The sequence below is a fragment of the Harpia harpyja genome, chromosome Z, assembly GCF_026419915.1.
Source record: "Harpia harpyja isolate bHarHar1 chromosome Z, bHarHar1 primary haplotype, whole genome shotgun sequence".
Taxonomy (NCBI): Eukaryota; Metazoa; Chordata; class Aves; order Accipitriformes; family Accipitridae; genus Harpia; species Harpia harpyja.
Genome location: NC_068969.1, coordinates 70,919,069 through 71,167,339, shown reverse-complemented (window position 1 = coordinate 71,167,339; position 248,271 = coordinate 70,919,069). Strand labels below are relative to the sequence as shown.

Here is a 248,271-nt window from a genome sequence, read left to right as displayed (position 1 = left end):
TGCATATCTATACATTACATACTTCAAAGGTATGCGTAAATGTCTTCTGCAAGTGCACACAACTTTGGTCTAATTTAGCCATTTCCAGAATTACAGACAGTCCTGATGATATTAGATATAAGTAGCTGTAATGCTTTTCTGAATGGGATATTTCAGTCTTTGGCAAGTGGTTACCAGCCCAGCATCATAAAAATGTTCTTGGAGCAGCAGATGGATTTTGGAAAATTTACAAAACATTGACATTATCTCTTTCTTTAAGGGTAAACAATACTTTACAACCATCTATAGCAGCTACTTCAGTCTGAATAGTTGAGAACAATTAATAGCAAAGATCCCATAAGATTTTGGATGAGTGCACTTAAACTGGGTAGAAGCAAGTAGGCTAGAACAGCATGGGAATATATGACTTACAGTGACAAACCCCAGAGCTGCTGATTTGGGACAATTTACCTTAATTGTGAAGACCCTAACAAATACATCAGTAACCTGCAGGAAGAACTGTACTTCAGTGTAAAATAGCCAAGATCAGGTCAAAATGGTTGCAATCTAAGGTTTTGGTATCCATGCCTGAAGATAACTAACCTCTTTCACCTTACTCACAGGGCTATGCATACTGTCCTCAAGTTCTGAGCTGAAACCCATGCCCTTTTGGAGTCAGTGCGGTGAGTGGGACAAGAGTTTTACCCCTCCATTCCTACTGTGGAAGCCAGGTAGAAACAAGCAAGCTGTGAACTGAAATATCAGTCATTTGAAATGATGCTGGTTTCACACTGGTCCTTCCAGATGTGCATTTTCCACTGCAGGGAAGTAGCATAATTATTTCTAGCAGATACAATCTTTTGCAGTCAAGCCAACTCAATATACTATAGATTAACCCATTTCTACACCCCTGGCCTTAGAATATGTGCATACATTGGTCATTTCTGGGATTCCACTATAGTATAGAAAGTTGTCTTGACATTAAATAATTAAGATCTAATGGTTGAGGGTAGACAAGTTGTGAGAATGTAAAGCTTAGTGCCATAAAGTGTCTGATACTTACCCAACTTTTTGGGCAGAATCTGCAACCTGCGGTGAGTTTTGTGCTGTGACAACTGGCTATCTAGCCAAGCTATCTAGCTAGGTTTGTCTATACTAGCCAGAGACTGCAGTATAGGTATATCCTGGGATTCTGATCAATTCTCAAACAGGCATTTGTTAAGAGAAAAGGTCACCAGCTTAGACAGTGTTATACTATGGGCTTAATTTTTTTCCTCTTTGTCAGTATTTTCACATATCTTAGGACAATACAGAAAGATGTCATAAGCAAAATGAGAAAGGAGATAACACAAGTATCATAAGACGTTTGGAATACAGATGAAAAATTTTCACCTCCTAAAACACATATGCAGCCCTACAGCAACCATGCTGTGTGGTAACTACAAAATCAGTGTAAGGTTAAAAGTAGGTTTTACATGTGGTGAACCTTTACCTTTAGAAATAAGTAGTTAAACATTTATGGAAAACAAATTTGTGGCATTTGAGAAGAAAGGTCAGTGCTGGTTGATTAAACATTGCTGAAACAGCTCACTTCTATATAGAAGAAAACACAGTCTTGTTTGCGAACAGATGACGTTCAACTAGGCATGGTTCACAGCTGCTTTAGAACTGCAAGCATCCAAAACCATCTAACTTCTTTGGAACAAACTTTTCTCTCAGCACAGAAAATCCCAAATGTATAATTATTTTGAAAATAAGACACATGCTGGTAAGAAATGCCCAGGTATTTTATTATGAAGGTTGCCTCTCGTAGGTTCAAATGATGGCCAAAAAGACAATGGGAGTGAAACCCCTTCACAAAGGCCTTTTTTTCGTGTACTAAGAGTGCCCATGTGGGAAAGGCAGCCTTAGATGCCACTTGTGCTGAGAAAAAATTTTCTTTGTTCAAAAGTCTTACAGCTGCAGAAGTTTCGTGCTGCCTGGGTGGACAGAGGGTAAGATCCAGCAAGTCACACTGAGATGACTCGCAAGGCCGTGTCACTCCACCAGTGCAGATGCTCTCTACCTTTCTATGCCATGATGTTTAGGGCTGGAGCAGTGTGAAGGGGGTGACTGAGGGTGGTCCTGCCTGCCGCAGGAGATGGATCAGGAGGAACTGCAGTAACGTGCAGAGCTTCAGGCAGGGAAGGGTACCACATGGGAGATTACCAGGCTGATTTGTAGCTAGACAATCAATCTTTTGTCTTCTTTGCTTCAGAAAGTGCTTCATTTCGCTTACATGAATTTCCTATGCTGGGACAGCGTCCCAGAATATTTATTTACAACTGTGATAGCAAAGCACCTCACATCTCGGGACACAGGTGAAAGATACCAGAAGGCATAAACTTATGTTTAAACTTATGTAATTATGAGTACAAATTAGCTAAAAAGTAATTTCTCAGTATAGTAGCTGTAAAATGGGATTCATTTCATATTATGCATTAAATTACTCTGACAGTTTGTACGGATTTCCCTATGATTAATAAGTAGAATTGAACTATAAGGTTGATATTAAATAAAATCCAGTGCAAAGGGGTTTTCCTGTACTGTGCTTGCCTACTGCCCTCTTGTGGGAGTATGAACGTTGTCAGCGTTTTAGTGTGAGACTGGCTCTGGTGAGAGTACCTTTGCAGTTTTCTGTAGGGTGACAAGGCAATTAACATGCAGACCGTAGATCCTGGAAAGGAAGTTTACATGCCTCTGAAATAGAAATATCGAACTGTAATTTTTAAATCTCCGTATTTGTTGCTTATCCACAAGATTCGACCAATCAAACAGAGCAAAGTATATGCCACCTGAATATTACATTTGCTATCACTTCTCATCTTGTAAAATGTATGAACTAGAAGTCTTTTAAGTAATCATTCCAAATCTACATCAACAAAATTAAAAACAAAAAACCTGCTAAAAACATGTAGACATTTCACTGCACCCAAACCTAAGCTAAGTTAATTAAAGTAATTAAAGTGTAGTTATAATTTTTAACAGTTCGCTTTGCAGAAATAAATAATTTTTGTCATCACTGAGTGACATATGTCATGATTATATGATACAATTTGTCAATGTAACAACCAAATGGTAAAAAGATTGCCTTTTTACATTTAAACCAGGAGCCTGCAAAATTCAAGACTGCTGGAGGAAGAACACTTGGTATAAAAGGCCAAACTCTGTTCTCAGACCCCGCTCCTAGATAGATTAGATTAGATTAGATTAGATTGGATTGGATTGATGGCACAGATCTCCCATTGACATCCTTGCAGATTTCGTTGCTCGCTCAAATACCTAGTTATATTGCTGTATTTCAAAGTACAATCTGCTCAGGTTTTTCAGATCCTGTTGTTTGGGTTGAGTTACATGGACAATGTCACAGAAGTTCAGCTGTGAAGGTCTAACAGACATTTTTTCAGCTTTGGTAATTTGAACTTTACATGATTCAATTCAGAATTTCTAGATAATCTCAAATGTTTATCAGCACAATTAAAAGTATTTTCTTCCATAAAGGTACAGAATAAAGAGTCATTAACATTTCCAGCTTTATTGGCAGTGTGAGGAAGGTCTGACCACAAACTCTGCTATTAGTGAGATATGTACTATAGAGCATAATGCAGAAACGCAGCATATCTACAAAAGACTCCTTTTGTTTAAGCCTCTGAAAAATATGGCCAACAAATGAGTCTGCGTGACTGTTTATACAGTTATTCCCTGTTGTTCTTTACCATATGGATTCTGTTCCATGCCAAAAATACAGGCAATAAAACAATGTAAAATGACTGATAACTATTACATTTAAAAAATTAATTTTATCCATAGTTTGCCACAGTTTCTAAATTCTGAATAAGTGTTAGCTAATCAATATAATTGCTTTGTGATGTTAGTAAGCAAGTAAAGAAAATCAAAGAAAAAACTTTATCCTGAGCCACAGAGGGAATTTGTGCCAGAATGAAAAGCTGGTTGATTACTTTGGGAATTCTCACAGTTTGAGAGAGAGTGAAAGAAAATGGGAAAAGGAAGCACTTAACAATACAAGAACTGCATTTCTGTGTATTTCCTTTTGCTCTGCTAACTTGATATTTCTTCCATGATACAACTACAAACAGTACAGAAGAAAGTACAGAAGGGACATGCCAAGCACATACTGTGTCAGCTCTGGAGAGCTAGCAAGAAAGTTCAACCCAGACAGCTAGGACACCACTGCAAGATGGCATGACTTTAAAAATGGGAGTGAGAGGTGGGTAGAAAGAAACCTATACTTCAGATTGTTATAGAGTCCATTTGATTGTGATAGGATTAATAAGCAGTAGCTCAAAATCCTTTTTCATTAACTAGTTATTAGAAAGCTATAAAATCCTGTTCTAAAGTTAGCTTTTATCTTACAACTTCCCATCACTGCTCCAAGTAAGCTCACTTTACTGATGGCAGTGGTAGCAAAAACATTTCCTTTGATAATAACAGTATCACACATGTATGGCCATTTAGTCCTTTCTTTGTACAGTCTCCAGCATGCAAAGGATCTAGTTTGCAACTGGATCTTGCAGGCTGTAGTGTAATACAGAAAAGGCACTATCAGTCTTGCTTGAGATGCACGCTGAGCAACTTTGTCTTGATCTTATATGCTTTTGTTCTGCTCAAACAATCTGTTGTAAAAGTAAATTCACCTATGCGTGAGTATGCATGTAGGGTTAAAATGAAAAGGATGATTTTTAAGACTGCTTGAGAATTTAGTTTCATGACTCATGCAGGTATGAATGGGTTGTTTAGGCTAAACCCCATCCCTCACTTTGCAAATGTGCTAGTACAGTTCCCAGTGCCCGTTCATCACACAACACAAGGCTGATATCCAAAACACAGTATCTGTCAAGACAGGGAGAAACCAGTGTAGGTGGCAATGTCAGAATCAGGCTTTTGATCACTGGGAAATATATTTCAGTTTGCTGAAAATATCCAGGCATACTGGTTCCCAGTTGATTTCAGAACATAGGTAAGAGACCTGAGGGGTGTATCTAGCCCAGGTTCCACCTCCTGCAGTAGCAGCCAGAGGTGCTGTTTAGGAGAGCGTGTGAGCCTGGCCACTCCTGCACTCCTGTCTCCTCCTACTCCCTCCATACATAACTGGACTAGGGATGCTAGAAGGTGCATCCCTGTCTGTTTCTTTAGCATCCACTATCCAGGTATTTTGCTAACAGATAACCTAATCAGAAGTCATAACCCTAACCCTAGCATGTTGCGAGGTATGGCCCTGCCACTCTAGGAGCCTGATAACAAAGGCAGGGTTGTTGGTTGAACTAATTTCTGTGAGTCTGAGGAAAGTAGCATGAACACACAGAGAAGGCCACAAGGATACCAAGGATCCAGCTGGAGAAGCACTTCTTCACTGTGACTCTGAGGAAATAGTAACACAGGTTTTCACATGCGTGCTGGCTGACAGTGATCTGAACAACAAGCAGAGAAACTGTCCCACAGTGTCTTTCCTGTTCTTGAAGGAGACAAAGTGTTGCTGTATGCTTTTTATAAGGAAACAAAATAGTAATCAGTGCTTGAAGAAGCAAAAAAAAAAGTGTGGATGCATCTCAAGCTCAGCAGGAGGTGTAGGCCCCCATTTCTCTGAGCATATCAGAGGTATCTTGGCTGGCTCGCAGACCCTGTGGCACCCAGCAAGACCCACAGAGAGAGCCAAGATCTAACCTCCACTTGAGGTGCTGTCTCCAGCTGAGCTGGGAACTCAGCACTGGTGCTTAACCAGGATCTCTTCCTTTTTAAGGATATGGTATCTTCCTGCTGTGAGTACCAGTGTTTCCCTGCTCCTTCTAAGCTCCAGATTTAGTGAGAGGTGTGAGTTAGTTGCCCTTACCCCCTGAGACAAGATGCTGCTGATCGGGGAGAGGCAGTGGCTCCCAAGACACACTGCCTCATGGTACAGCAGGACCTTGGCTCTGCATGTGGTGGCCATTGTCACTGTGACACGCTTATTTTCTAGATGAAAAGTGTTGGTACAAACATAACACCATGGCCTTGTAGGTATCACAGAAACACTTGGTTGCCCCCAGTTATTCTGCCCCTAGAAACTACTTACAAAAATTAGCCAGCTGTCCATCTGAAGTAATGATGTAGTGAGGCTTGTAGTATGGCTGTAGAGTCCATAGCACTGGATAGAAATTTTTTGGTGGAGGAGGTATTCAGGACTGCTCAGTGCTGCCCAGGGGAGATTCAGCATTGACTGGAGAGAACAAAAAGGGATGCCAGCCCATTACCTGGGAACTCAGACATGTCGTCATTTTTCCAGTGCACACTAATTCCACAGGGGATATTTGGCTGTTACATCATCCACCTCAGCAAAATATATCACTTTTGATGACAGGTTTGCAAAGGTTTATCCAACCCTTTTCTTGAAAAAGCAAATAAAAGTGACTAGAGGGAGAGACTAGGAAAGATCAGAAGTGCTGTGGCACTGAAGGAAGCCTACCACTAGGGCCAGATGCTGCCACTGTGTGAGTGGGGCCAGGGCAGTGCAACTGCAGAGCTGACACTGAAGCATGGGAGAAGCATGCATGTGCACGCGCACACACACACACTTCTAGCAGGGCTGGTACAGCTGGCAGCCTTTTCATTTTTCTGGGTTGATGAGAACCAGACCTGTTGAGGCAACAAGCTGTGATGTCTTACCAGCCACAGAGCATCTGGAAGCTCATGAAAAGTGTATTATATTGCAAGAAAGGTGAAGGAAGCTGGATCTCTGATCTCAGATGAGAGACAGAAGGTGATGGAGCAGAAAGTGGCTCAGAAGGCCAAAGTCTGAGAATGTGCTGCCAGATGATGGCCCCTGTCAGCTGGGTCAGTGGGAAATCTGGAAAGGAGTGTAAGTGAAAACAGCCAGCATGATGAACTACCGTCATGAACATCAAAAGAGAGAAAAAAAGTCCCTTTGGGGTAAAGACACCTCGACAGAGTAACATACAGATAACAATATCTATGTTCAGTATTGAGGCAGGTGATTGCTGCCTTCATGCAACTGCCAGGAAGAATATCCTTTTAATATGGGAAGAATTGAGACTCCAACACAGAACACCAAGACGGTCAGGGTAGGGATATAGTACAGCACCATGTCTGCAGATACAAACTAGCAGAGAGATTTGGAACTGCTTTCACCATGGCAAGCTGACTTGAGGAACAACCTTTCATGTTAATCTGATCTGTTCTTCTTTACCATGCAAAACACACAGCTGCTTAAGTCATCCTTGTAGTCCAGAAGTTAACTGTTTCCCTGCAGAAAGTGGTATTTCTTGTCTTTATTTCATCCTGTTCAACAACTGATCATCTCATACATATGAAGTGCCTGCAGCTAGGGCTGGCCTAAGGTCTAGGGCACATCAAGATGCCCCAATTCATAAACCATTGTTTATTCCTTTTTAGAATAGCACTAGCTGAGAAAACTCACTGCAAACTGCAGTTAGGTGACCATTTTCTGGGCATGTTAGAGACGACACTGTTCTCTATTTTCACACAGGCCGAGACCAAGATAAAAAATCAGGGTGGGGGGAGAAAAATGTCACACTCACAGCTTCCAACAAATGGGATAATGATGCTGGGATGGATAAAGATACCAGTACAAGCAGGTAACTCATACACATCTGTATCATTTGAGACTCTGCTTCAGTCACAGACATTTTACTAGTGACAGAAAGAGTAACAGCAATTAAATCATTCAGTATGGTGGAAAAGATACATTCTCTACTTTTTTCTCTTTCTTCCGTAATACTGCTTGAGGTTTATAAACTATGAGGTGTAGTTTCCTTGCCTGAAACCTCTGTTGGAAGGGTACAAAATAATAAATGAAAATTAACTGTATTCTTGATAGGGAGTCTCTTCTGCAGTGTTGTTAGGAGACCATAACTACATATCAATAGGGCTAAGAACTTGAAGCTCAAATTCCTAGTGCTTTCTGAGACAAAGCAGCACGTGGAAGTTCAAATCACTAAATGGCTCTGAAATGTCATTAATTTTACTGGCAGAGTTCTTTGTTATTAATTATGACTAAGAATTTATAAAAAAGATTGCTCATAAATTCAGCTAACTGATTCCCTGTTTTGTACCCATCTTCACGTGATACGCTGTGTATGAACTCTGGTAAGAGGAAGGTTCAGTTTGCAGCATGCTGCAACAGGTACGTTACAGCATAATGGTAGAGGAAAACTTTGGTGGTTTAAGTACAGGCCACAATGAAGATGCATTTTTTTTGTATGCAAGACTGGAGTGGATGTATTGAAACACAGTATTCAAAGCTCTGTCTTGCCAGTAGATGCCCAGTCTGTTTTCCCTGACTTGCATTATTTCAGTAGCACTGCTCATTGCCTATGACGATGATTGCAGTCTGGTCTCCATGAAACAGAAGCACCTCAAAAAACCTGGAGGAGAAGTCATGCATTCCACTAATGAAATGAGATAAATAGTGGGGAGCAGCTTACAAAACCAAGCAAGAGAACAGCCACGATCTAGTAGAGCTGTTGTGCTTTAGAGAAAATATTCAGAAATGATACTTCAGAGTAGGCTGGAGTAGGCTGAGGCAAAAGGTTTGTTGAACAAATTTGAATCATATCTCCACTTAAGTCTCATTTTTGTGCATATGAATGAGCACAGAAATGCTATGCCTGTATTTGCACTCTCTGGAAAGTCATTAGTACAGAATACAATACAGCATGCTGAGTAAGACATGAGCAGATATCCAGCACTTACAGATAGCACTGTTCCCATCTAAATGTAGTATCTTTTTACAAAGGTGAGACAGTACTTTCCAGGTGACAAATTAAAACAGTGAGAAGTCTTAAAACAGTAAGTCTATGCATGACAAAGGATAGTAAACCCAAGGGTCAAAAGGGTCAAGTGACTTAGGTTTGTTCCAATTTTCAAAGGACTGTGGGTTTTGCATATGTGCGTCTGCACTACCATACAGAAATATATAGGCATTTGTTTTAGACTTGCTTGGTTAATCTTGCTAGCAGCATGGAGGTCTGCATGAGCTAATTAACAGTGTTTTCCAGGCTACTGGATAAATAATCTCAATACTTCATTTCTTCCCAGAAGGAAATTGGCAAGGTACAAAGTTGTGAGCACCATCTTCCAAATCAAGGAAGTGAAAAGCTATGTGCTACAAAAGTTAAATTATTTGCCTAGTCTTTGCTGTTACTTTCAGAGAAATGCAATACATCAGAGCGGCCTCACTCATAGGTTAGGCTGTGAAGATAATCAGCTAGTAAAGCACTTTGATATCCAAGCACAGAATATGATGCAGAATTGCAAGCTACTTACTTTTCTCTTCCTAAAATGAATTAGTAGTAATAAATCTTTTCTCCTTTCCAAGTCCCAAATCCCATGCTATTTCAATCTGGCTCTGTTTAGCAGCAGCACCAAGATCATCAGTATGCCTCCTTTGATAATAATTGACTTGTAAGTGGAAGCAGAGTTCTGAATGGAAGGGCAGGCTTCCCGTGCCAAGCAGTAAGCCTGGCAGCATTGGAAAATCAAGTTTACAGTGGTGAGGCTGAGACACAGTTATACAAACCGCTGTCAGAATTGCATAGCAGAAAATGAAAACACCACTCTTGAGAGCTGAAATACACTACTAAAGTCTTTATAAGAAGTGTCTGTCCAAGCACAAGACACACTGCCACCTGAAACAATAGCATGGCACAATGCCAACCATCCAAAATCACAGTATGTGCACTCAGAGAGATTTCACTGCCTACCACCCTGTGCTTGTCTGAATGGCTGAGAGTGACACCACAGAAGGACCAGAGAAGGAAAAAGCAAAAGCAGAGCAAAAGTTTCCAGCCTCCTGTCTCTAAGGAAAAGCTAGAAACACAGTGATCAGGGATGAAAAGGGTATCTAATGTTGCAAACATTAAAGCAATCTCTTTCCTGCTGCTTAAACCCTGCTTAGTTCAGGAAAACAGGATTTTCATCATGAGAAAATCATCATTAAATGGTGTCGGAAAAAATGAAATCTGGTGTTTAGTCATAGACACTTCCTTTGAGAAAAAGCCACTTGCTTTAATGTCAACTTTCCACTGGCAGGGAACTGCTCTGCAGTACCAAGGTTCCGCCATCAGATGGCAATGCTTATTTATGCCAAACTATCGCAAAGCTAGAGCCTGGCAGCCCTCCGGAGTCAGAGGCTGGTCAGGGCAGCCTCATGTGTCTCTCCCTTCAAAAGAGGTTGTGAAGCTTTTAGCGCTAATGGTGACTAAGTAAACGGAGGGGAACAGAAAGGCTGGCTCTCTTCTATACTTGCAGAGAAGAGACTGACACTGTGTTTCGAACCTACTGCTAATAGAAAGTTATAATTTAAATGCTACTGGGAACGGTGTATTCACTACCCTGAGGCCTCTGCTCCTGCTCACCCAATACTTCTCACACTCCCACAGCTGTCCCAGTCTGGCCCCTTCCAGGCAGTTTGCAGTGGTGAGCGAAGCTGTTTTAGCAGTACAGGATTAGACCTTCTGCATTTGACATCCCTTCGTACTGCTGTTGTGATGGCTGTCATTATTATTTTTAGTACAGTTGTTGTTTATTATGAAGGGCAATAATTTTGTAGCAATAGAAGTAATTATTGGCACCATACAGACAGAGACCAAAACCACAGCCATTGGTCTACACAGTCCACAGTCCGAGAATAAGAGAAAACAGACAAAACCAGGCATATAAGGATGTGCCTAGTTTTACAGATGAGCTGCTGTGATGCTTGTACAGACAAAACTTCCACTGCCATTAAAAACTTCACTATCAATTATTTGCTTTTTCCTCTTTGCATTCTGCAGCCTACATGTCATTCTGCGAGTTATATTTTGCTAGTGTGTGCTGAATATATGACCTTCAGAAGAAAAAAAATTTTATGAGAATTGAAAAAACCCCCCAAAAAGTAACCCATAGGAATAACATATATTGAGTTGGAAAAGATAATTTTCAATGCTCAAATTGGGTGGGGTTGCCAAGTAACACATCCCTAACTCTTCCAGCTTACATAAAGAAAAAATGGCAAACTGTCCTTGCATATTCAGTGCCTCCTTCTGTTTGTAAGCCCAGATCACAGGTTCAGCCATTTATAGGCTGAATACCAAAAACAATTAAATAGGCCCCAGGTGTGTTTTGTGACACGAAATCCTTATGAGACGGCAGGAGTCAAAACATCCTGCCCTCAGCTTCCACTGTGTCTTAATTGCAAAGGACGAGCAAGTACTGCACAACCAGGCACAGTTGGAAGTTGATTTAGCCCATTTTTATAGCAGAAAGAAGATACTTGTTTTTATAATGGCTAACAGGATTTCTCTTTCATGCCACAGATACAGGCCTAAGTAGAGGATTATACATGTATTTTATTCATTACAGATGTAATAGCTACATAGTGCTCAAGGTGAATTAGATACTCTAGAGCAGCTGTCTCTAGACTTTTTTTCATCGTGCATCCCTGTGAGTAAAAATTTTTTGAGTATGCACTCCAATATATATATATTTATTTATAAATTATATACATGTACTACCATACTAATGTTATGTACATAATAGAATATACACAAAACAGAAATGTAAAAAGGATGACATAAAGATAAAATAAATACTACTTAATTTTTTTTTTTTAATGGTAAAAACTACTTTTTTCCTGCTCCCCAGTGGATTGTTTTGTGTACCCCCTGGGGTGCAGGAACCCCAATTTGGAGACCACTGCTCTCCAGACAAAAGCTGTGAGGTCTGATATCTATTGTCCCAAATCCAGCCTAAAGGATGCTTCTGTTCTGATTTACACAGGGTATGAGGTATCTCCCTGTTCCAAAGGACAGGAACCTGCAGCATCCATTTAACCTGCTTTATGTATGTGGGTGTTTGCAAGCAAAAGGTGTTCATAGCTGAAGGGGATTTAAAGAGTTATTGCAAGACTGGCACCTAAAGATTAATAAGCTCTTGGGATCTCACACAGCAAACAGTACAGATTTTGAGGGACAAAAATATGTAGAGTGTGTGGCCACTTGTTTATGAGGTATTTATGCATTGCAGAAGTTTCATGCAAGTGTTTTTTAATGGCATTTTGAGGAATGCTTCAAATTGAAATTTAATGGGGAAGAGCTTTTAGAAACAAAAGAATGAGATTCAATGAAAGAAAAATAGATACTGAGAAGGGAAAAAGAGAAAAGGGAAGGGATGAGGACAGGCAAATGGGAGAGCAAGAAAGGAGAAATATTATGCCAGCACCATAGAACAGGTACTGGTGCTGCTTTATGAAAGCAGGTGTTCACAATAACTGTGAAAATCTCATGGCAGAAATATACAGATAGTTTCTCAAATGCTAACACTGTCCTTTAAAATATTTTTTGCAACCCTGCATGAGAACTGTACTTTTCCTAATTTTTAAATAGTATTTGTATATAGTACAGTCTTCAGCTCCTAAACTTGAAAATGTTCATATTTAACCATAATTTACCTAATTATACTATGTTGTTACCTTATTAATACCAGGTTAATATCAAGGTATTCCCAAGGTAATAATACAGTATAATTAGAATGAAAAAATATTCTTTCCAATAAACTGCTGAGACATTCTCACTGTTTGACTTCCTGAAAATAAGAAATGATTGACTAAGTTCATTTAAGATGTTCCTGCTGCTCTTCCTGTTTTTTGTCATGCAGAAAGAACTTTCCATAGAAAATGTCTACCTGGGCTCAAATTCTAATTGACCCACGAAAATTGTAGGTGGAGTTTTTAATCAGGAGTTTGAGCATTCAGGGTGAAACACTATGAGTTTCCAGCACTACTTTGACTCAGCCTAATTCTCATATTAAAATTTATGCACTGACTCCTGCAAACCCCATGTCTAAAACTAGCTGTGAGACACCTGCTAGCATCTGCCACGGCATCTCATGGGAAGCATTTTGGTCCAGCCACATAAGCCTAGCTGAACAGTTAGAACTGGTATGAGGCATAACACTACTCTCATTTCAGGTTTTAACAGTCTTAAGGCTTTTCAACTACAAACCTAAGGATACTCAAGCAGCCCTTCACTTTCTAGGAATAACCCACTTTATCAGCATTTGTCTGAAGCTTTTTGGATGCCAGTTCCAAAAGTAACTTGAAGACTGCAGTGAGCACCAAATCTTAACCCAAATCTTAGCCCAGCCAATAGCCTCTGCATTGACTAGATCATATCATAGTTGTTTGGCTCGTAACCCAAATGTGACATTTATGCAGTGTTAAGTGATCCCTTTATACAGAAGCATAAAGGATTGCCGTCTGGGCCCTATTATCACCAGTCTTACATTAGCCTTGCGACCCCCTTCCAGACCCAGCACTATTCATAGTTAATAATTCTCCTTGGGCCCCAAATTTAGGTTAAAAGTTAAATTTAGCCAGCTCCTTATTTACCCCAGCAGTCGCTTCTGTCTCTACCTAGTTTGTCAGCCTTCTTTATGACAAATCTTAATCTCAGACCTAATCTCAATTTTAGTCATAGCCCAGTAATGACTTGAAGCCCTAGACCCACTAACCACATGGAAGGTCTTACCACAATTATGTCCCCAACAGCACTAAGCCTTAAACCCAGCTTCTCGCAAGGCCAAATCCTAAACCAAATATTAATCATAGTCTCAGGCATCCAATGACTGCTGCCAGGTGAAATCCAAATGTAGTTACACCTAAACCAGGATCAAGTGGTCCTTTGTTTGCTAAACTATGATTGAGGTTTGCAGGTCACCTACTAGCCCTGTTCCAAATCCCAGACTTTGCCTAGTGATCACTGCCATCCCCCAAACTATTTTAAGCACTGCATCCCCTGCAAAACTCAGAGCTAATCTTAGCTAACCCGATCACTCCTGTCCAATCCTAAATGCAACCCACTTTCTAGCACTCTCCTGAAACTTCGACCAGTGCTGTTTCCACGCCAGACTGCAATCCAGCCCAGCAGTCCCTACCGCTGTCAGAAGTAAGTACAGCCCTTTGGCCAAAGATAGACTATGCATACCCTAACCCCAGCCACAGTTCTAACTTCAGAGGTTGAGCATACCCGTTTTGCAGCCTCTCCTTCACAGAGGACGGCAGCTTCAGCGTTCATGTGTTGAGGTGTGTATTTGGTCTGTCATTACACTGTGGCAGAAGCACTTAGGTCTGTTGACCTAACATGATGCTCCTCCCGACTGCTGCACACACACTGCATGGGCACGCAGTACCTTCTCGGCTGCTTGTCTCACTCCTTGAGCAGAACCAGAAGGGCTTTCACCCTTTTGCATGGCCTATATAAGTTTTTAAAACACGTGGCCATCTTGTTCCACATACTTTCTGAATTTGCAAAAGCTGTGCGCTGCTGCAGAAATTCAGACTTTCAAAGGAATGAAAAAAATAGTTAGAAGAGTTGCAAAAAAAGTTTGAAAACATGATCTGAACATACGGAGTCACTTCCCTGAAGTCTGCACAAAGCTTAAAACCATGATAGTTTGAGGCTTGGAATAGGCTTAAAAGGTATTTTTAAATATTGCACTAATCAACATGTGTTAGCTGAAGGGATGTAAACAGCATTAGGGGATGTGACAGATGGACTCCAGCAAACCCAGCCATGGCAGTTTATAGGGTCACTGGCCCTTGCTGTTTCCCTTTCCCTTCTGCCTGAGGTTACAGTCCCCCAGGCAGCCTGAGCAATAGTTGCCATGTAGCTGCACCTCTGTGCGGCTCCAGCTCACTTTGTCATCTTTCAAAGGCCTGAATTCAACTCCCTCAGAGGTCAGCAGGCCACATTAAACCCCAGGTTTTATGGTGGAAAGCAAGGCATAAACCTGAATAAAGAACTGTCCGCTACAGAAACTTCATAGGCAAGTCTTACATGCATTTATATAGTAGGTTAGTAGGAGTTTAGCCAAATTATTTAAGACCATACAGGCTAAGCCAGAGCAATTTTTTTGGTATATGACTGGATGAATCACACTTGAAGCTGAAAAGGAAAACAGTGTTAAGTGACAGATAAACTTCTTGACCTACTGCATTCTTCTAAGGACAAAAGCGGCAAACAAGCTATAGACTGTGGTGGCAATAGAAAACCCCACTGAGCACTTTTTTGGCAACTTGCCATTCTATGAATGCTTAATGATATATTTAAAGTAAAAAAAAAAACCCTGTTCTCACATTTAGCCCAATTTTTCTTTCACTAATTTAGCCTTTTCTTGTTTCCAATCCAAAGCAAGTAGTTTTGGACCTGGAAAAGGCCTGTGCTGATCCCCATTGTTTTTCACCAATAATCTCTTCAGTTTCAACTAATAACATGCATTTAATTCACTTTTAAATATTAACATTAGTGCCAGAGGATGCAAGTTCAGTACACAAAGGCCTGTCTGAATAAGTACAACATTTCTGAGTGGCTTTGAGCTATGGTTATTTTGCTTCACATAAATGAATTTTGCTGCAGGTATACCCTGTTGGTAGAGATTACATCCTCTACTAGAAGTTAAATCAGCTTGTCAGCAAATTTGGGTGTCCTGATTTTACATTAATTACACAAATATTTAGCAAGTGTATTCTTGCTTCCCACTGAACTCCTTCTGTTTGAATGCTTTTTATAAAAGCTTTGCTATCTAAAATGGCTTGGGGAATGTATGGCATTATGGAGCTCCTTTTAATGAAAAGATAGATCAGGGAATCTAAAGGGAGAACCGAAACTCCTGTGTTTCAAATTCTAATGCCACCTTTGACACTGGTCTCGTGGAGACAAAACAAAAACAGTCTTACAAAGTTGACTGGTGCTTGATGGACAAAGCTGCGGCAGGAGAATGCAGGGTTTCTGGACAACACCACACACACTTTTTTAGCCTGTGTTCCCTGGGCTGCTGATCTTCAGACCCTGGTCACAACTGCCCTTTCCTTCTTGAAACTGTGCAGGGAATGGTTCATAGATGCAGAAAGAATTTGAATAACAAAGTACTGATATGCTGGCACAGCACCACAACAGGGAAAAGGCAAAGGGTTTTGTTGCCTGATGGTCTGAAGAAAAAGAGCTCTGAAGAGATGTGAAGTAAAAAGAAGGAGCCATGAATAGAAGAAAAATAACATGTTTCTCTAAAATAAGGACAGTGTTTGAGTCGAGAACATAATTCAGTGGAACATTGGGAATCTCACTCTCACTGAATGTCAGGCCATCTCTGTACTAGAATGAATTTAAAAAATCTCATTTTGGAAATGTAACTCTCTGTTTTCTAGATCTGAGTTTTGACAGCAGGCAAACATGCACTGCAACCGTTGGGATGATTCTTACTGATTTTTTGAACGAGTTTCAGTGTGTTGCCGGCAGAATAGCACTTGTGTGATATATACTCTCTCCTCCTTCTTCTCTGCCACTGCAATCTGGTAGGCTACTGTCTTTGCCTTTGGCACACTAATTTTGTATGGTCAGTGAAGTGCTTGCTGTTAAATTTGCCTCAGATGACAACTTTCTTAGAAACTGTCACCGCCATTCAGTTTTTACTTTGGGTTCTGTTTCAAATGTTTTTTTGTTTTTTTGCTTACACTGCCAGCCCTGTAAGCTCAGTCTGCTGCCTAAGTTGGGTTCTTACTGCATCTGCATTACTACTACTAAGGAAGACTCTTACTGCATCTGCATTACTACTACTAAGGAAGACTCCACAGCTCAGGCTTTGTTAACACCTCTGTAAGCTGGGGAAGCAAGATAGGATGCTTGGTCTTCCCCTTAGGTCTCAACCTGCTCTGTAGGTTTAAGAGTAAAAAGCTGGGAAAGGTAATTTTACCTACAAAAGTAAGCAGGTGGGCTCTTATAGGAAAAAGAAAAGTAAAACCTTGGACAAATGAGTGGTTACTGCTTTCACATTTTCCCTTTTTTTGAATAGGCTCTACAAAGAGATCTGGACAGGCTGGATTGATGGGCTGAGGCCAATCGTATGAAGTTCAACAAGGCCAAGTGCCAGGTCCTGCACTTCGGTCACGGCAACCCCATGCAGCGCTGCAGGCTTGGGGAAGAGTGACTGGAAAGCTGCCCGGCAGAGAAAGACCTGGGGGTGCTGGTCGACAGCCGGCTGAATATGAGCCAGCAGTGTGCCCAGGTGGCCAAGAAGGCCAACGGCATCCTGGCCTTTATCAGAAACAGTGTGGCCAGCAGGAACAGGGAGGTGGTTGTTCCCCTGTACTCGGCACTGGTGAGGCCGCACCTCGAGTGCTGTGTTCAGTTTTGGGCCCCTCACTACAGGAAAGACATTGAGCTGCTAGAGCGTGTCCAGAGGAGAGCAACCAAGTTGGTGAGGGGCCTTGAGCACAAGTCTTATGAGGAGCGGCTGAGGGATCTGGGGTTGTTCAGTCTGGAGAAGAGGAGGCTGAGGGGAGACCTTATCGCTCTCTACAACTACCTGAAAGGGGGTTGTAGTGAGGTGGGTGTTCGTCTCTTCTGTCAGGTGTCTGGAGATAGGACGAGAGGAAATGGCCTCAAGTTGAGGCAAGGGAGATTTAGGTTAGACATTAGGAAAAATTTTTTTACTGAGAGGGTTGTCAAACATTGGAATGGGCTGCCCAGGGAAGTGGTTGAGTCACCATCCCTGGAGATATTCAAAAAGCGAGTGGACAGGGTACTCCAGGGCATGGTTTAGGGGGCATGGTTAATGGTTGGACTCGATGATCTTGAAGGTCTTTTCCAACCGAAATGATTCTATGATTCTATGATTCTATGAATTTGTAATTCTGTTTTCAGTCTGTTAATTTCAGTCTGCGGAACAAAATAAAAGCAGAAGACTGCTGGAAACACTGGTTGCTTTGAAGAAACAGAGTAGAGTTACAGTCAAGATAAATGTACTTCACTGAACAAGCAGAGTAAGGGCTATCTGGTGGCTACAATCAACACGTGGACTAAGGTAAATAGTGGCACATTTTAAGTTCTACCACCCTATAGAAATTTCAGGATTTTTTATGTATGAACATGAAATAAAAAATAATCAGGTTTTATGTAAAGTCACGGGCTTTGAAATGAGATATTATAATGCTTCACAAATCAGGGACTCATGGTTACTATGAATAGTAGTGGCCAGGTATCTGTAAATGTTATACTGTTTCTCTGTATGCAGTGAAAGTCAAAACAGTAAATTATCAGTAGAAAGCTCTACACTCTACAATAACAGAAAAGCCAAAGGCCACTGCGTGACTGACTGTTAGGAATATCCCCTGAGCAGTCAGTTTCACATTTAATCTTTAAGTGGAATTAAAAAAGAAGAATAATGGAAGCAACACTTACGCAAAACATGGCAATCTGCTATGTTGTTACAATTTTTCTTTATTATTATACAACTATAACAGTCAAAAGGTCAGGCTACAAAATGCCAAGAACATCCCCGTGGCTGATCCGTTAATCCTGTGAAGGCATAACAAGGTCTGCATGGGCAGTCATAAAATTTTAAAGAGCTATGGTATACCTCTCTGCAAATACTGCCTTCATTTTTACAGTAAAGCAGTTAAGTGAAATAGAAACAGGTCACTCATCTCCAGTGAGGAACCCATTTAGGCCGTAATAGTACACCTTATTTTAATCCCCCTCTCCCAATGCCTTTTGTCTTCCCACTGGTATTTCTGAAAGAAGAAACATGAGGGTTAAGAATTGATATTGTCAACCATTAACCAAGTTTTGTTTGCATCAGCCTTGTCCATTGCAGGAGTAATTTAACTGTTTTCTTGTCGAAAGGCTTACCTGCAGTTTTCTGGCATGGCTGCTTAACATGCTAGTTTGACATTGTTCAGAGGCCTCTTGCTAAAACTCAGCTCCATCTCTTCTGCAGTTGATCAAAACCAATACCTATGTGCTAAGCAAGAAGGGTAGTTCCTATATGGCATGAAACAGAGAAATGAAAACTAAGAGAAAACATTTCATCGTTTTCTCTCTGAATTATAACCAACAGCCGTTTCACATGCAAACTAACAATTACATTTACAAGAATAGGCAAAGGATTGAGTGACGTTTGTCCACTGAAAAAGTGCTTTTAAGCTCCACTCTCTTTTTGGTTAAACTTTCAAGAACAAATCTTTATGAAAGAAATCCCACAAAATTCCTGTCTGCTTTTATGTTTTCTTTCCTATTATAAAAATACAAATGCATAACAAGAAGGTTTTTCTTGGCCTTTCTTTGACTTCTCAGGTTATTTGGGAGTTCCAGCTCCCTCCCCAGCGTTAGTGATATTTATTTATACAGGTACATGACAGAACTGAGACAAAGTGGCTCCCTTTTCCTTAGCATTTACAGTCTGTGCCACTTGTCCTGCAGTCAGATCCATAGGAACTGATTTTTATACAGAAGTGTAATTCAAATTCTGTCAGCATGGCTGTGCACTGATCTAAAAAACCAATCATTTTTGTACCAGATTATGGGCCCTGGATGTAAATGAAAACCCAAGGTAAAGTAGTTCCCCAGCTAGAATTTAATACTAGAAAGGACTCTGCCTGAGTGATCAAATTCGTTTTCCTCTGATAATAGTTATCAGATGCAAAACCATCTACAAATACCTGCTCTGACACCAACCTACACCACATGCTCATTTCTAGCCTACACCACACACTTACTTCTAGCTTTGAGTGTTCAAGAGAAAGATGATGTTGGCAATTGGCACAGACGATGTGCTACCTGCATGCAACAGCAAAGGTCTGCATAGGCAAAAACTCTCACCTGGCCTTGCAATGCTGACCCTGTGCTGTGGAGGGGGACAAGGCAGCCCACCTGACTCCCACTGAGAGACATGGACAGCAGAGAAAGGAGTGGGTGAGAGAAAGATAAAAAATCTAAACATGTCACAGGCCTGAACCAGGAAAATTCATGAGCCTAAATATAACAGAGATGTCAGTCTCACTAATTCCCCCATGTATCGAAGAATGTATCTCACGAAGTACACTAAGCAGTGGAAAAACAGAGGGGCAAGAACTGGTGTAATGTGCCGAGGTTGTGTTTGAAGCCAACCCATTAACTTCTGCGTTCATGACTCACTACCAACAATGGCCATACAGAGGGCTGCAGGAGAAGGAATGGCCTGTTGGAGTTCAGAGAAGAGGAACCATATGGGGCTTCATATACATCACGCCCTGTGTATGCATCTGCTGTCCAATAGCAGGGAGAGTCTAGCAGAGGCCAGACCCATACTCACCTCCCTTTCACAGCATTGCTTCGCTCTGGAAAGGAGACAGCGATCTGCAGAGCCGGTGTGGGGATGTGACAGAGGTATAGCAAGAGTATTTGGAAACTGTTTACTACCTGAGGAAACATCATAGTGACACCCCATTTTGAAGCAGGCATTCAATTCCCTAGGCTTAGTGAAAAAATAGACTTCAGCTCATGAATCACAGTAGGACTTTTACTGGCTGAAGAATATGAACATGATTGCTCAATAACTCCAAATAATTATCCTGTTCAGCCTCAGCTGCTTCTGTTGGATGGCCAGTTAGTCCTCAGGGGACAAGGAGTACAGAGTATCCTTCTTCTCAGTCCAAGTCTAAAATCCACAGTCTCTACTCACTCTTTAGTCCAATTAGAGCAGAAAATTTGGCTTACCTTGCAAATATCTTCTTCCATCCCTTGGAGTAGCTTCCCAGTCAGTAACTCCTGTCATCCGCTCTGTTCCAATGCTGCTTGGAAAACATGAGCTTCGTTCTCTCTACCTTCCTTCAAGTTCCCTCCCATTAAAACCAAGAGAAAGCTATGAGAGGAAACACATCAGGAAAGCTCTTTATACCTTTTCCATTGACCTTCCCTTCTTTCCATAGGGGAGAAAAGACCAGGCCTCCAAAAGCTTGCTTCTGAATTCAAAGTGTTGCCCAGTTCTGGAAGGGACGGATCCTTTTTGTGCTAGAGAAACACGGGGGTGTTCATCAGAGAGATGTGAACTCAAAATACAGAAGGAAATCCATGAAATGTTATAGGGGACTTCGTAAAACTCGGTCTTGAATTTTGTCCGCAAGCAGCAAGTTTTGAAATCTTTTTTTGTAACATCCTTTATTCAATTTGCATCCATTAATTAAACAATTGTCCCAGACACATCTGTGATGCTTATTTTATAAAAAAATCCAAAGTACAGGAAAGATAAAGGGAAGGAGGAAATTAAGAGATTATCAAAGTGTCATTGTTTATGCAAAGAGAAGAGATGAAAAAGTGAATATATATTATGGCAATAAAGCACCAGCAAACACTTCAGTTTTGAGTTATTATGACAAGCATTTATTTTGTGGATATTTCTGTGTTATGGCGGACATGGGTGACCCCATGCTGAACTAATGGTACGATGGTAAGTTGTCAGGGTCCGACAGTCATTATTTGCTAAGATAATATAAGAGCAACAGAACAAATTCACCACAGATGTAAGCAGACATTCAGAGCTGTAAATCTTAGTTTTCCAGAGCTGTGCCTTTTACTATATTAGGACTTAATTTTGACACAACCAAGTGATTATAACTCTTGCTGGAATAAGTATGTAGAAACTTTGCATAAGCTAAACCTGATTTTGAAGCTTGGCTCTCTTATCTTCTTACAATACCTGCAGTACAATAATACTGCTTTAGTGCACAATGTATTTTATTTTAATTTATTTGTTTATATCTTTACTCTTATAGCAAGTAAAATTCAGTTCAATACTGGCATTATATTCACACAGCATTTGTGCACCTTCTGTCCCCTTGGAAGGTAAACATCTAGAGACATCTGGAAAGGCAGTGTCTTTCCATTGTCTGAGTCTCTTTATGCCACTGCAATATAAACATTTAATAATATATTAGAAGTTCCAGAGTTGCCATGACAGCTATTGCCTATTTCCAGCAGCTAGCATGGGATCTGTAGCTATTAATATGTACGCGGGACACGGTACTGCCTGTAGCTTTGTGCAGATTGTTATTCAAGTTAGCACTGAACTAAAGCATTACAGATCAACGTAATTTGCTCTCTCAATGGTAGTCTTTTAGAGTATGTTAGTGAGCTCATGATTAGTTAGCATGATCTTTACTATACGGTTCTAATAGTTTAAGGCAATGTTGTAAAACAGCTTGAGTTATTTTAGGATTTGCAAGTCTTATTTGATTACATATATTATAAATATACATGCTATATATTTAAAAGAGCGATGAATTGTGTGTGTGTATGTAATATAAACATGGTTTCTATAGATAGGGGATTAACTTTAAAATAGAGAAGGACGGGAAATTAATTTAGCAGATGTTATGATATAATAATGAGAGACACAGAGGCAATGCCAGTGAATTTATGATTAGTATGTGAAAATTAAACCATGAATGACCTACACAGTGGTCCTCAGTAAATTAAATTATCAGCATTGCTTTACTTCATTGTGTATTTTATTCATATCAAATAAAATCTTACCTTCTGTGCCTTTTGCCTTTTTATTAGATTTTTTTTCTAGATCCTGGGGCAGCTCAGTTTAATAAAATAAAACATACTTGATTACTCTGCCAGCTTCAAGTCAAAATGCTAGTCCTTACTTTTGTATCAGGGTAGATTTGCATCGTGTTAACATTTGTTATGGTTAACTACAGGAGGAAAAAGTGCTATAAACTTTGAGGTCATGCAGCTGCACAAACCATTATACCAGTGTAAGCTTTTACTTGGAAGGTTGTGCACTTTTGTCTTTAGTCCTGTATTTTATCCAGTGACTGTTTAATGTAAAACACAGTAACAGCCTTGAATGGAGGAGGAGACGGAAACAAGGACTCCTTCTTACAAAGCAAATATCCTCCTTGTAAGCAGACATGCAGCTTGGGAGCTTTCAAGTAAGCCTGCAAGGGGCCTTTGGGATTTAAGCAGCACCTGAGCAAGAATCTTCAGGTTCACTGTTTTGAAGCTGCATACTGGAACTCTGCCTGACTTCCCTTTCCAGTCTGTTGACTCTGCACGATACTGTGCAAAGATTCTCAAGCTAGTGACACATGACCTAATGTCTATCTTTCTATACAATCTCAAGTATATGGCAAGCTCAGCATCTCTAACCTCGTGCAGTGCATTGTGCTGTAAACACATAGCCTAAAATATTAATTGAATTTTGCTTGCATTTCCTGAACAGCAAAACCTGAAGGACTTATCAAGATTTAATTTTCTCAAAGATTTAACATCTCCACAGAGAATACAAATGCAAAAATAGTCCCTTTCTTTCCCACTGAAGGTTTTTCACCAGTTGCTATTGATCGTGGGTGCAAACCTGAACATACTTGACTGCGTATTTGGCTGTGATCTAGAAATATTGTCTGTGATGTCATTTCCTAGTGCCAAACATTGAAATCAACCCATCATTGCCACATAGTAAGCTAAGTCACCTCTTCCCTCGAAAATCCTGATTCCAGAAGGATCCGATGGCACAAACTGGCAGCAACAAACCACTACTCAGGGAAGATGAGTCTGTCTTCCCAACACTTCCTCACTCACATCATACCCACAAGCAGCAAGTTCTCTTATGAGCTCTGACAAGTGAAACAACATGTCTGTTAAGTAAAATGCCTATGAAAAATATGAAATTCTCAAGGATCATACTCACATGTACTCAGATCATAAAAAAGCCAAAAAAACCCTCTTATATGCAGCTGCATCTACTGCATTCCATTCAAATATGCCTGCATCAATTTGCTTAAGGCAAGCAGAGGTGTTCCAGGGATTTCTCAGAGCACCCCAGATTACTTACAAAATATACTTGTGTAGCCTACTTTGTTGACTGAATCCTTAAAATGGAGCTTGCAGGAATAACAGAAAACTTCCCCCAAGCTAAAATTGTATCACTGGCACTGCTCACCTATTCAAAAACCTGGGGGCACTGGGTCTTATCTACCACCTATAAAGTCAGTCCCCACCCTACGCAAGCAATGAAGTCCAACGGGAAATATCTACTGTCCTTGAGACATGAGTTAACCAGGTCCTCTACCAAAAAGGCAAATTATCAAATATTGTTGAGAGAATATCACAGACTAAAAAAAGCCTGTGTGTCAAGCAGACTTACCAAATGACACCCACTTACCAGTTTTCTTCCTTTTGGTAAGCCTGTTGAAATCTCAAACTATTGCGATGTCACCATAACCATACATATCCTCCAGTCATGCTTTTCACCCATGCATACACCAAAATAGTCTTAGGAATGCTACCAGGAGTCCCATGACTAAAGAACTTTTTTCTTCTGATCCTCAGAAATAAACAGGCTTCTTTGGTGATACTTCTAGTTATCTTTGCAACTATTACCATATGGTATTGGTGGCAAAAAAATATGTTTCACCTACAGAATAAATAAGACGACACACAGAATTCTTTCATTGTTAACGTACAGGTTTCTTCTCAGTACAGTCTCTTCTCAGCTGTGAACACCAGAGAGGCTGTGAATTGCAAATCAGTTTTGGGACAGAGAGCCAGGTCTTTTGTCTGCCTCATCCAACTTAGCCACAGAAACTTAGTATCAAAGAAGCACAAGGCTTGTAAACTAAGCAAAACAGGAGCCAGGCAGTGATAATTCCAATTATACTTACTGTTCTCAGAGATAAAACAAAGATTCATAAAGAAGCTGATAAATCATACAACAATGAATTAAATTTTATTAGCAAGGGCTGAAAGACTTGAGTTAGTCTTAATACTATTCCCAAAGCATGTTTATTAAGGATATTGTAATTTTCTTTCTTTCTTTCAAATATTCAGGCACTTCATATTGTCAATGAAGATGGTGAATCAGGTTTAGAATTCAAACAATTCCTCCTAATTAATATTCTTCTTATAATTTTAGTGTAATTCCAGAAAATCTCTCCAAACTTGCAACATATAAAAATTACATGCTATATGTTTTATATATATTATATGCTTGTTATAACATTGTAAACAAATGCATTTGTTTTGTGTGTACTTCTTTGTAAATTATGAATACATCATAAGAGGCTAACTCATGAGAATAAAACATATAATTCATTGATAAGTTGAGGAAAATTATCTTTCAACATTTACAGCTGTTAGTAGTAAGAGGTAGAATCAGTTAGGTCATTTCAGGCATGTAATGCGTATATTATGGAATTAATGTGTTGAGCAGTATGTCCTCTTCTGGAAGCTGCAATGTACATTTTTTGGAGAAAGTATCATTTTATTGCTCTTGTGAACCCAGTGATTAGTACATAATCTGAACACCTTTTCAAGAAATTGTTTTTCACATTATATACTTCCACACAGCATAATTTTTTGTTTTGAAATTCTTTGGCTTGTGTCATGCAGAAGATTCAGTTTAAATGTTAATTAACTCTCCTTGCATTCAAGTCTATAATTTATTAGAGACATATTACATTAGGACAAAACTTACTCTTGAGTCCTATGAAAGCAATACTGAATTTTGCTCTTTAATCTAGGTGCTTTGGGGTTTCCCACACACACTGGTGCTGATGTGATGGACTGATTGCCCTGAATAGGCACAGATTGTAATGGAGATCCAGCGCATGCTCTGTCAGCCTCTCCAGACACAGTCCTCCAAGTGCTAATGAAAGGATTTTCACAAACAATTGATCCAAAATGCCACTTCGAGTTAAAAAAGGCAACAGCTTTAGATTGGTAAAAATATATGTATATTTCGCAGTGGTTTTTATATGCCGCCCATCACCCTGATATCTCAACACCTCTGAAATGTTTTGAAACAGAAATTCTCTCTCCACCTCATCTACTCTCTTCCCTCCCAAAACATGGAATAAGCAGCTTGACCAGTGAGATTAAATATCTTGACTAGTTCACAGCTCAGTTCCCAAGTGTGGGAAATGCGGCGAACATGCTGAAGAAAGCTGAGACAAAGAATTATGCTTGTTTTTTAAAATTAATTCTGAATGCAATCATCACCTTGATTTTGAAATTAAATCACCTTTTATGATATTCTCAGTCCAGTTCTGAGTTCTTGGTTCCCAGATTCAGTAACTGGAGGGCAGTAAAGAACAGGGGAGATGACTTTGTCACACTTCCGTGCTGTTTCTTTACATTCAGTTTCAATCCATGCCTTCTCAGACAGGTGTGTATGTCACCTAAATACTGAGATAGTGCTTACTGGCCTGAAAGAGACAGAGAGTTTCACATAAATCTTTCTGGCAGGCTCTCCTACTTATGTCCTCACCATCCCTGCATAAGGTTTCTTCTGGATTTTTCATCAAATAATGTAGGGAGCTGAACCTCATGCAACTGCAGATGTGAGCCCTCTGTCACATTTATTTTTGGTGTTGTCTGGAAAAATTGCACAGGCTGCAGCAAAAGATTTCCGTGTATTCCTGTGGCTTCTTGTGTATGTGATGGACGCAGCTGGTGACATGCAGGGGCGTAGGTGGCAGGAGGGTGAATGCTGCCAGCAGAGCTGAAGGGTCAGCAGCCGTGTCTCAGACACCCTCTGTGCCCAGGTGGCCCCAGAGGTTGACAGCTGGCAGCTGGCTCTGAAAAATGGACTTTGCCAGCTTTCTTCATCTTCTTGCTTTGAAAAGGGAGGATACATACTGCATGCTCAAGAACTCTCCAGGTAATGAGTGAAACTCATTTTAGCACTGAGCAACCCATATACTTCAGGACTGAAACTGTATTTCTTTCTGACACACATGGAGCTGGGGAAGTTACAGCATCACAGGCCATTCCATGCAGCTGTTCTCCTCCAGTTATGCGTCAGAAGCTCTTCAGCTTGTCTGTCAGATTATAAAATATTCTCTAGACCCTCATGCGCTTATATTTAGTCCTACCCTGCAGCACTTGTGTTCCTGAACCTTTTCTTTCAGTTGGCTAGTGGTGAGCCACTTCATATTATTAACAATCATAGGCCTGCAGGAAAATATTAAATTACGCATATGTTTACTTACATTCTTTGTTTACATTACATTTGGAGATCAGAGACTGAATAGGAGTTTTCTATGATGATTCACTGCATTCAACTTCCCTTTGGTGTACTAGTTGGAAGGGTTCACAGTGAGCTGATCTCTCTACCAAGCATAATGAAACCCACACTCTAAGGGGCAACAAATAGTTTTCTTGGGCCAGTTGAGAAAGGTTTCCTGAAAGCAAGACTTTTCAGTCCTTTATCCCATATGACTACTGAATGACTGTATTAGGGTTTTATCAGGCCAAATTGGTATCAAAGCATGAGGCCAAATTAAGACAACCATTGCTGTTCATGTGGAGGGGGTACTTTTCTGCACCGGATGACAAGAATCACTACAGCTGAAATAATAGACTGGATAAAAGAAAGAATCCTTTGGGGAAAATACAGGTTAAATTAAATCACCACACTCCTGATGTGAGAGTAAAGCCATAGAATAACATTCATATTTAGCAACCGTATCAATGACTAATTCTTACAAGTGACAAGCTGGTAGCAATAGCCACTGAATGCACATAAAATTTGATCCTAAGATCAGGTGTCTGTTTTTACCTTTATATTTGCTACCGAAAGGTAACTTCATGTGAGACATATCTTTGGAAACCCAAAAGTGGAAATGCTATATGTGTCTAGCTAAGATAAAACATAGCATCTGAGGTTCATTTTTATCTTCTTTGTTATCTTTTAATATTTGTTTGTACTATTTTAAAATATGCAACCAAGGAAAGATTACCAGGCAAGTTATAATGTTTTTTCTACCTCTCCTGGAGCTTCAGGGACGTCTCCACAGCCAATTTGCTTTACAGGCTTCCACATATGGTGTACTTAACACATTGATTTTGAAGATTTCAGAAACCATTTGCAGATGAGTCTCCCTTTATATTAATCAAAATACTGACAAAGTAGGACAGTGGCTCCAGCCATCAGCTGCAGAAGCAACTAAAGCAGAAAGGACTTCCTTGGAAAAGGATAAAAGTTAGCTGCAGCAAGGCCGCTCCATCACTCTGAACTGTGCGGGAAAAAGCCCTAGTTTTAGTGTCAAGCAGCATACCAGGTGGTACTTCTGTTAACTCTTTTTCCTAAACAATGTGTGTGTGGCATTGGGAAAAAACCAGCAAGCCAAGAATCTGGTGGTAAGAGCACCTATGGAAGCCAACAAAATAAATTAAAAAAGGCTGAGGTATGCCAGCTTCCTAGGCTTTTAAATTCAATTTCACGCATACCTGCTTCTATACCACCTCCTCCACCGTGCTTCCTTACTCACCCTCAATTTTGTTTCCTGTTAAAGCATTTATAAACATTTATAACATTTATTACTTACATACCACCGCTACTAGACTGTAGGTGTGTGCGAGACTCTCGCTGCCATCACAGCGTTCATACTGCCTCTCTGTTAAACCCTCTTGCCTATCCTGCGTGTCTCGTTTCTTTAGATGGTATCTCTCTGGAATACAGGATGCTCCTTCCTCTGTGTTGGCACAGCTTTTAGCTCAACTGGTTTTTAGGCACTATTGTCACAAACATAATAACTAACAGTGCAAGGTAAGCCATATGTTCAACAGAGTCTGAAAGGAGCCAACATCCAGTTTCAAACTATGCTCAAAATTGTGCACAGCCTCAATCAACTGCATCTTCAATTGTCAAATATAATCTTCAACTAACATTTAACAGCTTAATTTGCTGTGCCAACAAAGTGCCATACTCACATGTAGTGTTGCTTTTTGTGGATCTAAAGAAGAGGTCATTTTTTAACATGGGCTCATACTGTTCTTGTACAGTGCAACCTTGTAATGTAACTGAAAAACAGAATCTATGCCCAAGCTTTAATCTGCTTAGACTCTGCAGGATGGAGAAAATACTAGTTACCAGATAATACTAGTTACTAGATAACTGGCATAGTAATTAGTATATTAACTATGTTAGTTATGGCAATACCAGTCACTCCAGAACGCAATCTACACATCTTTTATTTCTTTGTGGTCAGCATCTTGTGAGCAGTTGAAAGGTGATTGGTAATTATAGTTTCTGAATTTTGAGTAATCTAGACTCAACATGTTAGACTGAGTTTTGCCCTCTTGTCCATGTTTCAAACATTCCTATAGAGCAACTGCTCCAAATAACTGCCACTGCTGTCGTGTTTGGCACCAAAATAAAGTCGATGCGGTACTAGTGACAAATTTTTTTAAAAAGTATTTAGCAGTTACTTTCAGTATTTTTGACTTTTAGAACTTGTCTTAAGCCTGATTGTTACAGGTGTAAAATGTTAATACTACTGAAATATTGCCCAAATAAGATGTTACAAAAATACCCCTTTATGTAATCTTTAGATTTTTTTTGTGAAAGTTACAGCAGTATTTTTACACTAAGCTTTTCTTTTTAATGGCAAATAAACTTCACTACTGGAATCACAAGCAGGTAGCTACTTTGCTCATGTTTAAGGCCAAATAAAGCAAGCCTCCAATATTCATGTACATCAGGCTATCCACTGTTCACTTGCCAACAGCAATCCAGACTGTTTTATTGTAAATGGAAAGGATGATGATGATGATGATGATGGTGATGATGATGTGCCATGCCATATGCATTTGGACAGCAACAGGCAATGCTATTTGTCAGAGAACAGCTCTTCTTTCAAGAAATAAATAGGTTCTGAGGTAAATATGGAGCAATAGAGAGGTTGATTTATGCTCATGATGAGGTTCTGGTTTAGTTTTTTTAGGCTAGAAGAATGCATTCCCTCAGTCACCGGAAAAGGCTGCCATGTACACAAGTAAAAGCACGAACACTCCACAATGTTGACAATCCACTGATGCAATACACAGTTGATTTCAAGAGCTCTGTACATCCCTATTGCATCGGTAGGAAACTTGACCTGTATTGTGAACCGAAAACAAAAAAAGCACTAAGGCTGCTGTAGTGCAGCTTTTGCTTAAGCTACAGCATTCTTGATCAGAAAAAAATGCATTGCTTTTCCAGTATTTGCGAAGTAATGTGTACTTTGATGGTCATTCACTCTTGTTTATATATGTCAGACCTTCTCAAACAGAACTCTTAAAAATATCAGTTTCATCTGGATTCAGAACACATACTTAAGCCTATCCAAAGTGGTACACTGATTTCAGACTCAACCTTTCCTTGTTTACTGCAGATAGCAGTAGCCAGAAAGTCCTTCCTAAGTATGGGTAGTGTGGCTGTAATCCTCAGAGAGAGGACCCTGTACTGGATCTGGCTAGGTCAAGTATATTTTCTATTATCTTCCTACAAGTGTTAGTATGTTCCAATTATTTTGGAAAGACAGATTTCCAGCAGTTCTCGACACTTTAAAAACCACGTCAGTCAGGCCTGCTCTGAGTAAGTTTGCATTTCACAATGGCAAGCAGGCATCCAAATGTCATCAGGCTCCCGAGTCCAATGTTTGTGAGCCTCCAAAACCTCAACATTTCTGTTCAATTGTGATTTGAGCTCCCAGCTACCTGAATTTCTGCAAGGCAGTCTTTAAGACATCTTTGAGTAGGTTTACACCGCAAATGATGCAGAGTTCCTTAACCATGAAAACACACAGGTGAGGTCTGGAACCAGAACTTTACAGCTGACTGCGAGGTGGAGACCAAGCTACTTCACCCTGGCACGGAAGCAATGTAAGGCAGATATATCACTTTCAGAGTCTGAAATTCATTGCTGCACTGCTTTGTGGAGATATGCCTACATTTTCTGCCAGCAGGGATTCATAAAACTAAACCAAATCCTTCTCAGAAGGATTCTCAAACTACACTCCCAAATTCCCTGCCTCGCATACCCTGTCCAGTGGGGACAGGAGGTTTGCACAATAGATGATCTCTGTGTTTCTTTCCCCATAATCCAAGGATAACAGCATCTGCTTGAGTGGAGGGAGCTTTGTTTGCAAATTTCCCTGGTTAGCAAGGATCTGAATCCAAATTTCCCACCTCCCCTGAAAATGCAATTGGGAGTTCTGGGAGAGACTCACCCAATTTCCCCTCTCACTTTGCATAAATAATTAAATATTCATGGCACTAAGGAGAAGGAAAAAGTGACTTTGCCAAGCTGTGGTTAAGGCACTTGTATTGGAAAGCCAGGTTTGAATCCCTATTCTAAAAAATATTTAATTAGCCCTCTGATACCAGACAAGCTGCAGAGGCATTTCCATTTCCTCCTCCCCCACTCCTTTCGCTAGCCTCCTCAAGGAGCCTGGGCACCTGTGCACCGAGAACTGAATAAACGGCAAGACTCACAAAACTGAACACCGCAAAGCTGAACTAGGTGTTTCAGAGACCTTTCATGGTCCCGATTTTAACAGCCAGCGGCCTGCCTACCATTCCTAGACAGCTGCAGAGCTGATTCAGTGCTAGCAACCGTTGGATGTTTTCAGCGGCTACTCCTTTTGCTGACAGGAGGTAACAGAACAATTTGCCACTGAGAAGCCTCCTCGGCTGGCCCGGGAGCCAGCCGGCAGCACCAGCACCCAGCCAGCTGAGACACAGAAGCAGGGGGGCTACGCCAGCAGCTAACCAGCGATCAACTGCTCCAAGAGCTTAACCGTTCACTGCCAACCTAAACGACAGCATGAAGTATCTAATTAAACCTGTGACGTAAAACTAAATGCTTTTACTTATACCCTAAGCTGAGGTCAGTGGGGTGTTGGCTGCCTGGCACACCGACGGCAGGGCCCCACCTCAGCCCGCAAAAAAAAAAAAAGTGTGCTCCTCCACCCTGTGATCTTATCGTGCCTGCAAAGGCTGGTACAAGCAGCCAGGCAACCCTGACGCCGCAGACTACCGCCAGTTACCTCATGGGGCCGGCTCCCGCTCTGCCCCCTCATCCCTCAGGCCGCCGCCGCCCCACGGGTGTGGGCGGAGCCTGCGGGGCCCGGGGGCGGGGCGGGGAAGTAGGGGCGGTGCCGGGCGGGTGAGGTCATCAAAAAGCGCCGAGGCCGTGCTGGAGGGCGGTGGGGTTTCGGCGTGAGTTTGGCAGGTAACGCCGCGGCTGCGGCGGGCGGTCGGTCGCGGCAGCTCACGCGCCCGGCGGGGCCGGAAGGGGAGCGGGCCGGTAGCGACCGTTTCTCCCGCTCACCCTCTCTCCCGTCAGACGGCTCCACGCGCGCCGCACCGCGCCGGGTGGCCTCGGGAGCCGGCGGGTTGGTGGTGTAAGCGGCCGCCGTTGTAAGCATTCCCTCTCTGTTCACCCGCCAGCCCCGTGCCTCCGGCCTGGCGCGGCGCTCCGGGCGAAGGAGGCGTGAGGGGGGAGCCGGACGCCCCGTAAGGGACCGGGGCGCGCTGGCTTCCCTTGAGCCGCCGCCTTTCCCACCGGGGTCGTCGGGCCGATCCGTGCGAGGCGCTGCTGGAAGTTCGAACGTTGCCGTCCCTGCCTTGCCGTAATAAACTGAACTGCTGCGGCGGGAGAGTAGTCAGCAGTAGGGCGATCAGCGTGCGGAATAGTAGGGGATCTGCAGCCAGCAATACCCGTCGTCTTTTATCACGCTACTTAGGCAGCTTGAATCGGTGCTCTTCTTGTAGGGCTCTAGTTTTAAGTATAATTTCCTGAAAGAACTTTAAATGCAATTCTGCCCAAGCTTCTCGAGGCTGGTTAACAAGCTTTTCTGCTCATTGGCTTCTTCAATGCTTTGAAACGTGCGGGTGAAACTCATGTCTTAATATGTGGTGGTTTGTAATTCATCTGAGGATTTCAGCTTAGTTGTGTGTTAGGTCCTTTACTCAGGATAATGCTTAGTTTTGCAAAAGTCAAGCCGAGTGACAGAGGTGGCCTGCCAATGACAACATTGGAAAGAGAAGACACTTTTTCTGATTCCAGCCTTAAGGAAATAGTTCTTTCACATTGTAGGTGGTATTTAATAAATGACAGCTGCATTGAGTTAAAAACAGTCACTCTATTTCAGCACGGGTTTGATTTGGACACTTCCTATGTATGAATATCTTCTCAACTGCATGCTCCATCTCCTGAAAATCAGACACGCACACCCCCCCTTTCATGTGTGTGTTGAGTGGAAATAAAATCCAAGGTAATTTTTCACCTCTTTAATGCTGTTCATCATCTCCACAGTCACTGAGGTTGAAGGGGAGCGCTAAATATGATCTAATCCAGTACCTCTGCTCAGGCAGAGTTAGGTATAGCAGGTTGCCTGGGACAATGTCCACCTTGAAAATCACGTTGTAAAATAAAAAAATTGAAAACTCCATCCTTACACAAATGGGTTTTCTATAAACATAGTAATTGTAGATTTGTGGGCAGGGACTTAGAAAACATTTAGCTGCATATATTTGGGCTCTTTTAATGATTTTAGGTGTTTGGTCACTACTGTAATACAAAGAACTGCCGATAGACTAAAGAGAGTTTATGGGGAATATCAGGATGCTCTTGCTAGCTCATTTACCAATAGTAAGTTATCTTCTGTCTCAATCTTTGGTTAATTATGGGTTTTTCTTCGGGAATGGGAGGTTTAGGGGTGGAGGGGGACTTGGATTTTTTGATGTTTCCCTTCTCATTTCATCTGGAAGAAAGGAGTTTTCTGTCTTGACTTGTAATTTCAACTAATGGGAGGCAAATTCCACTGCTGCTAACTTGTAGTTGGTAAAGAAGGTCTTCCATTATGCCCATTGTTTGTATAGTTTCCAGACTTAAAAGGAGGCTTCTGGAAAGGCACCAGCTGCTTTGTCAAGGAATATTACTAAGTGAATTAATTTTCACATCAAAGCATCTTTACGATGTGTGCTGGTCTTCTTGTGATGCAGAGTGAGGTCTGCAAGCTCTTTTGTATGGATTGGTTGTAGTAGTTTAACAGTAGCAAATGTTTCTGTCTGTTTGTTTAAGTGTTACTTTAATCTAAAGAAGAACTCATTCCTGCTTTAAAAAGGCTTAAGATGGCTTAGCTATTTGTGTTAAGTGTGTGGAATAAAAATAAGTTTGTAATTACTGAAGATTATGTATAGATATTACTTGATATTTAAAGAGTAAAATTACTGTTGATGCTGATGCTCAAAACTGACTCTTGGTAAGATCTTAGTGTCTTACATTGTGTGAAAAATTTATAAAACTGGATTTGGAAGAAGCTTCCTTGAAAGCATTTTAAAGGGAATTAGTTATAAACCTCTTATAATTATTGAAGACAGTGTTTATCCAAAAGACTTCCCCCCCCCCCCCCCCAGTTTTCACTTTCTTTAAATGCTAAGTGGGTGTTGTGGTTATTGTAGGTTATCATTCTAACACCTGCATGTTGAAAGCAACTGAGTTAGCTTTTATGTATGGACAAAGCAAATCATGCTTAACTGAAGGTGAAGAGAAACCAAACATGGCTTTATTTTGCACTGTCTTTTACATGGGGATAAAAAGCTGGTGTTGTTTATATGTGTAGCATCTGAATATTGGCCAGTGGCGTGTGGGGAAAGTCTGTGGTGCTGAAATACTTCTACACCTTTTGAAGTAGTAGTTTCTTAGTTTAATGTTTGTAGTAAGTATATTGCCAGGGTAGTTCAGATGCCCATTTTTTTTCTTCTTCACTTTCCTCTGCAGGACAGGATTATGTTTCCAAGTTCTTCCTTCTCCTGTCTCTCTATTTCATTTTCCTTTTAACTGTAATAACTGAAAGTGTGCATTACTGTGTATTTCTTACCACAAAAAAAAGGTTTTTGCTATAGTATTTTTAGGAAGTTTATTCTCTAATCTTGTCTACTTTGCAACCATGTTTTATTTTGCCTGGAAGCTCTTTTCTTGGGTTTGCTTTCAGAGGCGTATGATTCTAATTCAGGCTGATGCTTTTTGTGTTAAGTGGAGAAGCAATGTTATACAAATATCATTCCATGAAGGATCACTTCTCCCCTGTTTCTCATTCTTTGTGCCTTTTATGCAACTCCATTATGGACAGATAATCAAGACTGAGACTATTCATGTTGGCCACCATCTGCTATTATTGTTGTTTACTCTTTTGCAAACATCTATCTTTTAAAATATTAAAACATGTAACCAAACAATTAGCTTGCCTTATATTTTTATGACTCATGCAGTACATTTGATAAGGAAGGTACATTGAATGTGAGGTCTATTTTAAAAATGTATTAGTAATTTGTTGCATCTTTGTGTGTAGAAGAAGTATGACACAAAACAGCGTTTGTAAAATGATCATCAAGAGTTTGTGGTAGCATTACAGTTCCTAATTTGTTTTCATGCTTAGCCTCTAGCTAGCGAACCTCCTTTTCTAAAGGTGAAATGCATTACTTTAAAAAAAAAACGAACACCAGATACTCATATTATGGATGGAATATAGCAAAAAATATTATAGGAGACAATGTTGTGTAAGAGAAGTATCTCAAAAAAGATGTGAGAAGTAATGGCTCTAGTATCTTCTGTATGATGACAGTACCTTGATATGTGCATAAAGTAGTGAGGAACTTGTCATATCAAATTTAAGCAGTACTGACTCAGAACAGCGTATTGAGGAAGCAGTAGTAAAAGATGTACTATTTGCATATACAAAGCTCAGATATGTACAGAGAACTTCCAGGGTGTACAGCAAGGATATTGCTTCAGCAGTTGAGGTAGTATGTTTCTCGTATTATGTGAACACCGTGATTACAATTCATTCTCTTAACCTGTTAAGGAAGAAGGAAAGGAAATGCAGAATGAATAGAAGTTCAGTTATAAGAGTGTATTAGATAGCTGGACCACAAAATAAACCAAATGATACCTGCATGCTTTGACATTTGCACGACAGAATGCATACCAATGGCTTTTGCTTGTCTGGAAAACACTTTAGAGGTATTTGAACCACGTTAGCAACAACACAACATACATTACATCAGTGTTCAAAAAATACATGAGGTATGAATATATAGGTGAGACTTTCCACTAGTGTGTAATTAGCATAGGCAGTTCTTCTTGTTTAAAACGAAAGCCCCATTTCTCTTTATATCTTTTATACTCCAACTCCTTCTCCCTGTGAAAGTGAGGAGAATGTTGAATGACAAATGCTAACCTGAATTAGTTTCATGATCATACACTGTTTGGGAGTCAAATTTGTTACACTTCTTCTGAATCTGTATTCAATTAGAAAAAAAGTAGGGAAGAATCCTGCCTTTGTATACCTAGGCTTGACTTGCAAATTTGCGTAACATTGCAGCTCCTGTTGATTTTGCTTAGGATTTTCATAAGCTGTGTTTAGTACTTGTGGTAGAAAGCATGTTGGTGGGATAATTATATTATGGGTTTTGTACATTTTTGGGAAGACTTGGTTGAAGAAAATGTAGAAGTTGCATTTAATCAAATGCAGTTGGAATGAAATGGTAAATGAAATCATTATTTACAGCCTCTTCTGTTGAACTCCCCAAATTATCACATATTTATGAAAAGAAATCACAGTTCAAATAAAGAGGAGAGCATGGGGTTTACAAGCATGTTTGATTGTTGCACAGCTACACTTTTTTTTCTTTTTTTCTTCTCACCTGTCTCTTATACATGTCATTACAACTTTTGGCTTCTGTGAGTGCACACGTACTTTCTCTCTGTCTCACCTCACTGATTTAGTCATGTTGGACCAATGAGGGACAGTCTATGTGTAGATGCTAAACTTCAAACAAAATATCAGCATGTGCTTTACAATATTGTTGAAATAGCAGTACTGACTGAAAGCAAAGATATAGATGCCTAGCATGTAAATAAATGCAACAATATATATAAATGCGTATCTTTTTGCCCTGTTCAGTAACGGGTTTTCACAATGGTCCTTTCAAGAAATTAAAAAAACCCACGTTTTAGTTCTGATATTACATTCTGCAGTAATTTTTATCTTCCTCTTTTGTTGAAGTGCATCCTTCGTTTATCAATTTTTGCTTGGTTTTTTTTTTCACTTGATTTGATTTCTGGTTTGCTTTAATGTGATTCCTATGTCATCAGTTTCATTGCTACAGAAGTTGGGTGTATAGTCAGTAATTGCCTTGATTTTTTACTTTTCTTCTTGATACTAAAAAGGCTATTTAAGTGACCAAATAAACAGTTCATTCCTGTCTTTTCTTCTTGGATAAAACTGAGACATTCTCCCAGGGTGGTTGAGATCCAGTGTTGGATAAGCCAAGCACAGCCTGAAGGAGGAGTAGATATCCATCTTGTCTGGAACGAAACCATTTATCCATGTATTTTAATGTCATAAAATTAGCAGTGCTGTGGAAGACAATGCATCTGTTCATCTCATGTCAAGTTAATTCTTATGTAACATGGCTTTGGGCCCAAATGAAACATTTAAATCATCTTTCTAGCTCTTGATCAGGTGACTATCATATACATGCCTTAAAATACTTCTACTAGATTCTTTGAAATTCTGGGTAGCCTTATATGGTTTTTCTGTACTGCAAATGCTGTGTGCTTTCGAAAAATGCATCATTTTACCATTAAATTTCTTGTTAATAAAGCAGGTACAAATAAAATAAGATTAAAAAGCACAACTATTTTGCAGCTCTATTAATATTTGCTCCTTCTAAAAGATCTGGAAAATACATTGTGTTAGCACTGATTATACATATCTTCTATAAATTTTGGTCTGATGTAAGTCTGAAGTTGCAAGAAGAATAGTTTAAAGGCAGTGTGTGTTGTTTGTATTTTGTAATCACTTATAGTTTTAAAGAGAGAATTTTATTGCATATGTACCCAACTGATGTAATGCATAGTGGTGTAACATTACCCCCACACAAGAGGGCACACCAAGTCCTCTGGAATATAATTACAGAAAACCTTTTCAGTTAGGGTAAATTAATATCTGCAAAGAAAATAATAAAAGCACACCTTGAATGTGGTGCTACGTATAATTTTTAACATGTTTTGTAAGAAAATTTTATGTATGTGCCAGAAAACTTAACTAATCTTGCCTTAAAGTCCTTTCGGTTTAGTTCAGTGAATGTTGTGAAGTTCTGTGACTGAAGATTAGCACTGTTGTTTAGGCTGGCTTGAAGAAAAGTAGAAATTAATCTAACACTCATGTCATCATTTCTTTCTTACCATAGTGTGTTATAGTCAAAAGATTATAAATACAAGAGTTCCCATAGTGAAGTGAGGTTCCAGGATTCAAATACAAACATTTAATGATCTGAAGAGTTTTTAAAAGTTATTGTTAACTTTTGGTGAAGTTCTTTTGTGTTCACATTGCAGGTTTTATTTTGTATTCTCTCTCAGAAACAAGCACAATGCTTCTCTGTTTCCATCCCTAAAATTTATGTATGGAATGAATTTTTTTACAGGTACATTAGTGTCACTTGAAGATTTTTTGTCCTTGGGTTCATCTTAATTTATTACTGAAGTACCATTTGATTTAAGTTTTTCCCTCAGTCTTTTCTGTACTAGTTTTAGCTTTGTAATTCTGTTTTAGAGCTTTTTAGAGTCAGTGGAGGGAATAAATAATTAGACTTCACTACGCTTTGGGGCTTCTGTTCATCTCTCCCCTTTTCCTATCTCTCCCTTCCTAAGACATTTAGTGGCCCAATCTCTATTAAAAGCACTAGGTACTATCTCGCTAGATCTGTATACTTCCTGAAAATCTCTCATGTAGTTTGCAGATGTCTTAAGGTGCCTTTATAAAGATTCTTAAGGAATTTTCTTTCAAAAAACAGACAATGCAGACAATATTGTTTAGGCATCTTCATTGTTACAAACAATTAACATTTTTAAGTAGCCACTCTGAACACTGTGTGGAAGATCACCCTAATAATACAGCAATGAACTACATATTAAAGCTAAATTATATGTGGAAAATAAACCACCAACTTCAGAAACAGTGATGTAGTCTGACTATTTCTAAACATATAATCTATCTTGGAAACTTCTGGTTAATTAACCTTGGAGCAGAAGAGTAATATTTTGTTTGTCCTCTTGTTATTTCAGCTACATTCTAGACTTCTATTGAAAATGTAAAGACACTGTTTCCTGGGGGTATATTTTGGTATACTCATTCTTAAAACGATGTATTTCTGTTCTTATTCTTTATTTGCTCCTTACTTTTTGTCACGAAATGGAGTGGTTTGGACTGCTTAAAGAATCAGTTCTAATGGTATCAGCAAAAGAAAAATGATTTAATAGGAATTTATATAAAAGCGCAACTTCACAGAATTTGATTGCAGGGTTCACTGTATTACTTAATACATGGATGAAATGCACAGAGGAAAATTAAGTTAGAATCACACTAAAATTAGGTATACAGAGACCAAAACCACAGTAGGTTAAAAAAAGAGACATATACAAAGAAAAACTGAGTTAGAGTTGATTTCTTGTGATTTGTACAGAGATCAGGAGCATGAAAAGAGTAAGGAAGACCTCCCGTTGAGTCACGAGGTTCAGAGAAGACCCCCTTGCTTTCTAAACTGTCGGAGTCTAGATGTGGCTGGATCAACTCCCAGTCCCAGACATGGTCAACAGTTTATATCTAAAGGGATTATGAGTATAATAACAGCCTGGGATTCATTCACAGTCAAATAAAGTTCATGACAGTAGTTTAAGTATAGGTTTGAAAAGCAATAACTTGTAATATACTTGCTGTAGAATATTCAGATTAGTACACACACACATGCATAAAGGCACTGAGAGATATACATAAGCAAGTAAAAGAGGTATACCTGTTAAAAATTCCCCTCGAGTTCAGTGGAAATATTCATGTTGAATGCTTTGGCACCATTCTCAACGGGCGAAGTGTTGAGCCTCAAGGAGCAGAGAGTATCAGCCCAAGTCTTGTCGGCTTTCGTCGACAGAACTCCGAGCTTTGCAAACAGAAAAGTTTGTGATCTCTGACAGGCGTCCAACTCAGAGGGAGATGCTGGTTGCAGCCTGCTGCGGTCCAGGAGAGCTCAAAAGGTCTCACTTAGTACCACTGTTTATAGGTTCAGGAGATGATTGACTTTAGTGATAAGCAAATTACTGGGATTCCAGCTGCACCGGTACCATTTCAGGTGAGTTACAATTCCGATAAGGAAGACTCTGGGGCTGTCGGAGAATGACTTAAGATTCAGATACGGGATGCTCCAAGGCGGTTAGGGAAGGAGTGGGATATGTCTCAGGGTTGTTGTAAGAGAACTAGTTATCTCTACTTCTGGTTTTTTTTTGGTTTTGCTGGACAGCAGGAGTCCTTGAGATGGTCTGCATGACTCCCTGTCTTAGCCGTGTGAGAGTTCCAGGTACGGCCAAGGAACACTTAACCACCCGACTCATTACAGTTATGCTAAGGCCATGCAAGACTTCCCGAGTTCGTAAATCAGAACAAAGAAGGGGAAAGAAATGCACCACTGCACCTTTTCATTTACTGTTTCAGTTAAAGAACAACAAAAAAGCAACTCTGCAGAATATAAAAATGAACTTTTTTTTTATTTTTAAAAAAGTTAGCTCTATGTAATGCAGTATAATATGGAATGTAGCTGTATTTGCAAGACAGCTTATTATCTTTTTGCTTGTCTTTTCTCTGTGCCCCTCTAAGAAGAGTCTGGCTGCATCTTCTGTACACACCCCTTTAGGTACTGGGATATAGCAGGTAATCTTCCCTAACTGCCTCATCCCAAGGCTGACCAGACACAGTGCCATCAGCATCTCCTCCTGTATTTGTGTGTTTCAGTCCTCTAGCCATGTTAGTAGCTCTCTGCTAAGCCTATTCTGTCAATGAAATTGCAATTTTTCAGTAGACTTACTATAAACTTAGTTTCTTTTCAGAGGATTAAATTAAGCTAAGTGAATTGTTAGGCAATCAGCTTCTGAATATTTAGTGGAAAAAAACCCATGCAGGAGAGACTCGTCAAAAGTTTAAGTTGTTAAAATAATCTGATTGATTCTCTAACTAAGCAGCTGAGCTATTAGATAATGAAGAAATAATAGAACTTTTGCTTTGCTTTGGAAGGACTGTTGTGTCTTACATTAACTTGCTTTAATTTGCCCTTGAATTTAATTTTTAATTATCTTTTGTGTGTTTGTAATTTAAAAACCCACAAAACAACAATCTCAAGACCATCTTCAGCATTCACCAGTGATGTAATTTTTAACTCTGAGAGCATTAAAAATTTATTTCAACATAGTTAAATGTAGTTGAGCCTGTCCTGGGTTTTGCTCAGCTTTTGTTAAATATGGATATGGTTTCATGCTGGGTTTAAGTCTATTCCAATCTGAACTGCCTCCCGAAGGGTGATCATGTTCTGGCCCCAGCTGCATGTTCCTGCCTCTTCTCTTGAGTTGCCCCCTGCACTTGTGTAGCTTCATAGGAAGGAAAGCTGTGCAGAAATTTGAGGAAGAAAGACTCATTTCCTGTTGTGGCATCTCAGGCTAACATTGGCTTAGTTTTGTTGTGAATACACACCCTCATGTGTTTTATGCTTGCATTAGTCAAGTGATTGGATGGGGTCAATCTGGAGAGGTTACAAGCACTTTGGAGTTCAGGATGAAAGTGTTTTTTAAAAATGACTTGAAATCATTAAGTTAAAATTCAATAGCAGTTAAGTACAAAGTATTACAGAAAGGGAAATTCAGTGTGCAAATAAAAAAATGGGAAAACCTCAGAGAATTGTTTTGTGGTTATAGTGATATCGGCTCAAGTTTTGTAGAGCAAACAGTGAGATTTAAAGGCTGAGATTACAAAGAAACATCACTACTAGCTTTAGCAACACAAGTATTTATTGTATTTCTCACTGGGGCTCTGCTGCCCCTGTGGATCTGTTGAATGACGAGGCTATGTAAATGGTCTTAATTTTATTACAGGTAAAATGAACTATTTTGACTCAGAGCACAATTTAAACTTTATTTTAATAATCTGCCTATTCTGAACTGGTGTATTGAGTGATTGGAGAGGTAGAAGAGTGATCTCTTGAGTGGGGGTGGGGGTCAGAAGGGGTGAGAAGCAAATGAATGCTTCCACAGTATAACTAGGACTATAACTAGTCCTCTTTATCCAAAGCTTCAGGAAACATGAACTTAGTGAAGCTCAGATGTTAAGAAAAATGTTTACAGGAAAGAATATTTAATTAAATATTATGAAAAAATGGATCATGCTAACTAGTGAAACTGAACAATTCCCTTCGGCAGAGGTATTTAAAAACAATAGAGTGTTTCACGTACTTCTGTCTCATCTCAAGGGAAAGAATGAGATTCTTCCACTGAGGACTCTTCCAGACAATATAATTAATCTATCAGATACATGAAGTATGTATGCAATAGTGGAGGCACAAAAAAATAGAGCAAACAAACAAAGAAAAAAGATATACTTTGAGAATATTTTTAATAAATCTAGAGTTTGGATGACATGGGTAAGAAAGGCCAAATGTGGTAGAAGTGGCACAGTTGGCTGATGAAAATACATTTTGATGTGAATGAAGGGTAACCTGCCAAAATACTAGTTCACACATGCAGGGCACATTTTAAATAGCTCTCTGCGTGTATTTGAAGATTACTGCTTTTAATGAGTATTAGGTGTGTATTTCAAGCAGTGCAAATATTTAGTCAGGTTATGAACTTTCTAAACATTTTAAGAAGCAAACTGGACAAGTGTGCACAGTTAATATGGGCAAATATGAATAGGAGTGGGCAAGAGCTGAGAGTCCCATGTCTTATCAATACTGTGGAACCCCAGAGAGTGATGTAGCAGGAGTGTTCTACTAATATCTAGCATTATTTTGTACAGCTAAATGTTTCCGTATACAGAGCTCTGTCTTTAGTCTCTATGTTTCTGTAAAAATAGGTATAAAAGAACATTTTTGTCTCATTGCTTGCCCATAAAGCAGAGAATGCTGTGGTAGTAAGAGTGTGCTAACCGCATACTCTTTTGCAAATGCATCATGGTAGCTTCTAATGAAATGATCAAACCATTCTTCAAAAATACTTGATTTTTGACTTTTACAACCTGAGATGCATATTTATATTTTCTGAAACTTCTAATCTGATACATTTTATTGAAGTTATAATGTTAAGAAGTGTCAGCAATTTAAAAAGTTAATAGGGATGTAGGCAACAAACACCTCATTACCGTTACAAAGCTAGTATTATAAGTGTCTGTTTCTTTACAGGACTATAGTGCTAGACAGAGTTGCAACTAAACATTTTTATAGGACTTTTTTCTTCTAAAATCTCAACTTGGATACAGTCTTAAGAAATGTTTTTACCAATTTTGTCTTATTTTGCTATTTTATACAATTTTGTATTGTTGCAGGGAGTTAGGCTTCTGCTTTTCAGCACGTAGAAGAAAATGTCTGGTTCTGTTAACAAGCCTTGCTAATGAATTATTATATACTTCTCAGTAATGGGCTTTATCTCTGCAGTTCCACACACATATTCCCAGTGGGTTTTTTAATTTCTAGAAGAGTGCTTCATTATCACAGTGATAAGGAAATCATGGCAATAATGAACGTAGAGTTCCTGCCTCCAGGGGATGGTAGTATATAATGGAGGTACAAAATCAAGGAGAGGGCTTATGTAATAGATGATCAAAGCAATTATACTAATAGCAGCTTCTTTCAAATTTGTCTTAAATGTGGTGTTTTTCTACATGCTATGTATGGACTATTGCTGCTGGCAGAAAGGTCCTGAATTGTGCTCTAGCAAAACTTCTGTGGATGAGTTCCTCACTAAGTTAAGAACTGTCCAGTGCAAGAATGTTAGTGGACAATTTCTTTACATCAGAATTAACAGACAATTAACAGCATGTGCAGCATCCCTGATGGTTATTTAGAGTTCCAAGGTTGGACTTCAAGGTTCTTTTACTGCATTTAGCATTTACTTTTGGCTACTTGTTTATGTAATAGAAATAGGTATGTCTAAGTTACTGGAATTGAAATTATACAGATAGGACCAAAAATAATTTTAAGCTAACCTCTAAAATTGAGGTTTTTGAAATAGTTTTTTGTTTTGTAGTACGTTTCTGATATTTCTTCATCTGTACAACTATACAGTAGCACAAAACTGCCTAAAACAAACATTGCTGCTGTGCATGACCATGAAACACTAGAGGACAGGGAAAGGAAGTAATTTTGTTTATAATTTCTGTTCTGTTAACAGTGCATTTTTGGCATGTTATTTAGTAAGCAGTAACTCTTTGGAGGCTCCAGGCATAGACCAAATAGTATAGAAATGACATTTAAAAAAAAAAAATCAGACTTTTTATTTGTGTACATTTTTTTCCTCCTCTGAATTCAGTGTATGTATGTGTGTAGTTGGATATTGAAAAACCAATGGTGAAGCTCTTAGCAACAATGTTTGGTTTAGCTAGAAGAAGGTACACTATGAAGTATCAGAACTTCAGTTAACATCATGTAGACAAAAATTCACACTGAGGATGTATATCCCAAGACTGACAAAGAAGTTCATGGTCATATATTTCCTTGGACTTCTTCAGTGTTCTTTTTAATATAATTTTCCATCTATTGTTGCAGATTATACCATCTGAAGTCTTTATATTTAGAAACTCCACAGTTGATTAGTGGAGTTTGCTGTACCTTCATAATGTAAGTCCTACTTTTAAAAAGCTAAAATTGGTGAAATTATTACAAAATTAACACTTAAATTAAAAGTGTGCATGATTACCCTGTCTTAAAACTGTAGGGCGTAAATTCAGTTTCTTTTTCACTTAGGAGAGCTCTAAATAGGACTATCTCAAATTATGTGAGACACCACCTCACTTCATAGGATGCAACTTCCAGTGTGACGCTTTAGTGAAGAAGTAAAATTATTATTTGTACAGGAGCATGCTTTGCAGAGAAGACAGAGCTTTTTGCTAATTCAGTATCAATATGAAATTATCAAAATACAGTATAAAAATACAAAGATATTCAAATGAGTGCCCAATACCATCAGAATAGAATAGCATATCAGCTTCTTTGTTGCACAGTTCTAATGTTCTGTAGACTCCTTAAAAATATTTCATTAAAAAATTCTTCAGAGGTTCAGAAGCTGAGACACCTGAAAAAACAGCCATTTAAATTCACTCACTAGTGCTTGGAGATAGGCTACCTACAATTTTTGAAAGCTGAGATATCTAAGGTTAAGGGGATTTGAGATAGGATTAAACAGACACAGTGTTACATCTGAATTAAAATTCAGTGTCAGAGTGTATGCAGTAATACTTGTTACTTGCCCACAAGTGTGTCCCTCTTGTCTGTTGCTCTCTTTGTAAACATGATCAGATGTGTCATCTCCACGAAACAGAAGTGTTGATCTGAAGCCTTAAACTGTAGAAAATGAACGTCCACTCTGCATGTTTTTTAGCCTAATTGGCCTTTGTTTTCAGTTGTCTCTTGAATCTCATGGATTTAATGTTTTTGTATTAATAGTTTTGAATGGGATTTATATTTATAGAATTTCATTTTTGGATAATGCTTCAATTCATTGTGGTTTTTTTTTTTTAATTTGGATTGAGTTTCCTTGTATGGCACTATTTGTCACCTTTTAATCTTCCCTGTTAATTAATGTTAAACAAATCTGACAGTCCTCTAAATGCAAAATAAATGTGGTTTTGTAGAGATTCAACTGCAGCTTTACTATTTACTATGAAAGCAGCCCTGTGGAGAAGGACTTGGGGTATTAGTGGGTGAAGAACTGAATATGAGCCAGCAATGTACACTTGCAGCCCGGAAAGCCAAGTGTATCCTCAGCTGCATCAAAAGGCGTGTGGCCAGCAGGTCGAGGGAGGTGATTCTGCCCCTCTCCTCCACTCTCATGAGACCCCACCTGGAGTCCTGCATCCAGATCTGGGGTCCCCAGTACAAGAAAGAGAAGGACCTGTTAGAGCAGGTCCAGAGGAGGGCCACAAAAATCATCAGAGGGATGGAACACCTCTCCTGTGAAGAAAGGCTGAGAGAGTTGGGGTTGTTCAGCCTGAAGACAAGGCTCCGGGGAGACCTTATAGCAGCCTTCCAGTACCTAAAGGGGGCCCTACAGGAAAGATGGGGGGGGACTCTTTAACAGGGATTGTAGTGATAGGACAAGGGGTAATGGCTTTAAACTGAAAGAGGGTAGATTTAGATTAGATGTAAGGAGGAAATTCTTCACTATGAGGGTGGTGAGGCACTGGCACAGGTTGCCCAGAGAGGTTGTGGATGCCCCATCCCTGGAAGTGTTCAAGGCCAGGTTGGATGGGGCTTTGAGCACCCTGGTCTTTGAGCAACCTGATCCCCCCCCTGTGGCAGGGGAGTTGGAACTAGATGATCTTTAAGGTCTCTTCCAACCCAAACCATCCTATGATTCTGTGATTTATTTTAAGGTGTTCAGAGGTGCTTCTTACCATGGTAGCTGAGAATTTAATGTAAGTTAGTGTAATTATCTTAATACTTTTGAGGTAAGAAATTGATCACATCTTCCAAATGGAGAACAGAAAAACAGTGATATAAACACTTCTAAGTAGTATAGCGCAAATACTTACTGTTAGTATAGTACTCTCATTTTATAAAATGTATCAGTATTATATATTATATTATATTATATTATACCTGGTTTTCAAATGAGAAAATCTAAGTATTTGTGCAAAACAGGGATTCTTGAATGCCAGTTCAGTGTTGGGTTTTTTCCCCACCAAGTCACTTTCTTTCTTTTCTCTACCACCGATACTTAGCTAACCTGTCAGAAGTCATAAGGTTTTGGTAGACAGAAAAAAATGCAGATAACATCAATTCCAGTCCACAGCGTTACGCACAGACATCATAGATGCATTGTTTATGTTGCAGCATTTAGAACATTTGGTTGCTCTAGTGATATTCCCAGTTAGGTCTCAAGGCAAGGACATGACTGTAATGGCCATATGCTATTTATAGACATTGCTCATTCACGAAGCTGAGGTTTGCTGAATCTTCCCTCAGCCTTTCTTAAAGGTCTTCTTAAATACTTTAGTTCCACTTATGTACTATTTTCTGGCCTTCCTTAAATTAAGTAGAAAGCAATCACTATGATGATGTTAGGGCCCAATATGCATTTCAGGCTACTTAATTCTGCACCTTCCTCTATTTTTTTTTTTTTTTAAAGTCAAGCTGGCAAAACACAGATCTACATTGCACATATATCTGCAAACATAAGTAATCTTTGCAAACCATACCAAAATCACTGGGACTCTGCAGGAGCTCATGAATCTGCTTTTAGATCCTGATACAAGGTTGAATTCTGAAAGTACACAGATGTACACATCACTTAAGGCAGTGCAAGATGGCAAGTGTTTTCGTGCAAATACGTGAAGTTTGAAAGCACTCAAAATAGAAAACTTATGATGAACAAGATGATGAATAAATTCAGAGGAAAAGTTTGGGAAAACTTTCAAACAGAGAATAGAGAAGTATCTACTGGAAGCAGTTCAAAAGATGCAATGACTGCCTCTTGCAGGCAATCTTCAAATTATTTTGAATTTACTGGGATATTTCAGTGAAAGAAGGCCTTCTGAAGTGAGCTTGGTGCCCTGGTATGTTTGCAAAAGTGCAGGAGGATTGATACAAAAGTGAAAGATTTTTCTCGGCTTGTCTTTAAAGACATCCCTGTAAAAGCTGTTTCTGGCTGGTAGAAAGCTATCAAAGAAGGGAGATATTTGCAATGTGCTTTGTGTGAAGCTAGTTCAGGGAATGGTATAGGTAATTGCTTGGCCTGAGTCTTTCACTTACTGGTGCTAGCTTGATAGCATGCCCTGAATTCCTACAAAAGAGAGAGCAAGTCTTGGGGGAGTTTGGGTTCTCCTCTGTCCTGACTTTGAGAACTCAACAAAAACTGATTTCGGACACTGGAGTCTATGAAGAGGATATAGAACTGTGAAACAATGTCACAAGGGAGTATCTGTTCACTTAAGGTACTTAAAAACAGGTTTGGCTGCCTATCCTGAAAGTGTCACTGAACTGGCAGGGAGAGAACTGCATGTCTTAACAGTTGCTTCTTCCTCTGATTTCTATTTCTAGTCTAGAAAGTAGACAAAAAGGACTTAAGTGAGATAAAAGTGCATAACTTTAGCTCAATGCTCATAGCAAAACAGAGAATGCATGACAGTTAAACTTCTGTGATAAACTTCTGCCTGTTGTTGCAACAAATGTTGATGCATTTTAATATTTCCTTGCATTTATAGGTATTTGCATATATTCCAGGGAGAAGACCTTTTGTTTTCTGTAAGATGCTATTATCCCAAGTGTTAATGGGTTTCCAGCTATTAAGATGTAATCATATACCTTAAGTATTTAACTATAAATTTGAAAAATCTTCATGAGCAATCTCAAAGGAATACTTGGAATGCACTCATAGTAAATTGGCTCATTTTCTTGTAATTTAGTAGAAGTGCTGATATGAGAGCAGTTGTAATGTGGAAAGTATATTAGTCCGTGGAGATGCATTGTATATATGAAATTACTACTTTAAAACTTTAAGACATATGGGGAGAGTTAGGCTTACTCTTGTTACTTAGAATCACAGTAGAAAAATGATCACTGTCATTTGAGGCAATGCATTTGAAATATATACAGCAACCTTAAAAACAAACAGTGCAGTAATAAATTAAAGTAGATGGTGCATAACCATGTATCTTTTCTAAAGGATTATTGCGAGTGCTGAGAGTCAACAGAAGGCCTATAGTGAAGTTTGTTTATTTCAGTTTATAAAAGCTGTCTAGAAATGTTTTCACTTGAGATCTCTGAAAAATAAAGCCAGTGGTTCTTGACAGCAAATCCTGAAGCAACTATCTTGATGCCATTCTGTGGCAACACAATCACCCTTAGGCTGTACTATTTTTAATAAAGGCAACTAGACTTTAAATAACTTTTAGATTTAGTGCATTTCAGAAATGATTGTGAAACAATTATCTGATTTCTTTTTGTTTTGTTTAATAGAATGTGAGAAGTGGAAGAACTGCAATTAATTTCAATACCGTAATATTAATCAAAATTATTTTTGGCACTGGGTGGCTGAATATCCTTGCTCTTTACGGAGACATCATATATAAGAAATGTCTAAGGCTTTGTAAAACTGTTGCCCAATAGACTGGAACATGGAGACACAGCTAGACCCCATGAAGGATGACTTGCCCTTAATGGCCAACACTAGCTACATGCTTGTAAAGCACTATATATTGGACTTGGATGTGGATTTTAAAAGTAAAGTTATTGAAGGTGTCATAGTTTTATTCTTCGAGACTGGGAGCCGGTACAGGAAAACCAGCAGTACTGGCAAAGATGACTGCCAGTCACAGTTTGATGAAACCTGTAAAATGAGGGCATCTGAACCCTGCCACATTCCTGTGACAAATGTGAGTGCCTGTTCATTTAAAACGGAATATAATGATTTTGCTGTCTGTGGTAAAGGTGAAGAAGATACTTCTGATAAAAATGGTAACTATAGCAACAAGGAACAGGCTTCTGGGATTTCTAGTTCAAAGGACTGCTGTGACATAGAGAATCATGGGAACAAAGATTTTCTGCTGGTATTGGACTGCTGTGATTTATCTGTGCTAAAGGTTGAGGAGGTAGATGTTGCCGCTGTGTCAGGCATTGAAAAATTCACAAGGTCTGCCAAGCTAACTGATGTTTCAAAGGAGCTGGAAAATCTCAGGAATCAGATTATACATGAACTTGTGACTTTACCTGCAGATCGCTGGAAGGAACAGCTATACTATTTTACTTGCTGCAGCCAGGCGCCTGGCTGTGGAGAGCTTCTGTTTACTACTGGCACTTGGAGCTTGGAGATAAAGAAATCAGGAATTCAGACTCCAACAGACTTTCCTCATGCAATAAGAATATGGTACAAAACCAAGCCAGAGGGAAGATCTGTTACATGGACTACAGACCAGAGTGGCAGGTATGTAACTGTTAGCTGAAAGCTTTGCACACATTAATTTTAAACATAGGTGCAAGAATGTAGAATTGTGTAATGCTGAGCAACTTGGAAGATGATGAGCATTCTCTTCCATTGTTTTCATTTCATCCTTCGTCTGAATCCTGTTGCTGTCCTGTAGGAGAACAGACAAACTCTCTGCTCAAGAAACCCCAATGGACTTTCAGACCTCAGGCCTCTCTAAGTGATTGCGTTTGCTCATTCTGAGCGGGAGTAAATAATTGTTGTGTATTGGAATAAGTGTGTTCTGGGAATAGGGAATTATCACTCAGGGGAAGAGAAGGTATGCATGACAGGCTATTTTTACTTTAATACTTTGTGCTCTTTTTCCATCCTGGCTTATACAACTGATCATACAGCATAAAGATCAGTATACATAATACTTAATAGAATTGCTTCACAACTAGCCTTTTATCAATATTGTAATAAGTTTAGAGATGCAGTCTTTTACTGTTTAGTCTCTCATGATCAACTTTCAAAATATCCTTCATCTATTATGTAAAGTACATTCACGATAGCAAATGAACTGCAAATTGAAACTGCAAGAAGAATTGGCATTTTATCTAGTGTTTGTGAAAGTACACAGTGCTGTACAGAAATCTTCAAGATAAGCTCTTTACAGGAGAGAAACTACAATTCATTTGACTTCTACAGCTGTAATTGTTTTACTGTAATGTTCAAAGCTGGATTTTAATGGCTGATAGCTCTTTATGATACCTGAAAAATAGGAACAAAGTTGGAAGATGAGAAAGAAATTTGGTCTAATTGAATAGTTGCTTTTCATTCCCAAACTAGAGATGTATGATTACCTTTCATTTCAGTTATGCTAATAGAAATTAAGAGTCTTCCCACTGGCATCCATGTTAGGGAGGAAACTGAGGCCTTTTAATTGTACATCTGGTAGTTAGGTAATTCTGTTCTAAACCATGAGCAGCATCATGTCTAGGAATGTCTCAGTCATGTTCATTACCTCTTCCCCTTCCTTCTCCCTTCCTTACCCCCCAAGGAGTTATTTTTGGTATGAGTTTAGGAAATTTAATTCAATATACAATCTTTAGTTATGAAAATTCTAAATTTTGACTGTATGCAAAGGTAAGGCAATTGCCTGTGATCATACATGTCCGTGTCTATCTGCCCCTTACTAAAGTCTTCCAGACTAACGTTAGCAACACTTAGCTGGTATAGGACTCCTCCTCTGCGTGTTGTCTGTGTGTTTTGAGTGTTTGAAGGCTTTTTTTAAATGTCTAAATCACTAACATCTTTTAGTTTTGACTCTTTTTCCCTTTCACTGCAAAGCATTATTCTTACTTTAGAGACATTTCATGGCAGTTGTACACAAACATGGAATTTTCTGAATCAATAATGAAGCAGGAAAAGATGGCTTCACATTTATCAGGCAGTCTGATGGTAGCAAATAGGCTCAAGCTGGTTTATTTTCAGTCTTTTGTGGGGTATTCCAGAAACTAATGTCTCTCAGAAAATAAGTTTTCATATCACAGTCACTAGAATCTTTCTTGCTACATTTTTTAAATCAAATTCTGTATGTGATGAACCCATAAATATAGTGGTAAAGCTCATTGTACAAAATGCTGTTATATTTTTCCTTCCCTTTCTAAAAATAAAGCCCATTTATGATGTATAGGGAAAGTACTTTTACATTATATTCTCATAGCATAATTCTTTAAATTGTTCCAAATTATGCATGTGATGCTTTTTTAGGCAGATGTCAAATCCTTTCCCAGAGTCTATAATCTATGGTTCTAACCCCAAAGAGGAGTGAAGCACATAACAAAAGTACAAGCATTGTGTGGCCACTTCCAATATGTTTCCTCTAATTTAACATTAGTACAATGTTTTGAAATTTAACCTATGCACTATTTTATAAACACTTTCATTTTATTTGTTATAAACAATGATGTATTATAATACACAAAAAAATGTGTTAAAACAAAGCTTTGTGGGATGAGTTTAGGCAAGTTGAGATACGTGTATGCAAATCTGATGTTAGCACAGCAGGGCACACTTTTGTTTTCAGTAGAGGAACTGAACACGTGGAATATGATACCAGAAAATACATTAATGATCAAGAAGGAAGGTTTTCTTTTGCCTTAGAACATGTTTTTTGTAGTAACATGCTTTTGGGGGCCTTTATGTGGAAGTACTAAAAAGGGGGCAAAATAGAGGAGTGGAGTATGTGTGTGAGTATATGTGGGTATGCACCTATATATACATATATGTATAAATATACACACTTTTTTGTCTCTTCAGAAGTTACGCTTACAAGGACTATATCACTTCTTAAAATTGGCAGGTAACTTTTAACAGTGAGCAATAACATAATTATTAAAATAGAAAAAAAGTGTTGATTATAATGTTTGTAATTTATTTATCATGAACAAACAACAGTTCTGTTTCAAAGTTTTTCAATTGTTTACTAGCACAACACAGCACCGGGGTTTCAAACTAAGAAGGTAATGTTGCAATTTTAACAAAATTACACTTTTGTTTGAAGTAGTCTTACTAAGTATTATAAAAAGATCTAAAATAAAAACTTATTTTAGACACCATAATAACTGCTTTGTGGAGGGGATAATGTGTATAAAACATCTTTCATTACTGTGAAGGAAAACTTTTTGCCAGCTTATCAAGGTGTTCAAGCAGTTTTGCCTAACTCTTAGGAGTATGTAGCAGCGTCGAGTCAGCATGACTACCAGTGTATTTTCAATTAAATGCTTTCTCATCATCATTGTTAAGAATCCTTGTTTGTTAACATATCCTGGGATCCCATCTCTTTATTGTTTAAGAAAAGGGTTAAACACATTTGGGTTAAAACTAAAGAGGTAATTTTCCTAGCAGACAGCCTTGCGAATTCACATCTAATGGGAGATTCCTTCCACCTTTTTTCTGCCCTACTTACTGCCACTTCTAGTGCTGTCATAATTTAGTTAATGGTTTTGTCAGTAGTAATGAGCGACTGGAATGGACCTCATTTCCTCATTGTGGCATTACCATGAAAGAGCATCCTTGATATGAATGACGTCACTGAAGGACATTCCGTGACACTGAAACCTTTCAGTACTGGGTCCTAATCCAGTAAACTACCTGTGCATTATTTACCTTAGCATACATGAATACATACATGAATCAGTCAGGCACATGCATTTATTTTTTCAGGTTGAGTCCTAGGTATCAGATATACAGAAAAGGAGAAATTCTGGGAAGTAAAGGAGATGGGTTGAATTACTCCATGTGTATGATTTTCATGAGAATGTTATGGAAAAAGTATATTTTTAGAAGCTATTAATGGGTGATTGAGGAGTTTTGGGGAAACACTCTAGATAGAGTTAACCTTGGGCTAATTGTCCGAAGTGGGAAGTGTTGGAAAACATTAAATGTTCTCCTTAAAAAAAGTGATATGGTATCTTGATATTTATTTGACCAGTTTAAATGTCTCACCTTTTAAAAACATTCTGTACCTGTCTAGTTGCTTATCTTTATGATATTTTATTATTAGATTAAAATATCAATGTATTCTTAAAGAATTCAGGAAATATTTTTGGCTTTATGAAAGCTATGAAGGTGAATACAGCAAGCATAAATGTACAATTTGGTAGAAGTGCTAATGCTAGCATATGTTCTGTAATTAAATGCTTCTTTTCAGATGCAGTGTTCAACTGTATCACAGACATTACTGAACTGCATGGTTCCTCATTTGTTATAAATAATCTTGCATTTCTGTAACGTGCAGCTGAAGCACCTGAGGTAGTGATTAGGAGAATATCCAAAGAAGTGGTACTTAACATAGCAATAAAACAGACCTTGGTTTCGTGTTTAAATAACTTGATGTTACTGATTCTGCTGAAACAGCAAAGAACTAATAGAAAAGTTCTGCCGAACCTATTGTGATCTGTTTGTGGACCTGTGTCAGGAGTCCATGTCAGGCTGCATCTAACTGGCATGGAGATTGGCACAATTCTTCATTATTTTTTGTATGCAGATAAAAAAGAGAGATTTTACCTTTTTGGAAACTGGTTGTTTCAAGCCTGCCTCTCCTTAAGACACATAAGTTTTGAAATGCAAATCATGTTCAAAGAGAGTAGTTGCAGTTGTTCAGATGCATTGGTGACAAGAGCTATTCATAAATTTGGGTACTTCTGAAGATAAGGTCTTAAAAAGTCATACTCTTCTTTGGCACTGTAGTCAATAAGACTATCTTATGTAGTATGTTGCATACAGTAAGGACTAAATAAAAACTGTATAGAAATATGCATAGCAACATTGAAATTTTTCATTTTTAACTATTTTAACATTTAGTTCATAGTTTATATTCCCTTTTGAAAGAGACTGAAATTTTCATAAATGTTCTGAACTTGAGATTTTTTATAAATATTCAGGGTAGTGGAAACATGCTAAACAAGTTTCTTGAATATTTAGCTAAAGCTTGAAGTTGGAAGTGAATTCGTGAGCAGTGATCTCTAATTTCCAGGAAGTTACACATAGAAGTCCGTGTTTATGAACTTTCTGTGTATGGAAATATGTATATTTCCATATACAGAAAAAATGTTTTGTGTAGTTGTAAGCACCATATTTCCAGAGTCAGTCACAACAATGATGCTTACGAAAAATCAAATGGAGTTTAATACATTTTAGTATATGTAACTTCCTTAAGTTTCAGAACAGTTCACAAGAATTATGAAGTTATTTTATCTAGAGACTGCTGGAGAAGCAAAATGTCACCATTTCGCATGTGGAAGGATTGCTTCCCAAACATAAGTCTTCAAGTTTTGATTTAGAATTGTTTAAGTCCATCATCTTTCATGTCCTACACAGGTCAAATGACCATCTAAAGATTGCAGAATTGTTCTTTGTGTCTTTAGTGATAGGTACTGTCATGGTTTAACCCCAGCCAGCAACTAAGCACCACGCAGCCGCTCACTCACTCCTCGCCCTCCCCACAGGGGGATGGGGGAGAGAATCGGGAAAACAAGTAAAACTCGTGAGTTGAGATAAAGACAGTTTAATAGGACAGAAAGGAAGAAACTAATAATGATAACAATAATAAAATGACAATAATAATAAGGAAAGGATTGGAATATACAAGTGATGCACAATGCAATTGCTCACCACCCAGTTCGTTCCCGAGCGGCAATCCCCCCAGCCCCGGTCTCCCCAGTTTATATACTAGACATGGTATCCCATGGTATGGAATACCCCTTTGGGCAGTCTGTGTCCCCTCCCAACTTCTTGTGCCCCTCCAGCCTTCTTGCTGGCTGGGCATCAGAAGCTGAAAAATCATTGACTTAGTCTAAACATTACCTAGCAACCACTGAAAACATCAGTGTGTTATCAACATTCTTCTCATACTGAACCCAAAACATAGTGCTATACCAGCTACTAGGAAGACAATTAACTCTATCCCAGCCGAAAGTTAAGAGTGAAGAATTGCATTTGCCTATGGAGAGCTAGCAATTTTTAGTGGATATTGTCTGGGTATTGGCTACAAGTCATTCTTTAATCATAGTCTCATGCCTGGGCATTTTAGGCCATACTTAGAACATGTTTGCAGTAGGCCTGCAAAAAAAGAGGGTAATTGCACTGATTCCCAGGCTGGATCACACAGTTTCTCCCTACTTAGTCCAAAGGCTTTCTGATTACCCTCGAAGTTCAGCACAATGTTTTGTGTTTGTATTTTCTGCCTCCAAAGTGTATTAACAATACAGATTCAACCATGGGGCTTTTTTGTACTAATGAAAAGAGGGAAGGAGGGAGAGCTAAAAAGGAATGAGGAAGAAGCCTACCAAAATACACTTGCTGAAAGACACACTTGACCTCTTTCAACCTGGATGCTGGTTCCCTCCACCACTGGTATGATGACATAGTGTGTGTACAGCTGGGTGATAAGGCATATTAGGGAGCTAATCTAACTGAAAATAAGCAGTGCAGGGGGGAAGGGAATGCCTTACAGGAGTTGTTTGGAATATACTGCTGAGGTTAGTTTGGAAGATAGAGGTATTTGTTTCACTGGTAACACAGATTTGTGCCAATGTAACCCTCTATAGCCTTTAAGGAGTCTGAGGCATCCATTGAATTTTCCTAATGTATTTGATATTTTCAAAGCAAATTTTTTCCAGGGGAGAAATTAGAAAAATGAGTCAGATTTTCACAGTTTCAAAGTGCAAATTAGAAAATGTGTCATGAAAACAGATGTTTATTTTTCAGTGGTATGAGTTAGCATCAGTCTCTGCTCTTGGGTGCTGGAAGGGAATAAAGAGCTTGTTTTTCTTCATGGGCAAGGCTTGGGAGAATAAAATGCTCCAGAATCCAGGCAAGTCACAGACTAAATCCTAAGTGACTACTATCAGCTGTGGGGAATTCTCTCCTGTTATTTTGTGTAATTTTGTTCCCAGTGATGAATATTTATAATGGAGTAATTAATGAAGCAGTCTGAAGTTTGTTGGATTACTCATGTCTGACGCAGTGATTTCTAAGGAAGAAGAAATTGTATCAGGAATAGAATGGAGGAGTAAAATAAAAATAAAAAAAAAAAAAAGTAGGCAGACCTTGAGTAGGAAAGTATTTGATATTTCTGGAAATAAGGATGGCAACGAACAAATACTTCTAAAAAAATTAAAATAGCTCCTCTGAATTAGTTGTCCTAACTAAAAAGGAAAACCATGAGAAACGAGGGGTTTTTAGTGGTATAGTTTTAGTTATTTAGTTTTATAGTTTTATTTTTTTCAGAGTTATAGCAAGTTTCATGGCCTGGCAGGACAAATACTCAGATGTAGGTGGAATAGGTGGATGCCTATGGCACAGGACAGAGGAGGGAAGTGCTGGGCACTCACAGAGGCGCTGCATACCAGAGTACAAGGGGCAAGGCAGGTGGTCCTCCTTTGGGAAGAAGGAATACAAAAGACAAGTCGCTTCACTAGAATGTGCCAGTGAGAGGACCATACTAGATCATAGGAGGCTGAGAATGAAACAGTATTACGAAAATACCATTATCCATATAAACAATAGAAGTCTAAGTGTTTTAATTTTCAAATCTAAAAGGGAGGTGAAAACATAGAAGGTTAAAGAGCCAGTGATATGGGGGATGAAGAGTCAAACCAGCACTTGTGTGTTTGTGAATTGGCTGGCCAAGAAACAAAATCAACCTTTGATTTCAAAAAAGAGCTGAGAAAGTCCAGCTGAATCACAGTTTATATCCATAGGAAAACTGTCTTCTGTTTTTGAATACATTTTGCTTTGAAATAATGAAGTTAATAAGTATACCTGGATAAAAAAGGTATTAAAACAGGTGAGGAGTAGAAAGAAGGCTTAGTTTTGAAGAAAAGATTATGTACTTGACCAGTCTTTCTCCACTTTTCTAACTGTTATTCTACTTGGGCCTTAATTTTAGAGACTTATGACTTGCCTGTGTAAGTATTTTAGCATTAAATTGTTTTAGGGAAAAAGGTTAGTTACATAATATGTATTATTTCTCATAATGAGAGCCTTTTTAGTCCAATGTGAAAGCTATTGGACTGAGAAGCTTGAAACTAAGCCTGTAGGCACAGCTTGAACACTAGCACTTAGCCAATCTGTTCACTGTGTTTCATTTTCCCCATCTGCAAAATGGTATTGAAATTATCTGTAAAACACTTTATGGTCTGCAGGTAAAAAGTGCTCTCTAAGAGCGAGATAACTTTAATGGTCTCAGTAGTGTCTGTTCTGTGTTATGTTTGTATTGTATTTGACACAGCATTGCAACAATCTGCTTACTGTTGTTCTGCCAGCTCATTTTCTCAGTCATTGTGGCATTTCCCTCTAAAATTTCTTCAGGATATGAAAATCCCCTATATTGCTCTTAAGAGTCGGTTGTACCAATGGCACCCAGCAAAACAGCCTTCACATATGCATGGTAAATCATTGGTAAAACATGTGTATCAGCAGTCATTAACCCCTCCTTTCCTCTCATTCCTATAAACTCTACTAGGATCTCTTTTTATAATCCTGTGTATTTTGATAAAGTTTTCATGAATGAGGAACCATCTTTTCCTCCCCATCCCCTCCCAGCACATATATGTTTTAGGATAAACAGTATGTTGTTGTGGTTTAAGCCTCGCCAGTAACAAAGCACCATGAAGCTGCTCGCTCACTCCTCCCCCCTGGCCCTGGTGGGATGAGGAGGAGAAAATGCACAGAAACCCTCATGGGTTGAGACAAGGACAGGGAGGGGTCACTCACCTCTTACGGTCACGGGCAAAAGACAGGCTCGACTGGGGGAAAAAAACCCAAATCAATTTAATTTACTACAGGTCAAAACAAAATGGGATATTAGGAAGTAAACCCAAACCTTAGAACACCTTCCCCCCACCCCTCCCGGCTCAGCTCCACTCCTGGTTCTCTCTCCCTTCTCCCCCTGGCGGTGCTGGGGAACAGGGGATGGGGGTTGGGGTCAACTCGACACACCTTGTCTCTGCCGCTCCTTCCTCCTCAGGGGGAGGAGGACTCCTCACTCATCCCCTGCTCCACTGTGGGGTCCCTCCCGCGGGAGACAGTCAGTCCTTCACGAACATCTCCAATGTGAGTCCTTCCCACAGGCTGCAGTCCTTCAGGCACAGACTGCTCCAGCGCGGGCTTTCCCATGGAGTCACGGCCATCTTTGGGGGCCTCCGCTCCCCCACTCCCCTCCATGGGCTGGGGGGGGCCGACAGCCTGCCATCTCACCACGAGCTGTGGGGCATCAACCTCCTCCAGCACACCTCCTCCCCCTCCTTCCTCACTGACCTCGGTGTCTGCAGAGGGGTTCCTCTCACATCCCACTCCCCTCTCCGCTGCAGGTTCCCCTTCTTAAATCTGTTCTCCCAGAGGCACTACCACCGTCACTGATGGGCTCAGCCTGGGCCAGTGGTGGGTCCAACTTGGAGCTGGGGAAGCTTCTAGCAGCTTCTCACAGGAGCCACCCCTGCAGCCCCCTCCTGCGCTACCAAAACACGCCACACAAACCCAAACCCAAACCATATGTCCAGTATCTCTTGGCTATCATTATAAGGAGGAAGCAGAACCTCCTCAGAGGTGAAAAAGCAAGCTATTCCTTTTTCTTGTGAACTCACTGCCATGCACTGTTTCTTTTTCTGGGAGAAAATCCAATTATTTTATGTATATCAAAGTTTGTTACAGATTCAGTTTTAGGAGATTAATTCCAAAGAAATTAAAGCTAATTACAGCTAATTAAAGACTTTCACAGATTAGTGGTCTTTTACATTTAGCTGTGCGTTGTGTTTTACTGGGTAAAAGATAATTGGTTGACTTTCTCGCCACTGCAGTTACCTATTGAGCTTCATTGGGTATCTATGTCCTGCTCTGTTCACTCTGATACATGGCAGGGGGAGCCAGATTATTTTTTTCTGTTTGTGTGCATTAACAATAGGCCTACTTAAACTGCAGTTTCCCTGCCTGTTTTACTGAAATATCAGCTGGCCTGTATTAGTTAAGCCACAGTAACTTGATTGTGCCATGGACAGCTCTGGATCCAATAGCATAGATAGCACTTTTGACAAGAGGGTAAAAATAGCTTCAGAATATTTTTCATCCATGGCCATCAGTATCTCCAAGTTCTTTCCCTCTGTGTAGTTTAGAGTTGGCTTTAGGGGAGGAATAATTTGAAAACAGGAGCTGTTTGGAGGGGAGTAAACAAGATGGTCAGATCTTAGCCATTGCAAAATAGGTTTTGCCCTAACAACTTGTCTCCATTTTCCAAAGTGTTTTTAAAACAACTTTTTTAAACTCAAGTTATGAAGGATACGGATCAGAATATTTTTAGCCTCAAGCATTCACAAAATAATGTGTTGTGGTCCCAGAATACTGGCTTTAAATAGCACAGGCTTTTAAAAACAGTGCAGTGAAGTGATGCTTTCAAGATTTTCTTTCTTCAGCTGGAGAAACCTACTGACTCTGTTTGTTTTATACAATTTAGATTTGAAAACTTAGCTTTTTTAAGCTAAGGGGTGGTGTTATGCAAGTACTAGGAATTAAGATAAAACTGCAAAATGCAACAAAAGAAGTATAACAAGATTTATGACATCTGTGCACTAGCAATAGCAAGCCAGAAGGAGTTAATGAAAGGCCTTGTTACCTTCCCAGCTGTGGCTAAGCTGCTAATAAGAAATTGGCTGGCATGAAATATTGCAGCTGAAATTGGAAGGGCACAGTAGATGAAGAGGCTGCGTAGGAGAGGGTCAGAGAAAGTGCAAAAAGAGCAATACTACAAGGAAGATTGCTGTGTGAAAAGCGAGAAGGAGGCTGAGGCTGATAGGGAAGACATGCTTTCTTCTCATTATATGCCCTGTGGTTGAAGTTCTGAAAGGCAGGTGAGCTAGCATGCATTGCCTTACTGCGAGAAGAAACGTAGAAATGTCAAGATTTATTGAGGCTTGGACTAAGGAAGGCTCAAGGCTAGATCTACTGCTTTGAGTTTAGATGAGCCTCCAGGTGGTATAAAGAGATGGGATTAATGATAATGAAAGCACTACTGTGAGGACAACAGGGAGGTGTCACAGGTGTTGGTAAAGCTCTGCAATGGCATCTTCAGAAGATATTCAGAAGCCTTCTTTGGCCTTATAGGGTCAGCTGAGAGCTATTGGATGAGGCTGGAAGGCTCGTGCAGAAGCAGGAGAGGGGAAAGACTGGGGTTACTCACTTCTAGTTTATGTAAAAATTACTGTGGTAATCTTGCTTTTCTTCATCCCGTCTTAAATTACTTAGTACCTTGGTTCATGTTACACAGGTTTGAAACCAACCTAGCTGAGGTTAAAAAAAACACCTCAGTACAACAGCAGGTTTGATTTTTGACAGAAAACTTAATTCAGTCTTTCTTAATGTAACTCCAACTTCAAACTCTTTTCCTTCTATCTAGGCCATGTGTTTATACGATGGGATCACCAATAAACAACAGAGCCCTTTTCCCATGCCAGGAACCGCCCGTTGCCTTGTCAACATGGCAAGCCTCAGTCCGAACAGCTGCCGGCTTTGTTGTGTTAATGAGTGGTGAAAACTCAGCAGAACCAGTCCAGCTTCAAGAAGGTGAAATATATTTTCTATAGCAAATTATTTTCAATAATTTTATAATTAGAAATATAGCTTGGTAAAAACATGATTTTTGAAAGAATGAAGTTCCTAACCTTAGAAGCACTTACATGTCTATCTGTAATCTCCATGTCATTCTATGGAAAAGTTACCTGCTCAAGGCCTCAGGATAACTTAGTAAGACTTCAAGGCATCTACATTTCACTGTGTTACTTTTACTTACTTTTTTCTGTGTTTTTATTCCTTTTACTTTTTCCAAACCTAGACTTCACTTGTCATAAATTAGCTTTGTTTTAATCACTCCGCTGTTGAACATTTTGTAGATGAAGTACCTTATCAGGCTCTTGACAGCTTCAGGTCTTGGTAGATAATTAACTTTCAGTTTTAGTACTCCAGTCCAAGTGTAGGTCAGCATGCCAATGATTAGAAGTGGTCATTGTGTCATATCTGGTTCCTGAAATATATGGAATAGATTAAGAATACCAGGTCACTGCCCTGAAAATCTGGTCTTTGGGGGTTTTTTGGCATTGGTAGATCATACCTTGTGCAGCAGTAAGCAAGCAAGCATTTTTGTTCTGTGTTGGTTATACTTTAAACCTCTGTCTGCACAGAGAAGGAAGTTTTTAAGGCAGTTCTACACATAATAATACAAAGTATGTCTTGCTCCCGTTAGTTTTGAGATAATCTGTCAAACAGGGTCAGTATTTTCTAGCATAAGTAGTTCTGATGAAAAGTGGCGTATAGGAAAAGTTAGAATTAGGTGTTTCTGGAAAAAAAAAATCTTCCGTTCCCCTTTAAAGAGGCAAGTTTATTTTTGAGGGAAAATAAAGAATGAAAGTCTCCTTGATTTGAGAAACACCAGTTAATCCATTTGCATGAAATTGTCTCGTTATTTTTGGCCATATGTGAAGCCTGTTTCAAGCCTTGTCTCTGCTGTTGAAATATGGAAAACTGCCATGATGAGCTGCTCGGCCTACTTGGACAGTAATACTTTCCTGTCTCGGCATCAAGAAAGCAAGAGTGCTCTTAACTTCAGACTAGGGGAACAGCTCTGCCATCATTGTTTAATCAGTTTAATTCATACTTGCACCTCACTAATGAGTTGTTGCCTGTTGTTCCCTCAGTGATGGCTATGTGATCTGAAATATTAAGAGGAAGAAGAATGCTTATGTGAATTTCTAGAAATAGAAACCTTGGAAAAAATTTCAGACAGTATAAATTGGCATAGGTCAGTTAAAATTGATACTTTCCTAGACCAGTTAGCTAGTTGAAAAGGCTGGATTGTGAAATAGTTATTTCCTCATTAACAATGTTTTGTCATTCTAGTTTAAAAACCTCATTAAAAATTCATTCTTGAATAAAGAAAAAAACCAGTTGTGGGGAAAACCATTTTTCAAATGCAGTTGACGGAGCGTTGAGAATCATTTCAGGGTACCATATTGTTAATGATAGCACTGGGGCTTAGTCACCCAAACTCAGTGTTGTCACCCTGTGGAGGACAGAAGGGGCTTTTGTTTAAATCCTTGGGTCAGTTTATGTTGGTAATTCATGTGTCACCTAAAGCTTTGTTTGTTTTGGGTTTGTTTGGTTGGGTTTTTTTAATTGTCCAAAGGCTAACCCAGTATATTTGCTTTCCTAAGAACTCTGTGAAAGCAAGAAATACTGTAAGAAGTCTTTAATGGAAGGGCCAGTAGGGAAGAAATGACTCCTTTTAGGTTCAGCGTGCTAATGAAGTGCTGAATGCAAAGTGTGAAGTGAACTGGGAAGAACCAAACGTGCCATTAAAGCTCGCTCCTTTAGGAGCTGTGTGACAATGGCAAAGTTTTGTGCTGAACTCTACTGAACTGAAGAGAAGCAGCAGGAGCACCTACTGCACTTCTGTCCTTACAGTTTTCCTTCAGCCTCACCTCAGGATGGAACTCCCAAGAGTGTGGAAGGTTCTGCTTATGGATCTATGCAGCACACACAATTATTTATACTAATTTTGATGTCATGATGCAAGGTTTGCTGGGTTTCTTTAAAGGTAATAGGCATTGTGCTCCAGTAGCTCTCAAAAAGTCAATCATGGATGAGACCCTCATTATCTTGGTGCTTATATACAGTTGGAAATGACAAATCAGTGTTAGAGAGCTGTTTGGAACTGTAAAAATTTACAAAACAGATACAGAGGAAAGAAGGAAAAGGAGCAACATTGTAAGGAATGTTTTAAAAAACAAACAAACCCAAGGCTCAAGTGCTAATCTGAAGCCTTGAATAAATTCTTAATGAATTTAGGAATACAAATTCATTAGTTTAATTAGTAGGACTTTTAAGAATTAAAAAGTTCAAAATGGTCTGTAGTGTTAAGTAACCTGTCCCACATACATCTTGTAGTTAGGCAATTATGCAGGGCATATGAAATCTATCCAGCTTAAAATTTTGTCTTTACATTTAGAAAACACACCTAAAGGCCTTTAAGGGTGGCTTCAATTAAAATAACTTTGCCAAATTATTTAGATTCAGTATGTTATTGCTGTGCTGCATATTTATAAAATCATACATAACTGGCAGAACATGAAAATATCTTTTTAAAAATGCAATTTCTCAGAAAGAATAAGCATTTTGTCAAGCAGTTGTGAATGAATTTATTCTGCATAACAAGTTAGCTGAATATTTTTTCCTTTAAAAGTCATATTTATAAAAAGTGTGCAGGCAGACAATAAGAGAATAGCAAGGAAGGATGGTACCTTCATGCTTTTAAACAGAGATCTGCATTCTCCTCCACAGACCTACATCTCTAGATGCATGGATGCTGTGATCCAGTGCATAGCGAGACTAGGTGTACTCACCTGCACAGATTCCTCATTTGCCACTTGTATTTGCAGGTTTTGATAATAGTGTACTTCCTCCTGTATGTGCCATTTTTGCATTCTGTCTCCTACAAAACTATGGCTCACCCTGTCATTTGAAATAAAGTGAGGCCACATTTTGTTTGAAAATACTGATACGTCACTTAAGTACAAATGGTAACTATTCAATTATGACCTAAAAGTGCTTAAAAATACCATGCATTCTTTATGGAGTACTTAGAAGAAAAATTTATCAGAAAAATGCAATTGACAGTGCCCTTTGAGAGAAAGCTTTATAGGGAGCACGATGTGTGTGTGTGTAATGTGAACCATTTAACCATTAGATTTATTTGTCAACACTTGTCAGTTTTACTTTAGCATATTACTGTAACACATAGAAGGTGCAAATATATTTAGTCACAAACACCTTTACATTTGTTTTGATTCATGTTCAAGAAGTAGATATTCAACCATTTGCTGTGAAATCGACTGGCTTGCTTTTTGTGCGGTAACTGTACCATTATGTAGTTCTTGATCTTGTTTTGCCGTCTCCGATTCCAGCAAGAAGGTGTATTCAGTTATTGAAAGGAAATACGGTGCTAGAGAAGCCACTGCTACTACTCTGTAGCTAGTAGCAACAACAGTTGCTTTTGTTTGTGCACCTCTCACGTTTCACAAGGCAAAACAGAATAGTTCAGTGCTTGCGTTGATTAATCTCCAACATGTATCAGGAACTACAGCATGGGAGTTGACAGCTCATCACATGCTACTCATCCCTCTGAGCCAGTGTTCAACTAATGCTCTGGCGTGAATGTGAGGGTGCTCTCTGGGAAATACTGGCTTTCAGATGAGATCAAAGATCTTTGCATGTTAACAAAGAGTTTCAGAAAGCTGGAGTGTTCTTAATCCTGGTGCTCCAACCAAATAATAGTTTTGGCATAGCTACTTGTTTAGCTGCAGGTTTATGTATTAGCGCTAGCTTTTACTTTGTGTATCAAATGTTGTGCGGAGCTATTTCTTTTTCCCTAGAGGTAGCTGAGTTTTGTGGTTTCCAGGAAATCATGGACATTGTCTGTATTTTGTGGTGTTTATATTTGTGTTAGTGCAAACTAATTGAGGGAAACTATACTAATAAGTAAAAATACTCTTCATTTTCTTTCATCTGGCATTAACAGATACTGACTCTCAGGTGTTTCTTCAGTTATAATGGACTCCACAGGACTCAAACAATTTTAATGGTTTCAAAGATAGCTAAATGCATTAAGAATTCTAGGAAGTAATTACATTATTCATCATTATTATTTCAAGTAGAAGACATAAACAGCCTTTAAGTTGTTCTTTTGCACAATTATAAATAGATTATAATTTTCTACCCTTGTTAAAAGTAGTCCTAAATTTTGCATGGGATGTTTTCCAGTTACACCTCACAGAATAGGTGATTGTTGTTGCGTGGTTTGTGCAGTTACGACATGATAGATTTGCTTTGCAGAACTGGAGAAAAAAAAAATCTTTTTTGAAAATTATTTTCAAAATTACCTGTAGAGAAAATATTTAGAAAGTATTATAATTGCCTAAAATAATTATGTGTAGGAATCAAGTTCCTTTTAAATTAAGTCTCGTTGTAAGGAGAGGGTATAAGCATTACAAATAAAAGAACTGGGGTGCTCCTCCTCTATTTTTCCCATGGACTAACCCCAGTCTAATCTCTTACTCTTCCCAAGGTGTCCTCGCTTAGTCTGAAAATGGTTTTGTGGTACAAAATCCTAGTTCTGGTAAAGCAAGCCACCTCCCCGTTTCAGCTGCACTGTTTTCTCTACCCTAAAGGTGGTGCTGTCTCCAAGGTGTCCACTGGAAAGCAGAGGGCAGCCAGGGAAAGGGGAGAGAAGAGGAGTAGAGTGGAGCTTGTGATCCCAGTCTGTGCCTTGGGATAGATCTGAGGTTACAAATGAAGGAAAACAAAACAAAGTCCATTGACCTGAAGAAAGTTAAAGAAAGGAAGTGAAGTTATGGGAGAAAAGGGCAGGCTGGAAGACAGTCTTACCGGTAGTGAGAGAAGACAGAAGATAAATGAGGGTTAGACTCTGTTTGAAACTATGCTTCATGGTGCTTGCTGTAGAGAGGTGTTGCCAACATAAAGACCATTTCAGTCACCGATCAGTGAATGCACTGTAGAGAGAACTCACTTGTCATGCCAGTGCATGTGATTTCAGTTGTTCAAGACAAAACAACTGTAGGATAATTGCATAGTTATTCTACACAGTTCTAGAGCATGAATGCAGAAGGCATCTAAAATCCCTGCAGGAAATGGACTGAGTCCCAGTTAGGTGTGTAAAGACAGTATAAATCTTGGATCTTGTTCTGAGAGTATCCAGAGTTCGCATGGTCTCTATAATGCCTGCAAAATATAAGGGGCTTGGAAAAAAGACAAGGATCTGTTTGTTAGTTGCTTCTCTTTTCTTTGGGAAATCCTAATTTAGATAAGTCTGAAAACATATACCAAGAAAATGGTGTTTGGTACCATCACCCTTTTGCAAGGTTTGCTCCAACTCTGAATAGCATATGTTTGTTGCTAATTCATGTAAATTTCTGAATGTAGTACGTGCTGTTCTCTCTGGACTGCTAAACTGATTCCCCATTCATTTTGACATTGTGTTCAAATTACCCTTGTTTTTTAAAAAAACTCTATGGTGTTGCTTGCTCTAGTCTGTCTTGCTAAACTTGTTTCTCACTGTAACCCTCTCAGCTCCTTCTGTTTGCATAGCACAGGCCAACACCCTTTCCTTTTAGACAATCTCCTTACTGTTGTGAGAGCTTTCTCCTTTACACCTCCTGCCATCTGGAACAGTTTTCTGTGACTGCCTTTTGACTTTCACGCTTGTTTCAGAACTCAGTTGAAAATACCTTACTGTTTTTCCATTATGATTCCTCAAATTTTCACTCTTCCTCTGCTATTATTTAACTCTTAAGGTTTTACAATTAACATAACTGCATGGACCATTTTTGTAATGCTTTGTATGTAACAGATACAACACAAAGTGAAGTATTGTAGACTACCTCTGGGCCTTCTCTTGTGCACATTTAAGTCAATGGTAAAGCTGCTCTTAACTTCAGTGCATGCAGGCACATTTTATATCAATGAAGCTCTCTATATCGGGAGTTTGGTGTTTCAAAATAATAAATTGTTGCTGTCCTGGTGACCTCTTTCTCTCAAGGTGGCATTTGCTTGCCTTGGCTCATTTGTAGCTTTGGGAAGTTAATAAAAAAAAATGGGGGAGGGGTAGAGAGGGAAAATTTGGCAAACCAGTTATCCTCTTTGTTCCTAATGTGTTTGGAGCAAATAAGTTCCTTCTGCTCACATACTGACAGGAGGCTAGGAAAATTACAGGAATAATATATGGTCACCTGACAATACAGACAGAAGGGTTTTGATGGTAGTGGTGAATGTTGCCAAAAGTGGAATGGAGTGAGGGAGTGTAAATGGTTGCTAGTGCATGTAAGAGGTAGAGGCTTTACCTGCCTTTTACAACACTTCACAAACTGTAGTGTTTTGCCATACTGAATAGTAGCTGGAAAATTTGTTGAGGCTAAGCAAAAAGATTTTTTGCTTGTCCTCCTTTGGACAACTTGACCTTCTGTGGTCATTAAGGTAGGAAACCCAGAGGTGCTTTGCTGCAGTTGTTTATTTCCTTTCCTCTACACCTTGTGGCCTCCACTGGATGGGTTTTTTTTCCTTTTGATAGCGTTCCATAGCCCTGGTCAGAATATTATTGCAAAAGAACAGGTATTAATGTTCTCTGAAAATAACTGAAGTTTGTATGTTTCCACAATTGCCACAGCTACAGTTATTTGCACATGATTCAGCAGGTTGTAACTCAAGCTAGGCTCTTTCTAAGAGTAATTAACCTACTAGTATGGTGTAGTAACTATTTGTGACCATAAATGAGTACCTGAATGTGACCCTTAAGTTATAACCTTTTTAAAGGGGCAAATGGAAAACCTAAGCAAGATTTAGATTAATGAAAAGTATGCTGTTCTAAAACATCCTCCAGTTTATCCAAATGTGATCATAGATACAGTCATCCAATACCATACTCCATGTCTTCCAGCACTGTGTTCCCATAATGATTAGACTTACCATCTTTTTACCTCCTAATAGACTCTCTAACCTTGTTTTAGCAGCTCCTGGATTATCATGACCAAATAATTGATTTAGGCAATATCCCATCTGATTCTAAGCTTTGATTTCTCACTGCCTGGTTGGCACATCGTGTATCTCCGATTGCCAGGTCCAATTCACAAGCACTAGTGTTGTTTGTTAGAACTTGCCTCTCAGTTTGGTATTGTCCAGAACACAAAGAAAAGATTCTGTTCTGTGTGAGGTAATACAGTTAAGACAAACCCATAAGGTGGTTGATCCAGAGTTGAAAGAGTTAAATTTTAATCTTTTTGTGTCTGTGGATCTAAAGGTGCTATTAGATTTCACATCCAGTGTCATTCTTAGTCAGTAACAGTACAATCATGTTAAGTTGCATTAATAACATCCCATTTATAGATGATTTATTTATAGATAAAGACATCAGCAGATAGGGGAAAGTTGCAGGTATAAGTAAACAGTACTGAATCCATGGCGGTTACATATGAGTGGTCTTACATGTCTCAGTGAAATTATTTTTCTTTCCTCAACAAAAATACCAGGATGTAAGGTTGGAGGTTTGGCCCAAAATCTCAAGTACATAAAAATGCCAACTACTGAATGTGTGCTGTGACTGATGAGTCTGTACAAATGTTCTTTTTATTTACAGGTATCTTGAGCTGGTACTACTATGTGACTATGCCAATGCCAGCATCCACCTTCACTATTGCTGTGGGGTGCTGGCAGGAAGTTAAAAAGCAGTCCTTCACAGCTGCTATCCAGACAAACACTGAGTTTTCCTTGCCATCTTCACAAGCCAGCTTCAGGTTCGTGTTTAAAATACTGTTGAAAAATGGGATATATGGGTAGCATTTGCATTTACTCTGGAATGTGAGTCATATTAGTACAGGAATCAAAATAGAACTTGTTTAATCTGAACAGAAAAATCTTGACAGGAAAATAATTCCAAAGGCATTATTTCATGGGTAAGGGTGTGGTTCTTTTTATGCGAAAACAAGCTGCTTAGTGAGCAATAGGGTTAATAAATCCCAGTGTCCTCTGGATTGGCATCCTACACGCTGTGTCTCCTTAATGCCCTGCTGAAGCAGCATCAGGTCCTCCCTTGTTCCTTACAGTGACTGGCTGTAAGATATTCCGTGTTACTAGACTCGGTCGATTCTCGGTACCTAATGCCCCCTACTATCATACTGCCTACTCACTTGCTTTTTTCCTCCTGTCCAGTCCCATCCCAGAGTTAGAGCTGGCCTGTGCAGTGGTTTGCCTGGAGTGATGTGTACTGACTGGGTACACGAAAGACCTGTCGCAGTGGTCCCATAAAGTAAAGTTGGACCAATGGTTCTTTTCAATAAAAAAATACCCTGTTGCCTGGTACATGCAGTGGCTCCTTAGCTGTCTTTTACCAAACCCGTAGAAATGTAATTATTTTGGATACATCTGTTCCTCCTTCCAATCTTGTCAAACCTGCTCATTGAGTGTAAATTATTACAGAGTGATGGATGAATATATACTATACAGGCCTGCAAATGAGATTTGAAGCTAAAAATTAAGGCTGTGGAGAAATACCACTTGTTTCCACTTGTATTCACTATAGTTAGCAGAAGTCTCAGATGTGGCACTGATTTCCTCACATATTACTCTCAGCTTTTCAAAGTTGCCGAGTCATAGAATCACAGAACAGCCCAGGTTGGAAGGGACCTTGAAAGATCATCTGGTCCAATCTTTCATGGGAACGGGAGCTTAGATGAGGTTATCTAGCACCCATTGAAAAAATTAGTGCAGGTTTTAATCAGTGATGGTCATTGTTATAAGTCAATCTGTGTGATGGTCATTGAATGAGTTAATTGGCACAGGTAGTGTGATGTATATGCAGCAGTTGAGTTAGTGACAGTGGAAGAAAGAGGACAAATGTGTTTCAGAAGAAAAACCTGACAAAAAAAAATCAAAAAATCCTTTGCAAATGTGGTGTCTATTATGCATAGACAAAAAAGGAGAGCCTAAGTGTACAAGATTGTTTTGCAGTTAATTGGGACATAAAAATCTATGGCCTTGAAAAATCTGCTCTTAGAGTTATACCCAGTTAATCTCTATTTGGGAGTTAGCACAACAGACACTTGTTACTTATTTTAGTCATTAAGACTAGGTAACCAAACCCAACATTATGCACAGTAGCAGGCATTTCTAGAAAGAGTGTGAAATGGATAGACAAGCAAATGTTAAGGTAGTGTCTCAGATAAGATAATAGAGATAAATTCCTGGGCAGCAGGAAAAGGAAGGTTTTCTGAAAGAAGTTGTTGAAATGTGTAATATAATTTATGTCCAGGTGCTGGTGAGTTTGACATAAGGAGACTGTATGAAAGAAAAAGTTAAATGGAGCTAGGGCATTAAGTAAGTTTCCTAGCTCCTTGTGGTCATTAAGGACTTGGCAACTTTTATAAGAGATAGGTTGCTAGCTTTCATGTTCTTGCCTAATCTCAACTCTGATAATTAAACACAAAGTGACATTGTTTTAGAGCAGAAATATACTGGGTTAAACCACCCTTGGAAAAAAATTACATAATGATGGATGTAGTTTCTTTGCATGTATAATCAATAATCTTTCTCTTTCACAGAAGGAGTTATGTAAGGTGTTGAAGTGTTACCACTTCAGCAAAATGTAGTCCTTTTCTACGTGTTATCATTTTGTTTTGTGTGTCAGCACTCACCTGAAGCATGATATTCCAAATATAAATGCTTTGGGCCATGCCAGGTGCAATAACAATAAGTCCTTTGCCTGTCCAGGCATAGTAGAACCAGCTTCCTTAAGCTGAAATCTCCACAACCAAGGAGAGGCTCTGCGCTGTGCAGAAGACAGGCTAGCAGGTGGAAACATGAAGCTGATTTCTGCTTAGATATGAGTCTATTTGGGCAGATAAATTACTGTGAAGGTATATGACTCAGTGTTAAGGAAGGATTTGATTTGCCCCTCCTTCCTTCCAGCTACAGCTCTGAATATCCTGTAATCTTAATGTAAAGTAAGCTTGATCCAAATGTGATATTTTCAAATATCTACAGTGATAAGCCTCAATTGATAGCTACTGTTGTTTTTTACTTAAGAAAAAAAAAAGTTCCTGGAGAATTTTAGTAATAACAACAGAAAAAAAGCCCCCTTGGAATTTCATTCTATTTGCACTTAATATGTTTGTGTTAATATGTACGAAATTTTATTGTCATAGTCAAGTTTGAATAGGAATTCTCTGAATAAATAAATATTTTTGTATTGTTACTTAGTTTTCTTTATGTACATTTTGAGCACTTGTTCTTTTGACACATATCTATTATAAAAACAAGATTTGACTAATCTCTTTTTAGTTATGAGTGACTATCAGTGCTACTCAGACATGTAATAATGAGTATTTTCACCGTGCTGCACACATATGAACAGTGTGAGAATACAAATGAGTTGGTTTTATGTGAACTAATTCTTTCATTCTGATGTCTAGAGAATATCCTTGTCTTAGCATACTCAGCTGTGCACATTTCTGGTATCACATTAAACTATGTTTTCTTTTTTTTGTTTGTTTTTGTTATTGTCAGATGGCATGAAGAAATCTGTGGTCATGTGGAATATCCCTGCCGTTTCCAAAATCCTGCTGCCAGGTTGCAGGCAGTCATTCCTTATAGAGTCTTTGCTCCCTGGTGCCTTATGGAACACTGCAAAGAACGTTTACTTCACCTAATTCCACAGTGCCTCTCAGCTGCTTACACCACATTGGGTACCCACCCCTTTTCCAGGCTTGATGTTTTGATAGTTCCTTCCAACTTTTCCAGTTTGGGAATGGCTAGGTAAGGAAACTTCTTAGTATCTCATCTCTTGTATTTTGTTAGATCCTTTTTATCAGCTAGTTAACGCTGTCAAATTGCTATCAATATAAAGTTGTTGTGCTATTTTTCTTAAACCAAACTTAAAACTCTAGTTCTGGCTTCAAGTGGGTAGGTTGGTTTGCATCCTCTGTGCTATGATCTTCTAATTTTAGTTTTAACAGTGCATAGGGAAGGAAAATAAAAGCTCATTAGATAGAATTTCCTCATTTGCCAAACTGAAGTTCTTTTATTGGTTCTATTGATTTAAATATTTGATGCTGCTATCATATTGTTGTGTTTTCTTTTGGCATTGATTTTACCATTATGTCTTGACAGAGCAAGCTCATGTTAAAATCCAGATCTAGACTTTATTCATAAGCCTTTTGTGATTTATGAATTTCTAGTCAAACACTGGTCTTTGGAAGCTAAGGCAAACTGTAAGGTTTGTATTATCAAGTTTTCATGGAATTGTGGAGAATAAAAAGCTTAATTAAAAATTTTTGGGTTTATGGTATAATTGCCAGTTGTGCAATGACAATAGAATTGTAGCTCTATTAGTTGTGAGGCAATGCCTAGCAATTGAAATTTCCCATTTGCTTTTTATTTTTCTTAAAAATATATGTATTTTTAAGTTGGTAATGATATAGTGTTTGTTAATAGCAGAGAATGAAACACTGTTCACTGTTTGCCTAGTGCCAACAGTAGAGTGGATTCATTTAGGCAGATGGACAAAACATCTAAGGGAAGAATTAAAGGCAAAGCTTTGTTAGAAAAAGGAGTACTGAAAGGAAAGGTGTATTCCCAGACTGTTGGGTTTGTATTTTGGAGCTCTTGGGGCAGTGGTCCAGTAGGTTTGATATCTGAAGTAACTTCAACGAATTGCACAAATTGCCAGTCCAATACAAACTGTATAATTAATTAAATAAGGAAACATTTTGTTTCGTGCTGCATGTTTTGTTTCTTATTTTACGTAGACTTTTTTCTACAGCTTTCCTCTTGCGATCCTCCTTAGGGATAAAAGTAGAAAATTATGCTGGCATGTAATAATATTTTACAGTTTTTGGTGTAAGTTTACTTTCTCTTTTTTTTTTAATGAAGATCTATAAACTTTAAAACTTAAGCATTCAGTGACCCTTCTCTGTCATATAAGCCTCAGTGCTCTGTAGATACCTTGTACTGGTTACTGAGTTTTCAATGATAGCTCTTTGCTCAATGAACTCCTAGATGAAAGCATCAAGAAACTTACACGAGGCCTGGTTGCTTTGAGCACCTACCACAGACTATATTCTCTGATGCTTTGCATAGTGGTTTGATTTAGAGGTAAGTGCGATGCTGTGTACCATGTTCTTGAAGCCATGTGAAATTGGTGGAGCTGCTTAGCTATTTCCTCTGACTTCAAAGGCATGGTACTAAAAGGTTGACACAGGTCCTTATGGATCATCACTGTAATTGGGGAAGAAGCTGGCCATTTTACTTAGCTGTGTGATAAGACCAGTGATCAAGGGAACCAGGAAGGACAAGATGCACAAATAGTACAAAATGAAAGAGAAAGGGGAGAGAGATGTCTAGGCCAAAATGACAGCATGCAGTAGGAGAAATCTTCAGGATTCAGTTGTTGATGTGCTACTGCTCTTTGGGAAGTTGTCAGAGCTTCCTATGCATCACCTTTCCCACAATTTATAGGGAAAAGATGCCTGCAGGGTATTCTGTCACAAAACCATCTGTGGTTATCCGAGTCCAGATTGCGTGCTCAGAATATTCTAATTGTGCCTTCTTTGTGAAGGGGATGAGTAAAACCTATGCTTTTATTTCCCTGTGCTTCTTCTAACCACTGTCAGTTCCAGGTGATCCATATCATTGAGTGTAAGTAAAGGATGAAAGCAAGGGCATGCATACTTCCTGATACTTTTCATTCAACAGTTCATCAAGCCAAGCACATTCAAATTTTTCAAAGTTGAAATAAAGGAATAATTTAAGCTGTTTAAATGTCAAGCTGTATTTGGACAGCAAAGCAAATTATTACGTGACTCATAATAGCTCGTTTGTTCTTGTTTCGTGTGATTTTTCAAATAGAGGTTTCTATGTATATAGTAAGCTACTTACATGGTTAATTCCTGTGTGTGCAATGATAATTACCTAAGTGACCTCAGTGGAGAATAAGCTGTGTGCAAAACCACGTCCAAACCCACATTAAAAAAAAGTTAGTTATTATCTTGGGTTAAACTGTTTATTTTTTTATCTTCTAGTCTATCTGTAGCAATATAAACATAACATGGCATGCCAGCACAAAGGTGCTGTTGTTCTGAGAATTCTAATTGTACTCCTGTCTGCCAGGGAAGGAAGCAGTCATAAATTTTAGGCATTATCTGTAGTGTCATGGCTTTACAGTGTTTGGCACTTTTCTTTGTCTGTTCCTCATTAGCTGATAGTTGCAGTATTTTTTATATCCCCAAATACTTCCCTTTACTTAAGGGGGATGTTTCCCGAACACTTTACACTGGTATGAAATGATGATAGTTCTTGCAAAGAGTGACCCAATTAGGTGTTTTAAGCTGTCTATTCCAGTAGCTGCTACTGTGGGTCAGCTGCATTTCTCTTGAAGTCTGACAGATGTTTTATGAGAAAAACTCTAGTGAAAGCATAGTCATTTTACTTGTGTTTTCTGTACATCTCTTCCTGTGTTTTTTAATTTGCTATGGACTTCTGTCTGGAAATGGGATCTTGACTGTATATAATAATTGCAGTCATCCCCTCTTGCTTCCGGCAGACATTTGAAGCTGGAGGATTTAATTTTGCACTATCTTTTTGTTTTACACTATTTTAGTTCAAGTGATTCGGTATAGCTTCTCCCAAATTTACGGGAGAATGTGGCCTATATGTCTTTGTTGGTGATGCTATGTTAAACTCTACATAAATTAAATTAATAAAGTATTGTGGACCAAATTTAAATAGCTTAAAAGGCAGAGATTCAGTGCTTTATGTAGAATTTTGAGAGCTTCATGAACACCTAACAGCACTTAATTATCTGATTTTAAGTTCTCTCACAAGCAGAAGGGAGTGAATTGGAGGAAAAGGAGTAGGGAAGTGTGTCAGACTGCAAAGACTCTAGAGCTCCTACTTAGATTGTTCAGGGAAGAGATCCCTGACCTCATGCTACACTGAAAGGTGCGCATCCTTCATGTACTCAGAGAGCTAAGAAGTTAAAAGCAGGAGATTAAAAGTAGCACCATTTTTTGGTGCTGTTGATGATGACATGCTACTTCCTGAGGAACTGTCAACCACATTGGCATTTAAATAGCAGAGTTATTTCATGGTTGCAAATGCTTTCATGTGAGCCAGTAGTTACTGGTGTGAACAAAGCTGGCTGAAAGACTTCAAATGAAAAATAGGGTCTGTGTGTTTCCTGGTTGTTTGTGCTCTTCAAATCAGTTCACTCCCAGTCCAGTTTTGTTGATCACATTTGAAACCCTAGTGTTTCAAAATCTCTTCCCACTAACCTACAATTTGATTTCCTTTCCTCTTGGCAACACCTGAAAAGACTCTGCATTCTTTGTTCTTTTTCATTCCCTGAGGAAAAACATTCTTTTGAATAGAGAGACCCTAAATTTTTGTACCACCTGAGCCTGTGCTTGAGACCTTGACTTCTCTTGCAGTGTTTCATTGCGTAAGTGCTCTTTTTTTTTTTTTTTAATTTTCCCCATGGAAGTAATTTTTTCCTTGATAACCATTGAGGGCCTTTCACAGTCACACCAATCTCTTGTGTTTCTATGGCTTTAGAAACTGCTTACTGTCTTTCTACTTCTTCACAGCAAATGTGCTGTCATTTATTTTTCTCCCCGGGGGTTGTAAGCCTTTGTTTGCATTGAGTTGAAGTACTTTTTTTGAAACAAAATCTTCAAAGTTTTTTGTTTCCAGCTCACATATTTTAAATAACATAAGATTACTACTTTTTCTGTTTGAATTGATGTACTTTAGATGTACTAGTTTTGTAGTAAGTGCTAGCACAAGGAAAAATTCTTAGCCAAGCACTATGTGTCAATAACTTGACTAGTCGCTTCACATGTTGCTGGGAGCTTGAAGAGTATGATGAGAAAAGTGTCCCTTGGTATGTACCATGCTCTTATTTTTTTCCTTAAACACTTACTAACTGCTGAAAACAGAATAATGGGAGAGATGGACTTCTGGTCTTACCTAGTTTGGCTGTTCTTACAGCAATTTTGCCCAACAGAGCAAGCAGATCAGTGGAACCAAATAACATCTGAGCAAGATACTGACATTTTCAAGACAGGATCCCAATGTTAGGTTATTTGAATCCTATTTAGGCTCTAAAATTAGTGACCTCATTTTCGAGGATGCTGGACTCCCTTGAAACCCCAAATGGTATTTGATGACAGAAACATAGAGGATGCTTGGCATATTTGTAAATCAGGTCAACTTATATAGCTGACTAAATATTGTTTAGCAACCCAGCTTTCAATTCCTATTTATAAAGATCTTAGTCACTCTTCTTCTCCCATGTAATGGTCTTTGGTATTTTAAGAGGAAAGAATATCTCTTTCTTCAAAACACAGTACCTCAGCAGAAGTCTTGAATCTTTCCAGGCCATGTCACTGAGGTTGTTAACTTTTTAAATTGAAAAGAGAGAAGGAAAAAAAAAAAAAAAAGCAGGGGTGGGGAGTGGGAATCGAGCCCAAGCAGCCTTTTGATCTGTGTGTCTGTAGCCACCATTTTTCCAATCTGTATGTCTGCAGTGTTCTGACGACAACTGTTAAGTCTATAGTAAAGTCAGCCAGGACTATTGGAAAACATCCAAATGTCAAACCTAAATGTGAGGCTTTAGTATTGTTCAGTCTCAAAGAACTGTGATTGACTGTCTCAGCTTAGAAGCCTTTTGTGAGCGTATAAATTTGTATAAACTTTTTTGCACAACATTTTCAGTTGTGTTAATTTGACAAAATACTTACAAGAGTGGTCCTTAAACATGAACTCTCCTTAGTCTATTTTTTACATATCACTAATTGGTTATCCAGGCAAAAATAACCATGTACAAAAATTAAAGTGAAAAGTAGAAGTATGATGGCTGGAGAAAGAAAAATTGCTTTTTTAACTTATTTTTGATTCATTATGTAGTGGAGAATCTTAACTTGAATCTTGCATACTTGTTTGCTTGTGTGTGTGGTGGTTTTTTCTTTTGATTTTTTTTTTTTTTTTTAATATGAGAGACTGCAAGTTGCCTGAGATTTTAATTCCTGATCCTGCAAATGGTTTTGCATGCCGTCAAATTTACATACAAAAGTCCTTTTCTTTTTATTCAAAAGCCATACTTACTTCGTATATTTGTTGGCAGGATCATGACTTTGTTATACATAAGTGAAATTTGACTTAATGATGCAAGTGACTTTAATGTGATTTGAATTTATAGAATAAAAAGCTATTGAGCTTAGACTTTCTGGAAATATTTGCAAGTAGTGGTGCTTTGGTATTGTTGTGGTTTAACCTCAGCGAGCAACTATGCACCATGCAGCTACTCACTTGCTTCCCCCCCACCCAGTGGGATGGGGGAGGGAATTGGAAGGAAAAAGGTAAAACTCGTGGGTTGAGATAAGAACATTTTAATAGAACAGAAAGGAAGAAAAGAATAATGATGATAATAACAATAATAAAATGACAGTAATAATAATAAAAGAATTGGAATATACAAAACAAGTGATACACAATGCAATTGCTCACCACTCGCTGACAAATGCCCTGTTAGGTCCCAAGCAGTGATCTTCCCCCACACCAGGCCAACTCCCCCCAGTTTATATACTGGTCATGATGTCACATGGTATGGAATACCCCTTTGGCCACTTTGGGTCAGCTGCCCTGGCTGTGTCCCCTCCCAACTTCTTGTGCCCCTCCAGCCTTCTTGCTGGCTGGGCATCAGAAGCTGAAAAATCCTTGACTTCGTATAGCAACAACTGAAAACATTAGTGTGTTATCAACATTCTTCTCGTACTGAATCCAAGACTTAACACTATACCAGCTACTAGAAAGAAAATTAACTCTATCCCAGCCAAAACCAGGACAGGTATACATCCAGTGTTTTTTTTAAATAGAATTTGGAGCTTGAAATCCATAACGAAGTCCACCTAGGAGGAATTCGTATCTGTCCTTCTCGTGCTTCTAAGAGGAAGAATCAAGCAGGATATTTGGCTGAAAATACCGTGAAATTCATTCATCAATGCAAATGGAAGTGCTAAAACAGGATTGAGCATAAACCATTTTTTAACCCTAGGTTCTGTTTTTCTACCCTGTTTCAGATGACCACCTATGCTGAGTTATTTGAGAAAGGATGCAAATTACCAATTTTTTTTCCAGTTGGCATTTTTTCATTTGGAAAGTTATGTATTTTGTAAATCACACACAAATAAGTAAACATTATTTATTTTATTATTGTGGAAATCACCTATGAAATCCGTGTTGTCTCTGGTACAAATACTACCATAGAGAGTTATAAATACAGAGATTCACTTTGATTTACATGGAGTGCTTTTTGAATAGTAACTGTTCTGGTAGATATTTGGTGTGTTTGCTAGCCTCAGACGCTCTGTTGCAAGGCTGCTGTAAATAATAATTCAGTATACCTATATTTAGCAAAGGGACTCCAGAGATTCGCCTTGAGGAATGGAGAGGAGAAAATTTGATACTCATTGGGGAGATTTTTTTAAAGAGAGAAGAAGCTGGGTATCTATTTACAATGTTGTTTGGGTTTTTTTTAATACCAGAAAGGCGGTCAGTCCTGCATGACATAATATTGAAAATTCACTGTAGGCTATATGGGCTATAACGTACAGTCAGTTTTGAGTTCAAGGAGATCTTGGATCTGTCCTCCAGCCATCTAAACATTCAGCTCATTATATTTCGCTTTAGTCTTTCCTTCTTCAGGGATCTACTGTACTGGGGATTTGGATTCAGTTTTTAGCGCTATAGAATTTAATTAGAATTTTGATGAAACTAATATTAATCTATTGACAAGGTAGCAATTTAGTAGTTTTTACTTTTGCTCAAGCACTGCTTTACTATTTCAAGAAAATAAAGCTATTCAAAATTCAACCTGCCTGGAGTCTTAGCTGCGATAGCAGTAATTCAGAGTATGTGACTGTACAACACATGCATATGAACTTAGTGGTATTTAGACGTTAAGAACATTTCTGATTCTTAGCTGGAGCCTGAAGTGTAATTTGCTACCACTGCAATCACAGTCCTTCATCCGGTTGTCATTTTGGTATCAAAAGAGGATTTGGAGTATGTCAGGCACAATATATTCCCCTCCTAATGTGCTGAGTTACCTTGTTTGTCTATTAACTCTTAACAGATGTTATTTTGAATGTAAGCCTGCAAAGCGAATAAAACAAGTTCATTTCTTGATGGAAAGCAAAATTTGTATTTCGTCATTTTATAAAATTGCTACAGTCAGAGAAATATTATTACTTTAAAAAAAACCAGAAATAAGATTGATTATTCCTAAAAGCATGTCCTTTTTCCCCTTCAGAATGATTGTTAAAAGATTAATAAAGCAAAGTGATTTCTTACCTTAAATACCTCTTCTTTTCTCTTCAGTTTCTTGAAAATAAGTACTTAGAAAATAGGCAGTTCTTTAACTGAGTACACCTCATAAGATGTCCCATTACTTTGAACTGAGGCCTTAACTTGGAACATGAAGCAATTCCCTCTTGCTTCCCTCCCTCTCCCTTGGCTTTAGCTACAAAAAATGTCATTTCTTCTTGTAGTTACTGGAAAGTTAATGAGGCTTTTTTGATGCTACTGTAGAATAGTACAGCATGTTGTTAAATTCTAGGATTGGAATTATTGCAGAGCCTACGAGCATCATTATAGTTAAGGGTGCCTAAGCATTTCCAATATAAACTTGTATTTCAGTGGTTTATAACTGGCTGTAAAGACTTGTTCCCAGCTTAAAGCTGGCATAAAATGGTTTGGCTCAGGAAAAGTGTGTGTGTATTATACACACATATATGAGAGGCAGGCATATGTTTACACATATTATATTTGTTATATATTACACAGATTATATGTATGCCTAATCATACATATCCATGCCTGCCCTTTGTGTATGTGCATATATATGTGTGTAGGTAATACTAATGAATTTTTTTTGTTGTGCGAGTTGCGTGGCATTTAGAAAGTAGAAGTATTCTTTTCACTCAAAAGTGACCTATGTATAGAGAGAGAGAATATGCAGAGATGAAAATAGTAATTGATTGTCATTATTGAACACTGTTTTTGAGGTTTTGAAAGTAATTTTCACAATAAGTTCTCCTCTCTATCCTACTTTATCTCTCTACCCCTCAACTTTTTTCTCCTACCAACAGAGCTGCATAAGATGATGGAAAAAGATTTTTCTTGTTGCAGATCAGTAGTAACATAGTCCATCTGCTGTTTAATATTGTACTATTACAAAATTTCATTTCAGTTTCTGAGTCATATAAATTGTAGAGTGCTTATAAATGCAGAGATTTTGCATTGTATATGCTGTAAGTGATAAGATACTTAATATTGTGGCCAATTGTTTTGAAGCCCTAAGCTTGACTTGAAAAGGGCCAAAAGAAAGGCAGTGTTCAAAGCAGCCCCAGACTTCTGTCATGGTATTATCTCTGATCTGACTTGCCATAGCAGCTATGTGAAGCTTTCTTAGTCTCTGTCTATCATAATCCCTAGTAGTCTGCAATTTACCAGCCCCACCTGGGAAGAACCTGAATCAGGGAGTAGATTTTAGATTTTAAATGCAGACTGCAAGACCAATGATGCTCAAAGCAAAAGGAAGTGCATAGAAACCATTAAATCCATGCATACTGCTTTAACTCTGGCACCAGTTCCTAGGTGCTAATGTCAGTCTTTTTTGCTGCAGCCTTGCTTTCAAGTTTAAACAAAACCCACTAAAACTATGCAAACAAACTGATGGCTCTGTTTTTGCCTTTTTTTTTTTTTTTTTTCCTAAAGAGGGAGAAAAATGAAAGGTAGTCTTAAAGACAGGTATTTGAGATAGGAAGGAATGGGTCAGAAAAGCTGTAGACTGGAAGAGAATGAAGATAACATAGAATTTTAGTAGGTAGTCCCAGTGCTGATGGGCTACATCATGTTCCTCTGTATGGAAGTTTTCACAGGAGACTGGTTTAAGGATCCCTAACCCTTTTCTCATATGAGTAGTAGTTTGAGTACTTGCTGGTGACTACCTCAGAGAAGGCTAAGAGAATTCATGTTCCTACAAAACACTGAAGTTACTGAGCAAAAACTCTACCAAATCCAGTCCTTGTGAGTAAAGCAATCCATCCTGAGCTCCATCTTTTGCTTCTGGCCAGGGAACCTTTTTGGATAGTCACAGAAAGTTGGGTAGACAATTTTGGTTTGCTTCTGCTCCACTCACCCACCGCTAGCCTAGGGCAATAGTCTTCTCTACACTTGCGACACTACACTGTCCCCAGTTTTGGGCTGCCTATTATTATGACAGAGATACTGACAAACTGGCTAGAGTCCATCAGGCAGCCACTAAGATTATTAGCAGGTAAGAGTGTGTGTTGTATGAGAAGAGGCTGATAGAGCTAGATTTGCTTAGCCTGGGAAAAGGCAAGACTAACTGAGACTCTTAATTGCTGTCTTCTACTACCTGAAGGAGTGGTCACAGAAAAGACAAAGCCGTGGTCCTTTCAGAGATTCACTTGGAGAACATATGAGGCAACATTTGCAAGTTGCAGTGAGGAAGTTCAGACCATATGTAAGGAAACGGGTTTTCACAATGATCGTGGTTAGGCACTGAAACAGGTATTCCAGGGAGTGTGTAGAACCTCCATCCCAGGAGGTGGTGAAAAGAGGTCCCTTCAAACTTGACTTTCTTCTGAGATTCCAAGCCTTCATTGCTTTTACCTGTGCTACTGCTTTGATTTTTATGTTCAGTGACAAATGACACCTCCCACTCCATGTTACCTGTATGACTCATTCATGTTGCCACGGTATTTTGAGAGTCTTTCAACAATTAAAATATTTTGTTCTCAGAAGATCCTGGAAAGAAGTAGGAATGTATTCTTATTTTACAGATAGCTAATTGGCATCTGTAGATTTTACAGGAGAATCTTCCAAAGACACATACAATTTCCTAATTCCCTTTTCCTCTCCCATCCCATGCCAAGGTTAAGTAAGGAACTGAGTCCATGTTGTTTGAACCCAAACCCAGTGTTCTAACATTGCACCAGCCTGTCTAACTTTTCTTGTTTGTAATAGTAAGTACTAGGTATCTGCCAAGTTTGAAATGCATACTCCAAACTTCTGGCCTGCTAGTACTAGCAAAAAAGAGTCTTTAATGGGAATAATGTATAGTGCTTCCTTTTGTTACTCTTTGTTTTTAAAAACACTGGAAGCATTTTCATTATTACCTCTAATCCTGGAAAATGCAAATTTCACAAGTAGAAGTTTCAGTACATTAAAAAGAATGAAAGCTATTGAAATAAGGGGTAAGGGATGGGATCTTTAGTGACAGAGGATCTAATATCCTGACAGAGGATTCTAATATAGTCTTATTGCCTGTGGTGTCATCTTATATGGAATGTTTTTACAGTATGGCAATAGACTGATTTTATTCACTTGTTTAGAAATTGTTTCAGAATGTGGTTAAGCTTTTGGAAATGCCTTATTTGGTGCCAACAAGGTCTTCCTGCAGCATGGTTAGTTCAAGAAAAAATTGCGTATCAGCCATTGTGAATGCGGGTGGTGGTTGATTTTTTTCTAGGTTAAGTGGTGCTAGTTTTTCTCATCTAATGTTGATCTTACTGGTTGGTTTGGTTGAATGAAGAGATGTGTTTCTTAACTTCTTATTTGGTTTCCTTTTCCACTGAGAAATCATTTTAGGTGCAGTAGAATTATGATATGGGATGTTTCATTATTGGCTAGGTGTAAAGGTATCTATGATGACTATTTTTCTAAGGCTTTTTATCTTTTTGATGATATAAGGTGAGCTCAGACTGAACCAGCAGTATAGTCTTAGACAAGAAAAATGGCTTCAATTTCTTCCCTTCTGCCTCTCCCAATCCCTCTGAAAAAAATCCAAACAACAACCAACCAGCCAAAACCCTCCTCCAGTCCTGCAATGAGTGTTCATGTGTAGCTCTGAAAAAAAATGGAGCCATGAGCCAAAGACTGGTTATCTATTTTAGAAACATGCAATTATTTGGCAATAATGTAAAAGTAGTCTAAAACACCAGTATTTTACAACTCCTTGTTGCTAAACAAATGAAAATTCTGTTCCTTCCCTATACCCATGACACATGGTTTATGATTTAATCTGTTTCAAATTTGTGCCAATATTTTTGATTCAGTTTTCCAAATAATGTGTCCAAGGAAGCAGGTTGCTTTTGCCCATACAATTACAACTTCAGCAACCAGGTAATATATGCAGCTGATGATTTTTCTTGTTTAGAATATACTACAGTGAATGTTATGGTCCCTATAATGCTGGTGTAAATCATGAGTAATTCCATGAAGTTCTGTGTAGATCTGTCCCATGTGCATGAGATGATAATTTGTCTATGAAACTTAAAATTTTACAGCTAAATCCTAAAAAATAGAGGTGGGTACTCTTGTAAATATTTGGGCTTTTTAGCTGTTAATGGAGATGAGGTATTAAATATTGTTCCTAATTCTTATGAGGTATATTGTGATATTGTTGAAAATAGGAGATCTTGTGCAAATCAAGATTACTCACCTGAGAGTTTAGAGCTTGGTACACAAAGAGCAGATTCTGATGATGGCTTTCTCATCTAATTTATCTAAAACGTCTGGGATGCTCATGGAGGAAGAAATTCACTCTTTTATCTGTGCTTTAGACAGATTTAGTCTTTGTTGGGCCACTAGTCAGGTGTGCACAAAGTCATTTTCTGTGAACACAGCAATTAAACATCTTTTCCTTGAGCCCTTTTTGTCTATCAAATAAAAACAGGGAACAGAGATGGGATTTTCTGCTACATCTGTAGTTACAGGCATCTTTGGCAGGGGGTGGGGGAGTGAAAGGCTGCAGGTGTATAGAAACTGCCAGGAGGCATAGACATAGTTGTGAAATAGATAAATACATTGTGAAGAAGAACAGATAGAGGTTTAGCTGAGCAGTGATAATATGAAGGAAAATAAATAGAAATTAGTAATGACATAGGAACCTGTGAGGGAACAAACTAGAAAATGTTGTAGCTCGTGAACATGCTCCAAGCACAACCAGATCAGTAGGTGTGTTTTCCATGGCTTATTTATTAAGTTTCTGCAGTACTACTTTGTGAATATTATTTCCGTCTGTTATTATTTTAATTTTGCGTAGTAACCAAAAGCCACAGTAAAGGAGTAGGTCTTCCAAAAGTACCTAATTAGGGCAGGGACCACATAGCCCTGTCAAAAAATTCCTGTGGAGTGCTTTTCCTTTTGGTCTTACAAAGTCAAGACCACAGCAATACTTGTTTTCTGAAACTTGCCAAACTTCAAACTTAACATTTTTTTCCTTGTGTAAGTGTATAATTTCTGTAGATGTCAAGGTCGGGTTAGCACCCTGTTGAAGGCTTCTTTTGGCCTTTATTGGGAAATGTTTGCATGTTAGGATTGCTCTTCAGGGATCTCAGAGTCCTTGATGGCATTCTGAAGTGACAGAAGTAAATTGTGGACAAGAGAGATGAGCATGTTCAGAGCCCATTGCAGGGATTCCAGTACTGTGTTAATTGCGTTTGCTATTTGTTGGAATCTTTTATTATTGTTATTAGTAATAGTTTGTGCCCTGTTTTGTGGGTCTTTTTAAACAAATGGCCCTAAAAGTTCCTTTAATTAAGAACAAACCAAAAATCCTGTCCAAAACTGTGAAACAGGGTTTTCAAAGTCCCTATATGTGTTTTTGCACTGATTTGATATTTGTTCTCACTTCTGCTGGAAGGGCTTGTTTGAATGGATTTCTATGAACTGGTGCTAAAAGAGCCTGTTTTTAATATTGTTCCTTTTCCTTCTCAAAAGTAAAATTCAGAATAGAAGCTTTGACACAAGAAAATTCAAGTCTGACTTGATTGTGAAGCGAGTGGAAGGACCACAGAATGTTTACAAATAGAAAGAGAACTCCATATAAGATTTATGTTTCTCCTAGTCTGTGAATTGAACTCTGTCTGCTGGTTTTGACGTTTTTCCAGAAGTGTGATTGTCAGGTAATTTGAAGTGAGCAACACGCAGGGGCTTTTAGATCTTTTGAAATACACAAATAGTGAATTATTTACTCTGGGGCTGAGATTCAAGATTTTTTTTTTCCTTCCAGAAAGCTTGGGAAGAAAGACAAACTAAAAGAAAAAATAGCATAAACTCAAAATAATCCAGACAGAACATTTAGAACATAGACTGTGAAGTGATGAAGATTAGGTCTTTCTCTGCAATGAATATTTTTTCTTGTAACCTTGTGTTCCTTCCCCATTTCACCACAAGCCTTCCCAAATACATACTTTGGCTTGTTTGTAGTACCAGCATTCATACTGACACATTCTTTGGCAGGAAAAAAAAAAACTTATCACAGCCATCTTCTATAATTAGTGGAATCATTTATTGGTTATTAAGAATAATTCCTCTTCCATGGCCACTAGCAGAACTTGTAAGATCATTGTTATGATCTTACTAATTTTTTCTCATTGATTATTAAGTGGTTGGTTATGGGTTGGTTGAGACCTTCACCACTACACTCCTCTTCAGTGAGGATTTGGATCTCATGGTTTTATATTGCATTAGTGGGGCTAGTTGGGCTAGTTTCTGTTCCCAGAAATATGTAATTTCTCCACTAAATTCTTACATAAACAAAATCTGGTGGTAAAAGCTCTGACTTTATATGAATCAGGAGGCAGGAATGCCTTTCTTGTCACAGTTGGGGTTTTATTTATGTTTGTTTGGTTTTTTGAGACCTTCTGCAAGTACTTTATGATATGCTCATTGCCTCTGACGAAGGTAACTTTATCTTCCTAGACGTCAGTTTAGCTTTTGGTCTTATTTATCCTTGTCCTCTTTAAAAACTTACCTCAAGGTGTCTTTTTTAGTAGCATTGGTACTTGGGATTTTTTTCCCCACTTCTTTCCGTTGCTGCAAGTCTATTTTTTCACGTTCATAACATTTACCCACTCTAATTCTATGCTATTGTATAGTTAAGGCTCTTTTCCTCATATATGTTGTAATTCAGTACTGGCTTTGATCATGACCACTCAGTTAAGTCTTCCTCTGCTTAATGGCTTGGATCCTATACTTCCTGTATTTGCTATTCTTCTTACTTCTTTGCTCTCATAACATTCTGTCAGTTGGGAGACTTCATTCCTGAAGGACAGTTTTATCAAATTCATAGTGTTCAGCAGCTTATTTGACCTTAGAGCGATCCATTTCACTTTGACATTTTGTTAATCCATTTCTCCCTCTGCTCAGTCCCCACAACTGCTAGCATGGGGCTTCACAAGGGCCTAGGTCAAATTTCAGTTACTCCCAATGAGACAGAATAGCCAAAACTTTCTCTAGTGTCTCATGATCCATTGTTAGTTTTCTAAGCAAAGCTTTGACATTCCCTTGGTATGTGAGGTCTGAGGTCTTCCCCTAACTTCAGCAGCAATGGGCTGCAAGCTGGTCTAGAGGGCCTTCGCAATTCTGAGTTCGGACCATAATCTTTGGGAGACTACAGCATGCGTCAAAAGGCATCATCATCATCTGTCACATGCTCTGTGCTTTTAGAATAGTTAATCCAGTCTGTTTGGCTAGTGTTACTGTTCTGACATTTGAATGCTGATTAGTTAAATTTGCCGCTGAATCCACTGCAGAGCTGTGATTATGACCTTCAGTAAGCTGCTGCTGCTGTTTGGCTAAGAGTGAAAAACTTTTTTCAACACTGCCACCATCAGACACTGGCAGCTTTGGACCCATTTTGCCAAGGAACATAATTTCCTCTTTCCTTCTGGTTTCCTTCCACTGTGTATCATTTCCAGCTACTTTACATACCACTGTAGTACCATATAATGTTTCTTTCTTTAAAATTAAATAGCCTTCTGCTTCTTTGGTTTGGCCAAGAATATTTGGAGGTGAGCATTCAGGAGGTTTACCGCACCTTCCACAAGTGTTCTATTTTTAGATGAAAACTTCTGGTTGTTTAAAAGATGGATGGCAGAACTGCTAAGAACAGCTTAGACAGTGTTACATTTTCAGCAAAGTGCACATTTTTGGTAGATACTATAGGAAACACTGGGTCCAGCAGCTGTGGAAAGATCTTATGATCCTTCACTGTTATTTTTGGAGTGTGTGTGTTGAGGGGATTGGCTGGCCTTCTCTTTTGATTTTTTGCCTGTAATAAGCCAGGAAGGGATGTACTTAGTAGTGCCTTGGACCTTTTGGTTTCTTTAAGTCAGTCCAGATATTAGGTAGTAAGTACATTATGTCCCTGTTTTGCACTGAAATCAGACTCAAAAGCTAAATGTAATGACACAGTGCTGAGCTAATTTCTAGTTTAGAGACAGCATGCTTAGAGATACAAGTCAATAACTTTACAAACACTTCCGGATATGTCTTTGTATTTCTGCTTGAAAGAAAAAATCAAGCAAAATAAAAGTTAGACAAAAAGTAGTCTTAAAAAGCCCACACTGTTACTGGCATTGACTGTGTTAACAAGTAATATAGTGCCGTTATAGTGGATGAATAAGTTGAAGTAGTCAGTGTGGAGACCCCTACGTCTAGAGTCCGTACAGTCGGACAGATGTACTTTGTACTTGATTTAGTCTGGTCCCTTGAGCTAAATATCCCTTCCCAAGCATTGAAGCTGCTCAGAGAAGTGCTTATTTTTTCACACCCTTATGTTCCTGTTGGGGTGAAATGGTGCACAACTGCAACAAAGATTCCTCTCTAGCTTCCTCTAGAAATAATCCAGGTTGCCTGCACCAAAATGTCCCAGCAACCCGAACTGGTTTGGAAATGTGAGTGTGAATGACTGGAGCATTTGCTTTAAAAATATGCTGTTAGTCCAAATGAAAACGCAAATGTGGGTATAGCCATTAACTCCCTGCAGCAATAAACTCTCCAAACTGTGGAATAGTGTTTAACTGTACTATGGTACATAGTAACAATGTAGCAAATACCCATGGGGAGATTTTGTAGGTGGAAAAGGTGATTTTATCTAAAATACGGCCTGAAATGAAGTAGGTTTCACTCATTCACTGTCACACTCAAGTGCCAGAATGTGCTTGGTGTCCAAGAAGTCTGTCCAACAGTCTGGCACGACAATATTTCCATCCAGATGTTAGGCTCTGGATCAGTTACCATGACATGAAGGACATGTTTCAAGTCCTTATGTCTCCTGGGCTCTTCTTAGCTTGGCAACCACAAGCAGGTTTTGGTTATGCCCTTTTGTACCCTTTTGGAGCTAACAGTGTTTTCATTCTTTTCCGCTTTGTGCGTGGTCAGGCTTTGATCACGGCCCTCTTTCTCTGGATCTGGATGTCTTTTTGAAGCTTAGGTGAGCTGGGATCTTGATGACCTGCTTATTCTGACAGCCTTGAACTTGCTGTGTGTTCCTCTGCATGCCACCACACCCAGGCCTTCCCATTCATTCTCAGTTCCTGCATATTGTTGCAGCTCTCTGCAATACTCTTGCCAAAAATCAGACACTGATGAGGTTTAAATTTGGACTAGGCTATGACTGGAAACCAGGAGAGTTTTCAGCAGGACATGTGTGCCAGTATCGACCCTGTAAGTTACAGTTATGTAAGGCATGTGTCCTAGATGCGGAGGAGGTACTGAGCCATTTTGAATACTGTGCCGTTTTGTCTGCAAGATAAAGATGCTGATCAACAGAGTCCACAGACTTCCTGCCTGGGGAATATACCAGTAAGTCAAACAGGCCTACTCAGGAGCCTGTGTGGCCTAGGAAGCTCCAGACAATCCAGAAAGAACCATAAGGGAACCTGTGACCTAATACTAGCAGAACAACCTGGATATGATGAGCCGATAATACTTGCAAAGCCTCTTGCTTGACAGCAATCATGTCAGTGTTGGTGACCACAAGAAGTAACTACATTTACCTCCAACTAACTGGAACTCTTGCAGAGGTCAGTGTGTAGATAAAGCACCATAGGCAAAAGGTGTTGAACTGGAAACTTAACAAAAACCTACATGTCGATATCATCCCCATGTCTAAGAAGTGTGGAATGATTATACTAAGAAAGGCTTTTGCCATGATAGCAGGAAGTAGCAGAATTAGGTTTGTAAAACTCCGGAGCAGTGTCTGTTCACTAAGAGCAGCTTGATACGCTAGAACTTCCTTTGAGTTCAGATCAGCAGCTTAGAATGAGCTAGATACTTCACATATATCCAGACCATTGTTTGAGCCAACTTACCTTGATCTGAGAAATTGGTAACTTAGATTTTTGCCCTAGTATTAGTTAGAGGATATAAATGCTGGGAAAATGAGCTCCAAGAAGCTGGTAAACCAGAGCTGCTGAGTTTTCCTTTCTCAAGTCCAGCATATACAAAGTAATGTCTCAGTTTCTTCGCAACTCCCCCTTTCCTTGTATCTTTGTGCTTACTGATAGGGTCTGCCAAATGAGTCATGCGTACCATATCATAACCGTCGTTAATTGGTTTTTGGATGAGAGTGGCTGGTGCTCTGAAAACAGCTGATAGAAGCAGCTTTAAGCTATGTGTGGCAGAGGGAGATTTTGGAAAGACTGGAGAAGGACAGCCATTCCTTTTTGTATATGTTCTGTCTGTCACTTTGTTCTTTAGCTCCTCATTCCTTGCTGATGCTATGTTGTCCGCTGGAAAGCATTTTCCTTTGAGGGTGGAATAATTTCTTGGCTGGCCTGGAGACACCATTCTATCCTGACAGGTGACGGCTGGGTTTCAGGTTTTCACATCTGTGTGACCTCCCAGCTGGACAGTGCAATCCACCTGCATACCAAATGTTCAGTATGTAGGAAATGGTGTAAAACAGGGCGCTTAGTGCATTTCCTTGAGCAAGAGTCTGTTTTGGGAATGTATCAAACCTTTGCTTTTCAGATTGGCTTTCCACAGAATTTAGATTGAATTTCAAGTTTTGAGTATCTTAAAAACACTCTGTCATACAGGCACAAAAACCTAAAAGAGCGTGTAAGGTTTCACCATGGTGAAACCTGTGGTGATCTGCAACAAGGGGAAAACTGAAGAAAACTGAGGTTTATCCAGGGGGTTAAATGTCAGTGGTGTCAGTTGATGTAATTTTGCCAAGTGAATTCTTCAGGAAGTAGGAGACAGGACATGCTATACCACCTTACTGTCAGGAGCGGGGGGAATGTTGTTGCCTATGCTTGCTTAGCATAAATATTCAATACTGCATATATTCATATATATATATATATATACACACACATATATATATGTAAAACCCCAAACCCTATCAAAACAAGAAACATCTTCTGCTTTTCACCTGGAGGAAGTATAAAAGAAGAAACAATGTGCAACAGATGTTAGTCACATGGCTTAATGCAGTGTGATTTATAAAACTGTGCAGAATACAGATTTGCTTCTAGTTACATTGTTGTTAGTAGATTAGCTCAACTGAAATCTAGTCAGATTAGTCCCAAATTATGCAAGTATAAGAGAACAGAATTAGTCTTGCCCACACAAAAGGTTTATTTAGGTTGTAAAGCTTGAACAATACTTTCCAAACCTTTCTGTTGTTGTTTATTTATGTTAATTAAACCAATTCTGTTCAGTCATGAGCTTTTCTTTATACACAGTGTGTATTTTTCAGGAACTACTTATTCAAACATGTAAAGACTGTTAAAAGATTCTGAGATGTCAAGTCCTATAGGAGTCTGGTTTTATTTTATGAATTATATTTCTTCATTAGTGTTGCTTTAAAGCTTAAGGAAAGTAAGAGTTTTTGTATTCTATAATCTACATATACTTTTTTTTAGTTATCAAAACCATGGAAAAAAAGCACATTTTACCAGTGCAAGTATTTGCACTGTATCTTAATCACTATTCCAGCAATAGTAAGTTGAAAATTATGTATATTTTATTAGTTTTTCTTTTCCAATGGCATAGTATTTTCATTCTGATAGCATTGTCTTTTTAGTGCTTCATTAATATTCACTTGGGAAGTGCTGCAAAAGCTAATCAAAGCTATTAGGACACACGATACAAATCTTACTACTTGTGTAGCAGAGTGTAAAATAGCCACCAATAATTTCATAGGTAAATCAGTAGTAGAACAAGAGGAACTCTAGAAAGTGACTTTAATGGTAAATTGTTGTTTTTATTGTTTAGTTGCACAACATAAGTTAATGAAACTAAATCAACAAGGAGTGTCCTAAGGTAACTCTGTATTGTACTTTTGTTTTTATACACAATGTATGCAGTACATTAGTAATAGGTATAACCTATTGAATACATTGCATATTTGGTGTGAAACTGTACTGTGCAAGCCTGTGCAATACGTTCTGGACGCCCTGAAATTATTCTTTTAATGAAAAGTAGTTGTGTGTTCCGTTAAAATCTGGGAAGGTAGGTGGCAACATTTTATAGAAAGGAGGGTAGATATGTACAGAGAACTTTTCCAGTGATTAATAGCAGTGATAACATTTTACTTAACACAAAAGACAGAATTCCCAGTTGTTTGACACTAGGGGCAGAGTAGGAGTGCTATTTTTAAACAGAAATCAGCAAGTAAATACTTTATGCTTAAAAACGTCTGGCATCTCATGGCATAAGAACTTTTAATTAACATCTGCATAACAAGACTGAAATGCGCTACTAAGTTTGTTATATTTGCATTCTAAATTGCTGATTAATGCAGTGTTTAAGGACGGTAGAGCAGGAATTATTAATATTTTTCTCCATCGCAAAGTGAATTGTTTTTTACTTGTGTCTTTAGTCTTATACTGTCTTAAATATGATCCTTTGTGAAGGCAGAGAAGGGAGTTTGTTCTTATTTTGTGACAGCTGCGTTTGTTTATGAGCTTTTACTTGTGGATTGTAATAATTTGACATAAAATGGACAGATGTTTGAACTCCTATATAAACCATATTCTAAACAGTGTAGCTTACTGCTCAACAAGAGTACTGAATGTGTCAAAACAGAAATACCTTTCCAGTAATAACCACCCTGAAAGCAGAAAAGAACAGAGCTGCCAGTTCTGTCAGGTGATCCAGATAAAGATATCAAACTTCCATCATTACATTTTCTCTGTACTTACAATTAATGTCACATGTAAATCACATTATTGTGATAGCAGACCATTAAAAACTGTGCAAACCAAAAGATTAGGAGAGTTCCACTTCTCATTTTTTTTTTCTATGTGATTTACTGCTACTTAGAATGAATTTTAACATAGAATAATTTTAAGTGACATGGACACTGTAGACACTAAAGGTGACACAAAAATGGTATAGCTGCATTATAGTAAAGAGAACTACTGGCATCTCTAGAGGTCAGAACATCCGTATAGTGCACTGCCTTTCCTCTGTCTACTCACATTTAGTCATCATGCTGTCTGCTCCACAGGTTTTCACAGAGTTGCCATAACTTCTCAGTCTCGTGAAAAAGTCAACATTCTCCACAGTTCTCATTCTTCACACAATGAGCAACATATTTGGTAGTTTTTGAAAGTATTACTACCTGAACGTCCGGCTGAGGCCTGACTGCTGTTCTGTTGCCTGCCCTCAGCTTCCATTTGGAGCTGAATGTGTTCACTGTTTTTCAGAAAGTGCTCAGCCCTCCTCAGGTCACTGCCCTTGCTTTGTAGCCAGCTAGGAAATTTCATAACCATAACTGGCCTAAACCCCTTTGATTTGATATAATATATCCTGCTTTTTTGAAACACTTGCATAAATCTTATTAATCCTAATGGGCATCACATGTTCACAAAGATGGGGAAGGATAACCATTTGTTCAAGATTCGTATAGTTTTAGTGATGCTATTTTTAATGATTTCTCAGTTGTATTCAGGCATACAATTTTCTTCCTACCTGACGTCAGTAGGAGGTATGCTTTCATATCTGGAAAGTGTACTCGTTTGTTTTTAACTACATAACATATGGATCAGTGCTTAGATACCAATCTTACAGGAGCCAGAGAAATATCTAAATAGAGAGTCAGGGGTGGAATGGCTAAAAATATACACATAGTTTTAGATATTCTAATCTACTATAGCTTATCTGAAAATGCAAGGCATTCTTAAGATGTTGATCTTGGAACTTAAAAAAATGAAAGAGATTAATCTGTGTTCATTCCCAATCAGTTTCTAAATTTAACTTTCCTTTGGATAAAAAAAACCCTAAAATCAAACCTTGAATTAAACTAGTCTCAGTTGATGGATAGATGTACTAGAAAGCTTACCCTCTACTTTATGTCTTTTGCATAGCCAGATGTCATCAAGCACAAATTATTCACATCTGAATGTAATATTGTTGTGCTGTAATCTTGTTGTTAAGGTAATGATACAATATCACATTAAAAAATGGCTGTTACTACAGTCAGGCTTTTTTTTTTTGTCTGCCAGTTTATTCCTTTTCCTTCAGATTAGGTTTTGCTTTTACCATTCCAAATTGATAAAAGAATAAATCCTTCCTGTTTGTAAACTGTTATCGCACTGTTTTTTTCTTTTTCTGTTATTGACTTGACTGAAAATGTGAGATGTATTATAAATCATAGCTAGCCACTTTCTCACATCATTTTAGCCTTCTGTTTTCCACATGTGTATGGTACTTTGCTGTGTGATTTTTTTGAATAGTCAATTTTATGCCTTTTAATGTTGATTGAAAATGAGTTTATGTTTTGGAATATGCAGTGTGTCTACTTGTGTGTATCTTTTTGCATTTAGTATCAGTATGTTGCCATTAATACTGCATGTACAGTGAAAAAGAGGACATTATGTGTGCAGTGTGTTTTTAAGTTGGGGCTAAAATAGTTGATCGCTTTCTTCCTCCAAAGGTATCAGTGCTTCTGGTAGCTGGACATTTGGAGTAAGTTAAAACTCTAAAAGAAAGAGTTTTTTCATTGTTGTTTGGTTTGACATAATTTTTAAAGTATTTTTTCTACATATGGCCATTGTGGTCCAAATTATCTGCTTGTGGTAGGTAATAGGTATGAGATTGTATTACTGATAACCTAGGTGAAGAAATCGGGTGGCTAAATTCAAATCTGATATGCTTACCTACAGAGATTCTTATTTCTGAATGAGTAGAGAAAAGTGTGGATGAGAGAATTTAGTTGTGTTCTTTGTGTTTGTTACCAGGTGTAGGACCAAGATTTTTCATCCTGTGTGCAAGTTCTTGTCATGAGACTAGCAATTTTTGCTGTTGCAATTGCTTCCTAGCACTCCAGGCTTTTCACCTGAGTTAATAAGTAGTAGTCTGGCAGTACAGGAGTTACTTAAGGTGTTTGCCTTGGACGACTACAGTATCGATGCTGCTGTCATCTGTAAATAACCTTAGGATCTCCTAGACACTATGAAAACTGTGGGTCTCAATACTTTTGCCACAACAGTTATCTGTCTTTGAACTCCTGAATGGGAGACTGGAAAGGAGGTGGTAACACCCATGCTTTTGTTATGTAGTATCTGCCTAAGAAGGGTTCAGGTCAGAGGTCATACAGGTTTGAAATAGGTTACATGGAGTACCTCCTGTGAGTGACTGTCAATATACACGTTCCACTTCAGGGTGTACTTGCACATGCGCATCTGAGCTGTTACAGCTTTTTTTAGACAAAAGAATTTGTACCTTGTACACCTAGCTTTTCTTTGTGCTCTGCACCGAGTGCATGGAGGGCAATGCATGTCTTCCATTCTTTAGTGCCTCCCAGTTCTGGCTTTTGCTTAGGTAAAGCATTCGTGGCTTCTAATCCATAGTTTTGTCTCTTCTAAGCTTCTGAAGTAAACTAAAAAAAATTACAAGTTTGTAAAAACTTGCAAACTACAAATAACTAGTCCTTCTTATTTTGTGTGGCACTTTTAAATAAACTGAGTTTGCAAAAACTGTAAATATGAATAGTACACAAAGGCATTTGTGTTACTTAAAATCTAAGTGATTGTGCTCCTGGAAACAATTTTTTTTTTGTTTGGTTTATGGTTCTCTCTCACTCTTTCCACAGTAATTAGACAAACAGAAAGTTGTGTTATATGCAGTGTTTTAAAACCCAGCTGCCTTTTTCCAAGTGCATAATTCGTAGGAAGAATTAGCCAGCATTCAGATAGAAAGAATTGTGCTAATATAGGCTGCTGTTACAGTTCCCCAGTTATGCCATAGAGAGACAAGGAGCCTCAAGATAATTTCCTTTCCCTGGTCATGGATTTGCTGAGAGAGTTGCTACCTGTGAACTGAGATTAATCTGTTGCCATTTATGGCTAGGAGAAATTAATGTAGGAGATATGGATCTGACACTGACAGGCTCATTGGAACTTTCCAGTTGATTGAAGAGTGCCATGTATTCTCTTTTACAAATAGGCTGTTTTTTTCTGTTTGCATTGTCGGTGCTCACAACTTATTTAAAAGTATCTGCTCTCCTGTTTTGTGTACGGAAGTCAGAAAGACACAGTGAAGCAGCTCTGGCAAAGACCAGCACCTGATTATTTTCTACTGCATGATGTTTACACTGAATGTGACCTGGAACATTCGTTGGACAAAGAACTTGCAAATAAAGAGTTTGGGGTTTTCTTTTCATGTTACTACAGACTGCAGAGAGCAGTTTGCTGCTCCAGAAGCCTTTGATGAAGCTCTGTGCAGTAGTTGCACATACTCCTTTATGAGATGCCAGAAAACGAGCTTGTTGTGTGCTCATTACTCCTGGGGTCTGTTTTGTAATGTGTGTTGCAAAGATCTCTTCTGGCAGTTTCTTTGTGTAATGTTCATGTGAGGCCACCGAGGGAGTTTTTGAGATGGTCTGTTCTTCTGTGCTGTCAGTATACTGAAGATACCCACCTCCCCGTCATCATACCCAGATGGTGCAGGCTCTGCTTTCCCACTGTTTGATTCATAAACTTACATAAGGAGGAGTTGGCCGAGTTTCAGCTAGAGGTAATGCTCATAGGAAAAAAGGAAAAAAATAGTGGTGCTTTGTCTGATTCTGCTGTTGATAAAGAAGTCTCATCTTCTACTGATTTACTAGATTCTGCTAATTCTGTGGAATCATTGTTGGATACAGCTTTTTTTGGTAAGAGGCAGGTTTTTACCAGATAACAAATTTGTGGTGAGAATTACTGGTCATTGAGCGGATCTTCTTTACTTTGCTCAATTTAGACCCTCCTGTTTTAGTTCAGGATGTAGATAGTCTTCTTGAGTGAGTATTGGAGGCCTGCTGTCAGTCATTGCAGTCAATTTTTTTTTTTTTAACTTCAATTATAAATTTGCCCAAAGCTTTATGTGTTGAAATGTATTATACATATGAATATTAGAATAAAATTCTAGTCTGAGATACACATATATGTCTCTCCCATTGAAATAACAAGTCATATGCATACATCTGAAGAACTGAAGAACTGAACTTGACTTTAAGCATTTTCTCAAATAGATATAAACTATGAATATAACTTGCTTTCATTTCTCGGTAGGGGGATCCCTAAAAGGGCTCAGAACAATCAACACAGAGAAACACTGTGATTCTTGCAAGTGTTCACCTTCTGTGTTTCATTTCTTGCTTTTTTTTTTTTCTCTTTTTCAGCTATCTTTTAATTTACCTTTCTCTGATTTGTGTGCAGCATATGCTTTAGGATTGCGAGGGACCCAAAGCTGATGAACCGTTTTGTGTCTGATCAGAATCTTGTCCCTGCACGGTAACATAAGCATCGCACCTCTGATGCAGCCAGTCCTTGTACCTCTAGGGAGCAACAGTCTGTTAGCAGCTTTGCTTATGTTTCCTGCATTTGTGGCACATTTGTACTGCTGTTTCTGCTTTGGTAATATGACCAGCTTAAATTTCATTCTAACTATGTCAAATTATCAAATAAAGCTACAGCATTGCAGTCGCCAGGAAAATGAGAGACTGGACAGTGACATATTTATGATCTATATTCTTCCTGTTTTTCAATTCTAAGGCTGCTGTCATTTTTCCATTTTAGCAGTCCAATGTACGTGTCCAAGACTTGCCTGCAGATGTCTATGTTAACTGAAGAACTATTTCTTTACATATTTTTTTTTTCTTTAATTGAAGGAAAATCCCTGTGAACAAATAAACAAAGCTGATAAAAGTTTGGGACTTGGTAAGCTGAGTGATTCTTTACATTTTCTGTTTATCACTACCTGATCTTTACATGGGAAAGAAGATACACGCCTTTGGAAATTTTCAGCTTAAAAATAGTACAGTATTGGAATTCCTTGAAGAAAAGTGTATCCTGCATATTCTGAATAAATCAGCATTATAGGTTGGGGATTTTCCTTTACTGGTCTATTTTATGCGTAAATCCAGATTTCTCATACATATATGACTCAGTGATGCAGGCATCATATATAGAAGATGTATGTGGGGGAGCATTATAGCCATACAGAAACATTATTTTGCTAGTTCTTGACCCAACTTTTGTGTTTGCTCCTGTGTGCATATACTTAAATAGTGTATTTAGTTTTGGTGTAGAATAGCACCAATCTTTCTGAGAGGATTTTAACTGGCAAATGAGAGTTGATTGGCGCAGAAACTTGTCCTCTTTCTGAAGTGTGATTTAAGGCTCCATGAAGAAATCTAAGATGTTGATCTGTCTCCTAAGAGCTTTATGTTTGCAGTTGTAAACACAAACACAGGCACGTCCAGAGCTTAACAATGTCTTGGATTAGTTCCTGCTTGTTAATATAGCAGAATTAAACTGCAATGACAATGTTAATAAGAGCTTGAAGGAAGCAGCTGGTAGTTAAGGATCTTACTGAGGGTAAAGAGCTTGTTTGTGGTTGTGTGTATTACTTCTGGCTCCCAGCTGATCCTTGTAACATAGGTGAAAAAGGAATTACAGGGGATCTGTAAGATGCTTCGAGACTTGCCTCTTCCGGAAAAGAGGATGGGACCATGTAATCTATTAACTTCAGATAGTTAGATGTTTTAGCCCTTTTGTCATAAAGTTGGGATTTGAAAAGAAAAAGGTTTTAACACTGCTTGCAGATGCTAAGCTTTCTAGCAGATTCAGTTTGAATATAAATGTGAAATGTGGTTGGAAAGTCCTGTGCTGCCCCTTGCCACAATTGTTACACGCTGGCAACTTTTAATTTTTGTTTTCATAGAGCACTTTTTACTGTTTTAAAAAAAAGGCAGAAAAGTGTTGGTGATGCACCAAAATAACATGGTACAAAAGGATTCCCTTTCCCCTCACTCTGATGCTCAGGGAAATTGCTTAGTCCTTACTCATTAGGCTTGAAAGCACTTTGAGAACATAGACACCCATGCTGACACCATAATTCTTACAGAGTGCCTGTGAGCTGGTTCATTTCTGTTAATTTGGTAGTTTCAAATGACCTTGTTTCATCTTGCTATCTAGCTTTATTATCTTAAGCCATGGGAAAAGGTGTTCTTACTATTATTGGGACTACTTTGAGCATAGTCCTGTGCCTGTTGATCACAATGGGAATGACAGGAAGGGTCTGCTCCTTTATATGTAATTCTTTGGATGTTTTTCAACCTTTTTATTTTAAACTTGTCCTTCATTTATTATCTGCCTAGAAGCCACTCTCTTGATCACATAATTTTTAGACTTTTGACATCCGAATGGGATGCATACATACATTTCTCAATGGTGCGTGATTTTAATCTTCACAGTGACAATAAATCTGGCAAATCCCTTGAGCAATGGTGTGGATTTCTTGATGTTTTTATCCCTTTCTAGTTATTGCAGAGGTTGCTTGATTTAAAAATGTATGGCTGGTGTCTGTTGTCATTACTAATGCTCAAATGTCAAAGCAGGTATTCCAACAAACTTTACTTTCAACTAATCATTATCATCTGCTTATTCTAGGCTTTAATCAGTGTAAGTTAGGTCTCTGACAATTAATTATTTCCCTTTTGTAAGGTGTAGAAACTGTTTTAATTTTTGTTGTTTTCCTCCTTGACATGTAAGTACAAGTAAAGACGACTGTTTGAATAGAACTGACTTGATATACTGTTCTGCCAAAACATTAATATCCACATGCTCATTTTGGAAATGTTCAGTGGTATACCTAAGCACATTTCATTAAATAACAGTGAAAAATGTGTTGGAAGGAGAGGGGACAGTATAGGACACATTTCAGGGAATCTGGGCAGTAGTGGTATTAATGCCTTGGTTTATTCCTGTTCCTGGGACATTTGCAGTGAATGCACTGACAAAGCTAATAAAATGAGGGATGGTTATTATAATTCTTTTATACCAAACATCTGAATAAATTCTTTGCTAGCTTTTGTGCTTTCTCTGCCACTGCCAAATTTTTAAGGTTTTTATGTTGCACACAGAGCAGATTCCTCTGATGTGTTGGTCATCTCCAAATTAATCTGCATCCTTGTCTTTACTCATTGATGTGTGAGGGAAGGAATGAAAAACAGACTTCGGTATCCTGAGAAAAATCATGTAGCCCTTGTGTCTGTTCCACTATATTTAAAGCAAAAATGATAATTCTTCTCTTCAAAAGTGGATTAACATGTATAGTTGAAAGAATTTTGGAAACATTTCTTATAGCAAAGAATATTCTTTGAAAGGTACAAGCAGATTTTCCTACCTGCATGAGTAAAGTAACTTTATTTAGAACTCTTAATATATATCAAACTATATCAGTTGCCCTCTCAAAACAGTTTCATCTGAAAGCTCCTTCCATCTGTTCCATCCAAATAGCTGCAATATTGTTTAATTTTTAGAAGAAAAATATTAATTAAAACCCCTCGCACTTTCCAAAGTGTGTTGATACTACCATCAAACCCTAGACCTTTAACGGGGTTAAAAAGAGGTTTTGCTGCCTTATTTTACATTTCAGTGATTGAATTTCTGACAGATCTCTTCTGATCATGCTTACTAAGGAAAAGTTGGGGCTTTCTGAGGAAAGCTGAACTGTGGAACTACAGAATTTTTCAGAGTACTGTTAAAATATTATAGCTTGTCCTATAAAAGTTAGCACCTATTGGGTTGTGGATCATTATAATTGACTGGAAATTTGAAACATGATTTTTCATTTTTCCAAGGATTGATAATGTGATACATTGCAGTCTGAGTGTTGTCATACAAATTTTCTCTGCACATACACATGCTTCCCACCAGTTTGTTGCTGTTGGAGATTTTCTTTGGGACTAGTAGGAATCTCATGATATAGACTGAGAGTTAAACTGTTGAAATTGGTGGAGGAACGCTTGTAAGAACGTTTTGTGCTTAGGAAGATCAGAACAAGTAGACTGCTGAGAGTGCTTCCAAGGAGGAGAGAAGGGTGCTGTGTGTTTCCTTTTTCTGTGAGGGAATTTGGTCTGTGATGGATTTGGGGGAAATGAATGGAGATGTGTGGGTTTGAGAATATGAAAAATTTGCTTGGAGATTGTGGTTTGTGAATAAAATACCACCGCTGTTTTCTGGGATGGTTTTTGGATTTCCTTTGTCTGTGGTAGCATGAAGGAAATAGATGGTTTCATTCCTTTCAATTTAAAGGCCAGTCCGTTTTCTTGCCGGGTAGCAGGCATCTGGTTTGTGGTGACTGCCTGCTTTTTCCACAATATTGCATAAATTATGTCTTTGCTTAACAAAGGAGGTTACTATGTGCTTTGGTATTACAAGTTTATAATAATTTTGACTTCTAAGTCTAGTTTTAAATGTTGAAATCAAACAGTGAAGTCATATTCATTTGATAATCTGGCTCATTCATGCTATGATGCTGCATTGATATTTATGAAGGTTCATTTCCCTTCAATTATAGCATAATTTTAGAATTTCAAGCGTCATTAAGATTACTTGGAAAATTGTTATTTTCTGCTTAAATTGTTTGAAGGTGAAATTTAAGGTGGCATTTTGAACTGTAAAGAGCCAGTACAGTGAATTTGCTGGAATATTCTTTCTCATTTGTTGTATACAGAGCTATTTTGTCAAATAAACTTCAGGGAGTTCACTGTCAGGAATACATTTTTCACATGATCACCAGCTTGGTAGTGATAGATACTGAGTTAAAGCTATGATGTAATTCTGAATAGCCTTGCTAGTCTTCCTAAAGATAAATAACTCACAGACCACCAAAAGAAAGGTGCTTATGGCTTGGTCACTGAGCAAATTTTTCAGAGGCCTAAATTAGACCTTAGCATGATGAAGTGAGGAAGTGCTTGTCAGTTATTGAAATGGCTTTGCTACTATCTTGCATATGTGTCTTACACTATTTCAAAGGTTTCTGTCTTCGCACATAAAATTTTGTGCGCTTCTCACTGCTAGCTGAAGCACCGTTGTATTTTACTTACAGTACAGTGCTCCTGACAAAAATGCAGCATATCAGAGACAAGGTAGTTAGTTTGGAGAGAACATAAAGCTATTTCTAAGTAACTGTAGAACATGATTTTGAGCTGTTTGGGGAAATGTTTCTCTTCCCCACTGTCTTTAGTAGCATAAGGTAAAAATCTTTAGGGCCAGTGCTGCTTTTCTGATTTTGATTTTGTGTGATGTATTTGTAATGCTAAACATTACATATTGATATCACATACTATATATGTAAGAGCAGTATGTGCGAGTTATGTCTTGGAAAAAACAGATTTACAGATTAATTCCTCTTTCTGAATCCCATGACTTAAGTTTGGGTTATCACGTTTCCTCTGCAACAATTTGATAGGCTAGAGATGTGTTAAAACAGTGCAGAGAGAACTGCTTTTATTCACTCACTTTTCCAGAGTAATTGGAATACTACATTAATTTAGTGGCACGAGGACGCCTGATTTAAAAAAAACTACCTGCCTTTTCTGCAAGGAAGGAGAAAAGGATAAAATGAAGCTGTACTGTAGGTTTACAGTCTATGTAAAGTCTTAGCTTCACATAATTTTCTGAAAAGAAAGCTATTGGCAGAGAAGGTAGGATTCACCAAATCCTCTTTACGGACTAAGCAACTTCTTTTTCTTAAAAACCACACTGGGCACATCCCTGTAAATTCAAACCATTCTGCCGTTATGGCCAGTATAAACCAACAGTCTCTACTTACTGCTGTTTACTTTTTCCTTATAACATCTGAGGAACAGGCCTCTGATTTTGAACAGATCCTGGTGTTATTGTGCTGTCTGGTAGTGCCAGATTAGATATGTTATTTGTCGCTTGAAGCTTGATTTCTCTTTTTGCTTGGCCAGTTGATCTGAGTTAATACAACAGTGCATATGTATAAATGCAAATTCTTTAAGTTCCCAGAAAAAAAAAATGCACTGCAGTCACAGAGGTATTTCTAGTGCTTTCTGAGAAGAAACAGCTACATCAAATTTGCATGTGTCAGTATAACTAATATTTGCGGTGAATTCTCAGTTAACTAAATTTAAGCCTGTTGGAGGTATAGCTATACAGTGATAGCTGTTGGCAGGGGTGAGGTATGTATTTGCTGTCACTGAAGAGCTTTTCTCTCCAGAACTTGGAACTGAGCCCAGCAGAAACACGCTGGCAGACACTGTGCCGTCCCTCCTAGTGTCAGGCCACGGAGAGGGTAACAGCTTCTTGTTCCTTCCTGTGACTTTGCTAACAAACAGGTGGTAAGGACAATATGATAGGCCTAGAGGTTTGAATCCAGGATATGACCTCCATGTAGAATTTATCTTTTTAAGTGTTTTCTGCTCTAAAACCACCATGAAACTGCTGTACTAAAGCTTAAGTTGCAGTCAAGCAAGTATGTACAGTATGTCACAGACACACTGATAATTGAAGCAACTCTCAAAGAGTGATCTCCCACTTGACATCAAATTCTGCTAAAACTAAAAATGTAAAGTCATTACACTGTCTGTGGAGATTTAACTAGATTTACAGCAGAGTGACTGGATTTGGCTGTAAAACTGTTAGCTATTTGGAAACTTCAATCAGTACTTTCTGAAAAATTACACAATTTACACAACTTTTTGATCATCAGGTTCATAAATCTAAACTGATATGAATGCCAAATACCATTTGATGTTTTAAAAAAATTAATTTGATCAATGCTGACAATACAGAATATATAGAAACAAAATTTAACCATTTGACAAGTTATAGACCCAACTGAGTCTGCAAGGAAGTATCCGACAGTAACTACCTGTTATCCAACTAGCATTAACTGGATTTTAACTGGAAACCTGATTCTGTTTGGTCTTGGTAAAAATTTTGTAATATGTTCACTTCCTGTGAGTGGTCAATATCCACATGCAAATATGACTGTATGATCTGACAAATAGAGAGAGGTTTTAGTGTATTGGCAGAACTGTTGTCAGGAGAGTACATGGGGAGCAATCAAAGATTTTCTACTTTAAAAAAACCTTTAAAATCCTTGGTGATTAAAAAAAAAACAAAAACAAAACTAAAACCACCTCAAAGTGGATCTTCTGACCCAAGGTAGTTTATTTGCTGCAGTCTTGCAAGGCAGGAAACCACCTCACTCTCTCCTTTTGGACTTGGAAAAATACTAATATAATCTGTATTAACCTTAGCATTTTGCCAAATACAGAATTTGGCATTCTCAATTTAACAACTTCAAAAGTTCCTTTCTATTTTCAAGGTTTATTTGATGAATTTACAGAGCACAAGTTATCAGGCCACTGTTGGAAATCTCCATAAGAAATGTTGGATGCAATAGATGCTTCTAGAATATAAAGGTGTTTGCTTCTTTTGGCATCTTTGAAAAGAATAGGTAAATGTATTCTGTGGCAGTGTCCTGGACAACAGGAAAAATATTTGTTTAGTCCTTATGATGGACTAAAACAAATTTGGAGATGTATGAAAAGGTAAACTGATAGAAGATGCAACAGAATAAAAGTTCATTAGTAGGTGATACTTAATATTATAAGACATTAATACAGTTCTCAGTTATGCTAGCTATTTCCAGTTAAACTGTCACTTGCTGTGTGATTCAGTAATAATAGCTGGATGTCTTTATATGTTGAATAAAGTAATTCACCTGCACACTAGCTGCTTCCATCTAAACTGTCCCTTTGCTATATGGTTCAGCAATAATAGCTGGATGTCCTATATAATGGATAAAGTAATTCTTAGGCACACTGAAGCTCTTCTCTCACTGGATATGATGTAATTTAATCTTATTTTTCCACCAGCACAATAAATGTGACTGTGTGTGAAAGATAATCTGTGTTTGTGTGTAAGATTTTAGTTGGAAATAATCTTCCAAAAAGGAGGAAAATGAATGCATTGGAAGGAGTTTGATGTTCCCAAAAGATTTTGTTTACAGTTTTGGTGAACTATTAAGCATTTATTTTAAGGAGAATAGATTGTTCTAGTTTTAATAATTACAATGCTGTTCTGTTTTAATATTGCATGATCTGTGGGCTGCCATAAAGTAGTTACAAATTGAAGGGCTGATATAACATGAAATGAGGCACCTCTTCTGAATGTTGCTTTTGTTCTGTATTTAACAAATTAGTATGTTGACATTTGTCACTGATGGATTTCATTATTTACTGAAAGGGTTTTAGGGGGTTTGACAGCATGAATGGTTTGTCCTACAGACTTTTGAGAATTGATAAAGGCATCTTTGTTCTTTGTGCAAAAGCACAACAGATATCTTATTGACTGACGCATACAAAAAAGAAGGCTTGTATAGCTGCTGTGCAGAATAAACTAAGAAAATAATTTTGAAGCCATTACATATTCTTCTATGTTGTTCTCTCGTTTTTTGCTAACAACGTATCTCATTAATCAATGTAACAAGAAGCATTGGATCCTCATTCAGTAAAATGAAAGCATGCATTTTATATCAGTTTACATACTATTTATAGATGACAAAAATAAGAAAAACAGGTAATGGATGATAGTAGGACTAGTTAGTTAAATTTCTATTGCCCGAACCATTTTTAAGAAGAGTGTGTAGAGTGTTACAGGATTTGTATATACAGAGGATAAAGGCATAGTAGAAATAATGCATTTTAGCAGGGATGTTGAAAATTAGGATAGACTTTACAGTGTTGGATTTGCACTAATTCTTTTAAGTAAAATGAAAGGCTTCAGAAAATGGATTTCTAGGTACCAGTTCTTAAAAGCAAGAATTGTGGGTGATACTGCAAATGGGCAAAAATTAGATCACATCCAAATTGGATAATTCTCTTAATCTCATTGTACACTCCCACATTTGTAGTTGGCACAAGAAGCGAGAGTGTATTAGATATGAACTGAAAATTTAAAAGAATTGGATCTGTGCCTCTTTTATGATTTAAGAAGTTCTGATTTTTTTTTTTTAACTCTGAGCTTTACATTTTTATTTATTTTTTTCTTAGAAATAGCAGGGATTTGTAGCGCTCTCTCCTCCAGTAAAGTTTGGGATTTCCTGAATGGTTCAGGAATACATCTGGAGTTTTCTCGGTCTGCAGGTGAAGTATTTGTGATAGGAATCCTTAAAAAACAAGAGCATTCCTTAGGTTTGGTTTGGTTTGTGATCCTACTCTAACTGTTGCTTGTAGAAATTTAATAAGAACCGCTTCTGCCTTCAAGCAGATTTCATTTCTTTGGTGCTTTTAGAATTGTGATACCACAAGGCTTTACATTGAGAAAAGAATCCTGAAAAACTTGAAGAACAAGCAATCTCTTTTCCTTTTTTCTTGTTGGTTTGGCTTTTTTGTTGTTGTTTGTTGTTTGTTCTGGTATGTGTGGATAAAAGCTTTCTTCTATATATTAAATGAGAAAAAAATGACCCATTCTTTATTTTATTTTGTCTTGTCCATGCCACCTTTTGAAACCACTAATGTATAGGCCCTTAACTTGAGTGAATTTTCAGTGGATATGGAGAAGCAGATACATTTTGGTGTTTCTATCTGACTATTTATCATAGTTGGTTACTTCCCCTTCGGCTCTCAGCTGTGTTGTTATGTGCCAGAAACTTCATGATGTAGTAAAAGGAAATCCAGGTCTTCCAGTAATAACAATGTTGGAAAGCTACATATAATGAAATCCATCCACGATCAAATAATATCCATCAGTGACAAATGTCATCATTTAGACTGGAACTGAGGAATGTTGTTAGAGACTGTTCACCATACTAATCATTTCAGCAAGAATAGAAAGAATAGTTTGAAAAGGCTCTGAAACAAATGCTATGTGCATTTTTAATATAAAACAAGAGAGTCTTTTTTTTTAGTCTTCCCTTTGGTATATGAGAAGGAAACCTAAAAAAAAATTATCACAAAAATCTATTTTATATTTATAAAGTGAGAGGTGTGAGTACATGTATCTACATCTGTTTCCATTACCCTCTTCTTGATAAAATAATATGATCAATTAAAATGATTAATTACAATGATCAGTGTCCATTGGTTGCTATTTTCTGTTCACTTTTTTTATTTCAGCAAGTGCTTAAGGTTGATTTTGTGGTCCTAATCTTATAAATCAGTTTTAAATGAGAGAGAATTAATATAAATGCATGGTTCTAATAGAGATTTTCCACACTATTATTTGTTATTAACCATTTTAACATGGTTTATAGCATAGCGCTTTTTTTTTTTCCCCTCTTCATTTGGCCGTTTTCTAATATTTGGAAGCACTCAGAGAAATGTGGTAAAAGTTTCATATGAAATCTGGAATTTATCAAATCCAGAATGTAAACCAAATACTGCATTTATATGTGTATATAAAGTTCTTACTGAACTTAGTGGGAACATGGTATTTTCTGTCTCCTCAGACATGAACAAAATTTTCCCTTCAGCCTCTGAACCTCTTTTGTGATGCTACCTATGTCAGCAAGAGTAGAGATGTTTTATCGTTGTTGTAATCTTGCATCAGCTGTCTTACGTCAAACTGTCATTGTTTAACCGCAGCCAACAACTAAGCACCACGCAGCTGCTCACTCACTTCCCCCCAACCCAGTGGGATGGGGGAGAGAATCAGAAGGAAAAAGGTAAAACTCATGGGTTGAGATAAGAACAGTTTAATAGAACAGAAAGGAAGAAACTAATAATGGTAATAATAACAATAATAAAATGACAGTAATAATAATAAAAGAATTGGAACATACAAAACAAGTGATACACAATGCAATTGCTCACCACTCGCTGACAAATGCCCTGTTAGGTCCCAAGCAGTGATCTGCCCCACCCCAGGCCAACTCCCCCCAGTTTATATACTGGTCATGATGTCACATGGTATGGAATATCCCTTTGGCCACTTTGGGTCAGCTGCCCTGGCTGTGTCCCCTCCCAACTTCTTGTGCCCCTCCAGCCTTCTTGCTGGCTGGGCATCAGAAGCTGAAAAATCCTTGACTTAGTCTAAACATTACTTGGCAACAACTAAAAACATCAGTGTGTTATCAACATTCTTCTCTTACCTGAATTTCTTATTCTACCCTAGATAATTAACCTTTTTAAAATATGCTTACATAAGCCATTAGGAAACAAAATCTGGAGAACTCCAGAAAAGGTTCATGCCCTGCAAGTTCCTCTTTGTGATACAGAATGAGTAAGATGAAGTGAGCTAGAGCTGCTGTTAAGCATTCTGGGTGCATCAGAGGTCCGCTGCTGAATAACTCCTCAACTCCACAGTTCTTACTTGGGTTGTCTGCTGGTTGATCTTGTCAACTCTAGTTCCCGATGAGCTTATTACAAAGCTGGGTTAGCTCATTGGCAATACTTGGATCCCACACATCAGACTGCAGTCCACATGTAAAATACAACGTTCTTTATTTCCTTCTTGGTTTACATCCCGAGTCAGAACATTTGAAGCAGGTAGGATTTATTACCATCCTATGACTGCAGCAGGATATCAACCATGGATAAGTTGTTTCCTGAATTTGCTTTTTAATTAAAGGGTTTTTTTGACTTAGCACTGTCAATGTGGGAAATTCTTGTAACCCTTCTGTGGGAAGTGATAGTTTCAGTCTACCATTTTAACATTGTATGTTTTGGTTGGGTGATGGAGGACAGAAGAGCCGAGCCTCAGAAGAAAACTGGAACTTCAAAACAGAGCATGGTTTAGAAAAAATTAGAAAGAATAAGGCACATTTTTGGCAAGACTGGTGCAAAAATTGAAACCTCCAAAACGGTTCCTGTCTGCTAGATGTCCATTTTGTTGGGCAACTAAATAAATATCTTGTTTTAGAAGGTACAGCTCTGCATTTTATACTTTAAGTCCTTTAAGATAGAATTATGAAATATGAATCCTACTTTTAGGATTGACTGTCCTATGGTATTCAAAGAAGAAGTTACTAGATGGTATCACCCTGTATGTGGTTAGTTCCCATCGATGTAGTTTTAAAAGAAAAAAGATTCTTCAGTAGTTTGGTTTGTTTCTTGACTTTTTTCTTTTTTTTTAATTGTTAAAAAAAAAAATACTGGAGATTCTTTTTTTAATACTTTGACCTTTTACTTGTGTAAAAGTTTCAGAGCAAGTTATGATTGAAATTTTGAGGAAATTTATGCAAATATATACATGATATAGCATGAAAGAATATAGCATTTTTTTTCATTTGTGAACATAAAGTTAAGAGAATTGAATTATGGGGAATGAGTTGGGTTGATACAGTTTTCCTTTAGGCTGATCTTATATTAGCTTGGAGTGCATCAAATTCTTTTGTTTATTTTTTGAAGCACATCAAACCTATATCCTTTTTGTTCAGGCCAGTATGATTGGTCCTTTTGCAGTAGCAAAGTAAGGTCTCCTGGCATATAAAAATTGCATGTCAACTCTTGTAAGTATTTTCAGTGTGGTTGAGTTTATTTTTGTTATTCATAAAGTTCCAGAGCAAATTTGGTATCTGAAGAAAATTTACAAAATTTCCTCTGTTAATAATGTCTGGACAAATCAAATAAATAGTTGACTTGTAAATCCAAGGACATTGGAAGGTGGTGTATGTCACAGTTACATGTGATAAATACATACTTTCTTTTTATTAAGGATTTTACTTAAAGGCTGTTCATTTGGTGTAATATGGGATTGGAGAAAATGAGAAATATCAAGAGTTGTTACAAACGCAGTTGTTTGTGTAGCAGCTGTTTGAGCGTGTTGTCTTTTTCCTTTCATGGTATGATTTCTTCAGTTTTATGCCAAGTACCGGTTTTGCTGTTGAACAGTAATAAAGAGAGTTTCTCCTGAGAGGGTTTCACCCTTGTTTATACACATCCTGAGTAATTGGTTTAGTACAGCGAAATAAGAGTGAAGTGATTGTCTGCCAGTTCATGGAGCAGCTGCTGCTCAAGTGTTCAGATCTTTGATTAGGTGCTTGACTGAAATTTGAATGTTGAATTGCTGTACTGAGTTGGCTGATACCATCCTCCTTCCAACACAGAGGGGTTGGTCTTTCCCTATTACTTACCCATGTATTATTGCATGATTTATGGAGTAAAAAGTTAGTCATCTGCTCTAGAATGACTTTCAGCAGTAACTTCTAGTCACCTGTTGGTTTCCCATTATGGTGGTAGGAAGGGAAAACTTTACAAAGTTTCCATTATTTCTGGACCAGAGTATTCTAACTACTGGTTCCTTGTCTCTGCAACTGCATCTGCATGTATATTTGAGTTTCTGGTACACTATAAGCCTAGGAGATTAAAAAGGAAGATTGTCTCTGTAGCTCTCTCAGTACTGGATTGTAACATACACCGGAATGCTGGAGATTATAGAGGTAAGTAGGTGGATGTTGCATGTTCTTGTGTCTGCATTCCAATGGCACAAGTGTCCTCAAAGGTAAATTAAGCTAACATTTGAAGATACCGCAGACAATAAGCTAATACTGTTCTTTGTATCACCAGAATAATGTAGGCTGAAGGCAACTGATGAGAGATTTCACAAACTGTATGTGAAGAGCTGTCATTTAATTGTCTAACTTTCTCAAATTCCAGTATGTTGAAAGGTGTATCTTAATTTTAATGTGTTCCTATGGAAATATTTTAAGAGAGATTTCCCCTGCTCATGCTACATGTTTAAGGGATTTTCTACAAGTACAATAACCATCTAACCCATTTACTGTCTGACTACCTTTTTCTAAACAGGAAAAGGTAAGCAATATGCGGAATACTATCAAAACATGAAATTTTTTTTATTATTATTATTATTATTGTGTAACTTCCATCTGTAATAGTGATTTTGGGTGCTACTTTTGGCTCCAGAAGCATAATTTTCCAGCTGATACTGTCTTGGCTGTGTTATTTCAATAAATACATAAGAAAATGTATCTGCAAATCCCTGTGTGTTAAGAGGGAAAGACTTCTACTTCAAAAGGAATGGAACAAGTCTGTTAGAAATGAGCTTCATGTTCCTGGCTTAAATGTGTCCTTAGGTTCTTGCATGTACCTTTGGCTAGAGTTGTGCCATGTGTCTCATCTGTTTTTGTGTCAAAACACAAAGATAGCCAAAGATAGCACACTGCTGCAGCCTGTGTGCAAAGCGGCATCTGCATCTAAGTCGTAAGTCTGGAGAAAAAGTTTTGCAAAACTGCTTTCAGAGATCTGGCCTCTGAACTGGTCAGGCCACTGTTCAGAGCTCTAAGATTCGTTGGAAATCTTTTATTTGTTAAAGAGACCATTTATTAAGAACATCCACATGGGCGGATTTGGATGACTGGAACATCAGGATGCTTTGGCCTTTTACACCAAAAATTTCTTTCCCTTTGGAGCTCAGTTTTCCCTTCATATGCATTCGTACCATAGTTACAGTGTTGAGATTACCCTTGACTGCAGTTTAACTGGGATAGGGAACTTGCTCCTTCTTTCAGTCAAATGGTACAAAGATCTAAGTTATGAGGGTGGTCAGAATAATAACTTTTTGCTTTAAAAGTGTAACAAAATGTATACTTGTTGAAAACAAGTCATTAACTTCTTTTTCTGTAAGAGCCATTGGGAACTTGTCCAGCTTGCTGGGAAGGGCTGGTGGGGTTTTTATTTTTTCTGCTAACTGGGAGAGGTTTCCCATCTTCCTTACCATATCCAGCTAGCCTGTTCTGGCCTGCTTTAGAAACTTGGGCCAGACTTGAAAAGTCATTAGCTAGAGGCATTTATAAGCTGCACATACCTTGTCAGTTCTTGATGTAATTGCTGAGGTGAATAATTTTTGTCCATTCCTAGTGTATTAATAGATTTCTTTTCTTTTCAATTCCATTGAAAGTAACTGATATCAAGCCTTATAATTTGTTCCTAGTAAATCAAATGGACGGTAGGAGGACCAAATTCCTATTCTGGTTAAAAAGAAAAGGTTTTGGCTATTGCAATTTAATCATCATTCTGATTATCTTATTTTTCACATAGGCACTTGCTTGAATTATTGAGTGTTTCAGGAACAGCACTGATAGTAACAGTGTGCAATGAATAACATTGCACATCCTAGATGATATAAAAAAATGTAGATTTGGTTGGTATCAGTAGGGGTGGAGCAGAGTTTCTGGAAGTCAAACGTATTGGAAATAGAGAATCTGTATTTTAAACTAATACATAGAATCAAACTTCTCCCCAAACTAACAGGTGCTGGACATATTACAGAAACATGTTCAGTCTTTGATAAAATTACTCTTAAGATAAATGGGAACTTTGCACTGCTCTGTAGTGGTATCTGTTGCTATATGAGGCTCTGAATTGGAGATATAGCTGCTTGTTAAGGGCAAACAAAAGGAATTATTTAAGGTGTTCTCAGGTGAGGAAGTTGCTGGCTGTACTTAGAGTCTAAAATTCTGCTGCAGCACATAATCTTATTTTTGGCCTTTTAGGAAGTTGTATTCTTATTCTTTGGCCAAAAATTAACTCATACACATTTTTCTCACTGAAGTGATTTGTAGTCCTTCTATAAAGGAGAAGATTGTCCAAATGTGGCGTTTCTATTATTTAAGTGATTGGAAAAAGCAGGAAATACAATCTTTACTTTTATTGTGTATTTACTTAGACTTAAAATGCAAACCATTCTGTGAGCCTGTTTATAAGGCATGAAGTTACTTTTGTTTTGCTTAACCAAGTGGCTGACACGCTGCCAGCAGTATGTCTGGAATGTTATTTATTTGGTCCATTTCTGCAGTTTTTCTTTGTAGCAGTGTACACATGCCACAGTTAGGGGTCATTTACTTACAACTGACCAAAGTAATACCCCTGAAGCTGCGGTTATTCTTCTCATCAGGGGCTTTATAATAAAAGGTTCATCATGTTCTGCAGCTTCTGTGCTCGCACTTTTCCCCCCATCTCTTCCTCTCTCACTTCTCTTAATTGGAATTGCTTTTGGCAAAGATTTGGAGAGCTGCTGTTTTTGCTTGCTTTATTCTCTGTGACTTGATTCCTCTACTAGTGCTTGAATTTCTTACATTGTTTCTTACAATGCCAACTGATTAAAATGTATTAACTTGCTTTGCTGGATGACTATTATTTTTTTATAAGGACATGGTTATTGAGTATGTTTTTCTATTTAAGTATATATCATATTTTATGGTCTCAGTTCCAGACATTCAACTGGTTGCAAGAAAACTGTGGGTGTTATAACATTTCAATCGGAAGGGTAGGGCGGGTGGGGAAGCTCTTTGGAATGCTGACTAATAATATTTGACTCTTGGAAATGTCTTGAGGCCATGCACTCCCCTCCCATGCTTGGAAGGCTAGACTTAGTTTTAAAGACCTGTGGTCTTGAAGGTATTACCGTTGTGCCTTGTTTCCTTTCTGACTGGCTGGAGTTGAGAAAACAGTTGACGTGCAGATTATGGATGCTGAGTGTTAATGCAGGAATACTCTGCAGATGGTGGTCTTGGTTTGTGCCCTTGCTACTCCTGCCTGTGGCATGGTGCCCTGTTAATCCCTTGCATGTTAGTCAGAGGGTTTAATTCTGCTACTTTTCTTTCCGAGATGTACTTAATTTCAAAAATTATGTAACTGTTGAGATGTTAGCATCTGTAATGTCTATAAGCGCAGCAGAAGTTGCCTTCCAGCAGAACATGAGTTGGTAACTGCAGTAACTTGCCATTCAGTGTGTTTTTAATAGCAGAGCAATAATTCATAACAGGTTTTTTTGCCCCCGATTTCTTCTTACAGTACTTGAGTCCAGAGCAGAGTAGGTACAGATTAGGTTGTTCTCCCCTGTTGTGAAGAGTGGGTATTTAGTAAATATCGAGTCTCCTTCTTACTGCTGTGCTTGTGGTAAAGGGTGTTCTCCTTCCTCTGCATTTGCAGAAATTATTAACTCTTATCGTCAGATGGTATCTTTTTAGCTTGTTTTAAGTTTTAACAACAAGCACTTGTGCTTTACTATACATGGCTCTTGTTGCTTTTGGATAGTGATTTGTTTTCTGTATAAAATGTTTCTGCTTTATTTATTTCCAGCTTTGATCATTTAACTGATAAATACTTGCTGCCTATATTCACACCTGCTCATCTTTTATTATCCTGGCTTATATATAAATGCTTCTATTGAAATAAATAAGTCTTGTAATTTGAAAAATATAAAACTTTGGTTTAAGTTACTTCTTACAGGTAATAGCTGTTTGACGGTTGAATACAAAACAACTGCTTGGCAGAATTTTAGTTTGATTTTCTGCCAACCAACAATAAAGTATAACCTAATTCCTAAAAACGCCTGAGCTATAAACTATCTGTCATGACCTAGCATGCATATAGTAATAAGAGGCTGACAAGGCTAATGAAGCCTATGTATTATTATGGCAATACAGTGCATGTTTTAACAGGTCAATAATGTATTTTGTCACTCATTCCTATTGTGCAGCCCACACATCATCTTCCTGTCACAGAGTGTACTACCAGGAGGGAGCCATCTCTGTGGAACACGTCTGTGCCATGAAATTGCTCATGCTTGGTTTGGACTAGCCATTGGTGCTCGTGATTGGACTGAAGAGTGGATAAGTGAAGGGTTTGCCACTTTTTTAGAAGATATATTTTGGGCTAGGGCACAACAGGTAAGGTGATGATATATCACTTCTCAATTGAATTATGTGGAAATCAAAATTATATATCCCGCTGTGAATTAGGTATAAATTATAACTCCTGTGTTATGAAGATAAATCTTTTAAAATAATACTGGAATTTGCATGCTAATTTGATTTAAAAAAAAAAAAAAAAAGTCCTTCCTGATCCACAATGAACACTAATCTTTACAGACATAGAGGTCAGTGCAAATAAGAATGGAAACATCTGTTTGTCAATGATTACCTTTCCACAAACATACTACTCAGTTATTAAAATTCAGCTATCAAACAGCTGCTCTGCATTCCTTCCACTTGTATTGTGTTCCTGAAACTGGAGCAATCAGCAGAGTCTTACTGAATATTGTAATATGCAGGCACCTAATGAAAATGGTCTGGTTTTGTCCAGTGGACAGCCAAGAAGCATACTCAAAACAAAATGGAAGCTGATGAAATAGGCCACCAGCACTTAGAGTTTTTTTCCTCTTATACTGCCTAGCAAGAGTTACTGTCATATCAGAGACTTAGAAATCATTGTCTGCCTTAAAGTCAAAAGCTCATAAATTGCATATCAGCTAGTAAAGTGGTTTTGTGATCCAATTCATATTTTTGTTGTACCTCTGCTAGCACAAGCATTTGTGTGCTAGTGATTTTTTTTCCTGTGCTTTTGTCAGGCCATGGTTCTACCGCTTAAGTCTGCAGAGCTTCATCTATGGAAGAGCAGGTGGCTCTGGGAACTGACATCATATACTCTTCTGAACCTCCATTTTATTAAGTATCAGGCATATTTATAGCACCAAACAAAACGGAATTCCTTGTCACTTACCATGTTTCTGGAACAAGAAAGAGAAGAAGGCTGTCCAAACGCTTTGCTTTTCCCTTCTGGTCCTAAAACTCACTGCTGCCCTTACACTGAGCATCACTCCTCTGCTGTGAGCTGTTCACATTAATTCTATGCTTTCGTGAGTCACTTGAAAGCATTTTCATTATAGTAGACACCCTTCCATGTAGCTGAATGGAAAGGAGTAAACAACAGAACAGGGTGATTAGTGTCCTTGTTAATTTATAAGGTCAGAAAATTGCTTTTTCTTTTCCTTTTTAGACCTATTGAGTAGTTTTGGTGCTATGCAATTGTACACTTGTAGGATTATGAGTATATTCCATAGTGCCTGACAATAATTTCAGTTGTGACTCAAATATTGGTGTAATGCACGATGATATTAGCTGCTTTTGCTTTCTCCCATGTCCTGTCTTTTCTTATAATAGAGAAGCCTAAATTAGTAGTCATTTGTAAGCTGACAACCTGACATTTATTTCATAAGTGTGCATCTCTGTTAATATTATGTAAATGGGGGAAAGTACAACAGGGAGCTTTCACGAGTGTGGCAGTAGTAGTAGGGAAGAGCAGTGAAGTCTGGACACAAAGCAGCTCTTTGCATTCAAGCTGGGAAGAGTAAAGATGTAACCAAAGCCACTATGCCAGGTATCTGTACTGTACGTTCAGTTCACTCACTGCCAGTCACTAAAGGGAAAACATGCCCATCTCTCTCCTCAGGCAGAACTATTTAACTGACTATTGATTTGATATGCACAGTGAGGCTTCTGTTTTCCTTAGTGCTGCTATTAACTCTCATAGCAGCAACTGATATTTTTTGGTTGTGGGTTGTTTATGGTTTGCGTTTTTTTTTAAAAATCGTGGATACTGGTACTGTTTCCTGCATGTTCTCCACATTAAAGGGAAACAAAACAAGTTTTTCTTTCTGAAAATTATTGTCTGTTGGGAAACAGCAATCAGTGATCTGTGGTTTTTGTATACTAAGCAGCTGTCACATGATGAAGTAAAAGGGCAGCAGGAATTGAAAGCTATACTTCGCTGGCGCCGACTCAGAGATGAGGTGCAGAACTCTGAAGAAGAGCTGCAAGTTTTAAGGTAACAATATGACAGTGTAATCTTTGCTTTTGCATGTTCTCTGTCTCCTGTTTTCCACCATTTTCTCTCTTCAAAGGATATACAACCAAATCATCTGATTAAATCCACTGCATTTCCTTATTTCCTTCTGAAGAAAAAAGTCAAATTAAATTGACTAGGTTATTCATCTTCTGTATAATGCAATTGCTTTTCTCTTTGTTATAGAAAGCTTTCAAAAATCATGGGATTAAGTTTGATATAAAATGTCTCTAAGCAGTTTACAAGAGCCTCTATTCAGGGAAAAAGAAAAGGCCGTTGCCTGAGCAAAGTTCACTGTTTGAAGCCGTAACAGATTCATTTTCTGTGGCTGAAGACAAGCACATACAGGAGTATAGTATCTAATGGCCAAGCTGAATGAAACTTTAAAAAACAAAGGAAAAAGCATAATGAACTATATAAATCTACTTTCTCTTTAGAAATGACTAGCAATGATAATATTTAAATAAGATTTGGGACTTTAGGTACCAGATGCTGAGCTGAAGGCTTCTTCTTATGTAGCTAAAAACATTAGATCAAAAAAAGATTCTTGCTTTGCTAATGATTAATAATCTAGGCTGTTCTGATTGGTGTCTTGGGAATTTGCCATAGTCCTTTATCTTGAATGACTGCCTAACACCACCGCTGCTTGTCTCCCCACAGTCTTTGACCAAGAAAAACAAGTTTACTAATCCTAGCTCAAATTAGCCCTACACTGACCAAATCACGGAAGTGCAGGGACAGATTTCAAGAGATTATGTAGACCATTCTCCTACCCTGAAATACAGGCAGTATACACAGACCATCTTAAGCAGGTGTTTACTAACATGTTCTTAGAAACCTCCAATAAAAAAGTTTCCACGGTACCTAGCTAAGCTGTTTTAGGGTTAAACGTTAAAAATTGCTTCCTAATGCACAGTTGAAATATTGTTTATTTCAAACACTGTAGGTTTCTTCTTTTCTTTCACCAAGGGGAAGTGAAGAACAAATTGATCCCCGTCTTCTAAATAATCAACTTTTAAATGTTTTTGGAAGACTGTTGCCATTTCATTCATTTTGAGGTCTTCCGTTCTTTTTGTGCTTTCCCAGTAAGCCTAAAAGCCTTTTACATTTGGGCACTAGAGACTGTTCACCAACACAGAAATTCCTCTTTGGCCTCATGTCATCTGAAAACATGTCATCAACTGCATAACTGTAGTCTTTCATTGATCTGTTTTACTTCATGTTTATTGATGAATTGTATACCCTACATGTAAGCAGAGTCAGTGAAGTTACACATTTGCAAGTATGCGTTTTGATGATAGGTGTAAATACAAAAGCAAGCTTTATCACTAGCTGTCATACAGCTGTTGCCAGCACAACTACTGATTGACAGATGCTGGGAGTTTTGTTTGTTTGCTTTAAAATAAATTATTTTTAGGAACATTGGTTCATGTGATATGAAGCTTATCTGGATGTGTGTTTTCCGTTTTCAACATTATGGAATCAGGTTTCTTGTCTTTTGCATTAATTATGTAGTTGTTACTTTTAATAAAATGTGTATATATAAATTTTTAAAATCATTTTTCTAAGGGCCTAAATATCCTTTGTAGTTTGAAACTCAGGAAGGATTGATTTATTCTGAAATTGAAACTTAAGCTTTCTATTCACTTCCACTGTTGGTAGACGTAAGTGTCCATAATAAGCATGCTGCTTATGTTTTGCATAGTGGTATTCTCAATGCTAATACAAAAGAATGACAAATCATTTACTCGTTTGAAAAATATGCCTCTAATATACATTTCAGGAGAGGAACATGTTGCCAGCTTGGGATTCTGGCAATCTCTTCCTCTCTGATATCTCTAGTTTCCTGTGGTTGCATTTAAGGACTCTCCACTGGTTTCAGTCAGATGTAAATATTCTCTACTATTTTTGTGGCATGGACTTGAATAGGTTCTCTCTTTGCATGTTTACTGTGGGTTTTTTTTTTATTTTCTTCTTCCTTCTGAAAGTATGTCCATGTGCTTTCCAGGATATATAAGATATATAAGAGAGAAAATTTCAGTCTTGGCATTGCACTGGGTTTTGAGTCTGTACTGAGGCTTGCACTGGTTCAAGCTAGTGTTTTTATACAAGGACATTAAAAGTAAATAACTGTCTGTTACTTCTTACCAATTACATCTGGAAGAAAAAAATCAGCCAACCCACTCTTCCTAAGCATCAGCTTATTCCTCAAATACTTTTTTTGTTCCCTGCTGGATGATCATATGATTTTCTGTGCTTTCTCCTGACAGCAGGAAAACCTTGCCCAAAACTTGTCACCTGATCCTATTAACTTTTGATCCAGCAGACGAATACCTGTTCAGACTAGGTGAAAGCCACTCGGCAAACTGATCATCAGCATGATGTTTCTTGTTATTATGGATATTTGAGATCATGTTATAGTAGCATCCCATAAGCTACCTGTGAAAAGAAATGAAAGAAATGTGAAATGAAATGAAATGAAAGAAATAGATAAGTGTCTTTTCAGCAGGCAGCAGCTCTGAAAGGCAGCACCAGCAAATCTTAGTATTGAAGAAGGAATCTGCGGTACTGTAGTGCTCATACAGGATAATTCAGACAGAATCCTATGTATTTTCTCACAGAGTTTGAAGCAAACCTGCACGGATGAAAGCACCTGTGAAATATATCCTGGCACTCATTCTGCTGGCAAGCATCAACACTGGCACTCTCATCCAGTCTCTCATGTTACGAAAGCAAAGAAACTTAGAGAAGTCCATTTTGTTCTGTGGAATAAAGCTGGTGTTGAGATTGTTTCATGTCCTAGCCCTTATGACTGAACCTCAGCTTGTGATTCTTCATTAAGACAAACCAGTGTTCATATCTAAACTCTTGAGTTCCACTTGAGTCAAGTCCGTTTCCCTCCTGAAGCAACGCTCTCTCACTGCTCTGTAGGTTTTTAAAGAGTTTTGTTCTATCACACTGATAGGATACATGCCTTTCAGATGGTCTCTTATAGTCTCTGCACAGGTTTTCAGGACTACCTAGAGCATCAGAGCATTTAATTACCAAGGATTTCCTGGTGAGTTGTACTTTCACTTTGTACAATGTACTTTGCCGCCCGGCAAACAAAAAGCAGCATCTTTTACTTCGTTCAGAAATTTGCCAGTACCTAAAATGTGCCACGTAGCAGTTTGAATACCTTGAATCAGCTTGCCTTTAGCATTATGCCTAGTTTCATCTACTAGGTTAGATGCCAGGTTTTGTAGGTTGGTGTAACAAACTTTCAGTCTCTGTACTTTCAATGTGTTGTAAATATACTAAGCATTGCTTTAAAATAGTGTGCTGAAGTACTGACAGCAGAGAACAGGGTAACTTTCTGAATATTTACACTCTTTTGCAGAAAGTATCAGGGGTATATATACATCCTTTGCAGAAGGAGGTTCTTCAGTACCATCATCCATGGTGATATTGCTTTCTAGTCACCTACTAGGATCTACACAGGCACAAAGTTGGAAGACGAAGGAAGGAAGTATGGTTGTGTAATTTAGAATAATTGTGATTATGGGAGGTATTTCAGTTTACTGTGGATCCTGTAGCCTGTGCTTGAACTCCCATTTTTCAAAATCTATAGACTGGGCTATTTATTATGAGAGAAATGAAGCAGTTTGGGCTTTTTATATATGCAGATAACAATGAAAAGTTGCAAATGAAATGCCAGCAGACCTTCCTTCCAGGAGACTGACTCAGAATGGAAATAGGTGGACCTCTGCTCTCGTATAGTGGGTCTGCAATGATTACATGGTCTTGAAGAACTGGAGTTAACATAGGATAAGAAATCAGTTATTGATCTCCTCCTTTCAATGTTGAAAGAATATCTTCCTTGAAAGAAAATATGGACTATAGCATGGTAAAGGACTGTGTTAGGAACAGTGTGAAATTGAATCTGCATTTTTTCCCTATTTTATTTTAAACAGTTATATTTTATCAAGATTTTACTATGAAGTGGATTTCATGTGCACAGGCCCTAAATACAGTGCCTAAAGGGGGGAAAAAAACCAGCTTAACACTCTGGACAAAACTCTGATAGGAAACTATTACACAGATACAAAAAAGGAAGAGTGTTTTCCTCAAAGCAGACATAGATATGCAAGAAATTTGATCACAGGGATTAGCTCATGAGAAGTGTATGAGTGATGTGGTTTGAAGAATCCTGCACTGCTGTGGCCTCTGTTGCCCCTATTCTGTAGAAGTGGGGGAAAAGATGTTTTGTTTCCAAAACTGCCCATTTCAAAATCCACACTTAGAATTGGAGAGGTTGTTTCAGTCACAGGGTTAGGCTCCTAAGACAGACATCTGTTCTCAGACCACTGTTAGCTGGGATGTTTTCTGGAGGGAAGAAAAAAAGCTAGAGGGCTCTTCAGTACTATGCCTGTGAAGGCACTGCTTCCAAATGAAGAAAAAATGTTCGCATAGCTTCTCTTTAGTTTCACTCTGTGCTCATAAGACCCTAGAAGTCCTCCACACTTTACTGCTGTGGATTTGTGGCACATCAGATGCTGTATTACATTTTAAAATCAGGCAGTGAAGTAGAAGGTTTGCTCTAGACATTATTGTCTGTAAAACCTAAACCTGTGTGTGTGTGTGAAACGCTTCCTCTTTTAAAACTTCAACTACTTCTCTTCCAACCCCAAACAGCAAAATGAAAAGCAGAACATTATTTCTTCTGTAGTGTATTGCATGCAGATGAAAGATGTTATTCTTGCAAGTACAGTCATGTAAGCTGTTAAGCCAATGTTCAGGTATAAGAACAGAAATCTCTAGTTGAACATAATGACCCATTCCCCTTCCATTTTTCTTTACTTGCTTATTCAAGACTTAATTAGTGTGTTACCATTTTAGGCCCAAAAAGGAGAGCACAGGAGAATTGAGTGAGTCTGGAGCATCTGTTGTCAAACATGGTCTTAAAGCAGAAAAAATCTTCATGCAGGTTCACTATTTGAAGGTGAGTGTTGTCAGCTGATTTTTATTGAAATTGCTTTACTAATATGATAAAGACTTCTTTCTTCTAGACATCAGCAAATTCATAGCATCCTATTTGTTTCTGGCTTAATTTCTTGCAGGGTTATTTCCTTTTGCGGTCTCTGGCAAGAACAGTAGGAGAGGCTTCATACCTTGCATCTTTACGAAAATTTGTCCATAAGTTCCATGGGCAGCTTGTCCTTTCTCAGGTACTGTTCTTGGGGTTGTTCCTCACTTTCTGAAAAAACAAATTACCTAAACTTTGGGTTTGACTATGTAAGTCACCACTTCTGGTTGTGGTGAAAAGACAGAGGCAGTTGTAACTTGGCAATATTGGTGAAATTCCTACCTGCTAGAAGGCAGACTTTTTTTTTTCAGCGTGATACATAAATTGGACACCCTGCTGGTACCTGATAATGTAAACAATGGGTGTTGGGGGTTTTGTTGTTGATGTTGTTGTTGTGGTTTTTTTAACTTGATGCTTTGGAAGGTCAATGTTCATAGGTGCTGATGTTCTCAAAGATAGGGTCATTTACCATGCTGGAATTGTTTCCTGTAGTCTTTTAGCTCATGGATTTTGGTTGTGATCAATCAGTCTTTTCCCTGCTACCTCTCTGTTTCTGATAGAGAAAAAACACAGAGTAGGAATGTAACTGAAAACTTCCATAAATTGTAACAGTGCATGCACATGATATTTCTGACTTTGTTTCCTTCCTCTCTGCGTGCTGCTTCATTCAATGCTTATAATTTCATAGTCTTTCTTATGAGGACGGTCTCTTTCTCACCAAGTCAGAGAGTGATGTCCCCATCACTCTGTGACATTGCACCCACCTGTATTACAGTCTTGTCACAGCCTCTGTATAGGTTTCCTCATCATGGTCCATACTCCCATGCTTTCTAAAGCATTCTGTAACTGAATTATTAATCTACAAGGGATGTTGAAGATGTGCTGCTTCTTTCTTTCAGTAGACTTTCTCTGACAGTGATATCATGCAGTGGCAGGCCACTCTGAAGAGCAGTTGTTCTCATAGAACAGTACTTCTTCCTGGACTGGTGGAGGCTTGGCTGTAAAAAGTAATGTTGAACTGGGAATCAGAATCTGCCCTCTCTAAGTCCAACTGCATGTATTAATCACTTGAACTACAGACTTAGCTTGTTCTCTTCCTGTCAGAAATGGTGTATAATTATTCCATGCAAAGTAGAACAGCTTCAAAAGGAAAGACTGAGCAAGTCACACCACAGTGTATTCTACCATCTGTTACACAGAGAACCCAGCTGAGGTTATAAATAGAAATTTACCTCCCCCTAGGTCTTTCTGAAAAAGTCCTGTAACCACTGGCTGTAGCATTAAAAGGGGGACTGTCTTGTCCTCCAGTGTTTTGTTTTGAGAAGGGAATGACATAGCTCTTCAAACCCAAAGTTCTAGGAAATCCTGTCGTTGGTGATGAATCCAGCTTATGCTGTGGCACTGCAGCTTGTTGCTTCGGTAATGCTGTGAAAACAACTGTTTATGCGGGTGTCTGTGAACCAGGTCACTGAACTCCTCACAGTTAAAAACAGGCCTGGAACAATATGACAAGTATCTGGCATCACCAGCAGAACAGTGTGATGAGAGTGAGGGGCAGGGGAAAAGAGAGGAGAACAGGTATGAGTGGATTTCTGAAACAAGTTTCTTTGCTGAAGTCTGTCTTTTCTTGAGTTATGGTTGAAATCGTTGAGGGGATTCAGTATGGTGATAAATGTCTTCTTGCAACACAGAGTAAGGGCTTCTGATTTTGAGGGAATGGGCTCTAACACTCCTGTTTCTTCCAGCCACAGTGATTCTTTGCTCGTGTGCTTGCTGTTTTGAATCTCAGTCTTACAGATGTATGCCCATGTATTTTACAAATAGCTCACAGACTTGTGGATTCTTCTGTATGTCAAGTCACCCAGGCATTAGGCATAGTAGGTCTACTGCAGCAGCTCTGCCCTGTGGAGGAAGGTTTGGGGTGTTAAGGGAGTTAATGTTTCCACTGCTGCAGCTGTTTCCTGTACCATCGTTCTGAGACTCTGACCAGTTATGTTTGGCATAGTGTGGAAAATGCCAGTGACTATATGAGTCTTGTCTACATTATGGTGTCCAGGATCATAAATATGACACTTCACTATTACACAGCTGGAAACTTTTTGAAAATCACAGAAATCATGAAACTGCTAAAACCAAGAAGCAGCCCAGTATTTTAATCTGGTGGTAAGAAAGGTGCTTGCATTTTAGTGAGAAGAAGTCAGCTTGTTGCTCCTGGTTGATGTGAGATGAGTTGAGCCAGTAGATGCAAAATGTCTTAGTGCATTATACTATTAGTCATGATAGCTAGATTGCATTGCAAATGAACTACCCATCTACTACAGACTTCTGCCTTTGTCCAGCACTCTGCTATGAAATGTCAGTTTGCAACTTATCTAACTCCAGTCTCGTAAGATGAAATACTATATGTTGTTTCTGCACCCAGAAACAACCATTTTGGTTATTGGATAAAAAATTGTTCAGTGTTTTTAATTATTCAAGCAAGAGTAAGTGATGCTTTTATTTCAGCTTTCTTCGGCTACTTTTTATTTGAATATGTGCAATATATCCATAGCTATGTTCTTAACGTAGGTCAAAAAAGATACTTTCCTTCAAATGAAGATACTTGATTTGGTGGAGAAAGAGCTGTGTACTATGTAACTTTTACTGTGTGCTTTTTGTGCTTTTACCTTGTTTCACAGCAGCCTAAATCCAGCTCCCATCAAAGTTTCTGGGAAGAGAATTTTACCATCATCCTGTTGTTTGGTCACTATGTTAAAAATGCAAAGGGGATAGGACTATATCCAATTGTAAATGCATTTACTTTCTTTGTAAGAAATCTTAAAGATTGTATTTGTGTTGGTGTCTGGTATAGGTAGATAAGCAATCACAGCAGGACTTGCAAATGCAGAAGCAATGAAGTCAAGTTAGCACAAAGTTTATTATTCAAGTTCCTTCTTCAACAAACGTGCTGTCAGTGTTTAAATTAGTAAAAGATTTAAAATAAATGGAGGTGCAAATGGTACATTTAAACATCATAGTGTTGTACTTTCACCTTGTCCAAAATAATTGTAAAAGTTCCCAGCTTTAGGAGTTGTGGGGACGAGGGAAAGTAAAAACAGTGAAAATAATTGCCCATGTTCTGAATACTAGTCTTGTTTTCAGTGGTGTTTGTAGTATTTTTCCTAGATGGGAGCTGCAGGTGCAAGGAAATGACTTCAGATGTGAAACATTAATCAGTTTGCCTTTTTCCTTCATTTTGATTGCATGCTCAGTATGTTTTTAATAGTAGGTTTTGTTTATTGTAGTTGAGTTAGCAACAGACAAGTAAAGCAAGTCTGGAATCTCTGAGAAGGATTTTAAAAAATCTTGCATTTTTCTTTCTGTGAGAGAATTTGCTTACTAACTGCTCTGAATGAACTCTTAAAATAATGAATGGAGTGCTACTAACTATAAATAAATAGAAAGGCGTGCAAGTTGCTGATATTCCTAACACAGTTAAAGCTGTTGTTCAGTTTGATATTGAAATAAGAACACCTTGGGAATTGAATTGTTTGCAGACTTTAATTTTCATGTAGTTCTGTCTGCTATAATAGTAATCCAAGGTCTATAGTGTTCCTCCATCTGATACGGTTATAATTTGCTACAGTAAAATGACAGTCAAGGAGGCAGTGCTTCAAAAAAATCATAATTTATGCTATTAAAAGTTTTAAAGGCAGATGTATGGATCCAAGCCCACTGTGAATGTACCTATATCAACATGTTCCTGCACACCAATTTGCATGGGCACATACCATTATCATCATTTTATAAAATTGGTATCGGCACACACAAATCACCATTCAACTATCTTGTTGAACTTCTAAGTTGTAGAACTCTTGTAACTAGAATTGAAAGTCTAAGCATGCAGTGTGCATGTATTGTGATGTTTCAGCCTATAGAATCTTTTCTTTAGATAAAAGTTTTAACTAAAAATTTGTCTCTGCGGTTTAGCCCCATCTGTTCCATGGTTACTGACCTGTGAGCTTGAGCAAACAACTGTTGACGTCAGGGAGGCATGGTATGGACCCTGGTGCTGTCCCATCCACAGCAGCCTCTAGGACAGGGGTCTTTGCTTTCTACACTCTCATGTGCTTGGAAAACAGAAATAGATGGGTCAGTTTTACTCAGATTGCATTAGTTTCCTGTTCCAATTCTTGCATAAATGAACATATTCCTACTTTTTTGTTAGCTGTGCACCACGCAGCCTTCATTCACTTTCCTTATAGGTATGCATTATGAGACAACCTTTAATTACTACATGATCACCGTCCTTTTATTTTTTTTTTTTTCCAAAGACCTTTGCCTCATTTATGTAGAATAGGTATTGCTCTCATATGAAGCAGCTGCTTGGTATTTTGTTCTCTGTTCATTGTTCATAAGCACAGTATGCTTTTCTTTCTGTTCAACTTTTTAAGTTTTAACAAGCGTAAGGCAATAAAAAAGACTGCTTCACTAGGTCAGACATTTTAACCTGAGATTAACTGTGTTTAAAACGCTTATGTATGTGACAATTGATTAATGTATGGATCAGTTAATTACATTGCACATTTTGACAACCCATTGTGTTCATATATAAAAATCTCACGAGCTTTAGGCTATATCTCTATTTCAGTACAAGTATCTTGAAAGAAGGAACATATGAAATATTGTGCTTGAATTATAATTAAGACTAGGTTAGTAGAAGTTATTAACATGGTATAAGGCAAGATTTTGGGGGGTGAGAAAACTTTTTTCTGATATACTTTTTTCATAATTGTGTAAGATAAACCGTGTATCGTAAAGGACAGAGATCAGAATGAAGTAGTGCTAGAAATGGAATTGGAGAAGAAAGCAGAGAGTAGTGAAGCTAAGAGGAGCCCAGGTGTTTCATAATCATGTATAATACAGCTGATAATGTGTCACACATTTTAATGTCCCAATAGTATAGCTGCATAAAAAAAAAGCAAATATCTTTTGGTATCATTTATCTCAAGTGTAAATATCTTAAAAGAATCAGTAAGTTTTACACATATAATTGTCTTCTACTGGGGAAGTGACACATATAATTGTCTTCTATCAGGGAAGTGACCCATATATCTGAAAATGTCTTAGAACTTTCTGATAAAGTACACAGATCCTTCCTATAGCTGCTGAACTTACTAAGTCTTGAGCTTCAGTCTTCAGCTGTGGAGTACCTTTTTGCATTTCCACTTCTGTTACAGTAGTCTCTCACTCCTCTGCTGACCTAAAGTTATTGTATTTGCTTAGCTTCCATTTAGCATCTTTCAAGCTTAAAATTACATGGGAGCTTGTTATGCAATATCATTTGATAGCAAAAAAGGTAAAGTCCTTAATTCTGACCAGAGCAAACTGACAAGGGAGCACTCCCAAAGTATATGGGTTTTATCAGTGCCAAATCACAGCTCCAGCTTTTGTTTTATTTAGTGAGATGTATTTTAAATAATCAGAGTCAAATGCATCTCACATAATTTTCTGCTGCATAGTCTTAAACAGAAATCCAAAGAATGATTGAGAGCTCTGTGTAGAACCATTGATACATAACAGATCTAGTTCTTCATCTTTTTCTTAGGTATATATGTGTGTTCTTACAGGTTTATACATATAAAATAGAATGAGTCTGTGTTTAATTCAAATTTTAGGTGGTGGCATATTTAGCATTTTTAGTGGGCAGTGAGAATTTGTGTAACTTCTGAAGAAATTAAAACATTTCAAGTGAGTTTGAGACAACATAGGCTCTGGTGTCAAAGCGTTAGGAGAAGGTGTGTTCAAGCTACATGCCTTCAATTACGTGCCTGGGGTCTAGTTTGAACCTTCCCGTCAATACGGTAAGGAGGAATGCCAACACTTTGTTCAGTGAATTAAGTGACAAGTCAATATACTTTTTCCAACTTACATGGTCCCTGAATGGACTTACCTCCTCGGAGGTGTTTATACATGTACAAAGATTATTTTTTGTGAAGGCTGGGGCTCTGACAGAAGCCCTTTTGCTAATACAGCTGGGGTGATTTAAGACTTGCTTCCCTTAGTTATTCACTCAGTAACTAAGAGGACAAATTCAGTCTTGTTGGTATGGACAGTTTACGAAGTTGTGTGAAAGCACTGGACCGTGAATTTGGGTGGCTCAGGCAGGGATACCTTCTGCTGCTGTGCTACACAGGGACAATAACCCTGGCCCTGGGCAAGGGCCATCCAGGGGACTGATATCGCCCTAAATATCCACAAGAAGATTTACCAGAAATCCTTGTTAGATCCTCCTATGTGTTACGTTTTCTTGTTTGTCAGAATATTGGTCATTTTTCTTTAGGGAATTGCTAGTGATCTGAATGCAGTTCATTGGCATGGGGTAAATGGGCAACAAATTCTGCTTTTGACTGGAGCTAGTCAGAGGCTCTGTCACCTGGGGCTTAAACTGTTAAAGCTGTCTGGCTAATGATTGCTGCCTGATAATAGAACATATAGTTGGGGAGTCTTGCTTACTCTTGGTAGGAAGTTGTCGTCTTTGAAGGGGCATTCCAGGCTTGTTACCAAAACCCCAAGAGAAGGATTTCAACATGTTGCTGATTTTGTTAAATAAAAGCCAGGACGATGAACAGGGAGGGAATTTCAAATAAACAGGATCCTAGCAAGGGTGTTCATTATTTATTTTTCCACCCAAAAGGGACAAAGTAATGTTTACCATTTAATTCTGTCATTTACAAACTGCATAATTGATATGAATAGTTTAAGTGGGTAATTTCTGTAAGGAATTGGATGTAAGTGCATTTGTTTATTTGTTGCCAACTGAATGTCCTTTCAGATGTATCACTTTTAGTCATGAAATCTCCATTGTTTTTATGGACCCTATTTATATCTGAGTTAGAGAATTTAACTGAAAGTATCTGGTGGTTGTAGAGTACTTGAAATATCTAGATTCGAGTTTTTCATAAAGAGGATATAATTTGCCTTTTAATATTCAGTGTTCTTTATTTAATACCAACATGTGTGGTCAGAGAGAAGTACTTGTCTGGTGCCCCAAAACAGTTCAAGAGTAGAAACATGCTGCTCATTGCTCCAGACAAGAATTTGAGTAATAATATAGCATCTTTAGTCATGAAATAAAAGGTCTTCTAAACCCAGGTCTGTCTAGTTACTGCTTCAAGTAGCCTTCATTCCTAGGGTTCTCAAAATTACTTCCTTCAGCCTACTTCTCAGTCATTGGGTCCCCACTTTTCTTTGCCTTTGACTCAGACATGCTACATGCATTAACAGTGCAAAGAAAACTTCTTGATCTCAATTCACAGTCAGTATCCAGATTTGATCTGCTTAGCAGCAGCCCAGAGTTGCAGTTGTGATTAAAATTGTTGGCTTCAGTCTGGACTATGGTGAGAGCAGACAAGAGTCTTTAGGAAATTTAATTATAAGGGTCTAGCAAATCCTTAGTGAACGTGTGTGAACTCATTTTTCAAAGGCTTTTTCAGTTTGGCCAAATGTCAATAAAATTCCACAAAATGCAGAATAACAGTTTCTTTATATAGGGAAAAGTTGTTTTCTAGCCTCTGGGCTGCCAGCCATGGAAGAACAAGAAGAGTACGTAGGGAAGTAAGATTATTTAATCATATGAATATAAGCCAGTTTGTTAATAATGCAGCACTGTGGTGGCATGTGATTTCTAACTCATATTTTCATTCTGGCTTCATTGAATTACTTGCAACAAAGACAAAAAACAAACTATAATTTGTTTTCTGATCTGGCTCAGCATTTATTTATGATTACCCTGGTCATCCACAAGTCTTTTCTTCCAAGTGTAAGGTCACTAGAACCTCTGAAAGAAATGACATCAAAGCTTAAAAAAACCCGCATTATCCCCTAACTTTTCTCTTGAACACTTCTGAACCATTTCATCTGAGGAGGAAGAAAAAATAGCCTGAGGATAAAATTTCACTCCAGATGGTTAAAGTTTGGCAAAATTATAAGCAACTGAAAAGTCAGACCTATAATGGGATGTGTCATGCAGACTTGATAATAGGTGAATGTTAAAAGTCATGCAAATATGAGGTAAGTGGTAATTTGTTTTCCTACTCTGTTTTGGAGCATCAAAATAGAAGCAGTTAAGATAGAATAGATTAATCCTAATTATAAGAAAGTGTGTAGAATGATGCTTACTGCCTTAATCTGTATTTGGAAAAATGAAGACAGCTTTAATCACAAAGGAGATGTTTAATTTCATAGTATAATATACAGAATATAAAAACACTTGTAATACCAGAAGTATCTTCAAGTGCACTGTGGTATTGATTATAAAAAGTTGATGCAATCTAATCAGGGAATCTAGCTGCATTAATGCATACAGAGATGGTGCAAATAGTGTCAAGGATGACCACTTCAGTATTACTTTTCACACACTTTTGAAACAACTCTAATGATGATCTTTTCATAGTGTTTATTTCTACGTAAGCTTACTTTGTACCTCCAGAAAAGCTTCCATGAGTGGAAGGAGATGGTAGTTCTCTGTTTACATACAGAATAATGGTACAGAACTGCAAGCAGTAGTATGAAATAAGGGGATTTCACGCTTTGTCATCATGTCAGCAGTACACTGTAGTTAGGACAGAACAACTCCTGGCATAGTTAATGATGGCATTCTTGCCACAGCAACACTGAGCCCAGCACTGTGTAATTTACCTTTTGTTGTAAGCAAATTTTGCAGCCACTGCAACATAGCCTGAATCTCACTTGTAATCTAAAGGATGAAGGCTTAACCATGTTACCAGGAATTTCAGCTGCCATCACTCTTTCTTTGATTCCCTAACAATGCCATAATCAGACAGAGAAACAGTATCTCTCATTGAATGCCATGGTGCAGTCCCTAAGTAAAACTTTTCTGCCTTTTAGGAAACGTTCCTTAAGACCTTAGAGAGCAAGTACTTGCAATCAGAAATCAGCTTGCCCTCATATATTGCAGTGAGGAACATCATTAGCCTATGAAACTTGTCTCCACAAAGACTAGTATTAATAAAGTGGATGTATTGCTTTATGAAATAGCATATAAATGAGTAATCCATATTAATAAATCCTCTTATGAGATTGTTCAGAGGAGCGCATTGTGTCAAAGTGATTGTCATTAAAATTGGGTCATGTGTAGTGTGTGGTGCCACAGAACCTTCAAGTAATGTCAGATGTAACTTTCTCAAGAGGGTTTATCATGCTGTTGTAAGTGAGGATGATAGTAATGGTGTTCCATTGGCATTGCACCTTTGTAAATCCATGTAAGAAATTCTAGCTACCTTTTCTTTGAAGAATTTACTCCTTAGTTGGTGTGGTTGGCAGCAACATTGTGAATTTTGTCACAGAATGAGGAGTAGGTGGGATCTTCCAATCAGATATGTGCATTAAGGAAAAAAAAGCCTTATGTGGTTATATAATTAAAGACAGTGTGGTAACATAAGCACAGTAGAGAGAGTGTAAACACCCTTAATTCTGGTGTTTCTTAGCCTTTGAGTATGTGAATCTGCAGCCTTTAACAGTTTTAAATATAGTTTGTGTGTGTATATTATAGATTAAATAAAAGTGGGAATGTGGGATTGTGTTAAAATAGTCAGCAGACTTTTCAAGCCCATTTTCTTTCAGTATTGACACTTTTTACTTGAGTGGGTTGGAAAACTGACAAACATAACGTATGTGTATAAATAACTGAGCAGAAAATCACCATAGCGGATATATAAACTTCTTTCTTATCATTCTGTTATCTGCAGTCTTTAAAAATCCAGTGCTCACTAGCAATGCAGACACGGAGTTATGTCTTCATAAACACACTAATTGTGGTGCTTTGTTCATTTTCTAGGATTTTCTTTGCATGCTGTTGGAAGACATCCCTGAACAAAAAAAGTAAGTAAGAACCAGGCTAGAAAAGTCAAAGAAGAAAGTAGAAATCAGATTTAAATATCAGCTGTGCTAGCCAGAAATAGTAGGATTTCATTTAGTATTGTTCTACTTGTTTTTTTTCAAGTGTGCATGTGTATCATTCTCTGAAAATTCTCGTACATATATACACAAATAATTTGACACTTGCTGTGTTATTGCTATCCCATGTTCCCTGCCAGCTGTCCCTTTAACTTGTTAGGGCAGCAGTGAGGTCCTGTGTTCACTATACGACCTGAAGTGCCAGTCACAGCTGCCTTCTCAAACTAATTTGTGATCCTCCTGCCAGCTGCTTTTGGCACATGGCACCCTACAGCAAGGAGGCCAGAGCTTTGCCGTGGATCTGGGAAACCAGAGAAGATGGATTTTTCTCAAGCAGTAGTCTGGTACCATCCCCTCCCTGTCATACAGTGTGCCAAATGGAGAAGGATGGAAAACGCTGATGGAAATCCAGTGTTAATTGCCTGACACGTCCTTCAAAATCCTCCTACATGTGACTGTGACTGGCTGAAGGTGATAGAGCTTTGTATCCCTCCCTGCTTATCCATTGGTTTGTTCTGTGCTACAAATACAGGTTCTTTTGTAGTGCAGCTTTACATATTATAGTTTTCAAAAATAATGTATTCACTTGAAAAATGCAATTTTGGGGAGCAGGATTCCGAAAGTCTTCATAAATCTGGGTGAGTAGTTTGGAAAAAAAAAAGGAGATAAGATATTCATAGAAGTTCAATGTATTGAGTTTTTTAGTGAAACCCTTCTGCTCTTAGAGGGTGAGGGATGGAGAAGCTAGTTATCATCGAGATAATGTGTTTTGTGGCATCATGAGTTTAGTTTGGGTGGCATTACATTTTCCAGCGAGGTACCATACGATGATATTTTGTTTATATCATTGGATATGGGTTTCCAGCCCAAATATAATCAGGAATATTAAATGGAATATATGGGAAAGCGGATTATTTAATGGCATGATTATACATTGATTTGTTAATAAAATCTCTGTTTTCCTTCCTTTTTTCACTTGTGTTTCTCTGAAGTCCAAACCCAGTGCAAAATGTTATTTGAGTAAGCATCCAATTTTCCACCTAGAAGCATGCCAAAATATTTAAACTTTCAGTGACACTTATGCAAAAGAATTATGTCTCTGATTTGCGTTGCATCATACTCCAGAATGTATGAACAAAATTTCAGATCTGTGGTAATTCACTTTACAATCAGACATAGAGTATATCTGAACTTACCTACTGCCAAGATTACCTTGGGTGCAGGTATCAACAGCAATGCCAAGAATAATAGAGCATCTGGATATACAGAAGGCCTTTATTTCTTATCTGCTACACGGATGTTTTTTCATTCTTAAATGCATTCTGTTGTTAGTACACAAATACTAGCCTGAAGTAAACGCAAAGGGAGGAAAGAGAAAAATGAAGTACTTTTAGAGATCATCTGCTGATGAGTGCTTTTTTGCACAAAGTTTCAGTTGTAAGAATGAAATGTATTTCAAGATTAGAGCAACAAAATTCTTTGTAGCATGCAAAACCTCCCAGACTTGTGTAATTCTACCAAGTAAAATTTTAATGTTTAAACTAAATGCTTCTTTGTAATGGAGGCTGGACTTAATAATTAAAAAAAAAAAAGAAGAAGAAAAGAGAAATTAGTAGTAGTGAATCAAGCCAAATCCTGCCCTCAGATGTGGCAACAGAGGCAAACTAGTGTAGCTAGGAGTAGAATTTGGCTTATGGGAGATTTTTTTAATGAGAACAGGATTAACATTGGCAGAAAGCAATCATACAACAGTGTGGAAATTTTCTGTAATTATTATGTTGGAGTAATGCAATATTTCTGCTATTGGATACAGCACACTGTATCTAAAATATTCTCACTCTTCCAGTACTTAATTCCTTTAGTTTTTACCTACAGGAAATTTTTTAGTACATTCCCAGTGATGAGCAGTTCCAAGATACAGACGTAACTTCTTAAGTGGCAGTCATTGATTTTTGCTGCCTTTTGTACTCAGAGGAGGAGAATTATATGCCTAGTTTATAGGGCTACTTCACTTCCTGCTCTGACTCAATTTTAATGGCATGTTAGCTGTAGGAATCCATTCTGCAAGGCAGGATCCTCCTGTTTCTGGACTGTGGCTGAATACTGACAATCAGATAGGCCTACCTTCTGGTCCTTTAGAATTTCCTAACTTGCCCTTAAGGCAGATTATTTCTATGTGTGAAGGGCTAATGGCAAGAAGGACAAACCAATACCTATCATTATCCTTCTCTGTTTTCAAAGCCTTTTAAAATATAACATGTGCTGGCTATAGTCTCACATTATCTTGGCCTTTCTGTAGAAAATCTACAATACTTCCCACGTGTAACTGAGGCATCCTATTTCCTTATATATAACTTGAAACTTCACTACATTAAAAAAAAAACAATCTAAACCAAACAACAACAAAAACCCCTCTTATGTGTCTGTATATCACAGTGCACTAGATTTGATAAAACTCCCAGTGGCTCTGTTCTCCCCAAGGCTTACACCCATAGTCTTTGCTGTAAATTGATCCTCTCCACATCTGTGCAACATGTGAGCTGTGCAAAGACTCAGTGTTTTTAAGACCCTGTAACAGAGGGTGAGTTTCACCAGCCTCAGATAAATCAGAGTCGCAGCTGCTTGTCCTCTTTATAACTGCAGATTTTTTTGAGGAGGTCAGTTCTGTTCTTTGGGGTTTTCTGGTGGTATTTTTTATTTAATTTCATTCAATAAAATAAATAAGTGTACGAATAAAGCTGTGGTTTTAATAATACATTATACACAAAGGAAGGCTTGTGTTACAGCTCTGCTATTTGTACTGTTAATAACTCAGGCTTACTAAACACATTCCTTGGATGTCTTCATAAATTGTCAATTAAGTACTAAATCAACGTTAAAATAATGCTGCAATTTCGAACTACTCAGCTCTACAGGTTGTCCTGGTTTCAGCTGGGATAGAGTTAACTGTCTTCCTAGTAGCTGGTACAGTGCTGTGTTTTGAGTTCAGTATGCGAAGAATGTTGATAACACTGATGTCTTCAGTTGTTGCTCAGTAGTGTTTAGACTAATGTCAAGGATTTTTCAGCTTCTCATGCCCAGCCAGCGAGAAAGCTGGAGGGGCACAAGAAGTTGGCACAGGACACAGCCAGGGCACCTGACCCAAACTGGCCAACGGTGTATTCCATACCATGTGACGTCACGTCTAGTATAGGAACTGGGGGGAGTGGGGGAGGGGGGAATCGCCGCTCAGGGACTGTCTGGGTGTCGGTCGGCGGGTGGTGAGCAATTGCACTGTGCATCATTTGTACATTCCAATCCTTTCATTATTGCTGTTGTCATTTTATTAGTGTTATCATTATCATTTTCTTCTTTTCTGTTCTATTAAACCGTTCTTATCTCAACCCACGGGTTTTGCTTCTTTTCCCGACTTTCTCCCCCATCCCACTGGGTCGGGGGGGAGTGAGTGAGCGGCTGCGTGGTGTTTAGTTGCTGGCTGGGGTTAAACCACGACAGTCCTTTTTGGCGCCCAACGTGGGGCACGAAGGGTTGAGATAACAACAAACCTGACCAGAGCTTGTTAAAACAAATTTGTTATAAGCATTCATTATATCGGTCTAATAGTCGCTGGTCATTATGTTGATTTATGTGTTCTTAGAGTTGTTGCTCTGGTTTTTAAAGTTCTGTTATGTATCACCTCGCTTGCTGTATGTAGTCCCTCTTCTGCTGCTTATCATCCGTGGGAGGTGGATTAAGGTTTTCGCTTTGATGTATTGTATAACACTGGTTTATGGTATGATAAAGTCATCGGCTGTGGGATTAATCCGGTACTTGCACTCAGCATTGTCACCTTTATACTGTGGAAAACTATCTGTGGGAAACTATTAATAATTATACCATTTACCTTTCCTCCTTGGAAAACCAGTCTATGGGTCGGATACCTTTCTTCCCCTCTCCTTTCTCCTTCAGTCCAGTTACAATGGTGTTTGAGAATTTTGAAAAATTTGAATACTCTTGGGATGTTGGGACCAGCATGGTCCTAGCCCTACTGCTAGGAATTAGCATGCTTCTGAATGTGGTTCAGCTCTCGTTTAAGGTTAAACAACTATTTAAGAAAATCACCCAGAGATCTGCCCCAAGGCTGGATAATTATGAGTGGCAGGGTTTGTGGGGTAGTATGGGCAAGTACCTAGAAAAGTGGGCACCTCCAATGTTTTGGAAATTCACCCCTGAACAAGTGCAGAATCCAGAAGAACTAGTAAAATATTTGGAAAAGGTATGCTGTCACCCCGGCAGCTCCAGAGAGATACAAATTACTGCAACGTGCTGGGGCCTGGCCCATGCCTATCGAGCCCTGTTTGACACCACTCAGTACCCTCAAGGGGAAGAGAAGGTCTCTGGACCTAACAACAAAACGATGAGCACTGCGGTCACTCAAACCTCGGCAACGGGCACTGCGGCCCCTCCAGCCCCGGCAACGAGCACTGTGGCTACCCAAACCTCAGTGACAGGCACTGCAGCCCCTCCAGCCCCGGCAATGAGCACGGCAGCTACCCAAACCTCGGCAACGGGCACTGAGGTCCCTCCAGCCCCAGCAACGAGCACAGCAGCTACCCAAACCGTGGCAACAGACACTGCCGTTATCCAAGACCCGGCGAGCGGTACTGCAACTGAATCAGCGGACCAACCTGCACCAGTATCAGTTGCCCCCATACAGAAAAAGAAATATACAAAAAAATCAGTTCGCTTAGCGAAGGATGAAGGTGAACCAGGGTCATCACGGGAACAGGAGGAAGAGGCAGAACCAGAGGTAATAACCCGGTCCCTATCTTTGAGTGAGCTGCGGGATGTGTGAAAAGATTTTGGCTGCCGTATAGGTGAGCATATTATCACCTGGCTCCTCCGATGCTGGGACAATGGGGCTAATAGCTTGGAATTAGAAGGTAGGGAAGCCAAGCAGCTGGGATCGCTTGCCAGGGAAGGTGGCATTGACAAGGCAATTGGAAGAGGGACACAAGCCATCAGCCTCTGGAGGCGACTCCTGTCAAGTGTGAAGGAAAGGTACCCCTTTAAGGAAGATGTTATATGTCAATCAAGCAAGTGGACAACCATGGAAAAAGGTGTCCAATATCTGAGGGAATTAGCTGTGCTAGAGACAATTCATCATGATCTGGACAACCCACAATTACCCAAAGATCCAGACGAAGTCCAATGCACACGACCCATGTGGCGGAAGTTTGTACGGAGCACACACACCATCGTCCTATGCCAACTCACTGGCAATAATGACCTGGAAAGACGAAGAGGCACCAACAGTGGATGAAGTGGCTCGCCAACTCCGTCAATACGAAGAAAATCTCTCCTCCTCCCCACAAGCCTGCATTTCGGCTGTGGAGAAGCTGTCCGAGGATTTCCAGCAATTCAAAGAGATGTCCTGTTGCCCACCTGTAAGGACCAATGTCTCAGCTATTAGGAGTGAGCGCTCCTCTGCCCAAGAGAGAGAATATAGAAGGTACACACCGCGAGGTGCCCTGTGGTTTTACTTATGTGATCATGGAGAGGACATGAGGAAATGGGATGGAAAACCTACCTTAGTCCTAAATGCATGGGTACGTGAGCTGCGAGGAAGAAACACCACAAAAGGGGATTCTACCAGGAAAAATGCCACTCCGGTTTCCAAACAGAGTAGAAGGGCTGATCTTATTTCTGATCCTCTTGAAGGGACTTCTGAGCCAATTTTACGAGAATTGAATACTGGATACTCTGACCAGAATTAGAGGGGCCCTGCCTCCAGCCAGGTGGAGGAAAGGGATAACCGGGTCTATTGGACTGTGTGGATTCGATGGCCTGGCACGTTAGACCCACAGGAGTATAAGGCTCTAGTAGACACCGGCGCACGGTGTACTTTAATGCCATCAAGTTGTGAAGGGGCAGAACCCATTTCTATTTCTGGTGTGACAGGGGGATCCCAAGAGTTAACTGTATTGGAAGCTGAAGCAAGCCTAACTGGGAATGAATGGCAGAAACACCCCATTGTGACTGGTCCAGAGGGTCCATGCATCCTTGGCATAGACTATCTCAGGAGAGGGTATTTTAAGGACCCAAAGGGGTATCGATTGGCTTTTGGTATAGCTGCCTTGGAGACGGAGGGCACGGAACAGCTGTCTACCCTGCCTGGTCTCTCTCAAGACCCTTCGGTTGTGGGGTTGCTGAGGGTTGAAGAACAAGTACCAATTGCTACCACGACGGTGCACCGGCGCCAATATCGCACCAACCAAGACTCTCTGATTCCCATCCACAAGTTGATTCGCCAACTGGAGAGCCAAGGAGTGACCAGCAAAACTCGCTCACCTTTTAATAGTCCCATATGGCCCGTGCGAAAGTCTAATGGGGAGTGGAGGCTAACAGTTGACTATTGCGGCCTGAATGAAGTTACGCCACCGCTGAGTGCTGCCGTTCCAGATATGCTAGAACTTCAATATGAACTAGAGTCAAAGGCAGCCAAGTGGTATGCTACAACTGACATTGCTAATGCGTTTTTCTCAATCCCTCTGGCAGCAGAGTGTCGTCTACAATTTGCCTTTACTTGGAGGGGTGTCCAGTACACTTGGAATCGATTGCCCCAGAGTTGGAAACACAGCCCCACCATTTGCCATGGACTAATCTAGACTGCACTGGAAAAAGGTGAAGCTCCGGAACACCTGCAATACATTGATGACATCATCGTATGGGGCAACACGGCAGAAGAAGTCTTTGAGAAAGGGAAGAAAATAATCCAAATCCTTCTGAAAGCCGGTTTTGCCATAAAAGAAAGTAAGGTCAAGGGACCTGCACGGGAGATCCAGTTTTTAGGAATAAAATGGCAAGATGGGTGTCGTCAGATCCCAATGGACGTGATTAACAAAATAGCAGCTATGTCTCCACCAACTAATAAAAAGGAAACACAGGCCTTCTTAGGTGTCGTGGGGTTTTGGAGAATGCATATTCCAAATTACAGTCTGATTGTAAGCCCTCTCTATCAAGTGACCTGGAAGAAGAATGATTTTAAATGGGGCCCTGAGCAACAACAAGCCTTTGAACAAATTAAACGGGAGATTGTTCATGCAGTAGCCCTCGGAACAGTCTGGACAGGACAAGATGTTAAAAATGTGCTCTAGAGTGCAGCTGGGGAGAATGGCCCTACCTGGAGCCTCTGGCAGAAAGCACCTGGGGAGACCCGAGGCCGACCCCTGGGGTTTTGGAGTCGGGGATACAGAGGATCCGAGGCTCGCTATACTCCAACTGAAAAAGAGATATTGGCAGCATATGAAGGAGTTCAAGCTGCCTCAGAAGTGGTTGGTGCTGAAACACAGCTCCTCTTAGCACGCCGACTGCCAGTGCTGGGCTGGATGTTCAAAGGGAAAGTCTCCTCTACACATCACGCGACTGATGCCACGTGGAGTAAGTGGATTGCACTGATCACACAATGGGCTCGCATAGGAAACCCCAGTCGCCCAGGAATTGTGGAAGTGATCATGGACTGGCCAGAAGGCAAAGATTTTGGAATGTCGCCAGAGGAGGAGGTGGCACATGCTGAAGAGGCCCCGCTGTATAATAAACTGCCAGAAAATGAGAGGCAATATGCCCTGTTCACTGACAGATCCTGTCGCATCGTGGGAAAGCATCGGAGGTGGAAAGCTGCCGTATGGAGTCCTACACGACAAGTTGCAGAAACTGCCGAAGGAGAAGGTGAATCGAGTCAGTTTGCAGAGGTGAAAGCCATCCAGCTAGCATTAGATATTGCTGAAAGAGAAAAGTGGCCAGTGCTCTATCTCTATACTGACTCATGGATGGTGGCAAATGCCCTGTGGGGGTGCCTACAGCAATGGAAGCAGAGCAACTGGCAGCGCAGAGGTAAACCCATTTGGGCTGCCGCACTGTGGCAAGATATTGCATCCCGGCTAGAGAATCTGGTTGTAAAAGTACGTCATGTAGATGCTCACATACCCAAGAGTCGGGCCACTGAAGAACATCAAAACAACCAGCAGGCAGATCAGGCTGCCAAGATTGAAGTGTCTCAGGTGGACCTGGACTGGCAACATAAGGGTGAACTATTTATGGCTCGGTGGACCCATGATGCTTCAGGCCATCAGGGAAGAGATGCAACATATAGATGGGCTCGTGATCGAGGGGTGGACTTGACCATGGACACTATTGCACAGGTTATCCATGAATGTGAAACATGTGCTGCAATTAAGCAAGCCAAGCGGTTAAAGCCCCTGTGGTATGGAGGGCGATGGCTGAAATATAAATATGGGGAAGCCTGGCAGATTGACTATATCACACTCCCACAAACCCGCCAAGGCAAGCGCTATGTGCTCACGGTGGTGGAATCAACGACTGGATGGCTGGAAACATATTCTGTGCCCCATGCCACCGCCCGGAACACTATCCTGGGCCTAGAAAAGCAAGTCTTGTGGCGACATGGCACCCCAGAACGAATTGAGTCAGACAACGGGACTCATTTCCGAAACAACCTCATAGACACCTGGGCCAAAAAGCATGGTATTGAGTGGGTATATCGTATGCCCTATCATGCAGCAGCCTCTGGGAAAATTGAGCGATACAATGGACTGTTAAAGACTACATTGAGAGCAATGGGGGGTGGAACTTTCAAACATTGGGATACATATTTAGCAAAAGCCACCTGGTTAGTCAACACCAGAGGATCTGCCAATCGGGGTGGCCCTGCCCAGTCGGAATTTTTACATACTGTAGAAGGGGATAAAGTCCCTGTAGTGCACATAAAAAATATGTTAGGGAAGACAGTCTGGGTTACTCCTGCCTCAGGCAAAGGTAAACCCATTCGTGGGATTGCTTTTGCTCAAGGGCCTGGGTGCACTTGGTGGGTGATGCGAAAAGATGGGGAAGTCTGATGTGTGCTTCAAGGGGATTTAATTTTAGGTGAGAATAGCCAGAATTAAACTGTATATTAGTTGCTATATAACCCTGCTACTGTATGTTATCCTTACTATAATTGTTATGTGCTATATCCATAGTACTATAGTAAGAATCACTTAGATCAAGCAAGAAAAGAACTGTGATAAAACTGAGCAAAGCACAGTAGTGATGGAACCAGAACTGACTCCAGCATGCAACAATCCAATGGTGCACACCATCCTCCTGCTGCGCCAAATGTCACCTGCTTGTCACACTGCACTGAAGCCCAATTCTGCTCTACCGACTGAGAGGACTTTGCACCATCCCTCCTACCCAGAAAGACTGGTATGACAGATGGAGCCCAGAATCAGAAACTAAATGAACTCAATGAACATTTTATGAACATGACCCATGAACTAAAGGAATGATATCTCTGTGTGTGTATACTTATATATATATATATATATATCATTGCTCATATGTCTTAAAGGGATGGAAAGGTGATGATTGATCAGGATGTAACTAAAGGTATGGGAACTGTGCATGACGTCAATGGTATAGAATAAGGGGTGGATACTGTCCTGGTTTCAGCTGGGATAGAGTTAACTGTCTTCCTAGTAGCTGGTACAGTGCTGTGTTTTGAGTTCAGTGTGCGAAGAATGTTGATAACACTGATGTTTTCAGTTGTGGCTCAGTAGTGTTTAGTCTAATGTCAAGGATTTTTCAGCTTCTCATGCCCAGCCAGCGAGAAAGCTGGAGGGGCACAAGAAGTTGGCACAGGACACAGCCAGGGCACCTGACCCAAACTGGTCAACGGTGTATTCCATACCATGTGACGTCCCATCTAGTATAGGAACGGGGAAGTGGGGGCAGGGATTCACCGCTCGGGGACTGGCTGGGTGTCAGTCGGCGGGTGGTGAGCAATTGCACTGCGCATCATTTGTACATTCCAATCCTTTCATTATTGCTGTTGTCATTTTATTAGTGTTATCATTATCATTATCATTTTCTTCTTTTCTGTTCTATTAAACCGTTCTTATCTCAACCCACGGGTTTTGCTTCTTTTCCCGATTTTCTCCCCCATCCCACTGGGTCGGGGGGGAGTGAGTGAGCGGCTGCGTGGTGTTTAGTTGCTGGCTGGGGTTAAACCACGACACAGGTATATGTCTTTCTTTCATACTTGCTTTCTTTGTTATTCACATTATCATGAATGTGGTGATTTTGACTGAAACAAACAGCTGGTACGCACCTAACTCCCAAAGCAAATCATTGGGAAAGATTTTTCCCAGTGTTTTTGATTCCTCCATTTTTTTGGTAAGCCAAAATGTATATGCTGGACAAAACCCAAAGGAAATCTTATCTGCAGAAACCTATGGCTAGTTGACAGAATCACTAATCAGTCACTAGTCTTTGATCTGCTCTAACTATGCCTCCATATTTAGCTGGAATGGCTTACTTTTTGAAAATGATTGATGTATGTGAAGGTATATATCCGGATGAAGCAAATAGGCTTGTTGAAGTATTTTCAGTTGGATATGGCAGACTTTTTAGCTTCCTTTACAAAAAAAAAAAAAAAAAAATTGCACACTTTCATGTGCACTGTTCATTTGCTGCAGTATCTTATTCTAAAAGTGGTTTCTTCTCCTTGATTGAGGAATTAAGTGGGTTTATCTTAAAGTTGGTAGAGCGCCTTGGGGCCTTGTGCAATGAAAACTTGATATATAGACATCTTTTATATTGCTAATTTTCAAATTATGATTAATGTTAGTATTTTACAGAGCTTGCTCTGAAGCATTGAATCGGGCCATGAACAGTATGTATGCATGTTAGGAGATCATTCCTAGGCTTATCGTCTAAACAAAGAGACAAGGGATGAGATAATGGATGTAATCGCATTCTCATTTTAAAGTAGGGAACCGTAGTACAAAGCAATTGAAGAACCTGCCCAGCCTCGTAATAGCTGTTACAGTGCTAATCAACTGAACCCAGACCCCACAGTCCAGTATAGTACCTTAACCAGAAGGCCATTCAGAAAATCACACACGCATCAGATTTAAGTCCTTACAGATGCTTAACTGCAACAGAAGCAGATGGTAAGTGCCCTTTCTGAATATGGATGCTTTACTGAACTGCAGCCTCTACAAATATCAGGCCCTGTGTCCTTTCTCCAGGACGTTTGTTTTGAAATAGCAGTTTGTTTGTGATCTATTTTTTGGGCTTGATCTGAAGCCCACCAAGTTAGTGGAGACCTTTCCAAGGACTTCACAGTTCTTCAGTATTGACTCTCAATACATTCAGAGTACATCTTTGCAATAGTCTGAAAATTACTAATATATTTGGGACAAAAATAGTGAATGCCTGTAAACTGCTAAAACAAGTTGCTTTTTTTGATGGGTGCCAACAAGAATGCCCTAAGTTGGAAAAAAAAAGGTGTGTACAAGTACAAAGGAGACGGCATATGGTCATGTGACAGGTGTTTAGCTGAAACTGAGGGTGTTGCAAGCAGAGAAATAGCAGCATTGTTGTCTTTGCCCTTGAGAAAAATGTCAAAGTTTCAGGAGAGGCTGAGCAACTTACTAGTGGTGTTTCTGGCTGGGTTAGTGTGGTGTCAGAACAGTGCAATTCACCGCAGTGTCATAAGCTCATTTCAAAGCCAGTGTTTTGAAATGAGCTGTTGTTGGCTTTAAAAGAAATAGAGGGTATATTAAGCAAAGACACTACATAGCAAATGTAGCATAGATTATTTTGCATAGTTGTTTTTTTTTTTTTTTCCTGAGGAAATTTTGCACTTTAACTTTAGTTTCTGGGGGGAAAAAAGAAAAAAGGACAGACTGGCATTGTGAGGCTGTGTTTCTTACCCTGGGTAAGACAAATTAAATGCACAAATAAGGGTATTTTTCCCCAGCTGCTAGCTCTGCTTCAGCATTGGAACACTAAGCTGTATTAGTTTTGATTCATGCAATAACAAATAAAAAGTTATTATTCTGATTATGCTGCTTGAGACGGAGTAAATGGTATGATACACCTGATCTACCTTTGACTATATAAAATTTGAGTGTCCAGTTTTAAGCTAGTCCTGTATGTGCTCTCTAGTAACCAGACAGAAGTAAGAACTCAAGAAAAAACATCAAATTATCCCAAAGAAGGTGAGTTGACTGACTGTTTGGAAATACTTCTCTTTCTCTCCATTCTCTGTGGAAGAGACGCAGCTAACTTAACTTAGACTAGACAACAGTTTTTAGAGCACTGTAGTGAGGTGAAGGTTAATTATAGCCTGAAGGATATAGCAGTCAAATTCTCTAAATTTCATAAATTTGCACAAATAACAAGGTACTACTAAAAGCTGACCAAATCTGGATGTTTAGTAATTCATTTGAATGTAGAACACTACCCAATTTCAAGCATGGCATTTATGTCCACTTATATGTAGAAAATTGATTTCCATAGTGATCAGAGATGCAGAATGGTAATTTCCTGAAAATTCAGAATCCTGGCCATGTAGAAATGCTTCTGCTTGACTGCTGCAATTATCTGAACCACATGATCAGAAGGAAATTTTTGTTTGTCTGTGACAGTCTACAATCTCCTGATGTTACAAGAGATATTTTGACATTTCAGATTTAGTGATTGGGAAGATTTCTTTGTCTCTGTGGGAATTACTCTCTCTTTTGGGGATTCACCTCAGCTAGGCTGATGTGTCATCTCTTACTTGTAAAGACACTGTTGAAGTGAAGTTTGGACCTAAATTACATGAACTATCAAAATGTATTACCAGCAGCAAATAGACTAGTGCTCTTTCCACATTAAGCCTTCTTGGCCTTCACCATAAGATATGACTGATCAAAAACTGAAGAAGACTGTTAATAGAAGATGAAAGCATGTATGAATGGCTTTATTGTCATTGTAATCTGAATGTTCTTTTTCTTTAATCTGTAGCTTCTTCTAATTTTCAGTATGATGCTGTAGCCCATGTATGCAAGCATATCTTAGTAGCCGAATGACACAGGGCAGCATTTGTGAGGCAAGACTTTCTTATGTTTAAGGCACTTGGTGTCCAATTTTTGCCTTTGTTACAAAATTGCTGTGTATGTTGGAGAAGCTTATTAAGACTGGATTGCTTATTTTTTGCATATACTGTTGAACAATTACTCAATGAGAAGCTAGCTGACTCTCTATTTTGATCAGATTCTCCCACCCCTAATTCACATTAGCAGAATTTTATTCTTTTAAGTAGACTTGCTCATTCATTCAGAATACTGCTTAGTGTGAGTAGGGATGGCAGGCCTTCCACCACAATAGTGTAGAGTGGAGGTTGTAGCTGTTAATTCTGCCTCAAAGGAATGGTAACACACAGTTCTGCTTGGAGACAGAGGGTAAATTTTTCATCTTGGATTCAACAAGGATAGAATATCTAACTCAGGATATAAGCCATGTCTCGAAAAGTGCTGTTGTTACACCTGTTAATACCAGTAATTTAAATCTTTGGTCGTTCCAAATAAAACTAGCCAAGTTAAAAAAATGTAGTAACTATGATCAGTAAACACACAGAAATTTTTACTCTATGAATGTGTTCCAGGTTCATCCACTAACATATTGCTTGAATGCTTTTGAGACTCCATAAGCTCTCTAAGCCTTAGTTTTCCCATTCGCATGTCAGGCATAACAGTGATTGATCTTTCTCCCATTGGCATAGCAAAAGTTAATATTTAAAGATGTTTAAAAATCGTTCAGTAAAAATGACTGATGTATTCATTACAAATCCTTCTTAGTCACTGATACAGTCCATAAATAAACTTCCTTTAGGGTCAGAATTTTGAGCACAGCTTTGTCAGGGGTTGGGGGGGGGTGGGGGTGGGGAAAGACTTCTTTGTCATGTATTTCAAATAAAAATTGTATTGGGTTGCTTGCCTTCCTACTTCAGAGCTTCAAAATGGCTGTTCCTTTCATGAATGCTTTACTGGTTATGGTCTACATTACATACATGAAGGTAGCTGCAAGTATTAGAATGAGTCTTGCCAAGGCATTACCATGCACAGGACCATGCACATGTATTCTGCTTCTCGTAATATTTACATTCATTGAGGGCTTACTCAGGTTCCTTTTTTCAGTACTGGCATACTGCATGGACAGTGTGTGGGGGGGTTGGTTTTGGTTTTGGTTTTGTTTTTAAATTGGCTTCCCTGCAGGCTGGGAAGTCTTCAACCAGAGTTGAAGTAAATGCAACAGAAGTTGCTAACCAAAGTAAAAGGGGAAATACAATTTCTGAATTTGCAAATGCTTATGCATGTGGTTATTTCAGTCCCACACAGCTTGATCATGACAAACTATTTCCTTTTGTTGGTGCTCCAGACTATTCTGTGACTTCACTGTGAATGTTACCAGGATATAAAAAAAGTGCAGAAAAAATGAAACTAAAATATATTAGATACTTGGTAACTTTGAGGATTAATATCCTCAGTGCCTTTTAAAACCCCCAAATTTAAGGAAGTTTGTATTTAATTTCATTTTCTTTAGTATTTTATCTTTACATGTAGGCTGCTTCTGTAACAAAATACTGGTTTTGAATGTCTCTGGCTAAACTTACTTGCCTGTGATTTTTTTTTTTTTCCTGTAAAAGAAACAAAAATCCACTCAACAAGAAGTAGAGCACCTGCTCATACTTCACATGTTTCATAAATGCAGTTTACCATCTCACACTTTCTCTGTCAATCCTCATAAGCACTGAATTTATCATTTGAGTTTTAAGCACACAGAACCTGATCTGTCTTTAATTTGCTCGTATCACCTCTGATTATATTATTCATTAAAAAACCAAGAATGTAGTACCATTGCAGTACAACCAATACTTGGAATTCAGGGGTTTTCTCAGCTTCTAAAGGGTTAATTTTCATGTGGAAAACTTGGTATTTTTGTGTGTGTCTTCTAATTTTTTTTTTTTTTTTTTTTTAAGATCTGGGTTAACTGTAGAAAGTATCTTCCAGAATTGGCTTGACACTTCCGGAATACCAAAGGTAAATGCAAAATACCAGTTCTTAGTTCTTTCTGGAGTCTTGCATTTCTCATTACCTTATACATTATTTAAATCATTGCCTGAACTTATAACAAGTATGGTTTTAAATAAACAGTTTTGATGATGACTGCTTTCCACATCTTTATAGGGGTTTAGCTTTTATCAGTTGCAGGTTTTTGATTCTACCATCATCTCCACAACCTGCCAAAGGGCAAATCTTAGAAAACTTAGCCTATAGCTTAATATTGTAGTCACATGGAAATATGCTTTACAGTATAGTGGTGGACTCTACTAAACGTAAGGAGCTTTGTTCACAGTTGTCAATATATGAATTACTTGAAAGCCATACTGACAGCAGTAACTAAATGTTACATTATTTGTACTTTGATATTTTGCGAATATTGCGACTTGCTCGTGAATCTGCTGCATGGGTAACATATTTCATTGGTGTTGCAGCCCTGAGACTGAGCATTATTTTCTGCTTTTAATACTAAAAGCTTTTAATATTAATGTTTTAAATTCTGTGAACTGACAATGCTTATTTGTGTCTGTGCTATGTGAAGGCTGTCATTATTTGTTTTTGTCCAAAACTGGGATTAGACGATGAAAGATATCCCTGTATAAATCTTCCTAAAAACCAGTTTTACACAAAGTAAGTTTTTACTATACACCTGGGGCTCAATTTCTAACTCATCTCCCCTAAGCTGGCATCCCCTAGGTTGCTTGGGATTTATCTTATCTAATGCTCGCAGTTGTTTCCACTTTGCATTAGCATTTAAGAAGAAAAAAAACTTTTAAGAGTTAGAATGATAAGTCGTGGTTTGTATGTGCACAAGTGAAGGTACTTAGGTAGCATGACTGAGGCTCTGAGGAGCAAGCACGTTTGCAAGTAGAATTGTCAAAGTATCTGGAGAGCACAATACAATAAGCAGTGATCACTGAACATGAGCTGTACCGAAACACTGTGGTTGAGCTCTTCCCTTGACAGCTTTAGAGGTGTGCATGTCCACATGGGAGGTTTTACCCTGAGATCAAAATGTTCAAAGACTAATATTTGAAGATGCTATAAAATCAAGGTGGAGTTTGTTTTTTCCTGTAAAATTATTGAAAATAAAATTAGCTTTAATTGGAAGGGAGGAAAGGAAAGGACGGTAAGTATCACCATGCATCTTGATGTTCAGTCATTTCATGAAAAAGGACCTTGATTTTAATGCTATGTTTTGATCAAGGTTTTTTTCCTGATAAAAGTTGAATACATTGTAGAACAGCTGCTTCAAGTATAGGGGAGGAACTGATGTTGCACAGCTGTAGCTGTAAGATGCTGAACTGGCTGTCTGAAATGAAAGAGTTTTCTGACATTTTACTTACATGTGTATCTTTGAAGATGTGCCTTATTTGTGTCCCACAATCAACTCTAAAATCACAAATAAGGAAGATAGGAGCAGACTAAAGAATTTTAAATGGTTTTGATTAACATGAAAACTGAACTCTGTTTTCCTGAGTACTGTAAGTTGTTCAGAATGAATAGTGGGTAGTTTCATTATACCATGCAAGTATCTATTGGGTGTGTAAGCAAAACATGTAGGAAAAATATTTCCACACCCAGCAGGCTTGTAAATAGTTGTAAATTTTCTTTAAAGACTTAAGAGATTTCCCTGGTAGTTTGGCTGTTCTGTAAAAAAAACCATCACCAACAGGAACGGTGCTAATTTAGTATTCTGCTGCTTCTAAGCATCAGCGTGCTGACCTCTTCCCTCTGTCTCTCTCTTCCCTCAATAACCTTTTTGATGATTTAACCCTGTAGTCCTCAGCACTTCTCAGGTTCTTATGGGAACTAGTTTCCACTTTATTGAAAGAACTGGAGTTGTTGTCATTCAGTGAATAGGAAACCTTCTTTCCTTTGTGCTTTATTAAATCATTTGGGGAGCCCTTATTCCTGAAATAAAGACTGTAGAGGTTGCTTAGTAGGTCTCAATGCTAGCATCTATAATCTAAATAAGACTGTATTTACCAACTACAGAAGTATAAATCTACTCATGTGCTGTACAGGAGCTGCTACTGAAACCCCCCCTTAAAAAGTATTTAGATTATATTTATTTCAGCAAACTATTAACTTGGCTAATATGATGAATCTATGTGAAGGCATGTAGACCACCTTCTTACATGCAGGTCAACTACCTGCATCATAAATAGCAGCCCAGGAATGCCACAGAACTGACTTATTCAACAACTTATGGGTTGCCAGGTGAGTGGACTGGGGTGTGTGTAGAGGAAGGTTTCTGTCAGCTCCTTTGGGTGAAGTCACACCGCTGAGCCAGCCAGTCAGGCAGTGTGAATAGTATGAGGTATAGAGCATCCATTGCAGTTGACTACCCTTTCTTCAGTACTGGAGCAACTGAAAAGCAGCCGGTGAATCTCTGCTCCAGAGATGTCCCAAAGGCAGAGAAGCAGCATCCTGCACTCTACACAGCATTCAGCAACTTTATGCTTATCACCCTTATTTTACTGACTGCACTGTAGAGTCCTATAGCATGATAGTTAAAGTCACTCTTAATCCTGCAGCACCTGCTCTTAGAGGGACAAAATGTACTTCTTAGTGGTTTAGTACATACCCATGAGAAATAACTTGACTAAGAATGTAAACATTTTACATCTACAAATACTATCTAAAACTTCACTGCATTTGGAGAGGAAACTCCCTTACTGGAGAGACTATCCTCTGTAATGGGATTGGGATATATGCATCATGCTGTCCATTCTGAAAATCAAGTCAGAACATGGTTCCTTTATATCTTTCCCATATGAGAATTTTTCTGTTTTACAGTGGCTGTGGTTGTCTCTGTGACATCTTTTATTTCTGTGTTTTGGTGGGGTTTGCTCAGGAAATTCATGTCATCCATGGACTATAAAGAAAATTCACCACTTGTGGTTCATTTACAGCATTAGCTACCGAAGTGTTTATAAGAATTTTCTTCTGTGATCATATCCAAATCTATCAACTGTACACTACTGGTGCTCTCTAAAATTTGATAGCAACACGGTCACTTGAAGACAGGGTTGTTAGCCCACCCCTCAGTTCACTGTCTTCACAACAGTCTACCTTAAGCACATTGGAAGGGTACTTGTACAAAAGATGGATAAGGGTAAATACTTGCCAGTCTCCAGACTGCTGAAGCAACATTAGTTACCATCTTCATTCCAGTAGAGGAATTAGCATTTTGTATTCTTCACAGCCATATGTCATGGCGTCTGTCTAACTGAAGATCCTGTACTTCTTTACCTGCGCTTTGTTACATTTGCCATTCCAAATGCTGTCTCCAACTCTGTCCAGGAAGCCACATATATATACCCCTTTATACTTGAAACTTGGAACTATTGAAACTTTAATATTTGTCAATTTCTATTGCCGTTTCACTCTTGGAAAAGTCATTTGGTCTTTTCTAATTATTGAGCTAGTTTCCAGGCTCATGTATATACCAGCAGTAATCAAGAATAACAACAGCGTAAGGGAGTCATACTGATAAATAAAAACAGAATTTGGCCTGTTGCCATGAAAAATAATTCTGCATGCCTAGTTACACTTCCAAATTTGGTATTTTCTAAAGCATTAAAGGTTAATGTTATAATGAAGGGTGTGTGGTAATGTGTGGCCAATACTTTCTTACATGGAAGAGTGCCACAGCACAGTGGTTGTCTTCAGGCTTGCTGTGCAGGAAGGTTTTCTCACACACAATACAATAAGGAACATAAGAGTTGAAAAGCAAGCATTTCTGAAATACAAGATTTCATGAGGATTTTTTTCTGGGAACACATCGTAGTGGTGTTAAATACAGTGAAGCATATTGCGTTGTTGAAAATAGTTTTATTAAGTCAAGCAACCTTCAGCATGTACTTCTGTCTCAGAGGTGACTCACCGGGGGATTATAGCAACTTTTCATCATGTGCAAGTAGTAATGACTTAACACTGCTAACTTTAGTCAATGAGTTAAGCTGGCAAGGAGCAGAATCAGAAGAACAAACCAGCTTTAGAGCTGGAAGACACCTATGAAATCACTTAAGTCCACTTCATCCCTGCTGCTGATGATTTGTTCTCTTAACTACAGTTTCTATTGTGTCTTTCAGTCTATGTAATGTTTAATTAGAGTTTAAGACTAAAAGACCATATGTTTCCTGAGGAAGGTTTTCTCAGTTCTGCACAGACTTGTCTTTGTGTTATGTTGTGCAGTTACTCTTACCTTAATTTTTTATTCTACCTTAGATAATTAACCTTTTTAAAATATGCTTAAAATCTTTCCCCATTTTGAACTCTGTTGTACACTGTTTAATTCAGAAGTAGACAAATAAACATTAGGTAGTCTCTGCATCTCATAAACTCCTACGTGTATTTTTTTAACTCATTCCAGTTTCACCACCTTTTCTTTTGCCTCCGAAACTGCATTGTTTGCTAACATACTATTATTTACTGGTAAACTTGCTATCTTGAATGTTCCTTGGGTGTGTATTTCATTTGGTACCTTGTGTTATGAAAATAATCTTCTCCAGATTCATTCTTCAGTTAAAAGGGGGGAAAAGAAAAAAGAAAAAAAAAAAGAGTGGTTGGCGTGCTCCTCCATGATTTTCGGTTTCCAACATATCCTACAGTGTAATCTACAAGTCTTATGTGATCACATAGCTGCTGGCACTAGGATAAATACACCAAATATCTCCTCAATATTATGGAAAAAATGCAAGAGGTGATTGCAATGCTCTGTCCTTCTCCTAGTTCCCTTTGCTACATTATCCTCCTGTTAAAGCTTAATTCTTATCCACTGTTCTACCTTAAACAGTATTTCCTGGTTAAAGTAGGTACTGCCAACAGGTATTTCAGACTATGTATAGCTCATAGTGTGTATTGCAAGAATATGTCCTAGTTTTGGCTGGGATACACAGACAAAAGAAATCTTCCAGTGGCTAATATTCATTTATTCATAGTATTTCTGGTTTTGTTTGTATATGACTGGCTCTTGGATTGTCCTGCTTGAAGAAAAAACGGATTGGAAAGGAAACTCATAGCAAAACTATTAAAAAATTTGAACTGAAATATCATTTGTAAAGGGTTCTAAACCAACGCAAGCAATGTATTTCTGTGGTTTCATAAATTTTAGGAGGATGTTACAGCAGCAGCTCAAGTACTTAATATGATTTCTGATAAAGCAGTTTGTTGTTAAGAAGGTTCCTGGCTTTTGCACCAGTTACAAGCTTTATAGATTTCCTGTTTCCTTTTACTAAGACAAAAATACAGATGAAGGGATAGCTCTACAAGAGAATGCCTCACAGGGTAGTGGTTATGGTCAATTACTAACAAACCAAGCACTTTCAAATATTTTTTTAAAAGAACGCTCTTACTAAACTGTTGAATTAGCTTTAGCAGTTGTTCACCCAAGTTTTACAGAGGGTACTAGAAAATTTTTCCAGTAGAAAAATCACTCTCATTGGATCAGAGTGTAACTTAAGGCTTGGGTTTGTTAGCACTTGATATTTCTTGTCATTGCTAGTTATGCCTCATCTTGCAATTTTTCTGTCTGGATGTACATAATAACTGCATATTGGCGGATGGCAACACTGAGGCAGTAAACAAGTGAAATCCTTTCTGTTTGTTGAGATACAGTAAGTTTGTAGGCATTGGCAGTAAGAATGATCTGTTAAGTGGGAAAATGTCATTCAAGCTTGTGATTTGGGGAAAAAATTGGGAAGGGGCTATGAAGAGGTATAATTTTCTTTACTTAATAAAGTTTAACAGGGACTCTGTTAGATTAATTTCAAAGTTGGTATTAAGTATTAGTCGCAAGAATAACATGCTGCTGCTTAAATACTGAAGTTTGCTACTTAACCTGTGATATTTTTCTTTATCTGAACATGGAGACTTTTGTGTCCATGCAGAGAGTGCAGAGAATATAACTGATATGATAGTTGAATGCTAATGAGTTGATATTTGACAAATAATCTGAAGAAAGCGTAACTGTTACTTTAAGTACTTATTCTTGTATGTGGAAAGCATACTTTGAAGAATAGGCACTTCCCCTCAAGAAAAACGGTATTGTTTTGATATTAGCAAGCTTGCAGATTGGAAGATGAAAAGAACTTTCCAAAGTCCTTAAAAATTTAAATGAGCATAGGTCAACAATATATATTGATGAATGTCTTCTCTAATGATAACAAGCACAGTAAGAAAAAAGTATTTTAATACAAATCATTAGTGCTGTGTTTTTTCTGAAATTAGCAGTTGTACTGTCAACATTGCATCCCATTTTCTTAGAAGAGAAGATGGGATTTTGGAAAATAGAAAAATGTAATCAAGCAGTGTGTATAGTATTGTAGCGTGCATCACGAAGAGAAACAAATCGAGACATATTGCACAGACAGACTTTCTATGTTGTTAACTCTTTGAAAGATGTTTTAGATAAAGACTATCCATCTGAAAGTCTTTCTAGATAGACCACACTATATGGAGAATTTGATATTTTGTTTGTAGCAAACTATCAAATAACTTGTAAGGTCTGTTACTATTTAAATAGATCCTGTGTTGATCTAAAGAAGGTTATTGGCATAAAATGGCCCTGTAATTTATTTAGCCGTTCCTGTAAATTGTACTTAAGATACTGCTAAACAAGACACAACAGTGGTATATTTTTGTTTGTTGAATAGTTAAAAAATTCAAGAAAACGGCTTATATAAAATCATACATCATTAAATGCCAGTAAGGACCCAGATTATTTCAGAGCTTTTCAAGTTCAGGCACAGCTTAGAGTACTGTTACAGTTTTGAAGGGTTTGGGGTAAGTTTCTTCTGCATTGCATGTGACTGCTGATTTTAGGAGGAAAACCACAGACACTCAAGATCAGAATAGCATTGTTACGGATTATTGCGTGACCACGTTCTAAAATTGGAAAACATGCTGCCTCAGGTTAGACACCCACTTAGTGCTGAGTAACTTTGTGTCTAGGCTGAATGTAGATGTTAATTTTTAAATGTTAAATTTGAAAGTATTGGCCATAATATTTCAGTGCCTCTGGTGTTCTAATTTCTAAAAGTGAAGTTTAAAACTGAGTTTTAGGAGTCTTAATTTAGTCATTAATTGAATAATTCAGGAAAAAATATTATGAGATTCTCAGCTGGAACTGTGAGTCTGCATGAAGGCTGAGGAGCATACTTCACTGGATTTAGTTTAATGACCTGCTGAAACATTGGCTTTCCTCTCCAGTCAAAAGCCAGGTTTTCACAAATGTCTTTCTGTTTTTCTTCAGGCTACCTTTCAGTATTGTATGTGTCCAGCTCAGAGGTACAGTAGTAGTAGTATAGTAAATCTGCACAAGTAATAGCTTGTTCAAGAAGTTGAACTGCATTTGAAACAAATGTTCAATCTCTCAAATAATTGTGGACTGGATTGCACACGTTTGTTCATTAGAATCTCTTTTAAGTTTAGTAAATCTCAAGCAGTCTTTCTCATTCCCTTTTCCTATTAATTGCATTACTGAACACAAAAGCTGTGTTATGTGCAGAATGACTGAGCTTATCCCTACTAGAAAGGAGTTATGTTTGGTATCTAAAGAACAATAACAGTTTGCTGCCTGGCTGATCAATGCTGGATCAAGTTCACATTCCCAAGCTCCCACTCTCCCACCTACATGTGTAGGGGGTGGAAACATAGCAAAGAGAGGGAGGACAGGTCCTCTTTTACACAGAAATGCTGAACTGAGACTTGCCTAATAAGGACACAGCTGGGCTTGCATAGCAATAAACCTGGATTTTAATCCATTGCTTGTAAAAACATCCGAGGAATAGCACAGAAGTTAGCAACTAATTAATTTTTAGCCTGCCCATTGTTTTCTTTACCCAATGGAAACAATCCATAAAGGTTTAAAATAATTTTTATGCTACCTTGCAAGAGAACAGCTTTTCTATATTAATTAGGAAAGAGTAGCCTTTGAAATGGCTGAAATCTCTCCAGTTTGGAGTCCCTTATAAGTAGTTTTAGTGCACTGGACACAGAATATGAAATAATGAGAAGTCAAATGCTACTTTAGGAAATAAAAATCTTTTTAGTGCAGGAGGATACAGAGTTGGGCATGAAGCTGAGGTAAAAATTTTGTGACAGGAACAAGTTGCCACCTTCCCTCCCCAGTGGTCTAGGGTTTTTAAAAGAAACATGTTTTACTTCCTGGAAATTTTCCCTGTTTTCTAGGCTTTTAGAAAGACATATTTGTGATTGGAAGGAATGAATATGTGGGGAAGATGTATTTCATGCATGTGTGTAAACACATACCATGTGTCTGAAGTCCATGTAGCCCTCTGTAATGCTGACCCAAAAACGTGTGACCTGCTGATTCATGCAATGGTCCAGCCAGAAACTCCAAGTGATCCTGAGGGTTCAGATCCTGCTGTTGCCTGCCCAACTGGCTAGAATTGGGGATGGAAGCTCTTGCTTTTGAGCCCAATGCTTTTTTTCACACACTCTTCAAAAACACTGAGCTGCTGAAGTATTTCTAGAGAGCAGATGGTAACAAAATTCGTGTAATGGTCTTCGTTCCATCTCCATCCAGCCAGTTCACTGGCTTCCACAAAAGTTGATACGAGCAATGTCAAGATCTTTCCTGTTTTTTATTACCTTCAGTCATCCCCTTTTCATTTAGCAGTGCTTCATAAGTCAGACTGCAGATATAGATGATGCTCACCTTCTGTTTAATCATGGAGGAAATAAGTGATTCTTCTAAAACTCATTCTATCTCCATAAGAAAGGGATGTTTTTCCAGGATGCTTTAACTATTCTGTCTACTCCCTTCTAAGCCCACAGTGAAATTTAAATGCTGAAATGAAGACATCTGGAGAAAGATAGGTTTGAAAAGTCTATTGGCTGACAAAGCTATTGGCCAGTAAAAAAATGAGCAGTAAAGGTCATAGCTGAGCTTACGGTTATTATCCTTAGCACATAGGCTAACAGTATTTCATGGCCAGAGGGCTGATGGACTTTTGCCTTGGACATGTTTCTTTACTAGAGCTGTTGGAAGGATTTTGGTAGCTTCAAGGGATCAGTGAGACTCAGAGGTCAGTACCTCCGAAAGATGCATTTCCTTTCTTCAACAAGAAATAAAGTCTGTGTCATTTTCTTTGAGTCCCTTTGTACTGGAAAAGGAAGAAAAACACTAGTTGTCACATCAGTGGTGCAGGACTGTCCAGTATCCATGTTCAGACATGGTTTTCTTTGTTTTTCTCTGTAATTTAAACAACAACAACAACAAAAACACAACAAAGGGCTTTCGAAGACCTATGTAGTTTGGCCAGCCAGCAACTATCCACTGCCTACCAAGATCTTGGTGCTGGATGGAGCCAAAGTGAATTTTATAGAGGATTCTCTTATGTCAAAGAAACTTGAGCCCTAGTCTTTGTCCTCTGGGTTCAAAATGTCTGGATTCAAATTACTTTTAAATTGACAGAGTGCAGGGCCAACCTAAAATCTGAGGTCTTATTTCCATACATGATTGTACTAAAAAGTGTTAAATCTTCTAAATACTATCTTGCTACTTGTAGAGGAAGGCGATGCTGTAATTTGCAGTCTGGATGGTGTTGAAATTTTGCAGCACATCAGAATGCTTCTCAGGCAGAAAGGCCTAAATATAAAAACAATAAGCTACTTTTCCAGTTGCTCCAGAGAGGCACCTGTATAGTAGTGAGAGCACCTGGTGAAATCAGGAGAGAAAAAATATGAGCATTTTAGCATACTCTAAAAATATTATTATAGTATAGATAATATAATGCAATATGATACGTAAGTTATGTATCATTGTATGTTACACACTATTATTTAGTAATAAGCATATTATTTAGAGATCCTGTGGTCATGTGGTGAGAGATACTTTCTTTATCAGATTATGAATCTGTTCTTGAACTAAATAGGTGGGTACAGTGGGTGGGTGGGTACATCTTTACCTGGGAACTTTCTCCACAAAGCAGGGTTGCTAATGTGGATATGAAGGATGTATTTGCATTCCTCCTTTGAAAAAAATATTCCTGCCACAGCATGTGAAAGTCACGTTGCAGTGTACTAAAAGTACATCCTGAAAGTTATTGTTTCAACAGGTTTTTGTCTCATGGAGGTAGAGATATTTTCAGGAGGGGAAAGTTTGACTTGAACATAATGTCTCTGTAGGGGTGTTACACTGAAGAATATCAGACACAGCACACTGATTTAAAAGAGTGTGTTTACACCACCACAGACACTCTTGGAGGAATTAGAACATTTTGATTCATGGTATCAATATAAATGACCATCTTTCCTAAAATATGGATAATGTCAGAACAACTTTATTTTCCATTTCAGTGAATAAAGCTGTCCCTATGAAAACTGCCTAAAATCAGCTGGAGGACTTGCTGTTCTTACAGGAGCATATTCTGGGCTGGATTTCTTTTTCAGTCATTTTGATCTGCTGCTGATATACTGCTTCTTGCAGTGTGGATGCACCAGCCATCTTGCTATTTTCAGTTGTAGCCCACTGCTTCCTTAGTCTCTCTGCCAAATTCCGATAACAGTAGTGTTTTAAAATCCTTCCAGTTGTTGCCCTTGGGGAATACAGTCAAATGCTGCAAGCCATTATTAATCATCTAGTGAGCTACTGAATAAAATACTTTCCTGTATTTTCATTTTCTGAACCTTTTTATGAAAGATTGGAAGCCAGGTCTCTTCTGCTGAAGCAGTTTTCAGGTCATGCAGACTGTTCTGAGGGCACATCATATTCTCAGTTTCCAAGTAAGTTAATTTTCCAACTTAAATTACTCTTCTTTTTTTCCTATGAATCTTCTGTGGGGTAGGAAAACAGTTATGTATCTTGCATTTTATTGTAGTTCCTTTAAACTGTCCTTTACTGATATCAGAGAGGTGATGGCATCACCCTTAAAAAGTAGGCAGTATCATTCTAGTACCATAGAACGAAACTAGGGGGGAGTCCATTTTTTGTTTTATGTTACATGGGAAGGTATAGAAAGGTACAAAATTGCAATTTGTAGACTGGTGAAATTAAGTACATCCTCTAGGAGAAAATGACTTGACAGTAACATCTTTAGACTTTTCTGGGTGCTTGCTGGTGTCCACATAGATCTGAATATATAAATGTGGGTGTGTATAATGGTGTAAAATTCAGTAATTGAGAGGAAAATAAAATCTCTAGAAATGAGAGGTTGGAAAATGACTGGACTGCATTAGTTATTGATTTCCTCGGCTTTGCAGAAGCTCTTCTGAAATTCTTTTGCAGTAAATACTTTTATTCCTCCATTTTGAATTTTTTCTTTTTGCCTTCCAGTATCTGAGGAATGCTGGCAAGGCAAAACAAAATGGCACTGATTCAGTGTTAACCTTAGATAAAACAACCTTCTTAGTTTATCGGTATTGGATGTTTTAGCATTAGAGTAGCACAGACAAGCTGAAGTTATAGACGACTTCTGCAAAGGAAAAGTGCATTATTATAATTTTTAATTGAGTTATGAAATACCAATGGTAGCCATCACAGCCTGAATAATTTAAAGCCAGTTTCTGTTTCAATTTAAAATGAAACAGTTGTCTGTTGCACACATATCCTATTGTTTTCTAGGCTATGTGCAATCCTGAAAGTTACTTTTATGTTTGGGATCTGGTTTGACTTGAAGAATAGCTGGTGTAAATCATTGCCTACGTTATTTACCAGGATATTGGGCCTGTCTTCACCCAATTGGTAGAAAGTGCTACTCCTCCGCCCCATTTCAAAAGTCAGTTATATTTAATCCCGCTGCAGCAAGAATGAAGGATCCTAGCATGCTTTGGCATGTAGAAATGCTCGTTCCCAATCTGAGTGTTACATAGGACAGCTCCATTAGCAGTCTCTGAAAGTATTCCCAAGGAAAGAAGGACATGGAGGGTGGACTGATCTTAATTTCTTTTGTGAGGGGATGCAGGTACGGCAGTTAGTGTCATGAGGACAGCAAACAGGACTGTTGATGGAGGGTGATGCAGCCCTTGTCCCTTTAAGTTGGGTGTGCCGTCACCCTTTTATCTAGTGTATGTAAGCTCCTTCCATTTGGAGTAGGGAAGAATACAGCAGGAGGAAAACTGTTCTTAAAAACATCCCTTCTCCCCTCCCTCCCTTTCCCAACTCCCCTCCTCTTTTCCTCTTCCCCCTCTCTCTCTTCCCTGCTCTCTCTCCTGTTCCCCATTTTCCCAGCAAAATTTCCTAGTCCGGTCATGAGCTAAATCTTATTGAACCATCAGTAAGTAGAGTTAACAGTTGACTGCACAGCCGGTGTGCAGCGACCACTGCTTGTTAGGCCCACCCTGTTTCTCTCGCTGTTTTCTTTCCTCTGCAGGCTGGCTGTATGGGCATAGAATTATAGAATCATAGAATCATTTTGGTTGGAAAAGACCTTCAAGATCATCGAGTCCAACCATTAACCATGCCCCCTAAACCATGCCCTGGAGTACCCTGTCCACTCGCTTTTTGAATACCTCCAGGGATGGTGACTCAACCACTTCCCTGGGCAGCCCATTCCAATGTTTGACAACCCTCTCAGTAAAAAAATTTTTCCTAATGTCTAACCTAAATCTCCCTTGCCTCAACTTGAGGCCATTTCCTCCTGTCCTATCTCCAGACACCTGACAGAAGAGACCAACACCCACCTCACTACAACCCCCTTTCAGGTAGTTGTAGAGAGCGATAAGGTCTCCCCTCAGCCTCCTCTTTTCTAGACTGAACAACCCCAGATCCCTCAGCCGCTCCTCATAAGACTTGTGCTCAAGGCCCCTCACCAACTTGGTTGCTCTCCTCTGGACATGCTCCAGCACCTCAATGTCTTTGCTGTAGTGAGGGGCCCAAAACTGAACACAGTACTCGAGGTGTGGCCTCACCAGTGCCGAGTACAGGGGAACAGTCACCTCCCTGCTCCTGCTGGCCACACTGTTCCTGATACAGGCTAGGATGCATGTTGGCTCGTATCTTACACTGCAGTGCAATCATTTTACAGTAGACTAGTGTTCAAGTTATGATGTGCACAGCAGCCAGCACCAGGGAACCCCAGGTGTTGGTTCCACAAGGTTATATCAGCATTATAAAAAGTTGGTAACAATTCCTGTTGAGTTCCCTTCAGTGCCGTGCAGCTACTAACAGGGAAACAGGAGCTACCTCTAAGTTTTAACATGCCAGTGTGTTTGCGTGTTAGGGATTTTCATCCCAAATCAGCCTCAGGGTCTGCAGGTCTGAAAATCAATGTCTCAGGTAACTTTTTTTCCCTGGTTTTCTCTGAACATTTGACAGGAGAGGAAGTGTAATTCTTTAAAGGATTTAAAGTCTAGATCTGTTTCATTGTTTCTATTACCCTGTGTTTCCCATAACTTCTTCTGTGGGAATGCACGATCTAATCTGTTAACTGATCCAAGGGAATATTGTTTAGGTAGTTGCATTAATTTGTGTTTGCCATTAACAATTTTTTGTTCATATTCTTGTTCATTCTCTTTGAACTATGCTCTGTTCTTCTTCCTTCTTTCAAACACACACAGTTCAAGAGTCAATTTATAGGAGCTTTTGGAATTAGCATTTAGTAGAAAATCTGTTGTGGCTTTACAAAATAAAAGTACGTTGTTGATACCAGTTTCAAGTAGACCTGTTGTGAGTGTGAAATAAAAATCTGTAGGAAGATTTTCTGCTGTGGTATCTCTATTAAAAAAGTTCTTCGTTGTGTAATGCCTCATAGTGAAGTTGCTTCTATTTAAAGCATTGAGTTTGTTCTTGGCTTTGATCTAAAGCTTTTGATCTTGAAAGAAGGATGTTGTGGCAGTAAAACAAAAAGGGTAGGAGAGAGGTTTTTTCTTTTTTTAAGTGATAAAGTTAAAGGGATGCTGCCAAGATTTAGTATGCACTAATTGGACCTATCTTTATTTACTTAAATCTGTTTGCAAAGTCCATCTAATTCTGTATACGGAAGGGTTTGCTCAAATGCATGCTTTAATGAGCCTTATTCTTTTACAAGAGCACAGATTTTCTTTTGAAGCTTTCAGGGAATTGTCATAAGTAGCATAGAGTATAAATGATTTTTAAAATACTGAAAATACCTTACTAGCATCATTTTAACTATACCAAGTGCGATGCAGTCTATCCTTCATTGTCTCTCATCTTAAATGCTAAACACAAAGCACTTAATGTTAAGTCCTAACTTAAGAATAGTACTCAGATATTGCATGGCTGACATTACTTGGGTCTCTCCCATCACGGCGGAGTTTGAATATCCTCTTCAAAGGGCACAGAAACATCTGTTGAAGTCCCATGCCTAAATTTAATCACCGGCTTGCAGTCTCTTTTTGAAGAAAGCATTTAACTCAGGCCTCAGTGAAGGGCTTGCTGTGCTGTAATACGAATGCTGCTTTGGTTCTTGCTTTTAAGATGCATTTCAGACCCTCCAAGGTAATTAAGAGTTAGATTCTTTAGATGTCAAGCAAGTACTTGGGGAAATCTTGAAGCGCTTAATGGTGATGATACTTTCCCTCTTGAACTAGCCCCATTAGGCTATTCGTCTGTCTGTGACGACCTGTGCCGGAGGGTGTTTATAGGAAGGTTAACAGGAAAGCGTCTTTTTCATAGTAAGGAAGGGACTCAACGGGACAGCGTCTCTCTTAAAAATTAGACTTGTAAGCCGGTGACTAGCGTGCATGCAGAGGTTTGGAAGGGCCGCCCCGTCGGCAAGGGGGTCGGAGGGACCGCGGCTCGGCGGCAGCACGGCCGACGGGACCCCCGCGCCTGGGCTGGGCTGGGCTGGGCTGGGCTGGGCTCCGCTCCTCCGGGGCGCGGAAAGCCGCGCCGCGCCGCGGCGGCAGCCCGTGCCCGCCGCCGGGGGGGCACCGCTGCCTCTACGTCAGGCGCACTGCTCGGGCCGGGCCGGGCCGGGCCGGGCCGGCCCGGGCCGGGGGAGGCGCGGAAACCCCGTCGGGGCCGCCCCGGAGCCGGCCGGCCCTTACGTCTTTAAGGCAGGCTCCTCCTCTCCGCGGGGCTCCGGGGGCCGGAGCACGGGGGCGGGGGACCCCGCGGAGGTGTTTCATTTCCTACCGAGGACTGCGGCGTGCCGCCACCGAGGCCGGGAAGGGCGGGATGAGACGGGACGGGGCGGGCGCGGCTCCGGCTCCGGATGGTGGCGGGGCCGGGCCGGGCCGGGGGGTGGTGGTGGCGGCGGCTGGCGGAGCGGGCTTCCCGCGGCGCCTCCTGTCCCTGGGGAGCGGAGAGGAGCGCATCGCATCGGGGATGCTCTGTGGGCGAGCACGCCTCACCGTGCGCTTTCTTCCCCGTGTAGCCTTTGCTGGAGGAGGGTGAGACTTGGAAGGAGTGTCAGCTCGTCCAGCAAGTGAGCGGCGAGGTGAGGAGAAAACCTTTTCGCAGCTGCTACCTTGCCCCCCGCTTCTTTCCCTTGCAAATCTGTGCCTTCGGTTTTCCACCTGACACCCCTTCCCCACCAGCGCCACGCTTTTCCTTTAAAAAAAAAAAAAAATTGCTTTCGTATTAGCAATAAAAATATTTGTATGGGGGGAAAAAAAGCCAAGTGTTACTACTTCATTAAATAATAACCCCACCATCTAAATTTGGCATTGGTAGTCTGGAACAACATTCGAGTGGGTGGCTGGAAATAAATCTCTTACTTGAAATAGAAGGTGTAAGGGATAAAGCGCAGAGATTTTCCCCAGGATTTTTGCACACTGCAATGATAACTTTCCATTTAGCAACCAGGTCTGGCGTCAAACATGTTCTTTGTGCAAAAAAAGCCTTAAACTGAAAGCTCCAAGATGAAGAACACCACCTCACGCTTTGACTGTGTACAAGTAACTAACCAGATTACCTAAAACCTTGTCATTCTAGATGGGAAAAGTGCTTTTCCTCCTTCCAGTGAAGCAATGGAAAAAATTGTCTTGAGTCTGTTTATAGCTTCTTACTAATGCTGAATAGCTGCACTCAGGTCACATCTTCTTCCTAAAAAAGCACTATGGTTTTGAACTCCAGGTCACAAAATGGATTCAGACAAACCAGAGCATCAGAAAAAGCGGCAAAAAGAAAAGAAAGCAGGATGAAGTCGTTTTTCAAAAGGTAAGGGTTCATGATGTGTGTTTGTGTAATGGGACAAAGGACAGCAGATCCAAAATGCTTTCTGATGAAGCCTTCTTAAACTCTATAGAGACTTCATTTAGCGTCTTCAATGAGGTGATAGTAAAAGGGCGTTACTGTTAAAGTTGCAGTGTCACCATGTAATTACAATGGAAATAAATTAATAATCTCTTCAGATGTCTATAATTTAGGAGACAAAATTTCCCTATACTTGTATTTAACTGGAACATTCTGAGGAATAAAGAGTGCTTTCATCAGAGAAATCAATAGCACTTGAGACCTTTTGACAGGACCTGCACCACTATTTGCAAATTACCAGATACTGGTAGCTGAGAAACAGTTTTCACGGTGGATATTGGGACGTGATGTGATATGTACGTTGAAACAAATGTTCTGACTATCCTATTGGCTCTTCCTTCAGAGGGTGAGTTTGAAAATGATCTATTTGCAATATAGGTTTCAATTAGTGAAAATGTGTCTAGATGGTTATTTTTTAAATTACTACAGAGGATTTAAAAAACTGAATACAACCTAAATTAAACTATTTTTAAATAAGTGATTTTTGATTTAGCTATTGTGAAATTCTGTTGTTCTAGAATGTTGAGTTGACCATTTAAATTACAATGTAGAGAGGTAAGTAATTAGCTGACACTTTTACCAAATAGCTGGTTTCTGTCCTCTGGAGAAAAAAAATGTGAATAAAGATGCATTTCCAAATGCATTATTAGAACTATGGGGGTTTTGCTTGCTTTGGTTTTACAAGCAAATTTATAATTATTTTTTAAAACCCTTGTTACCTTTAAAGGATTAAAATAGCACTGTGTTGTTTTGCTGTTTCGACAGTGCTTCTAGAATGCATGATGAATCATTGCTGTTTCTGTAGCCAAATTCTTGCTGATAGCATGGCTGCCAACTCCTGGGATGAGTTGCCTTAGTATGGGCATTGCAGTATATGATAAATGTCTACAAAGTGCATTGTTGTGTGGGGGTGATTTACCAGCTCCATGGTGAGTTAAAAAACCACCAAATGGCATCCTTTAATTCACTACTACTTTTATTTTGTAACTGGAGTACATCATTCAGGAAAGATGTTCTGTGGTGTTGTACTTTAGAATGACATGATCTAAACAGAGATAGTATATACTGTTGCAACAAATAATTCAATTTATGCTTATGTGTGTTTGTTTGTTTGCATGTATGTGTAGCATTTGTATTTACAATCATTTTATTTTAAGCTGAAGATGAATTTTTTAAGTTAAAAAATGTATCATCATGTGAATTTGTGAGCAAAATGCATTGACCGTACAAATAGCCCCAGTACAAGCTACAGTCTGCATACATTTTGAAGTAATTTTTAAACGGTACAAAGCAGGTCCCCGCTACATCTTAACTGTAGGCTTAAAGGTACCTTATGCTGTTACACCTCTCCTCATCTCTTTTTATAGGAGAAAGCTTCCTCAGTGCAAAACCCCTTTGTACTGATAAAACTCCATTTCTATTGTTCTCCCCCTACTGCTCCAAGGCTTGAGAGTGAGAACTTCTGCATCTAGGCTTGCCGTGTTAGAAATGCAAAACCTGATGTGTAAACCTAAGATATACTCACTGTTTTCTTAAACAGTAATTCTTGAGTAAGGTCTGTGAGTGGAAATGTGAATTAAAATTGAAGGCAAGAATCTGCATTGTCTTCTAATATCTGTAAGTATTAATAATTCTTTGAGATTCAGTGCAGATTCACAGCATTGCATTGGCAGGTTATTTAACCCCACGGGAAGGAAAAGGCGTAACAATAACCTTATGTTTGGTAGTGAAAGCATTGACTAGGCACCGAGGGTGGGATTCTTCATGTTCTGTAGAAGTTTGGTCATTGCAATGGTGACTTTTCCAATACCATTAGGTACAAGAGAAGAGAAAAAGGGCAAGGGACCTCCCTGGTGCTGGCAGAGCTTTATTGTATTATCTGGCTTCAGAGTTGGTTACAGCTAGGTTTCCAATGTGGACTTACCAGTCAGTGTGGTGCCCAGTCATATGGATGTTGCTAACCTCTGTTCCACTAGAATTCTCGATTGTTAGCTGTGTCTGTATTGGTTTGTAGCAGAAATGGCATCATACAGCGGTTTAAGTACTTTTCTGGGGATAAACAGGAGAACAAGGAAGAAAAAGGCATGTAATGGAAAAGTAAGGCACCCTTGAAGAAAGTAGCAGAGGTAGGAATAAAACCATGGAGTGAGAAGAGGGAGGTGAGAAGCAGAGCAGTAGGTAAACAGAGAAGTCAGAAAGCTGGTACCAGCTCATATCACACGTGTAATTAAAATAAGGATACCGACATATTTTGCTACATCTAGAAAACTCAGCTTTGTGTTGATCTTGCTTATCCTTTCAAAACAAGCACTAACTTATTAAATGTAGCTTCTAAACTTTCATGTGCCTGTGCTGTCCGATTTTCCTCTATCATTTTTTTTCTTTGTGATAGGAAGTCCTATTTCTAATACAAGATGGATGACTTTGCTATACTGAGACACCGCCAAATCAAAGCAACTGCTTCCGCATCCAAGTACAAAATCTAGGACAGAGAGATAACTCTGTATGGAATAAGTGAAACAGAATTGTGGAGGAAAGGTTGCTGACAACTACCGGGGAATTGCTTCTTGAAAAAGTTGCCTTCCAAACAGTTAAGTTTGTAGGAGCTGACTTTACATACGCATGTATGTATTTAACGAACATTTAAAGATACCATGTGCTGGATAAGAACTGTGTAACTGGTAGTGTTAACTGCGCTCAAGGGGCATATGAACCAGTGGGGAAGCTTGTGTACAAAGGTGTGGTGCTGCTCTCCAGTGTGGACCCACACACGGTGGGTTATACCAGTGTAACAGATTCCATGGGTGAGAAGGACTTTCTAGACAAGTAACTAAGGGTTCTTGTTCTTTTGCGCTTCTGATCTTTTTTTTTTCTTTTTTTTGGAGCTTTGTTTTCCTTTCAAACCTTTTTGCTGCTCTGCTTCTGAAATACTTTATTTTTTCTTAGCAGCTTTTATTACAATCTTTCCTTTCCTGCTTCTTTTTCACCCCTCTTTTCTTTCTCTGTTCTCCATTGTCTCCTTCAGTCACCTTCAGTACTGTTCATTACTTTCTATTTACTTTCAGTCATTTTTTGTTTCCTACGTTATCTTTTGCTCACCTTGTTTTCTGTTTATGGTTCTCTGTAGATACTCTTCTTATGACATGTGCATGCACATACGCAGCTTTAAACACACTCACCCCTCACATTTCTGCTTTTGTCATCCTTCCTATTCTTGTATGTTCTTTACTCCTCATTTAAACTTAATGCTGTCTCTTGTCATTTAGCTGGTCAGCACTTCTAGCAATCAGTATGTGTATCAATACAGAATGTTGTTTATGTGAGAAAATTAGAGAAAGTAGAACAGAGCTGGGAAAGAAGTGGTTAAAATTAGTGTTGTTTTATTATGAAGAGTGTGATAGAAATGCTAAGTGCTACTATTATTTTTGTTGTTGTACTGGACTGTGCCTGCTTGAAAAAAGATTCCGTTATCCATGCCAGTGCTGAGTGTTAGGCAGAAAAAAATGATCTTTCAATCAGACTAGTGGAATTGTAGCACCCAATCTGGATCCACTCTGGAATTTGAGGAGAAACATATAGGAGACTAACTCACTTTTACATGAAGTTCAGTGTTAAAACATAAGAGCTGCTTTGAAAGTATTCCAGTGGTAGAAAAAGTGTCATAGGATGAGATACAAAGGATACACAGTAGTTAGGGAGAGCACTGAAATACGTGTGTGTATATATATATACTAGGTAAGGAAGATGATTTGTGCAAATTACCAAAATTGCATTTGTCAGTTTCAGTTTTAGTTTGATTCTATACTGAGACTTTGAGGAATAATTCAGCTTTTCCAGAATAATTTCTGCTGCTTTCTCAGAAATACTGTTTTCATGTGTTTAAAGTTTGTCTGCTAGTTTACTAAAAGTGTGATTGTCTTTGATATTTTCCTATTGGTTGTTGCTATTGATCATTCTTCTCTCTCCAGAGATTTACAATTGTCAGTACATAAGCTCTGTTAATAACCTGAGCAAAAATGATTTTGTTGAAATAGCTGTTAAGTTTCTAATAAAAAAAATAAAAAAACCAAACCAGTTGTGATATGTATGACTAATGCTAAATGCTATAACTCTTTCATCCTTTAACAATGAATTACCAGTGTAACTGAAACACAAGAAACACATCTTGTAATTCATTAAAGTGAGTTGTGGTGTTATACTTCAAGTAGAAAATGTTTTGAAGTCTCAGCAAAAAATAGGTAGGGAGAAGAAAATACAATGTAGTAAAAGAGAGCTTTTATTTAACTAGGGAATTTATTCAGGATGATGTGCTTCTGCTAATTCAGGTAAAGCAATATTAACATATAATGCATTAAAATTACTTTAAAACTTTAATTACCATGTATTTTTTATTTCTCAAAATGAACGTTTTTAGTTGAATCCACCGAACTGAGAATCAAAGCAAGGATCAAATCTGAAATAAATCTTTTGAGCTTGTGCACTGTATAGTGCTTAACAGCTAAAAGAAACGTGGTAAGAAGTACTAAAGCATTCTTCAGAGTCTTCAATGGAGTTGTTTGCTGTACCTTAGCTTTCCAAACTCTGTTAATCTCACAGAACTTTCTAGGAACCCTGTAAATGTATTAGCTGGCCTTCACTGATTACAGATAACATTCAATTCCTTTGGCAATCAGGGATTCGGATGGAAAATTCTGCACCCACCTCATGCACAAGAACTGAATTGCAGTAAATGTTGTTAAGCTATCTGAGAAATAGAGCGTCTAATTTTAAAAACTTTTCCCCCGAATACATGTGAATATAATTTCAAGCCATTAAAACTAAACATTTTCAGCATTTTGTTTTGCATCCCTGTAAAAGTATCAGTATTTATGCATTGTTTGGAAAATGTAATTACACAGCTCAAAAAACCTGCTATTTTTTAGGATGGTGGTACTTCAAAGTTCACTTAAGAAACATTTAATAGAAAAGAAAATACTATGTCTATGTGTAAAAAATGTACGAATTTGAGTGGAATTTTTGGGTTAGCCATAATAATAATAATTTTTAAGAAATTAGTCCAGTTCTGACGCCAGTATCAGCTGTATCTTACTTGCAGTAGTGTTGTGTCAGGATCTTAGTTTCCTTTTTAATAGCACCCATCTCTCTTAGCAAGGAAGTGTTGTTGCATAGCTTATTTCACATTGAGTCTCCCAGATGGATATTATTATGTTGTCAAAGGGTGAATGTTCCTATTAGGCCACATTCAGACCACATTTTAAAATCAATGAACCAACTTATCACCATGCATATGATGATGTACATGCTCCCTTTCAGACTCTGAGATGACCATTTCTAAATTAGAACTCAGGCCAGCATGGCCATGTGTTGAAATAGCTTAAAGTTTACAGAAAATTACATCACTGTTAATTATAGCAGTCCAAGCCAGCAGCCATCCTGTGCAGCGAAAGGTTAAGGTCACTTTAAAATACAAGAAAAAGGCATTTTTAATGGAGAGTTTTTTTCCTTTTGATTTGTAGGAGGAACTAGTTAGATGCCTGTGATGGAGCACTATTTGGCAATCTGTCTCACTGGAGGCATTTTAATGAGGCGATGTTTGTGCATGTTATCGTATGATACTAACAAGATGAATTACATTACTGGGATCTACTAATGCCACTAATTTTTCAGTCTGCTGTTGTTTCTAGTTATAAAGCCCTATTTTGGGTGATTGAAATGTGTTCCTTTGTACCTTAGCTATTGAAATGTGCTCCTTTGTACCTTAGCTTACAAATACCTTTTGTCTTTAAAAAACCAGGAAATGGAAAATGTGAGAACAGTTTTTTTCTTTCCAAAATAACAGAAAAACAAAAAGCATTTGATCATTTTTAATACTTCTCAAATGTCTGCCCCCACCAGTGTTTACGCAGTGAATTCTGAGTGGTGATGTAGTGAGTTTTGGGAGCAGAAAGAAGGCTGTCCCTTTCAGGGCATTTGCAACTGGAGTGACTTACTACATTTGGAAAAAAGTGGTACGCTGCATTCAAACACTCCGTAACTGTTCTTCTACAGAATTTCCCATGGATTTTTTACTAGTTGAGAATATACACTTGTGCATGGCAGTTGAATAATCCACTTGATTTAGATGTCCCCAAGTTCTTCTTGATGTGATTGTAAGGACTCCAGAGGAGGTTTAATGGTCTGCTGGCTCAAATGTGTACTTTATTTCAGTCTTACATGTGTTTTATTTCAGTCTTACATTTATTACACCTTGTCAGAAATAGGCTTAACAATTTTTTGATGACCAGCCTTAGCTATTGTCCTCATGCTATGTCTTTTTTCAGTTTAGATTATGTTCACATACTGTATAGCAAAAGCACATGTATAGGAGTCTGTAAGTATGGACATCGTTATTTAAAGAAATATATGAGCACAGAAGCTTTTACAAAACCAGTTAAAAAGGTTTTGGTAGTTCTTAATCTGTTTCTTGATGGCCATAGTACTAAAAGCAGTCATGGGTACAACTTACAATACTGTTATCCTCTCCTCCCCTTCCAGCCTCCCGAGAAGCTCTTTTAGAGCAGGAAGGTAGCTCACTGTTAAAAGCAAATACATTCTTTGTTGCTTTAATTAAAAAGACAGGGTTGGATTCTTAAAGTTGTGTAAATTGTACTCATTTGGTCTGCGTGGCATATATTTTATGTAACTTTTCTTGTGGGCACAAATTGAGTGACTACTCATAATTGTCTAGTTCCTCTCATCAGATGCTTCACTTACAGGTTTTGTGAAACCTATACCTATACAACCTATAGTTGTGAAACCAACATTTGAAACTAGACTACAGTATCTCAACGTTAGCATATGATATATAGCATAGGATATTTATGCTATATATCTCTATATTTATGCTATATACATATAGAAAATATTTTTGATGTGATGAGATACAAGGCACAAACTGTCCAATATCTGTCGGTTTATTAGGACTGCAGTCTCACTATGGATGAGTGAACAGAAAATATTTTCCTTTTCTATTTGTACTCTTAAGCTAAGTTCCTGTCCTACATTGAGCTCCACCCAGGCAGTCTCCATATCTCAACAGCATTCTTGAAGCACAGGGTATTGATCCTTTAATTTTCCATAGTTTTGATTCACAAGTGATTGCCAGTGACAATTTACTTAACACAGTAAGTACAAGAAATTTATTGTCCTCCTGTGCTCCTGTTCTAGTTAACAGTCGTTTTTCAAGAAAAGCTTTTATCTAGAAAAATTGTTGATGGAAAAGAAGCTTAGGCAATCATTTTTTTCTGTTTGTGTCTTCTTCCCTTTTCTGCCATTAATTTAGGCATCCGTTCGGCATTTTCAATGAAACTTGTTAGTGCTCTAAATCTGCCATTTTCCTCTAAGAGATGCTCTGGGGAAAGCCCGCATAAAGGCAAGGCAGAAGTGTAAGCTTCATCATTTCTGGGAATCCTAACAGACGCATGAGGGGGAAGATGTTACAACTGTCCCAACCACAGGAAACATTTTTCTTGACACTTTAAGCCTATGAGACAGATTGGTCATGAGACACAAGTTCCTAAGAAATTGGATTTAATTACTTTTGCTTCTTACAGAATTTAGTGTTTTGGTTTTATGAACTATATCCTATGTACTCTTCAGGTTACATGCTCCAAATGTGGTGAACACCCACATAATGAATTTGCCTTGCAGTTGGTTTCCTTCTTCACTCCTAACACAAATACCTGAGAAAAAAGGGGCTCAGGACTTAGCTTGGAGGACTGATGAGTGTCTTGCTTATGTTCTCTCACCCATATTGCAAAAGGAAATTAAATAAAGCTAGAGAGTATTAAATGTTTCCATGCTCAAATGTTTCCATCCTGTTTATTTCAAAGAAAAGATGACCAGCTCAGTGCCAGCTCTGCAGTAACTATGGTTGTCTTGTTTTTGTTTAAATTAAAGAGATTTCTCTGTTCTGGCTGTACTTCTGACGAATTTGGTGAAGCTACTCATATATTTAAATGCTTTGCTGAACCAGGCCTTAGTCATTCATCCTCAAGATCTTCTTTCCAGGTGACCACTTTCTGACTGAAAAGGGGATTTGACTTCTCCTAATTGCCTAGAGTGCTTTTTACTGTGACATGTGGTGTGAATTTTTTTTTAATATATATCTTCCAGCATAGATGAAACCGTTGTGGGGGGCAGATAATATTTGAGAGAGGATAACTGTAGAATTAATTTGTCTTAGGCTCAATTTCCTTCTACATCCTGCAATTTCCTCTCCCCTATTTTGCTTGTAAAAGCAAAAGTAGGTGCCCTTCTGAGTGCATGCCAGTGTGAGAAACCCATGAGATGGAATTTTAAGTTTATCACCCAAATTTACCTTCATTGTGGCTTGATATATATGGCCTGTTTTTTGACAACAGGTGTTACCCAGAGTAAGCCTCTTAGGTTTTCAAATGCTTATTAAGAAATAGAAGGAAGTAAAAAGGTTTGAATTCTGTCTTTTGTGGAGCACAAGCAACACAGGCATTCATATTTAGGAGAAGCGGTTGTTTGAAGAGAGTAGGAAGCCAGGGGAAGTGATTTCAGCTTACCTGGTTTTATAGATGTGGATATGTGAATAGAAGGTGCATTTAAAAACTTCTTCCAGTCAAAATAATTAATATACCATACTTTCGTTCTAATACACCCTCTTATTTTGTAACATCTGTAATATTTTTCAAGGAATTAATCATTTGCTCTTCTTTGTAAAACTACCATGCTTGTTTATCAGCACAGGAGGGGAAACATACATGACAACAGAATGCTTTTCTGTATTCCATGCATTGCTCATAATTTTACAGCAGCTCGAAGTTGCAGGATTGAGTTGTGTAAAAGTAGCTGAGAGATTCTAGACATCTCAGAACATACTACCTGTAGTGTGAAGATACAGTTTTAATGCAACTGTGTGTTTACAAAGAGTCTTCTACCAAACAATTGCAAAGTGCTTTTTTTTAATGTAAAGACCTCACTAGCATTGTATGAGATACTTCAAAAACATGTAACGTCTCTCTTAAAATCCTCTGTCCTTCAGAATTGAAATTAGAATGTTTATCTGATTTTACAGATCATAAAGCAAGGCATGGAGATGCTAGGTAGCTTGTCCAAAGATACCTAAGAAAGTTGGGCAGGGCAAGGAAATGGATTGCAGTCTTCAAGCTTGGTGTCCTAACACAAACCTTCACCTGGGAGCTCTCTGTCTTATAAATACCAAAGAATTAAGCCACACAATTTTCCATGAAGCAGTTAGTGGTCTATGCGCCCAAGTGTGGACAAGTTGGTGATATTTTACCCTGTAGTAGAGGTGGTAACAGAAGCTAGTGCTGTGACTTCATCTCCCCGGTAATACTATGAAAGGCCCAGTGCATATAGCAGTGTAACTGAAAAGATGAACTTGAGCATGGGAGGATCTGTTTTATCTCTCTATATATTGCAATATAACATACTTTCTAGTTATGAATTAAGGCTACAATTAGTGGTTTCTGATTATAAGTATCAAATGTAAGTGTTGGCTTTGAGTGTATTTTAAAGGATAAGTTTAATGAACAGCTATTTACCTTTTCGTCTTTGACTGTCCAAATGAGAATATGCAGTCCTGTAACTTTTCACACAAAGGGAGAGTAGAATAAGTAATAGAAGCTTGCTAAATCATGTTTTTTCAGTGCAAATAGTTTTGATAGTAAAAGTTTCAGACACGGTATGATAGGATGTTGGAGGCATGATATTTAGTTTAGCAGCCAGAAATGTGCCTGTGTGTTGTGTCTGCACAGCATAGAAAGAGGTATGACGGACAAGTCTGCTCCTGTCTTATTAAGCTGGAGGTAGTACGGAGCTGGAACCTATGATAAAGAACAATTGCATGCATAATTCTTTGCTATAGAGGTATACTTATCCTAATGGAGTGTGTTGCTTTGCAACCGTGTAAGACAGAAATGCAGAGTTAAGTATCTTGTGTGAATGTCCTGTGTAGTGATCTAGCCTTTTGGTATAAAGTGGCATGTAAGTAAATATTTAACGAGCTCTATTTAATTAAAAGTATCTGGTCAGACTATCAGATTCTCTTATGATTTGTCAGGGACACAGGGACTTTTTCTGAAAACAAGCCATTTTGTACGTCCAGGGTATATTTCATATCTTGCACTTGTTTTTAATCAGTTAAAGCCTGTGAATGTCCTGTATAGGAATTTGTTTGAAGTGTTTTTAAAAAGGGAGGTTGTGTAATACCAGTGACCTAGATGGCGTGTAGACACTAAGTCTTTTCATTTGTTTTCTCTTGTCCAGAGCATTGAGACAGGAAGCATTCTTAGAATTATTTTTAGATTTTTAAAAGTCAACCTTGATTTCCTCATGTAACAGTAATCCCTTGGCTAGGCCTGAAAGCAATATTGTTTGCTCTTCCATAGTGCCATATGCTTGCAATTTTTTGCTTTCTTTTGGGTGCCTGTGCTTTTTTTAAAGAAAGTGCTCAGAAACTTCAATTTCTATTGGATTGTCATACTTGAACTGTTTGGGTATAGAAGAAAGTGCTCCCCAATGTATCCATGATTCTTCTCATTGTGGGTCTAAATCACAGTAAGTGGTTTGATTTATTGCAGTCTAGTGAGATGATCATGTCTAAAAGATCACTGTCTTGCTCCATGATCATGTTGTCTTTATGACATCACATTTGTTGTGACAGAAAGATGGCTGAGCAATTAGGAGTCAGGAATTCTGGTTTCCTTTTTGGCTTACATCCCACTTATTTCCCATCTAAGCATTCAGCTGAGAAGTGAGCTGTAGGTCCCAATGCAGCCTTACACCTAGGTCATGGCACTGCTGCTGCCACTTTAATTGGTCTGTCCCTCTTTTTAAACTAAAGAGAAATTGAGTGCATCGGTGTGTTTCTGTAACCCCTACCATTGCTTCTTATCCCATTTCCAGCATTAAAATCTGCGAAACTTCTACAGAGATGTTGTCTTAAACATGCGTAGGCTGCAGAATTACTGAAACTTACTATCTTTTCTTCTACCACACACATAAGCTGTGCTATGTAGAGAAGGTAAGCGGTTTCAAGTTCTGCATCTTTGTAATGTAAAAATATACTTAGCTAAGTGTTTTGTTGCTTGTCATGCCACGTTAATATTTGTAAAACATACTGAGATTGGTATATGTAGTGACTGTTAGATTGCACGAGTTCCTGTTTGTTGTTGCTGGTGTCAGAGCAATGACTGATGGTTTCAAGTAAGGCAATTGAAATGTTAATTGTTCTTTGTGCTAGACATCAGCTTTTCAGTATCTTACCCATATTTGTCTTGCAATACAACTTGATGTTTCCAAAGCATATGCTAGCCAGTGTTTGACTGTATTCCTTTCATCAATAAAAAGTTTGTGTTTTTCAGCTTATCTCCTCCTGAGTCATCTTCATCTGAATGTTTTTATTACCCTTAAACCTTAGAATAAGCCAAATGATTAAAATGTTGTAAAAATGTCTTTTCATGACAGAATAAAAATCCCCTGTGACTCAACAAATCTGCTATGGAAAAGAGTTACTTTTGAAGACCATTATGTGAATTTTAGTTGGCCATAACATTGTGAGTATCCGTTAAAGTTTATGAAAACCTGATTATGGACACAGAAACATAAACTCTGGATTACTCACCTACAGATTTAAAAAAAACCCAAATAGCTCAATATTAATTACACAGAGGAAAAACTGGAAAGTGAGAGAAGTTGGATCAATATACCATCACTTTCATTATTGTGATTCTAATTATATTTACAATTTTTATAAATTTGTAAGTCACAAAATGGGAAGTGACCAAGCCATGAAGTGTTGTCAACACAAATAATATCCTTGAGATTTTGTACTGCTCATTCCTACTCGTATGTTGGCTGAGGAGAGCTAAGTAGGCATAGGAAAGGAATTGTAGAAGCAAAGTCGAAGCTCAAGGTTTTCTGTTTGTGTTCCCCCTCCCCGTCCAGTACCTGCATTTTCCACTGGGGAGCATTCTGTTTTCCTGTTGGAATATTACAAATAGCCCCACCATTGGCCCATAAAGCACTCCAAAACTGGACATAGAAGTAAAGTTGCTGTAAGTTACAGGTACGGAGAATTTGGCTTCCTAATTATGTTGTGTTTGATTTTAATGTTAGGAGATGCGGGATGGGAATGAAAAGATATATGGAGGGAATGTCAAGTTAAAGATGCCCTTACAAGGATATCCTTCATATTCTGGAAACTAGTATATAGTGCAAGTGGCTTTTTTTCCATTTTATTGAATTTATTGCCATCTTGGCTTAGTTAAGAGTGGACTGGGTGGGTGTTTTGCAATGCGGACTCTTTCCAAAGCACTGGCAAAGATTTAACAGTAAATCCAGCTGAGTTCCCCTGAGGGTTTGAGCTGAAATTCTGACTTTCATATTAAATTAGGCATGGTTACAAGACAAGAATTATTTGAAGTTTTTATGAAGCATGTGACTGACAGAACAGGCAACTGGGATGCAAATCGTTTTCATGTATGTTTCTTTGTTGGGTCAAAAATGTATTCAGGATACAAAAGGTTCTTATTTATGGGACTTGAAGGGACATAGATAAAAAGATAGTTTTTAAATCTTAAAAATAAAAAACAAGCCCCTCAGACTTCTTTGCCCAAGTTTCCTTTGTTTGAGGATTCCCCCCTCCCCGCCCCAAAAGGGCTTCCCCCTTTTTTCTAAATACCTGAAGCTTCATACAACTATCCCGTGTATTTCAACTAGACAACGTTCTGGGGTTTGGGGCAGGGATGGGGGGGATGTCTGTTTAGACTACAGTTGTATTTTTGAAATACTTTAGCAAATATCTTCTGTGATGCGGCAATGGCCAAATGGACTTCCCCTTTGTTTCCCTGGCCTGCTTTATATCTGTATTGCTGTGATTCTTAATGGCAGGGTGCTGCAGCTATTCCTGCCAGTATTTCAGGTTATATTATGAATGAGAACCATGCAATAAACATTGTCTTCTGCCACTTCAGGCAGAAATTTCTATTAAACTTTTAAATGACCCATCACCACACCACAGGGGTTTTTTTTCAACTCCGAATTGTGCTATGCTTTGGAAATAACCATATACTTGACAAGTTTGTGTGATTAGAGAAAAAAGTGTTAAAAATTGTGGAAGTCAGTCACCCATCTACACTTGAGTCTTCTCCACGGTTCCTGCTGGATCATTCCCTTGCTGGTGCCAGGGTTAGCAGCACAGGGTGCTTAGAGGGAAATGAAAGGCAGAGTGACACCATTGTTAAGTCAGTCTCTCCAGAGTACCACATAGCAAATGCAGTCCCTTTTTTTTTTTTTTTTTTTTTTTTCCATATACTGTCTTGCATCATATCCCATCAGCCTGCATTTTCACATTGGTTTCTTACCATGTTTCCTACCCTCATCTTCCTCATTACTTTGTAGGGAAGACTTGCATTTCAGCAACCTCTTATTTTCTCCCTTTGCAAAAAAAGGCTATCATGAGGTTGAAAATCCATTTCTAACCAGAGAATGTTTATAGATACAGTACTCTAATGAATACCTGTCCATTACCTGATTTAAATCTCTATTATGCTCTTTTTTTTTTCTGGTTTGCCTATGAAAAAAGGGAGAAGATAAAAGGTTAATGTCTGCTTGTTTTGTTCTTTTTAATTGAATCAATGGGAAGTGAATACATCTTTCTGGATGGAGCAAGTCTGTGCTACTAGTGATACACTTGTCCTTCTTTCTTTTGTTCTTGTACTGTTGTTCATCTGTTCTTGTGGAAGATAATGTTGTCATGTAATATAAACTGCAGAGAACCAATTCTCCATGAATGTGCCTGTGTTAATTTTAAGAAGGATTTTAAGCATTTTTGGATGCACAGAAAAAGCTAAAACATAAAAACTGAAATTATGTTACGAATATGATGGTTTCATTTTAGCTCAAATATGAATGACACCTCATGAATGTATCTTCAATTAATCTGCAATAAAAACTGGATCATAACTTGGAAGTGGGAATTACATGTGGCCAAAAAAACCAGTACATACTTCGGCTCCATCCAATAGCTCGCCCCGTCATTTTGGACACTAAAGGAAGGTGCAGTCAGCTTCTGAGGACTAGTGCTTTTGAAGTAGGCCTTTCTGTTACAAAGTAGGCTGTTCCAGAATAGTTTGGGTTTTTTCACCCAAATGGCAATAGAGCAACTCTTAATTGTTTACCCAGATTAAATGTTTTTACCTTATGCTGACCGTTTCGATAACTGGACTGGGTTTCTGGGGAGAACAGTGGCTAAATAAGGCCTTTCTTTTCTTGATTTAAGTATGGGCAAGATTGGCAATGGCTAAAAATTAGCTGTATCTAAAGCTTGCTGAGTGCTTTGGGTAAGGTAAGCCGTTCCTTATTCCTTCTCAGTAGGAATGGCTCCTAAAACAGCTAACAAGAGTTGGTATTGCTTAAAATCTTTTTTTGTTTCAGCAAAAGCCAAGGATAGGATAGATTTGAAGATGCATACCAACATCTGAGGCTCTGTGTTGATGCTAGTTCTCTCAGCCTTATATCTTTTGTAGGCTTTAAAGGCATTTCCCCAGAAAGAAAAAAGATCAAGTTTTCCACTATTTACTCTGGGGTTTTGTTTTAGTTAGTTATTTCATTTTTTTAATGTGTAGCATTCATTCTGGAAATCTGCAGTCCCTACAGGGAGAGAATATATGTTTGAACTGAGCAAGATATAAGGACTGAATATGTTGTGTATAAGCCAGCCAATGTGAATGCTCAGTCAAAAAGCTCTTTTAAAATTAAAACTATTGCTAGGTCAATTGACATGATGGTTGGTAAACTAGGGGAGAGCAAGAGACAGCTGATTGCCTTTCAGCAGGAGCTGCTGAGCTTGAAGAGTGTGTAGGACAGAGCATCCACTAAGAAGCAGTGAATGAGTATTTCCAGTCACTCCGTAAGTAACTGAGAGAGGGCTGAGAGAGATGCCTTGTTAGTACCTCAAAGAGAAGGAAGAAGTAGTTGAAGAGAAGCCAGTATGCAAGGTGAACCTGAGTTTAGATGAGATCCACGCTCTAAGTTTTCAGGGAAGGAGTACCTGTTGTTGTTAAGAAAGGTTTTGTCCCAAATGGGAATACCCATCTTCCAGTGGGTGTTGAGGGTGCGCAGCAATTCCCAACCATCATGGCCTCCTGTCTAGTTCACTATTAGGAAATTTCTGCATAAAATGTTGTGAGTTTTGTATTCTTTCTAATGTCGTGGCTCCCGTACAGAAGCCAAATGTGACAATCTTCTTTGACTACACTGCTTTAAGATTAGATAACAGGGGGATCCTTTTGAAGTCTTTCTGAAAACCTCTGTCTTTGCTTCTCAGAAGAGTCTGGAAAGCTCCTGAAACGCAGGAGCAGGGAGGTTGGAGGGGGAAAAGACACCTTAAAACTGACAGTGAGAAGTAGAATCTGTACACACTGATAAAGTGGTTTTGGATTAACTAACTGCAGGATAAATTGTAACAAAAAGCAAGATGGTTAAACTGGGAGTTCCCATTATTAGCATCATAAAAGTATTAAAAATAGAATTCACAGCAAACAGGATGTCTGGTCATAACTGTGCAGTTTCGGTTGCCCGGTATTTATGCAGTTGACCTTCTGTGCTGAGATCAGAGAGCAGTGAGGAGCCTCGTGACTGTGAATAAAAATCCCGTTTAGTCTGATCACACCAACATGGCAGCTCCTGGAAGAAGTGGGCTAGCATTTAAGGGTAATGCAGAGAAATGAATTAGTACCTCCAGGGAACAGGACATACGCTGCTCCCACTCTGGGGGCAACACATCTTTTTTGAAAAGCTGTAGTTTTACCTGGAGTTGTGGCCAGTGGAACTACATATTTTCTTTTTAATAGCGGAGTTAAAATTCTTTTTTTTTTCTTCTCTGGTATTAAATTTGGACATAGACTGTCAGGAGTACAGAGACTTTATTCCATGTTCCTGAACTTGTTGTACCAAATGAATTAAGAAACCTATAGTTTTGGGAGATGGGCTGTGCTGCTCAGCCAAAAGGACATCGTGAGCATTCAGTGCATCGTGGGAAGTGTTCCCCATTGACCATTTAAAGTAGAACTATTAAGAAAATTCTTTCTTCAACCTCATAGACACACAGGTAATGCCTGCAGCTTGAAGTCTGGACCAGACAGCCCTGACATTTTAGCATGGAGAACAATTTGTGTTCACAGTCCCTGCCTATTGTGTGACAGCAGATGAGAGAGCCAGGCTGGAGTGCCAGGTTCTTACTGCCGTATGCAAATACATTTTTTTGTATTCATGTTGTTGTGAAATGTGGTCAGCTGTGCCAACAGCACTTAGCTGAAATTAACCTTCTCTATTGTGTGCTTTTCTGTTCTGAAAATTTCCATCTCTTTCAACTGAAAAGCAGACTGCCTTAGGTTTTAAGGAGCAAATCCATGAATGTAACAAAAAACAACGTAAAAAGTATCTGAGATACTACTTTTAAGAGTTGATAGCAAATGTTGAAATTTGTTAAAAATAGTGGTAGCATGGTTGCATAAAAAGGAGGCTTAAGAATCAATATTAAAAGCCCTAAAAATATGGCTATCCTTTTTCAGTGTTTGGAAGAAACAGGCTGTTTCAAAGTCGGCATATCTCAGTATATGAACATTTTTTCTTAATGTTCAGCTGACTTCTGTTGAGTAATCCATTTGGTATTATTTTAAGAACTCCTGAAACTGTATTTAGTGTCTGTGTATGCAGTTTCTGTGAATCAGTATTACAGAAAATTGTTTTCCATATAAGTACCTCAGTAAATAAATGAAATAATAGTATTGGTAGAGGCTCAGAAATTTCCCCAAACGTGTGTCATGGAACAGTTGCATGTCAGTAGTAGACAAGACATGTCTTGGGGAATTAATATGGTTGCCACAAATGGGTCTTCTGGAGAGAAAAAAAAGGAGGGGGAGGGGGAAAGGCACTTCTGTTACTTTGTATTGACCTGCATCTCAATTTTGTGATGATTCATTGAGATTAGTAAAGCTGTACCTACAGATCTTCGTTTTGGCTCACTGCCAAGTTCTTAGGTTTTGGTAGTGCCCTGCTTTCCGATTTTTGTTCCTCTTCCTTTTAAACGAGGATGTTGGCTTAGAGCATCAGAAATTCTGTTGCATATCAACATACGTACTAATGGCATACTTGAAATAAAAGTTATTTGAAATAGGTATTCCTGGCTTATTTCTCAATGTCTTTTTGCCAAGCCATTTGTTTACTGAACCTTTGAAAAGAGAGATATAATTTTCAATTAACTGAAGGAATGTACAACATTCAAATACCACACCCAGCCTGCTTAGGAGGACAATATTTTTTTTGTGCCTACATGCCCTTGAATAGTTAAGGGGCAGGTTTTGGGTTGCTGTCAGTTTATAGTGGAAAAATACAAGTCTGAAGGTATTGCTTGAGAAGGCAAAATGTGTAGGTGAAAGCAAAATGCTGGAAGAACATACAGTACGAGAAGTATAGCCTTAAAGAAATGTAACTGTATTAGTGGATTGGGATTGACAAAGAGCTCTAGTCAAGTTTTGATTTCCTTGCAGACTGGGGAAGCTTTCTCTAAGATCTTATTTATCTTCTTAAACAAGGCACAGTATATATGTGTATATACATTCATATATATATATGTGTGTGTGTATATATATATATGAATGATTTGGCTTTCCCCCCTTCTCCTCCCCCAAAACCAAAAAGAAATGCTGTGTTTTAAGAAACATCATTGTCAATTTTTAATCAGTTTCATGGTAACTTTTTTAGTTTAAAAGAGGTGGTTTTTAGAAGAAATTTGATAATACTGCTTTTTTGACCTTGTTGGGAAAGCATGATTAATCCCTTTTAGGTCCTTGCTTGGTCCTCTGCAAGAACCATGTCTTTTCCTGTGCCATCGATGTTTCAGCAAAGTAACTAGGCTTGAGTAGAGACCACACACACGTTTGGGTCTGTGGCAGGACAGGATGTGGATTTAATTCTGAAAAGGTGGGTTGGTCTACAGCGAATGTACTCGACACCCATGGAAGGCTTCCTTCCTCCCCAGCTGGTGTCCTGGCCAGCTGTCCCCGCTCACTGCCTGTGGAGGCTGACATAGCCGGCTGTGGGCAGAGCTCTGCTGACAACCTGACTGCTCTTCCTCAAAAGGTATGCTCGGGGCACAGCAAGCTTTCCTCAGGAGTGTGGGGAGACATCCCACAACTCAGATGGTTTGAAGGTTAATCATCTAGAAGGTCAGGTCCTTAGGAGTGCGAGGCTACGTGGAGGCTGTGAGCAGAGTCTGCATTTCTCCCTGCTGACTCTGAAGGCATTCCAGGGCCAGCCTGTCGTAACCTGGCCCCTTCTGCCGTGAAATAGCCAGAGCACGGAGTATGTTGCAGCTCCTCACTGCAACTAACACTAAAAGGCTGGAGCTAGAAGCTTTTAAATCTTTTTTTGAGTCCCGGTATTACCGATCTATACGTTCTGAAGTGATTGGGTCAATAAATTGCATGACTTCAGGGAGGAAACTTTAAGATGAATGCCAGAAAAAATGCCAGCTGTGCTCTTTGCTAGGTTCTGGCCCTAGACTCTTTTCCCTTTCCCCTTTGCTCTTATCTCCTGGAAGTCATGAAACTGAAGCTTTTTATATTTTGTGCATGTATCCACAGGACAACAAAAATCCACACTGGCAGTCAGCAATACACATTATTGATGGCCAGTTTTCATAGAATAGATAATGAGTAGGCACTCCTCCATTGTGGATTGATAGTAACGTGGTTAGATTTTAATGGGCCACTTGGCCTGGTTTAAACTCCTTCTGCTTAAATGTCAGCAGATACTTATTTTTGTTTTTAGATTATGACCTTTGTGAAAAGAAGAAAAAGAGGGTAAATAAAGTCATAAAACCTAATCTCATTCAAGATTCAACAAATTCTGTTTTTTGAGTCAGAAGCTCAGTCTTAAATTTTCATTTTTGTTTCTACCAGGGGTCTATATATAGGAGCACAAGGCAGAGGCTGTTGCATGCTGTTCTGTGAAGCAGAGTGCATAAAAGAGTAAAGGCACATCTTTTAGCCCAAACCTTGTATTGTCTTTTGTTGGTCAGTCAGACATTTTAATAGTGGGCCCATTTCAAATCTAGGTAACATAGTTCTGTAGCTATGTACTATTCATAGGGTTTCAGTCCTTAAACAGGCTCTTCACAGGCATGTGATGCCCATGTCCACGGTAGTCCCCATTTAGTATATCCCGATGGAAGGACTGGCAGTTTTTCAAGTGAGGTGAAAGACAGAAGGATTGAAGAGCTCAGATTTAGCAGAAATTAGTGCAAGTTTTTACAAAAGTCGTATGTGCACATTTACTGTTCTGGGAATGCAGCCACTGGATTAATGTTTGCAAATCCAGCCTTTTAAATTATTTCTTGTTATTTAAGTTTACTTTGGAGTTCAAAGTTTAAATGTGGGGACTTCAGTAAAGCATGTGTGTCCATCAGCTGTGATCGAGAAGTACTATCTGTTTTGAATGAAGTGGTTTTGTTTAGTCCCATGTCACATTTAGATTCAGTGATGCCATGCTTTATAATCCATGTAATGGAGCTACTTTATATACGTTAGAATACAGTATTCCATGTAACAAAAAGCCACTTGTACTCTTGGAATAAACCTGTACTAGTTTAAAGCAAATGTCACTATGTACATTTTATCTTATGAAACTGTGAACTGGTGTAAACTTTAGGTTACACAAAGAGTGCAATGGCACTATACTGGGTGTAAAACAATATAGAACTTGGTGCTCTACATCAGCTTACAGAGAAGCTCAATAGTTCTGTGATTGTTTTAGTTCACCTGCATAAATGTTCATAATGCCATATTTTGGCAGTGGTATGACAGATAATTTTCTGTTTTAAAAGGTCATGGAAGAGTAATTTAAATGTCCAAATACATTAGCTATTGTTTTATTTTTTAATTCTCCCCCTTCTTGAAAATACTGAGAAATTCAGTTGCATAAACAGGAAAGTGACTGAGCTCCTCCAGTAATCCATTGTAAATTCAGTGTTTGTGCCTTTCAAATTACAGTGGCTAGACGTAAGCAATGTAAATCATTCTGAGACCCGTACAGCATGTATAGATAGAATGGTTGCACCCAGTGGTTTCTGGATCTTCTTCCACAGTGCAGAAATACCACATCATTTAGCAATATTAGAAAGATCAGTTTAGAGAGATTAGTGTAGGATCACAGAGGATGGTCTGTCCAGCCACTTTACAACAGTATGGCTGTAGGAATAGGTACACCTAGTGACTTGGATTGCTTTTCATAGTTCTTTACAGGTACGGTCAGTACTTTGCTTTCATAGAAAAAAATATTTTGTGTTTCACATCCGTAACAATGGAGACAAAATGATAAGTTAACTGCAAAGGTTTTTGGGCCAATGTGTACCAGATCAGACATCTGTGTGCCAGACACACATGCTTCTGGGAGAGTGTTTCTGCTCGGTGGTCTGCACAAGATGCTGTTCTTTATGTAAGCCAGCTTTAGACGGGTTTCTGTGAAAGATGGAGATTACAGGTGAGACAAATCATTTTTACTTCTTAACAATTCCTCCATCTCATCTGCCTTTCCTGTTTTTTAGCAAGTTTTCTTCTGCTGACTGTTGATGAGACAGTGGCTCTGAATTCTCCTGCCGCTGTGTTTGTTTTGCCATGGCAGTTGTTACTTACAGTGAAGGAACTTTCCTGGCTGTCCTGGAGGTTCCCCTGGACTTTACCTTTTCCACATGAAACAGTGCAGCTCTGTGGAAGCTCCGGAGGGACAACTATGGAGTTTCTGCATCCTTAGGACAGTGGTCCTCAGTGAAGGAGGTGGCTCTGTGTAGAGTCCTGTAAAGCTTCCCTTCCCCTGAGCCGAGGACTTGCGTGTATGGCCTCACAGATCCCCTCTGCAAATATCTCTGTTTGCTGATGGTTCCCTGCTGGCCATTAGCCAAGATATTTTACCCAAATCTTACAGAATGAAATCAGATTCACCTAAAAGGACCTACTTCCCCTAAAACTGTAATGCACACTGGCATCAGTAATACTATCTTTTTTCTGAACTAGTAGAATCCCACTTGAGTGTTACTAGTGGGTAGGTTTCGGGGTTTTTGGTTGGGGTTTTTTGGTTTTTGTTTTTACTTACTATTAGAAAAGTCTGCATTAGTTCAGTAGTAGTACTGTTATTCTGCCTGGCTTACTCCAGTTATCTTCTTCTGAGCTGCTGAATACCAATGGCCAAATAATTTTCCACATTCCATATTCCTCGTTCTTCAGGGAGGATGACACTGCATACACAATACACAATGTCAAGGCATGATCTTAACAGCCCCTGAGTTGCTGGCTGTGTTCTGGCTAGGCTGGATTCTTCAGCCTTAAGATCCTCCGAGGCATAAAACTGTGAATAGCTGGTAGCTCATGCCTCAGTTGAATTGAGAAGTCACCCTAGTGCCATGCAGGTTTTTCTCTCCTTTCTGCTAAAGTCCAGGCACTGGCCTACCTGATGCTCCTCCAGCACTGCTACCAGAGAAGAGGTTAGATCTGAAAACTGAGTCCTCTGGCACTACATAGCTTTGAATGGCAACCACAAGCTCACTTACACCGAGTGTTTTATCTAAATTATGTAAGTCATTCTTTCTTCCCCTTTGCCCTTTTCCTTAATTGTTTCCTACAATGATATATTTGCTTCAAGGACATTCCCATCTGATTTCAGAGGAGAGGAAGAAAGCTGATCAGTTCCCAGGAAATTCCTTTGGTAACTGCAGGGGCTGGGCTTGTGATATTGTGGTATTAATAGTTGCTGTTCAGAGATTTTATGGATGCTGTCTTTCACCTCTTAAAAGGATTGAAGATTATTTTAGTCTTGTTTCCTATCACATATGCTCACATAAAGCTAATTTCAGTGTATATGTGTTTACCCATATGTTTTCTCTAATAACCTGGCTTATTTAAATCAAGTGTGACAGAAAGACAGATGTCAAAGACAACTAATACAGTAAACACTAGCCAGATTGAGGAAGGAGAGTCAGTAAATGCCACTGAAAGACAGCTTGTGATTTGTTAGACACAGGGAATCTCTTTGTAGAAAGGCCCCAGAAGTACCTGAATAAGCTTTAGGTGAGTTTACAGTCAACCACAGGACACACATCCAGGGGAAACCTGGACTTCATGGATTCTTACGCTTCTGGAACAACACAGTTCTACTACACGATGCTGCATGGTGATGAAGCGAAGCTCTTGCTTGTGCAACCTGATCATTCTTGTACAGTAGCGTCAAAGGGACAGGTAGGATGTTGGGTGCACCTGCAACTAGGAATCAGGATGTGCAAGTCTGTTTCTCCTTTTGATGCTGATGAACTGAATGCCTTTAGGCAAACTAACTCACCTTAGGTTTTCTAAAAATAACTGAACATAATAACTGTGTTTAGTACAGATGTCTGCAATACCTATTTCAATGGGTATCACAAAGAGCGCACAGTGTGGTGATTCCCAGTGTACGATCTGTAGACCTCTTCTCCTGAATGGGCTGGTTGGCCATACATTACTGGCTTTATCTTCCAGCTTTAAAGACTCACTATCCATCCTTTCCTGTAGTTTGTAGTACTTTTTCAGGAATGATAGACATGAGCACAAAAATTAAAAACTTTGAAAAAAGATGAGTATTGGAGATCGTTCAAAACTGCTTGGTGTTGCTGTTGTTTGTATTGCACCAGGGCCTAACGTAGTATGCAGTTACTGCATGTAAAGCTGTATAAGGGGAAAATACTTTTATTTGTTGTGATGTTAGCAACTCGGTGCTCTTGTTTCACTGCAGAGTGTTTCATGAACAAGACTTTCTGACTACATGCTTTGCTTTTTCATACCCTCAAATAGGGTAACATAATGTGATCAGGCAAAGCCGTGTATGATAGGACAAATGCAAAGGTAGCAATTACATTCTGATGAGGTCCTTAAATTAATTTAGGATCTAGGGCTAACCATTGAAATATCTTTCAAGGGGATTGAAGGGAATGCAAAATCTGCTAGTAATATATTTCCTAGTTTTTATTCGTGAATAAAATTTTAAGAAAAGTCAGATGAGTTGGTTTGGGGGCTGTTCTTTCAGCACTGTGAAAAAGGGTATTTGAGCCTGGGGGTTTTGTCTTTTGTTTTCCCAAAAGTTAAGTTATGTTGAATGTGGATTCATTTAGACAGAATCAGTGTTGAGCTCCACCCAGGTTGTCCAGTCGTTACAAAACTCTTGCCATCTCCAAAGCTGGACTAAGACTCCTGAAACAATTTCAAAGCATGCTGCATGGCCTCTCCCACAGAGCGCATGTGAATAGTATTATAGCTAGACAGAAGTATTTTTCAGACTGTCTTACACAGGAATTTAAAACACAGGTGGAAACTCCTCCCAGCTTGTTTAGGTACATTACTTCTCCCATAGTCTAGTAGTTCACAGTAGTCAATTAAATGTGCTGTGTGTATATCATTAGTTAAGATGAATTATACTTTGGCGGCTGTGTAGCTAAAAATGCTGTGACAAGCGTAGCTTGTTTTACTTAACTTCCTTTCTGGGGAGAGCCTGATTAGGCAGGGCTTTTACTACATTAATCTTCTTAAATTTTACCAGTCATCTGTTTTCCTGCCATGAACTTTGGCATATGATGGAAGAGACAAAGAGACAGAGACAAGCTAACATTTTCAGTGACTTTGGGTAAAGCAATTGGCAGCCCTTCGCAGCAGGAACCTAGAAATCTTGTCTGTGTGGATGGAGCAAGTGTGCCGATCTCTCTTCTTCCACCCGAAACGACAGTGGCCTTGAAGCAGGTTCTGTTTGACGTTGTGCACAACCTCAAAGGACAGAAAAATCTTCGTTGTCATGCTCGGTAATTGCATTAACTCTGTTCGAGGATTTTTAGTGTGCTGATTCACATCTTTCTCTGACATCATATGGGTGAGGAAGAAAATACTGTTTCTCTCTAAGTATTTTGTTGTAAGTTATGTATGTGCATATAGGTGGTATGTGGTTGCATGCATCACAACTGTGAAAGTTTTTACTCTTGATTTTCAATAGGCCCATCTCTGGCTGTCGTGGGCTGCTGCAGCAGTTAGGAAGAGTAAATCAATGACCATTTAAGTCAGCTGAGAACCTTCCATTCTGCCCCCCCCCAGTATTTTCCAAGTTAGGAAGCTTTCAGAAATTGTCAGAGCTTACAGGCTGTTCTTTCATGAGTACACATCTTCCTCCCAAGTTTCCTTACAGAACTCAGAGAAGAAAGTGGCTTGATTAGCTTCCCCCAGCCCTCACTGTGGTTTTCCGTGGTATGAACCATTAAACTCATTAAGCTAATAGCAGAGAATGGAAAAGAACAAGATCAGAAGGAAGATGTTATGCCTGTTCTTCTTATCCAGTCCTTTCATTCTCTGAGGATCTGACAGGCACAGGGAACTTAACAAGTATCTGGGGTTTGCAGTCACCATCTGGCCCTCTGTTTGTCTGGCCCTCTTTTGGCCTTTTTCTTTTGTTCTCTTTCTTACTTTTTTGTCTATCTGCTTCTCTCTTTCAGCTGGGTGGGAGAGCTGTCCTAATATCCTTCTCCCTTGTAATATGCACATAAGATGTGAGGATCGACTGCTTTAAATCAAACCTTACATTCATCACAGAAGCACCCTGTAGTTATGTCAGCTGGCAGATTCTGAGTGCAGTATGTTTTATTGCTTTGTAGGCCAAGAGGTCATGGAGTGATGGTGATCTTTGTTGCTCTTATTTTCCACCCAGTGTACAGTATCAACTTTCTTCCAGCTGATGAAGGCAAGTCCTTCAACGACCAGACTCAGCTTTCTAAAATCGGGGCGGGAAGGCTATAGATGACTCCCTTTCTTGCAAATGAGGGAACACAGTGCCTCTGCAGGAGTACAGGGAGAATGTTGGTAATGCTTGGTGCTGTTGTACAGAGTAGTTGCATCTGTTGTAGAAAGCCGTTGCACATGATGGTATGATACATCATGCATTGGAAGATTTCCAGCTTTGACCGTGTAGTTTGGCAATATCTTCCATGTCAGAAAGAATGATGTGTAATAGCCTCTGGAAGTAAAATAGTAAAATTTTACTCGATTCTTGTTGAATCTGATTAAGTGACTGTCCAAAGGATAGAGTTTGATCTCTGGCATGGATTGTGAGACAAGCCTGACCTGTCTAGCTGAGAGCACCATTGGGTAAATGCGAAGTATAGCAAATAACTTTTTATTTCATGTCTGTAAAATGCTATGATCAGACATTAGTTTGTGATTTTAAAAGTGAGAGTGTGCTGGTGTGTTTTCTGTTGAGAAGTATATGCCCTTCCTCACTCTCCATTGCTGAGCAGTGCTGAAAATTTGTATTGATAGCTCTGATGAATTTTTTTTTCTTCAAAGTAATGCATCTGATATGAAGGAATCTGTCTTTTGTGAATTTCTTTTTGACGTCACAGTGAAACCATTTCACTCAAAATATAAGATTCAGGATAGGAGATGTTCGTGTAGTCCTTTCTTCTTTTCTGAAAAATTTCAGCAGGAAAAATGAAATGTCACAGTGCCCATCAAGACTTTTCACGACACACACCCTTGTGCAATAAGCCTGGTTCACTACGTCTTAAACATGCTGATTTTGGATTGATGCCAAATTTATAACCAATATTACAAATGCTCAAACATTGCTCAGCCTGACAGCAGTAGCAGGGGTGTTGATGCTTCCCTTTTGTTTCCAGGTAATCCAAAGTCTTTCACGTACTGAGCATCTGTGCAGTGTTCTTAATTCTCATTTTGGTAGGAGCCGAAGGCAATGTAGAACTGAACCTATAGAGTACCTCAATACAGCATTAAATTTTCCACTGCAAAACGGTGGTTTCCTAAGAAGGAAGAGAAGGCAGAAAATACAGATGTCCATTGATTTATTAATAGACAGTGCTTTAAAAAGTGTCTGCTGTATCCATTTTCCAAGGAACATTGGTTTCAGCGCTGGAAGGGATTGGGGGGGGTTAGGTGGAAATAAAGTACAGCCCTGAGCATTTTAACACAGAAAATGAGTAATTTCAGGAAGACAGGTAAATACTGAGATACACTCAATGTTCACACCATCTCTGAAGCTCAGGCATGTAATATCTTGAAATAAAATGTGGTGCTTAGAAGTTGCATGGTCTTGTCATTATTCCTTTATCCCTCCTGCAAAGAACAGTCTTTGTTAATTTTAGTTCCTTTCACGATTCTTTGGCTTCCCTGGCAGCTTTTTTGGCATATAAGCTAACTCTTTATTTGCTTTGTATAAAGATCCAGAATCTGACTAAAGAATCTGTTTGTGCTGCGGTCTGAAGGTTAACTGATGCATTTAGACAACAGTAACTCTTTATTTTACCCTGAAGCAGTACTTCAGTTGTGTACCAAAACTTCACGGTCCAGTTGCAAGATCTCAGCGTCTTTGATGTTCAGAAAAAAACCCCTTACTTCAGCCATCTCTTCAACTGTGATCGACAGCCAGCCATCTCTGTGGTAGAATTTGGCATGTGCATAGCAGAACGGCATCACTGCGGCATGTGTAAAATGTGTGTCAACAATGTCCACCCTTTAAGTTGGGACATAAATAAAACTCTACCTAATTCATAGTGTCGGGGGGATTTAGAGAAGCAGTATGGTGCTATTCTGCTCAAGTATGGTCAGCATATGTTTTAAGTAGTAAAGCTTGGAGCAGAAACCTGTGGGGAAAATGCCAAAACTTTTGCTAAATAAGTTGTTTTAGGACTTGTGATTTTAGACAGAACTTACTGGGTAGGGTGGGTGGGTGGGAGAATGACAATGAATGGGAAAACTCATGAAAAAAATGGTACTTTGATCCAGTGTGCTGGTGGTCTTGGACAGGATGAGATGACAGCTCTCCCATGGCCTCAGTGAATGCCGGGACTAAAGTGAAGCAGTGGTGTTCGCAGTAGTGGTGTCCAGGGGAGGTATGGGGAACATGTGTGCCCACAGCACCCGAATCTACAATTTGGGGACGTTCTCCTGACAGGTGCATGATGCAATCTCATCATCTCACAGACAGAAGACTTGGTAGAATCTGTTTCCCCTGTGCTTAGGTGAGGGTTCATGGCAGCAGCACCATATTAATCACCATCGTCCCTATTAGTTTTCTCAGCTGGTTTCACTAGAGCAAGGGAAACCAGAATGGAGCACTACATTTGTTTGGAAGTGAAATTTTGAGAGAAGGGTTTTGTCTTCGTACCTAAAAATGTAGCAAGACAGCAATATTTTCTTGCTTCAATCTTTTTTTTTTTTTTTTTTAAAAACAATTGTTAAACTACCTCTCCTAGTGCACTTTGATCTTAATGTCAGAGTGCTTTGGTCATGGCAGCCCATGGGGTCTGTGCTGAAGCAGTGACTTCAGTACTGATCAAAGGCTGTTCAACAGGTTATTTTAATTTACTTATTTTTCGTGTACTTTCTGCTGTGACAAAACATACCAGATCCTCTGTGAAATGGGCAGTCAGTGAGTAGTGATCCCAACCAGAAATGGATCTTAATTGTAGATGAACCATTTGCGAGCTTTTTTCATGAGATAATGTTGCGTGAAGGTGAAAGGAAGAAAATGTAGTGTTATTACTGATCACTTTGCAAGTACGGCCCTAGAATTTTTTTTAAAATGCTTAAGGTTTTTTATATTTTAATTGTTCATGTGAGAATAGATACTGTGTTGCCCCATAGGCTGAACAGTGCACTACTACACGCTGTATTCTATGGCTGTTTCTTTCCCCTATGTAATATGTTATGGTTTGGCTAATGTATATTACTTCAAACCTCTTTTTGCATAGGGAATGTCTGTAAAAGAGGGTGTGGAAAGTGTGCTTTGAATACCAACATATTCAGAATTAAGCACTGGAAAAAACTCCCATCCAGAGCTTGACTGTTAAGCAGTGTTTCATAGTTCCAGCTTTGTTTTTGATGTCAAAGCACGAAGACCTATTTCTGAATTATTTCTTTGTTCCTCTCTATGCTACTGATACAAAATGAAGTTTTCTGTCAGTGATACTATCACAATGACTTTGGGAAAAAACTTCCAATTTATCCTATACTTAAGAGTTCTTCTTGCTCCAAACATAGGAGCCCCCTCAGTCTGGTCTCTTGCCCCTCTGTCAAAATGAGAAAAAAAAAAAAAAAAGTCTTCTGTATCTTTCAGTGTTGTTTGGGCTGATAAAAACCACCAGGGTTTTCCTGTTCCGTTGTACTCTTTCTGTATTAATGGATGGAATTTTTTTGTGCTGAAGCTGATCACGCAGGAACCTGAGGGTAGAAACCTAAATTGTTCTCTGTCCTCTTCAGCTGACACTGTAAAGTGTTTAATTGTGACTACTCCAGTGGCAGGTAAATGGAACTTCTGTAAAATGGTTTTCTGCTTAAAAATAGGGTTTTCATTTTGATTTTGATAGGGCAAGGTGTTGCATCTGAAATTCTACCTCATGGAAAGAGAGGTGGCCCAAGAGAGTTGGCAGTGGAGCTTCTTGCATCTGGAGTGGTTGGTTGATTTCCAGGTTGACACTAGAAATTACCATCTCTTTGTTCTTGAATGTCGTTTGTTAAATGACCTTTATGGACATTTGACTGCATTATGCATCAAAACTTGCTGGTTTTTAAATGAAATATAGTGCCCGGATTATGCACAGTTCTTGACCACAACAGACTTGTTTCTTTTTGGTTTTGCTGCTGTCCCCTGATCAGAGTGTGATGACAGGAGAGCATGGTTTACTTTGTGCATGAATCTTCTTGTTCTAGTTTCAAAGTCTGAAATTGGTATAAACTTAGAACTTGCTGATTTTGGTGCTTTAAGTATGCTACCTCATCTGAGTCATCATGTCTAGGCAGTGTTTTGCTATAAAACTGAAAAGTTGTCAGGTGGGGCCTTCTGCTTTGCTAGATAGTTGGGTATGGTAACTTTGAATACTGTCATTTTGTTTTGCTCTAGAAATGAAGAGGAGGGGACTGTGTTTATCAGCTTTCAAAAATACTAGTTTTCTACTTGGGAAGATGTGAATTCTTTACTTCTAAATAATTTAAAGTTCATCCATGTTTTTCCTAAACTCTTGATCCTTTATGTACATAGTAAATCACGCATCAAAACAAAATTCCTGCTATGTTTCAGTTGCGTTAGCAGAAAGTCATTTTTATGTGAAACCATCTGTTACAGGGGATGCAAACTCCACCATGTACGATGACCATTTTTAGAAGGCAAGGAGACAACATTGTGGGGTTGGTCCTTGTGCCCACCCAGAACCTCAAAAGCTTGATGATCCTCTGGTTTTATGGTTGTCACTGAGAGACAGCAATGCAACCAGAAGGTCTAATACTCTGTGCATTTGTGTTGGCCTCATGATATGGAAAGTTATCCCATCAGGAGATGGCTGCAGCATCAAATGAATATTATTGTTCTTTTATATGTATTTAGACTGATCAGTATGAAAATATACGTTACCTCTGCATTATTTTGTGTCAAAGTGGCAGCTGCAATGGGCTGGACGCCTGCTTTTTTATTGCTGATTCAAACAAATAGTAGTTGCTGTTAGCAACTGAATGATAAAACCCAATTTAGGAAGAATTATAAGGTTTCCATAGCTTCAAAGTTATATTGGCAGACTTAGTAGCTCACAGTGTTTCTTTTCCTCTCTCCCCACCATGTAATCATGAGGCTACAATCAATTTCTGGCCACTTTCAAGAGGTTATTAAAAATTATGGTTCTAGTTTGTAACAAGAGTTTATTTAAGGAAAAGTAAGGGAGAGGCAAAATTGCCTTCTGGGGACTTGTGTAAAGTCTGTTTGTTTCTCCTCTTTTCTTTCAAGCTTCTCACTAAATCTTTTGAGTGCCATGGCAAGGTCAGGAGGCAACCTGGAAACAGATCAAGTTGTGGAAAGGTGTTCCTGAGTATTTAAAAATATCTCAGTTTGCTCCTTATTTGCTTATATTTTTGAACTTCATTTTTTAAAGTCCTATGATGTTGTCCTCCAATAAAATCTAAAGGTTGCAGCCATTTCAAACTGTGAGGTGTGGACATTCCTGAAATAATGTTTCTCAATCATTGTGAGACTGCTGTTCTGAGGAGTAAATTTCTGTTTCAGAGGTTGAAATAAATATCATTGGTTTCAATATCATATGTATTTCATTAAAAATAAGTAATACCACATAGAATATTCTAAATGTGTTGCAAAATATGTGAACACTATGGTTATTTTTCTTTTCAGATTGCAGGTTAAAAATGTTAGGTATTTCAGGACTGAGCTTTTTTCCCAGCCTAACACTCATGTAGAAAATAACATTTCTGTGCTGTTGACTACTGCTGATCATATTTGGATGTATCAATTAATTTCTGAACCTACAATCCGTTAAATAATTATTTTTGCTAAATGTGCCATGTGTTTTGAGGGCATAGTTGAGTAATGTAGCATTAATGGTTTGTGTTTGACAAGACATATAATTTCTTATAAATTGAATGATTTTATAAATGTAGCTTTTGTTTGGTTATCTTTACACAGAGATAATACAGAGTTTTGTACAACCATGTTCAGCGGTGCCATTAAAGGACTGTAGAAAGGAATGGCCACTTCTAAAGAACTTGCTCTGCTTTTGTATGCTGCGTAATCATAACTCACATACACAGTGCAGAAGTAACAGGAAGGGCAACTGAGCCTGGGCTAACAGAAACAGGGGCTTTGTTTCACATATTCTGGAATAATTTGGTTGCTAAATTAATACCTACTTCCCTGGCTACTGAGTCATATGAGAATTGCAGTCATAGAACTAATCGAAAAAGGATGCTTTTGAGCCCATTTTCAGCAAGTTAATATGGCCTTAATATGCTGACTGTGCTTTCTATTTCTAGTGAATAGCCTGCCACAACAAAAGGGAGCTAGAATGGGGTAGTAAGTGAGCCGTCCAGGAGACACAATAGCCCTAGGACCCCAGCCACATAAAGGGCGCATATGAAATATAATTCTTATGGAAATAATTTTCTTTTTTTTTTCTTCCAAGAGAGCACTCTAAGGACCTGATCATTTAGAAACGTACAGATGCATGCTTCTTTTAACCATTAGGACAGCGATTGTTCCTTTCATAATGTATACTTTTAACCTTTGGCATATAGTACAGAGCTCAGAGTTATAAATACATTGCTAAGTAAGTTTCAACCTTATATGGTCCTTTGGGAGATGAGAGTGTCCTTGCTACCTATGCTTGAGTCTGTCTATTTGTTGTCAACTTGTGTCTTAACAGGGTTAATGAGCTCTCATTACCTATTTGTGTGGCTGTCAGGCCAAGCCAGAGCAGGCAGGAGCAGCCGCAGGCTTTAATTTCTGCTGTGATCCAGTGGCACTTAGCTTTGGTTTTAAACTTATGATTAGGACTGACACTTTGGCCAAAATGTCAATACTGGGCACCAGATCTGAGCCTCTGGGGGGAGATCCCTCATGGGCTGTGGGTGGGGAGGTGCAGGGCTGCACCAGCTCCCCTGGAAATTGGCTCCTGGGAGCAGAAACCCATCCATTTGCCAGAATAATACAGTGCAAGAAAAAGGTCTTACGATATGCTTCCACCTTGCAGAAGGTTTCTGCCGCTCCTTGTCTTTGAAATAAAGTGCTTTTGCTGTGACATAAAGCAACATGACTGCTTTCCTTTGAGCAAATTTTGGGATTATCGTGCCTTAATTTTCTGAGAAGTAAACTTTTGTTTACTTCAGGTGTTGCGGAGCCTGAAACAACTTCGATGTCGAGAGAAAGCTGTGGCTGTGGAAGCAGTAGTCTTAATTTTACAGGCACAGCATGTAATGTCACCCTGGTGGGGCTGCCTTTATATAGTTCCTTTGATCTTGTCTGTGTTTTGGACTGGCCACAAACGTTGTATTTACAGTCATGGCCACATGAATGATCTGAAAGATGATGCGGTTGTCATGGGATTAAATTGAACACTGAGATTAGTGATGAATGAGTTCTGGATGTATCGCTTGCAAATAAAGTTATTTCTCTGAAAATACACTTGAAAGCATAGAGGATATGATGTTTTCACGTCAGTAGCATGCATTTGGATAGCTGTCTTAATCTGAGATCAGGAATTGTTGGGATTGGGGTTCACACTGGCAACTGTTGTAGCATGCCTCTGTAAAAACAGAGTGTCCAGTTCTGTCTTGTTGAGCATGTTTTTGTGCTAATAAGGTTATCTGCACCAAGACCAATGTTCGCTTTCCTTGATAAATAATGTGCTATTTCAAGGAAGGCACAGGTTAAAAAGGTACCTGGATATCTTGTTTACTATGTAATAAACGGAGGAAATAATTTTAGTTCATTTCACTTGCAGAAGTATTTTCCATGAATGAATATATTCTCTGAATTTTCAGACATTAGGTAATAGTATCTTTTCCTGTTTGTTTTGGGGGGTTTTAAGGTGTAATTTACAGGGAGACGTCAGGTTTTACAGAAACTTTAATTTTTTATTTCTAGGAGTGCAGCCAGCTTCATCTTACAATATTTCCTGAACTGTGTGTTGGATTTTAGTTTTAAAGAGAAAGCTGTAAAGAAAATGGGCGGGGGGGGGCAGGGTGTGAGGTGGGGGGAGCAGGGTGCTTGCCATTCATAGATAACAGCCTGTGAGTTTAAAAGAATAACCAGCAGGGAGAACCTTGTCATATCAGCTAGGCATAGCAAGCAATTCAACTTAAGATGTTGATTGTGGTGATGATACTTGGGCATTCCCCATGACTGTTTGCATCAACATGATGACTGGAAACATCTAATTTTTTTTTAAAAAGCGCCAACAATGCTAGCCACACCGTGAATTTTTCCGTAAGGACAAAGCATCTCCTTGTATCATGGCAGCAGTCTGTCTGCTTGTGGGTTATCTTGTGATACCTGCCCTCGTGTATAGCAGGAGTGGCATGCAAAGAGGAACAGATGTGATCCTCTGAAGTGAGTTCTTAATCTAATTTGGCATCCTTCAAACAGTGATTTTGGCTGTCTTAATTCATTGTCTTAATTTCGTTGTCAGTGTTTACCTTTCGTTTTGAAAGGGACAGTGGAAGAAAAGTCCTAGAGTTAGGAAACTTCACAGAGAGTCAGGTGTGTTGATTTTCTAATCGACTTCATGGAGTCCTCCATGTAATTATGGAATAGCTGAACAGAAGAATTGCCTTTATTCAAAAACTGTTTTGCAAGTCTCTGAAAAACAGTGGGAGACTTCAGTTTGTGCTTCATAGACTATTACCTATTTTTACTTTTTTTTTTTGTAGTTTTTGTCCTGCCCGTTGTTACTCACCAAAACGATGTCTTTCATGCACAGGATGAATTACCAACCACAACTTCTAAAATTAAAAAGTAGTCCTGGACTGAAAGCTTACTGACTAATAATGGTAATAATAATGATGATGATTATGATGTTGATCATTATCTATAGAACAAGAAAGCAGACAATAGTGAGAAATCAGATCACATCAGACTTCTCAGTGTTGGGGTGCATTAATGACAGTCTCATCAGTGTGAGGAATATGCCAGAGATTTTCTTGCAGCTGGTTATTTAGCACACATAAGGATCTGAATTCTTGTGCTTTTCAGTCTCTAGGCAATCTGTGCCAAGTCTAAAAACTGAATGTAATGGGATAATAGTGTAATAGTATAAATCCCTTGTGTAATGGTAGCTAAAGCAAACAAATTTTCAGCATAACCTGACTGTGTAGCAAATGTGGCTGTTGAAGTAGGAACTGTAGTTGTGAGCCACTGGATACTTCATCTTTCTGTGACAGTGTTCAGGAACAGCTAAATTAATTTAAGGTTCCTGAGTGGAAACAAAATCATGCTTAAATCAGATTAGTCGGAGCCTGCAATGAGAGTTCCTATTGCAAATGTCTATTGCGAATAGACATTTATCTTAAATTACTGTTTCAAGGAGAGATTTTTTTTAAATTATGTGTAGCTCCCTTGAATAGTGTCATACTGAGAGAGCTGCAGTCTGAAGGATTGTGTCCACAGAACAGATGCATCAGGGACAAGAGTGGTGCCGACTTCTGACACACTCTGGTATGCTGATCCGTAAGGACCACCTACGGGGAGAGAGGGTGTAATTCAATTTCCACACTCATTCAATCCCCATGTCCATCAAGGTTGCTAGTTATGAGGGAAGATTTTGTGATATGGATGGGTTTTTTAGTAGGAGCTGAACTGAGGCAACTAAGTTCATTTCATCTAGCTACCTTGTTTGTTTGTTTTTAATGTTGCATTTCTTCAGAAACAAAGTTTATCTAGAAAAGAGTATTTAAACTCCACTATAAATGTTTAGCCTCTCTTTTCCATTCAGTAAATCTTTTTTGCATACAGGACCATATACCAAAAGTACACTCATCCTTTTACAAAGCTGGAAGTACATAGACACTGTGGACATATTTCCTGCAGCTCAGAAGCCAAGATTCCCACAGTATGGGTATGTAAAGGTGTCAGGATTGGCTTCATAATGTATGCATAAATAAAAAACCCTAATTTTCTCACACAATGAATTATTGTAACAATACATTACATTCTGGTTTTATAGCTGAGGTGTAAATTGTAAGCCTTCCACCCAGGGCCTTTCAAAGTTGCCGTTTTCACTGTTTGCTCATGCACATCTGGCTGTTTCCAGTTGCAGAAGCCAAGGCTTAGCATTTGTCTATTTGCCTACATGGCCACAAATCATTTCTATAAACTATTTAGAGTCAACTTACTAGAACAAGTTTTTGGACAGATCTCCAGTGACCAAAAGCGTATGTCAGAAAATGCCTTGATAATACATACTTCTTATGCATTGGTTATGTGCTTTCTTGGTTTAGATTCCATAGTAGCTTCCTGCTAGTTTCTGTGTTATGAGTTGGAAAATACACCTGTACTGAATTTCATCATTCTATAAGTGTGTAGGTTAGCATGATTTTTTACTGCTCTGCACACATATATTACTTTGAAACCTTTTTTTCCCTATATTAAATTAATTTGACCCATATCACTATATATGATATCCCTAAATAAGAACGGACACAGTGTGCTGATGTCCTCAACAATAAAAGCTGTGAACAAGGTGGTTAGGAGTACGTTATGTGTTGACTTCAACCTCTGCTAGATCTGAGCAAGGCTGTAGCCTGCAGCAGTTTATGTTATGCTCTTTAATGTTTACATGTTTCGGCTTTGTGCTGAAAGTTTAAAGCCAACCAAAGAATATAAAATGTCAAAATAAATTTAAATGATCATAGTGTGTGTATGTTAAAATGATTACTCAGAAGGTGCTGTGTGCCCCACCCTACAATCCTTATGCAGATGAGTTTCACTGAAATCACGGGGAATTTTGTCTCAACAAGTACTGCTGCAAAATCAAGTCTGTTATGTCTTAAATGCTTAACACATAAATCTGACAAAGCAGTTGCAACTCAGATTCCCTAGTTTCTAAAAGGTACGTTCAAGTCTCTTTTCAAGCAGTAGGTAGCCCACGTAGCACAACAAAAAATAAATTATTAATGTCCACTATGCAAATGTGTTTGATTTTAATATTGTCAGAAATAACGTGATTGTGTCCTCCTTTTTGTTATTTTTGTTTCTTTAACACTGTTGTTACAAGATGGTTCTCTGAGGTTGTTTCAGTTTTAGCCTTAAGTCAGTTTAGTCAGATGTGTTCTGTCAGCATTCATAAACTGTTGCACGTATCCATTCAATGTATTATGTTTTTGATGTTGTCTTGCTTGTTCTTTGAGTTTGTACGAAATTTATATTTTTCCTAGTAACAGCGTATTATTATATGCAGACCTGTCAGAAAAGTAGTGCAAAACTGTATCTGTGCTTTACATCAGGACTGACTAATTTGCTCTGCAAAGCACAGTTTTATTTGCAAGTTTTGATGAAGGCACTATGTGCAAAAAATGTACATAACATTTATCTGAACAGTAACTTCTCTTATTGCTCCATTCAAGTTGTAATAAAATCTGTTTTAAAAACGTGCTGCAGATTTGTTTTTCCATATTTTTGCTGATTTGTATAATAGGGGAAAATTGATTTATGGTTATTCACAGTAGGACTTTTTTCACAGTAGCAGTATATCAGGAACATGCAACTAACTTTAAATACATAGGCAAGCTCTCTTGTGCCAAACTAAAGTGCCTGTGATATTTACCTAATATGTTTATTGAAGTGTCACATTATATAATTTAATTATTAAAATCTATGTGGTAAGTTAATATAGCTGGAAAATTAACATCAAGTTTAATGTGGAAAAATACAGATCCTTGATTTGAGCCTGTTGTCTCCATGCTTGACTTTCCTTCTAGTATTTTTTTCATTTTACTTTTCATTGAATAGTAATTCCACTTCAGTCAAGGCTACTTCTATCTGCCTTTCATAAAAAAGGTACTTTAAGCACAGCTTTGAGCATTGTTCCAAATACAAGCTAATTGTGGAATACTGAACGTATTTTGTATGAGAAATAGAAATATGTGGATTTTTTCACAGTAATTGCACAAAATACAACAGTTTTTACTTCTGTTTATAGCCATTTAATTACTTTTATATTTGCTTTGTACTAAAACTTAGAAATGAAAATGTGGTAAAAAATGAGTAACAGCAAAATACCATTTGACAAAATCCTTCTGTAGGTGCTAGGTAGCATCATGTTATGTGTGATTATTCTGCCTTGAATTGTGTATTACTGAATTTAGTCGTTTCAGCCACAAATAGAAAAAATTTATTTGTAGTGTTTCCCAGTTTCCAGGTATGTTTGGCTGTCGCCCTTACATAAACACCACCACTGAAAGCCTTTAGACGAAGCTCAGGAGGATTGCACAGAAGTAGCTTAGGAATGGCTTTTGAAAACGTAATAGAAATATTTTCTGCGCCTGAAGTGCCAATGGCAGCACGTCCCGCGTGTGCCTCCCGCTTGCTCCTCGGGAAGGTGGCCTTGTGTGTGCACGAGTAGCCACCTCATGGCTGCAGTTTATTTTGTAGTGTTTCAGCTCAGCCCTCGCGTCTGCACACTGCATTCTGGTGATGGTCTCCTTGGGAAGTGCGTGGCCCTAATCAAGTGCCAAATAAGGAAAATGTGGGAAAATGAGAAGCAAGAGAGAGTTTCAACTTCAGTTATATTGAAATACGGGAAAAAAAAATATGGGGGCTTTTAAAAGTGGTGAATGGGTGGAACGTGTAAAGTCTCCGTGGGAAGAAAATGTCATCATATCAATGGATTTTTTTTTTTTTGCAGCATTTTCTTGCCTTCTGTTGAATTTCATGATACAAGCATGCTTCTTTGTTCCCCTCTATTCCCTGTCAAAGCTCTCTCTTTCAGTCGAGCAAAGTACATTGGTTTTCCATTTTGTTTTTTAAATGCTTAACTTGAAATCTAGTCAGCTTCAAAACGTTAGTGAAAAATATGTAAGATCCCCCCCCACCCCCGCTTCGTTACTTTGCCAAATTTTGTGGTTTTACAATCCAGTTTCCTGGAGAGGGTTTTTAAAAACTATTTTTTTTTTTTCTTCTTCCCTGTTGCTGTGTGAGTAATTTAAAAAAAAAAAAAAAAAAACAAACCACAAAAGCAAAAACTGGAGAAACTGTCTGGAGGAAACAGCAAGATGTCCAATGTTAAGTAAACATTCCAAAAAAAGAGGAAAATCCAATCACAAAGAACTGAAAAAAACCCAATGTATATAAAATAAGTTAAAAAAGAAAAAGAAGGAAGTTAGTGTAATGGAGCTCACATTTTTCTCTTACGGATAACCTGCAACCCATTTTTAAAAAGCAGACAACAATATTTGATTTAATGCTCTAAACAGTAGCAGGTATAAGTGGAAAGGGGGAGAGGCATTCAAGAAATAACTGGCTAAAAGCCAGCAGCATGTTTTCCCATGATTTTGAGGTCTCAGCAGCCTGACTTGCCAGCTTCCATTCTGTCTTTTGCAATTTTACGTATCCAAAATCTAGATTAAAGTAATGTCTCTTGCTGTCTGCCCCTGGAATTTAGAGCCATGCTATGATATACAGGGCATATGTGTACCACCGCAATACCACTGGCCTACACAGAGAGCGCTTATAGGTGGAATTGGAAACCTAAGCCTTAATAAATAAATAAATAAAGGAAGGAAGGAAAGAGGTATTGTATACATTGAGAGGCCCTTAATTTGGTTTCCTTACTGTGTGCAGCAAATGCTGTCATTTGCAGGGCTGCTAAGCATAAGTCAATAATTTTCAGTATTGAGGCCAATAAGCTCTAAGTGCCTTGGCAATTTAAATTTAGCCATGTAAATGCTGAAAAAGCCAGTCACTACGATTTGGGGTTTTGTCTTCCTCCCTGCCCCCCGCTTTACTTTCAACTCAGTTCAGACTGTACAGTCAAGGATCCCAAGGGGACTGAAAAAAGGGAAAACATGTTTTCCAGAGAAAACCTGTCCTCAGCACTGTGTGGGACTTGGGCGGCTTTGTGAAAAAATTGCGTGCTGTTATATCACAACATGTCTTTGTCGTTACTTTCCTGTTCTTTCCCTTGAGATACCTCTTGGAAACATACGGATCCTTATTGTTTTGATCCATGCAGATGCATTCAAAACTAACCAGCATTGTAAACACTTTGTTTCTATTTGGACAAACTATTTTTTTACCACAAATGTTAATAGACAAGGGCAGTATGTAATGGGAAGGCTGCTTATTTACACTGGTTTTGTTAATGACGTAGACCTGCTGAAACGCCATTGCTTTATTTGTTTATTCCAGCCAGACTCCCTGTGAGCTGAGATTGGTGGTGTGAAATCACGCAGACCAGTACTTATGGTTTACTGTAAGCATCTTAATTATATAGTATTCATAATTAACAGAAACTACAGTTTCAATTGACTATTAGTTTTTCCTTTTATGCTTTTATTTACATTAAAATTGCATATAAAATAAGGTGCAGTTATTCTGAAGATTAAGAAATCTGTGCTGCCCTTGGCAAACCTCGGTGCACCTACTTATATTTCAGCTATTAAAGCGAAAGGATATGTTTATTGCTTATATTTCCTTGAAGTCAGTGCACTAGCACCTGAAATTAACAGAGCTTTTAGGTGAATGGACGCTCTCATCTTGTTACAGAAAGCAAGAGGATAGCTTTTCTTCTTCTGTTTTTGTCTTTTAGAAATCCGTATGTGTTCAGGGGCAGATGAAAAAGGGCTTTACTTTTATGTTGTTATTGCCCCTGGAATTGTAAGATTTGTCAAAATTAGTTTCATGTTGTTTAAATGCCAAAATTAAAATTTCTAATTAATGTGATTATTAGATGAGAGATAATGCTCCCAGAAGAGCACTGAATGAAAAGGGCTACAGTACAGAAAAGGAGGAGGGAAGGAAAGAGGTGGAATATGATCACCAAGAGCAATATGTAATTGCAAGGGTGGAGCATGTCCAAGACTGGTTTGTGATTGGATTTAGATTAAGAAGAAGAGCTTGTGTATTTAGTCTGAAGAGAAGACGAATATTATAGAGGCACCACAGTAAAGGTATAATCAGGTTAAAGGACTTTGTGCTCTTGCCAACTGAGTGGAACTGAAATTGCATTTCCAGTAAGTATACCCTTGTCTTTCGGCCCTTTCACAGTAATACTGCGTTTCTTTTGTCATGTGCCTTACCAATTCTTGGAGTAATTCAGTGGTTATGGCGTGTGTTTTGAATATCGGTGAAATTCCTTTCATATCACTTTCTTGCCTCTGTTGCCCATTTGCAATTAGTAGTGGTTAAGGACTTAGATCTATCGTGAATCGCTTGTTTTAGAGGTGTTCATGAAAGAAAATTGCTGTCTCTTGCAGAGTTCAATCATAATGTTAAAAGAGTAATAGTCAGCTGGGAGTGTTTTACCTGCCAGTGTCAGACTGGGCATTTACAGCACAGCTGGTATCTGTTCTGTGAGGTATTCTTCAGAGGTATATGAAATACAGGCAATTTCTTTAGGAACAGTTTACGGCGGGGGGAATATATCTAATACCCATGTAAGCAGCTTCCCATGTCTGTTCGGATGTTTTTTCAAGGTTAAATTTTTTTAATGGTGAAATCTAAGGCTGTTTGGCATGTTTTTCCTTCCTTGAAGTGGATCTTTTGGCTTCTCTGGAATTTAGATGAAGATAATTGGCAAAATGAAGCAGATACGCTGATTCATAGCTAAAGCTGATTGTGGGCAGGAGTTCACCCTCTAAACAATGTACGGTGAAATAACTATAATGAGAAGGAGGAGATTTCAGTGTAGGGTGTCTGCTTTGCTTGGGCTACTATAATGTACGCACTATGGTTGTGAGGCCCTCAATCTCCAGAGGTGCTGAGTGGGTTCGGTTCCCAGCTCTCGAGGACTCGTGGGTATGTATACGTCCAAAAGTCAGTGCTGCACAGCTTCCCAGACTGAAGTCAGTGGTGCACAGAAACTGCTTTAAAACCCAACATATTGTTGTAGCTAAGATGTCTGTGTTCAAAAATAAGGGGTTAGTAAGAAGTGTTAAATTTCCAAGAGTATGTTGTTTATTTCAGTATATTTTCAGACTGGACTGGCTAAAGTTGTATACAAATTAATGAGTTCATTAGATTCTGCAGAGAATAAGCAGCATGTAACAGAAATTGCTGTATGAGCCTGTATAATATAATATAGAATCCTCATGTTTTGAGCTAGTTTGAAAAAAACAATAACCGTACTGTTGCTGCGAAATTCTACGGTGTGACTTTGCTATTCATTTATTAAAGCCTGTAATATCCTTTTAAAAGGGACATTTAAGAGGGCCCAATGCTGTAAACTTGTGAGTATGTGTAGGCTGCTGTTCCTTTCAGTGGAAGTAATCATGCACACAAGGTTAATTACACTTAAGTTTTTTCACCATTGTGCCCATAAACTGTGGTTGTCTTGGGGTTTTGTTGGGGTAGGTGATGATGTGTCCAGGATTTTGAGAGACATATTCAGGGGATTGCACGGGCAAGAAAACCACACAGCAAACTAAATCTCTATTGCCTAGTTTGAAAGAAAAGAAAAAAGTACTGTAGTTTTCTTTTATATTATTTAAGATGGAGCTATGAAGGGTTAATTTTGCCAGTGGAAAATATTTACTCCTTAAAGTAGCCATAGCCATTCACTGTTTGTTACCATAGCTACCATACCTAATTTCAAAGCATTGCAAATGTCATTAGACTCATCCTAGATTAATGAATTGTTAAGTTCTCATTTCTAAAAAGTAGGAGTTTGGTGATAGACACTTGTTTTAAATCAGGAAACTGCCTTGGACATTTTATCTGGAAAAATAATAGTGAAAGTAATCTTTTTTAAATCTCTTATAGGCTGAGAACTTTAATGCCAAGTTTCTTGCTGGAGGGAGTTTTTACAGTTAAGTTATAAACACCTGAGAACTGCAGTTCATAATGGAAACTTCAGGTCTGTTTTAGCCACAGCAGCATACACAAATCTGAAATGAAATTTCTAGAGATTGATTTCACTAGACGGAAAGAGCTGATGGAGTGGGCACTTGCCTTTGCTTCTTAAGAGCAAGATCCATACTAAGCACATATTTTGCTTGTACTGTGGAATGGGTTGCATTTCAGTGTTGAAAAGCATTCATTACTTACCTTAAATTAGGTTTAAATGATGTTACCAAGCAATTTCTTAAATTAGTTGTGGGATTGCACTGTTTAAAGTTTTCATATAAATAACTTGGTTCTGTCACTGTGCACAGCACTGTAGGTTCTCACTAAAACTGAGTTGCAGTCAGCTATTTCCATGAGTAGGTAAGATTATGAATTACTGTTGAAGCACTGAACTTCGTGGTTATCCAGCCATTTGTATATAAATAATACTCTACTGCTGCACAATCAGCCCACTGCTCCCTGGCATTATCTGCTTGATTATTTTCACATTTGTATGTAACTTCAGTAATTAAATGCTGGTCTTGTTCTCCTTATGCGAGTAAATATTCCCTTGAAGTTAGTGGGAGCTCTTCTTCCATAAGGAGTATGGAATGAGGCCATAAGTCAGCAAATTTTTCACATATCCTTCCTGGAGATTAATATTTTCTCCTCTCCCTCCTTTCCTGAAGAGGGATAAGTTAAAGTAGCATGCAGCCTTCGAAACAAACAAGTAAGTAGATGGTGTTTTGTAGAGGATAGGCTCCACTGCTATTGATTGCAGATGTGCTTGATGCCTGCTTACCAGGAAGTCCTACTGTGGCCCACAGTGGTTCCTCCAGGACCATCTAAAAAGGTCTGAGTTAAGCAGGACATGAAATGGCTGGAGTGGAACCCAAAAGTGCATGGGTCAGGAGCAGCATATGGGGCATGCTCTGCTTTACACACGTTAGATCCTTTTGCTACAGGGAGAATAGTATGGAAATGAACAACAGTAAATGGAATAATTCCTCTGCATGTTTATAGAGTGAACATAAAAAACAACTTCAGAGTGGGGCTTTGGGGTTAAGATTTATTTTTATTTTTCTGCAACAACTGCTTTACCTTCTGCTTCCTCAGTCATTTGTAAAGCACTGGAAATTTTCAAATATCTTTAAAAATGAAGGTTGTAGTAAATGATCGATGGAAAAGATCATAGAAAATATCTGTTTGAAAATGGAGAACCTAGAACTCTCTTCCATTTCAGCAAGAATACTTGTCTGTCTGCCTGCTTCTGGAAATGAAGTTGCAAGTACCTGCATTTTATATAAATATGTTAAATGATTCCAGGTACGCTGGAATGTGACACATAAACCCAATGGAGAGGGGGTGTGAAATTAAGGTCTTCTAAGCAACTCATTGAATCTTCCTTACAGAAAGTTAAAAAAAAAAAACAAAACAAAAACCCACCACCACCAAAATTTTTTAAAAATTATGGGACTTATTATTAAGAAAGAGGGGTTTGGAGAAAAACTTCTCAGTGAGTTGTTGTGTGACCATATCTTTGTATGCTTATGTGCATATACCAATATTACATATGAGCATAATAAATTACATTTATCCCTATTTTATAAGGAAATTAATATACTTAAAGCCTCTAGTTTTACCCCAACTGTGAGAGTGAATTTGTAAGGGAGTTTGTGCCTTAAATGTCATGTATTTTGTTCATACCCCTTCATCAATGTAGTAGTTTCTTAATATGTCTAAAATATTTTTTCTCTGTTTCTGTCACTTGCATTGTCATAAAACCAGCTCACATTTCTATAATCACAAGAAAGTACTAATTTTTGGTTTTTTCAGGAGAGCTCTTCAGAAGCTTGTGCTTTGATGTAATTCTGTGAAATTGAATAGAGCTGTTCCCACACAAAGCTGTAGCTATGAGTCAAGAAACAAATCCATTAGCTGGATCTAAAAGTAATTATTAATGTTGTGTCTATATGTGGAAGTACTGGTCAGTACATGTGATAAAATAACTCCTGCTCCCTTTTAATAATTCACAATCTTCCTTGGCATTACAGAAAGGCTCATCTGAGAAACATCAGCAGGATGTAGCACTTTTGTCACATTTCGTTTGGTAATTACTTCTGAAAACATCAGTATTTCAGCTAACTTTTAGGGTTTGGTTTGCTATTTTGTTCTGGTTTTTTTTTTAAGAAGTCCTGCTCCTTCACACACTAATGGTGTGCAAATCCTGTCTCAAGCCACTCAATTTCTTACACTCCTTCAAGCTTAAAATCCATAAGTCAAATTGCAGTTTGGAAAAGTTCATGTCCAGTAAGTTTCAGCTTGGATGTATTTTTATGGTTAGTTTTAATGCTCCTATATAGGAATTTGAAAGAGAAAATGTGGCAGCTAGATCCTTGCTAATAACTATAGCGTCTTTTTAAATAGCACTGAGCATAATAAGGGTGTCATGCAACACTCATCCACTTGTCCTCAGATCTTTTAAAGGCTTGGGGATTTTTTCCCCAATGGTAATTGTCTTCCGCAACAGTTTTGAATAAAATCTCATCCATATTTTTTAAATAAGGAATAAAAAGTAATGGGATACGCTTGTTCTGTTCCATGCCACACTCATCGCCATAGGATCTGAGTAGCGTCCACAAGTGCATTAAGCAACGAACTAACATCTGTCATGTGTTGTTTATTGTCTCATCCTCTCCTCCCGGAGAGAGCTGTGTGCAGCGGAGTGTTTCATTTCAGAAGGGGTTTCTTGGGAGGGAGAAAGAGTTGCGCCTTTTTTTTTTTTCGCCCCCTTAAGCACATGCCGCTATGTATTTGTACTAGAGGAGGCAAAACTGAGAAACTCGCTATGCATCTGGCGTGGAAGATGTTGGTGCTTGTGACCAGTCCTTAGTTCACAGTGCAAGTTCTTGATCAGCCCATTAAAAAGTTCAGGCTCCCTTTCAAGAAGTCTGTGTGCTCTGGGTGGAGAACTTTGGAACAGAAGAAGACCCCGGCTGTCGCCTGTGATCCTCGGTTAGCAGAAGGAGGTGGCCTTCTCAGCGTCACCGGCGCAGGCTGCAGTGGCTGGGTGAGAGGTGATTCTGGTGGGAACCACTGCAAAAACTAGACCAACAAAACAGGTGTGTGGTAACCTGTGTTGCTAGAGTTGCAGTGCAGTGTTCAGTACTAGTTACCTTCTGAAGTGCCAAAGGCTTCATTTTGAGACGCTGAGGTAATTGGGCTGAGAAGTGACAGCGGCTGTGGAACTGGATCACTTTCAGCCACGATGAAGGAGTTCTCCCAGGCAACTGGAGATTTTTAATCGTGGCCGTTGTGACATCTTAGTTAAAAAAAGAATCCAAGAAGCTGATGGTGGTGGATTGGTATCTCTGCATCTGCAAACTCTACATACTGCTCTTCTAAGTTCCCAACATCACCTACGTAGTCTTAGGTTTAGATCTCATCTGTTACAGTTACATCTATTTTAAGGTCATCTGTGATTCAGGCTTGTGTATTGCTGAAACTTGAGTCCACTCAATCTGGTTGGTTGCATTCTTAACAAATTAAAAAAAAAACAAACAACAAAAAACCCCTAACAAAGGGTCAAATGGATGTGGTGTGTTGGAAAAACTGTTGGGAGTATGCACAGGCTGTGTTAGACACACAATGCATCAGAGCCAGATTCAGGTCAGAAGAAAATATTGCTAGCTGAGGTCTGGAAATGCAGTTATCTACAAATGTTAAAAGACAACTAACATAATTATACATGAAATCACTCATCACCTGTTGTTCTGAAATCAAAAAGGGTAGGAAAGAGAGTTGATTCTTGTAGATTCCCGGAGTAAAGGGTCAAGTGATGGAAGTGCAGTTTCCCATCTATGCTTTAGTCCTTTCCTCCAGGAAGGCTTGTGACATTAGATGAACCTCGGCCAGCCCTCCCTGGTGAAGTGGTGTTGTACCCTGCAGCCATGAGGTAAGTGGAATTGATACGAGTTTCTTCAGCAGCAGCAAGGCCAATGAAAGGTTAGAGGAGAAAGAAAGAAAGTTCTTGTCTCTCTCCTTCTTCAGGTTCTTTCTCTGAATGATGCGGGTTGGTTGGGGCAGATATAGTACCTTTGTGCTTGACTTATCAGAAAGGAACATGTTCTGGTGAAAAAGTAATGATCTCCCCAAGATCTGACCACACTGTAAGATTGTTGGGAAACTCTTAGTGATCCTTAAACATCACAATCCTAGATGAACTCTGGGCATTGACTGGGTCCTGCATTGGTAGGCATAAGTAGAACAAATTTCTGTTCCAGAGATTTCCATGTATGTGCCAATTTCTCAAGGAAAAAGAAGATACTTCTTCAAGCTAGCCCTTGCTCAGTTCTGTTGCAAGGATTTTGGACTGAAGAGGTAGTTTAACTGCCCAGGGTAGCTTCTAGAGATAGGATTTGGCACTTTCAGTGCAGGGCAATGAGGTTACTTAGCCAGTAATTTGCAACTTAGCAAAGCTTACAAAAATTACTTAATTTTCTTTGGCTCTCAGGGTTTTGTTCCTCTGTCTTCTTCTAGTACATACAGTCAGAAAAATAAAGGAAATCTGTCTGAGGGTGCTCTCACTGATGGTTGTGGCTAGCATATAGTGATAATGATTCTTCAACTCTTCATTTCACAGTTGGTAGACTGGCCACTGAAACACTGGTTTTCAGTGTCTGCTGTAGTCTGCAACCTTCTTTTAATGTCTCAGAGGACACTCACTGGTCTGTTTTCAGAAGGTGTAGATGATGGGCATTCAAGGTGAGATGGTTTACACTGCCATTGATCTCAGCATCAGCGCATAGTTTGGAGCAGCTGAGGCCTGGGGTGTTTTGGGTAGACAAGTATAGGAGGCAAACACTTGCACTTCGGCATCTGCTACAATGTGGGTATGAAATCTTTCCAACAATTGCTAACTAAGACTTGTTGGTCTTCCATATCAATCCTTTAATTTGTAGTAGTCTAAGAGTCTGGAAAATAAAACCAGACTTCTCCTTGGCTATGTTTTTTGTAAGTAGATGAACAGTTTGCTGATCCTGAAGTGCCTCTGTTGGGTCTGCTGTCAGATGAGAAGGTGGTCTTAGTGCCAGATGCTTTCACATGGTTGGGGCTGGAGAGCACTAACCGCAGGGCTGACGTTCTGATCACCTCTCCAGTGACTGGGGACTTCTGAGATCGAGTGAAGGGGTGACTGAAGATCTTGCTGTTGCTAGCTTCAACTTCAGTTAGTGTCAGAGCAATGGTCTCTGTTCCTAGTGTGTCTAAGTAGTGGTCCTGTGGAGTATGATTTTAGATGTAGAATCTGGCTTCTCATGTCCACTTTTCTCTTGCTGTGGCCATTTCGTCTGAAACCAGGAGCAGCACATGCTGGAAGCACAGTAGTAAATAGCAGAGATTATAATCTGCATAGAATAGACAATGTATAGCCTTTTATGCTTAAAAGGGAATTACTATGCTCGAGGGCAAAGTTATGGTGAAACATTTCTTTGAGAAAACTAGGGTTGAGAGAAAGCACTGTATAACCTGACTGAACCTGTAGTGGAAGCCACCTGGTTTTCATTTTGCTGGCTCAGCAGTATGATAGATCATAAAAGTTTAATAATTTTTGACATTTCAGTGCATTTGTATTAGATTGCAGACGTTGAATTTCTTCGTAAGTGCATCTTCTCACCATTAAGTAAATTATGGGAAAATATTTTGTCCTATAGCTTAAGAAAAAAATCTTCAGTTTACGGACTGGTAGCAACGGCTGGCCTTTTAAAAACACTACTGGCAATGCATAACCAGAATATCAGACACAGAATGTGAAACAGCTTTAAACTTTCATTTATGCTGCTGATTCCCGCATTGAAAGTCAGCTTATCAGTCATGATAAAATTAAATCCTTGCATTCTCATCTCACAGTATTGTAACATATATACCCACAGTTTCTCTGTCTGCTTTTGCTTTCATGCTACCCTAAAAATATTTTTCAGTGTTAAGAAAATCAAATGCTAAGTTTGATGTATAAGTACCAAACGGTTTGGTGCAAGTAATATGATGTGATTTGTACAATGATTTGTACAGTGTCAAAATTGCATGTAAATGCAACCAGACAAAAACCTGTGTGAATATGATGAAGTTTAAGCACATAAGTAGTCCCAAAAGCCTTCCCAAATTGGATGTCTGTAACATTTAGGGAAGTACAGCATTGGTTATGCAAACATTACTCAACAAATCAATGTTAATTTAGGACAGGTTTTGAGGAGGGCATCTCAAAGAAGCAGCCACATTTTGTAAAGTGCTTGCCCATCAGCAACTCCTCTTTCAAAAATGCTAAATATATGGCTCAGCTAGAAAAAGTTTCCCAAGTTTTGTTGCTTCGTGGACGCATTAGTGTTGTACATGCCAGGTTAACTTATATTTAAAATCGAACACATGCACAAAACCTTTTTGAACCCTCCAGAAGCCCACCTTAGATTGTAGCTGTGTCATAACATTTATTGCTTATCAACAGTTTTATTTTGATTACTGCTATTTCTGTCCTTGGATTTGAAAAGGAGTGGTCGTTTGACTTGTGTGCATACTTAACTTTGTATGGTTCTTTGGGATTTGTGTCCTTCATCCAGGAATGTTTTCATATGCGTGGCCAGAATAAATCAAACCTTTAGGAGTAGGCAGTGGCCTTAAAATGATTTCTGACATAGATTATCTGCTCCCCAAAATAAGAGATCCTTAATTTTGGTGTTATAAAGAGGAAAGTAACTGGGAACTGAAGACAAGTGCAGTTGTTTATTAAATAAATTGTTCTCAGTGTCTTTTTTATGTCCTACTAGTATGAAGCAAGTGATACCAGGCGTAAATGTCCCAGAAACAGCATTTTGAAGTGTAATACAAATCAAATGCTGATGAACTTCTTGTGATCATTACTTCTTGAACTAAGACTTTTTGAAGTGAAGTTCATAGGAATTTCTTTTCCATGACAAAAACCCATTACAATTCCTGTTTTTTTGTTTTGAAAATAGATGCTGAAAAATGCATTGCCAAGCATAGAAAGAACTGTCTGAGCAGAGACTGAGAAAAATTGCACACAATGGGCAAGACATTTCATAGAAGTGTGGTTCATAAGTAGAGAATGTGTTACAGAGAGAGATATTTATTTTGCTTTTAAATATAGTGAGGTCTAGTTATCTTTTATAAACGTTCGAAGGGGAGCTGATTTTTCAGAAGAGGGAAGTCATAAACAAACTGACCCAAATAAAGTTAAACAGAACAGTCTGCTTCACTACACACTTCTGAAATTTTGTCAGCCTCTGGCATAGATGGGTTTTATTTTGCAAACCAGTTCAAAGCATTTTTTTTTGTCAGCTGCAGATTACTTTTTTTTACTGCATATTAATCAAACTGCAGACTAGTTCTTTCAGAGTTAGACTCTCTTCAGTAGTGTATTGCACTATGCTAGTTAACAGCTGTTAGCGTGGACGTTTTTATTGAATTCATGTTACTTGATATGAGTACATTTTAGCCCCTGAAGTGGGGGGGGGGGAATCCTTGTTTTCATTTAAAAGAAGTCACTGTGCAGATGAAAACAGCATCTGAAGAATATTGTTTGAAGTAAACAATGACAAAGTCTGTCTAAAAATGCTGTTGAGTAAATAGTGTTTTCTTGAATTTTCAAGCTAGCAATTTTCTGGACAGTTTGAGGAAGGGGGAGATTTGTTTTACAAAGGTTTTTTGTTTCATTTCAGCCTGCAGAAAACAGCCCTCAAGGCAAATTGTCTATTTGGAGAGTTTATAACATGAGATTCATTCAGGGATTTGTTTTGATCAGTTCAGAGTATAGGCGCAGAGATGGTCTGGCCCTGTAAATCCTGTCTCCTGGACTAGTAGCAGTGCTTTCTTATCTACAATTAATGAGGAAATTCTGTCTGAAGGGAACCATTCACTACTGAACTCTGGGGTGGGGTTTTCCCTTTCTTTCCTAAGAGAGGGGTGGGAAGGAATTAGTTTTGACTTTGGAAAATCTTGTAAAAATGTAAATGAAAAGACGTTTCATGTTTTGGGGAGGGGGAAGAGACTACCTTCTCCCCAGTAAATACGGGAGACATATATTGTGCCTTAGAACCTTGAAACTTGTATAATTTTCAAAAGTCAAATTGCTTTAATTGTGTTTTGGGCCTTGTTTGGGTTGTGTTTCAGCCAGCATTTTCCAGTGCAGAGTAGTGACTTTTTTTTCCTTTCCCCCTTGTTTTTGCTCAGTGTAAACAGTTCCTTGCTGTGGTTACACAGACAAATATAGCAGAGAACCCTTTTCTGGGAGAAGAGTCTCCCCATGCATTTCTTAACCATTTTTGGGAAGAATCGATCTATCTGTGCACGCTAGAGAGGGAGGCAGTAGCTGTAAATTGAAGTGACATCACATATATTACTCCCATTGATCTGCTTTTAGACTAGAGCCAGGAAAAAAGGAAATGGCATCAGGGAGGAAGTATGCTCGTTTAGGCACAGATCCCAGTGTGATAATGGAGTAATAATAGAAATCATGCCACTGTCAATTGGTTGCTGCATTAGTCTGAGGCAGATTTCCCCTCTAAGGAGGCTTTCAATGACTTCATTCAAGTGCAGGCAGGAGCAAATGGGATATTCAGCATACCAGCTGTACTACTTTAGTGATTTGTGTCCTGGCTTAGGGGTGCAGTCCAAGCGCTGGTGTTGTGGATGCTCAAGTAGATATATCTGTGTCACATTTCATGGCTGTAAAAGGTCAGTAGTCAAATATTTCAGTGGCATTTTTTCTAGTATAAAGGGTAAATCTGGCATTTATTGCATTTGTTAATGTAGGAATTGATAAATACCCTCCTTCGTGTGGGTGGTCTTCTGGGATGTGAGGTGCATGACCTCTGTAGCTGCCATACCAGATCTTTGAAGAGGCAAGATTTGTTTTCTTTGTGCTTTTTACAGGTTAGGGGTAGGATTCAGAAAACTCACAGTTTTGTTCCAAGATCATTTGTAGAAACCCTTTCAAACCTACTAATGGCTTGAGATATTCCTGTAACACAGGACAATGGCTGAAGTGGCTTGTGTACTGATATGAGTAAAATACAAAGTATGCTTTTTCTTAGTTCTCAGACATTTACTATACATAGAATCTCATCCCCAGTAAGCTGCTTCAGTAACAGTCTGAGTTATATTTTCAGCTTGGTTACCTTTTCTTTAATTCTTTCATCTTGCCTTTTTCAAATACAGACCTAGTTTTGATACTCCTCATCATTTGCAGTTTCAGAGGTAACAGCCTCATTATTCAAACTTTGAAACCACCACATCAGGTAACATAGGGGAAGCAGGGGACAAATGGCTATTAAGTGGCATGACAAAGTGAACTTTTAAAAAAAGTCTGAAGACTTGCAGGAGAGGTTTTACAGTCTTAGGGGCAAGATAATGTGTACAGTGCTGGGATACAGCTTTATAGTGGGGATGATATTTAATTATATGGGACATGACAGAAAACCCCTGGTGTGTGTGATCACAACATATTAATTCGTTTCCTCTTTGTAGTGTCAGTACTCACAAATGGGGGAGGGGGAACCCTGGGAAAAGTAGTATGATTTCCATGCGGCAGGCATAGGTTGGGACAGGAGCTATCTACTTTGCAATATAAATAGATACTGTTGCAGCAGTCATTGCTGTAATGAAAACTATTTCTTAATACTCGCCACGTTTCCTGATTGAAGTGATATACTTTAGTAATCGCATATATTTGAGCATTTTGATTGAGCATGCTCCAATACAGTTCAGAGTGTGTGATTTTATATATATATATATATATATAAAAAAAAAAATTAACTTATTATATATATAATTTTTTTTTTAACAGGAACGCTGAAATTTGGTGTTTGGGGTGTTATGGTTGTTTTCTGGATGTTTTCAATATGGAGATACACACTGACACAGGGAAGTTTACCCTGATGTATTTTGCTGTAGCTGTGTTGTGTGGGTTTTTATGTATGTTAGATATTCAGTATGCATTCACAGAATATGAGTTGTTGTAAAGGAAAATGGCATCAAAATACTTGAAAAGAAGTTTACTTTTTGTTTTCTCCAGCATTTATGTTTTCATAGCGTTTAAAAGCAAGGGCCCCTTTGCATTAAGCATAAGACAAACAAACAGAAAATCAAGAGTGTGTACCCCAAACAATTCTCATGGTGTGAAAGATGAGAAGTAACAGGTGAGTGGGACAAATAAGCACACTAGTGGGGAAAACAAAAAATAATGGAGTGTGGGGTTTTTTGACTGAAAATTCGAGTGCAATTTTGTGAAGTTTATTTATAACCATTAAAAAGCTGCTTTGGAGATAGCTTTATTCATATTGCTGTGTTTGGGGAAAAGATTTCTAAACCTCTGAAGGGATTTTGGGTAGTCACTGTCATGAAACTTCAGCCAAGCTTTCTGCCTCTTTCCTTAGGATAGGTTTTTCTCTTAGGCAGAGTCTCTTATTAAAAGGAAAGCCTAAGAAATGAAAGAGAATGTTCCTCCTTTTATTTGTGTCACAAGTAAGTGGGAGAACAAAACGTAATAGCTGCGCCCACTAGTGCCACTTTGGTTCAGGTCTGTCAGCGTTTCTTCTGCTGGTGCCCCCACCCTCTCCGCCTGTGTTTTGCTAGCTCCTACCTTGGACTTTAAATAAACCATGAGCTGGAAACTGGTATGTACAGTCTCATCCTGGGCAGCTGGAACGTGGGAAAACAACAGAAGCCATGGTCTCAGATTTTTTTTCTCTGCAGTCTTAAATCTAAACTGGTAAGAGTTTAACCTGTAATTCTGAAAACTCTTCACCCATAATGCAGCAGTAGGCAGAGGTGGATTAAGGACATGGCTGTTGCTCTGCTGCTATGCTTTTGTTGGCTTCAGTGAGATTCTGTAATGTTATATTAAACAATAGCTTTCTGTGGGTGAATCTGTATAGCAGTTATACTGGAGATATATTATAAAATAATAACAGCTGTTCTATACCTATGTATTCAAGCAGCTGTTCTGCAGTTTCTACAAATGAAGTATTGCTCTGCTGTCTTTGTAGTTAGCAGGGAAAGCTTTCTAAATCAGAAATTACCTTTCTGTGCATGGTATTCTGTAGCATTTCAGATTTTATTAGTGTTCAAAATTACTTCAGTTGCCAAGCAGAGCCACTTCCCAGAAGCCTTCCCTGTTTTATTTTTTAGAGTGTCTCACCATCCCCCAGGCAGCTGCTGTTGGACTGTGCAATAAACATTCAAGTTGGCATTTTAGTCATCCTGAAATTGAAATATTCAGTATTTCTGAATGTCTGACTATTTTTAACAACTCCATTTTGTTGGCAGGCTTTGGTATCACTTAGAAAATGTTCCACTAAAAGCCAGTAAGATGTGCGTTTTTTTTCTATCTCCAAGAATACAACTTTAATAATAAAAAAATGGAAGGAAATCAAAATGCAAGGAAATCAAAGCATTAAAATCCTAGAGATGTCTTTTCCTCTGTATTCTGATTTAGGTACTAATGCTAAATTATGTCAGACTAAAAGGGAAGAAAATGTCATGTTGCTTAGTTGGTTGTTAAGACTTATCAGAAGATCCTCTGACTTGCCGTCAGAGATCAGGGGTCCAGACTTGTTCAGCCTACATAAACAGCCCGGACTGTGGGCTGTGTTGTTGGAAGAGGCATTTCCTGTAGGTGACTTCATTTTGTACCTGCTTAGCACACTGACGCAGCAGAGTGGGACATGGGCAGCAAGGCAGAAGCAGAGAATCGCCAAATGTGATAAAAGCTGGAAGTAGCGTTAAAGTAACAGGATATCTTTTTTCATTAATCTGTCTGGAGAACATTAGAAGTGAGCAGTGCTGGTTTATTTTTGTGTGCAAAAGCTTAGATTCACATTCTTCCTCTATTCCTCCTTCCTCTTTTGGACCCCCACAATGACGAATAGTGGGGAAAGCTTTGGGGCATTTAACAAACTCCTGACTGATCACCCTGAACCCTGAATTTCCAATAAATGTTTCCTGGCAGCTGGTGTAATTTGTCTCTGAGCTCTGTTTGAATTATTTATTTGTTCCTCCAATAAGCCTATTAAACAGAATACTTAAGCACTTGCTACATCAGACTTCTTGTGCTTTTTCTTTTTAGGTTACATTAGGTTCAACTTGAAAATGATAGGTTCTGGAGTCAGGCGACTAACTACTAAAGATACATACATGTATAGATAGATAAATACTGTGTGTGCCACAACCATAACATTCATGCATCTTTACCATATAATGATGGATGGCTTGTGACTCATTGCACTAAAATATGCCTCAAAATGTGTCATTACCACGCTTGTTTGTGGGCCATATATTTGTGTTGTATTTCTTTGTTCACTGTAAGAATATTGTGCAATTGGTCATATAACAGATAAAAATGCCACTCTTAAAAATTATACATTCGTATGTCTGTTGATTCCTGAAATTATGCACTGTAAATTATTCTCTTTTTTTTAATTCCTTCCAAGCCCAAACAAAATAGAATTACTTAGCATATGTATTCCATAAAAATCTTACTTAACAAGCTATGATTATGTTTCAATAAGATAAGCATGGTTTAGATCTGATCTAACTATAGTAATGAAAGCCACGGAAAATGAGTCTTAATTGGGCCCCAGCACAGAGCCTTTCAGAACACAGACACGTAAACCCTGAGGTTTTTCAGAAACCAGCTAGAAGTTCTTGTTGTATTTCAAGTTGAAAGTATACAGGTTATCACAATCTTGTCCTCTGTGGTTTGTTTCCATTTAATTGCTCAGTCAGTAGAGATCTTTATTCACACACGACATTTATTTTCCTCTTAGCTTCTCCCTGACCAGCTGGTCTTACTTCTGGAGTCTCTCTTGGAGGAGAAGACGTTGTGTCCTAGAATACTTCAGTGCTTACAGAAAACGTACCAGCTCCGTGAGCAAGACGCTGAGGTAATTCACTTCAAAAAAATCTCCCTAATGTATGGCATTGCATTGCTGACTAGGAGTGATAGTCTTCCACTAGGATCCAGGCTTATTCAAGTTCTTTTTTCCATGTCTAAATCTGAAATTGGATGCTCTTAACTCCAGTATTGTTGCATCTTCAGATGCCTTAATTACTCGGTATTTCTGTGTGTTTTGTGTGGGTCCAGGTGTGTTTGCATACCGTGGTAGCAGGAGATGGTGCAGCCTAGATGTCGTAACTATTGTACGTGTACCTTGGGGAGCACGTTTGCTTACGTGTTAAATTTCTTACTATGTCATGGTGGCTGTATATTAGGGCCCAGTTTATTCTAGTTGTGAGTATTGTCTCCAAATGCAATCGTGTCTGTTATGGTCTAGAATTATTCTTCCCCAGGGTCAACCCACATTGTTCCTCTTTGAGTGCTCCAAAGTCTCACTCAGGATTTAGAAGAGTTTGCTTTCCAGAGAGACTACAGTATGTTCTGGTTTTGGGCATGAGTTTAAGGCGTGTCCTGGTTTTGGCTGGGATAGAGTTAATTTTCTTTCTAGTAGTCGGTACAGTGTTATGTTTTCAGTTTAGTATGAGAAGAATGTTGGTAACACACTGATGTTTTTCAGTTGTTGCTATACTCAGTCAAGGATTTTTCAGCTTCTCATGCTCAGCCAGCAAGAAGGCTGGAGGGGCACACGAAGCTGGGAGGGGACACAGCCAGAACAGCTGACCCAAACTGGCCAAAGGAATATTCCATACCATGTCATGCCCAGTAAATAAAATGGGGGGAGTTGGCCTGGCAGGGGGGTATCGCTGCTTGGGAACTGACTGGGCATCGATTTGTGAGTGGTGAGCAATTGTATTGAGCATCATTCATTTTGAATATTCCAATTCTTCTATTATTATTGTTGTTGTTGTTGTTGTTATTATTATTATTATTTTCTTCCTTTCTGTCCTATTAAACTGTCTTTATCTCAACCCATGAGTTTTACTTTTTTTTCCCAATTCTCTCCCCCATCCCTCTGGGTTGGGGGGGAAGTGAGTGAGCAGCTGCATGGTGCTTAGTTGCTGGCTGGGGTTAAACCACGACAAGGCGGAATCGGTTCTTTACAGTTGCTTCTAGTAAGTGCCAGGGATATTAACAGTCCCTGAGGAAAACACAGTTTTATATGATACTGTAAATGTGCCTTCCCCATCACAGGCACATATGAGGCTAGCATCCCTGCTCCAAAGAGCTTAATGACTTTGGAGACAAAATCAGTAAATCCTTATTACCACACACAGCACTGGCTATTTTGTAGAGTCCCATGGATTTCTCAAGCTGGGAGATTTGTGACAATGAAGGCAGCAGAACTTGTGGCTGAAAGCACCCTTGCAATGAGTCTTTGCATCAAGTATGTAGTATTCAGGAAGGGAGGTGAGAAGATGCAATCAGTCATGAAGATAAAGGATGTGTAGATTTATATATAAACAAGGGTTAGTTATGAAGTAGCATATGATCAAGCTAATGTGCAATAAGGGAGCATGGTAAACATAACAAGACATTTGACTCTTGTTTAATTAAAAACTCCTGTGAAGACTGCAGAAAGTCAGTGTGCATGACTTACCCTATTATAATTGGAACTTTATGGCAATAATTAAAATTGTAGGGGAGAGCAAAATCTCTTTTGTTGCTCTTATGCTGAAGGTGCTGGTTGGACACCTATAAACACTTGGGAATCCAAACATTAACGTAAAGATCAATAGAACAGATGTCTAGCTTTTTCTCAGAAAAAAATAGAGAACATTTCCACTGTTGCCATTTACTGCACCTTTTTACTTTTTTGTTGATACAGGTTTCCAAATGCCAGATTTGTTTTTAATTAGTACTTGAACCAACTTTTCTATTTATAGGTATTAGAATATATTTTAATCACATCTGAATACCAGTGAAATGTCAGGAGTTCTATAATGGGAAGAGGAATTAATAGGGAGATAGATCAAAGCAATAGCTGTGGTGTTGCTGCTTCATGCCTGTGAATTGTAAGCACCAGGCCACAAGCTTTGGTTTCTCAGATTTTCCCTTTCTCTCCACTTTCATGCTTGCTTTCTTCCTTGCAGCGTCATACAAAAGTACACAAGCAATCGGTCAGAATTTTTTCTTTTTTTTTTGAAAAAAAACCCCACAAAATTACAGCCTTGGTGAAAGGAGCTTAATCTCCATTTTATTTTACAAGGTGAAACCAAGGGCTTAGCAGATGTTGAGAAGTACCACTAAGATAACATTACCATTAGCATTTTACCAGTCATCAGACCCCAGACACCTACAGTCAGTCCTTTAAAGGGAACATTAGCTTACACACCCTCACATACCTGAGGGAAGGACTTTTCATGCCTCTTTCTCCAGTACGTACACAGGGGATTTTTCTTGTCGTGACACAGGGACAAAGAACCTCAGTCCAAGCCTATAGCTGAGCTGTTCTTGTCTAGATTTAATTTGTGAAGACGTTAGTCACTTACAATGATCCTGTTGTGTTACTGGAGTTCAAATGTTCTCAGTAACTAAGCATCAGAATGAATCATTAAAAATACAAGCATAAAAAAATTGCATGCAGGCCAATAAAAAAAAGAAAACTGTGGATGGCAGAGGTTTTATTCAGGTATTCTTTTTAAGAAGGTTGTCAGCTGTGTTCCATCCAACAGCAGAAAGTTAAGAAATAAGAACTAGTTTTCCTGTTTTTGAGAAGTAGCATTTAAATTCACATTAATATTCCTGCAGGGTTTAGCAGTGATATGGCCAGTAGTGTGTTTTTCTGTATTATAAACAAAGTTTGCTCTTGAAAACTGTACATAAAATGTTGTCTGCACACTTGAGAGTTGGAAGGCTTTCCCTGTATGTATTGTAGGTCACTAAAAGGCCTTTGTACAGCATCAGAGGGAATACAAAGAATAGCGTATATACGTGCTGCTGAGTATGCTTGCAAGGGCAAGAATGTTCCACGCTTTGTAGTACTTATGTGGAAAAAGTAAAGGATTTGGATAATCTCACCTCGTCAGGTAGGCGTGTTGGGAGGAGTAAAGGGGACGGTTGCCTGGTGGATTTTACTGTTGGGATGAAATCAGTAGAGAACCACCTCCCTGTCTCTGCTTATTTTAAAGGACCTGAATGTTCTGTCTGGACACTTCAGTCCTGTAGCATGCTGGCATTGAAGCACCACACCGAAGCTAGCACTGGGACGGTATTGGAGAAAAGTTGCCCAAGGTTGCTTGAGCCTGGTTGACTGGAAATGGGATACATGTGCGTTGGGCTTGTTTTGTCTTTGAGTTACTTTACAGTTCACACATCGAGAAGCCTGTGTAACACAGCTCACTAACTCGTTTCACAAATGCTGCAAGAGAGCTTGTTACTGGGGATGGTGTTGTCCTACACAAATATAGCATGGGAAGTCCCAGTTCATGTTTCTCAAAGCTTTTATATCTGTGTTTCTGAAGCATCTTTATTTTGACTTTAAAGTTCAGCACACTTGTTGTAAAACGGCGTGCACCTGGCGGTGTCTGCACTTGCCCGTGGTGACATGCAGGTCTGTCCTCAGTCAGTGAAGGTTGCCAACAGCACTACTTGGTACTCCTGGCCGCTTGTTACCACGTGCATGTCCAGTCTTACCAACATAAGGGCACACCATACTTCAGAAAGGAGAGGAGGGTTTGCAGCAGGTTATCTGCCTTGTTTTGATTCCTTCGAAGCAGCCAGGAGAGGAGAGAGGTGTGAGTCAGCCTTTGCCTGGAATTTAACTGTTGATCTCTCTCTTCAAGGAGTGCTCAAACTGTGTCCTACCTGGGATCTCCTCAGCAACTCAGTGTAGTTCCTGTCCTCTCTCAAATGAAGTCTCACGACAGATATGTAGCTTCAGAGGAGGGTAACAGGTCAGTAGTAGCCTCTCCCTTCTAAGACAGACACTTATTTGAATGCTTCAGCTAAAAAAAATATCAGAGGTTAGGTAACATATTTCTGATTCATAATGCCTAACACATCTCTGATAGCAACCTTTGAGCCACAAGAGCCAGAAGTGAGATGCTGATGGCTTAATCACTTTTCAAACTGGTCTTCCCCCAGTCTTGGGTGCTGTAAGAGGCTTGTAGGGCATCTGCCTAACTGTAGAATTTGTGACTCCCTCCTGTTTTTTTCAGTCCACTTCTGTAGCAAATCATGATTTTATTTTCCATTTGCTGTTCAAACCTTGGAACATATAAGAAGGCACACAACTACAAGTTTGTTTTCCAGAGATTAAACTCACTGACATGAATTATTTGAATTGAGCATATCCAATATATCTTTAAGCAATGTTTGGAGAGCAACGAAGGTTTCAAAGGTTAAAGCCATTTTTCCATCACCTCTCAGTGCCTTGAGCCCATTGTGGCTCAGACCTGGTCAGACAAGTGGGAGGCAATTGCATGGAAGAATGATTGTGTCCTCAGTTTTCTCTTCCTGTTCCCGCTTTTCTTGCTGTGCCACTTCCTGTTGCATAGTAAGATAGCTCATAGACAGGCTACACCTCCATGGTGTACCACGTCCTGTGTCCATGAGAAGCATAATAGAAGCTGGCTGCAGTTTGAAGATGACAAAGTCCAGCTGGAAGTTCAGCTAAGGAGAACTGAGATATGTTTTAACACAGCTACAGTTGCCATCAGACAGTGCAGTAGGATAACAGAATTGAAGGTGGGTCTGGGGTTGTTTCTGGTTTGTTTCTTTCTGAGGTGGCTGTTTTATACAGATATTTAATTTATTCAATATCTAGCATCTGGCAGAACGTGGAGAGCTGGTCTGCATGGAAAGTTTCTGGTTGCTAGTATTTTTTTAAGTCTGCCTAACCTTGATGACACCTCTTTTGATGTAACTACGCAAACTTACCTTGTTTGAGCATAGGCTGTTGAGGACTTTCACTGAACTGATTCCAGTTTTTTTACAAATATCTAAAGACAACACTGGGAGCTCTGGATAACACTCAATGAACCTGTTAACTAGAAGAACCCTGTGATTATTTCCATTATTTCTCTTCTAACATCTTCATTTGGTCAGCGAGAGGCCTGTAATATGTGTGTACACAAGGTCACAGGGTGGCTGAGTAGTCTGCGGAATAGTAAAAAAAGCAACAGGAAAAAGATCGCTAAGGCCATAGGAGAAGGGTAGCGTGTGTGCGTGACACTTTCAGTCCTTTTTAAGACTTGACAGTATTTCTGCAAGTGTGTTCTACTTGTTGCTGAATTATCTAAGACCTCGTGATAAAAAACAGAGAATATGGACAAAGCAGAAAGATTTATGGTGTATTTCCCCAGACTTTTCCCCACAGAGTTAACTTTTCTTTCTTTCCTACTGCAGGCATCACTTTTTTATAAAATATCTTGCCTGCACAGCATATGGGAAGTTGCTTTGTTAGTTTTCCTTGTCTCAGCAAGTTGGCTGAAATGCTCTTCACTTACATAATGCTTTCCCTGTGTTCAGGATCATAATGCGGTGTATTTGGGGGGGGAGAGGAGAGACTATAACTGCTTCTGCAGAAAATGTGAGTAAAATGAGTTAAGATCATCGTATCGTCAGTCATGTGGGTGGCATACAGCCATTCTCACACAACTACTTCATTGTGCATGAGGTCTGCCTATGAGACCAAGGCTATAAAGTGGTGGCATCTTATTTCACTGACAGAAATCCAGCCATGCTAATACAAACCACATAAGGTGCTTGGCGTCCTAAAAGTGGTGAGAATGGTGTTTAGGGCAAAATAACTTTGATTCATTGATCTTTCCTAGCCCATGAAAAGCTGGCAGACCTGGAAGCACAAATGAATTACAATGCAATATCTGTCTTGAAGCATCCCATCTGATGGCGACTGCATTGAGCTGAGCACATTCTCATACTGCGTTATTCAGCTGTCCTGCCAGTTGTGGCTGGGCATTGTTGGAAGGCACCCTTATGGAACAGAGCTCTGTAGAGTATGCTGTAAAACTGGGTGGGAAAAGGGAACTGCTCGCGAAAGGTCAGTCCATGCTTGCAAGCGGACAAGGCACTCGGTGGGCTTTCCTTTCAGCACAGCCACTGGGCTAGTCCTGCCGTGGGGCAGGGGCTCAGAAGCCATCTCCAGCTTTTGAATAAAATTAGCAATGTGTTGCAAATACCTCCACAGGCTTGCCAGTCCTTCTTGATTGGACCATGGAGCAACAGATAGGCACATTTCAGATAGTGGCATTGCAACCGAACAGGGAGATACACGATCCTTTTCCTTAACTTACGTCATTGTTGGTATGAACCACCAATTCAATAGATGAAAAAGGTAACAGCTTGAGCTGATGACTGTATTACAGGACATTACTTTCTTCAGAAGATAAGTGAATACAATAATTTTTTGCTTCTGCAAAAGTAAAAATAGTTTCTGTACTTCTTCCATATTTAAACATACAGCTTATTATTCAATTTCAACTCAAGTCAAGATGCCTTATTTTGTGTATGAGAGTATGTTTTGCAGGACTTACAGAGCTGCTGTGGAAATTTACCACAGATGCAAAATAAATTTCACCTACCTTTTTCCTAACATTATATTCAGAGCACTGTTGTGGCACTAGAGATAGGTGAGATTACACCGAAGAATTTTTTATTCACAATTGAATTGCAATTAGCAATTAGCAATTCAATATTTAGGAATTAGGAACTTAGAAAAAGCTCGTTAGAGCAGTCAGCCTGCATGCCAGATTTATTTCTGGAATAAGTCAGATTTGAGGTTTGTATACCCAACCATTACTGAGGCAGAATGCTCATTAAATGGAAAAGAAAGAAGAGAGAAGAAATGCAAGTTTTGAGAAAGTGAAATCTCTGTACTGTTATCAGTCTGATGCTTTTCACTCTCATCCTCACAGAAATATTAATTTGTTTTTCCCTGCTCTTCTCCTGATACTTCCCCTGGCAAATACTAGCAAAGAATCTCTGTCACAGAAAATGTTTCCCATTTTCACTAGTAAAGGGGTTATCAGTAGACTATCCCCCTCTCCTACAAATGAAATGCATTGACTGGAGCAGCAGTCACTTGTCAAGAGGTCTTCTGTGATCTTGATATGTTTTGAGTCTTCACCCTGTTTCATGTTCTTCCTTGTGTAAGAACATCTAAATGCAGTTTGCAGGCTCTTTGGCATGGATGGCATTGGTATTACTACTGGTAAAGGTAGTTTTTCACAAGCATGCATTTGCTGGAGTTGGGGTTTTTTGCCAGTGAAAGGAACTTTGAAAAGGGTAGCATCTAGGAATATGTCATTTGCTTCCCAAACATGCGGCCCAAAATTCAGTGTGAGGCTAAGAAAATTGGAACAGGATGAGGGAAAAACGCTTCCAGTTACAGCAGTAGGAGTTGTGCTCTGGGACTGACTCTGGCTCATGTGCCCGTCATAACTGAGTGGATGTATTGGGATGAATTTGTAAGACTGACTGAAGGATAATCTCGAGTAGCTATAATTCAGGTTTGTTTTGTCGCTACACACAAAGTGTGGGGGCTTTTCCAGCCACTTGAGAAGAACAGAAAATCCCTCCATCAGCATTAGCTCTCCGACAGGCATGATCAGGGCGCGAGATTTATAGAGCACTGGAAATAGCTTTGCACCAGTCAGCACTCCCGATCCCGCACCCCTCCAGGAGCCAACAGCAACACGTTTGTTCCAAGTGATCTCACTCACTGCCGGGTGGCATTAACAGGAGTTTCCAAGCCCCTGACTGGTGCCATTACCAGCGCTGTTCACTTATCGCGCGTTGTTTTTCTAAACTGGTTTTGGGACTTAATTTCCTCCTTATCTGGCAGCCCAACAATTTAGCAAGACTTGGAAAGTGGGGGAGCTGATGGTGAGAAGAAACTAAATATGGCATTCAGTTGGTTTGGGGTTTTTTTACTGTTTATCCAAAGAATTCATGGAGGAAGGGATTGGAGATAGTTCCTGCTTTTCTATGTCCTACTGTCCGGAAAGGAGAATGAAGTGGTGGAGTCCTCTGGGCTTCTGAAATCAATCCCAAAGGTGTTCTGAATCGGGTGCAACTGCTTTATATGAAATTTTATACAGTATTTCTGTGTAGGGCAATACAAACGTAGCACTGTAATACAAACCACCTGGCCTTGTAATGGAATTTAAAAGGTTACTCTGTTTGCCTATGTATGGTAGCACTGACATAACAGCCAGGATGTCACGGAGAATGTAGTTTTAAAAATACAAACAAAAGCTCCTAGCTCTCAGCAGTAGTTTTGTTTTTTTCATTATGAAGCTGTAGGAATTTTTGTGCTTCTGTGGTGCATCCTCTTTGTTTGTTGTTTTTGTGGTGGTTTTTTTTTAATTCTGAAAAAAAGTCTGAAGATACTTTTTATTTAAAATAAACTGATTTTGAGGCTGCGTCCAAACAGCTCATCTAGTACTTCTCATTCCTGTATAGAGGCTGACTGCAGATGCAGGTTATGCCTGGATAGGACCACAGAGTTGGAAGAAATCTGCTATGCCATAAGCCTGTGAGGTCTAAATAGTGCAAGAAACAGGACAATTCAAAGCTGCTAGCTGTAGGTGGTTCTTATGTCATTATCTTAGCCACACAGATCTGCTCCCACCGCTGAGTCACTGACTTAATAATGTGTGGGTAACAGTCTGCTGTCCTCCTTTCAACTTCATGCCATTTAAATACCTTTAGGGTTGCAGTGTCCTGGAGAGGAATTTTGTTGTGTTCCACATGGGGTAAACATCATTCTAAGCAGCAACGGTCACTGTGTTCTTGGGAGCAGGGAATAAAAGAGGAGAAGATGACTCAAAAATCTGAAACATGGAGTAAAATCTAGATGTTCTCATGTCAGGAGTGAGCATCTTTCTTCTGAGTTTATAAAATCAATATATATTTTGCCTAAGAATTTTTGCTGGTGTTTGGGGAAAGGGGGTGTGTGTCAGAGTGATGTGAAAGGTCTTTGTCTTTAGAGTCAAAATCTCATGTTTAATTGTTTGAAAATTGGAAGCAAAGTTTTAAACTACGAAAAATTGGAAGGATGTAAGTGAGCATGGGCTGGGTTGGCTGGCTGTGACCTAAGCTGCGGAAAAGCCAGGCAGCCACATTGTTCATTGCCTGGAATCTGAGTCTCGTTCTCATATGGAGCTCCAGATTCTGTGTATGACAGTAATCTTGCCTGGAAATCACAAATGTTTGCACCACAGTCACTGTGGGAGGCCAAAGATAAAAGGAAGGCCTTTTTTTGCCTCTAGTTACTAAAGGGAGGAGATAGATGTAGGGGAATGGAGAGAGGGGCATAAGCAGTGGGGATAGCTTACTGTTGCCTTGATACTTGCAGCAGCCTTTCCTTTTGCTGAACAGGAGTTATAACTTAGTAATAATCAGTAACAGACGGTTGGTGTGCTTGATCTGAAACTCTTGAGAGCTGGATTTCTGCTTCAGATGTATGGGTGTTTATGTGCTTTTTCCCACTACAACATTTGGTTTTATAAGCCCAGCACGCTTTCATGTGCATGTATAAATAGCTTGTGTTGAAATACATATACAAACACTGTATGGGTAAAAATGCTAGACAGACCCAATCCGGAGACAGCTGGGAGAGACAGTGGCGATGGGAAGTATTTGAAACACTTGCAATGTTGATATAAAAAAAAATTACGGTGATACCAGAGATACTCTAGCCATTATTGTAGACAGGTGTTTCAGTAGGGCGTCAGAGGGAATGTGGATGGGGTTGTATAGGAGATGGAGAGGCAGTTGTGGTGATGTATTTTGATTGAGGTGTCAGTTGGGACATATACATATGCCCAAGCCAGTCTTACCTTGCTGAAGGCATGGGGCTTGTCCCTGCAGTACTTCTTGGTGGAGGCTGCAGGGTGAGGTTGATTGTACCCGAGGCCGGCATCTGGTCTTCCTTCTCTTCCCTCTGAGGTGCAGGATCTCCCGGCCCCCCCCAGCACTCTGTCCTTTCTCACCCACAGCCTGCGCCTTCACGCCTGCAGCCATCCTCACCGCAGCACCCAGCTGGGAGAAGGGACGAGCGGGGATGGAGGGCGGCTGGGAGCGAAGCCCCGGGAGCACCCTGCTAGCCCTCCAGCAGGGACGGGGAAGGCACGAGGAGCAGCTGGGTCTGGTGCAGGCGCAGGGCTGGCTCCGCGGGCAGCGGGGCTGTGACCCACCCTGTCCTGGGGCAGAGTCCCGCTGGGATGCCGGCACGTCTCCCAGTGCCGGGGGTGCAGGGAGGTTTGTGGGGTGGTGCAAGCCTTTCTTCTGCTGCCAGCCAGAAGGCAGCCCTGCTCCTGAGAGCCAGCAGCACCACAGCAAAGTGAAGCTCAGCACACATCTCCAGTGAAATTGTTAAAAAGGCAGCTGATGACATTTTTTCTGCCATCTCCATCTTGCTGCAAGCTGTGAACAGTGCTAACGCTCCAGCATGCTCAAGAGGCAATACTGAAAAGGCAGGGGAAAGGGGAAGCATTTGGTTCCAGTATAAGTAGTGTATTTATGTTTTTAATTAAGGCTTATTTTTAAAAACCTTTGTTTTTCAAATTAAGTGAGTTCACATGCTGTGTTAAACATTTCCTTACCTCACATGCACTATGCTATAGGAGCCGCTCCCCCCAGCATGGAGATGGCGGCAGTGCAAATGAGAATGCGGTGAGAAAAGCCTTTGGGCACAGCGGGGACACACTCTCCCAGCAGACGTTGTTGAAGCATCACACTACCTTGGTGCTGGTGGCTCTCTTCTCATCCAACCGTGCTGTAGGTCACTGTCCTCTCACTGCTTTTTTTGGTCCGCTGTAAAAGAAGAATGGAAACTGGAGGCCAGATCCTGTTGTGTGTCCGTCTCCTGTTAGGGCAAGGAGGGGCAGGCTGAGGAGCGTTGAGATTAAAGAACTAGGCATCCTAACCGAGTCACCTATTCACAGTGACAGCTTTGACACCAGAAAAGAGATGCTGCCTGTGCCACCATTGAAGAAGGATTAGACATGGCTTCTTAGTCTCTTCCTTTTTCTGATTTCATTTGGAAAATTTTCTTCTACCAACACGGATGTAATTGATCACAGATGGGGCCCACATAGGGAGAAGAGTGTCTGGTCTCTAATTGGGAGCTCTCAGTTTGTGAACCTGGGGTAGGGAGAAAAGGGCATTTGTCTTTTCCAAACAAGTCCTCAGCATGTGCGTCATTGCCAGGAATGAAACTTGTCCCAAAATGCTGCCCTTTGGTCGCTATGCCTTTCTGATCACAGAGAGCAGCAGGGATGCCCTCCGCTCTGCTTGGACTTTCCTAAGCAGCGTGTTTGGTGATTCCTGGGCTTTTGTATGCTTATGTAGGAAAGAGCCTCCACACTAGCTGTGGAGAAGCACGTGTTTTATTTGGAGGTGGAAGTGGAGTCGTGTGTACAGTCTGTGGGAGCTGGAGAAGAAGGATCTGATCAGGTTGCTCTTAAGCAAGGCTGTGGTACTACAGAAACTTTTTAACAGTAAGGTTCAATTGCGTTACGTAGAACTGGGTGAATGCTAAAACAGGAGCGTGCGGTTGGAGGGGAGGGGAAAGGATGGGAAGGAAATACATGCCCAGAAATCACATTTATAAAGGTGAGAATGTTCAAGCCTGCACCTATTGCTATTTGAGCCTGGCACAGCTATGGAAGCACGCTGCCTGACCTGCTGGCACACTTGCACAGTTACAGGTTCAAATGCTGCCAGTTGTCCCACAGCCTGCTGTTGACCAAACAGCAGAATTTGTTTTTTAAAAGCTTGATTGTACACCACCTCTCTGTTCTGTTACTAAGTGGAGGCAGTTGTTGCATGAGCTCTACCCACAGCACTCCCATCAGTGCTGTTGAGTGGAGGAAGGAGAGAGAGGGCTTGCAAGTCCTTCTCCCCTGTTGCCAGCACCCCTCATAGTGTGCAATTGCTTTATCTATGCAGAAATAAAAATCAGAAGGAGTAAAATGAATTAAGGAAGTAGGATATTGCTACCAATATTACCAAAATCTAAAGTCTGGTATTCTGCTAAAATTAGATTTTAAGTTGCCTTTTAATGACTGGTTCATACTCCAAGTTTTAAAGTATTTAGACCCCTATGTAGGCTCCTCAAAATGACAATTAGCTCCTGACAAAAATTATTTTGATTAGTAAGCCCATCGTTACCTTAGGGTTTCCTCAATGACTGTACTACGTTTTGCTGAGTTCTCAGTGGGTGAAGATACGCTGCAGAATGCACAGAGGGAATGGAGGTTGTCCGAGGTGGCAGGAATTGGCATGGAGCTGCCTGTACAATCAATGATGTCCAATGCAGAGCATGATGGGGCTCAGTGAACTCAGTCAGCCTCGGGTCCAGCCACCCCTGTCCCCGTTGAACAGCAATTCCTCCCAGTACTCAAAATAAAATGCAGCATGAGTAAAGCTACCAAAAGCCATTTTTAAAATTTGAAATGTTATCATCATTTTGACCATAGCTCTGGAGAATTAAGTGTTTAATACTGAGAAAGCACTGCACTCTAAGAAACAGCATTAACTGAACCTTAACACTATGAGGGTCTCAGGAAGAAGGTTGCCATGAAAGATGCCTGCTGCTGTGATGCTGTATCTGCCCATGGTTTCTTTGACCCTGCAACATTGTCCGAGTGAGTGCTATGAGACCCGAGAGATAACTTAGGCTATGAAAAGTCCAGGAGTTTTTGGTCCAAAATACAAGCTCATTTAAGATGTTAGACAGCTTCTTTGCTCAGTCTCCTGACAAACCCTTGGCACACATAATAATCACAATTCCTTGTCAGAATGATGAATCCATTCTGCTTGCATCCCATTCTGCTTGCATCCAGTAGGTTTTTGGCTATTGAGTACATTTTCTCAGATTACCAGACTGATACTCTGTCAGCACAGTTATAACACACATGGCTGTTTCATTGCTCCTTCTGAGCTGCTTCAGTATCTCTGATCATCTTACTTGGGTAAGTGTTCATGAAACCAAATTCGCATGCTAAAGCACACGTATACTATGGCATAAAAGATACAAATGCCCATTTGAAATTCAGACTATATAGAATGAAAAGTCACTGATGCAACCTGGCTGGTGTATTAAAGAGTAACTATTTCAGCTAAGGTAGAGGGAAAAAATTAAGTCATTAAATGCACTGTAAAACTAGCAATTCTTAAACTGTAATTCTTCCATGTTAAGCAATTGCAAAACCTGTTTTTTAGTCTAAATACTGTCCTTTAACATGTGGCATTGTTCCTTAATTATATAGGAAAATGATGTAATATTTGAATCCAATTTACGTGTAGATAGGAAGAGGCTGGAGATAAATGCTTTCAGATGGAACAGAACAGCATTCCGGTGCTCTGGAGATACCAGCTTCCTTCTTGTTAATTAAAACTAATCTGTAGTAGCATAGCTTGGTTATTTGAAAAAGTTTGTTTATATTTTTTCCTCTGCAAATTGGACTGGAGTCTGGCCTCTGAGACTCTTTAATTAACATTTAAGATTCAAGTTGTTCAAATAATTTTTTTCAATAGACTATGATCCTGTGTTTTATAAAGATCCCATATGCCTTCTACCTTTAATAAAGGTTCCATTTTGTTGGACAATAGCTCTTACTGTATTTCAAATTACCCCATTTTCTAAGATCTCTAAGTATGTTACTTTTATTCAGTGATTTAGATTTGTTGTCTCATGGCGCCTTTTAAATTGGATCCAGCTATTAGCAAAATGTACTCATTTTCCCTGAAGCTAGTCTTCCATTCTGCAGACCAAAGGCTTAGTAAACTCTAGCTTTTTTTCTCCCTTTAATAAAGGCATGGTTTAAATTACTTGCTTTCTAAATCTTACTTGTAGACCTCAGAAGTAAAATATTTATTTTTTGCTTGTATACATATTATTGAGAACATTAGCAAGCTAGATCATTACAATATAACATAAAAAGATTTCTGTGAGGATGTTTGTTTTAGGCTTGTCTGATCGTTTCTGTGGGGCAGGGGAGAATCATATGGATTAGGCAAAGTAATTTATCACCTGGGCCAGAAAAAAAAAAAAAATTTGCTTTAATTTAAGATGTGTTCAAAATAGTTTAAAAATATTGCTTCTCAGGTATGTCACTGGGAGCTTTTCTTTTGAAAGTCAACCCATGTATTTGATGCCTTAGATGGGTTTAGTCAGTCAGCTTCAAGCACCATTTCCCAAAAGATCTTGGCCCAGGTTGCTAAAACAAAGGGACTGTCTTAGAGCTGGATTATTATTATATTTTATGTAAGTATTTATTTCAGTTAAATAATCTCATGCGACAGCTTGCATTCTCTGAAAACAGAAGAAACGTAATTTTGGTTCCTCAACATCTACCATTGCACTGTCAAAATTACAGGTAAAGTTTTGAGTTGCAAATAATATTGTGCACTACTGTGTATTTTTCTTAGAATGAAATTAAAAGATAATATGAGACCATTGGAATTATTTGTATAAGCTCTGCTCCTAAATTTGGGACACTCTGCTATTTGGCAGTAGTATTCCGTCAAGACGTTTCATCTAGGTGCTAGCCAATACTTAGGTCTTGATCAATGATCAAGATATGATATCATTGATAAATATCAATGGTTGATATTTATGAAAATGTAACAGCTGGTTTCCAAAAGTTGTACCTGAGACAGCGAGTGTCTCAGTGTCTTCCTGAAACCGAACTGTGCCTCAGAAAATACACTACTAATATGAGTGGTGTCCTTGGCAAAACTCACAGTAACAATCCTCATTTAGCTTAAAAAGCTGGTAGTGGTAGTCCACACCAGCTGCAAAAGCGGGGGTGGGAGGGAAGAACAATTTCCAGGCGATGAGGATCCATCCACGAGGAACCTGAGGTCCCACCCAGACCTGCAGCAATCCCCCCAGCCACCTCTCTCCATCCTTGGGAGTACCAGCTGTCAGTCGCAGGCTCGGAAGGACAGCTCTCAGCCCGGTATTGGAGTCTGAGAAAATAAATTGCATTTCCAACTTGGCACATGGATCCCTGCAGTTGCCAAACCAGTAAGAGAGTGTGGGTGGGTGGGTGGGTGGTTACAGGTGTTGCTTCAGATCTAGACAAAGTGTATGTGCTTTCTGCCAGCAGTAACAGGAAGGATTGCTGTAAATTACTTTTCAGGTTTATTTTATATTGTTTATGGTGTAACCAGACAAAATGACATATGGTGTGCATCTCTGAACCATGCAGAAGAGCACAGACAAAAGTGCAGAGAGAAAATTGGGAGAGGACTAAACAAGTTCTTATTTTTGCCACCGAGTATTTGCTCCTGGGAGGAACAGAAAAGCCAAGGAGAGCATACACAGGATGCGGTATGGTTAGCTCAGTCCTACCGCAAGCTACTTAGTTTTCAAAATTTCCTTTTGAGACTGGATTGTTAAAAGTGCCTGTTCACATGACTCATTCATTAGGCTGTGAAGCTGTGGGGTCCGTTTTACTTTTCCTGCTCTAAGCATTGGATGAGACGTTGGGAACTGATTTTTTTTTTTTTCTGTTTTTTCCCCCTGTCCTTCTCTTATGTGAATAAAATACTCATGTTTGTGGTATCAGCCTAGGGCGTGGATTATACTAGAAAAATTACTTCTTTATAGTGCGTGTATCTGAGAAATGCCTGCCGTTCGCTTTAGCTGCAGTACGTGTGACGTGGCCGTCTACATGCCAGCGCTGCACGGGGGGCAGGAGCATTACCGACGTACACGTTCGGTCCAAGCGGTAGCGAAGATTTCAGTCCAAGTGGTAGTGAAGATCTCGGTGCCACGGCATTGCACAGGTCACCCCCTGCCCCTCTTGCGCTCGGGGCCAGCCTTGGTTTCCGCGCTCTTCCTGCTTACTGGGGTCCCGTACCCAGACATGGGAGGGCCGGCAGGGCTGACCGCCCCTCTGGTTTCGCGGGCACTTCGGCAGTGATCGGTTCTCCTGTGGCTCACTCTACCGTGAGAGCGTTCAGGGTCTTTTGGAGAACAGGAGGCAAATGTGTAATCTGAGAATAACAGACATGCTGCTCCTGCCCCAGCTGGCAAAGCGCCAGCATTTCAGATCTGGAAATGTGCCAGGATGTGTACTCACCCTGGGAAAGAAAGGGAAAAAAGCAAAAGAGAGAAAGAAAAGTGTGTGCTGTCCCAGATCCCACTCAACAAATATTTTTCTTTTAAACTATTTGAAAGGAGGTTGATTGCCAAGAACAGGAACCCCATGGAGGAAGGAACAATTAAGGGAACAGGCACGGCTTAATTGTTCCATGTTTTCCAAAGCCATTGGGATTCAGATGATCAGGCCATGATACTAACATAAGGCAGCCATACACGACGTTAGTATGTGAGGAGGTAGGACCACACGAACGCCTTCACAGGGAGGACTTCTGTTCTGCTCTCCATGCAGCCATTGTGGTTGCACCGGGAAAGCCGTGTTGGGGATGAGCTGGCTTGTGTGCTGTGTGGGCCGGGTCCCTGCTTCTTATCCAAAGTTCTCAGAAATTTAGGCCCTACAGTCCTGTGACGTCCTCCTTTAGGATCAATAAGTATTTTAATAACTGCAGAGAAAAGACAGCTTCACCAGGAGATATGAAGAGAGTCCTATCCCAGAATACTTTATAGTCTGCTGTTGAAATATTCTCACTGAAGGCACAGTTTGAGATCTCGAGCAGACACCGAAAGTGGACTTGATTGCATACCTCCTGGGTGAGTACTGTAATTGCTGGACCATGAGATGTAGAAGAGCAGTGATCACAGGAGAGGACCACAGTCCCTTTCTGCTCCCTGTGTTTCTCATACACGCTATGAGAATACACAAGGAATTTTTTTTTTTCAAATATATGACAGAAGGTGCAGAATAAAGTGTATCAGATGAAGACGTGTTTTAAATGTGTTCATATTCTGTTTGGTTAACTCACCCTAGAGATGAGAGATGTGTACACTTAATTTTTGAGCCTTGAAGGTTTGGTCCAGGCATAGAGCTGCTCGGTGCTATGAGAAACGCCCTGTAAGAAAGCTGGATTGCCTGGGAAAATTTATGGATGAAATCTTTAGTGTCTCCAGGAGAAGGAGCAGCTGGGTAGCGTTTTGAAGGTCTACATTATGGATATGGGCATCTATAGCAAATCTTGGAAATCTATTGAATCTTGGAAAGGTATTTACTTTTGCAGATTTAGCTCTGGTTCCACTTGCAGGAATCTTAACAGCTGTTATTTTATCAGCAAAAAAGCTTTAAGAGACAGCTTTTATTCCCTACCATGCATTGCGCTGTAACTGTTCAGTATCTTACATGCTGTGAGCGCAAACTCCACTTAGCCACAAAACCCCTCAGCGTTTTATTTCATTCATAAGCTGTGTTCAAACTATTTCATATAAAAGGCCAGCTGGAAAGAGGTGTCAGGTACCAAAAAAGGACTTTTCCAGGACCTGTGAGCATTATCATTTGTTAATTATGCTAATAGCGTTAACATCTAATTACATAAGTCTGTGAAATTTTTTCCTGAGGTGTAAAGTTGGCAAGGACTAGGGTGACAAGGAAAGTACTTCCAAATACCTTATTTCCAAAAGCAACAATATACTTAAGTGTGACTTTTTTTCCCTCCTTTTCTGCCTTCCATTCTTGATGTTAACAGTAAATCTATCATTCAGGAAAAGGTTCGTGTTCAGTTACTTGATATGAACACAATTTGGACTCAGTTTTGAACGTTAGAACTGCTAACATTTTACTCTTACTGTGAAAAGTGATTGTTATTGGGTGCCCTGTCTTTTGAAAGATGGTAAGAACAAAGGCTGAAACGGGAGGATTGGGATGGTGGGAGGGTTTTATTGCACTTAACTGTGGTTTCCTTCAGGATCAGTGCTGAGCCACTAATGGAATATAAATGTTAGGCTGATCACTGCCTACAATTGAGGAAGCCTTGCTGGAGAGTAAGATGACACTTACGCCATAAAAGCAGCTAAGAACAAAATCAGAAAATTTAAAGACAACATCAAAAAAATCCAAGTGTAGTTCTGTTCACACTACTTAATTAAAATACTTTTCAATTGTGATTTGCTTGAAAAATTTCCATACTTTTCATTGCAGTATGTTAGTAACAGGTTTTGTCAATGTGCATTTGATAGAACAGCCTGGCTTTTTAAGTGTAGATGGATTTTAAATGCTTTGCAAGGTGCTTAAAATCTATTACTGGCAAAGATGTGGTGGCAAAACTGTGTTTCATTTAACTGAAAGCTCCCTGTTTCGTGGTTTTATACCTAACTCTTATCCTTTTGGCATGGATTTAATATTGGTACAGAATTATATTTAAGCCTGTTTATCACTTAGATTATACACTTTACATAGGGGAAATTATCAATTACATCTTGTGGCTCTTCCAGATGTTTGCAGTGCTAATCTTCTCCCCCCCCCCCCCCCCCCCCCCCCCCAAAAGAAATAACCTCTAGCCTAACTTAAAGGAGAAAAGTCAAGACTGGAGACAGTGGAGGTGAAGATGCTGCAGATCTGTGCCTGGATCTGGGTTAGTTTACCAACGTGGAACCAGGAGTTTGTCTTTGGGCATTCTGAGTTTCCAAAGCCCGGGCTTACGTGCAGAGAGCGATGCACCTCTGCCCAGCTTACCAACTAGTGTCAAGAGGCATCTGCCTGGCTGCTGGGGAAAAAAAATGCAACCCACCCAAACCCAACAACAGCAACAAAACCAACCTGGTTAGGGATGTATTGTTTATCAACACTTACACAGATACAATGCAGTTTCTTTTTTTCCTAATTGTCCTAATATTTCTTTTCTTCCCAAAGGTTCGTCATCGGTGGTGTGAACTTGTTGTTAAACACAAGTACGTGCCTGGCTATGGAGATGTTGAGGAATTTCTCAGAGAAGATCAGGTCAGTTACATTTAATTAGCATTTTCAAAATAATCAGCTTTTTGACACCCTTAAAGTGAAACTAAAAAATTATTTTAATATATTTTCTTGCTGCTGTTTGTCAAAAACCTGAATGTGTATTCAGGTTTTGCTTCTTTTGCCCCTTAAACATTGTACTTTAAGAACGCCACTTAACGGGTATTCAGCCCACCTAAGCATGCTAAATCTTCTGGTAAGTGGTGAAATAGGATATATTCCCTCCTCTCCTTTCATTTTATGCAAGCCAGAGGTAGGAATGATGCTAGGAAGATACTTCTCAGCATTAGTTCCTTTTGCAGGATGACAAAAGCAAGTCTAGCTGTGACTGTTAATGCATATAGATATGATCTAGGTGCAAAGCAGTCAGTGCTGTGGTGACTTCAGTTTTCAAGATGACGTCCAGAGAGAGAAGCATAGCACATTGATACACATCCAGAGAATGTGGGCCTCTCCACAGTTAGGAAAATGCTACCAGAAGATTTTGAAGGTCTTAAAAGGCTGGCCATACATGATGTCTTTACTATGGCTTTTAATTTAGGCCATTATGAACTTAAAATTCTAATTGTACCTCTGCCTTTTTCTTTCTATTTCACTTGTATTTATTTTTATTCACTATGAACTCTATAAAATCAAGACATTCACTGCCTAGGATGACTGTTATATATTTAGGATGAGTGTTATATATTTAAAATGTATGTGAAAAATAGAAAATGTTGCAAGATATGTCAAAGTCTAGGCAAGCTATTAATGTCTTTACCTTTTATGTTGACAATGAACAAAGCTATTTACAGCCAATGAGGTTTTTGTGCTTTCAGGCAAATACATTTTGTCACAACAGCACAATAAAATTATTGCAGTCTCTTGTGCTCTTTCTTCCAGCTCTGAAGTATACCTCCTATTTATATCTTAGCCAATGAACAGGCCCCAGACTTCCTGGCAAGCTCTTTATTAAAAAAAAAAAAAAGCATAAACCAACATTATTTATGAAAATAAGGAGTTATATATATTGTGTGTATTTTAATCCTATGAAAGGATGGTGATAACCACCAGCAGAAGCCTGGGGTGGGGGGGCAGAAATCCTTGAGTTCATAAAACCAAACATACTGAATTGTGTTATGTTTGGAACAGATACTATGCCAAATAAAGACTAACATTTTTTTCAGTGCAGGGAAATAATTTTTGCAACTTTTTTTAATGTAATCTTCGATATCTTTCATTTACTCCAGCAGTCCATGCAGTTTATGGCACATCCAGCTTCTGGAGTGATTACAACTCAAAGCAGAGCAGTTGCATGTCCCTACTGATCACGAAAAACTTGACTTTTTTTAAAGTCTGGGAAAAATGCAAATGTGACTTTAAATCCTTTTCAGGTCTACAAAAACCCAATGTGTTTACACATGTTGATATTTAGGCTTGGAGGTAAATTATTAACACTGGCTAGAGAAGGTAATTCCTATTTGTAACAAAATTCCAACATTTTGAAATTCTCTATGAAAGTGAATGGAGCCCAGCTCCAAGGCCATGTGCATGCCTGGTGTGGCTGCCAGACCCTGGTGCAGCTGCAGACCCTGGAAATCTGAGTTCTTTGGTCTCTGGATGGCAGAGAGCACACTCAGGGGATTGGCGAAGAGTCTGGCAGGTTTCTGCCACTTTGGGACTTCTTCCTTTAATTTCAGTCTTGGTTAAGTCTTGTTGAAGCTAATTTTTTTTACAGCTTACCACCCAATGCTGGAAATTGTGAGGAATGGTATTAAAAATTGTGTTTTTTCAATGCTATCTAAATTTTTCCTCAACTGTCCAAACATTAAGTACAACTGTAAAAGTCAGTGTGCTAAGCTGCTAATATTTTGTCACGTGTATAATCCTATTTTGGTAAGTGAAAAAATTGTATCATCAGAAAAAAAAGGCAATCCCCAATATGTTTCCTGTTTAGTTAGTCAGTGATTTGTCACCTGCTGTCGAAGGGGCCCAGATCTCACCCCCAGGTGCCCTGTTACCTTTCTTGATAGCTGCTATGTCTAGAATGAGTAGTTAGGAAAAGCCTGCCTTCTTCCCAAACCAGAATTTGTGCATGTTCAGCTGTATCTCAGATGTAAAGAGAAGAATCTGAAATACACACCTGACCACATTCAGTTGGATGTCCAGTTACGGAATTGCCAAATGGGAATTTTAGAGTGGAGTGGTTTGGTTGATGTCCTCTTTATTCGTGTGTGTGTGTGTGTGTGTGTGCAAACAACACAACTGGAAAGAAAATATGTATCCTGTTGAAGGAAGGACAAACTGTTTTCTTAAGGGGCATTTGGAAATATTTCAGGTAGTGGATAAAAGAAAACAGATTTCAACTTGAAAAGTGGCAAGAAAAACGGAGTGAGAAAACATTTCCTTGTCGCAACATAACACCTCTTACATTAATATTCTGTTCTTATACACTCAATACAACATATAGACAGCCACCCTTAGGCTAAAGAGATCCAGAGAAAACTACTTTTTTGGGGAGAAGGGTAGGTGCCATAAAGGATATGGTATTTTCTGTGTTTTGGATTGTCTTTTTTGTTTTGTTTTGTTTTTAATTAAATGAGTACTGGGAGGTCAATGGAATGAAAACCAGCTAACTAGTCATTACTGGTGGAAGGATGCCTGTGTGTTATGTTCCTCTTTCAGGCAATGGGTGTGTATCTCTATGGTGAATTAATGGTGAATGAAGATGCAAAACAACAAGAACTTGCACATAAATGCTTTGCTGCAGCACGAGAACATATGGATGCATCCTCAGCCAAAGTGGTGGCAGAGATGTTATTCTGAAGAGGTGATTTTTCTTTTTAAATTAAACACCCTGATTTTGCCTTATACAGAAAGAATATGCAGAGCTCACTAAATGTAGTAAACTTTGGCATACCATACAGCTTATGGCTGCTTAGCTTGAGAAGTAACTCTTGTTAAATGTCTTGCTTTTTTTTTCTTTTTTTAAGTCCAGCTGCTGGAGCAGTGAGTTAGATACATGTAGGCACTAGCTGGAGAGCATGGAGCATGGCTTTGTTGTAAACTCTATAAAGGACTGTACAAGAGGCAACTGTAAGTCCAAATGGCCAGAGAGGGCCAGGCTCCACCTGCAGTTGTTTCCCATTCGGTATTCTTCACTCTGCTTACAGAAATTGCAATTCTGCAAGGAGCATTTCTGTTTAATGAAGCTGCATGTTGACTTGATAGGCAGCACAGTCTTTGAAAAGAATCTGAGCCCACCAGTGGAAGTATGAAGCTATGCACTTGGAAACAAATCTGAATCATGTGAAAACAAGCTGATAAATCAAATGTTTTTATGTTAAGTGTAGTGAGGCCTTCGAAGACTGATCATGAGGTAAGAAGAGTAGCCTTAATGTGAAGAAGCTGTGTAATATCATACATAATCTAGCTTGTTTCTGAAATTAATCGGGAGGAATCACCAGAGAAGAAGGAGAATTGCAAGAAATATGCATGAAATAAAGATTGCTGCAGGCTGTAAACTGGTAATTTGCAAAGATATTCTCCATTTTTCAGTCTATTTGAGTAGCCGGAGGTAACCTTACAGTGTCTGTACATGCACGTTTAACACATAGCCAATTAGGATTGGTATGAAGGTCTCTTCCAGTACAGCATACCTCAGATTTTTGCTTAATGATATAACTCATCTGACAGATTGATTGCCTTGGTTGTTCACATAACTTTACAGTTGATCTGTGGTATCAAAATTCAGGCATCTAATTTAGCAAAATCATCATTTTCTAATTGGTACCGAGCAGAAATCTTGATTTTCTCCTGTTCAAGCCTGTACATGTAGCCGTACTTGATAGTGAGTTCTGCTTGAATTTGTAGTGTTTACTTCATTTATATGAAATATAGCAGATGATAGATACCATGAAAGCAAGTTTGTTTATGAATAGCCATGTTGTTCTTCTGTATAGACAAGAACTGCACCTGCCAAGAAAACTTTTTGGGAAAGGTCGATCAGATGTTAGAGTGCCAGGATATCAGTTATGGGGTAGGAGGGTTGCCTTCTAAAACAGGTAGGGTTAAGAGACTTACTTGTGTGCTCCCAATTATTGAGGACCCACAGGAATCTGAGCTATGATGTTCAACAATTTTTAATCTGGTAGATGCCTTCAGGTGTCTGAAGGCCAGAAACATGGAGATGCAGTTTGTTCTGGTACTACTGTACTAGGAACTGTCTTCCTATAGTTCCTTCAATAATAAAGTAAACCCCCAAATTTCTACAAGCTTCTGGTGGTAAGTATCCAGCACAGGAAAATTACATGGTATGTGTGTGTCAGGAATAGGCTAGAATTGCCCCTTTGACTTTTCAGACAGACTAGAAATGCATAAAATCTAAAGATTCTGTTATGAGAACAGCACTTGTGTGACTGCACAGCTTTCTTTTAATGTTGTGGCTGTTTGGGTTCCTGGCATGATGATTTGTGACTTAAGATTAAAATCACATTGCCAGGGATTACCACACAGCCATGACCGCAGCTGCTAGTAGGAAACTCACCATAACTATCCGATCCGTGCACAGCGTGGAATCCTCTCCGTCCATTAAAAAAAAAAAAAAAAAAAAGAGGAAAGCAGCAGACGCATCACGGAAGACCCTCATCTGATAATTAGCTATACCAAGATGGAGACCTCTCTGGCAAGGTGCAGAGCTTAGCTGATTGGTGAACAGTGATTGTTTCCCTCTTTGTTCACAGTGGCTAAGTTCTGCACCTGAAGAGAAGGGGAGAGGAGACCTCGCTTAATGTCAGCCTGTGCAGGGCAGAGAGCGTTTGCTGACTGAGATACCTTGCTGCCGAATGGGCAGGTTTACAATGCGTGCCTGTGTATGAGATGCAGTATATCGAGGATAAGAGGCAGAGGTGACTTGGGGTGGACCAAAGACTCTTGGTTTTAGTCGAGAACAAACAGCGCTCCTTAAATTCTCGGTCTGACTGCAAACGTAAGGCATCACCTACAGTAATTTTGTTGCCATGCTTTTCTAAAGGTCAGAGGAAATAAATGTTTGTGACTTTAAACTGGAGTTGCCTATAAAGCTTTGTTTCGCAGTCTTCTCTTTAATGGATGCTGTCATGATCTCTCTGCAGTTGTAGCTTAGCACTGTGTGTCGTTTGCAGGAAATGGTTGTTTCCGACTGGAGCTGCCACTTACGGCTGCTGCTGTTGTTCCAGGCTGTCGATGGACCCGTCCTCCGGTGCCTACTGAGCTGATATCAGTTCTGATTTTACACACTGGCTCAGTTCAGCAGGAACAGGAGTCGAGCCCTAGAGCAAAAAAACAGATGTACCTTTTCTAAGAGCCTTTGAGAAACGTTGTTACTGTTTTCTCTCAAAAACCGAATTAGTATGTATTACGATGTCCTGATGTTAAACACTAAACGGCCTAAGGTGGAAAAGCTGCCTCAGTACTGTCTAGAGAACTGTTGGCTTAAGACAAGAAGGTACGTGGATACGTAGCACATTTAAGTGTATTGCTGTGGTAACTGACCTCCAGCATTATTTTCAGAGTAAGCTGCTAATAACCAAGAGAACGTGCTTGCAGTGTGGATCTTCCCTGTCTTCTCCAGACCTTGATGTGGTAGCTCTAGAATTCTAAAGAGGTCATTGTTAACTCTGTAACCACAGTTATGGTCTACTGGTAACCTAAAAAATAACTCCATTTGGAAAGCTGTGGCTATCAAGAATGCACAGATAGTCCTTTATCATGACAGAATAATAACTTTTACTGCTGTTTCCGTTGCAGGAAAGATCACAGAGAAACTCTTTTAATATATCTCCTACTAAACCCTGATGGTACTAGGATTTCATTGACCCAAGACATCAAAGGAAGGATTATGTGACTGCTAAAACAATCAGCTGACAGAAACATTCACCTCTCGGTATTTATGTCTTCCAGAGGCTCATTGTAACCAAGAACGCATGCGCACAAAACAAACTACACATGAACACACATTACTGTGGCTTTAGGTAGTTCTTTAATATAATAAATCTGGGGTTTATCCTTGCTCTTTGGTGGTACAACCATTCCAGTTTGCAGATGCCAAGCAGTCTTGATTTGAATGATTTTATGTGCTCCAGTAATTTGGCCAACGTTAGGAATCTCTGAAATTCAATGAAACTGTATTCTGTACTTAAAATTTTATTTGTAACTTCTATGTCAAATTAAAAAGCCAATATAAAATTAGCGGGAGCTGGGGTGGGGCTGGGGAGGTTAATTGGAAGTGTGAAAAGTGACCAGCCATCATCTTGGTGATGGGATGGGACTGAAGGAAAACAAAGATCAGCATTCTCTCTCTGTCTTGTTTAGGTTAACTTTTACCAGAAATGTCAGACCTTCCATTTTCTGAAAATGTCTTCTATACCCCTGTGCTGCTCCTTTTGCACAGTGATATATCAACGGTAGCTCTTCTTTCCTAGGACAGTACTGCTCCACTGATCAGAAGACAGCTTAACTGTTCCTTTCAGAGACTAAGAATTTAAACCACAAAAATTTGTGAACATATTTACTTTGTACACTATTGTTTTACATCAAATACTCTTGTAAAATAAATACTTTTTTCAAGTATGTATAGTCTTTCCATTGCACATTAATTTACAAACTTAGGAACAAGAATGACCCCATTTCTGCTTTTGCAGTAGGAGAGAAGCAGCTGAAAGTTGCTAGTTAATGGATATTAACAAAAAAAATTAAATGTGTTAATTTTTTTTAAAGTTCTTGCGCTCAGAATCCAAAGTAAGAGCCTGCCTCAGCAGCGACTTCAGTCCAATAAGTACAGTTCCTCTTTACCTCACTACATTTTCTGACCTCCCCCTTTCCAGGCACACAGTGTCAATACCTGAATGATGGGACACTCAGCAATTTCTTTCAAACGCAGCAAGAGTTAGGAAATTGTCCAAGAACACGCAGAGATACTGCAATGACTTATAATGTAGTTGTGCTCACAGATGTAGTTATTAAGGGATCCCATTCATAAGAGTTACGCTTCATTTCCATTTCACAGGTTTTTCTGCAAAGGAAACCAGCTTAGTTTTTGCCTTTTCCATTGTGTAAGGGAAAGAACCCAGAGCTGGATAAGGCTCTTGCACAAGACACCCAGAAATTAAATATGTTGTAATCCTGTTCATAGCCAGTACTGTTAAAAAAACCTACATGGTAGGTAAGACATTCCACACATTTGCAAATATCACCAAATTTTTGTTCTTTCAAAACACTCTATTTACTTACCTTACCTTTTTTTAATATGGAGCACAGCAGTAGTTTATTTTGCTTGCGACAGCTGTTCCAGTCTGTCTCAGCAGTATTAACGTGAGCATGAACTTGAACATTGAGTTCCCTCACAACAACTTTGTGATCCATCATGCATTGTAGCAACTGAGAAAATGAACAGAAAATAAAACACTAACACCAAAAACAACCTAAAAAATGGCAAAGAGGTGGCAGGTCTGGCCCAGTATCTGGGCTTGTATGGCCTTTTGTTGCTAGTCCAAGCATTGCTAAATAGAGTGAGGCTGCAGATCAAGAAGGAAGCTGAAGGTGACTTCACATAGTTACTGTCACCATAGCTAATCAGAAGTAAGAGAGAACAGGAGACTTCTTCTGTCTGTATTATACAGTAGCTTCATTAACATGATACAAGCATTAGCATTAGTTTAAAATCCTTCTGAATCATGTAAAAAGCTCTGGGAGTGAACCACACAAAGTGTCGTTTAAGTTTTTAGCAGGCCCTACTGAAAGCTTAGCAGGAATAAATAAATAAACCAATGTTACTGTTCATTTTACTCAAGATTCTCCCCAGATGGGTGTTTCCATATTAACTTCCTGAGAGGAAGAAGTTGTAGATTCTAGTTATAGTAAATAAAAGCAAACAACAACAAAAAAATCCATTTCCAAACTTATTGTAACTAAAATCATTACTGGAAGTGGTGGTTTATCAAATGATACTTCTATCTGGACTTGACTGTCAACACACTAAAATCCAGTGAAACTGCCTGTTTGTTGTTTAAGAAGGTGTTTGTTCTTAAGTATAGTCGGGCATTTGGGGAAAGTGGCAGAAACATTACAATATTAAATGTCTGTTAGGAGGTGAAAACTTAAGACTTCAGTGGTAACATATTTACATATCAACGTACGTGGCTATGGCAAGCACAGACATTCACGCAGGTGTGTCTTTGCCCTACTTAGATTTCATTCTACTTCTGTTTCATAGTCAGCCGCCTCTGAATAAAATAAAGCATTTTGTTTGTTTTTTTCTCTGATCCCTAATACAGTCCTTTCCAAACACAGTGGTAGTTTTACTTTGTATAGCATTAGAAAGCCCGATGCAGAAGGCTGGACTGTCTCCCACTCATTTCATTGATCCAACAGCTGGTTAGGATCTCACTCTTACTTGTCTGGACGTAGCTTTTAACTGTAAAAATGAATGTCAGATTAAGCTAAAACTGTATCCGTACAGTTAGGCAAGGCTCACCACCTATTTTACTCTGCCACTTACTGGGTCACTTCTTCACAGCAAAGGCACACCACAAATGAGGGGGTGACCTAGGCGAGTCCCTTGCCCCCTCAGAGGAGCCGCATTCCTGGTCATATGCTTTCTGCTACAAACATGGGGTAAAACATACCATTTTGCTGGCAGCAGTTCCTCTGCTTTGTTTTCTGTCTTCAGCTTTGCTAGGAAGTGTTTGCAGCTGCTGCTGGCTGTGTGTTTTCTCCTTTAGGAGGGAATTAACTGTACCTATTGCCCATTCCTTGCACGTAAGAGGGAAGGAAAAAGGTCTAGCCTGGAAACAACAGGTCTAGCCAGAAACGCAGCCTGAGCAAGTAGGCAGCTTGAGGAAACAAGTAGGACTCAAGACATAAGGAGCCTATATGAACTTCTGACACATGAAAAGCACTATGAAAAAGGATATTACAAAACCAAAAGAAGTAAGTTCTATAGAGCTAGGCCATGATAATGTATCATCACGCAGAGTACTGCAGCCAGTCAGTTCAGCTCCACAGCTCATAAAGTCTTGAGAGCTGGCATTTCTATTACAGAAAAGTTTAGCTGTTTTGTTAGAATTTGCAGGTGTAGGATTCTCTGCATACCTTAAGCATGGGGGAGGAAACCATGGCACCTTTGTAGGAATGAACAAGCAGCTAAGTTACAATATGCCATTACATGCCAAAGGCTTTGCTTATTTTGAGTTGATTCTTTCCATGCAGAAACTGGACTGGAAATATCTGGAAAGCCTACACCTTTCAGGATGGGGTTGCCCATCGTAATATGCCCAATACATAATGGTATTTTCCTCTGGGCAAAGCCCTCTCATAGTAGGGCTATATTCTATAGTAGGACTACCATTTGACATAAACCCACATACTGAGCGCAAAACCTTATTCTAATTCACTGCAAACCTTACTGCAGGACACTAATTCTTAATATCTAAAAGTAATTTTTTTGTGGTCTTTTAAAACTATAAAATATCCACCTTTGTGCTACAATTGCCAGTATTCATGAGTCAGGTTTGATATCTTCTATAACAGGCAAAGATTTTAACAGATATGCAAATGCATTTCTGTTCTTGGCCCCAATCCTAGATGCCCAGAGTAGTAGTAAAAAAAAAAAAGAAAAAAAAATTAATGGCAAGGAAGGACAAGGAAGCAACCAAAAAGAGGAGCCTGACTCATCTAGAATTTCACCACAAGTATAATGAGTTTAGGCACATATAAATACTTAAGTGAATGTGTACACTAACACAGATATGGTCTCTTGTTTCTGTGGGCACAACATATTGGAAAAATTATTTAAAAAACTTACCTTGCTGGCAGGCTGACATTTTGTGCCAGTGAAATATGCCTGTGTGTAAAGAAATTGAGACATCTGCACAGTGCTTAGGAGATAAAGTGCATTTGTCCATTTACTGTGAGTAAAACTGAGGGCATATTTTCTGCACAAAATTAAGGGCCTGATTCCTGCTGCTTATAGCTGCCAGAAAAACAGGCATTTGTTATAATTGTTCTTTAAAGGCATGCAGAAATTGCAGTTGTGTAAAGATTTGCTTTTTCATGATAATTTATACATCAGGAAACAGAACTGAATTATCAGCTGAGCATCACTTTGTATTAGCTCAGTACCCCAACAGCAGTAATGCCCACAGTACTACCATGCAAAAGACTGTTTTTGCTTATTGCCCCCATTGTAGAGATGATGGCTTTGCTGTCCCCTCGCACACTGCTGAGCAGCAGCTGGGCATCGTTGCAGCCGTCAGTTAATGTAGCTCACTTCAGCCGTCTCTGAAAAATGCTGCTTCTCTGAGTACTTCCAGGCTTCTCCTCTGGGCTTGCTGGGAGTGGTGTCTCAGCACTGGGGCTCTCTGCTGAAACTCACTCTGGGGCACTTTATTCATGAGCCAATGGTGCCTGTTTTGCCACTAGCATCATCCTCAGCCATCTTGACTAGATGTTGCTAGATCTAAACAGGCTAGTTTGAGAAGCTGGTGTTTGGCACCATAATGTATTTCACTTCATCTTTAGTCCTGAAAGGACAGTGGTCATCATCTACTACACAGAAAAAAGTGTATTTTCTTTTTACCTCATGTTAACCTCAAGTTGTTACATCACAGTATCATCTAACTTTGTTCTTTAGTTGTTTTTATATTTGGTAGTAACAGCTATCTGCTTTACAACTGTACCCCCTTACAGCCAACTCTTGCAAACAGAACAAAACTAAAAATTACCATGTGTCAGCAGCCATCTTACTCCATTCTGCATCTCTCTCTTGGTGTGCCCGAAGCTCACCTGTTTAACTGCCAAGCACGACCAATTAAAATTTCATTCCAATTTTTTCAATTTTATGTCTGAAAAGTACTCTTCCTTTTTCTTGTGCCTTAATGTACAATGTAAGCCCACTCCTCCCTCATTCCATCTTCCATATGCCCCTTCCCTACAGTCATGGCATAATTCATTTTGAACTCGCTTTTGTTCCTTTCCATAATACAGCAATATTACTCTGCAATACTGCTATTAAGATTTTGTCATTGCCACCACTTGTGCTGAAACTGCCCATCACACCCTAAGCTCATTATTAGTTCCTCCTGTTCCTTTTGACTATAAGAAGGCTTTTTAATAAGCTCCCCATTTTAGTTGAGGGAAAAAATTGTCCCTGTTTGCTTGAATATAAAAAAAAATGCAACTACATGATATAAATGCTGAATTTTTTAATTTTTTTTACATAGATGAAGAGTCAGATGAATAACCACTCACAAGGTTGTCTATTTTATGCAAGAACAAGTAAGCCCATCTACTGAGATTTTATGGTTTCTATACACGGCTTCTCCACTTCTCCCTAGCACTTGCCTCTCCTTTCTTCAGTCAAATCACAGGAATGCACAAGTTTCCCACTCGATAGATGGGAGGAAAGAGTGGGAAATTGGGAAGCAGTCATACTAAGAAAAAAAGTAATAAAGACCAAAGTCTTACATCTTAAGCTAGCTGATTCTCTTTTACTGAAACCAAGTAATGCCAGCATCCACTGTAGGATAGATGTGATGCTGAGAAAAGCAATTGCTCTACACCACAGAATGAACATCAACGCTAAAAGTTGGTGTATTTTTAGCATTATAATTTATATTGTGGCATCAAGAGCATCCAGCACCAAACCCACCGTTTTATAACATGCAAGAAACAAAATCCCCCCAAATTATGCCTCTCTTTGTCTTGAAACACAGCTAGTAAAGACTGGGGCTTCTGGTGTGTTTCAGAGGTGGTGAGGACCCACTGCTCCCAGTGCAGTCGGGAAGGAGAAACTTACTCTCCGAATGTCTGAAAAATCAGAGCCAACTGTCTTTCAGATTCACAAAAGAAAACAGAATTGACAGGAAAATGGTGAAAGTGGCACCACAACAGGATGTCATATCATGTGGCAGTCCTTTTCATATTTTCTTTAAATACATGTGGATTGCCAGAGTCCACAATACATTTTGAAGAACTGTCCCAAAGTAGCATTACAGTTTTAAGTGGCATACCATTACTGGGCTGTTCAAATGCCTGATTTTTGAAGCAGAGGGGAGACAGCATGGATATAGTACCAAACTCTCGTCTTCTTTCAATATTCTATGACAATTAAGTTTGCCAAGTCTGAAGAAATCAGGGCAGGAAACAGCTGACTTAGAGACTGCTGTGTGGTTAGATAGAAGTATGTCTGTGAAGGATCTCAGTAGAAAGAACAGATATTGAGCTCATATGTGATTTTATGCACAAGTTCTTCAACTTCATTCTATGATGTCTGCATAACTTTGCGGTAGTCCATCTTTAAAAATAAAAAAAATAAAGTGACTGGATCTACCATTTGTACAGCCACAGAGAAAAGGTGAAAGATTAAATACTGTCTCTAGCTCAGCTGCTGGAAAGGCAGAACAGATCGTCAGAACAAAGTGGGTCTTACTAAAAATAAACTAACTTTATGGGTATAAATTAACAGTAATCAACATATTAAAATTTGTGCTAGGGTAGGGCCTGGGAGCAGAGCTGGAATCACACACATAGGGACATACAGGGGCTGACATGTATCTTCCCCTTTCCTGACAGGTACACTGGATGACTTGCACCGTTACCTAACTGAGTGTAGCAAAACCCGCTTGGTTTTGGTTGCTTGATCTGCTTTCTCCTGGAAACCCATTATGGATCATACCTACATTCATCTTGGATCCTGGGCAGAAAGGGAGAGAGGGGGAGAGAAAGAAAAGGCGAGAAGGGGAGAGAAAGAAAAGGCAATGCTTCTTCCTAAAAAGTAGCTGCGTCTGCAAGCTCGCTCTGCCAATACAGCCAGCAGAAGCAGAACTGTTGAAAAGAAATCAAGGTCAGAAAAGCTATGATGAAAAACAGCCAACAGCTATCATCTGAAACCTTTCAATCCCAACAGCTTTATCTTTCCAAAACGGATGTTATAGCTTAATTGCAAGGTTTGGGCTTGACATTTGCTCAGTATCTTTTCAAGGCCTAGGTCAAGCAGGCCGGAGCAAGCAACTATAGCAATTCAGTCTGACCCTAAAAGTATGCTGTACAGTGTATTGCTCAGCACTGATCATTTGTATTTTAGCAAAGAATCAAATCCACAAGAAAGGAAAGTTGAAACATAATAGTGGTTTTTGCAGTGCATTTGAAAAAGAAATTTAGTGGTCTATGGAAACAACATTTGTATTTTTATCATGTCTCCAGAAAAGATGGTAATGATCCTGCCTACTAAAAACTCACAGATAATGTCTGAATTTACAGACACACATATCATTCATTTCCATCTTAAGAATTAATTCTGTAGCAAATTTCCAAGGCCTCTCTTCAGTGGAATTCGATACTGGCTTCTCCCTCTCTATTTGCA

The 248,271-nt window shown here is 39.0% G+C and overlaps 1 protein-coding gene and 1 long non-coding RNA gene across 10 annotated transcripts; one reads left to right on the top strand and one right to left on the bottom strand.

Moving 5' to 3' along the window:
- Window positions 1–1,210: 1,210 nt before the first annotated feature.
- LOC128137515 (uncharacterized) lies at window positions 1,211–27,375 on the bottom strand. 2 transcript variants are annotated; one of them, XR_008233716.1, is made up of 5 exons: window positions 25,873–27,375; window positions 21,654–25,497; window positions 20,562–20,855; window positions 18,717–18,848; window positions 1,211–2,695 (listed from the first exon to the last, which is right to left on the bottom strand). It is a non-coding gene; the product is annotated as an uncharacterized LOC128137515 (long non-coding RNA). The 2 variants fall into 2 exon arrangements; XR_008233715.1 differs by having other exon boundaries at window positions 20,562–25,497.
- Window positions 27,376–48,672: 21,297 nt separating this feature from the next.
- Window positions 48,673–241,481, top strand: AOPEP (aminopeptidase O (putative)). 8 transcript variants are annotated; one of them, XR_008233506.1, is made up of 17 exons: window positions 48,673–49,632; window positions 60,569–60,735; window positions 68,369–68,525; window positions 71,293–71,541; window positions 113,355–113,544; window positions 115,371–115,480; window positions 120,377–120,479; window positions 120,598–120,705; window positions 130,402–130,445; window positions 145,369–145,429; window positions 160,762–160,824; window positions 161,463–161,546; window positions 215,900–216,016; window positions 234,792–234,878; window positions 237,558–237,702; window positions 238,046–238,251; window positions 240,660–241,481. XR_008233506.1 is itself a non-coding variant. In XM_052777125.1 (16 exons), exons 1-15 carry the CDS (start codon window positions 48,827–48,829, stop codon window positions 237,696–237,698), a joined length of 2,484 nt encoding a protein of 827 aa, XP_052633085.1. In that variant the 5' UTR covers window positions 48,673–48,826; the 3' UTR covers window positions 237,699–237,702; window positions 240,660–241,481. The 8 variants fall into 8 exon arrangements, 6 of the variants coding, with proteins under 6 accessions (XP_052633085.1, XP_052633084.1, XP_052633087.1 ...); XM_052777125.1 differs by lacking the exon at window positions 238,046–238,251 and having other exon boundaries at window positions 115,374–115,480; XM_052777124.1 differs by lacking the exon at window positions 238,046–238,251.
- Window positions 241,482–248,271: the final 6,790 nt, after the last annotated feature.

Coding starts and splice junctions, on each gene's coding strand:
- AOPEP (XM_052777124.1), top strand. CDS start 48,827: ATGGAGACACAGCTAGACCCCATGAAGGATGACTTGCCCTTAATGGCC. Junction 115,481..120,376: donor GAAGAGCTGCAAGTTTTAAG/GTAACAATATGA, acceptor TTACCATTTTAG/GCCCAAAAAGGAGAGCACAG. Junction 216,017..234,791: donor TCCGTGAGCAAGACGCTGAG/GTAATTCACTTC, acceptor TTCTTCCCAAAG/GTTCGTCATCGGTGGTGTGA.